The sequence below is a fragment of the Mustela putorius genome, unplaced genomic scaffold (genome assembly GCF_011764305.1).
Source record: "Mustela putorius furo isolate JIRA1106 unplaced genomic scaffold, ASM1176430v1.1 tig00003853_pilon_pilon_pilon, whole genome shotgun sequence".
In the NCBI taxonomy this organism is placed as follows: domain Eukaryota; kingdom Metazoa; phylum Chordata; class Mammalia; order Carnivora; family Mustelidae; genus Mustela; species Mustela putorius.
This window is the reverse complement of record NW_025422005.1, coordinates 27,876,431-28,161,208: the sequence shown is the minus strand read 5'-3', so window position 1 is coordinate 28,161,208 and position 284,778 is coordinate 27,876,431. Positions and strand designations below refer to the sequence as shown.

General features: G+C 52.5%; 1 protein-coding gene across 2 annotated transcripts; it reads left to right on the top strand.

The window, feature by feature from the left end:
• The first annotated feature begins 56,421 nt into the window (after positions 1-56,421).
• GRIK3 (glutamate ionotropic receptor kainate type subunit 3) lies at positions 56,422-281,257 on the top strand. Of its 2 annotated transcripts, XM_004740762.3 has the most exons (16): positions 56,424-56,971; positions 187,878-188,054; positions 198,701-198,958; positions 205,845-206,026; positions 208,620-208,673; positions 218,207-218,380; positions 218,971-219,114; positions 224,698-224,805; positions 227,877-227,990; positions 236,611-236,814; positions 252,083-252,306; positions 257,760-257,878; positions 260,282-260,499; positions 271,291-271,513; positions 272,030-272,280; positions 275,092-281,257. In XM_004740762.3, exons 1-16 carry the CDS (start codon positions 56,857-56,859, stop codon positions 275,284-275,286), a joined length of 2,760 nt encoding a protein of 919 aa, XP_004740819.1. In that variant the 5' UTR covers positions 56,424-56,856; the 3' UTR covers positions 275,287-281,257. The 2 variants fall into 2 exon arrangements, with proteins under 2 accessions (XP_004740818.1, XP_004740819.1); XM_004740761.3 differs by lacking the exon at positions 275,092-281,257 and having other exon boundaries at positions 56,422-56,971; positions 272,030-273,024.
• The last annotated feature ends 3,521 nt before the right edge of the window (positions 281,258-284,778 follow it).

Sequence of the window (284,778 nt, the reverse complement as noted above, 5' to 3'; positions counted from 1 at the left end):
GACTGGGGATCAGACCTCCATCCTCAGGGGAACTGCTGGGTCTCCCAGGATGGTCAGTAAGGAAGGGCAGAAGGGGGGTAACAAGTACCCATCGCTGCAGGGCTGTGGGTCTAAGTGGGGATGAGCTGAAGGAAATCTTTCAAGAGCAGTCTGTGAGAACAAAGGTCAGTGGACGCTCCCTGCTGAAGCTCTTGATGGGAAGTGGAGGGTACAGGGGACAAAGACAGAAGGTGCTGCTTCTCACCTGCTCCCGGGGGGGGGGGCAGGCGGGGCCCCAGCTGCCGCTTGGGTGATTTGCATTCAGCCCTTGTCTCTGACAAACTCGGCATGCGCAGCCTGCTCCCAGAGATGTGCTATTTTAAGTGCTTCCCCTCCGCCCCTAAGGGTGCCATGTGTTTATCTTGCTTTCGAGTTAAAAGGGAAAATCAATTTCACTCTTACCTTAGGAAGGTTTGGGGGTGGGGACTGTGGGGTGGCTTCATTTCATTAAAATGAAAGCAGGAGTGGGGGCAGGGAGGCCTTCAGAGTCCCGCCACCCCACCCCGCGGGCTAGTTATGAATAGACAACAGCCTGGTCCACCCAGATTGTGGGGTCCCTGGAGGCCTGGGGCTCACCTGTAACCCTGGGGCTGGAGCTAGTCTAGGGATGGATGGATAGATGGGCCTGGCTTAGACCTGAGCTTTGGGCACCATTCTCTAGGATGGACAAGGGCTCTGGTCTGGGCTCTGGGTCTTAGCTGGGATGTTTTAAGCTTGGTTAGGCTAGGCTGGATCATCCCCCCACCATAATGGCTGCCCCCTTTGGTGTCTGCATTTCTACCACCCATCTTCTCAGCAGCCGATGAGAAATCCCAGCTCCAGCCTTTGGTCCAAGGAGGCTGCTCATGCTGCCTCCTGCTCTGAGACTCAGGGCCCAGGGGGCTGTCCTGCTCCAGAGAGAAGCTGAGGCAGACGAGGGGAGCTTTCTGTCCATAGCGCAGAGACGGCTGACCAGAGAAGGACCAACCAGAGGTCCCTCTTTCCTGTCTCTGAAAGTTTTCACTGAGAAGAACATTTGGAGTGGAAGGTGTAGGGAAAGGGGCTTCTTGGGGGGATTCTGGAGAAGGGGTCTTCCTGCAGAGCAGTAACCCTCGTAGTAAAAGGCAGTCGTCTTTCCCCAAAGATCACCAACCCTGATTAAAGGCTGCTGGGTTAGAGCGTGGGTTTGTGAGTTGCTTTTCTTTCCCATCCATCCATTTATTTAGCTAACATCTAGGGAGAACCTTTAGGTTCCAAGCCATTTAAAAATCTCCTTACCTTCCTACTGAATGCCTCCTCCCATCCATGGGACTGATAGGGACTGCAGCAAGGGCCAAACAATGCTTCTGTCCTCAAGGAGCTTCTGATCCAAAGGGGACCAGACCCGGGAACAGACTCATCATGTCAGGTGCTCTGAGAGTGGCATGAACAAAATGCTGTGGGAATGCACGTGTGCTAATGATTCCCTCCAATGGAGGGAGAAGAGGGAGGGAGAAAGGCTCAATGGGGGGAAGAGAGCTTCAGCTGTCCCTGAAGGGGTGAGCCAGGATTTAAAAGTGCCAGAACAGGTGAGGAGTGACCCAGCCTAGGGGAGTGGCCCTGACAGATGATCAGTGATCTGAAGTGTGTGGTGGCCAGGTGGCAGTGATTGGGCGGGGGGAGGAGCGGGGGCAGGGGCAGCGGTGGTGGTGGGAACATGTGCCAGAACCATGGTATCCTGAGGCCAAGGGGGTTTGGTACTCTGCTTTCTCATTTTATCATTGTACTTATCCTTCAAGGTCAGCATGAGTGTCCCCAGTTGACAGATAAGAAAACTGAGGCCCCCAAAGAACAAGTGACTTACCCAAGGTCAGTGAAATGGTAAGTGGCAGAACCAGGATTCAAATTTGAGTGCCATCTGACCCCAGAGGTCCTGCAGCCAGAAGCAATGGGTTTAGGCATTTGGGATTTATGATGGAGGCAATTGGGAGGGGCCAAGAGTCTTGAAGGTTTTGAGGAGAGGAATGGAAGAGTTTCAGCTGTTGCCTTGAGAAGATCACTTGGTAAGATTGGTGGGAGATGGACTAGCTCCCGGGAGAGCAGATGGTTTGGGGAGCCATCACTGGGCTAACCAAACAGCCCAGGCTAGAGAGAAGGAGCGATGGCAGTGGCAATGAAGGCTCTGGGGAGGGCAGGAGAAGCAGAGCTTTGTGATGCCAGATGGAGGGGAAGGGACAGGACTTGTGGAGCTGATAGTGGTAGGGTTCCCGCCACCATCTCGCAGAAACCATGGGTTAGAGGTACCCACAAATTCATACCCATAAATTCATGCGGTTCACACTCCCGTCCCTGCCCCTGTGCCTGAACCCCCAGGTAAGCCACCTGGACTTTGGGAATCCAGAGAATGGCTCCTCCAGGATTCAAAAACACCTGACCACTCCACCTCAGAGCGGTGTTTACATCCTTCCGGCTGTTAGAAAGGTCACCTTTCAATTTAAATGAAACTTGCTTCTCTGCAGCCTCCCTTGGTCTGTCCAGTTCTATTTCTTGGGATAAAACAGAAACGGTTTGATACATATATCATATGCCTGGTCATCAGATACTCGGTGACAATTCTCCCGTCCTCCCAAACTATTTTCCTCTCTAGGCTGTATAGTAAAGATGGTAATAATGTGAATAGTTACTGTGCTTTTCCTATTCCGGGGCTGGGCTGAGAGCTTCACATATGCTATCTGGGGGCTGGATCATGAGTAGCTTTGAAACAACTTCATAAGGGGTTCCGTCGTAATCACAAATACATGAGGGCTCTTTGCAGAATTTTAAGTAGGAGACGGGATATTTTGGGAAGACCACGCAGGTGGCCAGTGTGAAAAGTACCTGAAGGGATGAAATAAAGTGGGGAGGTTGTTGGTGAGGAATAAGGGTCTGAACTTGAGTGGTGGTAAAGAGTGTGGCAGACAGGGATAATTAGAGGAACATGCAAGGGTCAAGTCGATAGTTGGACAAGGGGGATGAAGGGGAAGAGGCCAGGGTATCTTCAGATTTTTGCCCCAGGTGGATTCTATGAAACAGAAAGTCTAAGAGAAGTGTCTGGATCATTTTGAAGGTGATGAGAAGGAAGAGAGATTACATTTGGCTTGCCCGTATTGTGCTGTACATGTCAATGGGATAGTATGTATTGATTTTTAACAGGCCTTTATTGAGGATCAGCTATGTACTAGGCACTCTGCTAAGGTTATGAAAATTTGGGCACTCTGTTCTTAATGGGCTTGTTATCTATATGGAGGGAAACATACGTATAAATTGTTCGGTGTAAAAAAGATTCGTATTATAAGATTTTCTTTAGTAGGTGAATGGATAACCTGTGGTACATTCTTGCAAAAACATATTATTCAGTGCTAAAAAGAAGTGAGCTATCAAGCCATAAAAAGACACGGAGGAAGCTTTAGCATATATTACTAAGTGAAAGAAGACAATCTGCAAAGTCTACAAACTCTATGATTCCAGCTACCCGGCATTCTGGACAAGGCAAAACTATGGAGACAGTAAGAAGATCAGTGATTGCCAGGAGTTGGGGGAGAGAACAGGATGAGTAGGCAGAACATAGAGAACTTTTACGCAGTGAAACTGCTCTGTATGATACTATAATGATGGATAAATGTCACTGTACATTTGCCAAAACCCTTAGAAGGTACAGCACCATGAATGAACTCTAATGTGAACTATGGGCTTGGCGTGATAATGACTTGTCAATGAGGTTCATCGATTGCAACAAAGGCACCATTCTAGTGGGGGAGGTGGATATAGGGGGGGATGTGCATGTGTGGGGACTGTGGGTATATGAAAAACTATCCATAATTTTTGCTTAATTTAGCAGTGAACTCAAAACTGCTCTAAAAATAAAGTCTATTTTAAAAGTTAGTATTACAAGATGTGAAGATTGAAATCTGTGTAGGGAATAGAATTCTGAAGGGGGAAGGGTGGTCAGGAAGGGCTTCATTATGGAGGGGATCTTGATTTGTGAGGGTCATTCAGTGGAGGCCAGTGGATAGCTCAGGGAAAGGGCTCTAGGTAGGTGATAACAATTCAGAATTCATCAGGTCATCAGTGGAAGCCAGGGAACCTGGGGAAGAATGAGTCAAGATCAGAAGAAAGGAGTTATGAAGGTGAGATCCCAGCTAGGCCAGTGGCTGCGGGGAGGGAAGACCTTGGGGAGGATGAGACAAGAAGAGCACGAGATGAAAAGAGGGTGCTGGCAAGTGGAGAGTGTACTAGAGTGGGGCTGGGTACCTGGGAAATGAGGGAAATAGTTAAGCCACTGAGATTCATTTTGAAGCCATGGACTAAAGGAGAGATATGCTGGATCATCTAAAAATGAAAAATAGCTCAGGGACTGGGAGTCCTGGACTGTAGCCCATTTTGTATGTCTAGGAAATCTAAAATAAGAATGTGTTAGCCAGAAGGAAGTCGGTCACAGAGCAGAAGAAAGGGAGAGTGGCCAGAGAAAAGATTGGCAGTGGCCATCCCAGGGCTGTCTAGAAAAGAGGAGACTTTGACCTTTATTAGCAAATTCAGCTCCTAAAGACAGGTACAGAGGGTTTAAACCATAACACTTTGGGTTTTCTTGTCCCAATGCACGACCATCTCAAGGACAAGATGGATGGATGCAAAAGGCTGTGGTGGCCTCTAGATCCTTCTTTTCGCCAGCCATTTTTGCTGTGAGTCTATTCATTAAGGAGCCATCCAGCACTCATGCAAATTTGCCCTTAAGTTGCCAGGTCCTAGTCTAGCCTTTCCCAGTGGAGACTTAGAAATTGGAATTTGTGTATTTACCTCCAGCTGCTCACCAAATCCCCGACATGTCTTTTCTTCTCCTCACTTGGTCTCATATTTCATTGACAGAATGAAACTCCCTCATCTTCCACCCTCACCACCACATCTACTAATCTACAGATATTTGTATCTAAACCTATAGTCAGAGTCTTCCCTTTCATAACAGGGATGAAGGACTCTTGCCTTTATGTCTTAATCCTCCATTTATGCCCTGGACTCATACAACTCACCTTCTCAAGGACATTATTCCTTCCATTTCCTCCTGTCCCTCTGCCAAATCATCCTTACCTGCAGATGTACAAGTTCTGGAATAACCCATCTTTTGAAAACCCCTCTAACTGACCAGACATCTCCCTCCAGATACTGTCCTATTTCCATGATTCTCTGCACAGTAAATCATATCAAATACATAATCAGCTATAATCACTCTCATCATTCCTCCACCTCTGATTCTCCCTTTGAGCTTTTCTAACTTGTCTTCCGTTCCCACCATTCCACCAAAACTCCTCCTGTCAAGATTACCTATGATCCCCATCTTGCCAAATCCGACAGTTGTTCCTCATTGGCACTCAACCCTAATGACTCCTCCCTCTTCAATAAAACAGCTCCTCTCTTGGCTTCTGGGACACCTACTCTTCTTAATTCCTTCCCACTTCATGGCCTCTCTTCAGTCTCTTTGGCAAGCTACTCATCCTTAACTTGTTGGAAAACCACTAACTCCCCACACAATGTCCTCAGCATTGACTGCCACTGAGCCTCATACTCGAACTGTCATACCGCATAGTTGACAGCTCTCCATGGATGTCTGTCAGACCTCTGGGATGGCACATAGCCAAAGCTGAACTCTTAATTTCCTCACAAAAACCTGAGCTCCATCTTGGGAATGGGATCACCACCCTCCCCAGTTCTCAAACCAGACACTTGGGAGCCACATTTGACTCCACCCATGTTCTGTCCTACAATGAGGCCAACTATGAGTTCCACTGGTTCTACCCAGAAATGATATTCTGGTTCTGTCCGATGCTCCACATTTCTCTAACCACCACCTCTAGTCGATGCCATAACATGCCCAGGCACTTATTCCTCCAGTGGCTTAGTCCTTCTCCAGGAATTCCTCTCAGCTGAAGAGAACCCTCTTGACCAAGGCTGTGTTCCCCCCAGGCCTACATCCCACTATCCAGGGACTGGTTGATTCTAAGGTGTGAACACCTGACCCTCTGTCCTCCATTCAGGACAGCCCTGCAGGGGTCTCCCAGCTCAGGGGGCATCTTTTGCCATGGGCCGAGGGCTCTGCTGTAACTTCTTCACAGCTTTATTTCTCCCTGTGCCCAACCCTGTTTTTCTCACTCCCCTACAGGGGTCACACCTGAGTGCAGTCCCCAGAAAATTACCTGTATGCAAATCACAGAATTCCAGAGTCTGTCTCCTGGGAAACAATCTACACCATTCTAGTCAAGATCACTGACTTTCCCCCACAGCAACCACTCAATTAGTCTCTCTGCTTTGGCCCTTGCCTCCCTATAATCTATTCTCCGTGTAACCACCAGACTGTTCTTCGTAAAACAAAAATTGCATTGACTCCCCTGCTTAAACCTCTTTCCATTCACTGTTGCACTTCTACTAAAATCCATCCTTCCCACCACTGGGCCCAGAATGGTCTGAGGTTAATGACATCTCTAGCCTCATCTCCCACCACTCAGCTGCTCATGCAGCTCTGCTGCAGGCAAGCTGGGCTTCTTTCCTTCTTTAGACATCCCAAGCTGTTCCCCACTTTAGAGACTTTGCATTAACTGCTCCCTTGGCCTAGAATGCTCTTCCCCCGATCGCCCCATGTTTTGCTCCTTATTTTCATTGAGACCCCAGCTCAAACGCCACCTATCTAGAGAAGCTTTCTCTGACTACCTGGTCTAATGTAGGTTCTCTATGTAGGATGCCTTCCCACCCTGCCTTATTATCATCATAATACTTACACACATGAAATCTTACAGTTTGTCTATTTCTTGACCTAATTTAATCAGTGCCCTATGTCTCAAATGCAATCTTCATTGAGAGTGAGGACTGTGGCCATGTCATTGAGTGTTTTAGTGCTGTATCTACAATATTCACAAGTGTGCAAGGGGTAAAAGGATAAATGAACAAATGAGTGAATGAGTGAAGGACAATTTCCAGGAGCCAGCATGCCAAGATCTAATCACTCTTGAGTCCTCCTAAAGAGGTTTAGATACAATGAATGTCTCCTTAGGACAAAGCTCTAAGCCCCTTTGGTCACCAACATCAAAGGCCACAGAGAAGTTAAGTACAGGAAGGACACAAATCATTCATCAGATTCAGTAACTAGGAGATTATTGGTGACCTTGAGAAGAATAGCTTCAGTGGAGTAGAGGAAGCAGAGGAATTGAATTGCGGCAAAACGAGAGGGCAAGAAATGAATACAGAAAACTCGTAGAAGGAATTTGTCAGGGATGGAAAGTAAAGGCTTACTTGTTTCTGTTGATTGTCTGAGATGGGCTTTGCTTGGTTATAGTCTAGGGGAAATTTACTGACTTGGTACCTTTAGGAGCATCCACTAACACTCACAGGCTACTGGGCAGTGCCAGACTGTCTTCCAAGCTCTTTATGTGTGTATTTGTTTTCTGTTACTATGGAACAAATTGCCACAAATTCAGCATCTTAAAACAACACATATTTATCATCTCATAATTTCTTTGGGTCAGGAGTCCTTATATGGCATAGTTGGGTCCTCTGCTCTGGGTCTCACCACCTACAACTGAGGTGTCAGCTGGGTTGCATTTTCATCTGGAGGCTCAACTGGGCCAGAATTCACTTCCAAGCTTACTCAGATGGTTAGCATAATTTATTTTCTTGTGTTTGTAGCACAGGGGGCCATGGATTCCTGCTGGCTATTGGCTAGAGACTCCCCTGAGGTCCTAGAGGCCAAGTGCAGTCCCAGGTGACCTGAGGATGTGCAGGGTTCCCTGGTGTGGCTGCTTATTTCATTGAGCCAGCAAAGAAAGTGTGTATCTCAAGTCTTCTAAGACAGAGTATTATGTAATGTGACTTAATTATGGGAATGACATCCCATCACCTTTACCAAATGCCATTGGTTAGGAGCAAGTCACAGGTCCTGCCCCTACTTCTGGAAGAGGATTTCATGATGACCTAAATAGTAGGAGGTGAGGATCTTGGGGGATCTTAGAGTCTATCCACTTAACTCATTTAATCCTCCCAAAGCACTATGAAGTAGATCTTATTGTTACCTCATTTTATGGAGGAGAATGCTGGCAGTGAGAAAGAAGGGGTGACAGGCAGAGCAAGACACCTCAGGCAGCAGGGATGGGGACAACACAGAGCATAGCTGGAGAATTCTTCTGTAATTGGAAGAGAAATTCCTTGGCCACTGATCCTGGAGAAGAATGAGGGAAGGATCCAGATTAGCTTATAATATTGGGGTAAATTCCTAGGTATCTACTCAAAAGAAATAAAAATATGTATCCAAAAGATGTGTATCAAATATTCATAGCAGCATTGTTCATAGTAACCAAAAAGTGAAAACAACTCAAATGTCCATCACCTGGTGAATAGATAAACAAAATGTGTTTTATCGGATGATGGAACACCATTTTGCAATAAAACAGAACCAACTTCTATTGCAGGCTACACCATGGACAAGACTGGAAAATGTTATGTTCAGACACAAAGGATTACATATTGTATGATTCCACTTACATGAAATGTCCAGAAAAGTCAAGTCTATAGAGACAGCAAGTGGATTTGTTGTTGCCTAGGGCTGGGGGGGAGGGATGGAGCATGACTGGAAGTGGGCACAGGATTTCCTTTTTAGGTGAGGGTAATGGTCTAAGATTAGAATGGGTGATGATCGTACAATTCTGTCAATACATTAAAAATCATTAGATTGTACACGTCAGCAGATTAATTTTATGCTACGTAAATTATACCTCATTAAGCTGCTAAAAAAAAAAAAAAAAGACTGGGGCAATGAGTTGGCAGAGTACTTCCCACCCCTGCCAATTGGTCTTTTTCTTTGCCATGGAAGGAAGGTCATAGGCTGAGAGTGAGGGGTGTGGTGTGGGGGGGGGTGGGGGGAGAGGGATTATCCAGAGGTCATGAAGACTAAAAAGCCAGGAGTGGCAGGGGCGCCTGGGAGGCACAGTCATTAGGTGCCTGCCTTTGGCTCGGATCATGATCCTGTGGTCCTGAGATCGAGCCCCACATTCGGTTCCCTGCTCGAGGGGAAGTCTGCTTCTCCCTCTCCCACTCACCCTGTTTGTGTTCCCTCTCTCACTGTGAAATAAATAAATAAATTTTTTTTTAAGTCTAGATTAAAAAAAAAAAAAACAGGCAAGCCAGGAGTGGAGACAATAGATGAAGCTGATGTGTGGAAGGTCATCACCAGCAGAGCTGAAGGTCCAGCCCTGGGGGAGACAGTCAGTGGTCATGCCCCCGTCTACAGTATATTTTACAAGTCCCTAAGGGGAAAAACAAGAGTCACCGGATTAAACTGGTGGCATTTTGCTGGATGAGATGGGGAAAAGGACAAGGAGGTTGAGGGCATTGGAAGAAGGGGATCGATATGATGGTGACAGCATCTCAGATAGACAGGGAAGGAAGAGATGCCGGGATTCCAGGAGTAGCTGATGGATGGGACCCTGCGGAGAGTTCAGACATAGGGGTTGCAAGAAGGCCAAGGGCCAAGCACAGTGGGAGTGGGAGTCTGCAGGGGCAATCAGAAGTGGTGTTGCATATGTTTTTCCTTTCATGAGGCCTGGGTGTCCCATCCCAATGTGCTGTAACCCAGACAGAACAGAACAGATGGCCACTTCCCTTAGGATAGGCCAAGTTTAAATAGTCTTTTTGGCAGCCCAAGCAATAGGCTTTGCAGCCAGCTTGGGTATATTTCAAACCCTGCTTCCACCACTTTCTGGGTTCCTTGGGAAAGTTGCTGACCAGCTCTCAGCTGGTTTGTTTCCTAGCCTGCAAACTAGGAATAATATAGTATTGTGTCTTGTAGGGCCATTGTGAGGAGCAGATGCGACTTGGCCAGAAGTGCGGAGTATGATGCTGGCCTGAAGGGCACCCTTACCAAGTGTGTGTTGACACCAAGTGTCAGTCACAGCCTCAGAATTACATGGTGGGGCCTGCTGTAAGCCCGCAGTTGGGCTTGGGACCCAAGAGCAAATTGCACACTTATGCTTGCGACATTCATCTTCTCAATCTCAGCATGTTGGTCCAGCTTCAGGACGTCTGTCTGATCCCAGCTCCTCGGCGATGGGAGACTCCGTAGTCTGCGCAGACTCCCCCTGCCTGCAAGCAGGTACCTTCTGGTCTTCTCTGTCACTGGTGGAAATGCAGGCTCCTGGGCCGCCAGGGCTCTTCATGCTGACTGTGGCTGGGGCCCTTGGATCATCCATCCGAGGAAGGAAAATACAAAAAGACGCAAGACCTTGGATCTTCAAATGCTTGCTTGGGGAATGGGGTGGGGGTGGTCTCCCATCAAATGCCTCCCTGGGGCTCAGAATCTCCTCTTGCCAGCCAGCTGGGCTTTGGAGGAGAAGGCAAGTCCACCCAGCCTCCCTTTCACGCTCCAAGTCCCACAGGAAGGAGGATCGATGCTTTTTGCGTCTCCTGGAGACAGACCGCACATTCCTGCAGGCTATTGACAGCCTAGCCGCTCTCTCGTATCTTCCATACTTCATTTGTGAAAAGAACTGTAATTACCCTCAAGGAGTCATTGGAGAAAAGTGTACAAATTGAAAAGGACTGGAAATGGGCACCTCTGGCTGCGGAGAAAACACTTTCCATATTGAACCGTCCTCTCCCGGGCCCGTGTGTTCCCATTTGCTCGGCCCTTAACATTTCTGCCGAAAACTGTGGCAGCCTTTGTGCAGACCCCAACAATGGGCATTTGACATGGAGGGCAGCGAGATTAATGAAAGACCCGAGTTTTCCATTTCTCCATTCCACAGCTAACTACTTTCCTTTCAATTCCTACTGCTAAATAGCTCGGACAATTAATAAAGCTCTGGTTGTGCTTCTTCTTCTTTTTTTTTTTTTTTTTGTTACTCCCTTCTTTTCTTCCCACAGAGTTGGTTGTTGACACTGCCTTAACCTGACCATTCAGTGGCCTTGTTAACTGGTCCAGAGACTCAGGTCTTGCCAAGTGTGGACAGTTATAGGATCTGGGGAAGAAAAGGTCCCTGTTATGGGGGCAGTTATCTGAGGTCAAGACTCTGAGAGTCCTGTCCCAGGTCCTGAAAGGTGACCTTGGGCCAAGCCAGCCACTGAACTCCCAAGCCAGCTGCCTGGCCTCACAGTGCACTTGGCCTTGAGACTTTTCTGTTTGGGAAACTGTATTTATTTCCTGGGGATGCTGTTAACAATGGACTGCAAACCTGGTGGTTTACAGCAACAGAAATTTATTCTCCTGAAGTTCTGGAGGCTGGAAGTCCAAAATCAAAATGTCGGCAGGGCTGGTTCCTCCCAGAAGCTCTGAAGGAGAATCTGTTCATGCCTTTCTCCTCACATTTGTTGCTGCCCACAACCTTTGGTGTACCGAGACTTATACCAATCTCTGCTGTCCTCACATCACACCCTCCCCTTCCCACCACATCCCTACTTCTCCATGTTTCTCAGAAGGACATTCGTTTGTGGGTTTAGGGACCACCCTGATCTAGGATGATGATCCCATCTTGAGCTCATTACCTTCATCACTTCTGCAAAGACCCTCTTTCCAAAGAAGTTCACAATCAGAAATGCCAGGTAGACATATATTTCAGGGGACACGACTCAAACCATGGTAGAACCCACACAACTCCTGTGCCCCTGGAATTCAGAGATTGAGCTGCTTCCTACTCCATTCCTTGCCTGGTACCCCAGGTGAAAGCCCATCATGTCACAGCAGCCATCAGTGTGAAAGTGGGGCCGGCTGTGGGACAGGCTCGAAAGGAGGAGTGCAAGTGCAAACCACCACAGTGGATCCCCGTTCCTCCTCCTGCTCCTAGGCTGTCCACACTCCTCCAGAAAAGCCTCCAATCCTGCTAGGAAGTTGCTCAGGAGCCCTCTCCTAACCCTAGTTCCACTTCATCCTCTTTCCCTAGCTCTAAAAGCTCAGCTCCAGGACACTGAGGGCAACCTTCCTTGCTTTTGACTTCTCCCTCATTTCTGTCTTTGGACCTCTTCTTGTAGGCTCTCTGGGCTCTTTCCCCTTGCCCTGTGCCCTTCTCCTGCCCTGAGTGACAATCACAGCATGAGTAGCCCACAGGCAGCATGAGTAGCTACACCAGGCCCTGTTCTAAGCACTTGGTCTACATTAGCTCCTTGAATCCTCACAACAGCCCTATGAGAAGGGTGCTGGCTGTGCTGGTCCCATTTCAGTGATAAGAAAACTGAGGCACAGTCATGTTTGGTAATTTGTCTTAAGCAGGGTTTCCCAACCTAATGATTCTTTGTTGTGGAAGCTCTTCTATGTGTTGTAGGATGCTTGGCAGTATCCCAGGCCTCTGCCCACTAGATGCTAGGATTACCCACAATCCCCTCAGTTGTGATGATCAAAAATGTCCCCTGGGGGAGGGGGCGAAAGCACCCAGGCTGAGAACCACTAGCTCATGGCCATATAGCAGTGAGAGTCAAAGCTGGGATGAAAACTTAGCAAGCCTACACCTGGTTCTCTACTTACCTCTATTTGATGTCCACTCTGGATTTGAATCTGTGCAGACATTCCATGTTCAAGGTCTGGCACCTTAGTTCATATTGCATGAAATCTAATGTCTGTCCTTGTCTTTCATTTCACACCAAGACAGGCTAACCAGGCACAGGGAGGAGGGGGGCACACTCTTTAGGACAGCTACAGGTCTCCAACCCTGCACAGTGTTCCTAGCTGTGGCCGTGCCCCTTAGCGGCCCAAATGGCTCAGCATTTGGGTGTGAACCCCTCAGCTCCATGTGCTCCCAAGAACTCGGATTTCCAAGCACACCCCGGGATTCTCCCTCGTCTCCTGTTCTCAAGACAGGGTGTAAGGGGCTTTGCCCTAACGCTGGCCTCCTAGGGAAATTCAGGGACTCCACCTGTTCTCCTTAAGAACATGAAAGATTCCTGCTTGTGCTCACTGCGGGAAGGGATGGCCTTTCAAGGTCCCTTCAATCCTGGCTTTTGTTGATTCTAGAAATGGTGAGGGTTTGGGAGTCTTCAGAGAAGGACTAGCGATTAAAAGACAGAGTTAACTGCCCCTGGTGGTCATGACTACTGCCCTTGGCTTATGTCCATTCCTTCTTCTGCAAGGGAGAAAGGAAGGTAATAAATGAGGAGAGCCAGAGAGGGTGGATTGCTCTGGGTCCCCTCCCCTCCAACACGAGCGTGTACAGTGATGGCGAAAATCTCTGCATTTCTTTAACAAGAGCTCCTCTCTGCCTGATTTCATAATGAAGGAGAAAGGACCAGATCGTGTCATTCTCGGGGGAAATGTACCCACTCTCTCTAAACATACAGTGGCTCCGAGGCGCTGGCTGCTTTTCATCGTCTGCTATAATCGCTCGTTTTTTATTGGCACATAAAAGGCCTTCCTGTAAAACATATTAAAGCTTCCAATTCTGAATGAAAGGCACTTGATGTAAAAATCTCTCCGTGAACAGGAACCACAGTCAGCCGGGGCTGGTGGCATCTCCCCTGTGCGGGAGGGTCAGAGCAGCCCAGGGCATGACCTGCGCCCCCCACCCTCGTCCCAGGAGCTGGGGGCAAGGAACCCATCCTGGGGAAGACACAGCCTGGCCAGGCCCCCCACAAACCTGGGCTTCTGTTCCCTCTCCTACAGCAGAGCCCTCCCCAGATGTGTTCAGACACGTACCAAGGAGGATCCGAAGCCCCAGGCAAACATGATACATGGCTCCCGGATGCCTGTTTTATTAGAAGATTCAGGGAAAAAAATGTTATTATCTTTATGTGCAAATAAACATGGCAATATTAGGGAGTAGAATACAAAATATGTATGCATTTTTAAGATTCAAACGCAGGATTTCAGAGAAACCGCCTGGCTCTGGGCAATCCTCCTAACTAGTAGGGGCCGTTTAGCGGAAAAGTTTGAGCAGCATTGATGTTTGGGCCCAAGCTCTAATTCCTGAGTGTTCAGAATCCTTTATGGTCTGGCTTCATAGCTGGGGTGGATAAGTCCACTGCCTAGAACAGAAGCTTCCTGAATGCAGGTCTATTTTTTTCCAGTTTAAGAGAACTCTGGCTTGGAGGAAGAAAGGATTCCCACATCACACAGCAAGCAGATCACTGAGCTGTCTGCCCTCACTGAGGCCCCCTGCCACAGGCCAACCCCAGCTTCCCTGGTGTCACAGTTAAGAGCTCTGAGCTAGGGACGCCTGGGTGTCTCAGTTGGTTAAGCAGCTGCCTTCGGCTCAGGTCATGATCCCAGGGTCCTGGGATCGAGTCCCACATCGGGCTCCTTGCTCGGCAGGGAGCCTGCTTCTCCCTCTGCCTCTGCCTGCCTCTTTGTCTGCCTGTGCTCGCTCGCTCTCTCTCCCTCTGTCTCTGACAAATAAATAAATAAAATCTTTAAAAAAAAAAAAAAAGAGCTCTGAGCTAAAGAGATGTTCGGGGATGCCTGGGTGGCTCAGTGGGTTAAGCCTTTGCCTTCGGCTCAGGTCATGATCTCAGGGTCCTGGGACGGAGCCCCGCATCAGACTCCTTGCTCAGCAGGGAGTCTGCTTCTCCCTTTGCCTGCTGCTCCTCCTGCATGTACTCTCTCTCCCTCTCTCTGACAAATAAATAAACAAAATCTTAAAAAAGAAGAAGAGGAAGAGGAAGAAGAAGAAGAAGAAGAAGAAGGAGAAGAAGAAGAAATAGAAATAGAAACACATGTTCTCGGTCTGCACCCTGGATCTCCTGAATCAGAAAACCCAGGGCTGAGGAGCCGGTGTCTGTGATTTAGAAAGCCACCCCAGTGGTTTCGTTTCCTGCTAAAGTTTGAAAAATCACTGCTTTGGAGGGTTAAAATGAAATAATGTTTACAAAATTCTTAGCACAGCATTCAACAAATGTTGGCTATTATCATGACTGGCTTTATTTGATAAGAGTGAAAAAACTGTTGTGGGGAATATAAAAAAACACCTGCCTCCTTGGTAAAGCGCCATAGAAAGCAACTTACACTGGCAGAAAAAGAGGAAAAGTATTCAAGCGCGCTGGGGAAGAGAGAGGCCGACAAAACCATCATGGCACACCTGCCACCTGGAACTAGATCCAGTCCAGAGAGAGGCAGCCCCTCCAAAGGGGCAGAGCCCATTTTGTGATTTGAAGGACGCCGACGCCTCCTCCGTGAACCCAATGTGATTTGCTTAATGTGCTGGCCCGCTGAATCGCTGGCTGGCTGCGGCGCTGGACCCCAGTCCCGAGTCCCCTCCTGGGCACCCCGATCCCTGCCCGTATGGCGTGCCAGCTCAAGACACGGATGCCACACCCCTTAGCCCCCTATGCTTGCTCAGATATCATGCAGTCCCTTCCCTGTGGGCATGATCTGTCCCTCAGTAGGGTGATGGGACTTTCTGTCCCTGGGCCGGGTGTGTAATTGGCCTGGCATTCCCCAGCCATCTCCTGGGAATTGCTTCTGTCAGGAGCGGAACAAGCTTATCTGTTTAGCCTGAATTATGTCACCATGTGCTCAATGTAAATCTGACCGCCTTCCCGAAGCGCTGGTCCTGGATGGATTTGTGAATAATTTTGCCACCACAATTATTTTACAATTTTGAATCTTCGCTGGCAACTTAATGCATAGTTTGCAGCAAGAAGCTGCATAAATCAGGACTTCAAACAAAGGCTCTCCAATCAGGGGAGGAGCTCCCAGTGCTGGGAGGGGGGCAGGGCGGGGGCAGGTGAACCTCGAAACTCAGGGGGCGGGGGCTGGGCTTCTGGGCCCACACTCCCCCAGAGGCGCCAGGGCGTGGAGCTTCCATGTGCCCATGGGGCCTTTCCAGTGCTCTCCAGGCTAGCTTTTTCTTGTGATCTTAGTGTTTAAGTTGATTTCCACTTTTATAAATGGGAATGTGGGGGGGGGGTGGTCTCACCTTTCTTTTTCCTGCTTCTAGAGCTGCCTTTCCTAAGCTCCTCAACCTCTAGGACAGAACCTAGCCCATAAAGATTTCCAGCATTTAAAAAAAAGAGATTTATATATTTTAGAAAGAGACATGGGGAGGGGCATAGGGAGAGGGAGAGAAGGAATCTGAAGCAGACTCCCTACCTGAACTGGGGGCCGGGCTTGATCTCACGACCTTGAGATCGGGACCTGAGCTGACATTAAGAGTCAGTCACTCACCTGACTGAGCCACCCAGACACTCCTCCAGCATTCTTAAATGTCTGTCCTCCAAGGTCCTAGAGGTGCCTCAGGGGCTGCCCTGGGGACAAGGGCAGTGGGGGAGAGGCTCTGGGCAGTTCCCTTTGGATTTATTTCACACATTGGGGTTCTGTCTGAATAAAAGTGTTCAGCTGCTAAGCCAATGCTGAAAACCTCTAGTCTAATCTAACCCTTTTGTTTTACAGAATAGGAATCTGAGAAAGTGACATTGCTAAGTGCATTCGCTGTGAGAAGTACGTTCTCACCCAGGGGAGAGACGCAGGCTCTGGCAAAGGCCCCCTCCGCAACCAGCTTCTTCTATTTCCTGGCTTGTGTGACCTTGAGCTCAGGCTGCTTCCCCCCACTCTAAGGCTCCGTTTCCTCATCTGTGAAATGGGAATAAGGGCAGATTTGTTCTGTAGACGGAAAGACGTCCCATCCAGAGCGCCCAGCCTAGGGTCGGGCATACGGTAAGTAATCAACAAATGGATAAATGTGAGCTCGGAGTATAACTTGGGTGGGCTAAATCCCCACTCCAAGAACACACGTGGGAAACTGTGTGTCAGGAAAGAAGAGACTGGCGTGAGCAGAGCACCTGCTGCCTGCGCGGGGCCTGTCATTTCATCTCCATGCCTCTGGCCTGGGGGTCTCCTCTTCTGCGATTTGCCGGCGAGGAAACTGCACTCCACAGGCAGACGGATTGACGCAGCCTCCTGGACGGAAGTCCACCCTCCTGAGACCAGACATGGGCTGGGCAGGGCTCTGCAACCATTTCAGTAAAAGGATTTGGCTGGCACCCAAGCTGCGTTGTTAGCGGTTTCTTGAAACCCCGTGAGCTGTGCTCCTCAAGTACATTTATTAGCAGACTTCGGTGTCTCTGCCGCCTTCTGACTGTGTTTACTTTTCTAGCATTCTTTTCCGGCAGTATGTTGTTCTACTAGCTCCCTCTCCTCCCTAGTTTTGTTTTGTTTGGATACTCTCTCCACTTTCCTAAGCGATGAAAGGATGAAAGAGACCCGTGAGGGGCCTCTCACTGGGGAGGGAGCCCCGGGAGAGTGGATGATGCGGAGGTTTACAAGGTTCAAGGCTGGAGACACAGGAAGGGTATTCTTTCTCCGCACAGACAGAGAAATTCATTCCATTACTTAGCAGGTCTTCGTCAAGCCCCTCCAGATGCTCCTTGCAGGGGTAGACAGAACAGACCTGGAACTGGGGGCCGGTGGGGAGTGGGGGAGGGCAGATAGTCTAGCTGCAGTTAAACGGAGCCGTGTAGCTGGGAGGAGGAAAGTCCTTGGTGTGGTTCGGGGAGCACCTCACGGGGGCCCCACCTCTCACCCAGCTCAGGCATGGACCAGAGGAGGTCTCAGGAAAGATGCTGAACCAGGACTTGTGAGAAAATCCTAATGGCATCAGCTCCTCACCTGTGAGCCCAGACCTTTCCCTGGGGTCCACAGGGGGTGTCTGCTCGGACTTAGAAGCATCCAGGGGAGCCCTGGATGGATTTTTGCTCTGCTTGTCTTCAAGCCAGTGTCCCGTGCTCAGGCCATTCTGGGGACCTTGACTTTCCTTCCCTGGAATCTGCTGGACATCTGCGAGATCCCAGCTAGGGCAGGGTAAGCCAAAAAAATAAAATTCCTGCCATTTCTCATACATGTAGACACACTTACATACATGTATGTGTCTCTCCTAGCTGCACAGACTTGTCACTTAATTCTTCTTGAAAACCTGCATACACCAGACTCCATTCAAGGCACAGGGAATAGTGGGGTTTCAAAGAAACACGCCATATCCTCACAGAAACAAAGAACGGGCGAGTTAATGCAGAAATAAATGTACAGTATCAAATGCGCCTAAGTGCCTTGAAGGAAAATAATAGAACGCAATGAGAAAAAATTGCAGGGACCATGTTCTTTAAGTTGGATGAGGAGGTAAGTAGCAGAGGAAGTATTTGGGGCATGGGAGCATACAAGCAGAGGCCTGAAGAAAGAAAGAGTTCTGTACATCCAAGGGGTCAAAATACAGAATCAGTGTTCATATGAACAAAGACCATGCATACATATGTACATATGTACATAGGAGTCTACACAGGTGAACCTGTGCCCCAACATGGACCACACACACATAGACAAGGGCATGGAGCACTCACGCCAAGTCTGGTGTGTATGTATCAGTGGGGATGAGCACACGCATCCACACACCTATGAGTATATGCGTGCACCTATGAGCACACGTGTACACACACCTATGAGCACCCACACACGCACTCACCTATGAGCATACACATGAATGTACCTAAGAACACACACACCTCTGAGCACACACAGGCACATACCTATGAGCACACGCATGCATGCACCTATGACACATGTATGCACATGCCTCTAAGCATGCACATGCACATGCCTCTGAGCATACGCATGCACCTATGAGTACACACACACACCTATGAGCACACACACGCATGTACCTGTGAGCACACGCACACACCTATGAGCACACATGTGCACGCACTTATGGGTACACAGGCACATACCCATGAGCACACACATACACACAGCTATGAACAGACACATGCACACACCTACGAGCACACACATGCACATTCCTGTGAGCACACACACACGCATCTATGTATACACACAGAGCAGTACAAAGCAGTACACGGAATCAAGTGTGTTGCTGGCCTTGGGACAGACATGCACAAATGGACAGAAGAATGCACCTAGAGATCCTAAGCACATACACGGGTCTGCCCACAATCACCCCCCCCATGTGACATGCACACACAGGCACACACAATATGTTTGAGGAAAGAGCACATGCTCCAGAGTATCAGAACGCGTGGGGGTTCCCGGCCCCGGGTCACTAAAGTCAATGGCCATTAAGTAGCTGATCCCTCATTTAATTCCATGAGCACTTGAGGACGTCATCGGTGGCCCCCTTCCTTTCTACACAGCTTTGGAAGGATTTTGGAGGGTGGGAGGAGGGAGGGATATTGGGGTCTCAGAGCATGGACATTGGTAAGCCTTTCCCGCGGCAGCTCTTTACCCCCTGCTGCAGGCAGAGGAGCTCTCATGTTCCAGAGCGGGCTTGGCTCCTTAATCCATTTTCCTTGGCCTTTCTGTGGAGATTAGCCAAGTGCCCTGTTGGCCATCGAGGTCAGCTAACATTCCCTGGGAACCAGAAGCTTTCTTTTTCCAGCTGGGGAGGTATTGCTTGAGCGTCTAGACATCCCTTTCCACTGCTGGGGGTGAGCAAGGTGGAATCTGGGAACCTTGCTTTCTGGGGACATGAGGGACCCAAGAGAGGCAAAGTTCAATTCTCAAGGTCAAAGAAGTGGCCAACGTTTAAAATGAACCTTAACAAAATCAAGTAAGCCCTGTCTGGGAGCTGCAGTAGGAGCTAAAGTGTCAGCTGAGCAGCCCAGACAGAGTCCCTTATGCTTCCTCGCCTTGGTTTTGTCCCCTGTAAAATGGATTTCTTCATCTGATACCTTGGCTCTCACATCCGCTAAGAAGACTAGAGGACAAATGGGATAAGGGACCCCCAGTTTCTTTGATGGACCTTCAAGGCCCCTCTATGACCCAACCCCTCTTACTGTCCTCCTCAATCTCAATGCTAACCTCTCCCTCCCACTACAGTCCAGTTACACAAAACAACCTGAAGTCCTGCAAACACACTCTGGTCTTCCTTGGTGCTGCATCTTTACCCATGTCCTTGGAATGCCCTTTCCTTACGTGTCCCCTCAACAAATTTCTTCTGACTTACTGAGATGCCCCCTGAGCTGAGGTGACCCCCTGAGGTGACCTCTTGCGGGGAACCTGCCCTGATCAACCCACGCAGCAATGGACATTTCCCCCTCTGTGTCCCTGGCCAAATCTCTGCCCCTTTGTTGTAACTGGTCACTGTGTGGGGTGCCCCATGGGGGGCCCTATAAGGACAGAGACCATGTCCTGGCCATCCCCAGGAGTCCATAAGAGCTCATCTGATGCCTGTGGATGATGAGTGCACTGAAAATGTTGGGGCATGTAGGTTTTAAAAAGAGAGCAACTGATTTCTTAAAAAACAGATGCAGAATTCCTCTAACAACCACTTTTATTTAGCAGTTATGTTTGGGGAGTGAAAGGTGATGTTTGGAGCATAAAAAGTGAAGTTCACTGCCATCCTCTTCATCTCAAGACGTGGTCAGAATGGGCTAGAGAGAGAGGGGGAAGAGGGAAAGAGATGAATTGTTTTACAAAACTGAGTGGAAGAATTTGGAGTTTCTGGAGCAGCTAGGAAAGAGGAAAGCCAGGAGCCAGGAAGGGGCGGTGGGGAGGAAGACCTCCCGACACTGTGGGCCGTCAGGGCTCCTGGGAGGAACCCCAGTCTCTCTGATGCTCTCAGAGTGGACTTCTGGTTTGTGCCTGGTGCTGGCCACAACGTAAACCTCCCCAGCCCACCTTCCAGACCTCAGTAAAGTCAGTTGCACACAAACGCCACGTGTTGGTGGTCCTTGGAGGACACCAAAGGAAAGGGGCCGTGTTGGGTGTATGTGTGGGGGGAGGCCAGCAGTTCTAGAAGGAAGAGGATGCTGCAGACACCGTGAAAACCTATCTCCGCTGATGGGCCCGACCCAGGCGAGGCTTTCACCACCACAGTGGCTGGGGGGTGGGGTGCAGGTCCAGCACCTGCTGGGAGGACTTGGGGACACTAGGCAGCCAAAGGTTTATTAGCGTGACCATAGGAATCACTGGTCTGCAGAAGCCCTGTGGCCTGGGGGGTGGGACTGAAGTGGGGGTGGGGGTTGGTGGAGTGGGGGAAGGGACTTCCCGAGGTCACATGCCCAGGCCTGGATGCGCTCTTAGGAGGAGGACCAGAGCAGTCTAGCAATTCCTGAGGATCTGCAGGGAGACTGGCCATGCTGAGCCTGCAGTTAATGGGGTGCACTGGGAGGCAAGCAGGAGCTATGCTGGGGGCCTACAAATCTGGGAGAAGGGGAGCCTACTGGGGATAGGCCCCCACATGCCCCCTGGCCCAAATGGGCTGGACCTCCATTAAGACAGCTCCAAGCTGTGCAGCAGCCTCTGTTCCAGCCCACCTACTGCCGCCTCCCTCCCCAGGAGACCCACACAGCGAGCACGAGTTTCCCAGCATGTTCATGATGCTTGCCCCTGGGGAGGCTGCAGAGAGTACCCAACTCAGCCATTCAGCACATCCATGAAATTAGACTGAACCATCGGGCTGTATTAAAGATATGGGGCAGGAGTAAGTCATGCCAGCCAAGGGGTCCCCATCCCTACTTACACAGCGAAGCCATGCTCACAACCACAGAGCATTGCGCCTCCCCTGGCCCATGGGCTCTGGGGTCCTGGGAGCTCAGGTCAAGCTGGGGAGAGAACTGTCCGAGAAGGAAGAATGAGAAACATGAACCATGGAGGGAGACAGCTGGAGGCTCTGAATCTGGTTGATCAGAGAGGAGGGTGCAGGGTGTAACCATAACACAGGGAGTCTGTGAGGCGCTCCTTAAAAACCACTCATTTTCAGGAAAGGAAAAGAAAGGGCTTCATTCAATACCCAAACATTTCCTCGGCACCTGCTAATGTTCCAGTTCTCGGCATCCATAGGAGTTCAGGAGAGCAGTGAGGCTGGAATTTCAATGTCTGCACAAAGAGCAGAAACCTGAACCTGAGCAGCGGACTTGAGCCCCACGTTCGCAGGCTCCAATTTCCTCATGATCCAGAGAGTTCAGAGGAAGAATCCTTGGCTTGATGGGGAGGTGGGGACCAGGAGAGAAGCCAAAGGTGGAAGTAGGAAGTGGACTTGGAGACATCTCTAACAGCCTAAGGAGTCTTCAGCGCCCACCCAGCAGAGGTGGCTGTGCCCGTGGCAAGGCCACGTGTGTGCTGAAGACGGCAAGATGAGAGGACTGGGGGAAATAAAAGCAAAAGGACAAAAGGCTCACTTGGGCAGTGGCAGGAAATGGAGGCAGGGCTTGCAACCCTTTGCGGGATGAAAACAGTATGGAACCCCCCTTGGAGGTCCCTTTTAAAACCTTGGTCCAGCTCTCCCAGTGCGCCCTGGGGTGTCCCCAAGTTCCATCTACCCCTTTTCTACTGTCTCCTCGCTCCTACCATGACCCCATTACTTTCTCCGGGCATCTCTCTGAGCTCAGCCTTGAAAGGATGTTCTGAAAGCAGAACCATGGGAAGAGGGGACCCCTGAGATGAGGGTCCCACGCTGCACCTCCAGACTGCAGTGCAGGGAGGGCTACTGGCATTCAGTAAAGAGCGAGTGGAAGAATGGCTGTCCCTATGTCTGAAGTTGGTCCTCATCTTTCTCCCACTATCGGGGACTTTCTGATGTCCCCCACAGCACCTTAGTGCCCACGACAGGTTGTGGTCAGTGCTGGGGGGCACTTCTTGTCAAAGATCTACAGTCTCCAAAATTAGAGAATCCTACCCCTCCCCCGCATCCCTGTCCCAGCCGCATCACTGGCTCCTCTTCTAGAACTGCATTGATTTGTTCAGATGCACTTGGTTGGAGTGCCCTTGTGCGCCAGGCGCTGTCCCAGGTGCTGAGAACGCAGCAGTGAATAGAAAAACGCTAACATCCTTGCCCTTGGGGTACTTGTCTTCTTGGTAAAAAGGACATTTTTGGGTGATATATAGGGTAGCGAGTGTTGTGGGCGGGGAGAGGATATCAGGGCTAAAGAGTCGGCTGCCATTTTAACCAGAGAGGCCAGGGATGACCTGTTGAGAAGGTGACATTTGTGTATTGATCCAAAGGAGGCAAGGGGGTGAGCTATGGGGATACCATTGGGGTGGGGGAGGAAACTTCCAGGCAGAGGGAACAACCAGTGCAAAGTCCTCTGCAGTGAGGAACTAGGGAGGGGAGGCGAGGTGACATAAGAGCCAAGGTAAAGGGGACAGGAAAGGAGACGAAGGTGACACCTGGCAGGGATCAGGAGTGACCTGGACCAGGCTGGTGGCCGTGGAGGTGGTGAGAAGTGGTTGGGTTCTGGATGCACTTTGAAGGTGGAGCTCATAGGTGGCGTGGTGTGAGGTATAAGAGAGGGGTCAACGATGCTACAGGCTTTTAGTCCTGAGGCCCTGGAAGGAGGGTGTTGTCATACACTGAGATGACAAAGCCGAGCAGGACTGGTCTGAGAAAGAGAGGAATTCCATTTCAGATGTGTCAAGGCAAGATGGCTGTGGGATGTCCAATCCAATGGTCAGTGGGCAGTACGAGGGATAAGTGGGGATGCAGGGCAGAGCCCTGCTTCCAGAAGACTCAACGTCCCTTTACCAGCCACACCCCCATGGGCCTTGAGGCTCAGGGAGAGCAGGAATCATTGCCTGAGCATCCCGGTTTCTCAGTGCCCACTACAGGGCCTGGCCCATAGGCAATAGTGAATGAATGATCGAATGAATGCTAGAGAAAGAAGAAGGTGTCCCCTTGCTGGTCTGACCCACACTGACCGTGTATGGACAGAGAGGAGGAGTTGAAGCAAGGTGTACATAACTACAGGCCCATTTTCGGAGGGGTCTGTCTAGAGACAGTGACCCATTCCCCCTTTGAGGACTCTCCCAGGCGCTCGGGTGAAACTTGACTAGGGGGGTGTCAGAGAGGGTGACAGGGGTCAAGCTGGGTTCGGGGTGCTTGTGCTGACATCATTGCCTCTGCAGCACCTCATCAGCCCCAAAGAGGGGAACGAGACCTCTGCAGAGGACCTGGCGTCTGGGCAAAGACAGTGTCTCCTTTCCCCCGAGGTCTCCGGGAGCCTCCCTGCCCTCTTTCTGATGGTTTGGTCCAGCGCAGTGGTTTTCAAACATTCTCTTTTTAAGGTCATGGAGCCCTGTAATAAATCTCTCTGGGAGGAAAGAGGGCGAAGAGAATCCCTAGGGGTGGGGGGATCCCAGGGGGCACTGAGCACAGTAAAAGGAAAGCGGGGTCCCCAGTGCCGGTCAGGGACCAGCTATATTCTGCCACACAGAGTCCTAGGCCTTGCTGCAGAGACCCTGCGGCTGTTCTTTGCCTGATGGGTAAGTTCTCAGCCTCCGGTTTCCAATCCTGTTCCCCAAGATCCCCTTCTCCACTCTGAGCCTCAGTTTGCTTCTCTTATAAAAATTCAGATTCTGGGAGTACCTTGTTTATAGACGAGGATTCAGCAAGACAAAGGCCCTAAAGCTTTCTCTATTGTGATTCTCAAAAGTCTCCTCCAGGCGGAGGAGCTGGGAAGCCACCACCCCACGGAGGACACCATTGTCAGATTTCATGAAGCATCTCCACCATCTTCAGAGCGTTCAAGCACTTTCCCGCAGCTGCGATGGTCTGCCTCTCTCCTCGCCCTTCCTCCCCCTTCCTCCCTCCCACCTGCCTCTCACCTGCCTCCTCTCAGCCCTGCCCTGACCCTGGAGAGGGACGCAGCCGTTCTGCACAGCATCACCTGTGAGACTAGCAGGTGCTACGGGGACAATGGACTTCTGGCGCGGCCTCCTCTTCCCGAAGCCTCTCAGAAATTGGGGGCAGCTTCTGAAGACGTTGTTTTTGGCCCAGGCACCAACCAGCACAAACAAAGGCATTCTCTACGGCTGCTGAGAAGGCGACAATTGTTTTCATTCAGCAAACGTTCGCTGCTGATGCCAGTGTTCCCTCTTGGAAGCCAACGTTTGGTGGAGCAGACAATGCCAAGCTCAATATTTTCTCTGCATAAAAATCCCTTTAATTTTTTAATCGTTTGGCAAACAGCTCCTTCCTCCCTCCCCTCGCCCTTCTGTTCTTCTCCCCTCCTCTCTCTGTCTCTGGCTGGGTCTCTGTCACACTCAACATCTGGGCTGGAAGGGAAAAGTTCAGTGGACCACACAAGCATTTCTAGACCTACAAAGGGTGGGCTTTGTATGGACTCACAGCTGGTTGACATGTTCACATTGTTGTTTTAGATGTTTTATCTGGATAATTGAAGTTGATGCAGCCTTTAGCCCCCTCCCTGTCCCATTCCAGCTGCTTATATTAAGCTCTGGCTAAGAGAGGCCAACCACACAGCGGTGCGGGGTCCCTATGCTGCCAGCCAGGGCTGGGACCTGGGTAGTTCTCCATCACTCTCTGGCTGATGGCTGAAGCAGCTGTGGGTCAACAGGCTCCTCTTGCTTCCCGAGTACCCCCTGGAGAGGATACCCCCATCTCACTCTCTGTGCCAAGATCCAAAGGTTCTCAGAGGTCTGGGCTTCCAAATTCCCTAGATCGAGGAGAAAGAGTGCCCTGCCCTGTGCCCTGCCATGCCTCCTTCCCAACAGCACCACAGCTGGGCCTGGACCATTCTCTCCCATCTCCATCACGGTGTCCATCCTTCTGGAACTGTCCTCTCACATACCTGGCATCAAACCTCCTCCCCATCCTCTTCAGATTCTAATGCATATCAGGAATACCTCAATTTGGAGTGGACTCTTGCCCCCCCCCCCCTGGAAACTTGTGTGAACACAGCTCATAGGGAGACGTGTATCTGGGCAAGAATGCATATCTGCAAGAATCTTGCAGAAGGAACGGATTAATGGGTGAATAAGTCCAGGAATGGATGGATGGATGAACACATGAGGAAGTGAATGGGTGAGTGAATGAATGACCCACACTTAGTGTGGGAGACCAAGTGAATAAATGAACTCAGCCTTGTGTTTGTGCCCACGGGCACTGTGTGCGCCCTGACACTGGAGCTGAGTCCGATAAATGTGAAATTGTGGGGAACAGGTCTCCATGGAGCTGGTAAAGGGCAACTGTGTTTGTTCCTCTTCATTGATAAAAGCTCCACTGTCCGCAGGAAGAACACCAGCTTTGGACACGGGACCTTTGCTGGGTTCGAATGCTGGCTTTGTCATTTTTTTGGCTTGTGACCTTAAGCAACTCGCTTCATTTCTCTGAGCCTCAGTTTCGTCATCAGTAAGACGGGATGAGTGGGTACCTATCTTTTGGGTGGTGTGGAGGATATAAAGATTTGAACATAAGGCACTTGCTGAGTGTTTTGGTCTCCCTAAAGGAGGGTGAGGTTTTCAGGTCAATGGAGTGGCAAGACAAGGAGTAGCTGATCATTGCCTGGCAGTGGGTGAAGACCACCTTTGGCTCCAAAGGAACATCTCTCTCTCTCTCTTTCTGTGGAAAGACATCTGGCTCCAAGGACATCTGATGGAACACAGATATGCCCAGAGGTCACTGCCAGACTCCTCTGTCTTTCCCCTTTCTGTCCTAGCTCCCGGGGGATGTTTAATATCACTAGGACTAAGCCAGAGTGGATGGATTTAGGATAAATCCTTCTTGATGTGAACGATGGAACTTCCTAGGAAAAAACCACTACTAAATATTAGCAGGGGCACAACAGACAGAACGTTCGGTTCACTGGGGCTGAACAGGCTCATTGCCAAGGCTTACTGTTAGGTCCATTATTAAACGAAACGAGACTGAGACAAAGTGAACGTTATTTAAAGCTTTATTTTATGATAAGTATTAGAAGTTAGACTGATTGGTCAGGGGAACGAGACTGAGACAAGGTGAAAGTTACGCAAAGCTCTATTCTAGGCCAAGCATTAGAAGTCAGACTGATCGGCCAGGGCCATCTCTGAAGAGAGCGACCACCCCCAGCTTACAGGCTCAAGAATTGACTGACTGACCAGTCAGGGCCGCCTCCGAAGAGGGCGACCCCTCCCCATCTTACAGACTACCTTTTATAGAGCAAAAGTCTGTCCACACATAGGTGGCCAATGAGATTGTAGTCATGTTAGGTCACACACAGGTGGCCAATTGAATAACAATTTACCATATAGTAGCTGTTTGACCCAGCCTATTACTCTGGTCAGAATTGGTGCTCAAGGTTGGCACCCAAATGGCGGGGTTTACATTCTTTGGTGGTTAGGGAAAAAGTATGTGTGTTTCTTACTGATTGGATGTCTCCATCTGGCCCGACTCCTCCTTGTATTCTGGGCTCTGTTATCAAGAACTGGCTGACCTGGCCTTGTATTCTGGGCTCTGTTATTAGAAACTAGCTGACCAGGGTGCCTGGGTGGCTCAGCCTCTGCCTTTGGCTCAGGTCATGATCTCAGGGTCCTGGGATTGAGTCTCGCATCGGGCTCTCTGCTTGGCAGGGAGCCTGCTTCCTCCTCTCTCTCTCTGCCTGCCTCTTTGCCTACTTGTGATCTCACCCTCTCAAATAAATAAATAAAATCTTTAAAAAGGAAAAAAAAAGAAACCAGCTGACCATATTTTACTGGTTTCCCAGACTTTCTTCTAAGTAAGTTTCTCTGGGGAGAGGGGGGCAGGGTCAGTTTAAGTTTTACTGCACAAACAACAAAATGGCTTTTAACCAAGATGGAGTCGCTCTGGCTAAATAGATCCTTAACACCTACCATCACCATGAGCACCATGATGGAGAGCCTGGACACCGCTGCTGAGGTGCTCCCTGGCTTGTGGCCTTGGCCATGGGATTTCGAGGGTTGACCTCTGTTGACTCGATGCTTGGAGTAGAGCCTGGCACACAGCAAGCGATGTTGCAAGTGTGAGCTAGTACGGTAGATGGGTTAATGTGTCTTCTTGTGAGGGGATCAAACAGGCTCTTGGGCACGTGACTTGTTTTGACCAATGGTGCCTTGGTAGGTGGGACAGTGTTCCAGTTCCCAGAAGAGATTTTAAGAACATCTTCTGACGGCTCTCTTCCTCTTGCCTCTCCCATGAGAACAACATATTCTAGACACTGGTTTTCTTCAGCCAAGGTCCTGGTACAACGAGACACGTGGAGTCCAGCCAAGTCTGGCCAAGTGCAGGCAAGCTGCAGCCCCCATGCAATGAAAGCAAGAACAAATGTTTGCTAGGATAAGGCATGAGATATTGGTGTTGCGATCACTGAAGCAAAGCTGACCCGTATAGCTGCTGTTACTGTCATCCCCATTTTACAGACGAGGAAGCTGAGGCTCTGAGAAGTGAGGGTATTTGCCCACAGCCACCCAGTGAGTAAGGGGCACAGATAGAGTTCACACTCAGAATCACTCATTCATTCAACAGCTAGCAACTGGTCCTGCAAAGGTAGGTGGGGGGCCCTGCTCTCAGGAGCTTACATTCGGCTGGGCAGAAATAGAAAAATACAAGCCAACCAGTAAATAAACAAGAAAACTGGGGCCAGTCATAGATGATTGGAAGGATGTAAAGCAGGGTGATGTGATCGTGCATGGGGAGCGGTGAGGGAGGAGCTCCGACAGGACAGTCAGAGAGGATCCTCCATCCCCCCACCCCATAAAAGTCACATCTCCTTCAAGATGCCAAGGATAAGAAGAAGGTGGCTCTGAAGACAGGGGTGCAGGGGGAGAAGAGCCAGTCACCTGTGCTTTGTCATCCCTGCTTCGGAAGGCGGGTGGCAATGTATTCTGAAAGCCTGGAGGTTTCTAAGCAGAGGGGAGATGTGTTTGCATTTACATTCTAGAATCACCGTGATTTTGGATGGAGAAGCCTTGCAGGAGGCCAGCTGGAGACTATGGTGGTCGTGTAGGAGGTACTGGTGGTTCGGCCGGGGTGTCAGAGTGGAAACAAGCAAAGCGAACTGACTGTAGGTACAGTTTAGAGGGAAAGGCTGCTTGTTCTTTGGAGGTGGAAATGAGGTAAGGAGTTAACTCAAGGATGACCTTCAGGTGACCTTGGGTGAGGGTATTAGACTCTGACCTGGGGAAAGCTAAAGTCCAGATAGATCTGGAGGGAAAGCAGTGCCTTGGGGGAGGGGGTGCCTGGAGGGGCCTGTTTGCCACCAGGGAACTGTTAAGTGGGCATTGGGCTGTAAGGGCAGGGTGGGAGTTCAGGTCTAGAGGCACATAGGTGTAATTTAAAGGGACAAGGTGTGGGCACCTGGATGGCTCAGTGGGTGGAGCATGTGGCCCTTGATCTTTGGGTTGTGAGCTCAAGCCCTGTGTCGAGTGTGGGGATTACTTAAAAATAAATCTTCTTTAAAAATACTTTTTAATACAAAAATAAAAATTAATAAAATAAAATGATATAAAATAAAATAGTTTATTGACATTACAGGAGCCAATAAAACAGTCTGAGAAGGAGAAGCCAGCAAGGTACTCCTGTTCAATTCCAGAAGCGGGGCTCCTTATTCAGAAGCTCTGTGATCCCTGAAGTCTGAGACTACGCCCTGTCTGATCCAGTAGCTGCCAGTCACAGGTGGCCACTGGGCACTGGAAATGTGGCCGGTCCCCATGACTTGCACTCAAAGTGTAAAACACCCCAGTCTCCAAAGACATATTGTGACAAACAAAATGTAAGATATCTCATTAATAATTGTTTTATTGATTACATGTTGAAATGTTGATATTTCAGATATATTGGGTTAAATAAAATATAAGGACACAATAAATTTTACCTATTTCTTTACATTTATTTTTCATTTTTATTATGACTTTTTTTTTTTACCTGTTTCTTTACTTTTAAAACTATATATTACCTGTTTCTTTACTTTTAAAACTATAGTTAACCAGAAAATCGAAAATCACAATGGGGACCCCATTTGTGGCTTGCACTATCTTTCCACCGGGCTCTGTTATTGTAGAAGGACCTCCGCAGAGTGCCCCCCACAAAAAGGCATAATTGCTGAAGCATCGCCCAAAGACGTCCCCAAGACTCTCCTCCTCTTGTCCTCCAGGGTCCCTGGGCTCCTCCAGCCAAGACGAGGTGTCAGGTTTCTCCACAAAGACTGACAAGTTCTCGCTCCAGCCCCTCCGGACCTGTTTCTGCCTAGAAACCACATGCAGTTTCCATCAGAAAGAAAAATACACACAACATGAAACTAAAGAAAGGAGCAAAATTTCCCTGACGCACTGCCAAGCAACTGTTCCATTTCCCACAACGCCCTGCAGTTTCTTCAAACACAAAGACGTTTGCCACATGGTCAATGAAATCATTTGGGAAAGTGTCAAAAGACCATCCACGGCTCTGGGAAGTTTGGAGCCCTGAGATTTCCCTATTTCTCTCAATAGTGTTGGGGTCATTTACCTAGCTCAGAGCTCTCCCCCCGGGGGGGGGTCCCTGAGATCACACCCCTATAACTCCGCACCCCCCTCAAGACCTTGCACTCACAGGGATTGCCGCTGAGGGTCCGCATGAGCCCTGGGGGCACCTTGGGACTCTGAACAATGATCATTTCTCTTCCACAGGAGGTATTTGAGCACAGCAGGGTCAGGCAGTCTTTGAAAAGTGTCATCTTCCATGCCTGCTCACAGCCTAGACTAGATAGGTAACCTTGCCCTGGGGCTGTTAAGGTGGACTCTCAGTAGAGTGAGACAGAGACTTTAATGTTATAGGAGAGAGACAGAACCCCAAGAGATCGCACAAAGAGAGAGCCCAGAGACAGACAGAGGGAACACACAGCAAGGAGGGTACCTTGGGTACTTAGGTAGGGTCAGGCCTGAAGAAAGCTCAGAAGGGAGTGAATTCACTCATTCATTCACAAAAATGGAACTGAGTATCTTTTACATGCCAGGCACAGTCCTGGGCATGGCTAACTCAGCAGAGAGCATAGCAGATCTGGCGTCTGACCTCACAGGCTGGCAGACCTGTTGGGGAGATTAAACAAAGGACATGTGCATGTATTTATAATGAAAACTGTAAATGCTTTGCAAGATAAAGATAGGACGCTGTGAAATCCCAACCAGAGATGTTTGAGCCAAACTGGGAGACCAGGAAAACCTTCCTTGAGGAAACAACATTTGAGCTGAGATCTGAAGGGTGACTTGGGGTTAACTGCACAAAAAGGAAAATGAGCATGCCAACCAAGCAGAGGAAATGGCATGTGCAAAGGCCCTGTGGCAGAGGGAACAGAGTGAATTTGTGGAACGGACGGCAGAGCTAGCTAAGGAAAGCTTGGTAAGAGATGAATCTGGAGGTGAAGGCAGGGCCCAAGACCACACGGGACTCACAGAGGCTTCAGAGTCAGGTCAGAAAGTAGAGCTGAGATTCTGAAGCCACAGGCTAGAAAGAGGGAGAGACTTGTTCATTGCCAAGGAGAACAGGTGCGTGGCGACACATGGTGGAAGCAGTGATAGAAATGGGGACTATGCTGGGAGTCGGTTGCACCTGCAGCCAACCATATCTGGGTTCACAGCCCCAAGGTAATTTGTACTTTATGGGGGTATCCTGATGACTAGAGGAAACGATGCCTGGAATGCACTTGGCAGAGTGTTGGCACCTGGTGCATGAGCACACTATAAGCAATTACATATTGGTCTATTATTCATATTGTGTAGATGGGATAGCAGCCCTGGACAGGGAGCCCCACAGCAGAGCTGAGAACTAGTGACAGGATGGTTTAGGTCCATGGAGGAGCAGGGTTGGTGAGAAACAAAGCAGTCAGGCACAAGGTGCCAGGCAGGGCACTGCCAGGCGTCCCCAGTCCTTGCCACCCTAGTCCAGGGACCTTGGTTCCTGCCTCCCCTTCCCACCCTCCTGGGAGTTGTTTGGTGTTTCCATGAGGGTGGCAGACAGAGGTGATGTCCCAGGGCTCTGTTCTGGCATCTCCCCCTAAGGATCTCAGCCTTGGAGTTTGAATTGAGGAAAGAAGACCCTTGTTCCTCCTGTGACCATCCTGGCACCAGCTTCTTAGTCCTACCCTGGAAGGCAGGCGCCCTTTCCCTTCTGGGTGGAGCCTTCAGGGAACCTGTGAGGTTAGCATCAGGGATGTGAACAATGGCCGGTGAAGCACCCCAGGCTTCTTGAAGATCCCAAACTTTTACTCTGCCTTAAAAAACGTTTTTTTTTTCAATTTCTAAGGTTTGGGGCTTTTTGGATTTTTGTTGTTGAGTTAGGTCAGAAGAAATCCAAATGAAAGAACCTGGGGATTCAAGAGGCAATTAGTATACATGTAAATTTTTTTGTTTGTTTTCCCTTAATTATAAAAGTAACATATACCCAACCTGGAAACTTGTAAAACACAGAACAAGACAAATTAAAAAATTGACCTAAACCAATTTTCCACAGATACTCACTGTTAACAGTATTAATGTATAATGTATGTGTGTGTATATATATATATATATAGAGAGAGAGAGAGAGAGAGAGACAGAGAGAGACAGAGAAAGTTCTTATTACAGGATAGACTACCCACTTCCCTTGGAGCATTTTATGCATGATCTTATTATTTCTTTTTTAAGACTTACTGACTTTATTTATTTATTTATTTATTTGAGAGAGAAAGGAAGAGAGAGCACAAGCAGGGGGAACAGCAGAGGGAGAGGGAGAAGCAGGCTCCCCACTGAGCAGGGAGCCAGATGTGGGATTGGATCCCAGGATGTTGGGATCATGACCTGAGCCAAAGGCAGATGCTCAACTGACTGAGCCACCCAGGCGTCCCAACACACGATCTTTTATTTTGTCCTTACAACAGCCCTATAAGGTAGCAGTAGTAGTAGTATTCTCATTTGAAGGATGAGGAAAGTGACTCTCAGGGCTTCTACACCGTTTGTTCAAAGTCATTCATATTAGATGAGGAGAAGTAGGTGTGGAATCCAAACCCAAACCTGTCTGACCCTGAGCCCCACCCAGACCTCCAGCACAGCCAGCTCCAGACGTGGGTCACGACCTTGCCCTCTTCCTTTCTTTTTTTTTTTTTAAGGTTTTTTTTTTTTTTTTTTTACTTTGACACAGAGAGAGCAAGAGAGAGCACAAGTAGGCAGAGTAGCAGGCAGAAGGAGAGGGAGAAGCAGACTCCCTACTGGGCAGAGAACAGGACGTGGGGCTCGATCCCAGGACTCTGGGATCATGACCCGAGCCAAAGGCAGCCGCTTAACCAACTGAGCCACACAGGCGCCTGCCACCTTCCTTTCTACACACACACTTAAACACACCTCTAGTAATAGTAACCCTTATACTGATTGCACAACCCAGATTATTTTGCTTTTTCATTCTACAGCATGTCGTGTGTATTTTCTTAAGTCAACGATATTCTTCTGTGGCGCCGTTGCGAATGTCTGGACAGCAATCTACGGTGTGGACAGGAAGCGGTTCTCAAACGGTGGCTCCGGTGTCATCTGGGAACTTGTTGGAAATGCCAATTCTCAGGCAATACCCCCAGACCTACCGTATTAGATACACTGGTGGCAGGGTCCGGAAATCTGTGCTTTAATAAGCTGTCGGAGGATTCTGACACGGCGGACATTTAAAAATAGACCCTTCAGACGTTCTGGGTTTCTCTGAACTAATCCCCCATCATAGGCGTGTTTCGATGATTTCCAGGTTTTGGTTATCCACAGCCAGGCAAAATAAGCATCTTCATTTGCCCACATCTGGGAAGATCAAAAAAGCCGTTTTAAAATAAAACAGGTGTTGAAACCAAATCCAAACAAAGGAAGAAACATGGATTACTAGATGTTATGCTCAAAAAAAGGAAACTAAAGAAAAGCACGAGAGGTTTTGGTCAGATCCAGGAAGGACTTTCTTTCCTGGCAGGATGCCCTGGTAGGAAGAAGGTCTCCAGAGCACAAGAATTGCCTGTGCGGACAACTCTGTCCCGTGGGCAGCCCAGGAGGCACCGGGCACGGCTTTTCGCACTGTCTCTGGGCTTTGGAGCGGATGGGCAAGATGTTTATGAAAGAGACAGCTGCTGTCTGGGCCCACCCAGTGGAGGAGGGCAGAGGGGCCGGGAGCCTCAAAGACAGATCTGGAGGGCAGGCTGGCCCTTCACCTCCCAGCTGGTGATTTCATTAAGCAGGTGCCTGATGAATGGGCTCTGCCCCATTGCTCACTGCGGCTCGGCCATGGCCACACCACATGGGTGGCTAGCCTGAGTCCAAGCCCAGACTTAAGAAATCAACTCCAGGTTGCTCCCCGGGGTCTCGGAAGACACCCTCCATCTGATGCCGAGTGGAGATCTGTTCTGGAGCGTCGGGCTATCACGAGCGCCTGCCAGTTCTGATTCCTGTCTGCCTTTCTAGCCTGCCTGTTGGCAGGAAAACTTTCCTGGAACCTGATGGGCCTGAAGAATGCCTTAACAAAGAGTTAAGAGAAACGATTTCCCCTTTCCTGGCATGTCTCTGTTTTCTCGCCTGTGATGTGGGAGCAGCAATCACCATCCGGTGAGAAAAGGGACCGCATGGGGGTTGTAAATGGTAAAACTTGCCTATTATGTGGGGTTTGGACGTTGCTGCTGCTCCCTGTGATTCTAGAAGGTGCTGTTGTGGCTGGCTCCTAAGAAAAGCACAGATCTTTGGGGACAGGTTGGCCTGGGGTCAATAGAACTCTTCTGCTTAGTTACTGTGAGACTGTGGGCGAGTCCCGTCTCCTTCCCGAGCGTCCATTTCCCTGTGGGCAAGCAGAGGCAATGAGGTCTTGCTCACAAGATGACGGAGAGAGCCCCACACAGCAGGATGCTTGGCAGCGTCTGTCCCTCTGTCTGGGAGACGGTGAGACACAGCAATCTGTGTTTTGACCTCAGACATCTGCAAATATTTTTAACTGGCTTTTCCAGTTAGTGGGCAGCTTTGGACGCATTACTTTGCCTCTCTGTGCCTCGGTTTCCCTATCTGTAAAATGGGGGGAAAATCACCTACTTTCTGGGGCTCTTGAGAGAATAAAATGGTATCCTTAAAAATGGGGGTGAATGTTCAGTATCGTTATTACCATTTCTCCAGATGTGGCCCAGCCTGTACCAGCCAACACCTGGAAATAGGGACACCCCGGGAGAGCCCGCGTCTCGTTGGGATTGACGGGACGTTGCATCAGCAGAAATTCATCAGCCACTTACTGATCCCCGGGTACCTTGAGTTTGGGGTTTGTGAAGGCCGTATGGCAGAGAGGCCTCAGGACCGCACAGGTAGGAGGGTACAGAGGGGTCCCTGTGAAGGTCAGAGGAAGTGCACGGACCTCGGCCACCCTCCCACAAGGAAGTGGAGCTCTCTGCTGGTGTGGTTGCGTCTCAGGGCCCGAGAGCCCCTCTCCCACAACCTCCAGGAAAGCAAGACCTTGAACAATTGCAGGTTAAAAATCAGCTCTCAGATTCCACGGGAGGTTATTGAAGGGAGAAAAAGAATAAAAAATCAATGCCAACCCAGTCTCTGGTTCTGAGAACCAGTCGCATCTTGTTTGTAACCTGAAGGGATCAATAAGAGATGCTTCTTTGGGTCCATTTTTAAGCTCAATACCATGGATGCAATTTGGTTGACAATTATGAGCAATCAATTATCTTGTAGAGCCTTGCTCCCACTGCCAGCCGGCCGTTCAGGCAATCATGAGCTATTACTGGGATGGGGGGGTGGCGCTGGGTTGGTGAGGGGCTGCCTCCTAGAATGCGCTCACCAATGATCACTCAAAAGTAAACAGAATTTGCTGATCAATTAAGTCGTTGGGATGGAGAACTTATGAGTGCTCCAACGCAGAAGCCTCGTTTTTTTTTCTGTTCATATCCATTAGCCAAGACTAGGTTGTTATTGATAAAATGATCTGTCTCCTTGGCATTGGCAGTCACAGGGGCCAAGTGTCTAGGTTAGGACTCACAAGAGTTCAGAACATCTAGTGCCCCTTGCTGCCATCAAGAACACAGAGGGATAGTCGCCTTCATGACACAGAGAGATCTGAGTTGGGTGGATTAAAAATCTATGGGGTGCCCCTGGGTGTTAGGCTTTCCACAGTGGGGCCTGAGCTAGGGCTTGGCAATGCCCTGGTGGGGAGCTTTCCTCCAAGATTCTTGGCTTGTGGCACACAGGAGGTGCCCTAGGCAGAGTGGGTGAGCGCCGGATGAGTCATGGGCTGCTTTGAAAAACGGGCACAGGCTCTTCATCCTTTCTCTAGAAAATTGCTCAGATCACCCCAGTTTTGCATATCAAATTAAGGCAGCCTATGAAACCCGTGATAAGAATGTAAAGCCAAAGTTTTTGGAATCCAATAAATCTGAATAATTCCTTCCCATTGCAAGCCATGGGATCCTGGGCCAGCAACCTTAGCTCTTCAGCCCACATTTCCTCCCTGTAATGAAAATGATAATAGTATTGACCTAATAGAATTGCAAGATGGCCCATGTGAAGCAGTGATCCGCATGCCTAACCTGTAGTAAGTGCTTAGTAAACATTAACCAGTATCATTATTAACATGAATAATAACTACTATAGGGAGTAACTATAAATCATTTACTCTCTCTAGGCAGCATCTGTAAAATGAGGATATTATGGTTCCTGCCTCTCAGACACATTTAAGGAAGTTACTTAAAGGGATGTGTGGGAAGCACTTAGCCCAGACCTGGAACATTGTAGGTGCTCAATAAATAGTAACTGTTTATCATGATTCTGATTGTTCATAATTTTATCCTAATGAATAGGACTGATTATTTCCTGACATCCCCTGCTCCCCGGTCTCCCCAGGACAGGCTTGGGCAGTGAGGGATTCTGTTGAAGGCCTTGGCAGCTGGCCTATGACAAAGATGGTGGTGTTCATGATGGACTGTAGTGGGGGATAGGGAGGCCACAAAACAACCCCATGATGCAAGCTCCCAGCCCCAACTCTGTGATGGATATGCTGTGTGACCTTTGCAAAGCCTCCTTCCCAACCTGGCCAGCACTTCCCAAAACATATGCTGGGCAACAGAAGTTGATGATTTGCAATGGTCTACACTGCAGTTGGCTCAGCCCATCTAGTTAATTGCTGGAGAGATTTCCTGTAGCAGACTGGGTCTGGACCGGTGTGCCCTGATGCCAAGGGTGGACCGTGGGGAGGCAATAACTTGACCAAAGGCAAAAAATGCCCCTCCTTTGCCTTCTTTCCTTGGGAAAAATAGGGCTCACTGACTACAGGTGTCTCTGGAAACCTCCTGGCCATTGTGGGTCATCTCCTTCTATCACATCTAGAAGCTTCAAGTTGGGCCAAGATTGCCCTTGTCACTATCCCAGCAGGCCAGGCAGCCAGGTCCTCTCTCCATTCTTCCCCAGACTTACTTGAGACCAGGAACCAGGGGCTGCCTTGTGCTCAATGCCTCGCCAGGGTGTTGGGATTCCCAGCCTGTGCTGCCTCCACCATTTGCTTAGAGATCTCTGACGGCCTTCATTTCTCCTTCTGGGGAACAGGATGAATAGTCCTTGCCTCGCCTTATTTCTGTGGCAGAAAGTCAGGACCTCTCCACGTGGAGCAAGAATAGCAATGTGACCACCCATGAAGCCACCATCCCCCTGACCAGCCCTTGGAGTGAGCAGGTGCACCCCAGCCATCTCTCTTTAGGGTCCGATGGAGGACCAGCTGAAGGTGGTGTAGACGTTGTTTCTCACCCTGGATTTGCTCCCTCCAAGGCCAGCCCCCTACTCTGGAGTGTTTCTCTGCAGGAAATTCCTAATGCTGTCCCTCCGCCTTCCTCCTCTGTCTCCCTGCTAGTCCCTGATTCCATGTTCACCCTGTTAACCTTAAAAATCAAACTGCTCGTTACTTTACCAGGAAAAGATGGGTTTATTCAAGAACCACAAGTGACCGTCAAGAATACACAGGCTATGGTAAAACCACAAGCAAACCAGGAAATGAAGGAGAGAAACTCTCTTTTATAGAGGAAAGTGGAGAGTTGGGAGGGGCAGTTCTAAACAAAAAGTCCATTGGAATTAACCTAGGAGCTGGAAGTCTAGTGGCTTTTCATTAGCTGAGTCGTGGTGAAGGGTCATTGGCTGGGTTGTTGCTGGGGAGGAGGAAGCCTGCTTACTTCCTGCAGGACAGTACAGTAATGAAAGTCCTTCCCTTTCTGCTGGGTCTGCCGTGGACTTCCAGTGGTAGGACTTGTGAACTCTAGACTCCATTCTAAATGAGGTTTGCCTTCATGAATTTTCACAATCCGCACCCTTTCCTGGCACTGCCTCAGCTCCCACACTGTTCCTGTTGGCCAGCTCCCGACCTTCCATCTCAGGACCCCTACCCTAGTCCCAGGTCCTTCCTTGGGCACTATTTTCATACATGTTCACGGCCAGTGTCTCAGTCTGTCTTCCTAGGGCAAGTGAGAGCAAAAAGGTCTGGGGTGACTCCAGATATCCTGGGCTGCATTGTTAGAAGCATAGTATGCAGGAGGAGGGAGGTGACAGTCTAGCTCATGGCTCTGATGGGCCACCCAGGTGTTATATTCAGTTCAGGTCCCTTGTTACCACTTCCAAAGAACTTCCCTTTAGAAAACACATCTCGCTGTCTGTAATTATTCACTTCAATGACAATTTTTTCACGTATAGCTTCCTCTCTAAACTGCACACTCCACGAGGCGAGGGACCATATACATGGGTGTAGTTCACCTTGTGTTTACAGTTCCTGCCCACGTGTTGCCATGTAATAGGTACCAAATATCAATTTATTGAATATATGAATGAATGGTAAAATGGATGGAGAGACAAGTTAAGAGGTAAAGACTTTCTGTAGAACCAGCCCCATACAGGTGAGTTTAAAGGAAGTTATGTTAACCTCAAACACAAAGCTCTCTGTTATTTTTGGAGCAAAATTGGTTTATTTGGGGATAATAGAGAAAGGCAATTCAAGACAAACAAGCTATGCCAAAACCATAGGCAAGTCCAACAAACATGGGAGAGGAAACTTTATGGAGAAGTGGGAGGAAGCTGTGAAGGGTTGTTTTGATAAGTCCGCTGCAGAAAAGCAAGAGTTCCTGTTGATGATGGTTTCTCATTGGCTGAGTTGTTGGGGTAGTTGATTTCTTCTAGGAAATGTAATCTACATCTCTCCCCCTTAGGACTACTAATTGATGACTCTTTCCTCCTAATGATTCTCCTGTTGAGGTCTGTAACTAACAATCCTTCCTGAAATTGAGGCTGAATGGTATGGCTCCCCCTCCAGCCTCCCTGTCTAGCTTCACAAATCTACTTCAGTGAGGTTTCCTTTTTTAAAATGTCATAGTTAGAAGGGGGAGGAGCCCTATATGCAGAGGTCAGTGTTCTGTCTGGAAAGGCAGCCCAGTTCTGAACCAGAACTCAGGTCTCCCCTCCCCCAGCTCAGGGCAGAGTTGGTGGGGAGGTCCAGAAAGAAGAGTCTGGACCACGGGGTCCTGGATATGCTTCTTCCCGGCCCCAGACCACCACCACCACCACCACCACTTTATCCCATGGGATGGTAACCTTGTGCCCCCAGCCATCTTGCTTTCAGGAAATTACATGATCCTTTTAGGAACACCTGAGACTCAACTGGATTCCATTCTTGGGGTTATTTGCATTTTAATGACCAGGAGAAAATGACTTCAGTCCAAGGGATGTTGCAGATGGGGTGACAGCAAAAACCCTTGCATGAGGCTCTTTAGGGCTTTAGAGAGAAGCCTCTAGGTGAGGAGGGCTTGATGGCTGGTGGTCTGGCTGATGTCTTACTGGCAGTTTTGTTGGCCATGAAGATTCTCATCCCAACCCCTGTTCGCAACACATACTGTTCCAGAAACATTCTTTATTTCCGGAACGGGGCTGGTTCCTCAATGGTGGACATCATGGCAGCCTTTCAGAGCCCAGCTGCAGCCTCTCCTTTTCCTCCTTTCCCCAGGCGAGGGCTTCTCTACATGCCCAGGCCACCCAGGCTGGCCAGAAGCCCCAGTGCAACTCCTCCCAGAGATGCTGGCTCTGCACAGGGACTATAGCTTTTGCAGAGATAGGACGGGAACAGCCAGGCTGCTAAACAACCAGGAGTGGGTTTGCAGCAACCCCCAACCCCTCCCTGTAATTAGGCAGGCCCTGGTGGGAAAGAGGAGGGGAGTGGGAGCAGGCAAGCAGCACCAGGCATCAGAAAAACAACCGCATGACGGGCCTGAGAATTCTCAATGTAAACAGTCTCCCAGAAGGCCCAGATGGCTATCTGTGTCCCCAGAGAGCACCCTGGGGTCCTCTGGGGAGGGCAGAGATGGGTTGAAAGAAAGGGGCTTTTTCCCAGCTGACCGAGGTGGGTGGAAAATGCTCTCGCAATAAAAAGCAGACCCACTTGAGCCTAAGTGGCTGGTCTGTGTAGCACATTCATCTGGCATTCCTGAGCCTGGCATTAGCTCTGATGGCAAGGCCCCGTGGGCTGTGATTGCGATACTCAGCACAGCCATGCCACCCCCTTCTCGGCCACTCTGTGATTTCCCATCAATGAAACAAATAGGCAGAACTCAGATGACAGTGGCCTGGATGGCCGGGCATGGGCATACACACACACTTACACATGTCCTCCGCACACATAGGCACATTGGCCTGGGTTCTGACCCAACACCTGGATGAAGAACCCAGCTAAAGATGCTCAGGGACCAGCTTGGGAGCTGCTCCGTCACAGAACACTCGAGAACCCCAAATGGAGAGCAACGGACTTGCAGTCTAGAGAACCGGGTTCAAGTCCCAGCTAAGAGCTCAGAGTTGCCAGGGGTTACTGTACCCTAACACTGTGCCATGGGCCGAGTGTACCTTCTGTCCTCATGTCTCAAAACAAATGCTCCAGCAAATGTCCTCATCCCATTCTACGGATTAGGAAACTGGGATCAACTTGCCGGACGTGTCAGAGTGAAGAGGCAGCGCTGGGATTCAAATCAGATCTGTCCGAGTCCATTGGGACACAAGCTGGTCCTGTCACTCTGCTGCCTACTCACCCCACACCCTGCCGGAGTCTCAGGCTCCTCCTCGGCGTACCGGAGGTACGGACGTCCCCTACCCCCATGCACGGGACTGTGACGACGCTAGCAGGTTCCACACATCCGTCTCCTCACACTGAGCTTGTTAAGTCTCTTGACGCACAGTAGATTCTAGGCCAGAGATTCAGACTGTCTGAGCTCACAGAGACCATTTTCACTATGAAAACTCTACTCTAACAACTCGAGAAACTTGCCTTTCCTCGTGAAAAAGAACGTGCCAGAAGCAGCCCCAGTCAGTCTTGGCAGAGCCTGAGCCCGAAAGGACTCCAGGGGATGAATTTCGGTGAGCTTGCCATTTGGCCTCCCTTATTCATTGTCTCTAGGACAGAAGAAGGAGCCAGGGGGAGGAGGTCAGAGGCAGCTGACCCTCCAGCAAGCTCCCCACCAACTCTGGCCCACACTGGAAATAGGGGAGCCGCCCCTGCCTTCATCCGTGGAACCCTCTTTGTCTTGGGCTGTCTCCCGGGCCTAGAGCAAAGGACACTTTTTTTTTTTTTTTTAAGATTGTATATATTTATTTGAAAGAGAGACAGTGAGAGAGAGCATGAGAGGCAAGAAGGTCAGAGGGAGAAGCAGACTCCCCGTGGAGCCGGGAGCCCGATGCGGAACTCGATCCTGGGACTCCAGGATCGTGACCTGAGCTGAAGGCAGTCGCTTAACCAACGGAGCCACCCAGGCGCCCCAAGGACACTTATTTTGTTCATCCCTGAATCCGCAGCCGCCAAGAAAGCAGGAGGGGTCTTTCTGGGAAGAGGGCTGGGTGGCCAGGAGGCTGAGTTCTCCCATGTCCTGGTGAGCTGTTTTCCCGTGATGGCTGAAGCCACCAGGTCTAGGCTGAACTGACAAGACTGAGGTGGCAGATTCCCATCCCGAACAGCAGCCGTCTTCTTGCAGCGTCCTGAGCACGAGCGAAGAAGCCCCAGCCACCTACGTGGTGGAGTTGGAGGGCTGCCCAGCCCGCCTGTCTGGCAGCTCCACGCCGAGGCGTCCCAGTTACAGGCACACGGAGACACATGTGTGCCGAGGGCCAAAGGCACAGGGAGACACAGCCGTGTGACGAAGCTGAGTTTCTTGGGGAGGCCATGTCCCAGGGAGGGGGTGGGTGCGCGCAGCGCTGGGCCTCCAGGAGCTACCATCTGGCAGATGCTGCCCAACTGCTTTCTGCTCAGGCCCCAGAGCAGAGGAGTCAAGAGTCTCCTTGTCTTGCTTCACCGGGAAGCCTCTTCTCATTTCGCTTTGCCAGAGATTTTGCCCCAGGCATGCATCTGGTCACATCTGGTTGTATGAGCCAGTGTGCATTTATGAAAATGTGCATATATACACTTATTTGTGTGTGTGTGCAGATGTGGGCAGGCTGGTGTGTGTGTGTGGAGTGTGGACACATGGAAGTACATGTGTGTGCCTACCAGTTGTTGCAGACAAGCACAAACCTGTGTGTTTGCATGTGTGCGTGCGTTCTCAGCCTGCCTGCTCCCAGACTCTTCTCCCTGCCTGGGTAGGGGGACCTCCAGGCTGCTTCTCTCCTGGGTCTACACTCGCATAGGGGATCTCATCCTGATCTGTAGCTTCTTTTCCTCCCCCGTGAGGATAAAACTCCCAAATCCCTACCTCCAACCTCCAGTCTCTTTCCCAAGCTCTAAAGCCTTGTTTCCGATGGATGACTTGTGTACCTCTCAAAATCGACGGTCCCCAACTGTCTCTTTTCACCCGTTTCGCCAAACCAGTTTTCCCTCCAGCCCTGCGTATGCCAGGGACTGGCATGGCTACCCTCCCAGCCTCCTTCGTCCCTCATGCCTTGTGACAGAGGCCTGTGGCTCCTTCCTGTGAAATCTTACCTTCTGATTTCCCTGCTGCCGTCCTAGGCCATGGTGGTATCACCAAACACCCATCCACCCACGAGTCCTTCACTTGTCACCTGGGATCCAGGCTCCGTGGCTCCATTGTGCCCAGTTGCGGTGAGTGTAGCTCTTTTTAAAAGCACAAGTCTGGATCATACCACTTCTATTAAAACCCTTTTTAGTAGGTTTTTAGTAGAAAATCTATTTAATTTAATAGAAAACCTGGGTTCCTCTGGCCTTTGAAGTCAGCTATACCTGAACCCAAATCTGTCCCCTGCTACTTGCCCCTGTGGGACCGTATCCACTTTATCAGGGATCTCTGAAGCACACCATGGTTTTCAGACTTACGGTCAAAACTAGCAAGACTACATACGAAAGTGCTGCAAAGTGTCTTTTCTGTAATATATACATTAAGAAATATGTTTATATATATGGTATAAATATGTGTACATATTATATAAAATATGTATTTTCTTAACTCCAGTTCCTTGGTTTGGGGGGAGAAGTAGGCGCCCGTGCATGTGTGAGTTTGCAAATATGTAGGAAAATGAGGGTTACATAAACTATATGCACACAAACACTCTTATTTATCTCTCTTGTCATTCATTCATTCATTCATTCAGCATGCAAGCATGACCCTACTCTGTCCCACATGTTGGTTCAAACTATAAACAAAGACCCAAGCTCTAGCCCTTAAGAATTTGGCATCACATTTGAACTTCCTCTCAAGTCATATACCCTGAGCAAAGTCCAGAGTCATCTGTCAAATCTCACTTCCTTGATGAGTCCCAGTTCAAGGAGGTGTGATTCTGTTTTCCAAGAGGGCAGTCCTGGTCCCTCCATCCCTGAGGGCCCCTCACCTGGAGTTATTGGTCTTGGAAATCACCAGGCTCCACAGAGCCCTTCGGGAACCTGGCCAGCCTGTCTTCAGTCCCGCTTTGCTCTACCTACGGAGAGGCCGCAGTCCATACAGACAGTGGTCAGCACCAAGGGGCAGAGGGCCGGTGAGGGCCCTCTCCACACCCTTCCAGAGAAAGCCATGCTTGCCTTTGTTGGGGGCAGGGAGGTGGAGGTCGGCCAGACTCCATCAAACGGAAGGCTCTCCAATTTACTTTCAGGAAGGAGCTCCATTAACGCGAGCGTTTGGGGAAAAAAACAAAAACACTAATCACCATCCGAAATGTACATGCTATTTCCCATCTGGTGTGCGGAATTGGATCGTCTCGGGAGTCTCGGGAAAATGCAGCAGATGGGCTGGGTTTGGAGCTCGTCTCCCCACAGGCAGTGGGGAGAGAAGGAAGAGGCTTGGCACAGGCAACCAGCCTGCATGAGGAATGGTGGGCCCCGCCAGGCCCCCATCAACTGGGTCCTGGAGGAACCCTCCCCACTGTCACAGGCCTGCTGCAGCCAGAGCAGCTGTGTTGGCTGCCCCTGTGGCTTCTGGTCCATTCTGGGAGGCAGTGGCCTGTGCTCACAGTTTGCAGGACCTCTATGGCTGCTCAGGCTGCAGTGGAGACAGGGAACATTTAAGGGGCTCAGACGCTGGCTGGTACTGCTTCCTAGCTGTGCAGTATGGGCCTGTCACTCTCCAGGGATCATAACCAGTGCCTCCCAGAGTCACTGAGAGGCTCCATGGGGCCAGGGCTATCACCCCACTCTGGGCCCACACACATTATTACTTGGTTTGGATGCCCCCCAGATGGGAGATTTAAGGGTGCTCCAGAGAGGATGGGGGCATCATTGTAGACCTCTTTGGGGAGGAGGCCTCAGCCTCCAGCTCACGGCCAGGTCCCCACGCTGCACCCCACGCGGCAAAGGGGCGTGTGTGTCGCAGACAACAGCTCGTCCTGTGACCTGTGAGTGGAGTCAGGAAGGAGAAGGGCAGGAGACTCCCAGCAGGTGGACAGAGAGACACTGGAAGGGAAGGGAGGACCGGGCTGGGAAAACAGAGCTCCTGCAGAGAAGGACAACAGAGAGAGAGCGCAAAGCATGAGCTATGCTCTCAGAATTCTGCGTGGTGGGGTCCCTTCTGGAGAGGGGTGGCCCCCCTCTTCCACGTGACCCCCACAGATGACTGCTGTCCTCTCCAGTGGCAGAATGCCGACAACACCTTTCTTGTCTGCAGTGACTTTCAGTCCCCCTCCCTGGGCCACCCCTCCCTGCAAGATCTAATTAAAAGGAGGAAAGTAATTAAGGAAGGGCATGTAACATTCCCTGTAACACTGAACTTAATAACACCCCCGCCCCTCCCCCACTTCCAATCCATAAATATGACACACAGAACAACTCGCTGCAACACCAAATTGTTTATTGCTTGCTAAGCTGGAAAGCACTTGAATTAACCTCCTGCATAAGTGGAGTTAGGAAAGATCCAGGCATCTTTAAGTGGAGGGAGGATGTGAGCCAGACAGAGTCCTTTTCTGGGAACCCGGAGGCTGAGGCTTCACTCACTCTCTCACGCACTCATTCATACAAGCGTTTGAGTGCCCACTGGGTAATAGAGCATTTGGTTGTGCTCGGGACACAGAGGAGAATGAACCAGCAGCATCTCTGCAATTTGACACATGTTGCCTTCTGCAGCTTTGAGAGTGGCAGCTCTGAGCCAGTGAGGGGAGGGGACCCTCCTGGGGTGGGGGCTAAAAGGAGACAGCCGGACAGCCCCTTGTTCCTGGCAGGGCCATTATTGTTCACCAAGCCTATCCTATATGCAGGCACCGTGGGGGGTCCAGAGATGAAGCAGCCACTGTCACCTAGAGAAGCTCACAGTCAAGTTGGGGAGAGGGATGAGGACTCCACGAGAATCCCAGCATTAGAACTGCCAACACTTAATTGAGACATGTGCCACGTCCCAGGAACACAGAGGGGCAGAAGCATCCATTTTGTCTGGGGGAGTGCTAGGAAGGATCCCAAAGGACCTGACATTGAAGGTAGGTTTTGAAGCATAACCAGGAATTCCCAGCGGGGAAAGGGGTGCGGGAAGAGCTGGGTATGAGCAAAAGCTGGTGCAAAAGACTCAGAGGTGTGAAAGGGGAGGTGATAGGCTTGGCTGCTTGGCTGAAGTTGAGAGGGGTGGGGACAGGTTGGGGAGTGGGAAGGCATGGAGGTAAGAGAGAGGAAGATGCTCTGTCCTAGGAAGAGAAGTAGGGTACCGTCTGCCGGTCGGGTTGCCTAGATTCAAAACCAGGTTCTGGCACTTCCTAACTGTGTCCCAGTTTCCTCATCGGCAGAGTGGAAAGGATAATAGCACCTACCTTATGGGGCAATCGTGTGGAATAAAGTAGTTGAGACCTGTCAAGTGCCTAGGACCTCACTCAGCATGACACCTACACGACTCATGCCTCTGATTACCGTCTGTTTCCTCACCAGCGCCCTGCCCCGCATGATTATCTAGCAGACAGCCGTGGGTTTTGGACAGAAGGACAGCACCCTCTTTTAGCATGTTGCATTTCGGAGAAGTCTGTCCTGCAGCGGTTTAGTTACATTGTGTCCCCGAACATCCCTGCCCCCGAATCCCCTAGGAAACGTGCTCAAAACCATCTTCCCAGACCCCGCCCCAGAATGACTGAGTCAAAGCCCCTCAGGTAAATGGGCCACCAGGGATATTTTGCGGATGACGGAAATGTTCTAAAACTAGATTGTCGTGCTGGTTGCACAACTCTGTAAATTGACTAAAAACTGTTGAATTGTATTTTTTTTTTAAGATTTTTATTTATTTATTTATTTGACAAGAGAGAAAGATCACAAGCAGGCAAAGAGGCAGGCAGAGAAGGGAGGGGAAGCAGACTCCCTGCTGAGCAAAGAGCCTGATGTGGGGCTCAATCCCAGGACCCTGAGACCATGACACCAGCCGAAGGCAGAGGCTTAACCCACTGAGCCACCCAGGTGCCCCATTGTATTATATTCTTTTTTTTTTTTTTTTTTAAGATTCTATTTATCTGTTTGACAGAGAGAGAGAGAGATAGATCACAAGTAGGCAGAGAGGCAGGCAGAGAGAGAGCAGGGAAGCAGGCTCCCCGCTGAGCAGAGAGCCCAGTGCAGGGCTTGGACCCAGGATCCTGAGATCACGACCTAAGCCGAAGGCAGAGGCTTAACCCACTGAGCCACCCAGGCAGCCCCCCCCCAATTGAATTATAGTCTTAAAATAGATGAAGATTATGGTATGTCAATGATGCCTTAAAAAGCCATTGAAAACCAATCACTTACAGGTGATTCTGTAAGCAGCTCTGCCTTGGAGGTGGGGGCAGGCCGGGGCGCAAACTCAGAGCCTGACTGCAGAGCTGGTGGATGAGGTGGAGGAAAGGGACGGAGAGGTCACGGAAATCCTGCAGGCGGCGAGTGCCGCACTCGCCTGGACTTGAGGCCGCTTCGCTGGGCTTAAACCGCTCTCTCATCTTTATCAAGGAAGCCATTGGATTTTGCTGAGGGCTCTCCATCCTCAGGGTTCCCCCAACCCCGGCTTAAATCCGCCTGCCATGCGCACGTGGCCCCACTGGTGGGCTGCTCTGCTTCCAGGCCTGGTCTCCCTCCCACCAGTTCCAGGAGCTCCTCAACGTCAGGTGCATGGGGGCACAGACTAGGTTAGTCCCCTACCACATAGCGGGTCTCCGCGCCTATGACACCCGGGCTTCTTCTGTACGGGGTGTGGATAGTGCTTCAGAGCTTAGGTGGAAAAGGCACTAAACGTGGCCTTCACATGCCGGTTACTCTAAAACCACTCTCCTCTGGCCATCAGCTTTATCTGTGGCGTGTCTCTTCTTCAAGACCGGGAGCTGCTTGGGGGAGGTGGGGGGGGGAGATGTCCCCTCTTGGGTTCCCAACTTTGTCCCCTCTGCTCTCTCCTGAGTTACCACCATTCCTAGCTGTCTTTCTCCAACTCTTGTCTGGGTTCCAAGAGCTCCTGCTTTGGATCTGGCTCCTTGTTTGCCCCTTCGTCCCCTCTTTGGGTTTTCAAGTTCTCACCTGTCCCATCAAAGTGTCCACATGTTACCCTTCTGGGACCCTATGATCTCTGCCTGCATCTCCTCTGTCCCTCTCTGTGCCATTGGGCCTCGGCCACTTGTCGCCATGAATGCCACCTCTGGCCTTACAGCCCTCCCTATATCACATCGGCCCTTCCTGGCCTCCCCGGGACAGAGGGTTGGCCAGCAGAAAGGAATAAATGCAGGAATGAGGGGAGCAGCTTGGCAGAAATTTGGAACTAGCTGCAAGTGTGGTTGGTGTAAAAGGGTTTTCCATTGAATTATCTGGAAAATTGTTTCTATGTTTTGCTCAGTGGTATGTGAGAAGATGCAAGCATGGGCCTCGACACCACACCATGCTCTGTGGAATTCTTGTCCATACCCTTGTCCTTCTGCCTTGGCCTCTGGTCACAGGACAAGAATCAGCAAGATAATAACCACGTAGCTAAGGGCTCTTGATTCCCTGAGGCACATCCCACACATCAGCTCTCTCTGAGGACATCCAAGGAGTGGGTGTCATGGAAAAAGCCATTTGGGGCCCTTTTAGCTGCTCTGTCAAGCTCCTCTCTTCCCTGGGGCATTAAGGACACCATTAAAGACCCAACACATAGGAGCCCTCTTGTCCTCGACATGGAGAGCCTGTGCGCCATGTCACATTCCCTCGTACCCCAGAATGGGCATCAGAACCTTGTTCTCTGGTTCCCAGCTCTCCTGAAGCTACTCAGAGCTTCTCTGGGCCTCTCTGGGTGTCTCTGAGCATCCTGGTTCTTGGAAGGGACGCAGGTGCATGCTTGAGAGCAAAGGGACCCAGTTGGCAGAGTCAACAGAATGTCATAAAGTCAGATCAAGGAAATGAGGCTGTGGCCACTGGCACCTGTTCCTGCCCAGCCCCATGAATTCAACCCAACCAAACCCAGGTAGGGGGTGGGAGACTGGGATTAACTGATGAGCAGAACCTAGACCCCCTGGTGCCTCAGCTGGGGCTGGCTCTGGTAGCCAGGCCTCCTCCACCCCAAGTCCAGGTTACTGCCCAAACTTCCTCTCCCTGCTGCATCCCCCAGCTGCACCCATTCTGTCCTCAGCATTAGCAGCAAGGGAGCTAGCCTGGGGACCCCAGTCCTCCCTGAGGCTTCTGAAAGCTCCCAGTGCTGGATGGGAGAGGCAGGCATTCTCTTCCTAAATAGGATCTCCTGAATTGTTTCTCAGGCCAGCGGCCAGGGAATAGCCCTGGAGATGAGAAGATGTTGGACTGAGACGCAGGGAGAGCACGTCATCTATGTCAGGACTGAGAGGCAGCCCGGGCTGGTAGGGGTGGGAGCTTGGTGGGAAGGAGCCTGGAGAAATGTCCAAGCCTGGCAGCAGGTTTGGGGTACAAGCACCCCTCCTCCTCCCGACGGTAGCCAGTCTGCCCACTACAGAACATGAAGACCCCCCCACCCCCACTGCCAGCAACCCCAGCTTCTATGGGCATTCCACACAGTGTTGGTGGGTGGGGGAGAGGGGGAGAGGGTCTGGTGGACACAGCGTTCCTTCTGAGCCCTTCCCCACCCCAGGAACCCTGGAAGGCCTGGAGTGTGAGTGATTGTGTGTGTGTGTGTGTGTGTGTGTGCGTGTGTACACACCATTCTTCCTACTAGATGCTTACAAGAGAGGAGGGTTTTCTCCCACAGCCTCCTCAAGGCCCACCATGGCCATGCAGCAGAGCGAGTTAATCACTAAGAACACACTCTAACCAGGTGTTGGGTACTATTCCAAGCATATCACATGTGTTAACTCATTTAATCCTTACAACAACCCTGCAGGAAAGATATTAGTATCGGGCCCATTCTGCAGACAGGAAACAGAGGTAAATTGCCCAGAGGCACTTAGCTGGGAAGATACAGGGCAGACGGGAGCCAGTCCGCCCTGCTCCAGAGTTCATGCTTTCCAGTAAAACAGGCCTGCCCAGCTCATTCAATGAAACCTTGAGGAATCTGTCCCTTCTCCTTCCCCCAGAGGAGTCTATAGCTCCCCCCTGCCCAGGCTGCCCCTGCCTTGGACCAGCTCTCTGAGGATGGTGCTCCGTGTCACCGTGCCCTTGCTGTCGACGGACAAGGCAGCAGGAACAGCCACAAAGCAAAGACATGTCTGAACTCTGAGTGCTGGGTTTCAGGATGAGCTTGTTTTTAGCCCCCGCTGCAGCTGGAATTTTGGCCACCCCCAGCCCTCTTCCCGGCGCAAACACCAACACCTTCTGCCATGTTGGGCAGTTGCTAGAGGAAAATCTCTTGCCGGAACAAGGTCGGGTAGGGGCTCTATCACTGGGGATCTGCCGCTCCATGGGGTGAGGGCTGGGACTGCCAGGATCAGAGCCCGGGACTAGCCTCCTGGGGAGTTTAGGACTATCCACCCTGGACCTGGAGCAGGGAGGCACTATCTCTTCTCGACAGCCCATCATCCTTATCTCCTTCTGGGTCCTCCTCTGAGCGTCGCGGTCACGTGCTCCTCTTCACGCCCAGCCTGGCTGCCTGCCGCCTTGTCTGTCTTGCAGGCAGAGAAGGGCCATACCTGCGTGCCAGAGAGACACAGGTGTGCCTGCGCCACTCACACAACGTACCACCTGCTGGAATCTTGGCGGAGGGTGGACTGGGGATGGGATCCACGGGAGAGACAGTCTGTGGCATAATTAAGAGGGAGCAAAACACAAAACAAAACAATGTTTTCCTTCCTCTCTCTTTTCTACCACTTGCTCTAATTATTTTCCCACTTTAAAATTCTACATCAACTTTAATTAAGCTGGCCTCGGGCAGGGAAGTCTGGCAAACTTGGAGAGAAGTTCACTTGTTTATTTTCTTATCACTGAGTGATTGGGTTTTTGAGGCTCTCTTGCACTCTCTCTCTCTCTAAGGGAGGATGATGGCAGCCTCCTGCCCGTGGGGGGACATGCCTCTGAGGGAGGCATTTCCCCCAGAAAACTGTACTGCTGGCCCGCTCATGATCTCTTTCTGCCTCACCTCCCTCTCCAACTCTGCTGTTACCCTGCAAGGTCGAGGTGTGGTCGAGGGGAGCAACTGTTGAGCAACTGGGAGAGCACTGGGCCTGGAGTCCAGAAACTTGGGTCAGAAGCCCCGTTTTGCCACTTGTTCGTTGGGCACAAGTCATTCTTGCAAGTGCATTTGTTAATTCATTTGCTCATTGATGCATTCATTATTCTCCCTTACACATCATTTATTTGTTCATTCATCCCTATCTCCCTATCACACGGAGCCAAGGCACACGCTTGCTTCTGCCACACTCGCCCCTAGCAAGTTATGTGCGGGAACTTGACGCTCTGAGCTCATTCCTTCAACCCTGGGTTGTTTTAAGGATGAAGCCGTCACGAGTGGAAGCCAGTGTGGTGTCTGTGGCCCAGGGAGGTGGCATCAGGTGACACCTCTAATATTACACCCAACATCAGACCTGGGCCCTGGGTTTTTGTGAGTCCTGGATTTGCTGGCAAGTCCAAACCCAAGACCGACTACCAACTCCACAGTCAGAGGTGTGAGCCGGAGGCTGAACACTGCTGAATTTCGTGATTCAGCGGGGGACAGGAGAGCTGGGGGCCGTGTAGGGGCCAAGAAGCCCGGGTGGCTGACCAGGGAGGGCTTAGGACACCGCGGGGAGCACCCCAGGCCATCCCATGAGGTTGGATGGTGTCGGACACCCAGCCTGAAAAGTGGCCCCAGGGACAGGAGCCGCAGGTGGGTCTCTGCCGGGGCTGGTGGGCAGAGAGTGCATGAATGACTGGGTGAGGGAGGGAAGGAGTGGGCGTGTGTGTGTGTGTGTGTGTGTGTGAGTAACTGAGCGAGTGGGTGATCGAGCAAAGGACTAAATACATGAATGAATGTGTGGACAACTGAGTGATTGAAGAGAAGAGTGGATGAGTAAGCAAATGAATGAGTGAAGGCGTGAGCAAGTAACTGAGTGGACGAGGGAAGAATGGGATGAACGAGTGAAGGTCTGAGCGAGGCATTGAGGGACTGAATGAAAGGATGGGTGGACGGGTGGATGATGGAAGAATGGGGAAGGAACTGGGTAATAAATTAATGAATGGGTGAATGACCGAGAGCATGAATAAATCAATTAGGGAACGACTGAGTGACGGACTGACTCTCATCCACTCACCAGGAATCAAGGCCCACCGGACAGGGAAGTGACCCCTGGCTGCGGGCATTGTCCCCTGCTCCCCTCCCCCTACCCCTCCAGCAGCGGAGCGTCCGGCCCATCAGCTGCTGCACGGTTATGTACAAATACAAACAGGATCGCGGCGTGTCATTTACCCCTCCGCCCACTGCGCCCGCGCTCCTGAAACGCACGTGTCAGTAAAATAACATATCTCTGGTGGCTTGTCTACCTGTCTCCCTCACTGCTGAGAAATAACTCACAGCAGCGGGTTAAGCTGACAATAAACACAGGAATTGACTTCAGTGGGAATGAACTTGCTTGACTGTTGACAAAAATCTAAGGTGATACAACCTTTGCGGGGCTTGTTGCCTGCTCAGGGGACAGCAGGGCCGCTGCTGTGCTTCTCCCTTCCTGGGACAGGGACGAAGGACGAAGGCTCCAGGCTGAAGAATGAGTCTCCCGTCCCTGGGCCCAGAGGCAAGTCTCGGTGTCTTGTAAAGGGTGGAGGCTTGGTTTTTGTGGTTGGACCCACTTCCCCGTGGAGAGCATGCTGGCGAGCCAAGCACGGGTTTAGGGATGTTGTCTCCCTCCTCCTCCCTGCTCTGGCAGTTCGCAAAAGATCCGGGGACCACTGACAGTGGCCTCCTTCTGGTCCAGGCCCCCTCTGGGGTGAGAGGAGGTGAGGCAGCCTGTTCCCTCATCCTCTAGGAGGCAGCCAGCAGGCAGGTGTGCACAGCAATAGCTGGGCGGGTAGTGGGACACCGGCAGGAGGAGGTCTCCAGCATCCAGCCGCCGCCCGCAGCCAGCCCGCCGGGGCAGCTTGAAGGGAGATGACGGGAGGCAGGCTTCAGCAGAGGGCACTCCAGTGCTAGGAATCTGCACTCAACAACCGCAAGCCGGTGCTCGGTGGTTTCCCTGGGAAGCGGAGATCATGAATCTCGGTAACTCGAGCCCAGGGCCTCATCACTCACCGTGATTGTGGGGGGATTGAGGGCTGGAGTGGATCGGTCTAAACAAAATGCACACATAGGGGACTCGTCCAAATGAGCCTGCTTGGCCACCACTGGGAGTCTCCCGCAGAAGCCGGGAGGGGCCGGGAGGGGCCGGGAGGGCCCAGGGCGGGTAGGGCTTCTTCCTCCCCTACCCCCACCTGTGAGCCAGCGGGAGACATGAATCTCGCTGGCAGGGACTTGGGCCAGCTCAGCCATTTTCGGGGATGTTAATGAAATGCGGGAGCACTTGTCCTTTCAGACAGCGGCCCCTTTTATTTTGGAATGAAAAGCTGCATTAGTCTGAATGAGGTTTGGAGGCCTCATAAATCCGGCGCTGGCTGCCTCGCGGGGGAGCGAGGAGCCGAGCCCTGGCTGGTGGGTAGACTTGTTTACCAACAATTCGAAAAGCCAGGACTGGTGGCTCCCAATCCCATGGGATGCAGCTTGAGAGCCCGCCAGCCTCCGTGGCTGCTGGTGGCAGGACAGCCTGGAAGAGGCACCACAGCAAGGGAGAGGGGGCTGCGGGCTTCTCCACCTGAGCCTGGGGGAGTTCTAGTTCCCTCTAGTAAAGGGCCCAAATCCTATTCTACTCTAAGCCTTTCCTTCAAACAGCCAGAAGCCCCAGTGGGCCTCCAGCAGAGCTGAGGGGATCTTCTGCTAGAGCCTGTCCCCTGCTCAGTCCAGGCAGGACAAGGCAGGGGTCAAGCCTACAAGCTTAAGAAGCAGAAAGGACCACATGCAGACCCAGGCTCCTCTCCCACAGTACCTGGCAGGGATGGCGCATGTGTATTACAGGAAGGAGGGCAGAAGGAGAGAAGAAAGAAGGAAAGAAGGAAGGAAGGAAGGAGGGGGGAGGGAAAAAAAGAGGAAGGAAGGAGGAGGGTGGAAAAGGGGGGGAGGGAGGAAGCGAGGAGAGGAAGGTCACATACTAGCTGTGTGACTTTGGACCTCTTAACCTTCCCGAGGCTGAGTCTTCCCTGAAAAATGTAAACATCACAAGGATTCTAAACTGCCAGGCTGTGGACAGGGTTAGATGGAGCGATGCACACCCGTAAGGTAGGTTGCGTGAGTACGTAGTCTGGAATATAGAAGACATGTAACAAATACTAGCAGTCATGATTACCATTGCTGCTGTTTCTGTTGTGATAATGCAACCCACCCTTTCCCAGACCGGAAGGGAGCCGGCTGCTGTCAGTTTGGGAAGACCACCATGGTACCAAAGGGCTTGCAGCTAGGTCCACAATAAGGCCCAGCTCTGGGTCAGGGACAGCCGGCTTCCCTTTAAGCCCAGGGCTCCCAATGGGGTGCGGACCCCATTGAATTAGCCCCACAGCCTCTGCAGCTGGAGGCTGTTTCCCACCGCAGCCAACGTGGCAGCAGAGGGAAGCCTCCCTCGCTGGCTAACACCTGCCCACTCTGGGATGCCGCAGGAGTGAGGCCCAGCTCCTGCTGCTTCTCTGGACCAGGCGAGGGTCCAGGGAGGGTCCCGCAGGGGCCAGGGACACATCATGCCCTGGGGCCCTCAGATTCCCCCTCTGCCTTTATCCATTGACTTCTCTAGTCCCTCTCTGCTGCTGGTTTTCTTGGAGGCTGCTCCTTCTCCTGCTCCCCAGCTTTCATCCCTCCCTCCCTCCCACTGGCCTTTCACTGGCTTCTAATCTAGGGTGCAGATCTGCCCATTCCCCCCAAGTCCCCCCTCTCCCCTTCTGCTTGGGCAGTTTCCCTGCCAGGCCACTTCTTCCCTGCTCCCTACCCCTCTCCTGGCAACAGGCTGCTTGCTGGACAAACAGACAGAACTAGCATCCAGGCTCTTCCCTCCTACCCAACCCCTACTCATCCTGGGGCGCTGTTGGTGGTACTCTGTGAGCCCTCGGTTCCCGTCCCTTGCCTTAAATTCAGGTCCTGCCAATCCCCATTCCCATCCCCCATTAGGACACTTGGATCTCCTCCTTCCTTAGAGAAGAGCCAGGATTTTTTGGTTCCTTGGAGCAACTAACCCAAGTGATGAGGATGGGGTGTCCCATCTTCAATGAAGAGCCTCCCCTGGCTTTGTCCTGGAGGGTGGGGCCCTCTGCTCGCCTCTCATGTGCTTCCTCCTTGCTGGTGCCCACTGGGGCCCATTACTCTCCACCAAGGGGTGGTAGCTGCCACTTCTCTGGCTCTGGTCTGCATGGCCTTCCTTCTGATCTCTTGGGCAACATTTTCCAGTGGCTGCTTGGGGGAACCAGTGGCTCCTGCTGCCGGGTGAGGAAGGCCCAGGTCTGGCAAAGAAGGTGGCTTTAAGGATGGCCTCAAGACCTGTACACCTCTTCCCCTTCTCAGAAGAGCCCCAGGGAAATCCTCCTCCCACCACCAGAGCTGCCTCCCCCATCGGGTGGGAAGGAGTCCACTTGCAATGGGTAGGATTGGCCACGATGGAATGTTCACATCTCCACACAATGCCAACATCCCTTACTTCCAGAAAGCAAGAGAAAGTAAAGACAGGGAAATTAACAGCCGGAATAGAGCTGGACTGATGGGCTATTTGTAAGAAAATTAAAGATTCGCTTTTCAGATGTTGGGGGCCACGCTCTTACCAGACAGCTGGCAAATGGGAGAGATTGGGAATGATGGAATAGATCAAATTATTTAAATGAGAAAAATAAATTCACACACAGCCTAGCCGCTGCCGGGTGACAGATCCGTTTATTTATCTACTGTATCGGCACCGCTTTGTCTCTGTCAAAAAGGTCATTAAACTCGCCTAACTGCGTAATTCCCAGCCTCCTGCTCCAGACTCGCTCCACAGCCCTTCCTTTCCCTCGACACCCAGCGCCACTTGAAAAAAAAAATTTATTATTGCTAATAAACAAGGTTTTTTTTTTTTTTCTTTTTAACCCTTTCTAGTTTGCTCCCCCTGGGTCTTGCTCCATCTCACGGAAATAACAGTTTCTCTTTATTCTTTTCTCAGGGGGGAAGACGAAGGGGGCTAGCCCTTCCTGCATAGTAGGGGAAAGGCGGATGGGAAGTACCAGGGTGCATCTCAGATGCCCTCCGAGTCTAAGGATTTAGCCATTTTCCTCCGAAAGCCCTGTCTGTGGCTGCAGTGCGCGGTCAAGTCCTGCCTTCCTCGGTAGAGGGTCTGGCCTGGGCAGTCCCACCCCTATCAGATCCTGCAGCTCCCTTAGCCCAGCCTGCACAGTTCTCTTCGAAATCTGTCTCCCCGGAGCCCCAACCCCAACTGTGCCTCCCCGAGGGCTGGACTTCGGAAGGGCAACCGCTTCCCGGGTCGGTCTCCCGCCGCCGCCGTCCAGCCTGCGCCCGCTGCGTGGGAGCTGGGAAGAGAGACTCCGCAGACGGCGGGCTCCGCATCCCTCTGCTCCGGCGGGCGCGTCTTCTCCAGCTGGTCGGGCCGCTAGGCTGCCGACGTCGCCCAGCTCGCGGTGCCAGCTCCCTTGCTCCACGCCCGGCTCCCAGGCTCCGTGCCCTCGCAGATGAAGGGACTGGGGGCGGCAGGGCGGATGGGGACATCTGGGAAGCGAGGAGAGTCCTCGTTCTCCGGGCGTCCCCCTAAACCGGGTCCAGGGTCCCCTTCCCCGCCCCCTGCGCAGGTGTGAGCGCGCGAGTGTACGCCTCGGCGGGCGTGAGTGTGAAGTGTGTGTGCGCGGGGGAGTGCGCGGAGGGAGCGCGGGCGGCGGGCGGCGCGGGAGGCGGGAGGCAGGGCGCGGGGAGGGGGCTGGGAGGGAGTGTGTGCGCGCGTGCAACTCCACTCCGGGGCTTTGTGCGAGCCCGGGCTATAGCATTGGCGGCGGCTGGAGGAGGAGCGGCCGGAGAGGCGTGCAGCCCGCCCGCCAGCGCCCGGCAGCCAGGGCAGGTGGGAGCCCGCGCGGGAGCCGAGCCGAAGCGAGCCGGAGCGGAGTCCGAGCGGAGCCCCGGCGGAACCCAAGAGCCTCGCTCGCGGGCGGCCCGTGGGCGGCAGCCGGGCGGGGCGGGCGCCGGCGGGGCGGCCCCCCAGTAAGATGTGCGCGGCGCCGCGGGGCGCCCCCCACTCGAAGCGGCGCTCCGGAGCCGGGCAGCTGGGCCAGGCGGCGCCTCGGGGGCTGCTGCGCGCCCGCGCCTAGAGCTGCCGCCCCAGGGAGCCCGCCACGGCCGCGCCCCGGGCAAGCTCGGCGGCGCCCAACGATGACCGCTCCCTGGCGGCGCCTCCGGAGTCTGGTTTGGGAATACTGGGCCGGGCTCCTCGTGTGCGCCTTCTGGATCCCGGACTCGCGCGGGATGCCCCATGTCATCCGGATCGGTAAGGGCTCCCCGGAGCCGCGGGTCTCTGTGCGACCGGGCGGGGGCGGGAATTGGGGGGGGGCAATGAACGCGATCCCAAGAGATTTTCCCGATCTCTCCGGGCAGCCGGGGCCAGGTGACCACCGGCAGCTCATCCCGATGAGGACAAAGTTCCAAAGCCGGGGTCACGGGGCCTTACTTAGTGGGGGAGGAGGCGGCCGGGCCGAGGCGGGCGAGGGGCCCTTGGCGCGCTAGTGAGAGGCCAGACCGGGCTGAGAGTAACGAAGCGTTCCAACCCGAACCCGAGTGGCGGGCGCATTCCCCCGCGACTGCCAGCACGACCGGCCGCAGACCGAGTTCTGGGACCCGGCTTCCCCGCGGAGCGGGAACCCTGGGGAAGGCGCCAACTTCTCTTGCCTTCTGACTCCCCGCAGACCCCTCGCCCCCACCGAGGACACGGTTCCAGCGGCCGCGGCGGGGACGCGGGCGACGGCTTCGCAGGACGGGGGCATTGGGTCTCCTCTCCCGGCGGCCGCGCACGTCCTCGGGGGCCCCATCCGGCCAGATAGCTTGGGGCAGAGTAGGGGCAGCCCCCCGCCGGTCGCTCCTGCGGTCGCCCGCGGCTGGGGGAAGGGAGCGACCGAGCCTAGCCGCCGAGGCTGGGAAGGCGGCGGGAGGGATGCGAGCGGCTTTGAAAGTTAGCCGAAATCCCTCCGCAGCTGGCGGCGGCTGGTGGGGCTGCGCGCGGCTTTCCGGGGCTTCCGCGTCTCCGCTCTCTTCTCTTACTCGGGGCTTTAACTTTGTTGCGGCCGCCCCAGGCGCCCTGTAGGCAGCGCTCTGGGCAGTGCGGGGGGCCGTGAGGGGGGCCCTCCGGGTGCGAGGCCCGTGCCCGCCAGGGCTGGGCCCGGCCTGGCCACGCGGGAGCCTCGGCCACGCAGGGCCTGCGCCCGCCGTCAGACCGGACACTTGAGCCGCTTGGGTTCTCGAGGCGCCACCACCACTTCTGGCCCCGGGCGGGCCGAGCTCTGCTGAGCCAGGGCCACCTTCCTCCCTTGTGGCTCTTCTCCGGGCGCGGACTGCTAGAGGCGTGAGCGGGTGCAGGGAACCAAGGTGAGGCTTCGTTTCGGTACTTGAGGTTTTCCTAGGAGGCAGTCAGGAATCTGGGGGTGGGGGTCTGTCTTCGTGGCTTGCTCTTGGGCCCCACAATCTCTTGAACTCAACATCGGGTTGGGGGTACAGCGCAGATCCCAAGCGCTGCCCACGCCGGGGTCTTTCAATCCATACCGACCGGACTGGCAGACTCACTCAGATCCAACCCAACCCCGAGGCAGAGGAGGCCAGGCACGGGGCTCTGGGGACAACCCTCACGGTCAGACTTAACCCTTTGCAGTTCAGGCTGCTCTTGCAAGCCAAAAAACAAACAAAACAAAACAAAAACAAACAAAAAAACCCACCGTCCTCTGTCTCAGTTCTTTTGCCTGCTCCAGCTCCCAGTCTGGTCACCATTCCAGAGGCAAAGCAGTCCCTTAGTAGTGGGCCAACACTTCTTTTATTCCATCCTTCCTTCCCTGTTTTTAGGGTGCCCTTGGGAGGAGGGAGGGGAGACCAAAAGGTGCTGTGTGCCCATCCCATGCATTGCAGGTTCTTCTTCTGTGGTTCTTCCCTCTGCAGGGGGAGTGGGGGGAACTGGCTATGCTGTAGCCCTGCCTCAGGGATGGAGGTCTTTTGAGGGCCTGGGAAGTCAGGAGCAGATGAGGACAGCCCCTAAGGATGAGCCAAGGAGGGGCAGAATGATGTATCCTTACCTGCCCCCTCTTACTGTGAAATTGACTTGCACTGGGGGCTCCTCCCTGCGCTGAGGGGAAGCCCCAGCCTGCCTGCCCTTTCTTGGGTTCAGCTTGTAATAATGCAATTAAGGATGGCAAAGCCCTCCTCTCTTCTAATCTTCTTCGTATTAAGCCCCAGGATTAATTAGCGTGTCGGCCCAAACCATTTATATCTGAGAGCCCTGCCCCATTTGATTCCCAGCCCGAGGACTGGGGTGCTGTGCAGATGCCAAACGTGACCACCGAAGCTGTGCCAGCTTGGACGGAGGATGGGAAGGCTCTAAGGCCTCTGGGTTTCTCTGGAGCTTCCTGGGGAGCTGAACTCCCATCGTTCTGAGCCTAGGCTGGAGCCTTAGCTGGAGCCAGGGAACCGCAGTGGACATGGTGTTTGCATGTGGACATGGTGCTTGCACACACACACACACACACACACACACAATTGTATGCCGAAACCCAAACATACCGCCTTGGCTGGGTCTGACACCATCCTTCCTTTTCTGATCCACTCATGGGATTCCAGGGCTCTGGCTGGGGCTGCAGGAATTGAGGTTCTGGAAATTGGGCTCTGGAGCATGCTGGGTGCTTCTGATTCTCCAGATGGGTGCCTGAGCCCCTGTGCCTGAGCCTCCAGCAGGCAGGCATCCCTGAACACCAGCCTGAAAGTGGGTTTTCCTGCAGGTGTCTGAGGGGCTCTCTGGACCAGGGAGCAGCGTACCCGCCCCTCTCTTTGTGCCGTTTTTTTGGGGGCTGAAATTTCCTCTTAGACAAGGAGATGGATAGCTCAGCAGTGTGACAGAGTGTTCAAACAATCCATCTTGAATAGATGAATTGCATTGCTCTGTCTTTTTGTAATTGTGTCTATCAGAGGGAGAGGTCAAGGCATTGATTGCTTGGATGGTTTGCAAGTAACAAAGGAGAGCGAGAGAGAGAGCGAGGGAGAGAGAGTAATTGGATTGTAGTCTGCGGGAAAAAATGATCATTGATTATTTTTTATGAATATGTGGAAGATGTATCTGCGTGTGATTATCAAGTGTTGCTCATTGAAGGTTTTCAAGGCATATTGTTCAGCATTTTATTATTACTGTTATCATCGTTATTATTGTTGAGATGGATTCTGGTCTTAACTCATGGAAAGCAGTTTAATGTACGGGTCCTCTCAGCCAGACGGGCTTTACTGACCTCACGTGGGAACCTGGATCCCCTGGTTACGTGACCTAGAAGCTGAAGCGGAGAGGCCTTAGGGTGGAAGCTAGGAGGCCTGGGTTTCCTGCTCTGTCTTCTGCCCATTTACTAAGCCATTTTGGTCAAATCACACTGTTCTCCCCAGCATCAAGCCTCAGTTGCCTCATCTGTTACCCGTTGGGTTGGCTGTGACAGTTTGAGATATTCTGTGGCTTTGAAGTACGTCTGACAGCAGACTGGTCGGGACTGCCCTGTCCGTGACATTGTAGGTTTCGTGTTTCCCCGAGGCGCCCTTGTGTTATATGCACACTGTAGGATCGAGGGCCAGCTTGGGACTTGAAAAGGGAACCAGACAGTGGAGGCAGCAGCTGGGAAGCTCTAGTGGATGATGATGCTCTCTAGCCAGGCACGGGGAGGTTCAGAGCCAAGTGACTGCAGAGACATAAAGCAGGTATACGTGTTGGGGTGGGGGTGGCAGGGAAGGGCTGGCTCGGCCTGAGAATGTCCGAGCATCCACAGACAGAGCAGGACAGATGAGCCTCGAACCCCAAGCCTGGGCTGGGGAGCCCAGTGGGCAAGCTCAGCAGTCTGTCCCTAGGGAATGAGATCCCATCCCCCAGAGTTCCCCCCACCTGCCCCGTCCACTGTCCACCTCTTCTGCGATCAGTTCACCCACATGGTCCTGAACGTTCATCTCCTGAGTTTGGGAGCCGTGTGTAAAACAATGAGGAATTTCTCACTGTGACTGGTGATGCGCTGAGACGTTGCTGCCTTGTAGGAGCAGACAGGAGCTGAATGAAGATCAATAATAGGGCTTTCCCCCCTGGAAGTAAATAGCTTCAGACAAGACCTGGGAGTGGCCCGAGGGGCCTTGGAAAGCATTAACTTGAGGAATTTCTGCCTCCACTTTACAGCTCAACCACTCCTGTCAGCCTGGGCTTCCCTCCTCCTCCAAGCTGGAGTTTAATTTCTTCTTGATGCCTGCCTCGCACTGCGCTAAACAGTCTTCCGACGTCAGGATGATCTGGGGTTTTTGGAGGTGGCTTATGCAGGGCGAGTCAGGCATTGTGTCTTGCCTGGGCTCTTCCAAGGTCACTTGCATCCCCCTGTTGCTGGCATGACAGCTGACTTCAGAAGTCCAGCTCGCTGTGCTATTTTGAAAGGGCTTTGAGGGGCAGCTCTTTGTCCCCCACCCCTTCAGGAAGGCAAGGCTGCTTAGCTGCTCTTAGGATCCTTGCTAGGGCTTGTGAGCCTCCCTGAGTCCCTGTGTTCCACAGACTCTCTGTGTTCCGGCTCTAGGAAACAAAGTCCCCCCAAGGAAGAAGCACAGAGTCTCCTGTGGACGTTAGAAGTCTCCCTCCTCTTAGGGCTGGGCTCCAAGGCCATATATAAGGGAGGTGGCCTGAGGCTGCTGGGGGTGTCCTTTTGGGAGGAGACTCGGTTGTGCTCAGCAGCTCGGTTTGTTTATGATCTGCTGAGGCCACACTTCCTCCATCCCATGACAGACAGCTGCCCCTGCCTCCTGGGGCTTGAGCCTGAGCCCCGCCTTGTTTTCTCCAGACCCTCTAGAGGGACAGTGGAGAAACTAGAGCCAGGGCTCCATTTGACTGGGCAGCAGCAGCAGCAGAGAAGAGCCTGGAGCGCTCCAGGCCCTGCCCAGCAACAACGAGGAGCGAAGTTCCAGGAGCAGGGTTTGTCCTCCTGAGGCTGGTGTGACTGGACTGGAGCTCTGCATGGATGGAGGGGCCCTAGGGCCAGGTGCACACAGCGTCGGGGAGCTCCTGGGCTGGAGTACCCCTTCTCCCAGGTGCCAATTCCCCCTCAGCAGCACCAGGGGGCAGTGTGCCTGTGTTGAGGTATCAGTGTGTGTCTCCTGCCTGGGGCCCCACCTGGGGCTGGAGCGACATCACATCACACACATCAGGGACAAAAGGAGGGCCGCAGGTTACAGAGCACTTACAAGGTTCCAGGTACCATGGGGTTCCAAACGCTGACCAGCCATGTGGGGGGATACTAAGCATTCAGTAAATGCAGCTGCTGCAATGTCCCCGCCCCCCGCCCCCGCTCCCCCATCTTACTTAGCCTTCGCTGCCCAGAAGGCATTGTTTCCTTTTTGCAGATGAGGAAACTAAGCTTGGCAAAGTCGCTTACTTACTTGCCTGAGATCCCAGGGCCAGAGAGAGAGATAGACGCGGGATGGGAACCCCTGGCAGCCTGACTCCAGGTCCTGTGTGTCTGACTGTGTGATTGGAAGTGTGAAAGCACCGGGTGGCAGAGGTGCTGAGCGGAGCTCCCCAGCCCCCATGGCTCTGGGTGCTGCATGTGGCCTCATAGGGCTGGGCTCTGTGTGGCCTGGGGTTGGAGAGGGCTGTGTGGATTCTGCGACGTTTAACCCTGCCAGTGCTGGTTTGCAGAGTCCCGCTGTCCTTGCGGATGGCCGCGTGGCAGATTTGCTTCATCTAGAGGAAAGGATGGGTGGTCTTTGCCACCCCTCCCACCAACACACTCATATGGACTCCATCCCACCTTGTTCGGGCTTCTGGACTCTGTCCAACGCTCCAGTTCAAGCCTGAAATGAAGGATGGCCTTTCCCTTGGGGATGGATGTCCCCCCCCCCAACCCCTGCCATAGGAATCCTTCTGCTCTGGGGACTCCTGCCTACTCACTCCCTTGGCAGCCACTAGGCTGTCCTCACAGACATCGTCAGAGCCTTGCGGAAAGGGCCCCATGGCTGTGTCTCCCCCCACCTCCATCCTTCAGCCAGTGAGCTGGCAAGAGCAGGTGGTCGGTGAATTGTTCTTTGTTCTTCCTTTTCCCCTCACCTCCCTTTACCCTCCCCAATCCCAACCCCACCCCCTTCCAACATCCTTTCCAGGCTAATAGGTTTTATGGTCATTTGATTTTTTTAAGCAAGAGTCACATTCCGACCTTCTAGATAGAGCCCGCTTGCCAGGAATTGAGACCAGTGGACAGAATGCGGGGCAGGCCCGCTGACGCTGGGCTCTGGAACCTGAACTCTCTCCCAGATTCTCTGGGCTGGGTGTGGGCACCTGGGTGCAGCCCTTCTGCCAGGCCACCTCTACAAGAGCAAAGGCAAATTCAAATTTACCTTTCTCATTCACATGTTCCTTCTTCCTGGGGGATGCAGGGAGACTGGGGTGATGGTGGCCACCAGGGATGGAGTGGTTCTGAAAGTGGGGGAAAACTGCACTGCTGAGAGCCCCTGGAGAGGTGACAGGTTTGAAACAGGCACAAGCAGATGGGTCATGTTATTTCCCAGGACCTTGTTTTCCCCATCTGTAAAATGGGGATGATACCATCTGCCTCCCAGAATCAGAGAGGTAGGATGTCTTTGCAGAAGAGATTAAATGCTGCCCAAAGACTGGCCTTTCTTCTTGCTGGTGTTCACGGGGTGTGACAGCATCATAGGGCCTGGATGAGGGGGAGGTGAGTGAGCAGGCTGGGGGGTTCAGCAGGCTCTCACATAGTGACCCTGGGCCAGTGCCCCTGACCGCAAGAGGGGGCCCTTGCTGAAATGTTGTGCCCCTGAGAGCCTCGTGGGCTGGACCAACACCTATGCTTGCTCATGGAGTCTCTGCTTTCTTCTGCTTCTCCCTGTGCCCCAGAGACAAAGTTCTATTAGAATGGAAGTGTGGAGACTGGGTGGAGGCCCAAGGTGTTGGGTTTGAGGACCACAGGTCCTTCTGATCTTGCTTTTGTTAACCTTTGGCCCCATTCTATGGCAGCCATGACCAGAGCAGCTCAGCACCCCCCCCACCTGGTTTTATTTCCTTTGGAGTTATGTCTGGGGTCCCCCTGCCTCTGACTATAAGCCTGGCAGTCCCCTCTCCCCAAAGGTCACTCTGTCACGTTCTCCGCCTTGCTTCCTTGGATCTCTCTGCCTTGTTTACCAGGGCTGACCGGCCTTGGCTGGGGTTAGGCTTGTGGGTGTGTCTAGGGCTTTCTCCTGGGCATGAGTGTCCTGCCTCCCCCGTTGGACAAGAAGCTGCTCCAAAGGGTAGAAGGCCACCTCTCCCCCCATCACTACCAAGAGGTGGAATGAGTTGTTTTGGAGTCAAATAATATATTTCGTTGGTTCTAAGATGGACTTCCTGCCTCCACCTTCTCACTTCCCTGAAATCACTGTGTGTCGCATGTCATAACTGGGATCACATACAGGATTTTTTTCTTTCTTGGCCTCTCAACACATCACGGTGCATCCGGGGTTTGGCAAAATGTGGTGGATCTGAGTTAGGCTGTGAGTCTGACATGTCTGCGCCTTGTGACGTTGGGCAAGTCACGTGACCCCGGAGCCTCCGTTTCTTCCTCTACGAAGTAGAAATACTACTATTAGGCAGAACCGTATTCAGATGTTTTTGACCTGCAAAAATTTCATATGGTGGAACCTTACAGTATCATCTTCCCAGAGTTAGTGTGAGGATTAACGAAGATAAAGTGTCTAAAGCTGTTTGCACGGTGCCTGATGTTTAATAAATGTTAGGAAAGAAAGGATCCTCTCAGGGTGGGGGCCATGTCTCTGCCGTCAGACTATGAGCTCTGAGGCTTATGTACCCTCTGCCTTGGGGCCAACCCTGGTGCCCAGTACTCCGTGCAGCTCAGTACATGGCATTCACCCACTGCCTGCACACCTGTGTGTCCCACAGCGGAAATGGTAGGATCTGGCTGTCTGTGACTATTATCCATGGCATTAGGGAGAGAGAGAGAAAGAGGTGTCCTTCAGGATGCTTCTGCATGTTAGCTCCCAGACTCCTCCTGGCCTGCTATTTATCACATACTTGCAGCCCATGGGCATATTTGCAGCCTTTTCGTTGAAATGTATTTTGCATGTGTTCAGAGCTGAGAAGACCCTGGTTGTGGGATGCTCTGTAGGAATTGATCCCCGAGAGTCCTGATCCATCCTTCTTGGAGATGAAGTTCCATCTTGCATCTTGGGCAGGCGGGTGCAGCCCAGAGAGGGTCTGCGGCTGAAGGCTGGACCTCAGGGGATAGACACTGCTGTCTCTGCTGGGAGACATCAGGTAATGAGGCCACGGCAAGAGCCGGGGAGGAGAGAGTCCCCATGGTGATCATACAGATCGGGGATAATGAGATGGAGTGAGATCCGGGGGGAGTGGCAGCTTCGACTCCAAATCCTTTGGTGCCATGCTGAATGGTGGCTAAGGAAGGCAGGGGAAAAAAGGGAGCGAGAAGGAGCTAAGATTCTAGTTTGTGTGAAGAGGGTTCCAATCCATAGGAGACAATTAAGTCTTACGCTATTAAAGGGACGGATGTAGATAGGCTGCTGATGGAAGGGGGTTTATAGAGTTCTCAGAACAACTGCAGGGATGAGCTCTTTAAATATGGGAACGAGGGGGACTTGTGCAAAGCCTTCCTGCATCTTCTTTGCAGAACTGAAATATGCTATTCCAAAAAGCCTGCCCAATTGGGCGGAAAAGCAGGAGCAGGGAGCCAAGGACTTCCCAGGGCTCCACGGCATCACAGCATCACATCTCCTGTCGGTGGTGGAGAATCACAGGATTGAGGCTGAAAAGGACCCCAGGGGTCATTCTAGGCCTCTGGTTCTCAAACATCAGCATGCATCAAAATCACCTGGAGTGCTCGTTAAAATCCAGATCGCTGGGCCCCACCTGCAGAGCTTCTGATTGGGTGGGTCTGGGGGAGGCCTGGAATTTTACATTTTTAACAGGGCCCCAGATAATGCTGAGGATGCTCATCTGTGGCCTACCCTGTGAGGACCACTGTTTTAAGTCACTGCAGGACCCCCCTCCTTACGGGTGGATCTCTGGTCTCTATTGAATACCACCTGAGACAGGAAGCTCACTACTTCAGACTCTGTTTTGTTCCTGACTGCAAATGTTTTGGCTGATTATCATTTTTGTTGCAAGTTTCCCCCTAAAATTCATCTCCCCGCAGTTCTGGGGAAGGCCACAGAACTTGGATGTTGAGAGTGTAGGTTCGGAGATCTACCTGTCTGAGTTTAAACCCTCTTCGTCCTCCAGACTCTGACACTTTGGGTAAGTCACTTAACTTCTTGGCCTTAGCTTTCTTCACCTGACAAATGGGGATAACAATAGATTTGACCTCATGGGGTCATTGTGAGAATGAATCTGCCTGGCACCAGAGAAGTTGTCCGTGCACTTTCACAGTCCAGTATTGTGGGTCAGTTCGCTGGTTCTGGAATCTGCCAGCCCCTGACTTCAAACCTGCCTCCATCATGTACCCCCCTTCCCACGTCGGGTGATCTTGGGCAAATTAATCTCTCATAGTAATGATAATAATAATAACAACAACAATAATAGCATCTGCCTCGCAGGGTTGTTGCAAGGCTTAAATGAGTTAATGCTATACGGTGTTTAGACCACAGCCGTGGTGAACACTTAACAAATGCTGTCCATTAATCTTATGTTACAATCCCCATGCCCACTGATTCTGGTTCGTGTTTGCTTCCTGTCCCACCATGCAACCCTATAGAAATGTAAAGGCATTTCTCCAAATTAAAATTTTCCAAATTGAAGATGCTCAGTTCTAAAAAAAAAAAAAAAAAAAAGTCTTCGTTCTTCCCCCAAAAAAGATGTTCCATTCTTCCTCTGAGGTGTTGAGAGCTATCCATGGTGCTGCCTGTGAGTTGCATCCAGTGAGTGCACCGCTTCCTGGGGTCTCGGCTGCCACGTCTTCTTGTACAATCCAGACCACCATCTCCAACCTTTCAGCAGTTATTCCGCCTTGCCGAGTTGTGCTGAGCTGGTGGTCTCTTAAGATCACCTGGTCTTTTGCACAGGCATCGCTGCTGATCTATAACTTCTCTCATCTCCCCTTTGGCAGTTGATCTTTGGAGACTAAAGGCAGGACCTGTCATTTATCCTCAGTAAATCCTATCACTGAACCTTCAGGCGGTTATTCTCACTTATTGTTTCTGGACCACCAAAGCCCATTCTGGGCCCTCCATCCTCAGGAGGTAGACATGAATTTCACCCTCTTGGTCGTCCCGCCCCAGGGGTCTGTGGTGGGGGAGAGGCTGGGTGGTTGTGGGCCTACACTACTGTTGGGGCTCGAATCCTGTGCTCTGGGCGGTACGGCTTTTGTGGCTCCCTTTCCGCTCTGTGCTGTCGGAACCTGGGATGAACCCGCCTGCCCTCCCTTCAGTTGTATCTGCCAACAACACGCCAGGCAGGGTATGGCCAATGTCAGAGTCTTGGCTTAATTCAGTGATCTTTGGGCCACTATCCTATACTTTAACCAGCTTCAAAACCCCGCTAGCTTGCTTTTTGCTTCCAGATCCTTCATCTCCTGCTCTGGTTGGCAGACTCAGACTCTGTCTCTCCTTGCCTCACCCATACTCTCTGCTCCCCTCTGCCGAACACCCAGGTCTTCAGGGGTCACTGTGCCTTCCTTCCCACCATGGGCCTCTATTCTTGCTGCTCTTTCCAAGAAACTCCTAGTCATTCTTCAAATCTCAGCAAATGTGCCTCTTCTTGCAGGAAGATTTTCTTGACTACTGCCTGCTTCTGTGGGTCCCCGCAGCACCCTACATTCCCTTGTCATAGCATTTACTATACAAGCAGGGACCCAGATGGCTTATTCCCAACTTTATCCAGTGTCTCTACTTAGTACGTGACTAACAACTATTTGTGGAATAGATGAACACATGGGTGGATACAGTCATTTGAACAGAATTCACCCACCTGCTCTGATATTCAGCTCCACACCTTTTCCATCTGGTCAGCAGGGTTGTGTGAAAGACACTATTCGATTCTTCTACCAAGTCAAAGTTCTAGTGAAGTCTGTGGTGTCCTGACATGCTAATTCAGCACCCTCTATGCTAAGACTTTTTCCACGTAGTTAGCTTGGGCAGAACTGGACTATTTAGAGGAATAGGTCCTTCTTTTCCCCAGGCCTAGACTGGTATTTACATCCATTGTCTGGTTTGTATCATGATGATTCTCCTCTTGAGAGGGACACAAGCTGTCTACTTCAAGGAGAAACTGAAGAAGAGCTCACGGTCTCACTCGTCCCTCCTCCCCACTAGCCCCTCAGCATCTTTCCTGCTCCCTCTGGAAAGTGAGCCAAGAAAGGGAACTTTGGCTGTTTGTCCTTACCAGGCAGACCACTCTGGATGGCTGGCAGGCAGGGTTAGGCCTCTCCGTTTTCTGTCTCACCACGTCACTTCCTCCTGCTAGGGTGTGTGTGTGGATAATAGGTCTCCTTGTCAGCTCTGTGTAAAGCAGAGGTGTTGATAGTTGACCTGGAGATTCAGGCTGTATAGACAGTCAGCCTGGGCCTGGGGATGTGCAGCATCTGTGTTCTTGGGAGTGTGAGTGTGTACACATATATGTGTTTGTGTACTTAGAAGAAATGACCACTTGAAGATTTGCTTCTCTAGCATACACTTCCCAAAGTGCAGCTCAATAGCCATTCTTTATCCGAATAAGCCCAAAGAGTGACTGTAGTGACTTTCCTTTGGGTCACTGGGAAACTGAAGACTTCAGTGGTGCTTCCAGTTCCTGGCAGACTGGGCTGATGGGTCTGCCATATTTGTGTAGCCGAGAGTGAGGCCGGGCCAGATTCGTGCTAGAGCCCTGGGCTTCCCCTCTTGCACTGCACAGCACTGGGCTCTCCCCTGAGGCCATGCCCTCCCCTTTCTTGCTTCCTTCCCCAAGGAAACAGATGACACATTATGAGCAGAAAGAGCCTGTTGCCTACATGGCCATTTTTCCTGCCCAGTTTAATAGAGGTGACAGCCGTCTATTTTACTTGTCTCGTAACATCGAATCAGTAAATAAAATATGGGTGAACTCTCAGGTTTAGCTGAATTATGGCTGGTCCATGGGGGCGGAGGGCTGGGGAGAGCTGAGCAGAGAGATTGAATCCCTGGCTTGTTGCAAGAGAGGCTGAGCCTTGTGTCCTCTTCTGGCTCCAGGAAATCTTTCAGTGATGAAGAAGGCCAGGCAAGGTCATCCTGTTGACAGTCTCTGAGTTCATGGAAATCCAGAACACAAAGAGGGGGTCCCCAAGTGTTGGAGCTGGAAGAGTATAGGACCTATTTTTACTTTTTCCTATCATAGATTGGGAAACTGAGGACTAAAAGAGGGACATGCTTTGTGCCTCATCCCTTGGGGAGCCATAGGAGAATCAGATGAAAACATGGGTCTCTGACCCCCAAGTCTATTGAGAAAACTCCCTCCCCATTCCTATCTCACACACACGCTCACATGCACATAGGCATGCACACATTTGAAGCTTTACATTTACAGTTTTGAGATAGAGACTCAGTTTTTCCAGTGCTGAGAAACAGACCTACGAAACATTTTTCCACGTTGAGAGGAAATACGAAACCAGATTCATATGTGTTTAGAAAGGCTCTTAGATAATTGATACACCCTATGTAGTTCCCCAAGAGACCAGGAGATTAAGGTTCACCCCAACCTCTGGGTTCAGCACCACGGAGAGCAGTTAGGCCCTCGGGTACTGGAGTGGGCATCATCTCCCACTGACTCTCCTAGCAGGGGTGATGTGGTTGTTGTCAGGTCTTGCTAAACAGGCATTCTTTTTCCAAATGCTATTCCTCTAAGACTCTGGTGTTCATAAACCGGACTGAGATGTTTAGCAGGCACACAGTAGGCTAAGAAGAATGATTATCTGTGGTCATTTAAATCAAGTAATTCACAGTAAAAGAAAATGAAAGAGAACAGATAGAATTTTCTCCCTCCTCCTCCCTCCCCCAGCATAAATTGTTCCTAAACCTTTGGTGCCTTGTACGGCTTGTCTGCTAGGGAGCAGTAGCAGATGACAAAATGAGTGAACATTCTATTGTCAAAGATCACACCTGATACCAAGCGTCTTTGCTCAGCTTGTCAGCGTCAGCTTTCACATTGCATTTGGTAAGCAGGCTTGTGTTATGTATTTTTATCCTGCTAAATGTGATTCCTTAAAAGTATTTTGTGTGTTATTATTTCCTGAGTTGTGGAACCCTGCATACCTATAATAGAGCCACATTTTCTGCTAGTAAATAAAATTACTCCTCGCTCAGGTGATGGGAATTAAACGTGTCACAGCTTCGTGGTTTTCCCCAAAGAACCCCACAAGTCCCAGGTGCTCCGCCACCTGGATGTGTCTGAGAAGCCTGGCGATGGGGCTGGGGAGTGACAGAGGTCTCTCCTAGACAGGAAAGGCACTCCGGGAGTGGCCTCCACCTGCCTCAGAGAAAGGGAACCTTTTGTCAGTCACTGAGATGCTGGGAGCTGGCTGGAACACCTGGCCTAGAAGCCCAAGGGCACAGGATTCTGAGAATATCTGAGTGACAGAGGCAGAGGAATTGGCACTTGCCTCTGAACAAGGAACGGCATTTAAGCCAATGGGTTCCGAGGAGGCAAGATGGCCCCTTTCAGTCAGAGCAGATTGATGTGGATTAGGCAGAGGGGACATGGGCTAAGGTGCCTGCAGAACAGGATTACTTCCAGGCCCTGGCTGGAGAGATCTCAGTGAGAGGGGACGGAGGGGATGAGGGTGTTTTTTTTTTTTTTTTTTTTTTTATTCCTCCTCCTGCTTAGATTCACAGAATCAGAAAATTTTGCTTTGAAAATGCGGCTATTTTTATGCTGTTTGTAATTTAGTGTTTATTTCCTGCTGTTTTCACATGGACTCTGGGCTGACTCATTGATTCACCAAATATTTATGGAGCGCCCACTCCGGGGGCTGTGGAGTGCACAGGGAAGGGGGTTGTGGAGGGTCTGGGGGTGGCAGGCAGCCTCCCTGGACCTGGTGGTAACTCGTTGGCCTCTTGGTAAGTCCATGTAGGTAACGTTCAGGGATGGCTCTGGTTCCTTGAACAAGAAGATACATGGAATGCAGACCAGAGCCCCACACTGAGATCTTCCTCACTCTCCTGGGTGCTGGGGAGGAGCTGTAAAGCTCAGAGAGGAGAAGGAACAAGCTAAAAGTCACACAGCAGAGCCAGCTGGGAAGCCATGTCTCTTCCCTTGCAATGTTCATGCCCATACTCCTGCTTGCCTTGCTCCTTCGAAAGCATGTTACCCCTTCCATTGTTCTGAGACTTCCTTCGCTCCTGAGCTGTCACACCCCATTCTCAGATACCCACTCAAGGCTCATTTTGGCCAGTTCTCTGTCTCATGTCAGAACGGAACCTTCAACTTTTCTAGATGGGACAGGTACATGCATAAGTAGGGAGGAGAGGTAGGGGTAGGGGGTGGCATCCCATTTTTGTCTCCAAAGAAAGGCTTTTCTTTCTGGCTGATTCAGATTCTTGCTGCTGCAATGTAAATCCGTCTTGTCCATGACATGATATGGCCATTTGTGGAGTTTGGGAAGGAACATCTCGATTGGGAGCCTGTAGCTTCGGGGACTGTAGCAAAGAAGCTCTCAAACAATTAAGTTGAAATGGCTACACTTGCCCTCATGGGGGCTTGGACAGATTTATAATATTTACTTTCTTAAAAAATTGGGATTTTTTTCATGGAGACAATGATTTATGGAATAATCAATTTCTTTATCTACCTAATACATTGGAGCGATCCGTCAGCACAGGCATCCATCTCCTCCAGGGGCTGGAGAGGGCCGACAGCCTTTGAGCCTGACTCACCCAGCAGAAGGTGGCTTTTTCTGTATGCTGCTTTGATCCCAGAGTGTGGATCTGAGGCCTGCAGAAAGGAAGGTCTGGGGCTCTTGCAGTCCACTCTTTGAGCACAGAAGCTAACGCTTTCTCCTTCTCCATGTCAGCCCCACCTGGAGAGGAGCAAGGTCCAGCACTCGCTGGCCCCATAGTACAGGTACAGAGACTGAGAGGAAGGTCAAAACCCAAAGCTTGGAGATATGAAGGCAAGGGTTGTCATCCCTTAATCTCTGAAGGCTGTTGTGTAGGAGGGTGAGCAAACCTGGTCTTAGAAGTCCCAGCAGAGAGAATTGGAGCCAGTGGGAGGATGGCCCAAGAAGGCAGAATTTGGTTCAATACCAGCCATCTCATAGGGCTATTTGAAGATTAAGTAAAATAACCTCAGGAGAAGTATGGTAGTGAGCTTCCTGTTAGGGGAGGTAATCAAGAACAGATTGGCCAGGGATGTTACTGAGGGGCTCTGGATTCCTTTCACTGTGAAACTGCAGGCATCCCTAGCTGGGCAGCTAGAGAGGCTATAAAAACCCAGGCTTTCTAAGTTGCCTGGAATGAACATACCTGGTCTGATGATACAAACTCCTCGAACTCACATACTCTGAGCTCAGAGGGGTGGTTGTGAGGAGACATCTTAAGATCAGACTCTTTTTGTCCTGCCTATCTCCTGGAGCAGTTTGTCCCTTGGCAGTGCCCAGAGGTCAGGAGGAGACTGGTGGCTACAGCCAGCTCCAGGAAGGACCTGTCAACAATTTAGAGCAGTCTAACGCCAAACACACTGGCACGCCTGATGTCACGGCGTCTCTGTGCAGTAGGTGTGATAACCTTCTTTTGCAGAGGTAGGAACCAAAGTCTACAGGCGATGGATGGTCCAAGGTCATACAGCTGGTGGGGGTGGGCCTCTGTCTCATTCACATGAGTGCACAGCGGCTATTTCCTCCTCAAGCCTTTACTGCGCACATACTACGTGCCAGCCCTGGGCCAGGTGCTGGGACCATCAGGGTAGCAGTGTAGACATGGTCCTTCCCCTCATGGAGTTTGCAGTCTGGCGGGAAAGACAGACATCAAAGAGTCACTGCAGGTTCAAGGCATGTTATAGAAGGGAGGCACAGACTGCACCGGAGAACATTGGGAAAGACTTTCTGGAAAAAGTGATATTTGGGCTGAGACGTGAGGGAGAAGGAAGGCACAGTGACATCACAGTGATGGGGAGAAGTGAAGGCTGTGTTCTAGGTGGAGGGCATAGCCTGTGTAGACAGCCAAAGGAACAGACAGTTGTGTTGAGTTGAACCATGCAAGACAATCAGCTTGTAGGTCGAAATGTGGCCAAAGAGCAGCATTTCATGTGTTCCAGACTTGTATTTAGAAAACTCAAGGAAGAGTTTTCTAAATGGAGTGGATAGAATAAAGGGAGGGGGGTGTGGAAATATAAGCCCTTAGTAGTGGGCCACATGTAAGCCTCTATAAGCCATGGGAGAAGGCTAGAATTTATCCCAAGGGTACTGGGGAGCCATTGAGAACTGTCAGAAGGGAGCAACACAATCAGATTTGTTCCTTTGCAAAGTCATCCCTGTGGCTGTGTAGTGTGACTACAGGGGCAGGGGCTTTGAAAGTGGAAGCTGGGGGGCCGTCAGGAAGTTGTTTAAGTAGTCCAGGTGAGAAAGGGCAGGGAGATGTGTGGGCAGATGGAGGGTTGTTTAAGAGATCAGGTGTCCTCATTCCTGGTCCAGGGCTCTCCCCAGAAGCCAGCTGTTCCCTTGGCCCCAGGCCTGAACCCAGGAAACCAGGCCATGGTACATATGAATGGACCCTCCACAGAACTATGCACTTGTTTTCTGAGCCCTCTGTCTATGGATATCACACCCGGTTGTCTGAGAGCTCAGCTGGGCCTCCAGCCCCACTGCATGGTTCCCTGGTTGGACCAGAAAACCCTTGGTGTGTTCTGTCCCATGGTGCGCAAGACAATGAGCACTCCATGGGCTGTGGGCTGCTCACAGTCTCTTCCAGCAGGCCGATGGGACTTGGAAATGTGGTCGCCTGGCCAGACCTTCTGCAAATACTAGCTCTTTCTGACAGCCTGGCCAGGAGGCTTGAGAAAGGAAATCCTGTCTGTCTCCACTTTCCTCTTCAAAATCTATGAGGGGCTGGGAGCTTCTCTGTGGGTGAGCTGAAACCCTTCTCCCACTGAGGACGGAGCCCTCCTTCTCCTTGGCAGAAGATGGAGGGAGTAAGAGCTCAACCTGCAGGACAGACGCCGGGGTCAGTGCCCCCGAGGACTGCAGCATCAGGCAGGGGTGGGGGGGGGTGGGTAGGGACAGCCACATGCAGATCTGGCTGGGCTGTGCTTCCCTTATAGTTTCCATCTCCAGCCCCAGTTGCTAACACACTGTTACTGTGCTCCTAGACATAACAAGAGTGATCTGTTAGAGGCTCGTGATGTGCCAGACGCTGTGCTAAGCATCTTCCTGACATTCATTCACTTAACACAGCAAATCAAAGAGGTAAGGACTTTGTTCCCACTTTAGAGACAAGGAAACAGAGCCTGGCGGAGTGCATGCAGAGAAAGCATTCAGAAGGGTTCATTGATACCATCATTGTCATCCATCATCAGGGCTGGCAAATAACGGATCCAGGACCTGTCACAGAGCTTGGCATAAAGTGGGGACTCAGGGGATATTTCTTGATTTTGCTTATACAGATTTGGGCAGAAAATGGGGTGAGTGGCCTGGGTCAGGAAAGGGGGAAAGGGAGATGGAGTCCATCTCCATCTCCCTTTCCAGCTTTCTAGATCATTGAGAATCTCTTGCTCCCATCTCCCACCCCTGGCAGGTGGGGCTGTTTTGCCTTCTAGCATCTTCTGTGCTTCACACCTGGATGCCCTTCCCTCTGGCCTCCTGCCAAATTTCTATTTTCTAATACTTCCTGTTCTGTCACCTCCTCCAGGAAGCCTCCTCTGATGCACCTGGGCAGAGGCATGACTTCCTCTGCGCCTCCTGGAGCCTCACTCCAGCCTCTTTTTTACAGGCTCCTTTTTACAGGTGCAGAAATGGTCTCCTTCCCCTTGAGCCCCTGGTGGCCCCAGAGCTCACAGGGAAGCTTGGGTACCTTGTGTGTTTGCTTCCAACTGTTTTTTTTTGTTTTTGTTTGTTTGTTTGTTTTTTGTTTAGTTTTGTTATTAAAACAACAACAGCAACATCTTTGGCTGGTGTGCTCTCTTGAAAATGAACTTCTTTGCCTCAAATTTAAGGAATTCCACTCCTGAACTCTTTTTCTAGGTTCTGCCCTCTCCCACCTGTACCCCCATCAATTTAATTTTAAGCTGAATTAGTTTTCTAAGTTGAGTTAGTCAACATTCCAAAATTGGGATGTTTTATGTAACAGTTTAGGTTTCTGGCTTCTTTTACCCCGTTGCCACATGCCACAGCCCCCACCTGTCCCTACAGCACATCCCCTGAGATAGGGCCATTCACGGTCATGGTCAGGCATGAGCTTGCATGCAGCAGCATTGAGCGGGAAAGGGGAAGCATTCTTTTTTTTTAAAGATTTTATTTATTTATTTGACAGAAAGAGAGAGGTCACAAGTCGGCGGAGAGTCAGGCAGAGAGAGAGAGAGAGAAGCAGGATCCCGCCGAGCAAAGAGCCCGATGCGGGGCTTGATCCCAGGACACTGAGATCATGACCTGAGCCGAAGGCAGTGGCCCAATCCACTGAGCCACCCAGGCGCCCCAAGGGGAAGCATTCTGTGTGACTGTGTTTTTATTATCAGGAGCAAAGAAGAGGCAGAGCAAGGGGGCCGTCTATTTCAAATGTCTGTGTCTCGCCAGCCCTGCTTCCCAGTAGGGTTCCTTTTGTCTCCCCGCAGGCACTGGGTCCCTGACCCTCACCAGGACCAGGAGCTTCTCAAAGGCAAGGACCTTATCTCATTCCTCTTTATCATGATGGTAAGAGCGAGTGTTCTCAGAGCCTTCCCATTACCCCCTCTCCATCTCATTTAACCCTTACAAGGTTCCTAAGGTCGGTGCCATTATTCCATCTTTCCAGTGGAGGGATCTGAGCCTAGCACAGGGAAGGACCCATTCCGGAAGGGATGGTTGACAGATTTGAATGCTGGTCTGCCTTGCTCCAGCTTGATTCCCCTGAGTGAGCCCAGCATCTCACCAAGCGAGGCCCACAATAGACAATTCAGCGCCTCACAGATCACACTGAATCCCAGAGTCATGGATGGACTGGAGCCTGGGATAGGTCCTCCCAGCAGTGGGCGGTGAGTGGCATGTTTGGGATGCTCCTGGCTCTTCTTTGGGCGCCTGGATGGCTCCAAGTGGTGCTGTGCATCTCGAGGCAGCATTACCCAGAGTTAAGTTAACATGTTCCAGGCAGAAAATCTGCTGCGAGTCCCTTCACATTACCATGTCTCTCAGGCACCAGGAGATGGTGGGAGTGTTCTAATAGCCTCTGTCCTTGCCCACTCCCTGTAGGCCTGGCCGTGGCCACAGGCGCACTGTGCCGACACATTCCCAGCCACTAACCAGGCCTGGAGAAGAGGCCACGCAGACACCCACTCTTTCCCTCCTGCCTCCAGACTCTGAGCAGGGGACACAAAGTAGAAGGCCCCGCAGAGCCTCCATTTCTGCTCGGCCAGGGTTAGGGAGAGCGGGGAGAGACTGTGCCCACAGCCCGGCAAGGGTACCTACAGGGAGAGGGTGGGCTGGCTGGTGTCATGGGTCAGGCAGCAGCTGCAGAGGGAAACTTTAGCAAGAATGAAGGGCCGGCTCTGCCTGGGAGAGTGTCTGTGAATCTCGCTTTGACCAGACACATTCAACTTGAGATTCTAGACATCTGGCCTTTCTGGGTCTGGCAGCGGGTCCCCTCACGGGGAGGGCAGCCGTGACTGATGATGTTAGATAGACATCATGGCAGGTATGAGGCGTGGCTGCCTTATTCCTGCCACCCCCTCAAAGCCTGCCTGAGGTCTCCTGGCTGCACAGTCCAGGGCCTCCGCCCCCCGGCGACTGAGCTCAGCCCCGCCCCACCCCACGGTGGGACCCGAAGGTCTCCATTTCTGGAAATTGTGGTGGCCCTTCAGATCTGATTGTGGAAGTCCGTTTGAGTAGCCTTATTTCTTCCCAGTGCTAAGCAGTCATGCGGGGGTCGTCCAGCCCCAGCACCAGGTCAGTGGATCTCGGGTTTCCACCTCCCGGGGTCTTAGGCCTGTTAGAGGAGTGAGAAGACCACGAAATATGCCACCTCCCTCAGGGTCAGCACTTTGGAAGTGACTTGGGAACATTGTTAAAGGTGAGACACAGCCCCCTTGCCTGGGGTCATGCCAGCCCCTCGGGAGGACATGAGAAGAGACCTGGCAGGGGACCTTCCAGAGCCCCCCAGCTTCCCTGTGCTTTAGCTCATGGTCTCCAGGGAGACAGGCTTCCTCTGCCTTGGGGTGGGCAGCATGGCCTCTGTCATCGACCCATCCCTGCGGACAGGCTCCCACTTAAAACAAAGAAGCAAAAAGAGAACTGATAGACCAGGACCAGGAAAAAAACAACTGCTGCTTATCGGGCGCCTACAGCTCTGGGTGGTATAGAGCAATTCCGAGTGCTCATTCTTTAGTCCTCATCAAGACCCTGTGTGATGGCCCAAGTATCCCCATGTTGCAGGTGAAGAGCTTGTTGGTTCAGGGAGATGAAAGGATGGGTCGGGGTTACTCAGCCAGCAGGCGGCAGGGCCTGGGTGTGTTGCGTCCTGGAGATCAGCCTCCGAGCCCCGGCCCTCAGCCATTACGCCAGGCCATGACTACCTCCTTAGAGAAAACCCGGGATACTGGGGAGTATGGATTTTTCCAGATTCCTGAACCTAGAGTCCTGATAAAACCCAGGCAGGAGCTTCCTGGGCTTTAGGATCCCTTGATGCTAAGACAGGAACAGGATGTTTAGACTCTATTTTGAGCCCACTGTTTTCATCCCCGAATGAACCCGTGTAGATGAATTCTGAGCAAGAGACAAAGAGTGAGTCAGGAAGAGGAAGCCGGTATTTGAGACGGAGACACTCAGAACAGAGGAGACAGGGAGAGACAAAGAGATGGGAGAGAGACAGAGAGGAGAAAGGGAGACTCCGCACGTTCGGTACCGAGACAAACCAGCCCTCAAGTCGCCTGGTGGGATCAGAACGACCTCATAGTCAAAAGGGCAGGTGCAAGTGTCTAGATGCCCACTTGGGATTGCCTCTCTCTGGTGCCCCACCAGTGCCTCAGGCTTGCCTGCTTATCTCCAGCTGCTCAGCAGAGGCCGCTGGGTGTGGTTTACCTTCTGTTGGTGGATGGGCACCATATGCAAAATCCTTGAGGTTGTACCAGCCTGGCAGGGCAGGGTTCAGTGGGCTACAGACAGAGTTGTCCCGGAGGAAACCGATCTTCTAAATGGGATCTACGTGAAGAGATGTCTGGGAGTCAGCCGGAAAAGGAACTCTTAGGCCTGGAATACACCCATGCTGGTCGGTTCTCAGAAGCTGGTCTGCAGCTCATCTCGCTCGCCTGGCTCCTTCCTGCCTTTCTCCCTCCCTACAGCTTTCCTTCCTTCCAGAAGTGCTGGTCGAGCATCACTATGCGCCAGGTGCCCCAGGTCCTGGGTCTAGAGGGATGAGGGTCCCTTCTTCATGGGATCTTGTCTAGTCTATCTGGGATGACGAGCACTAAGCAAGTAAATGCACCGTTGGAGATTAGAGCAAATGCTTTGCAGGAACATACTTGAGAGGCCACTCTGTGCTTCTGGAAGCAGGGAGGGCCTCCCTGAGGAGGTTGCATTCAGGCGGAGGCCTGCAGAGTGGGAGGAACGGCCATGGGAAGGATGCAGGGGAGCGTTCTCCGCTGAGGGAACGGCCTGGATGAGGGCCTTAAGAGTGGGAAAGAGTGTGGGCTGGCCAAAGAACAGAGAGAAGGCCCGTGGGGAACAGAGCGGGGAGGTGGTTTCCAAGGTTCTATGCTCAAGAACCGAGCTGGCACAAGTTCTAGGCCGAGGCACTGGCCGGCTTCATACCACAGACCATTGGTTTCTCTTGGAGAGTGACAACTTTTCCCAGCATGAGGGCTCACCCAGGCCTGCTGGGACAGCAGTGGAGGAGCCAGCACTGGCCCACAGAGTCCCAGGCTCTCTGCTGTTGGGGGAGGGGGGTAGTTAAACATTGAAGACTCTGATTGGCTTGTTCCATGCACCGTGTGCCAGAATGTGTACCGAGGCTTGGCCCAAGCCTCGACTGGGGGGGAGTCCCCATGCTCTTTGAGGCATCTGGAATTTTGAGGATGGGTCACCAGGCCATCTGGCTCAAGCCACTGATAAATGATTCAACACATATTAGGGCCTGGATCCAGGCTGGGGGAGCTTTGGGGAACCCTAAGAAGAGGGTCCATCATTTAAGGTAGCAGAATTCTCTCCGGCTTGCCAAGTGCATGCACGTCTGTGTCTTGTTCAGTGCTCCCAGCAGTGAGCTCCGCAGGCAGGGGAAGACGGAGGCTCCCCAGTTCGCTAGGAAGAGATGGAGGTTCTGTGAGGCCAGCTCATTAATTCAAAGTCACATGAGTAACATCAAGAAAACCCTGGTTTAGGTTTGAACAGTGAGCCACTCCTTCCCCATTTAGGGGCTCTGCGACCTCAGGAGCACAAGGTCGGCCTCATTTTTCCTCATCTGTAAATGCAGGAGACATGCTAAGCATAAAAGCACGTAGCTGGGGGCCTGGTAAAGAGTAGGGGCTTTGGAAATGGTCAGCTCTGCTTCCCTCTGGCCCTCTGACCCAGCTGTGGGGGCCTGGGCCTCTCCGAGCCCATCCATCCTTCTCTGCCTCGAGAGTTTCAGGTTCATTGTTGTGACCTTGCACAGAAATGTCTTGATATTTGCTGCCAGGTAGACAAAACATCTGGAAGATTGGCCCATCTTTTTCCTCTCCATCCCAATGTTTTGGTGTCATGAAGATAAAGCCACAGAGACGAAACTGCCAGGGCCCGGTTCCCAGAAGGCCATAAAACACGGGCGGTTCTGCCTGGCGCCATTCCCCACAATCCAGTAAAGTGCTCCTTGCATCCAACACATGGTTATTTTTTACAAAATCGCTGAACTAGCCGTGTTAGCTGTATTGATCAATAAATTACTTTGATGAAAACTCAGTAGGCAGTGTCCCCTTGGCACTCGTTCCTACACAAAGGAAGGGCTCTCCACACTTTTCACTTCTCAAAAACCTTGGTGCCATTTCCTGTCCCATTTCTCTTCTCTGCGTAGGGCTCCCAGGGCCACTGCCCAAGCCAGGACGCACCCAGACTGGAGAGCAAGTATTCTGGGACCACTGGCCGGGCTCCGGTCTGTGGCATGGAGTCTCCCTCATGGGACAGTTTGTTGCTCCATCCACCTAGACCTCCAAAAACAGACTCGCTTTCCAGGGCACGTTGTACCCAGAGCCACCTGCTGCTGGGTGTCCTCCCATCTGTGAGAAACTCCTCATTAGCGGCCCTGCTGTGGGGATGACAGCCAGTTACAGCATCAGTCTTCTTGCTTGGAAGAGCCAGGAGCCAGAGCGGACCCACGGTCTTTCCTTCAGTTCTCTCGTTCTTTCATTCATGTGACATACTTTTGAGCCCCTGCTATGAGCTGGGAACTTTCTGTGTCATCTTACCGAATCATTACCGAAAGGCAGGTGTTGGAAGTTGACTTGCCCCCTCCCCCCCACCTTTAGGTGTAACGACACCTTTATTGCATGTTTAAGGAAAGCAGGTGTTGTCCTAAGCGTGCCTGCATTGGGCGAAGCAGCGGGGCCTGCTAAGCAGGAGTCCAGACATGGGGCTTTGCTGCCTGGGTTCAAATCCTGGCTCTTGACCTTGGGCACGTTCTGAACTTCTCCATGCTTCAGTTTCTCCATCTGTAAAATGAGGATGAGAAAGCATTTACCTCCTAGGGTTATAGTACAGACTGAATCACTGTGGGTAAACACCCCGTGCCTAGAACTTCTGAGCCCCATGCAAGTGTTGGCCACTCCCAGCTGGTGATTCAATGGGCTAATATGGCAGAAGTGCTTACAGCAGTGTCTGCCACATAGAGCTTGGAGCATGTAAGCTAAAGTCAGTCTCATCCGATCCCCCCAGCAACGCTGGACCAGGAACACTTAGCCTCCCCGTGTTACAGATGAGGGAACTGAGGCCAGGTAGATCACCCAGGATGTTGGAGCAGGAATCTGGCCGTGGCTGGTCTGATCGCAGCCTCCGGGCATTTTTCTGTGGAGCGATCGTGTGCTATTGTGGGGGCTGGAAGGCCCCTGGGAGATGCTTGGGCCAGCAGAGTACACATGGTACAGAGCGGGGAGTCTATCAACTAGAGCGGTAAAGTGACTGGCCCCTCGGGGAGGGGTGGGGGTGACTCCTGGGTGCTTTCTGCTTGCATTGTAGGCAGGGACCGTGTGTCTGGACGTGGGCTGGGCTGTCATGGCCACGCTGCCCCTACCCTCCGGGAACATCTTGAGAGCTCCCAGCGTAGCTGGTAGGCCAGTAGGTTCTTGAATCAGACTTGCTGGGTTTGATCCTGGTCCCGCCACTTCCCTTCTGTCATGCTTTCTGTGCCTTGGTTTCCCTTGCTTCTAGAAAGGACCGGGCAGGAGAAGATGCCTGGTGTGTAGCAAGCCCTGGGTAGATTTTACCTCATTTTTATTCGTCTCAAGAATAAACACTGAAACAACAAGAATAAACGTCCCTTTGTACAGCTCTAAACATTTACAACTCCTCCTGACCCTTGGACAGCTCTGGAAGATAGAACGGGTACTGTTGGGTCCTTGGTAATTTGTAGCTGAGTGAAGAGAGGTCCAGCTTAGGGGGCTTAGGGGCTGGGTCACACAGCTTGCGGGGGAGGGAGGACAGTATCAGACGATCTGCAGGCCTGCAGAGGAACCTTCCACCTTGCCGCTGCAGCTGCCCCCCTACGGAGGCTCCCAGCCACCCCCCAGGACACCCCCCACGGAAGCTGGTCTCCCAGGCCGCTTTTCACCCACCCTGCCCCAGGTGTGGGTGCACTCTCTTGCAGGCACAGTGCCGCCCTGTCACAAGGGGTGGGTGGCCCCACTCTTGCCCCCTCTTCATTATGGGGACATTGGCTGCCTCCAAGCTCTGTCTTCCCTGCTCCCTGTCCCCTGCCCCCGCCCATCTGCATCCTGGGGTCTGTGGCTGCAGGCCAGGGGACATTTTTCCCAATTACTGCTATCACCCAAGTTCCTGATTCAGCCTGGCCCTGCCCAGCCCCATTTGCATACCATTAGCTATGATGCCATGCATTATGGATTCATATTTAATTTTAGTACTTTTTGGAGGCAACTCTAACCTAATTAAAATCTCCTTCTCCAAGAACCTGACATTTCCCCGAACTCTGGTAACATGGGTTCTGCACAAATGGACCACACACACACACACACACACACACACACCCTCCTCCAGCCATAGACACACACTGCCATTTCAGCCCCCGTTTCTTAGATTCTTTTTTTAAATGAAAAGGGAAAAATGAAAAAAAGTCTCTCTCCTCCAAGTTGATTTGTATGCAGACTTATCTCTGCGAGCCCCCTGGGGCTTGTGCCTGGAGAGGCTGCCAGAGCTGGGCTCTGCAGAGCATCTAGGGCTGGGGGAGTGAGGGGACCCAGGCTCCGGCTCAGCCTCGACCTGCTTCACTCAGAGAGTCACCGTGCCTGCCCGTGCCTCAGTTTCCCCTTCTCCTTGAGATCACTGCAAGATAAAAATCTCAAGCACATCGTACCATTATCTTTTGCCCGTTCGCACTCAGGTAATCTGAAATGAAGTATGTGGAATTCTTTTTCCTTAATCGAATGAAAATAAAGTAGTGGGGGGGGTGAGGGATGGAGAGGGAGAGATGAGTAAGTGGCACACAGGGGATTTTTTAGGGCAGTGACTGTCTTCAGTATGATACTACAATGGTAGATGCAGGTCATTACACATTTGTCAAAAACCACAGGACATACAACACCAAGAGTGAAGTCACTGTAGGCTCACGATTGTACCAAACCTACCCCTCTGACTGGCATTGTTGATGGGCATGGAGGCTGGACACGTTGCAGGGGTAGGTGGAAACACTCTCTGTTTTCTGCTCATTTTTTCCTATGAACCTAAAACTTACCTAAAAAATACGTTTTTAAAAAAATAATAAATAGCTCAATATTTCTTTATTTAAGACTTATCTATTTTAGTGGGGGAGGTGCAGAGGGAGAGGGAGGGAGAGAATCGCAAGCAAACTACCCACTGAGTGTGAGCCGGACACTAGGCTCGATCTCGTGACCCTGAGATGATGACCTGAGCTGAGCCCAAGAGCTGGACCCTTAGCCAACTAAGCCACGCAGGTGCCCTGAGCTCAGCCTTCCCCATATGTTAAGCATTTCACATGCATTAACTAATTAATTCTCGTGGCAACAACTTGAGGTCACTGTATAATTATGACACCCCCACTGGGCAGATGAGGAAACGGAGGCTTGGAGGGGTACATGGCTTGCCCAAGGTCACACAGTGAGCAAATAATAGAGATGGGATTAATTCCTAGTCTGTGGCCTTGACTATCACCCAATGGCCTCCTCCTTTTCACCAAAGAAAGAATCAATTGCTTCTTTGATCCAATTCTGTGGTAATGACTTCCTTCTTGCCTGACTTGGGAGCAAGGGATCGGTCAGTCTCCAACTCCCGGATGCTCTTCAGAAATCAGCTGGTCAGAGTTTTCCAATCGCACATTGGAGGTGTTCGAGGTGCTGAAACACAGACCCCACCTGGGCAAGCTGGGCCCTCCCTTGTCTGGGATGGGCGTGGTGAGAGCACAGACGTCCCCAGGAAAGGGGGACCATGCACCATCCCCAGGCTTTCACCATGACCTTCCCACATGTGAGAGAGCCAGAAAAATGCATCTAAGTGGGTGGCTTGGTCTAGGGCTGACCCTAGGTTTGCAGTGTCAGGGGAAGAAAATAAGGTATTGATTTTCCCCCAACTTTTTTTTTTTAAAGATTTTGTTTATTTATTTGACAGACAGTAGGCGGGTGTGGGGGGGGAGGCAGGCTCCCCACTGAGTGAAGAGCCTGATGTGGGGCTCAATCCCAGGATCCTGAGATCATGACCCAAGCTGAAGGCAGAGGCCTTAACACACTGAGCCACCCAGGTGCCCCTCCCCCAACTTTTAATGACAAAAAAAAAAATATATATATATATATATATATATATAAATGTACAGAAATGTTGAAAGAGTTAGACGTGAATAGCCAGACACTCATGTGGTATTTCTTTAGTGATCGTCTGCCTTGTGCTCTGGCATTGGCTGCACTGTGGACAGTCATTTCAGCCCTCGAGCACGACCCGGGGGAGTAGGGCTTCTCACACCCACTTTACAGATGAGGATACTGAGGCTCAGGCAGCCAAAGTTGCCTGTCCAGTGCCATCCGGCCTGGCAAGTATAGAGTGGTAACCAGAGCTCTCTTATCCCCAAGGCTGCTCTTTATCACTCTTCTGTCTGTTAACCCATGAGACTCCGAAGCCCCCTTTCTTTCTTTCTTTTTTTTTTTTTTAATTTTATTTATTTATTTGGCAGAGACAGAGAGAGGGAATACAAGCAGGGGGAGTGGGAGAGGGAGAAGCAGGCTTCCTGCCGGGCAGGGAGCCCAATGTGGGGCTCCATCCCAGGATCCTGGGATCATGACCTGAGCAGAAGGTAGACGCTTAATCAACTGAGCCTCCCAGGTGCCCACGAAGTCCCCTTTCTAGTGGCAGGCAAAGCCATCCTCACCCAGGCCCCTTTGGGTGCCAGGAGGACATATGTGTGGCAGTCAGAGAGCAGAATGGAAGCGGAGGCAAGATGCTGGGTGTTCCTCTCAGGCAGACTTGTGCTGGGCCCATCACCCTCAAGGACAGGCGCTCCTTCTCCTGAGACTCTTGGCCCCGGAGGGATCCGGAGCTCTGGAGGGCAGTAGAGGACTCAGATGACCGGGCAGCTCCTGGGCTCCAGGGTTCTCCCACCTTCCCACAGCTGCCGGCTTGGCTTAGGGTTAGGGTTGTGACCCCCTTGCCGCCCTCTTCAGAAGGCTTCTCTGACTCCCACTATGCTCAGCCCTCTATGTGGGACAGCTGTTCTTCAACTGTCACGTGAAGAAGTGATTGTTGGACCAACTGCACCTGGTTGAGGGTGTTGAGGAAATGTGTGGAAAGTGCCTGGCCCGGGCCTGGCACCCAATGTGGGAAATGTTCTTGGGGTCAGCTGGAGCTTCCCGAGATTTGTGTTCCTGTCCCCAGCCAGGCCCGATGGCTCCCCAGTACCACCGCACATGCAGGCCTCCTCTCCTGTGCTCCTTTGGTCCTCCCTTCCTGGAATGCCTTGCCCAAAAACCACCAAAGTCAGATCTCGTCTCCTCTGGAAGGTTCTCCAGTGACCCCCTCCCCCTCCCCTGGCACGAATGACTTCCCTCCTCGCCTTCTCCCTGGCCCCTGAGCTCCATGACGATGAGCACAGTCTGGTCCTGGAGCTGTGTGGCTTGACTTTCACCTCTGTCACTTGGTGGTGGCCTGACCTTGGATAAGTTACCTGGCTGTTCTCTGCCTCAGTTTCTTCATCTGCAAAATGGGTGTGATGATAGTCCCTCCCTCCTCATGAGACCTGCCTGAGTTAATGATGTGAAAGAACATTTGCCCGGGGCCCCAGGGAGCGGGGGCGGCGGGGCAGGGGCGGGGGCGGGGAGGCGGCTTCCCAAGCTGAGCTGACTGCATTCGCCTCCCCACCCCCACCCCATGGGAAACTCCATGAGGAGGAGGCCCCACAGGTAGACAGAAATGTTCCCCCAGATGGCAGAACTCAGGATAGCCCATAGACAGGGGTGGGGAGCGAGCACAGCCAGGGGAGGGGTTGAGGCAGGGCCCTCTCCTTGAAAAGGTGGGCTTCCTGGGCTGCAGGACTGCGGAGTGGGGGGTCAGGGCTATGGAACCCCAGCTCCAGTGCCTGTAGGCCCGAGTTCAAATCTGGCCTGCACTGCTCTTCTGCTGTTGTAGCCTCGGGCTAGTTCCGTGGCCCCTCCCAAGCCTCAGTTTCCTCTCCTGTGACTGGGAGAAGCAGTCGGACCACCTCCGAGGGGGTTCGGCGCAGCAAAGCTGCAGAGCTTCTCGCCCTTTCCATGACTACAGTTGGGCTCAGGCCCATCTCGACTGCCTGCCTCCCTCACCGGGACCCTGCCGGTGACTGTAGGCAGAGCGCCGACGTGTGACCCACGTGCCTGGTTTGCATGGAGACCGCCCTTTGTCCAGAGGGATTTCGATTTTTAGATTTCTCCCGAAGAAGTTCACCTGAGTCCTGCAGGGCATTGACCGGGAAGGTCTTTGACTCGAACCTCCATTAGCTGCCGCCTCCTCTCACGCTGAGGCTTTTGCAGAAAAATCATTTAATGTTTTCTCTGTGTTTAAAGAAAGCTCCGAGGACCCATCAGGCTCAGCCTGGCTGCCGTGATCCCGAAACAAAGTGCGGTCCCCAGAGGAACAAGCCAACCTCTGCTCTTAAGTAAATTCAGGGGAGCGTTTGTGCACGTGGCCTGGCTGGCTATATTTAGGCCTTGCCAGGCCTTTGAGTTCCTCCCCACTGCATTATTAAAGCCGCTTGGAGCTGAGGCGCACAGGGTGGGGGCGGGGGAGCCCCACCCCCGTGAGCAGAGCTGGCGTTTGCCCGGGAAGGTCTGGGATTCACACTTGGCTCCGACAGGTGTGTGTTTAGAGACAGGAGAGAGGGCCACAGACCCCAAGGAAACAGATGGTCTTCCCGAGGAGGTTCCCCTCAGCATGGGCCTCCTGAGTTCTCCTTTCCCTCCCATTGACTTATTCGCACGTCCTTCTGTTGCTCCGTTTTCATCCCTGCCTCGACCTAGGTCGCCTTCCGTGTCCGTGATTCTCAGTCTCTGGTGTGTCTCTGCAGGTCAGCTTATCCTCACTCAGAAACCCTAGAGGGCTCCCCAGTGTCTGCACGATTAAGCCTAGCCTCCTCAGCCCAGCATGCAAGGCCTTCCATGATCTGACCTCCGCCTACATCTACATTCTATGGGAATAACGGCTTTTGTGTGCTTTATTTAACCACAATATGTTAGTGCTTTGAGGACTGCCTGGAACACTGGAGGTGCTTGATAAATATTTGCTGAATGAGAATGAATGAATGAGTGAGTGAGTGAATGACTAAATGAATGAGTGAATGAGGCCGTGATCTGCAGTTTCCCTGCCCTCGTGTTTTTGCTCTGCCAGCCATGTGTTGCCAGGCAAGCCTTCCCACTTCATCGCCCACCTGTGTTCTACCCTTTAAAGCCCAGATCAGGTCTGCCTCCTCCAAGCCCCCTCAGGCCCTTGGTCCCTCCTAGTAGCTTTCGCACCATCTGTTGTTAGACACCCAGTGCCTTCCTTGTTATCTGGCTTTCTGGAGGCCCCAGCTGCCGTTATCCTTGGCCTCACACCACTGAGGTCTAGGATGGGCGAACAAGCCTCCACACCCTTGTCCCTCAGTGCTTTCCAGAGTTCCTGCATGGCTTTTAGCAGATGAGAGGGAAGGGTGGTCCAATAGGATGAGACCTGTTCTGTCCAGGAGGGCAGAAGTGGAAGGTGGGGGCAGAGAGGCAGCCGCAGGTGGGGAATGGGCTTGGTCCTTTCAGGGCAGAGCGCCCTGTCCAGAGGGGTGAGCCACAGACTTCAGGTGGGGAGGAGTCTTAGAAGCAGGTGAGGTCCAGAGCTTCAAGGCTACAGACAGAAGTGAGCCAGGGTTAGGGGGTGCTATCACTGGAGAAACTGTCCTTAGGGGGAAGAGGCTGTCAGGCAGGTGTCCAAGACTGGCCCTGAAGCCCAGGAACTAAGGCAGCAACCCCGTGTCACGCTCGGTGACGGAGGTTGGCGCTCCAGCTGGCCAAAGGGCCGGCTCCACGGTGGGCTCCCTCTGCCGTACTGGGCTCCTGGGGAGGGCCCCAGAGATCCGGAGAGCTGAGCTGGGAGGGGGTCCAGAAGTCTCACAGCGGAAGGCAAAGGAAGAGGCCCCAGGTAAACACAGTAGGGGTTTTGTAAACGTGGGTTTCAGACACTGCAGATACGGGTCATCTGTCCCCACCCCCATCAGCCCCCCCAAACCACACATGGGAATTCTCCATGGGAAGGCATTAAGGGACAAACAGGTGCGCACACACATGCGTCTACGTACACACAGATATACACACATGTACGCATGTAGAGAGAGACACAGACACGCACACAGACACCCCCCCCCCCCCATAGTTCAGTGACAACAAAGAGACACCAGGCATGGAGCACAGGGAGGGACCAGACGACCGCCCATGCCTCCGAAGGCCCCTTCCCTGAAGCTTGTTGATTCAAGGGCACAACGGTGAACAAAGGGAGTGGGGAAGGGGGCTGAAAGCCTCCTGGACAGGCCCCCCCCATGCCCCTACTCCACTCCAGATCCTGAAACTCAATATTTCCCTGGTTCTTCTGGGGTCACTTAGCTCTCAGAGGCAACAATTCTCTGCTTCTTTGTGTGATTCTTTATCCTTTTTCAAAGCCCTTTTGTGCACCGTTTTCAATTTGATACCCCCTCCCCTGCGAGGTGGGCAGGTATTCTTATCTCTGCTCTATAGATAAGGAAATCGAACCTCAGAGAAGGTGCCTGGCTTGATGGGGCCCCTCAGAGGGTGGGCTGTGCAGCGGGGATTAGAACCAGGAATGTGGGCCTTTCTGCCCCCATCGAGTTGGCCTCTGCCCTCTGATGCGTGCCTGTGTCCGAGGGCCGCCTCCTTCAGCTGCAGGCTTCCCTGCTGTTTTTTCCTGGGGCATGTGTGTGTGTGTGTGTGTGTGTCCCCCAGAGAGTGCTGATGGCTGTGCTGGGGCTAAGTGCTCTCCTAAGTATTTTATCTCCCCTCCTTCAAGTTGGCTTTGGGCGTCCTGTTGGCAACAGGTACCCATCCTCGCTCCCCCCCCCCGCCCCTGGGTGCAGCACTGGGAAGAAGACAGTGGGAGCTGGTGAACCGGTAGGGGGTGACCACAGGGATGGTGGGAGGAGAGATGGCCTTCTCAGCCTGGAAGGGTAGCAGCCGGACTCAGAATCTGTCAGTTTGAGAGAAGCAGAACAGCCCTGCTCTCTAGGAGCCACGGTAGGGGGTCTGTCTTGGAACCCAAAGGACAAATTCCAGGAGAACTCAAAGAAGATGTTAAAATTCTTTCGGAGAGACGTGGGTTTCAGTCAATTGCCTAGAAAGGCCAAGAGTGGATTTAGGGTACAAATGAAAATGAAGTGAGCGGGCATTCTATCTGGATAGAATTCTATTTGGAGGGGCAGCGAGGTGGGGGCTGGGGGCCTCTTGGCCAGACCCAGGCCCCTCCCCCACTCCAGATCCTGAAGCTCAGCCCTTTTCACCTGTTGAGGCTGATCCCATGGACATTAAGCAAACATCTTTCTCTTTCTCCTGTGCAAGGCAGACTCAGCGTCTGAAACTTCATGGCGCTGACCTGGGAGGGCATTGTTGATATTTTATGCTTGGGTCCAAAACTGAAATTTGGGCTATCAGCTGGGATTCATTTTTTAATTAATGAATTAGGAATTAGTCCATCTTATTCCACAGAAATAATTTGAGGCTGTTTACCAGAATTACCTTTAATAAGGTCGCTAACATATTTTTCAAAGAACCCGGGACCAGGAAAGATATGAATTTGAAATTAGATGTGTCCTGGGAAGAATAATGAAAGACTGTTGTTAAGTCGTGATGTCCTTGATTGTTACCACAGTGGGGCCAAATATTTGACTCCGCGCTTCCTAGTGGCCAATACTACTGGTTATAAAAATTTTACCTTTTCTTTATAGAAAGATCACCCTGGTAGCTCTATGACAAAATAAAGCATTTGTTAACCCTTCATTTTAGAGTAATGTCTTCGTCTAGGGATTTATATAGAAGGTTCTGAGAGTTGCAAAATCCTTCTAGCAAAGGACAGTAGCAGATTTCCTAAGACTGAGGCTGGGTCTTGACCACTCTCCACGTCTGCTGAAGCCACATGACAAAACTCGTAATGACAAGATGAAGCCAGGAGCCTACGTATGCTCCAAGCACACAGCTTGATCAAGGAGAAATGCTAGAACGGCTGGCCTGCCCAGCCTATTCTCCAAAATGCTGTTTTTCCCCACCAGACTTTGGGTTTGTGTTGGGCAAGAGACACTTGATGCCACCGTCCCTGGGAAGATCTGACAGCCAGGTGGTTGTTTGGTCGGGGGCTGCTCCATTTCATTGCAAGCAGGGATTGCTAAGGATTCTTTGATTGATCATGATCACCCCCTACTATCAGACTTTTGCATGCACCTGGATAAATGTTGCTTATTCTTTATGTATTGTATACAGGTATGCCCAGCTCTATATGCTATGTGCCTTAAACCTTACATGTGGAAATAAGTAATTGAAATGGATGAGATTCAGATCAATGTAGGTAGAAGCTAATTTACATATATATTTCATATATATATATATATTTTTTTTTTTTGAAAGAGAGAAAGAGAACACAAGTGGGTTGGGGGGAGGAGGGGCAGAGGGAGAGAGAGAATCTTAAGCAGGCTCCCTGCCCAGCCTAGTGAGGATTGGGGCTCAGTCTCATGACCCTGAGATCATGACTTGAGCTGAAATCAAGAATCAGATACTTAACCCACAGAGCCACCCAGGCACTACTAGAAGTTAATATTCTTATTCCTCTTCCCCATGCCTTGTCCAGTGTCCTCCCTGGTCTGGGCATCATCTCCTTTGGTTCATCTGCAAGGCCGGACTGCTTACCCATGCCTGCAGCTCTGGCTGGGAGCAGGACCGTGCAGTGAACCCTCCCCCACTGGCAGGCAAGGGCTTCTCATCACTACCCCTGCCTCCTCTCCCCTCCACTGGGATAGCCCTGAGGTGGGCTCCCCGCCGTCTCCCAGATGTTCCCCATGATGGCTGGGTTGAGCCCAGCTGCCCACAGTGGTAATTCACTTGAGAAAGCATCCTCTGTAAGCCACCTCTACCTCTGTCACTTCCCTCTCCCTACCAGCGTGGCCTGAGATCCTCTCTCAACTAAACTATTGGCACTCAACCCTGTGTCTTGGATTCTGCCTCTGGAGAAATTCAGATCCCCTCCAAGCTTTCTTTTGAGGGATTGAGGAATCTATCTAGATTCTCCTGGCCTTATTTCAGCATGAAGGGGGGCCCTGAGTTTTTCTTCTTTAAAACGTTCCCAAGGCAGGCTGGTGACAGAGCCTTGTGCCTTCCTGCCCAGGGGAATCGGTTGCAGGACACCCTCCCCACCACTGCCCAAGTGAGTAAGTTAAGTTCCCAGCCCTACATAGTTATTGAACATAAACTCATTAATTTTAAGAGGACAACTGCCAAATGCAATTGATGTTTGCTTTAGATCCATTGATCTCGGACAATTCCTTCTGACAGTAGGCCGATGAAGGACCCTTGTCCGGAGACTCCTGGTTTGTGATAATATGCTGGAGCCATTGGCTCATCTTTCTGAGTACGGTGGGTGGCAGGGGTCCCCGGGAGACACGGAACATACCTTTCTAACACCTAAAGGTATTTTGACTCTTGAAGTTGGGAATGAAAGTGACTGGTTGGTAATCCCAGGAAAACCCTTGGATGGTTATGGACAGAATTGAAGTAGGAGCTGCAGCCAAAACCACTTTACTCGTTCACCTCTGCAGCCAGGGAAGGCTGCCAGCTTCCCTCCCTGGGGATTCTGTAAAATCAGGGCCCCCCCAGCACCGTACTTTGGTGGGTGCCCATGGATGTTTGTGGAACGTGGATTTTAGAGGTGGAAGAACTGCCCACAGGCATTTTGACCCAAGAAAGGAATTGGAATCAAGGCCATCATTTCCAAAGCTTACCATCTTACCCACTCTGATGTCTATTCCCTCTCGATGTGGTGGGAAGCTTCCTGCCCGGGTGGGCATAGGGGATAGTATTTGGATTCAGAGAGATGTGGAGTTGAATTTGGATTCAGAGAGATGTGGGGTTAAATCTTGGCTGTGCACCTTGCTAGGTGTGCACCTTTTGACAGGTCACTGCATCTCTCTGGGCCTCCGTTTCCTTTTCCATAAAATACAATCATTGCCATGTAAGAGAGTCATAAGCATTAAATGATGTAATGTAGGTGAAGCACTTAGCGTGGTGCCTAGCACGTGGCTGTGTGACCTTGGGCAAGTGACCTTACTTCTCTGAAGTTCCCTTGGGTTAATAGCACTTACCCTCCTAGGGTTGTTGTAAGGATGGCCGAGATTTATGTGTGTACAACAATGATCACTGGACCTGGCACCTAGGAAGTGCTCAATAAAGTTGGCTATTAGCACTGTAATTATTATTCACTCCTATATATAATTATTATTCCCTCCTATATGTGATAGCAGTCATAAAAGGAACACCTGTCTTGCCGACCTTAACGATAGGAAGGCTGGAAGGCCACGTGAGACAGCAATTCCTGAAGGTCATTCATTCAGCGGGTAGCTCTTGAATGCTTACTGTGTGCTCGGTCCTGTCCTGAGCACTGGGGAGTGAGCGAAGAGCAAAACAGCCAAAGTCCTTGCCCTCAGAGAGCCAACATTCCAGCAGGGACATTAACCGCAAGCGTAGTAATTACAGTAAAATACGGAGTGTGCTTCATCATATCAGGTGTTTAGGAGACAAAATAATACAGGAATGAGGAGGAGGTGGAAGGGGCAGTCACATGAAATCAAGGTCTGCCCCCTCGCCCCCCAGGACCTAGAGAGAAATCTGTCTAAGCAAAGACAGGAAGCATAGAATAGAGCCTCAAGGCGGAGAGGGTCCAGGGGCAGGGGCTGGGCCTTCCCTGCAGATGTCTTCTGAGAGGTGTGGGCCAAGGGGGCAGTCCAGTCCCCAGACCCAGCCAGAGGACTCTGCCTGGGACTAGCTTCTGGGGTCGGGGGAGGAGCTAGAAAGTCTAGGCTGGTCAGGGCAGGGAAAGAGAGCGCTTCCTAAGGCCCCTGTCCTGCTGCCTCCAGCCTCTTTGGGAAACTGACTTAGATGTGGGGCCTCCTGTTCAGAAAGCAACCCTGAAGGTCAGATGCAGAGGGCTGAGCTCCCTGCCGCCCCTGGTGCTCATCTGGTCTGCCACACCTGGCTCCTGACTTGCACTTTCTTTCCTTCCTTCCAAGACGGGAGCTTTGGTCCTGGTGTGGGAGAGTGACCTGCTCCTCCAGCTGCCCCTGCAGCTGTCCCTGTGCCTTAGTGCCCCTGGGCCCCTTCCCCAGACCATGCACCTCATTCCCCCAGCTCTGTGCTCCCAAGCCTCCCTCTGTGATTCTGGTGTCCCTCCATGTGTAATGGGCTCACCTTCTGCATCCAAGCCCCCCAGCCTCAGGCCTCGGAGCCTTCTGCTCTGTACCCCATGTCCTACCTCTTCCCCCCAGCTGCCCTCATCCCTGCTCCTTCCCTCCCCACCCCCCCAGCACACATACACACATCCACATGCACCCCACTTCTGAGACTCTGCAGAGCAAGCCCAGGGTGGTGGGGATGGAGGAGGTGTGATGGAAGCGGCAGCTCCTGGACATCCCAGGATACAGCAGGAGGTTCAGAAACCCCTGGGGCTTTAGCAGGAGGGGCCCTTCACTGGTTCTGGGGTCTTAGGGACTTGCCCTGCCCTGCTTCCTGGGAAGGGAGGGGCTCCCTTTACCACCAGCTTGATTTAGGAAGAACAGTGGAGGAGGAAAGGGAGTTTCTCAATAAAATGGAGATGATGGAGGCTCCTGGGCAGCACAGTCAGCGGTGTCCAACTCTTGGTTTTTGGCTCAGGTCATGATCTAAGGGTCATGGGATTGAACCCCACATGGGGCCCCGTGCTGAGCACAAAGTCTGCCTAAGTTTTTCTCTCTCTTTCTGCCCCTCCCTGCCTCGTGCTTTCTCTCTCTCTCCCCACTTCACATAAATAAATAAATCTTCATTTAAAAAAAAAAAAAGATAAGCAGACATCACAAAGCTGTCGGGAGAGCCAGGTGATGTGGGCAAGGAAAGCTCTGCGCACAGCGACTGGCCCGCGGTGGCGAGGGTAGCCAGTGACCGGTGCCGCGAAGAGGCTTCTTGTCCATGCACCTCCCTCATCGGGTCCTTACAGATGCCCCTCACAGGCACGTAACGTCTAGATCCTCCCTGATATGGGAGAGTAAAGTCGACGTGGGGCCGCTTCTCAGGGAGACCATGGTCTTACTGGGGAGGCGGTGTTAAGGCTCCAGGGCTGTGTGCTCAGGTTCTACTGGGGGTGAGATGGAGAAGTGCCGGGGAGATGGGCAGTAGGGCGAGGTCAGGGAACAGCTCCTGCTTGAACCTGATAGGGAGGGTCCCTCATGGTGGGGTTTAGGCCACTTTACGGCCTTTTTAGGAGGCGACATACCAGCCAGGGCTCTCCAGCCCTGAATTCGGATCCGGCTCATCACCGCCTCTTTCCTTTGTACCCTTGACTTCTCCAGTCAGAAACCTGGGCTGAAGGGAGTGGGCTCTGGTCCCTATAAGGTGGGCCCAGACACCACTGCCTCCTCCCCTGGACCGGTCAGCTCATGCCTACTGGGTGCCAGGCATTGCTTCGTGCTCCAAGGCAGGGAGCCGAGCAGATCGGGGTCCTTGGCTTAGGTTGGTTCTAGTTTGTTCTAGATAGGGGAGAGATGGCCAGTAAGTGGGCACAGGTACCCTTGGCTCCTCCCAGCCTGGGTCTGGCAGCTCTTCTTTTCCGCAGAAGTAGCCAGAAAGGCAGGAGCTGACAAGGGCTTCGGACCGAGTCCCTCTGCCCGGGGGCACCTCCGCCGCTCCCAGCATGGCGGCAGTCGGTCCCTCGTGGCCAGCGTCACGGCGATGGGGGCCAGTGGCTCCCCCTCACTGTGTGTGGCATTGAGCTCTGGAATTATATTTCCTGATTTAACAACTGCAAGTGTTTGCTGCGGCTTTACTGCCTTAAAAATGTTTTCTAATAATCCCCAGGTGTTTCTCTCGCATACAATAGCCTGGCTTGTTACAACCCAATTAAATCCTTATTTGAGACGCTTAATTAAAACTCTGAACGGAACAAGCCATAAAGCTTGCTCCTTGCCAGCTTCGTGCCAAAAGTGCCTGTCCCTGCCCCCGCCCCCACCCCTTTCCAAGGCAGGCCTGCCGTTGGCATTGGCAACTTCCGGGTTTGTCTTGGTGGAGGGGCGCACCCAGTTTCCTGTCGGGGGGCAAGGAGGGGGTGTGAGTGGGCTCTGATTCTGAGCTTCTGACCTAGAGACGGCAGGATAGGCTCCTCGAGCTCTTGGTTCCCAGTTCCCCACCCAGAGTCCCCAGACTCAGCCTCTTCCAGCGGCCCCGGAGCTGGGGCTCTCAGCCTCGTAGCTTTGGGCCAGATTCTCCATGATGGGCTGCTGTCCACAGGTTGTACCGTGTTCAGCGGCCTCCCTGGTCTCTACCCAGAGGACGCCAGTGGCACTCTCCCTCGAAGTTGTGACAACCAAAAATGTCTCCAGACATTGTCCAGTGTCCCCTGGGGGCAAAATACCCTCCCTCACTGAGATCTTCCTTTGAGAACGGCTGTCTTAAAGGGAGGCACCATCCAACACCACCGATCCCCAGAAACCAGGGCCCAGCTTGGGAGCTGCCAGAAATTCATTGTCACCCCTCTCCCCACATCAAGGGCTAACAGAATAGGGAGATACAGGCGACAGAAGTGCATCTCTTCCCACTCCAGGACACTGGGAAAGGGTCTCGTGGGGAGCTGAGAGAGGAGGAGGGCCCTGCCTTGGAGCCCGCAGACACACATCTCTGCCTGGAGAACCAACCTGTCTTCACAGCTTCTTGGTCTGCCTCTTTTCTCCCGTGCCATGCTCAGCTTGGGACAAAACTGAGCCAGAGCTCATGGAGGATAACCTCAAGGTCAGGCAATGAACTTGCCCTGGTTTGCTGTGACTTCTCCAGTTCTAGCCCTGAGAGTCCAAGGTCCCAGAGACTCCGTGGAGCCAAGTGGGATAGTGGGGAAGGTCTGTCCATTACTCACCCCACCATGGGGCCCATCAGGGGCTAAGAGAACTGCCCTGTAGGAAGGAGTTCTTTCTGAGAATCCATGGGCCCTGCAGGCATCAGCTCCCTTCATCCCACAAACTGGTGGGCTACAAGCTTCATCTTCTGCATGGAGAAACCGAGGCCCAGAGAGACTTGCCCACAGTGACACAAAAAGCAACAGAGAGCCAGGGTTTGAACCAGGCTGGTCTTGCCCATGCCACTCTCCCATGCCTTTTCCATAAGTTCCTGGAAAGGGAGGACTTGGACACTCTGGGTTCCAATACATGAAGCTTTTCTCCTTGGTCTTGGCCTTGACCTTGGCCATGGAGGAAGTGGAACGTCTTTCCTGGTGCTACTGCCCACTGATGCAGAGGCAGGGGTAGTGGGGACAGGGAAGCCGGACCTCCCGCAACAGCTGGGTGAACCCCTGGTTCTGCACAGAGCCTTGAGGCAGTTCTAGACCTGCCTTATGATAGTCACAGCTCCCGGAGCAAAAAGAATGTGACCAGAAGAGCCACTCGGGACCAAATACTCACCCACAAGAAGATGACTAATGAAGGGACGTGATGGGGATCAGCTCTGTTTGTGGTTCCTGGGGAGGCTGCAGCCTGAACTTCAGCGAGGAACATATCAAAGCTCAGAGGACACGTGAGCCCGTGTCCGTGGCCTGAGTCCGTTGGTGGCAGGGTGGGGAGGGGGTGCTCAGAGAACTGGGACCATTGCAGGCTCCTGTTTCTGACACGGTATTTGCAAACTGACCCTAGGAAGTAGAAGGGGTCTGGAGCCGTTCCTAAGGAAACCTGTGTGATGGCTTCGGGAGCATTCTGGATAGGCTAGGCTTACAGTGGTTGTATCCCAAGGATGGATAGAAGAGAGGTTAATTGAGAAGGCACATCAGAACAGATCTGCTTCCGGGAACCTGTCATTCCCAGGAGAGGGTCAAATGCTGAGACTTGAAGCAGTGTATAGAATATGTTTAGAGACAAGTAATTATAAGTCATAATAACAGCCATTCTTTATTGAGTGCTTACTGCATGCCAGACAGGATGCTAAATGGGTCATGGCTGGAACCATCCTCACAACAGCCCAGAAGGCGGGAAGGGTCGGCTACCCTGGTTTTTTAGATGAGGAGATGGAGGCAGACAGCGCCTAGTCCGGGGTGGAGGCAAGATTGCAAACCCACAGACCTGGTTTCAAGTTACGATTTGGTCACTTCCTAACACGGTGTGTGGCCTTCACTCACTCAGCGGTGTCTCGTTTCTAGATCAAGGGTTGTTTGTTCATCCACGTCGACGTGTGAACACAGAGATGGGTCTGTAGTCTGTGTCCAGGAAATAAGAGATTCCCTTCCGTATAAGGGCCATGGGAATGTCAGAACAGCCTCAAGGGGGAGGCCCTGAATGGGCTGTGGAGCAGAAGAAGAAGGGAGCAAAAGTAAGGCAGGAGGAGAGTGCAAGTCTTTCCAATTTCTGTGCAGAGCAAGGGAAGGATTTCATGATCATGGGTGAGAAGGGACTCACAGGTGACACTTCACACCCCTGAGGGGAAGGATGGTCAGCCTGAAGGCGTCAGCCAGACCTCAGGGGGAGAGGGCCCCAGGGTAGTCACGGGCACGGAGACAACGTGCCGCATGCCTCCCTGAACCGCAGATTGCTGGAGAACGGAGGACGGGAGAGCCCTGGGAGACCAGAAATGGCGGATCCCAGAAAGGAGAACGGTTTCCAGAAACTACAGATCAGGGAGCTTGCTCGAGGCTGAGGTTTGTGAACAGTCATAGACCAAAATGAAGCTTTCTTAAAGACCTGTCATGGGTCACATGTCAGGTGTAGGTTCAAGTTCTGCCCAACTCAACTTGCTCTCCTGGGCAGAGACATTAAACTTGAGACCAGGGGCAGGCATTTGTCTGAATTCCCCAAGCATTCAGATAGGCTTCTCAACTGTCCTTGTGGACAAGGCAGAGAGGCTCAGATATCAAGAGGGACAGCTAGGTGCGTGTGTAACTGGCCTGGTGATTGCATTCCAAGCGTGCTTGCTTATCAATGGTTCTGACCACAGATAAGGGGGTTTCTGCTGGAGAGCCTCAGGGCTCTGTCCTTGGCTCACAGGTATAGGGCATGGGCTGCTAGGTTTCTGTGTGCAGGACCCAGGAACTGTGAAAGAACCAGGGGTCGCTCAGGGCAGGGGAGAAACTGAGGGGTGGTTCAGATCTCTGACCAAGGTCTGGAGACCTCAGCCACAGTGGTGACGCAGGTTCCCCAGCTTCTGCTTTGTCTTCCTGACTGGCTATTTCTTCCTCCCCTTATTCTCTGGCTCAGAGCCTATGCTCACGTGTTGTTCCTGGTCCCCTGTGCTTGTCACTTCCATGTGGTCTGTCATGACCTCTCCCTCCTGTCCAACCCAGTGACCTTTCAGCTCCCATGGGCAATGGCTTCGTGCTCAACATGGCCTTGTTGACACTTCTATCAGAAGGAATCTGATGGGACTGTCAACAGTTCACACGGGGCCCTTGTCGGGGGCCTTGGCCCCACTGCAGACTGGCCTCCATCCTTAGTCAAGCACTTGAAGCCCTGGGGGATGAGGGCTGGAGGGGTCACAGGATGCAAATGAGAGGGGACCGAGGGCTGCCCTTTTGGCAGGAGTGGTGGATTCAACGAAACCACCGTGAACAATAGTGATCAGTTGTCATTAATGGCGGTGTGACAGGTACAAGGATGTTAATTTCGCATTGTAACATGAAATCGTGGGAAATTGCAATTATGTCGGGTGACAGCAGCAACATTCGTGACTCTCTTGATGGCTCTGTCATTTTCATAACCAGTCCTCCCCCCGGAGGGGGCATCTGCACCGCCTGTCATCAGCAGCACATTGTCTGTCCCCACCACTCTGCTGAGGTCACCGGCAGCGTCTGTCCATCTCATTTGTGGGTTCTCTCTGCCATCACGTTCATGAAGGACTTTCACTGTCATTTCCTCCAACCAAATAGCAGAGGCCTGACTGGGATGGTGCCTTGCACGCAGGTGCAGCATCCAACCTGAGTTCAGAGGCAAAGACACGCGATGAAAGAATGTGTGCAAGTGTTACAGGAGGCTTGCGTATCTGTGTCTGTTTTCTGCCAGGAATCCCAGAATGAGGCTCAGTGTGTGATGGCTTAAAAGACCCATTCTCCAAAAATTCTGGGCAGATCCTTATTCAAAGTAAAGGATCTGAAAGGTAGGTGATGCGCCTACACCTCTCAGCACAGGAGAGACCATGGCCCAGAGCAGTGTGTTTGATTCTGGGTACCAACTGATGAACGAGTTCTGAAAATAATGGCTGACATTTATTGAGCACCTATTGCATGCAAGCCACTGTTCTAGGGTTCTCTATGAGATTGATGCCATTTTGCAACTCTTAAATCCGAGGAACAGAGAGATTATGTAACTGGCTTAAGGTTGCTCAGCTTAAAATAACTTGAAACCTGGGCATTTGTATAATTATCTTGAGAAATTGGGAATGAGAAAATGGAACAAGCAGATGGTTGGAAGGCAGAACCCAGGTTACATAGAAGGCAGGGCAGGAATATCTTAAAAGAACACTTAACACCTATGAGCAGTAGGGGTTACTGGGCTGATTTGATGGAGGAGAAGGCCAACGCTCACCAGCATAAACTGACATGTCCAAGGTCCCAGAACTAAGAAATGGGAAAGGGGGTGACGCTGATGGGTGTTCACCACCCGGCTGGATGATGTGTGGGACCCTCAGAGCGGCCAAAGCTGCTGCCTGTTGGAAGAACCTGATACTGCCTGGGCAAAGCCACTGATGGTCTCGGCCACCCAGGGTGGTGGAATCTCCATCACCGTCACCGATGGAGTGGGCTTGGTGAGCTGCTGGCAGGATGTTTATCAGGAATGGCGCTTGGGACCCACATCTGCAAAGGGAGGGGGTGGGATGCGGGGCTCTGCTGAGAACCATGTTGATGTGGTGTATTGGCAGCCCGGGTCCCACGAGCCCCACAAGGTGCTCCAGAGCTGGGGTGCCCCTTCCACGGCCCTGCACCCTTGTGTTGATCAGGTATTCTGCACAGGGCCACCCCTGGAGGCATGACCTTGGGCAAGGCCATTTTCTACAGGAGAGGATTCCCAAAGCAGGCTGCTGGCGGGGGGCTGTTCCCACGGTGGGGGATGATCTTTCTTATTTCTAATAATCCCAGCTGCCCCCACACCCCCTCCTTGTCTTGTACACACCTTGCCCAGGCTCCCATCACATCGCCATTACCGTGAGGGTGCTTATTAATATCCATCAGATTTCCTGTGAACAAAAGGCTCTTCAGTGTTCTGTTGCATCTTATCCTCCCAAAAGCCCCATGAATGGAGTATGATTAACGCCCCCACTTGATAGAAGATGGGCTTGAGTGCTCAGAGTTAAGAAACTGGCTCAAGGATGCGCATCCAGCAGGAAGTAATGCAGGGCTCCCTGCCCCCAGCCGGAGCGCTCCTTGCACCAGGCCCCGGGTGCTCCCTCATGGTACACGTGTAGGTGGCACCTTGGACTTCCACATTTGGTCACTTTGCTGGCTTTCCTATATGGCTGGCCTGTTGACCCCCTTCCCCCGCTGTGGGGCTTCATCTCTCCTGTCTGTGCTCATGTCTCCAGAATTCCCCCATCCCTGCTGAGATTCAGGCACGCATTTTCTCCCTCTTAAGCCACCCGGATGTCCCAGAGACAATTTGTACTTGTACTTGCCATATCCGGCACTGGCCTTATCATATGACCTCAGGGCTGCAGGGCAGGGAGGTGGCAGGAGCTCAGGCCCTGGAATTCAGCTGGGTTCTCATCCTGGCTCGCCGCTTAGGCGCCATGGCCTTGGGAGGCTACTTGCCTTTTTGTCCTCAGCCTTCCCATCTGTAAAATGGGGATGAACATGGTGTGCACCTGCCTCATGGAGGTGTGAGGGTCAGTTGAGCTACTGCATGCAAAGTGCTGACAGCTGGGCATAGCTCATAGTTAATGGTCTGAAAGTGCGAGAGTCATGGTGCTTATAAGTGCTGCCGACCACCGAGTCCCAGGCAGGAGCAGGTGCTGCCTCGTCCTTGATGCGATTGGTCTCTGCCTCCCATGTCTTGGGCGCAGGTCCCTCCTGGCCTCCCCCATCAGCACTGCCTCAGGGGTAGCCGGCTTCATCTTGCACCTGGACTCAGTATTTCTTCGGAGGCTGCTCAATCCATCCCCAACTATTCAGGTACCAGAATTTGGCTTTTCTGATGTGAATATTTGATCATGACTCTCTTCGGCTTCCAGGCTTTCCATGGCTCCCTATCACTCTTAGGGTAAGGTCCAGCCTCCTGAGGGGGATGCTTGTGGCTCTCTGCCATCCCACCCACAGCGCTCCCCCCCTCCAGCCTCATCCTGCCCACGAAGGCCCCCGATCCTGCCTCTCTTAAGTGCCTGGCATCTCTTCTGCCTCATGACCTCTCTCACCTGGGTACCTGGCCTGGAGGTCAGTCTCCTTTTCATTCCCCTACTCCAGGAAGGGTGGTATATTGTTTGTCTCTGTGTCTTGGGGTCCACTCGTTATAGTTTAGTAAACCTGAGCACCGGAAGAGCGGACAGTGGGAGGGGTGCCGTGTCCAAAGGAGAGGTGGAGTGATGCTGTCTGCTGGGCACCCTCCCCGTCAAGCCCCATCTTTTCCAGATCCCCAGGCCCCGTTCCAGTCCCGTCTGTCTCCCTGGCAAGCCGCACACTCTGTGCTGCTGGGAGCAGCTGAGCACTGGCCACACGGGCCAAGCCTCTTCACCGCAATGGGATAGGGCCGGCAAGCCTCTTGATAACCTCACTGTTGTGCTCCCCCTTTTGTTTCCTGGGCCTGGGCTGAGCCTTCCGCTGATCAGAGGCAGACGGCCAGATGCTACAACCCTCCAGGATCTTCGGGCTCAGCTGGGAAAAGGCGGGTTCCTGGGAAGAGCTCCTTTGGGAACCCGAGAGACTGGGGTTCAAATCCCAGCCCTTCCCCTTGCTGGGGGTGTGCCGAGGGTGAGGCACAGTGCTTCTCCAAAGCCTGGTTTTGTCATCTGTAAAATAAAGGCTGTTGCCAGGAAGCTCATAAAGCAGCCTCTTGTGGAGATGAGCCCAGGGGGGCAGCCAGGGTGCTGGGGATCTCGGTTTGAGTCTGGCCTTCTGCCACTGATTTCTGTGTGTTTGAGGCTGCTCACTGCCTTTCTCTGGGCCTTCCAAATGCAGGGCTGATTATGATGGTTTCTGTGGCCACTGATCTGTGATGGTCTAGGACTCCTGCAAAGGGGAATTTGAGAGAGGTGAGAGGAAGTATCAAGGAGCTAACATTTAAGAAGCACCAACAAGGTACCAGCACTGTGCTGGGTGCCCTTGGTGCCTGATCATCTGATGAGCTGAGGGTTGTTATTCCTAGTTTATAGATGAGAAGACAGGCTCAGAGAGATGCGGTGGCTTACCTGAGGTCACAGCACGGAAGTGGAGGTGCTGATTCTGGGGCCCATCTGCTTCCCTCAGGTCGCTCAGGAGAATCTGCAGCCCCATTTGCCTGCACACACCCAGGAAGGGGTAGCGGGGAAGTAGGGGGAAGGACAGGTGGGTCAGGACCCAGGACCCAGTCTCCACTACCCACATGGACTATGGAGGCCAAATCATTGTCCCTTCCCAGGAAGCTCATGACCCCAACAAGGCCCAGACTAGACCTTGTAGCTGAGCACCTTGCCTTCTCTCTGCTCCCAGTGGCCCTTGAGATCATCCTCCCCACTCCCTGGGACTCTGGCTTCCACAGCCCTAGGCTTGGAGGTATGCCGCTGCCCAGCTGTCCCTAGTGACCACACCCACATTCACGAAGGAATGGTGACATCCATTCCCTTAACAGAACCGAAGATCCTGTAAATGCCTTTATTTGCCATTAAAGATTTATGTATTTGTTTTAGAGAGAGAGAGAGAGAGACTGGGAGCCGGGGGAGGGGCAGAGGGTGAGAGAGAGAATCTCAAGTAGCGATTCCCTGCTGAGCACGGAACTCCACACCAGGCTCGATCTCATGGCCCTGAAATCATGACCTGAGCGTTTGAGAGTTGCACGCTCAGCTGACAGAGCTGCCCAGGTGCCCCTGTTTCCCCCCTTTTTACGTTGGACCCCAGCCTTGGCCGTTCCTTGGAACTCAAATATTAAAAACAGCAAATTAATGGGAACTTTCTGGCTGGAGCCCTGTATGGGTCCAAATGCTTCCCTGGGACTTCTCGCCAGCCCTCCCAGTGGCCTCCGTCTGGAGCCAGCAATGCCTGGACTTCTCCCAGCCACCCGGGATGGGGGCCCATTGCTGGCCCTGGTGCTGCGGGACCAGGTCTTCCCAGCTAGGGCGTCAGGCAGGATCTCGTGATGAAAGAGTCAGAGAGGGTAGCTGTGGCTGTGTGGAGGATGTGCCCAGAGAACGAAGCAGGATGCAGGGGGGCCGGGGGGGGTGGGGGGGTGTCCAGACTGGTGGTTCCAAGGGCTGGGCAGGTAGCTCAGGGCTCGAGCCCCTAGGTCTGGGCTCTGCAGAGCTATAGTCACAACGGGTCTGGCAGACCAGCAGGGACAGCCTTATCGAAATGTGCTGTTTCCCTAGGGCATGTGCTCTGAAGCTGGGCTGTTGGGGTCAAATCCTTACTTTCTGTTACTTGGTCTAAGATCTAGACAAATTACAGAGTCCACCTGGATGTCATTGGCTCCCCCCTCTGGAAATTGCAGATGAGAATAAGTATCTGCTTCATGGAACTTCAGCGAGGCTCGGGGGTGTGCTGTGGGGATGAGGCTTAGCATGGTGGCTGGGATGAAGTCAGGGTTGGGGGGGCTATCATTGTCATTGTGCTGGGGGTGCCATATGGGAGAGATTGTGATTTAGGATGACCTCAGGCCAAGACTGTGGTCAGGACATGCTATGGTCCCAGCAGGACATGCAGGAAGAGGACCCCGTGGGCTCCAAAGTGGGTCAGCACGAGGGCAGCCAAGCTTTCCTGGGCCAGGTGGGGAGCTGGCCGGCATCCACAGCAAGGTGGGTGAGGCTGGGAAGGAAAGCGGTGGGGGCCCCGGTTTGGGCTCCCCCGGAGGATCAGAGATCGGAGCATGTGATTCGGATGGGGCCATTTTGCTGACAGCTCCCTCTGCCGCACCAGACTCCAAGCAATTAACCAGCCAGGCCCCTGGGAGGAGTGCTCGGCGGCAATCAGAGGGTAACCTTGACCTCCTTTGCACACTGCTGAAGCCGCCTCCTACTTCCCCGTCTCCAAGGTGCTCCGGTGTTGTTGAAGGGCAGCTCCTCCCCAACTTGGGGAGCACTGGTTCCCCTCTGACAGCAGAGCAGTTGGCACGGGCTCCTGGGCCACCGACACTGGCTCTTGGGTCTCCTACCGAGACAGTGGACCTCATTGAGCTATGGTCCGGGGTGCCTTTCTTGGAGATGCACAGCATCCTCAGCTCTGTGTGTGTGTGTGTATGTGTGTGTGTGCGCACAAAGGGGAGGAGAAGGGATGGAAGATGTGCTTTGGAATGCAGGGGTGGAGGCACCTGTATGCCTTTTGCATGAAGGGAGAGGCTGTGTGATCGCTCCGCTGCAGGAGCATGGATGGAGCTTGTAGGAATGTGGAGGGGGTGTGAGGGATGTGTCTGTGGGGGTGGGTGGGTTGGAGTGGGGGACACGCATTGAAGGGACAGGAGCTGCCCTGGGGAGGCGATGGGAGTGGGGAGTGGGTCTGAGCATCACGGGAGTTGAGGCTCTGGAGGGGGAGGTGGGTTGAGGGGTGCGCCGGGCTTCGGTTTCAGGATGTAGGGACAGTATGCTCCCTGCCACCCCCTCTCCACCAGCGCGGGCCTGTACGTTTCAAATACTTCATTGTCAGTCCTGGTAAAGCCTTTATTTATAAAGCGCGGGTGTCATTCAGCTTAACTGAAAAGGCCTTTAAATCACCGCAGCTGGGATGGGCTAATTGCAGTTAGAGTTGTCAAGGACTCTCTTGTCTGCTTTTGCCATCTGTGACATAGTGAATGCAAAGATCATTTTAAACATAGGCAGTTAATGTAGAGAATAATTTGAGAGCTTTAGATATTTATGGTAAATTATTTAACTTTATAGTTGAGTTTTATTGCCTCATTATTCTATGTGTGAAGAATCTTGGCGTTTTCTGTGATCTGCACTTTGTGGAGTTTCTCTTTGCGACACTCAGGAGTGAAGTTCCTCTGTACTTAACTGACGTGAGATCTGGGCACATTGCTAGTCCTCTCACGGAAGGGGCTCTCTGATCTTTGCCCATCTGGCCACGGCTGCTTCTGGCTCCACCATCAGGGTTTCTGGGCGGGCTTGGGTGCTGCGTGAAGCTTTGGGGTGCCTCTTGCCACCAAACCAGCCCGACTGCTTCCTGCTGCCCTGCAGGGGGGAGGGGGGCAGGGAACAGCGGCTCTGCCAATCATAGCGTGGCTCTGCCATCATCCATCTGTGGGCTCCACGGTAATGTGGGAGGTGGGGGATACCGGTGGGAGTCCGGGCTCTGGGAGCATGGCACGCAGGTGTAGGTTTTCAATCACTCTTAGGCACCGCTGTCTTGGTGCCTTTTGTACCTGCCTGAGTTCCAGTAGGGCAGGCACTGGTCATCTTGATGTCACTGATGGGCTTGAGTTGTCATCGATCGCTGTTTGGAACCGAACCTTCCAATTATACTTAGGTTTCTTTTGAGTGTCTGAAACTTAAGACTGTCTTCATGCTGGACGATAGCCCATCTCTCCTGGCCGCCAGCAGTGGGGGTCCTGGCATGGGCATCGCAGTGCACGTACTCACTATTCCAGGGATGCTGGCAGGGTTTGGTGGCCAGCACCCGAGACTCCTCCCCCAAACCAGGGTCCCGGGGTGCAGAGGCTGCAGGAGCAGCCTTCAGCCGGTGTTGGATAAGAATTGGAAAATAAGTACCCTGCCTTCTTTGCTCCTCTAGTGGGATAATCCTGGGGCATAATGTGTTCTGTCTCCCAGCACGGCCCAGTGAGATTGAGCCCAAACTGCCCTTGGCCATAGCCCCCTTTTTGGCTTCCTTTCCTTCCTTCCCTCACTGCCCCTCGCCAATGTTTCCTGGCCTCAGCCCCCAAAGAAACTACTCCAACTCAGATACACATCTCAGGGACCAAATTTTACAAGCTTTACTAGGCACACATGCACTTGACCCCTACCACTGCCCACTTGATAGACTTGGGGTGGTGATCCTTGAACTCTGCTCCCCTAGCCTGCTGGCTGGGACATAGCATGCCCATTGCTTTGGACTCTGCTCTGACCGTTCAACCTCAATCAGGGTTTCTGTGAGAGGAAAGGAGTGCTTAGCTAGCCCGAGATCAGCTAGCACAGCCCCCTAAATGAAGGTGCTGGGATTTTCACAGGAAGATTATGTCCTTCAGAAGGGTGAGTGACGATTTTCTGCGAGGCTCCAATTCCTAGTTCAAGGTCTCAAATGAGTGCATCAGGTCCGAGCTCAATGGCTGGGGAGGATTCAGTTTGAACCCCAGAGTTATTAGTTGTGGAGCTATAACTGTCACAAGATACCTGTGAAGGATGTTGGAATGAGCTCTCCCCCACATCTCCCGCGAGAAGACTGCCACTCATTCTTCAAGACTCAGCTGAAATGTCACCTCCCCTGCCAAGCCTTCCCCAGCTCATCCAGGCTCTGGCTGATGTGTTTCCACCACCCTTTGTTCAAGGCTCGCTAATTGTACTTGCCACACTGTCTTGCCATTTATCTGTCTCCACATCTGGTCCCTGATGAGGCTGCGAGCTCCTTGAGGGCAGGGACTGTTGAGTCATCTTTTTTTGTTCACAGAGCCCAGGGTTTGGCACAGCCGTAGCTCAGGAAATATGACCTGAATTAATGGATGGATGGGGATGAGTGGGTGGATGGATGGATGGATGGATGGATGGTCAAATGGGTGGTTGGATGACAGAGGGATGGATAAATGGTGGGTTGGATAGATAGATGGATGGACAGGTGGACCGAGAGATGAAAGGATGAATGGCTGGATGGACAGAGGGAGGCCGGGTGGGAAGGATGGGCTTGTGAGTGAGTGAGTGGATGGAAAAGTAGGCAGATTGTTGGGGGGATGTTGGGAAATTGTGGCACTCTGTGTTCAAGTTGAGCTTCAGAACCAAGAAACAACTTTCTTCAATGACTATTCTTTAAGCAGTAGTCTCCTCAGGGTTTTCCCTGGAAACTCAGCGGGGAGAAGGTAGTGAGTCTGGGTCCTTGGGATTAGCATGTGAGCTCCTCTAGGCTGAAGGATGGGGGCCTTTCCTTGGGATGAGGTAGCTGGGCTGGGAGCTGTGGTCCAGGGAGACCCTCCTCCTTCTTCTCTCAGAGCCTGCCTATTTCTCCACCGTCCTTGCCCTGTCCCTTTGCAAAGATACTGCAGGGAGGAGCTGGGAGGAAACTCAGCTGGGAGGGGGCTGCCAGCACCCTTTACTGAGTTCCTACTTGAGGGGAGACCAGAGAAGAGTCCCAAGTGTAGGATGCTCAGCAGGTAGAGAGGGAGCCCACACACAGCTCCAGGGCTGTGGCAGGAGCTCAGGGGGCAGGGTGGGGTGGCTGAGCAATGGCCTAGAGGCAGGAGGCAAGAGTGGCTTTGAAGTTTAATGACAGCTGGGGACTTAGGGCACTCTGAAAAGCTGGCTTTTGCCATTTGATGGTTGCATTGGGTGGGAGGAAGGTGCCCCAGCAGGAAAAGTCATCCCACCGCCATACCTGAGACCCATCCCTGCCGCCTCTGGGGGCAACACCCACACCTCTCGCCAGCCGTGACCCCGGAGGCCAGAGAAGACACAGGAGGCATGCGCCCGTGTGCGCGCCCAGCCTGCGTGTGCCTTTCTGTGCACGGCACTGAGCACGCGGGTCTGAAATTCACCACGCCCGTCCCCGCTGCCTCTGCCCCAGACATCAAGATGCTTTCCATGAAGACTGCCCTCAGGCCCCCGCCCCCGAAGGATGGCAGCCCCTGGGAGGCAAGCAGACATGAGGGGCTCGTGGCTGGTGGGGAGCCTCTGCTGCAGGGGCACACCAGGCTTTTAGCACTTCTGGCTGATTTATTAGAGACAATGGGGAGGAGGCAGAGCAGGAGCAGCACCCCAAAGCCCCCACTCTCTCCCCAAGGTTCTGAAGAGGAGGCTCCACTTGTTGTCACCTGTCCCTTGCTCCTTTCTCCCCATCCCCTCCTTGTTGAGTCCAGTCTTTTCCCTGACCCCTCTGGCCATCTTCCAGAGCCTAAAGTGGCCCCTACCCTCATGGGTGCTGGACATCCACTGTGGGGGTGACCCTGTATGTGGAGAGGGGGTGCTCTGAACATCAGGGCCCATCAGGGAACATCTTTCTTCCCCAGCTTCATGGAACCTGTGGCCACTGCACTTGTCCCTGCCCGGCTTTAAGCCAGGTCCCAGCCTCCTTTCCAGCTGTCCCACAACCCCCTCCTCGGCCCCTTCTGTATGTGCTAGGCTCTGCCTGAGATGTCCCTGGATCACCCTGATTAACCCTTGGCCCGTTCCCCGTGTTCACTCCAGCCCTCCTGGCCTGGGCCCCATGCTCTAGTCACACACATGGTCCCATGATTCTGGTGTGGAGGCTCTGACCCTTTAGAGGGGGCACCGTGGAAAGGAAGGGTTTGCTCCCTACCCTTGGGCAGACCCTGGAAGCCACCCACTGCCTTCTTTCTTCCCTCCTAGCTGCCACCACCACCACCCCCCACGTTCTTCCCACCCCACACCCACCCTTCCCACCCACAAAGCCCCTCTTACCCACACAGGCCCATCTTCCTGATCCCCAGAGCCCCTGTGTCCTGGAGTTTGTGCAAACTGGGAAGCTGGGGGCAAGACTCTGGCTGCCCGAGGGGTCACTTCCTGGGACCAGGTGCCCTGAGCTATGACTTTCCTTTCTGTCAGCTGATGAAGTCCTGGAGTCACCCCCCTATCCCCACCAGTGTGGGGGTGGGTGTGTCTGTGCATGTGTCAGGGCACCTGTGAGGATACAAGTGGAGTGATGGCATGTGGGTGCTGAGGCTGAGCGTGATGTGGCCAGTGTGTGAGGCCTGGAACCCCAGCTGTTGCCTGTGAGCCTGTGTGCGCAGACACAAGAATGTGTGGTTGTGGTGTTGTCTGTCTTCCTCATCCTCTCCCGCTAAGTTGCTGTAGAGCGTCTGCTCTGGGCCAAAGGTGCCTGTGGGCGGTCTGGATGGAATCTGGATCCCCGTGCAGAGAAGGGGGGGCCCCACTGGGAGAGACGAAGACCCCCCCGCCCAGAACAGGGCCTGGCAGGGCTCTGTCAGTGTTTGTAGAATGAACGAGTAAAAATTAAAACAATCTCATAAATGTACCATTAACTGTGATCATTGACTTTGAGGAAAAGCCCAGAGCGCCCCAAGACCATATGTTAGAGCAATCTAATTTAAATGGGGGGTCAAGGAGGGCCTCAATTTTGAAGGTTTCTTGCTGTAAGCATCAGGATAGAGTCCTGGTCAAGAGCTTGGATTTGCAGGCCGGCTTGGCCCAGTATCTGCTGTGTGATGGGAGTAAATGCCTTAACCTCTCTGGACCTCCACATCTGTGAAATGGGACTGATGATGGCTCCTGCCTCCTAGAGTCACAGTGAGGAGTAAAGCCATGGAAAGCACTTAGGCTGGGGTCTGGCCTACGGGAAGCTCTCAGGGTTCCCTGGGATTCCTGTCCCTCCCATCCTAGGTGTGCTGGAAGGACTGGGTGCCCTGTGTATGTGTGGGTGTGAGCAGGAGCACGCATGTGACCGAGCATGTGACCGGGAAGGTGTGGGCTTGTGGCTCCATACACCCCAGTGTGTGTATCTGTAGGAACTCTTGTGCATATTGGACAGTGCAGGTATGATAGGGCCGGGGTGCATGTGTGTGCACACGTGTGTGTGCGTGCGTGTGCATGCATGTGTATACTTCAAGCCAGAGGAGGCAGCCATTCTGCTGGTAGCCGTCAGTGTGTGTGCGTGGGTGAGAATTGCCTGCTTCTTGGGTGAGCATGTTCATGGCGTACACTGCTGGGCCATGGCAGGGCTGCCGGGAGGAGCGGCTGTGTGCGAGCAGGACAGAGCAGGACCCGGGGAGGGCTGGAGCCAGAGCTGGGCATGGCCGCAGCAGCAGGTGGGCCCAGGGCTCCCTCGGAGACAGCCGGGTTTTAATTGTCCGTGGAGAGGATGGGGCTCTGGGGAGTTGTCAGCAGCCCTCTGAGAGCCACCACTGGGCTCCTTGCCCTACTTGTAGGCCAGCATCCTTCAGCGCTGCTGGCAGCCTCTCCTCTCCTTCCTCCTCCTTCCCCTCCTCCCCCACTTCCTGCTCGCCTCCCGGCTCCCTCCTTCTCCCAGCCTCCTCCTCCTCTGGGCTCTGTGTCTGACCCCCTCTCCACCTCTTCTCCCTCTTCCCGTCAGCTTCCTGACTGCTTAGAGACCCCTCCCCGCCCCCGCACCTTCCGTTCTCCGTCTAGAGACAAGCGTGGGTCCAGGAACAAGACACTGCTCCCTGAAGACCCTCTTCTTCAGAAAATGACCTCATGTGGTTCTCCAGCTGCACACATGGATTGTTCTCATGCACATCTGCCTCTGTGGCCTGGGGTAGAGCCTGAGACCCAGCATTTCCAACAAACCCTTAAGCTGGTGCTGGGCTGGTCTGAGGTCCACACGGGACAGGAGGAGGACCCAGCCTTGTGCCACGTGGCCTTTCTCAAGGACTCCAGTGGCCTTTCTCAAGGACTCCATGTCCTCCCCACTCATCCTCTCTGGGTGGCTGGCCTAGCCAGGCCACCTCCTTTGAAAGCTATAGGAGCAGTGGTTGCCCTTGAGACCCTGGTCCTGGGGGACAGTACACGTGTGCCTCTGGCTGGCCAGCCTGGGAACCCACCGTGGGAGTCCTCCCCTGGGGTGCTGCCTCTCACCGGCACCACCTTCCCACTCCACCTGTCCCACCCAGTTCCCCTGGACAGCTCGAGATGCTGCCCTCAGGATCATAGGAAACGTGCCTTCTAGGGCATCCAAAGCTGAGCTGGCTGGGGTGGTGACAGCAAGAGTGGGATCCACAAGCTGGGGCCTATGGAGGACTGAAGGGTAGGTCAGGGAGCCTGGGAAGGTTGGGATGACTCCTTCCTGGCTACCACAGTGCCTCCCCCCCAGCACCTGCAGCACTTCCACCCCCAACCCCCTTGCTGTTTGCAGTCATACCCCAAGGGGGACACAGACATGCTGTTCCCTTGCAGCTGGGCTTGGTGTCATTGGCTCCTTGACATTCTATTCTGCATTTATTGGCTGATTGCCTGACCCCTCAACAAGACTCTAGACTCCAGGAGGGACTTTGTTCAATATAACGTCTTCACTGCCTAGAACAGTGCCTGGTACAGGGTAGGTACTCGAAAACATTTACTGCTTGAGTGCCCTGGACAGCCTGTATGCCCTCCTAGAAAGAATAAACAAAAGTCATCAAGTCAAGGCTGACTTGCCCCTCACCCCCCATTACCTCCAGGAGGAAAGACCAGGCTGGCTTCTGGGAGGTAGAATGGAGCAGTTGGTAAGCAGATTCTGATCACACGAGCCTGGCAGCACTCCCTAGCATGGCCACTTACAAGCTGGGCGCTGTTAGGCAGATTGTCTTAAGAACTCAGTTTTCTCAACTGTGAAATGGGAGCAATGATCTCCAACTCATTGTAGCTGTGAGGAGTCTCAAAGCACCGTTTAAAGGGAGCTTCCATGGGGTTTCCCTTAACCTCCACCTCCCTGGTCACTAGGCAACCAGCTAAGGGGGCATGGTGACGCGGGACCCACTCCCCCTCCGTGAGACCCAGTTCAGAACACTGTGGTGACGGTAGGGGAACACCAGCTGGTCCCTCTCTCTTCGGGCACCCTCCAGCTGCTTGCTTCCTTCCATAGGGAAGTCCCAACTTGGCCTGAGCTGATTGAGGCAGCCCAGATAGTAGAGTGGACACTTGCTTTCCAGCTGAGTTTAACTACCTGAATTTAAATCCTATCATCCCTTAGTGAGTGGGAAGAAGTTAAAACCTCCCTGAGCCCCAGTTTCTTCACCTGGCTAGTGTGATGTTGTAAGAATGAAATAAAATCATCCATGTCAGACATTTTGCTCACTGCTTGGTGTGTGGTCAACACTGAGTTCCTGCAGCTGTCATTATTTCCTTTGGATATAGCTCATTATTCGTCCAGCCAAGCCAATGAGACAGGAAAGGGGAGAAAGGCTAGATGGATGGTAAGAGCTTTAGTTTCCTCTTCCATAAATAAAATAGCAGGACTGTCCTTCATATGATTTCTTGCTGTTGTGGACCCTAAACTTGGCCCTTTTTTATCCATTGCGTGTCCTGACCCCTTTTCCCTGGGATGGGAGAGTCAGCCCCACTGAGAGAGTCTAGACCTAACTGGGACTCGGGGTGGGCAATGCCAACTCCCACATAGGTGGGGCCTGAGCTCCCTTGGCCTGTTATAAGCACCTGCCTACTGTGGGAGGCTGGTTCCTGGATCTGCATGGAAGGGTTCGGGTGTCCTCAGGTATGTCTAGTGTCCAAACCACACAAGTTGATCCCACTAGTCAGGGGGGCAGATGGCACCTCAAGAGGAGGCAGAGTGCCAGGTAGAGGGAGCAGCAGGGGCAAAGACCTTGTATGAAAAAGAATACGGGGGTGCCTGGGTGGCTCAGTGGGTTAGGCCGCTGCCTTCGGCTCAGGTCATGATCTCAGGGTCCTGGGATCGAGTCCTGCATCGGGCTCTCTGCTCAGCAGGGAGCCTACTTCCTCCTCTCTCTCTCTCTCTCTCTGCCTGCCTCTCTGCCTACTTGTGATCTCTGTCTGTCAAATAAAATAAATAAAATATAAAAAAAAAATAGAAAAGGAATACAACACATTTATGCCAGGGAAGCTGGGTACCTGCGTGGGACCCATCTCTCGGGGGTAGGTGGGCTGGAGGTCTGGGCAGGGGCCAAACCCATGCTGAACTCCATAGGGCTTGGGAGGATTTGGGGTTTATCTTAAGAGCAGTGGGAAGTGAAGTGGGTGAGAGTTTTAAGCAAGACTATCGCCTGATCAGGTTTGAATTTTAAAATATTCTCTGGCTGCTGTATGCAGAATAGTTGGGGTCCATGGTTTGGTCCTGCTGGTTCTGCCACAGGCACATCACCCCCTTCCAAACGGGTTTTGCTAGGACACTGAGAAGGATGTGAGGAGACCCCGATACATAGGAATGTGTATCTGTGGAGTGTGTGCTCAGGTGTGCAAGGAATAAAAGCCCCTTGAAGGGACTTATGGTCAGGATGTATGTGGATTTGAACTGAACTGGTGAGCCTTGGGAATCCAGAGGCCTCTGGAAGCAGCCTCCCTTTTGGTCTGGGTCCCTCTCCCACCCACCCTCCTCCCCCACTCCATCTCAGGCTCTGTGGCTTCAGCCCTTTCATGTAGGAGTCCTCTTTGTTCTCCTCCCTCCACCTCTACCCTCTGCAGTCCAAAGTTTCTGCTCCCCATGGAGCCCCTGGCCTCCATGGCCTGTCATGCCCTCTCTGGCCTGACCACTCCTCATCTTTTGTCTGTGGTTCCTGTCACTGAACAGCGAATCTTTTCTGTGTTTCTCAGCTCAGATTCCCAAGAGAAGAAATTTGATTAGATCAATTCTTCTTTATGATCTGATTCATAGGTGGTTTGTCGAGAGTCTGCCCCTTTGTCTGGTCAGTTGTGTCCAAGGACCAGAACCCAGACTCCAAGGCAGAAAGCACTATGAATGGGGTACCTTCCCTTGGGGAGGGCGTGGGTAGAGCAAGCACATAACCAGCTTTCTCTGGATGTAGACCATTCTTGCACCAGACCTCCGAACTCCAGGCCTCCTGGGTCTGACCACTTAATCGGTCATGCTGGGAAGCCAGAACCTTTGAGCTCTGAGTGACCAGAACTGAACTTATATCCCCAGCCATAGTAAGACAAAATTTGGCCTGTTGACTGTCTATACCATGCCATTGGTTCCAGCAAGGGAGTGTGACTGGTTCCTTGCAGGCCAGCCTCAGGGTCAGAGTACATCTTCTAGTGAGGGCTAGGGGATCTGGAGTCCTTTTCTGTCTCAGTGATAGACCCATTAGACTAGGGCTGGATACCACACTTAGAGCAGAGATTCAGTTTATAGAAGTCACCATGGCCAATAACCATTCATCAATCCCTGACCAACCTAGCAATTGGTACTACTCCTTCGTCATGAGATGGTGTCTGACCACGGTCAATGCTAGCCCCTCTTGGTCTTCAAATATGCATTGTCCACATATCTCCAGTAGTAGGTTGATGGCAAATGGCTATAAATTTTCATTCCTTTCTGTTTTCCTGATCTACCTAAGATGACCGCAGCATCTCTCCTCAACAGGTGGTTTGTTTTTGGCCAGTAGAATTTGGCAGAAGGAGCATTAGAACTTCAAGACTTTTTGCATGCTTTTACATTCTCTCCATTGGAATCCTGCTACTGCCATGCAAACACAGCCAGCGTGCTCACTGCATGATGAAAGATGGGTGACCGAGTCACCCCATGGTTGCAGTTGACACAGTCAGCCACCTGCCAGTCATTAAATGAGGCCATCGGAGAGCAACTAGCCCCTGCCTACCACAGACACACAAGCAAGCCCAGCCTAGGATTGTCTAGCTTGGCTCACATCAGTACAACCATCCCCATGATCTGCAGACTCTTGAGCCATAGCAGATGCTTATTGCTTTCTGCCACTGAGTTTTGTTGTGCTTTGTTATACAGCCATAGCTAGCTGATACACATTCTTGCTGGGAGGTCCTCTGAGGATGTGTCGCTAAGTGCTGTCTAGCTCAGCCTCAGAACCTGGGAGGTTCACTCCTTGAAGGTGAGACGTGAATCGTGGTCGGACCCAAGTTGCAGTGATGACTCTAGTATATTGATAGATGCCCCGTAGTCTGGGTGCGGGATGTGCCAGGCAGCTGCACTTCCTGCCACTTACAGAGAATTTGCTGTAATGCATTGTGATGCATTAGCATAATAATTGCTAAGCATTCGCAAATGAATAGCTCACTGACTGATGGATTTTGTACAGAATCTGTGAAGGTTACATCGAGGGTGAAAACATTTCACTGTGTCAATGAACATACTTAATTTTTCTGGAAGTGCTATTTAAATTGCGGCGTGCTATGACATTAGCATAACAAAGACATAATGCATTCGTTTATGCTGTAGTAGGGAACACTGCCTTAATCAGCGGACACCATGGAGGGGGGAAGGCGGGATGTGCAGAGAGTGGTCTGGGAGCTTCTGAGAGCTGTCCCATTGGATCCCTGTGGCCAGGCAAGGGAGGTCCTGCTCATGCAGGTCCCGCCCCCCAGACGTGGCTCCAGAAGTCCTGGGGGCTCTGGCAGTGGGTGGACTCTGTTTATTGGCTTGTTTCTTTTTCACTGATTTCTCTTCTCACTGTACTGGCCAAGGAGTCCTGCTAATGGGTGGGTGGGTCTTGGCTGTCAGAAGAAAAATCCTCGGAAGAATTAGGAAGTGTTCAAATATGACAGGATTCACCCGCCCCGCTCAGCAGGGCAGGGTGCCCTCCCCAGAATCAGCTAGCTGGTCCTGGGAAGCTGTGCCTTGGGACCTTGGTCTTTCTAGCTCCCCTTCCCTCAAGGGGCCTTCAGAGCAGTCACAGAAAAACCTCACGAGGAGGATGGCTTTATTACTTTAAATTTCTTCATTTTTCTGCATATCTGGCTCTTCAGGGTTGGGGGGTGTTGTTTGGGGAAGAGAGAGCCTACTAATTGAGCATTTACTGCTTGCCAGTGAGATGTCTTTACTAGCTCAGAGCTTCTCCACCAGCTGTGCACAGCTGCTGGGTCTTATGGTCCAGCCCTGGGTTAAACAGAGTGAGACAGATTTCTCTCCCTCCCTCCCTCCCTCTCTCTTTTTACAGAACTTCTCAGAACCTTTAGTGTAATAATGAATCTTAAGTATTTCCCTTAACAGTATCCCCCTTAAGTATCTCCCTTAAGAGGGAGATAGAAGGGTATCAAACCTTTTAAAACAATGGAACCTGGTTTGAGAGAGACAGACTTGGTTTCATTTGTTGCTTTATAGGGCTTCAGTGAGATAAGGATTGTTAACCCCATCTCAAAGTTAAGGAGATGGAGGCTTCACAAAGAAGTAATTTGCACAGAGCTGGCAAATGGCCCAGGTGGGATTTTAATTCACATCCCTCCCACACTAAAGGGATGATATGGACTGGTTTCCTGAGGGGACAGGAGGGGACTGACAGCCAGCCTTTGGAGGGAGAGACTACACTGAGGATGACTTACAGTTGGTTTTGGTCACACCCACTCAGTTACTTAGGACCCTGACTGTCTGCAGGAGCCCATTCTGGAGAGGTGGGGCTGAGGTCAGGATAGAAAGATGTTTGTCCTGTGTCCTGTGGCCAGGGGTCCTTCTGGCAAAAGGCACACTCTTTAGAAATATGAGTGACTGGGGAGGAAGTTGGTTGGTCCTCCCTGACTCCTGAGGTGGAGCTCACAGAGGAGAGCACTTGAGTGTTTTGGTGCTTTAGGACTGGGCTGGTATGGAGTGAAGGAATTGGGGGTGATTTGGAGCCCCAAGAAGAAGGGAAGGGCCAGGAGATCTAGGAGACATGGAGAGGGGAGTGGGACCAGCAGTGTCCCCTTTAGATACAGTTGATTTCACACTCCTCAATCCCAGTTCTCAATCTGGATGACTCTGAGGTCTGGAGAGTGGTTGAGCTCATTGCATGAGCCCTCCACTCTTGCCTCCAGAGTCTGGGGCCAAGTGGTGGGAATGGGGGACAAGTAGTGTGGGGCTCTGTTCAACTGGCTTTTCCCCAGAGCTAGGAACTTCTCATTCTTTTAGGGATGACAGAGTCCTTTTAGAATCTGTTGGAAGCCATGGACACTTTCCTCAGAAAATGTACATTCATGTCATGAGTTGCATACAAAATGAAGGGTCCCAGATGCCCTGAAGACCATCCCCCAGTATGGCCTCCTGTCTTGGGGAAGAAGTAGTTGAGACTTGAGACTCTGGCAAGAGGGAAGAGGAGGGGAACCCTCCCCAGGCTTGTAAGGACTCATCCAACTGCCTCAGGTTGGTGTTCGAGGGCCCATGTGGCCTTACATCCTCTAGGCAACCACCCCAGCATGCACTCCCTCCCACATCCCAACCACCCATCCTCTGCCAGCCTAGCGTGACAGCTCATTGTCTGTGGAGTGCAACACAGGTTGCCCTACTTGGGGATTCTGCTTAGGATGCTCTTGTGCCTCTGCTGCTAGGAGTGAATCTTGCCCCTTTTGGAATCTCTTCTCTTCTGGGAGACACTTGAGATAGTTTCTAACTCAGTCCTATTCAATCGAATGCTTATTTACTGATGACTTCTCATGTGATTCATGCCAGAATACAGAAAAGAGCAGGAGGGATGGGTCACTGTTCTCATGTGACCTACAGGCCAGTGAGGAATCAGACAAGGAAAGAAGCATTTACAGGTGTAATGGGTGTTATAAAAAGGAGAAAGCGGAGGGTGCTCTGGGCCTATGTGGCAGTGGGATTTCATGGGAGCTTCCAAATGTCCATCATTGGAATTCCATCTTTACAATTGTTGCCGTATCAGCATACTCTCTGTATTATTATTTACTTCTCATCTAAAAAGATAAACATTAAAAGGTTTACTGACCCTCTTAGCCTTGTCCTAAGCAATATTATCTGTGAACTTATGGGGTCTTAATGTGTTATTTATATGTTTTTAGAGTTTTTCTTATTGTGGTAAAATATACATGACAAAGTTCACCATTTTAACCGTTTTTAAATTTATGGTTCTGTGGCCTTACATACATTCACAATGTTGCATAACTATCACCACTGTTCATTTCAACTTGTTCATCATCCCACACAGAAACTCTGTACCTGTGAAACGATAATTCTCCATTATATATATATATAAAAAAAAAATCTACTTTCTCATTCCCTTCCAGCCCCTGGTAACCTCTGTTCAGATTCCTGTCTCTATGAATTTGCCTATTCGATGTAGCTCATATAGATGGAATAATACAATATTGCCCTTCTGTGCCTGGCTTACTTCACTGAGTAGAATAGCTTCAAGGTTCATGCATTTTATAGCCTGTGCCAGAATTTCCTTCCTTTTTAAGGCCGGATAATATTCCATTGAGTGTATATAGCACATTGTGTATGCATTCATCTGTGATGGACATTCAACTTGTTCTCACCTGTGGGCTATATGATATGTGCCTTTTTGTATTTTAATTTATGTTAAAATATATACATAAATATTAAAATAAAGAGCTAGTTTCTTTGATTTCTTGTCTTGAGAGCAGAGCCTAAGATAAGGACTTGAGAGTAAGCAGTTTATTTGGGAAGTACTTCTAGGAAACAGGAGTGAAGGAGCAGAGAAAATGAAACAGGGAGGGGATAGAAGCCAATGAAATAATGAACTGCTTATTGTGGGCAGTTAGGAGTCCGTCCCATTACAGCTTTCTGACAAGCCAAGTAGAACACCCTTCAGAATTATCCCACTGGAGGACAGGAGAGTGGGGCACATACCTTGAACTCCAGCACCTATTGCTTTATCTACCCCCAGACTTCCCAGTGGCTCCTGCGGGGCTCAGCAACCTTCCCAAAGTTCAATGAGAAAGGGAGACTCCAGGACCTGTGCTTGAGGTAGGACATGGACAGGGAACTGTCCACTACAGCTGTGCTGAAATCAGGTGAGCTGAAGGACTCACCGTAAATGTCTGCTGTGTTATCTACAAATATTCCTTATACTTCAGTTGACACTTTGGGAGTGTTGGCCCCTAAAGGAAGCGATGTCTTACACTGTCATCTGAAGAAAGAGTAGGAGCTAGTCAGGCAAACAGTATGGGAAGGCATTCTTGGTGGAAGGAACAGCTCAGACAAAGGTCTGGAGTACAGACATAGCTGGGCATATTTCCAGAAGGCCAGATCTGCTAGAGCAAGGAGGAGGAAGAGGGGAGGTGGGCAGGCGATGGACTGTGGAGGGACCTGAGTGTCCCAGTGATGTTTGTATGCTTTTCAAAGAGCCGTGGGAAGCCTAGGAAGGATTTGAACAATCCTTTGCTTTGTCTTTGTTCCATTCTCTTGGGGCAGAGACTAGACTGTCATGGGTCACTCACTCACAAGACCTGACTGCCTTTCCAAGGGACTACAGTGGGAGCCTCTTAGTTTTCTGCACTCCCAGGGCCCAGCTGGTACCTGGTGCATGCTCAGAATTGATGGTGCTGATGGTGGAGTCTTAGATCTGGTGCAATCTTGGGCCTTGGGCCCTGGGTCTTAGGTCAGACACCGCCCCCCCCCACATGCAGTTCCTTTAGTGTCAGCAAATTCTTCCCTGGACACATGTGTTCAACCCCATCCTTTGTCCTCCAGTGTAGTAGAAGGGAAGGAGTTCCATGGAATTGGTTCCTACCTCTGCCGCCAGCTAGACGAAAGACCTTGAAAAATAATCTGAGTTTTTTTCCCCTCGCCTAACTTCAGTTTCCTAGTCTGTTAAGTGGGACTAATAATGTCTGTCTTGCTTGGTTCTTGGGCAGATTCCATGAGAAAACTCTACCAAGAGCACAGCAGAGAGCTTGGGAGTATAGTAAGTGCTCAAGACAGGGGGGTTTCCTTTCCTACTATCCTCCATTCATCTTGGTTCTGTGAACATAACCTGGCCCAGCCTGCCCAAGGGAAAGGTCATATAATAGTGGCAGAAGGAACCTCTGGAGGTAGGCACAACCCTTATTAAGCTAGGGTCCGTCTCCCATTGCTCAAAAGTCTGCTGCTAGCCCTTCTGTCCTCCCCATTAGTGGGCATTGTGTCCTCATCCAGGGACTGGCTAGGGTAGGATGGGCATGGCATTTTGCTCCCAAGGTACTGAGGTCAGGAAAGGCTCAGCTACTCCAACAGGACCTATCTACTTCCAACTTGGGTGGGCTCTTTGGACCTAGAAAGAGTGGCTCCAGCCCCAGCAAGGTTCTTACGGTAATTCCCAGGGCTCCCAAGCCCTGTGAATTCCCTTTCAGAAATAATGGCCTTGTTGGGATGCTGTGCACGTGGTGGCGTCCGTGCCAGAGATGGATCAGGAGCCTCTGCGTGTGGCCCGGCTTGGATGATTACTGCCGCTAAGTAAATTGCCAGCGCCTCCTCAAGCCCCCTCCTGCCTGGCTCTGTGATTCATTTCCGTTCAGAGAAGTTTAATAATTAGCAAAGGGGATTTCTAACAACAGATGGTGCCTGGCCCTGGGGAGTGGTTCTGCCACAGACGTACTTTGCAGAGAGGTAAGCTGGAGATGTTCTCCTGCTTCCTCCAAACAGGTGTCTCGGGGGCACTGTTGAGTAGTGGGTCTATTTGCATAATGCAGCTGCAAGAAGAACAGAAGGGAGGGAGCATATCCTCCAGGGGCACACGAGTACTGGTGGGTCTGCTGGAGAAGGGGACACCAGGCAGTGGTTTCCTTCACCCTGCTACCCATCTGGAGGTCTTCAAAGATAGAAGATCAGAGCTGCCAAGAGTCATGAGAGCCCACTCAAGAGCCTGCATGGGATTGGGGCCAGACAGAGTGAATGGGCCAGGAGCTTCCAAGAGCTCCTAAGAGGCTTCTGATATCCCAGCATAAACTTTCCCCCACAGACCCTCTATGAAAGCAGAGCAAATTGCTCATCCTTTACCTCCCTCCTGGTACAGAGTGAGAACTGAGGCCTTGAGCTCTCTTGATTTTAGAAGTCCCAAATCAAAGCATCCTTGGTAAAAGGGGAATTGGCAAGCCCTCCAAATTGGATAATCTCAGGGTAGACGGGCTTCAGATAGGGGTAGACCTAGGGAATCAGGCCAGTCCATTCCTTGACTTTGCTTCTCTGAGGTCTAGCAGAGGCTTCGTTCTGTTCTGCAGCATAGGCTTCCCTCCCTTTGTGCAGACAAGATGTTGCCTTGCTTGCACTAGCATAAACCCTCCAGACTGGGCTGGACTTGGTCATGTGCCCATCCTGGACTTGATCTCTGTGGCAATGGGAATGCTGATGGCCAGTTTGGGCACTAATCATTTCTCTATGCCTGAGGGAGAGCCCTGATCGACAGCTCCACCAGAATCACAAGGAATAAATTGTTCTCCAAAGGAAGAGCTGCAGGAGACCCAGACCATGCGTGTCCTGGATCATGCAGCAGCAGAGCTGGGATTAGGAAATTATAGTTGGCTTGGCCAGTGGCTTCTCAAGCCTCAGTATGGCTCCCCAGTCAAGGCTTGTTATGATCTTCCTGCACCTACTATGTTCCTACTGGGACTTACCCAATGGTCCGGGATTGTCCTGGGATAACACACAGGGTATTTCCTTTGTGATAGTGGTAGGCTACATGGAGAACAGACATGAAGAATGATTGCAAGACCAAGAGCGATGTAAGATATTGCAGGGTCAGTCTGTAGAATCAAGGCATGATTCATATTCTGGGGAACATGACAGACCCATTCCCAGGAGTTAAGAGTGACAAGTAACCATTGTGTGAGGGGATGAGCTGGGGGAGGGAAGGGTCCTAAAAGGGAGAAGTCTTATGAGTCAGGAGTTCAAGGATAGGCCAGATTTAGATAAAGAGTTCCAGGCCAAGCAAATGGCATGGTGGCAGGACCTACCCAACCATTCATTCACCTATCCATCCTTTTATTCATTCTACAAGATACTTACTGGGTACAATTTATGTGTCATGTGGTAGTGGTGATCAGAACATACAGTGTGCACGGAGGACAATGAGTAGAATGTCCCAGCCAGATTGGAGAGTAACCTAGTGGAAATGTAGTTTGGGTCTGGGTATGGGGGGGGGGTCTCAAATACCAGACTCAAGGTTGTAAGGATTTCCTTGGGAGAAGCCATTCCTGATATGCGAAGCTGACCCTCCTCACCACACATGGACACCATGAGGACATTCTTCTAGGTTGGGTTAAGGGTTTCATGAGCAGAGGGAGCTCTAAACATAGTATTCTTTTCCCAAATCACAGAAACTGTGCTGTCAGTTGATAAGATATTCTCAATCATCACAACTCTTACGCATTTTTAAAATTAAACCTTTGCTGCCTGCTAACATGGGTCCCCAGAGAGCAATACCAGATGACATGACAGGGGCTGTTTAGTTCTGAGATGTCACACCTTACTCAGCCTTTTGACCTCAACCTTCACACTGCTGTTGGTGAGATCGGTGTTCTGTGTTTCCCCCTGCCAAGATGGGATTTCTTTTTTTTTATTTTTAAATTTTTTATTAACATATAATGTATTATTAGCCCCAGGAGTACAGGTCTTTGAATCTCCAGGTTTACACACTTCACATACCTTCCCCAATGTCAATAACCCCACCTCCCTCTCCCTACTCCACTCTCCCCAGCAACCTTCAGTTTGTTTTGTGAGATTAAGAGTCTCTTATGGTTTGTCTCCCTCCTGATCCCATCTTGTTTCCTTTATTCTTTTCCTACCCCCCAAACCCATCACGTTGCCTCTCAACTTCCTCAAATCAGGGAGATCATATGCTAATTGTCTTTCTCTGATTGACTTATTTCACTAAGCCTAATACCCTCTAGTTCCATCCACAGTCATCACAAATGGCAAGATTTCATTTCTTTTGATGGCTGCATAGTGTTCCACAAGATGGGATTTCTTAACAGTACTTCCTATTAGTTTTAATACGATCATGTCTGTTGGCTGAATTGTTCTTAGCTTGTGCAATAGAGTTCAGTTCATACACGTTTTCACAGTGCCCCCAAGAAAGCACTGTGATTCTTGGGTATGCCATGCCCTAGATGGGTTTAAGATTTGTGTGGCAGCCTGAAGCCAGGACCCATGATTTTTATTGAACTCTGTGAGATTAGTGTCTCCCCCTTGAGCCCACTGAGCCTTCTAGTACTTGTGCCTATGTCCCTCAGCTCTGAAGTCCTTTCTAATAACCTCAAGAAAGAGTATATCTTTCCCCTCCAGAGGATCCCAGGGCACCTTGCACAAAACTCCATCCTAATTCTGACTATTTCCATCATTAGGATTTTCATGTCGGTACCTCCAAGGCCTCGCCACAGGCCTGGCACATGGTTGGTGCTGAAAAATGTTGAATGGATGAATGAACGAAGCTATCTGTTAGTAATTGTATGTGAGGAGGTTAAGCTGTTGCGATCGAAACTCTGCAGACTCTTCCCAAAAAAGCCCGGCAAAACAAAAACCAAGTCTGTTCCCAGGCAACAAATATAAACACAGGTCCCATGCTCCTTATTAATGTCTGCCACTGGTCTCCCCAAGGATATCATGGGGTGAAGAAGACCAGCCACAGCCCCCTGTATTGGTTGCCAGAGACAGGGTTGATCTCTCTGAGTTGTTTGGATTCACTCCTCCCCTTTCTCCCTGGCTGTCCTGACAGGCTCCTGCCATGGGTGGATCCCATAAACTCAGCCCCCAAGGAAACTCTTGGCAAGGGACTCAGCAAGGACTGATTGAGGAGATGGGCCAGAGGATGCTTGCCTGTTTTTCTGGAAAGGATGCTTTGTCTTGGGAGCCAGAGTAATTTGGGAGAAGGGACGGTGGCATTTGCAGTCAATTCCATTAATCTGGCTTCCTTGTGGGGAACAGAGTGAGTGGAGAGTGGGGGCTGGCTCCACAGCGGGCATTCTGACGAGGCTTTTTAATTAGTTTGCTTCCCTTGGGAGAGGGTTGGAAAGGCTCTCTGCCTGGGTTTTGTCTTTGGGATGAGTCATTGTGTTTGCTCAAATTGTCAACCGTCAAACTACAGTCAAGAGTGCATCTTGGGTAGAAGTGTTGGTGCTGTCTGTTCCTGAGACACCCACAGTTGGGAAATGGGGGCCATGTTGCTATCAAGTTATTGGCCTGAATGTCTTGGCAAGGGTCCCATGAGGGCCTGGCCAGTGCCATGCGGAGCTATGGTTGGGGGATGGGAAGGTGGGGGTTTCCGGGCTGAGAGAGGATGCAGCTACTCTGACCATGACTCGATACTAATAGACTAGGAGAATGTTGATGTGTATATAAGAGGGGGGAGGGTCTATAAATCAGAGCCTTTTAAAAAGGCAGCTTAGGATATCTTCCAAGCTGTCGAAAGCTTGACTGGAAACAGGTTAAAATGTTCTTTTGGGAGGAGTATGTTTTGGGAGGAGTATCGATACCTGTGGGAAGAATACCCAATCTCCACCCTTAACAAAGAGCTTCTGACTTGCCTTATGAAAACATGTGTCAATCTCTATGGCCACCAATTATCCTGCCCTGCAGGACAGTGGTGATGATGGGGGTGGGGGAGAAGAAAAATAAAGAGAGAGGGAGAAAAATAAAGCTGGAGAGAGAGCCTGAACAGATGGAGACAAAACAGAAAACACAGGGTTATAGAAAGAAAGACAAGAGCAGGTGAAACTGTGGGGGAAGTGAATAATAGAGCTCCCATGGCTCGCAGTGGAAGTTTCTAAGGATACTCTTAACTGCAAAAGACAGATAAAGATGGGGCAGCTAGGGCAGGGGGGCGGGGTGTCTGTACCATCATAAAATGCCTGCACTCTGCGAGCTCAGCTTTTCAGTGCTATAGAGAGACTGGAGATGAATCTGGGCATTTCTTCCTAGGTGCCTTGGGAGCAGGTCCTTCAGAACAAGCTCAGGAGACAAGCCCGTCATTTTTTATCAATGGTTTTACTGTCTTTTATTGAGTGTTTACTATGGGTCATAGATCTGTGATCTCAATTCTTACAAGAAGGATGTATTTTTGCTAGAATTAGCCACATTTTACAGATGAAAAACCCGAGTCTTCTAGAATTTAAGTAACCTGCTTGTCAGTGGCACAGTTGAGCATCGAACCCAGGCCCATCTGGCACCAAAGTGCATCTTCTTTACCCTTCTGTCTTCTACCACTCATCGTATACCTTCTATGGGCACTGCCTAAGGAACCCTCCTCTTGCCCACACCACTCTGTCATGCTGGATTTCTTTTTTGGTTTTCCTTCTTGCTTCCTCTTCATTTCCTGTTCCGTCACCTCCCACCTTCCTAGATCATAGCCTGGGGGCTGGACATCTTGGTGTTGGCTTTTCCAGCTGTCCATGGATGACCCAGGATTGTCTGCTCCCTCATTTCTAGTTATATTCTCAAGGGGTCTGAGATCTGCATTGTGGAGTGCAGAGCTCAGGGGTTATCCAGGTCCTCCTGGGTATGGAGATGGGAGCAGAAAGCCAGTACAGGCCAGAGGAAACAAGAGTTGGAAGCACTTCTCAGAACTTTGTGGTGCCCAGCAGAAGGGACTTGGGCCTGAGCCCTGGTCTCTCAGCTATTCATGGAAAAGGGAGGACCAGAGGCTGGGGAAGAGAATGAAGGACCAGAAGGACTCTTGTATGCACCTACAAGCCTCTTCCACTCTATCACAGCACGAATTAAACTATACTGTCCTTGTCTCAAGGTTAAAAGGGCAGGCCCTGGAGTCAGGATTCCTGAGTTTAAACCCTAGCTCCTCCTTTTGCTAACTGGGTGACTAGATGATAATGACACCTCCTTCATAGGGCTTCTTAGAAAATAAAATGAGATACTCTCTATAGAGGCACTAAGCACAAATCTTGCTACTTAGAACTCGTCAAGTATTAGTAATTATCTTTAACTTACTTGTTCTTTTTATCTAAGAAGACAAAGATTCGGGATGCCTAGGTGGCTCAGTTAGTTAAGCCACTGCCTTCGGCTCAGGTCATGATCTTGGAGTTCTGGGATCAAGTCCCACATCAGGCTCCCAGCTCTATGGGGAGTCTGCTTCTCTCTCTGACCTTCTCCCCTCTCATGCTCTCTCTCTCTCTGTCTCTCTCTCTCTGTCTCTCTCAATAAATAAGTAAATAAAATCTTTAAAAAAAAAAGAAGACAAAGATTCAATAAATATTTAAATAGTTGTAACCCCCAATGAACACATTGCCTGGCAAACGGTGAGTCTTCATACACAGTTGTTGAATGAATAATTGAGAGACAGAGCTCATCTGGATCTATTATCCCTTCCTTCCCTGGGCCCAAGTCTAAAGGTTAAACCCTCCATGAAGGTGAGTGCCAGGGGGAGCAGAGTGGGGTGGTCTCTACCCAGGAAGAAGGTTCTGAAGATGAGGATCCTCGAAAATAAGCTGCCACTGAAATCATGCTGAACCAGTGGTGTCCAGAGTGGTCCAGGAGTGTCCAGAGACACCCAGCTACATGGGGATGGGAAGAGAGGACTCTTGGTGTGGATGAGGATGAACCCTTTCCACAAAGATTGGGATCTGCCTTCCCAGTCTTGGCCTTTCAGCTAAAATGTCTCTTATCTGCTCTCCCAAGGCAGGGTGCTGACCTGAACCTCATAGAAAGTCAAAGGCTGCAGTCATCCCCAGCCTCAGCCAGCAGAGCCTTGTTGGGAGCTGTCCCCGGTGCTGACCTATCAGCCCCACCTTGGTTCTGGCATAGAGGCTGTGGTCCAGACTGACCTTGCCCAAGCCGGCCTGTTCTACTGAACCTTCCAAGGCCCCTGTTGACTTGGCAAAGTCTTTAGGCTCAGTCTACACCAAATGCTGGCTTGTCTGACATCTGTCTGGTAGCCTGTCTGGTCTCATCTCCTGCTTCAGACGTCACAAGTCTGCCACAAGCTGCCTCAGCTGATGTAGACTGGGTCTGTGGAGAGCAGATTGGGAAAATGACAGGAAAGCTCACTGGTTTTCCTCTGTGCTGTCCTCAGTGCTTGACTTCTGACACCAGATCTGGAAGCTATGCCCCTGCACCAATCAATGTTCCTGTTCTCCGCAGACACCAGTGGGGTGTCCTACCATTTCACTTGATTCTAACAGTGTCTTTGCTGGAGATAATGTCATCTCCTACAGATTAAATGCTCAGTCCCACAAGAACTACCCCTGCTGCAGATGCCAGTCTCAAGCAATGGGTTCCCATGTTACCCATGCTTTTGTCTGACTTGGCCTGTCTGAACATCCTCAGGTTCGGTAATTTGCTATATAACAGTTCATGGAACTCGAAGAAACCCCAGTGTTTACTGGCTTATCATAGTATGAAGGATACAATAAAGGATGCAGATGAATAGCCAGGTAAAGAGGTACATGGGGCAAGGTCTGGAAGGATCCAAAGACACGAGTTTCTGTCCTCATGGAGTTGGCATGTACCACCCTCCCAGCACATGGATATGTTTATCAGCCTGGGAGTTCTGTGAACAGTTTAGGAATTTTTATGAAGGCTTAATCATGTAGACATGATCAATCTTTTTTTTTTTTAAGTAGGCTCCACTCGCAGTGGGGAGCCCAACTCGGGGCTTGATCTCACAACTCTGAGAGTTGTGAGATCAAGACCCAAGCTGAGATCAAGAGTCGGACACTTAACCCACTGAGCCACCCAAGTGCCCTGACATGATGGATTATTAACTCAGTCTTTAGGCCCTAAAGTGGGACTGAAAGCTCCAAGCTTCTAATCCTGGCTTGATCTTTCTGGTGACCAGCCCCCATCCAGGAGCCCAGTCAGAGTCACCTCATTAGAACAGAAGATGCTATCACACTGTGAATTCCAAAGGATTTAGGGGCACTGTATAAGATGCTCCTATCACCTCATCACTGAGGAAGTTACAAGGATTTTAGGAACTCTGTGTCAGGAACCAGACTCAAAGATCAAATATTAGCAGGAACTGGAGGCAGAGACCAAATGTTATATTTCTTATTATGTCACAGGTGATGCCTGAGGACAAAAGATAGGATACATCAGTGTACAGTTGGCTGGACCTGCACCTTTGGCTGATACCTGTCACTGGCCAGAATGCCCTATGGCCCAGTCTTTTGGGACTATGGACCATATTTCTTTCAGGAGCGAAACTTGTGCCATGGGTGGGGCTGAGAAGTGCCATCTCAGCATGATGCTTCCCGGCTAATATAGCAGTGTGAAGGCTCATCTCTGGAAGGGCAGATTAATCATTTCTGCCCTGAGTCACCATCCAGGCCAGATTTATGGTGGCAGGAGCATGGGAGCCCCCGACTTTATGGTCTTGTAAATTACAGAGCCGCTTGTGCAAGAGGAAGCCTGGGCTGTAAATCATGGGTAATTGCTTGTAAATCGGGAAACAAATAGTATTTTTGCTTAAATTACCCTGTTTGCAATGTTTCTTAGGGAACTGCAGTTCCATAGAGGACCTTTAACCTCTTTGGGACCAAAAATTCCCTTTGGGACTCAATATAAACCATCTCAGAGTCTCTCAGAGCCACCGCAGCAAGTCTGGAGGCCTTTGGGTCAAATGGAGAAGAATTGACTGCGGTTGTCATAAATTCCTCTTTGAGGCAAGCTTAATCCACATTCTCCTGGGACCTCCTCCCTCTCTCCCTCCATTTTGAATTAACCCCAAGAGTTCCATCTGGGCCCTGGCTGTGCCCAGTCCTCTCCAAGGCTCAAGGAAGACAAGCCCACGTGAGCTCCGGAGAATCCAGTTTCATTCCTCCTTCTCCCCCACGCAAAGGCAGTGACTCACTGGATGCTGGTAAGCGTGGCCTCTGTGTTAAGAAGCTATTTGCTGGCTTCTTCTCATTTTTTTCCCATTTCAATGAAATTACATTTATAATCTCTTTTGCCTGCCTTGGTCAACTTTGAAGAGTCATTAAATTCACTGATAGGCAGCCTGGTAAACTTTAATTGAATTGTGAATCACAGGCTCCTAGAAGGTTCAGCCTTCAGGGGACCTTGGGGACCACATAATTCAGCTCCTTCATTTGACAGACGAGGACATAGAAGTCTGGTGTGGTTAAGTGACTTGCCCAAGGTCACACTCTGAGTGAGGGCAGCTCTGGGATGAGAATGGCATCTTCTTTCTTGGGTGCTGCACCTTTTCCCTCCATCATGCAGGCCTTTGGATTTAGCTCTCTCTTGCTGTGTGATAAATCTTAATGGGATCAACAAGCCTATGTCTCATAACTGGGGAAATTTGTATTTCCTTCCCTAGGAAACTGAGTCAGCCCAGGGGCTAGGGCTATGATTGTGGCTCTAGCAGCTATGGGACTTTCCTTATGGGCTCTGGCCTAGGACCCTTGTTAGATTCCTTCAGGTCTCCACTTTTCAGAGCGGCACTTGAGGCTTGCGTTTGATGCTGTTGGTTGTGTTTGTCCTGGTCCTATTGAGTGGGGTAGTTGTGGGACGTAGTAAAAAAGACATGAATAGTCTTGGATCCCAGCTCTGCTACTCTCTGTGGACACCATAAAGATGAGGTGGGAGAAAGCACCCAGGCCAGGGTCTGCATGTGGGGGTCCCCCATCCCCACTGTGTCCAAAGGGTGGAGATGTGGGGCTCTTGGTGTTCAGTGACCTGAACTTGCCTGTAGATGCTCTGCGTATAAAAAGGGCAGGAGGGACTATGGTGTGGGGGTCACCCTTGGTCATAGGGAGCCTGTGGTCTGATTTCTTGTCCTTGGGGGGCTTCATCAGCCGTGCTAACAGAGGCTGCCAGGCCAGAGCTCATAGGCACCCTCTAGCAGAGATCACAGAAGCTCTGACTAATCTTGAATCCTCAGCCAGCACCTCTTGAGCAAGACAAGGGGATTACTGTCTGGGGAATAACTTCAGTGCTGTCCACAGAGCTGAAGTATGTCAGCCCAACCTACCCCCATCGTCCCAGGTTGAGCCTGCAGCTTCTCAGCACCTCCCGCATCCGCATGCTTCATCCTGTGGGCCCTCCATGGTCAAGGGTATTCAGAGAGAAGAGTGGTGGGCTTCTGCTTGAGAGGAGAAGCCTTCCAACTCTACACATCATCTCTTCACTCTCACCAGTTAATTCCTTGTCCCCGGGGCTGGGAGGGGGAGGTGGGCAGGCGATCTAAGACCAGTTTGATACACTGAATGCTTTGGGATGCCCTTGTCAATGACAGCCATTCAATGCCAAGGTATTCTGGGGGCCACACCAATTTGAAGAGTAGGAAGGGGGATATAGGGGCCTCTTACCAAGGATCACTTCCTAAAGGACTCTGAGCCTCAGCAGATGGGTTGCCCCATGGAGACCAGCACCCTCTCACTCCTATTTATAGATCCTAAGGAACAGAAATTCAAAGCAGGGGTTCAGGTCCCACTTCACCAACTTCCAGCTGTGCAGCTTTGAGCAAGTTCCCAAACCTCTCTGGGCCTCCCGTGTTCAAAGGGGTGGATAAGGACACACAGCTCAGGAGGACTCCCTGGCATCCTGCACAGGCAGAGCTTAGCACAGTGCCCCTGCCACAAGGAAAGAGTTCCTCGACATTGTGGTTATTGATGTAGGTCCTCAGCCTCCTTCTGGGCCTGCGGGAGACCATCAGGAAGCGTGACGGGTGTGACTTTCATGTTCAGCCTGGCGTCCTGAGTGTCCTGGTCTCAGGAGGCTGAGCAAGATTGTTTATTCCCGGAGCTGTTTTCTCCACCGCCCGCCTCCCCCAGACATCCTCGAGGAGCCAAGTGTGCAGGAGGCACGAGGGAGACCTGCCAGCCTGATGGAGTGGAAGACTGTGCTCTGATCTGGCTCATGTGGACAGAAGGAGTAGAGGACACTGGACACATGGCTCCCTGCCTTGGACCCCAGCCCCAGGCGTGGCCTGGCCTGGATAGGGACACTCCCCCTCCTCGGCCCCATGGCTGGTTGCTTCTCTCTGCTCAATGCTCGCTGGTCCTGTTTCCCTCTATCCCTCTCTCTCGTTGTTCTTGCCCCTCCTCCCACCTCCAACCACCCCAGATCATTTTGGGCTGCTTGTTTGTTTCCCTTTTCTTTTTCCGCTTCTCTGCCTCCCTGGCTTCTTTCTTTCCTTCCTTTTTTTTAGCCCTCTCTCCATCTGGCTTGGTCCCTCTCCTTGCCTCTCTGTATCTCCCCCTCTCTCTGACCTTCTATTGGCTTCTGTCTCTGTCTCTTGATTTCTCTGCCTCTGTGTGTGTATGTGTGTGTGTCTCCTTCTTTTCCTTTCTCTCCATCTCATCCTCCGATATATTCCTGCTTCTTCCTTCCCTGCTACCCCAAACCCTGCACTACCTCCCTCTCCAGCGCCCCCCTGCTCCAGGGTTAATCAACCTCCACAATAGGCGAGCGCAGAGCTCTTCTAGATGAGCTGGTTTGTGTGGCTGTCTTTCTCCTTCCCTGCCCCTCCCCCCAGAAGCCAAAGCATCACTTTAATTCTTTCCTGGAAGGTGGCATCCAGGCTGGGACAGACCTCCTGCGGCATGTACCTGGACAAGACCCTGAACCCCTTGGAGAAGAGAGAGTGGGAGGCACCAAAGGCCTGTGCCTAGGACCCCCCACCCACGGCCCTCCTCTAACCTGACCAGAGCTTCTGATGAAGCCTGCTGCATGCCTAGGGCTGTGAGGGGTGTAGGAGAAAGGAGAGAGGGCCTGCTCCCAAGGATCTTTCAAGGAGAATCTAATGGGCGTGAACTGGTTCACAAGTGGGTCGTGGATGGTTAGGGAGCAACAGTTATCCACCACGATGTCTGGACTTACCAGGGCCAGAACTGATGTTCCCACAACCACCTGCCATCCTGCCCATCACTCAGTCCTTCCTCAGGCCTCCCTTCCTTGAGACATCTTTCTGTGCCTTCCCCCAGCAAGCTGGACCCTGTGTCCTTAGTCTGCAGTCACAGTCACCTATGGTTAGACTCTCAGACCAGCCGTAACAGGGTATTGAAATCATAGGCTGGGCCTCTCTGTCCTCCTCTGTCAGGCTGGGAGCTCCCCAGGAGCGAGAGTGGTTGGCTGTCCTAGTCCTCACCGAGTCCCCAGAACATAGCTGGCCCTGGAGCAGAGGAAGTGCACATTCTGGGCTCTTCCTAGGAGGGGTTGAGAGTTAAGCATGTGCAACTGGACTTAAAGCAGGACAACCTTGCTGCAAGGCTCTTTCTTTGCTTCCTTTGGTGAAACAGTGGTGTCTCGCCCATCCAAGTTCTGCCATCTCTAGGCACTCAAGTCGGAGGTGGTAGGACCTTAGAGATGGCTCTGTCTAGCCCTTCCTGTTTATAGCCGGGCCCTGCAGCCCGCACTCAGCATGGCTTGGCCAGGAGCAGAGGAGGGAAAGGCCCCCTCGGGGCTCTGCTGGGGCCAGGGTCTCTGCTGGGGCCAGCAGCCCTGTTCACTCTTTTGGGCAGCTGCTTCCGCTGAGATGCCTTGTCTCCTGGTACCTGTGCCTGTTGCTGTCTCTGTCTGCCCCAGACTGTCTCTCTGTCTGCCATGGTCCTCATCCTCTCTCTCCTGTTTTTCTTCCTTCTGATGGGATAATTATGCTAATCAGCCTGTCAGAACAAAGATAATTGTGGTGGACTATTTCAGACTTCGGAATTCAGGCCGAGACCCCTTTCCTGCTTGCTTCTGCATGCCCTTTAGTCCCCAGCGCGGGGCCCAAACGAGGCAGGTCTGCAGCAGGAACGGTGGGGGACTCCGGGGGGCAGTGGCAGAATGGGGGAGGGAGGAGTGGTGGGTGTGCACACACATGGACACACACCTGCTCTGCCCAGGGCCCACCTCTATGGACGGGCACACGCCGCCCCGGATGTCTGCAGAAACCAGCGGAGCACGGAGAGGCTAATCAGAGAGTGGCTGTCCCTGACGTGTGATTGTTGAAGGCAGGTCATCTCCGTGGGTCTGGCTCCAGCTCTGGGGGCACCCTGAGATGCCCCAAAGCAGGAACAGTAGTGACACGTGCCTGGCGGTTCCCTGGTCAAGGCCAAATTGGCACTCTTTCTTCCTTGGGGACTGTCTCCCACCCCCACCGCAGCTCCCCAGCCAGTTGCAGCTGGAAGGGGCTTTGGGGTGCTCATTCCTTGTGCACTGTAAGTCATCAAAGACTGGGGACCGGAGGCGCTGGTTCTATGGGGTCATGGGGGGTGGTGACCCCAAAGAGCCGGGCTTAGCAGCAGGAATCCTGGAGGTGCGGATCAGGAGGGGATAGGGGCTGACATGAGGGTCTGGGCCACCCGGCCTGCTCTCTTGGGAAGCATGGGCTCAGCCCAGGAATGGATTCAGAACCCCTGAGGCCACCATCCAGCCAGTCAGGTCTCTTTGCATACCTCCCTCTGTCCTTAGTGTCCCCTCCTTCTCCAGGGGCCTCCAGTCCCTCACCTGGCCTTTCACTTTCATGCTCTCAACAATATTCTCCAGCATGGAGCAGGTGCCAAGCCCTGGGGTGACAGATGGGGTCCCCGCCCTCACATAGCACGCCGACTTACACCTCTCCCCACTTCTGCCCTGCCCAGGTCCCTGCAGTGTCAACATCTTCTCTTTAGTCCAAGTGCAGGCCCCAATCAGTCCCATGAGGCTTGGGACCCAGCCCAGATTTATTCTGGGGCCCCTTTGTTAGAGCCTCGGTTTCTATACCTGTCCCTGGACATTGTGCTCCCTGCCTCCAGCAATATATACGAGGTGGGGGATGGGGGGATGGTGCCGGGCACACTGGGGAGCTCAAAGTGTGGCAGAACCATGCTCCTTTCCCCCTGCCACCAGCAAGCCCCCCCACCCGCTACCACCCTCTTCCCTGCCCTGTGCCAGGGGCCCAGATCTTATAAAGGACCCATCTAGAAATTTACTGTTAGGCCCAGCCTCCACTGCACTGGCCGACCCCCTACCCACTCAGCCCCACACACTCCCATGCTAACAAACGGCATCAGGTCCCCAAAGGAGCCAGCGTGTCTGCTCTAGGGGGAGGCTGTCACCACCCCCATCACTCTGCAGGCATGTCCTTGCTCAGGACCCCAGACCAGCTCAAGGCCTCCAGTTCCAGCGCAGCACTCTTGCTCCTTGAACCCCATGGGTGCCAGGTCTCAGCCAGCATGTCACAGACGAGCCTACTCGCAGGCCGGTTCCCCCCTAGATGGGGAGATCTCTGAGGGCAGGGCCCCCAAGCTGCCGACAGATTGAATGAATGTGTGATTAAGTGAACCACTGATGAAAGAATATCATCGCTAAGAGAGGAGATCCAAAGCTTAAAAAAAAAAACAAAAAACAACAAAAAAAAAACCTTTTATTTTAGAAAATTTCAAAACATACCCAAGTAGAGAGACTGGAAGTCACACGCTCATCAGCCGGCTGTCATCAGTGGTCAGCTGCCGCCCGGTGCCCTTCTGTGCGTCCCCGCCCACCTCTGGGGACCAGCTATGCTCTGAGCCCACTCCACCTGCCTGAAGAGGCTGGCGCTCAGGTCTGGGCTCCGTTCAGAGCCCCTCAGGGCCTGGCAGAGATGGTGATGCTGTGTGCCAGCTGAGGGCATGGTGTGGGAGCGGACGTGGCCTCAGGCAGTCCTTTTCCCAAGACAGAGCCTGTCTGCGTGTGTGCCGGCATAGAAGGGGTTAGCCGCGTTTTCCCCTCTCTCGGGTGTGTGCTTGGAATGTCGCCGTCTGGGTAAATTGTGGCCATTTCACAATCGAGGCTTTGAGTCATTTAAATGGCTGTTGGGGAGATGCTACACTGACTCATTTAATCTTCCTAAGTAACTTTCCTCCTCTGCTCTCTGCTTACGCAGCATCTCTGCCCAGCATTGAGCCAAGGCGGCTGCTGGCTGCACGGATCACGCCTGCGTGCCCCAGCCCCAGCCCTGGCCCTTCTCCTCCCGGGGCCTCTCCCCAGCTCTGCTGTCCTGGCTCGTGTGCGGGCTTGCCTGGAGAGGGAAACGGTAGATGGTGGGAAGGGCGTGTGTCAGAGCGCCCCAGGGACACCGCTCGCGGGGCTGAGGGTGGACACAGTGAGCAGAGAGCCAAGACTCAGGACTCCTGCCCCGAGGCCCTCCACATGCCCACGGGCAGCGAAGGGAGACCGGCTACTTGGGAGAGGAGGTGGCCCCCCAAGGCCCTGCTGCTTTGCCCTGTTACCTGTCAGTTCTGAGAAGTGATTCTGGATGCTGAGCCTTCACTCTGGGGGCCGTGGCCTTGACCGTGTTTACCCCACACGGGCGACCAGCCTAAACCCCAGCCCCTGGCCCTGTTCGCCGGGAGGCAGGGGAGGAGAGGAGACCCTCATGCAGAAGGTCAGGGAGCACTCTGGATGTGCGTGCGAGTGCCCACGTGTATGTGTCTGAGGTGTGTCTGCATGTGTTTGTATGTGCGTGAGTGTGTGTGTGTGTGTGTGTGTGTGTGTGTGTGGTGCTGGATGCCTGGGCGTATTTGATGGATCTGAGTCTGTACGGCACGGGCCAGGATGTTCCTGAACCTTCTATGGCGTCCGTGTACACATGTCCTTCAGTGTGTGTATGTTTCATGTGTTCTGTGTACACGTGGATATGTTTGACCCTTGGGCATGCAGCCCATATGAAAGCTGTGTGTGTGTCTGTGCCAAGGTGCTTGTGTGTGAATGTGTGTGCCTGCGGGCCCTGCTTCCAAGTATCTGGGCTACGTGCATGTGTGCACGCACATGCATGCACATCTAAGGGTGTGTCTGTGTGCAGGTGTGCAAGCCTTGTGTCTGTGCCTCTGTCTGTGGGTGACCTGAGGTCTCTAACGACTCAGGACTTGTGTCTCTGTGGGTCCTGATGCCCTGTGTACATCCATGCCTCTGTCAGCTGCTGTGCGTCCGTCCACGTGTTTGTGTGTCTGCCCACGTATGCACACGTGATGTGTGCTTCTCGGGGCTGGGGAGGCACTGTCACGGCAGTGTTGGGCCAAACCCCGCCCCATATCCCACACCTGCCCTTCCTCCCCTCCCAGTAGGGTCGCTGGGCCGTTGGCCCATGGGGCTGTCACTTCCCCGCTGCAGCTGTCCAAGCAAGGGGAGCAGCTGGCTGGTGGGCTGACATGTCCACCCCAGTCTCAGAGAACAGGTAAGCTCATGACCCGGGCTGGGTACCCCCTCGCTCTGCTGAGGGTTGTTTAGAGCTGCCTGGGCCTGGGGGCCTCTGTGGCTGAAGCCTGGGCCCGGCCGTGCTGGAAACACCAGCACCACACACAGAGCCAGCTTGGCCTTCCTGCCTGCTCCTGTGGGCCCCTGCATGTGTGAGTGTGTGTGAGTGTGTGTGTGCACATGCAGGCTCACACAGGAGTGCGTCCCTCTGTGCATACCTGCAGGCCCTTGTCGTTCTGTGCTTATGTGTTGGTTGAAGTGTCTGTGGCCTGAGCTTGGGTGTCCTGTGTGTCCATCTGGTTTTATCTGTGATGTGTGTATGCACGGTGTGTCCTTGTGTGTGTGCAGATGTACACACGTGTGCTTGGACCTGTGAGTGGAGGTGAGGTGTGTACACTCCTGGCCTCCTTACGCTAACCAGGGTAACCCCGGGGGACCTGTCTTTGGAACACAGGCATGTTCTTCTCTGTTTTCCTGCCCTTTGGCCTCAGGCCCTCTCCCACCGCTGAACATTGGGAGTCCCCCGCATACCTTTCAGCACTGACCCCCTCAAAACCCGCAGCTTGCCAGTGCTTACTCAGTATAGACCACCTGCCTTCCCAGCGAGGCTGCTCCAGGCTCCCTCCCCCTGACGCCTCGGAGGAGCTCTCAGTCCCTGCCTTCACTTGTGAGTTCCTGCACAGAAGGGCATCTGTGAAGTTTCTTGAGCAGGTCCTTGGGTGTGTGCTGGGCCCTCGGAGATACAAGCAGGAGTGAGTCCCGCCTAGTGCCCAGGGCCTGTCAGGCTGGTGCAGTGACAAGTCCAAGTCTGGGACGTAAGGCATACCAGACACACGAGGGCTCAGCCACGGTCTGGTCATCCCCCTAGGAAGTCCCTCTCTCCATCTTGGCCTGCAGAAGCCCTCTGTCCTTCAGAGTCCTTTCGCAGCCCCTCTTCCCGGATTCTCTTCTGATTCCCCAGTGGCCGGTGTACACTTTGCCCTCCTTGTGCCCACCCAGCGGCATCAGACCTCACATTCTGGGACGTCCTTTGGCTCCTCGGGACAGTAGGTTTCCTGAACCTGGGCTGGGCACAGCAGCCCACACAGAGGAGGGAGGCCAGAGGCTGTCGGACTGCAGACAGAGAGGGGCCCAGCTGTGGTTCCCGTGTCCTCAGCACCACCCTGGGGGTCCTCTGGCCTCTGGTTGGGCTCCTCCCACCCCAGGCAATGTTTCTTATTCAAGCTGTTCTCTTGGGGGTCTCTCTCGGTACTTCCTGCTAGGGCCACCCATAGCTGTTAAGGTAATAAAGCCCAAGTGAGGGTCTCCTCTGAGCTCCAAGTCCTGCGTGTTCCCCATCCTTGTTCCGCATCTCCATTTAGATGCCTCAAAAGCACCCAGCTCACAGTGGGTGGTTTCTTCACGTGTCCAGTTCCACAGGCTGGAAACCCACGGGATCGCAGGGGGCCTGGCCCCATCCTTCATTCTCTCGCAGGTTTCCTTTTCCAAGCAAGCCTCGGTCAGTGTCCTCCTCTCCCTCCGGTCTGCAGCAGCTCCCCTGGGCCACGCTCATGGCAGTGACGCTGTTCTTGCATCTGTGCTGGCCCCCACCCCTCCATCCTTTCCATGGTTGGTATCTACAGATTCTCTCTTGGAGCCTCCCCCAAAAGCCATCCATAGCTCACCATCACCCTGAGAATAAGCCCCGAGTTCTCTGCTGGGCCCACCAGGTCCCTCACACTATGGACTTCCCTTCCTCCGCAGATGTCAGCTCAACTTCCTGTCCGTAGCTCGCTCTCCTGCCATCTCTCCCCTTCCCCCAAGTCGTGCCTCCTGGGGTTCTCCTGCCACCTGCTCTGATCACGCTGGGCAGCCCTCGGCACTTCCAGAACCTGAGCCCCGTGCTTATGGTGGATTATTTCCTTCACTGGCGTCCAGCACCCCCTCCCCACCACGTGAGCTGCGAGGCCATGGGGGTCAGGGGCCAACCCCCCAAACTGTGGCCTCGGGGTCAGCAGGGTAGTACGCAGCCTGTGCATGCGTGGAGTTCAGCAAACGTGTCCTGAGTGAGCAGACACGCGGAGGGCACGTGGGCACCTTCTCTTCCTCCTTTCCCTCCTTCTTCCTCCAAACAGTCCTGCTTCAGTGTGGCTGGGCTCCTTCTGGGCCTTCAGATGTTGGCTTTGAAGAGGCCTTCCTCGATGGCTCCCCATCCCCCCCCAACGCTCTATCGTGTGTCTTGCCTTTTCCTTCCTGGCACTTCTGCTGTTAAGTAGTTATTCATTCAGATACTTTCTCTTGTCTGTTTGCCCCCAGCAAACTGTAAGCCCTACATGGGCATGGACCACACCTATTCACTCCCTGCCGGGTACCCAGGGCCCCTCACAGAGCCTGTGTGGCACACAGTAGGTGCTCAATAAGGGTACAAGTGAATGAATGGGGGATTGCATTATGTAGTTTATTTTCCAACCCTGCGAAGGATCCATTTCAGAGATAGAAAACTGAGGTTCGAAGGGGCTGAGAGTCTCACCAGTGGTCACAGTTACCAGGAGGCAGAGCGGAGATTCAAACCCAGATTTGCTTGACCTGAAAGCCCAACTCCGTTCATTCATTCATTCGTTCATTCATTCCTTCATCCCCTCACCGCCCACTCTGTGCCGGGCAGCAGGGCCCGGGAGACGAATTGTCAGCAGGGCTGTCCGGGCGACGTCTCAGGGCCGCAGGGGAGGGGACTCCAGACGTTGGTCAAGAGGGAAGCACTCTTGCAGGTTGTGGGGGTCCCGAGGAGACTGCCCAGAGGAGGGGCTCTTTGAGGAGGGTTTTGAGGGATGAGTAGGTCTTCGTCACTGTGGGGTACGTACTGCGCGTCAGGAAGTGCCCTGGCAGGGAGCCAGGGGGCCTGGGCTCCACTCATGTACCTCCACCTACCCACCCTGACTGAGGGAAAGTCCCTTTCCTCCTGGAACTGGCTTCCACAGCTCGAAAGGGAAGTGGCTGACCGGCAGGACGTTCATTTTCCTAACTCCCTCACAAAAGAGCCCCCCTCCAGGAGATCCTGCCTGGGCAGTTTGGTGCAGTAGGAGAAGCAGGGGGCAGCCCCGAACTTTCTGTCCCCGCTCTTCTGCCCCCTTACTGGCCTCTCCTCCTTCTTCAGTCTCTCCCCATTTCTCCTGCCTCCTCTCCTCCTCCTCCCCTGCTTCGTCGCCCTCCTCTCCTCCTCCCTGCCCCCTTCCACATACCCCTTCCTCCTCTTCTTCCTCTTCCTCCCCCTCTCGCCTCCGCCCTCTTTCTCCTCCTCCTGTCCTGCCAAGGGGGAGAGCACAAAGGGTAGTCAAAGTTAATTTAGGCTCAAGTGCCTGGTCACCTGGAAACAAGGCCAGTCCCCTGGTGCAGGGCCTCAGCCGTGGCCTCATTAATCTGCTCGAGACCAGCATTGGCGGTGCCGACGTAAGTAAGTAGGACAGAAGCCTGCTGCTGTGGAGAGGGGCCTTGGGCTCTGGCCACTTGGCCCCCAGCAGTCACATGGCCACCCCCAGGAGTGCGGTGGGAAGAAGACAAAGAAGTGGGAAGGAGAGACAAAAGACCCCAGGGTGTCTACTGTCCCTTCCTCACTTTGTCCTTGCTCCTGGCCCAAGGACCCCCCGGGTGTTTGCTGTCCCTTTCTTGCATGTGTCCTTGACCGTGTGTCCTTGCCCTGAATGCAGGGCTCCTTGGCTCCCTCCCTTCAGAGGGCGCTGCAGGGGCTCAGAGTCACCTGCCCCAGCCTCTGCTCACAGGCACTGACCCCCTGGGTCTGGCCCCACAGCTGTGAGCCTCGACAGCCCCACAGCAGGTGTGCTGGGCCACCCCGAGCACCTTGGCCTCCCTGGCCAGCCAGCTTCCTACGTGAAGCCCCCTCCTCCCAGCTGCGGGCTCCAGCCCTCTCCTTTCCTGGGCCCTGCTCCGGGACGTTTTCCTTCTGGGCCTGAGTACATCTGCTCTGCTCTGGCTTCATCTCTGAGCCCAGCCTGTCGCTGAGGCTCTGATATGCACCCCCACCCCCACCCCAGACCTTAGGCAGCCACTAGCATTAGGGCACCGGATATCCCAGGGGGCTAAGCGTGTAATTGGCAGGTGCGAGCACACAGTCATTCGTGAGAATCTGCTCCCACAGACTGTGACCCCAAAGTCCCAGCCCGGTTCTGGTTTGCAGCAGGGTTTCCAACAAGTGTTTATCAAGACAGTCCCTAGAATCAACAGACCAATCTCAGGGAGGCCCTTGCTTCATGAGAGTGTATTGTGTGGTGGGATGAAGGGTCCCAGCTGGGCCGAGCGTCCCCTGCGTGGCCTGCGTGGCCCTTTGCCGGCTGCCTGCCACACAGCCAAGCCCATTCTCGTTTGATCTGCTTGAAATCTGATCTCTCTGAGAGTGGGGGAGGGCTTCGGTACCGAGTTCCCCACCTGTGTGGAGAGGTCAAGGAAATTTTGCAGCCCCCACATGTATTTATGGAAAAGTATTTTATTTTATTAAAAACAGGTATTATTGTATAAATGGGGTAAAGGGTGGAAGGTCCCATACCAAAATATGAACAGTGGTTTTTCTGGATAGTGCAATTATAAGTACTGCTATTTCTTTTTCTTTATACTATGGGGTGTGCGTCTATTTTGTAAGCAGGAATGAGTATATTTAAAAATCCGAATTTGAATGCCAGCTCGATCGAGTCTCAGCTGCGCTCTCTTGGGCAAGCCAGGTCTCCTTCCAGACTTCCAATTTCTACACCTCTAGGACTGGGGTAATAAAAACCATTTCAGAACATTGTTCCGAAAAGGAAAAGGAGATTGCATGTGTGTGTGTGTGTGCATGTATGTGTGCGCGTGTGTGCGCACACACATGCACTGAAGCAGGAGCTAGCGGACGTTTAGAACAACTCCAGTATCACGGGCACACACAGGCGCTCTAGTGCCAGGTGGTCTGGATTCGAATCCTGACTGTGCTACTTACCAGCTGTGTGTCTTTGGGGAAATTGCTTAACTACTCTGTGCCTCTCTTTCTTGTCTGTGAAATGAGGTTGTTGTTAGGAATAAGGGCATTAATACACGCAAAGCACTTAAGATGGTACCTGGACACAGCAAGGGCTTGATGAATGCTATTTTTCTTCTTCTTTGTATTTTATTACTGCAGGCACGTTCTTTTACGTTCTTTCTAGACCATTAGAATTCAGAGCCCTGTGTGGCTCATGGGATTGCTTTTCTCCAAGAGGATTCTTTCTGCCTGTCTGTTTCAGAGTCAAGGGAGACAGAGGTCCTCCAGCTTCAGTCAAGTAAATTTGGGGTTCAGTATAGAGCTGGGGTCCAAGGTCAGGATGAGGTTAAAGTCAAGGTTCAATCTGGTGTCAGAATCAAGACTAACTTGTAGAAAGATGTAGGTCTTCCGGGCAGGGGCCCAGCTTCATCTCTCGCGTTTCAGTGGAAGCAGGCAGGGTCTGGGGTCTGCTCCATGCTGCCGGCTGGACATTCTGGAAGGACCTTTCCCTGGGTCCCAAGCGCACCCTTCAGTGAATTCATCCTCATACTCATTTCAGCCTCCCTAGTGGCCATACAGTATCTTCCTTCCTAAGCAGTCGGAGCCCCTCTGTTGGGGGCAGTGACTCCCATTCTCTTCAGGGAGTCCCCAGGAGTGACCGACCCTCTGTGTCCTGGTCCCCCATCTGCCAGCTTCAGGAGCGGCCACCTCAGCTCTGGCAGGAGGGAGAGGCTCCCTTATCACATCTGTGCCAGGCCTTGGCTGTATTTTTAGACTTGCTTGTGCCCGTCCACCTGGTGGGCAGTGGGCTGGAGGGCTGGAGAGGAGAAGGCTGAATGACTCTTCCCCTCGGCGGAGACACGTGGATGGAAGGCCAGGCTGCTCCCTAGAGCTGTGCTGGGCTCCTGTGCTGGGCCTTGCTGGTGACGAGCGGGCATGCAGCTATGTGCACAGATGGCCCTACATACACTCATAATTTGCCAGAATAAATAGTTGTTATTAATCTCCCCTGTGCTTTCCTCCTTCCCCTTCCTCTCCCATTTACTGCTTGCCTCGGGCTGATGGTGAGGCGCTTGAAGGCAGGGGCTGGGTTTTCCTTATCTTGCTGCCTGGTTCAGGGCCTAGCACACAGTAGGTGCCCTCTCAGCATGAATCCAGGTAGCATGGGTGCCCCTACCTGCCATCAGAGGAATTCATCCAAACCAGATCTATACGTAGTAGGCTTTCGGCCATCTCAGGCTGGCCCGCAGGAGGTGCTGTCTTGGTGTGGATCCTGGCACATGGTAGGTCTCTCCCAGTATAGGACCTGGCACACAGAAGTCTTTCAGCATGGTGTCCAGCACATAATAGGACCTTAACCAACCCAGGGTTTGGCTGGAGGAAAATCCTTGCTGCATCAAATCTTCTACCTCTGTGCTACACTCAAGAAATAACTACTGACTACCTAGTACATATCAGGCTTGGTACCTGGTATTCTGTGGGGGAACAGTATAGGTAAGACATGGACCTTTCATTCTTATTTAAGGAAACTATAACCAAGCAATGAAATATTAGCCCTTATAAAGACTCTATCATGTGGCTGACAGGTAGGTGAAAGGGAGGGGGCTGCCTGGAAGAGGAGGCACTGAAGATGGATCCCGGGTCCCACTTGAGCTTCAGTACAAAGGCGAGTGGCAGAGAGTGGGTAGGGCCCATCAGGACAGCTGCAGTATCATGAGTCGCTGTGGCCAAGAGTTTGAAGTGTGGGGTGGCAGGGCTGTCATTCACTTGTTCAACAAGCCCCAGATGCCCGGGACAGGCTGGCACAGCTCTGCGCCCTGATGCTAGGGCCACGAATAAAACCATCCCTGCTTTCAGGGGGCAAGAGGATCAAAAATCCAGTATGTTGAATCTTAGCTGTTGATACTGCTTTGCGGAAAACCTAAAGCAGAGTAAGGGTCTGAAAGCCCAGAGCGGGGTAGGATCCTTTGGACGGTACCCCAATACGATGATATGTAGACATGTGAGCCAAACCCGAGTCCAGCAGGAAGGGAGAGCGCATGTGGTGTCAGGGAGAGAACACTGTAGGTAGGCAGAAGGCAGGGAGGGCCCGGGGTGGGAGCCAGACAGGGAAGGGCCTCGCAGGCCAGCATGGGGAACTTGGACTTGATTCTCTAAGCAGTGGCCTGCCTTTGAAGGCTTTTGAGCAGAGGGAGGCACGTGATCAGAGCCTCCGGAGGCAGAGCCCAGGAGAGCTGGGGACAGCGAGGTGGTGGGGGCCACTCTGGGTGGGGGACGACAGAGCCCCGATGCAGGTGGTGGTGGGCAAGAGGGGCAGATGCCATAGGCCATTAACAGTGGAACCGTTTGGGGGTCTGAGGTTGAAGGAGGAGGAGAAGCAAAAAGGCAGATGAGGGTGAGTGGGACCCTCGCGATGAGAAATGGAAACACCAGGCCCCAGAGTGGGCTAGGGGAGCAGATGGTCCCTTCCTTCTGGAACAGTTCTTGCTTCTGCTTCTCTCTCCCTCCCCTCATTCCCCAGCAGCCCCCCATCCTCTGCGCTCCTCTTCCAGTGCCTTCCCCTACTGTCTGCAAACTCCACAGTTCAAATCCCGAGGAATATCTTGCCTTTTGCCTTCCATGCATCTCTTTCTCCTCCTTCTCTGTCTTCCTTCACCCTCCTGAGAAAACCTTCTTGGAGGAGAGCGTGAAAATCAACTAGCCGGGGTCTCTGACAGCCTGATGGGATGTGGATAATATCAGAAACAGCTAAGAGCTCTGGGTTTTGTGCTGGACAGAGTAGGGTTTTCAGTCCCTGCTCTGCTGTTTACAAGCAACGTGACGTGCAGTGAGTTACTGAACATCTCTGGGCCTCCGATTAATTCTCTGTAAAATGAGAGGATGGAGGTGCTGGCCTATTGCCTGGCCCAGAATACGGCTTCAGAAAGCAGTGGCCGTTGCCATTGTTGTGATTCATTATTCACATGTGAGGCCATTCACCCTGACAGGTCCTTCGGGTCCCAGAGCCACCTTCAGGAGAGTATGTGTGGTTTAGAGTCAGGCTGATCTGCTCAAATGACACCTGATGAGGCGCTTGTCCCAGTGTCCACTCAGGCCACCTGGTGAGGGAGAAAGTAGCCACTGTCCTTTCTTTAGTGCACAATAGACGCTAGACCCCCAGGTTCCCCGCAGCAGGTCCCGCAGGTGCCTGGAGACTCCTTGCTGCTTGCTGGGGCTGCGTACCCTCCCTTGTTCCAAGGCCATACACCCAGCCTGCAGTGTGTGACCCCAGGGCCCAGGGTCCCTCAGGCAAAGGACACATGTCCCATCTTTCCTCTCAGGGTGCAGCCCCGCCTCTCAGCCCCAGGCCGCAGGTGGCCCTGGTGCAGATTCAGCTCAGGTCCCTGGCCGGGCCTGGCCTCTGCTGGAGCCTGGGCTGTAGCTTTAATGATGGGATTTTTGTTTCCCACTGAACACAGGCCCAGCCAGTCTCCTGGCTGCATTCCCTAGGCTGCCTCCCAAAGTTCTGTCCTCTTCTGTCACTTTCTAGCCTTTCCATATCTATTCCTGGCTTTTCAGCCTGGGCACCTCTCTGCCTCTGCCATCAGACAGGAACTTCCTAAGGCCCAGGGCTTGTCACCTTAGGAAAATAAGGGCACTCCATATAGTGAGACTCTTTGGGACACAAGACTTCATCCATAGGGGCCCAGGGCAATGCAAGACCCATCCCCACCCAGCATGGGGCGGTAAGAAGAGCAGAACACCCAAAGCTGCCACTCCACTGTGTGACCTTGGGCAAGTCCCTTGACTTCTCTGAGCTTCTGTTTCCTCAACTCTGAAGTGAGAAGAGTCATTCCATCCCTCAGGGCCCGTGTGTCGATTAAATGAGATTTTAAACACCAGAAGCATCTTTGAAGCCGCAACATGCTGGGAAATACAGGGTTATGTATTTTTATTTATTTTTTTAACTTTTTTTTAAAGATTTTATTTATTTATTTGACAGACAGAGATCACAAGTAGGCAGAGAAGAAGGCAGAGAGAGGAAAGGAAGCAGTCTCCCTGCTGAGCAGAGAGCCCGATGAGGGGCTCGATCCCAGGACCCTAGGATCATGACCTGAGGCAAAGGCAGAGGCTTTAACCCACTGAGCCACCCAGGCGCCCCCAGGTTATGTATTTACACCTGAGTCCAGAGCCCAATTTGATGGGCAACTGGGAGCCATCCGACTGTCTCTTGGGTCACCAGTGTCTGCCTCTCTCTGTTGCATAAAGGATCTGTCTAAATGATGCTGCAGGATCCGTTTTAATGCTATTGCAAGGCCCTCTGCCAGCTCTGAAAGCCCATGATGGACACCTGGACTTTCCCATTCCCTGGAGGGAACTTCGAGGCCAGAGAGCCCATCTCTGCCCAGGCCAGGGGCTCAGACCATGCCTCCAGCTGCCCAGTCCCAGTCGGCTCCCACCGGCCCCTCCCCTACAGTGCCGCCCCTGCTCCCCTAACCTGGAACCTTGTCCAGAAAACTAATTGCTGTGACTCCAGTGTTTATTTGGAGACAATACAAGTCAATTGAAACTGCCGCATCAGGAGAAATATGTTCCACTTAGATCTTTAAATTAGCTCGGCGCTGGCCTTTGATGAGGCCGACTTGGGAGCGGCGGCCACCCGCGTGCTCCACTGATCATTGGCCATTGTAGGCCATTTGCTTAATGAACAGTGTGGCCAGCGGCCAGCGGGGGGCGGGGCGGGGAGCAGCCAGGCACACCTGCCCGCGGGCTGGCCAGGCGGGGTGGCCTCACCGTGCCTTTGTCTTCGCCCTGCTCTTGGCAGACAACCCTTCTGGTTGGAGAGAGCACTGGGGTCAGCTCAGCTGCTGCTTCTGGGTGGAAGAGAAAGGCGGCACCGGCCACTGATCACGAGGCTCTGCCTGTGTTCCCTGCCAAGCACGGGCCGAGCACTGGGAGCAACTATATGAGGTCAAGGTTGTTGCTCTCCCATTTTACAGATCAGGAGACTGATAACGGTGGCATCTCTCTGGCTCAGAAGCCAGTGGAGGTCAGGGGAAGAGGACAGGAGGAAGGGGGCTGTGGCAGAGAGTCCCTGCTGAAATGCCAGGTCTTGAGGCATTTCAGGGAGGAAGAGGAGGCCCCACTCATCTTCCCTTTTGTCTCATGGCCTCCGTCCTGTGGGTTCTCTGTAGCCTAGAACAATCTTTGCTGCCTTTCCTCTTCCCCTCCTGCCCCCTCCTCTTTTCTTCTCCCTGCCCCGCCTTCCCTCCCCCTGCCCTGATATCCTGCAACCTTCAGTTTTCTGCTTTGCCCCCAGATTCCTCTGTGTGGGGGGCTGTAGAGATTCATGGAAGGCCAGTGAGCCTTTCAGCCTGCAGGACCTTCCAGCAGGAATGTCCCTTTGTCATCTCTCATATCAATCTCCAGATGATTCTCAGATGCTCAGATTCCCCTGTGCCTTCCAGAGGTTCCGATCAGTAGTGGGGCTAGCTCTGGGAAAGTTCTTCTCTCTCCTTTCTCTCCTTCCGTCTTTGCTCCAGGCCTTCCTCCCTTGGGGTGCGATTTAAAAGTCACAGTTGTAGCCCTTTGAGGAGCCTCTCGTCTGGGCTGGCGGTGTGCATTCCGGGTAGAACGGCATAGGATCCCAGGCCCTGAGAGGGCAGTAGCTCAGGTTTGCTCTGATGCCCTGGGGGAGGGTCCTGAGCTGGCCTAGAGCCCCAGCACTGTTGCACCTATAGGCCTGTCTGTGGTCACTAAGAGCGCAGCCTTCACATGCAGCCAGGTACCCAGCATGTACCGGCCGGGCCCATCACACAGGATAGATCCAATACCCGAGGCAGACCAGCCCCTGACTAAGCAGCGTCAGGCAGAGATAGGCCTCCCTGGCTTCACAGGCCTGCCCCCCAGGACAGGAAGCTCCTTGCGGACAAGGCCTGCACCTTCTCATTCCGGGGCCCCATGACTCCCATCCTGCCGGCGGGAGCAGACCAGGAAGGAGTGAACAGTAGCTATCGTTAACTTGACTACTATTCATTCAATTTTCCCTTTATTCATTTGCTCATCCGTCGTCGGCTCTTGCCAGAAATTTTCTGGTCCAGATTCTTAACATGTAATTATCTCCGGGGCCAGGATGAGAGAGAGAGACTAATGAGGTGCCTTGGGCACAAAATTTAAGGAGACACTCGCTCCGGAGGTCATGGGAGTGCCTGCTTATCTCAGCTCCTGAAAATAACCTTGCTGGCAGGTATCGTAATTTCCATTTCAGAGATGAGGACATGAAGCCAGAGAGGGGCTAATTTACTTCCCCTGGTCACCTGGCTGGCAAATATTTACTCCCAGATCTGTGTGATTCCAGGGCCTTTGTTCTTCCCTCTGAACAGTCCTCAGTTTCCCTGCCTCGCCCGACCTCAGAGCAGGGCCCTGGTGCACGGGAGGGAGGGCGAGTTGCCGCCACTCACGTCCCGTGTGTCCTGCCTCCTCCGCTCTGTCTCCTGCTCCCGGAGCACAGATTGGCCGCCTCGGGGCTGGTCCTCTCTCTCTGACCCTGAACTTGAGCAAGTTACTTAAACTCTCAGCGCATCAGTGTTCCCATCTGTAAACAGGGACAAAATGATGGGCCCTTTTTCGCAAGTTGCCGAGAGGCTCCTGACGGGTAGGGGTGTGAAATACAGACAGCACTTAGAACAGTGCCTGCCACACAGCAAGCGTCATGGAATTCTTAGCTATTTTTTAAATTAATTGATTAGTTTATTTGAGAGAAAGAGTGAGAGAGAAGGAGAGAGAGCAAGCGCAGGAGTGGGGAGGGGCAGAGGGAGAAGGAGAGAGAGAATCTCAAGCAGGCTCCACACCCAGCAGGGAACCCTATGCGGGGCTTGATCTCAAGACCCTGAGATCATGCGCTGAGCCAAAATCTAAAGTCAGACGCCCATCCGGCTGAGCCACCCAGGCACCCCTGTTGGCTATTATATTCAACAGCCGGTAACCTGTGGTCACCCTACGGTGGGCAGTCTGTGGCGAGCCTCAAATCCTCGGTCCACTGAGCCCTCAGGGTTCAGTCCCCAGCTCCTTCTCAGCAGCGCTGGCCCTCCCCTCTCCAGGCTAACAGTTCCCAGGCTGTCTCTCTCTCTCTCTCACACACACACACACACACACACACACACACACACACTGGAGGTGAAATGATGGGATGGGCTTTGGTCCCTGACACCCGGCTTGCCCTCTAGATCCATGCAAGGGAGCTACCTCCCTGGCTCCTTCCAGCTAGAGGTCTCCTGGAACTCGCCGGCTTGCGCTTTGGAGAGAGAGAATTCACACTTCAGTAAAAATGTGTTTCAGACAATTAGCAGGTCTTTACTGTAGGAGCCTTTGAAGTGGAAGCCCAGACCCGTCTCTGTGAAGGATTTTCCCAGAACTGACAGGCTGGCAGACTCCACGGCAGCCAGCTCAGCCCTTCCCTGAGAGCCTGGGGCTCCTGGCTCTGGGCTGGCATCATGGGGCTCCCCTTGCCTCCCTCCAGTCGGGCAGCTCCAGTGTCCTCCTCTCCAGCACAGAGGACTGCTGTGACCGTAGGTGGTGCCACGGAGCTGGGGTCCTCCTGGGGGCGGGGGGGTGCTGTGTAAGGTCCATGGGATTTTTCTGTCCCAAATCTCCCAACCCACTGGTGAGAGCAGCTAAATCTCTTGACTTTGAACTTGGAGCCCGTGCATCCTTGAACGGTGCCTAAAACTGAATCAGATAAATGTGGGGATTCCTCCAGTGATTGGCCCTATGGTCTTAAGCCATGCTCCATTTCCATGGGCAAACTGGAGACAGGGTGGGTGGGAGAGGGGGGACTATCTGGTCTGTAGGACTCTGAGCTATACATACGGCCTTTCCTTAGAAGGGCTCGTATTGCAGTGGAGTGGAGACCCCATCCTGACTCTGCTCCCCTGTTAGCTACATGATCTTGAGCAAGGCAGTCAGGGCATCTCGGGCTCTCCATCTGTGAAATGGGTACGCTAATCTCTACCTTGCAGAGACAGGGTGCAGATGAAAAGAAGTCTCCCCTGGAAAATATTTGGCACAATAAGTGCTCATGATTGATGGACTACAAGCCAGAGTGGATGACTGTTAGCTACGGTGGGAAGGGCCCTTTCTGCATCATCCCTACTTCACAGAACTGGGGGCGAGGGAAGGGTGTTGGGGAGAGCCAGCCAGGACGGAAGCTGAAAGGATCCTGGCCCCACTCTCCTGCCCCATGAGGCAGCCCCCAGCCTGGGCCTCTAGGCCACTGTTTGATTCCCTTTCCTTGACATTCCATCCATCATCATAATTGCTTCTCCCGAAAAATGAATTTGTAGTTGATTTCTTCAAAAGAGGGAATCCGCCAACAGATAAAAAGGTTGTTTTATTTAATTTGCATGAAGAGACCGCCTGCTGCCACCCAGCTGTACCAACTGGGCTTGGGGAGGGTGCCTGACAGCACGTATGTGTACAGGTGGACGGCTCTTCCCCAGCTCGGGGTCTCCCTTCCAGGTTGTGGGGATCCTGGCCCCAGAGAGTGGCTCTGTGGTGTCCACACTGGGCTGAAATCATTCTAGCGCAGGAGACCAGCCCCTTGCCGCACATGTCATTGCTGGGGCAGGGTGGGGTTTCTAGCTCTCAGAAGCCTGAGGGCCAAGAAGCCAGACACTCCTGAGGACCATGTTTCGGAGGTCAGGGGCTCTATCAGGCCAGGTGTGATGCCCATGTCGGAGGTCATTAGGTTTTCTTAGGAGAAAGGGGTATTTCAATTGCATGTATGTTTGGTTCCAATCAGGAACCCCGGGTTCCTCTCTGAGACATAGCTCACCTAAGGCTATTGTGTTTCCTCTCCAGTTCAGCAAAGACTTGGTGGTGCTTTCATGTGCCCAGGGCATGGCTGATTCTCTCCAGAAGCTTCCATGGCAGTGAGCAGGAGCTCTGGTCTTCAGGAGAAATTCTTGGCAAGGGCAAGAGTCTGTGGACAAGGCAGAGCCATAGCTGGGGGACACTGGTGGGGCCAGGCAGGGAAGGCCATCAGAAGAGATCTTCAGGGATTCAGAAGCCTAGGTACTCCATGGATGGGGGTGGGGTGGAGTGTAGTTATAATTTATGGTCTTAACCCGGATGCTTTTGCTTGTGAAAGTGGGTTGTATTCGTAATTACTCCAAGACTGTTCCTGGCAAAGCAAACATCCGTGTTCAAGTCTGCCATGTGCCATAGGCAGTGGGGACTTAGGGCTGGGGCACCCTCCCAACTGCTGCCAAAAAGAGGATCGGACATTTCTGGATAGAACCACGGGTCATCCCTGGGGTGGCCAGGGCCATAGAATGGAGGTGGGGAAGCAGCTGGGGGACAGCAGTGTGGGGGGTGGGTTCCATTCCCCTCCCCCGCCCCGGGGCTGCGGCTCAGGGCTAGCCACTCACCTGCTCTGGCCTCCATACCCTCTCCCTGGGTTATTGAAGATGCGAGGGACACCTATATTGATCGTGTTTGTACTGGCTTTGCTCCTTTATTTGTTTACTCTTATGCGTGTGCTCCTGCCTGTCCCAGGAGTCTCTGAGGAGGCCCTGCCTGTGTCATTCACTGCTGTGTCCCCAGCTCCCAGAACAACACCTAGCACGGGTGGACACTTGGGAAGTGGCATGTGGGCGCGGAGCAGACTGTGACGGCTCTTCCTTGCACACTCGTCCAGGGAGGGCAAAGACGAGTGTGTCAGGATGGCCCAGGAGAGGTGTAGTACACACAGGTGGTAGAGTATCTCCCCAGTGAGCTCCTTCCTGGTCTCTGCCATTGGGTTTTTGGTCCCTTTTTCTGATTCACATAGAATTCTTCTACCCGCCCCCCTCCCATAAGAAGCAGCAAAATTCTGGATGCAGAATCCTGGTTACAATTATTAAACAGCAGGTTTGGATGGGGTGGGCTTTATGAGGATGGCAATGGTTAACTCAAAAGGCATTATGAGCAGCAACAGTGGTTCCCCCGAGGCCGGGGAGGGAGGGTGGGGGGCCCTCCAAACACTCATCTCTACGTCTTGTCTTCTTCCTTGAGCGGTGGGTTATTTGCACAAGCTCCGGCTAGCCACCTAAACCGCTCCTCTTCCTGTGTCTTCCCTCCTGTGTGAACTCTCTCCTCTGTGCTCCCCTCAGCTCTAATTCCACCACATCTCACCTGGGAGGGAGCAGCCCCTGTCGCTCGCAGCAGAAGGGTCTGTCTTCCGCGGGCAGGTGCACAAAGCCAAGGGCACGACCTTTCCTATTGTTTTGTTTGGGAGACTTTCTTCTTTTGCTGCAGCCCTCCAGGAGAGAGGATGCCTTTGGACCTTTCCGCTGCCCCCGAGGGACTGGGCTCCATCATGGGTCACGGTCCATGTTGCACGTTCTGCCATGTGTGTTGTGTGTTGGAGGGACAGCGGGGCTGTGACAGAAGGTGGTGGAAAACTGTCAAGCATCTGGCACATCCGTAGAGACATTTACCAGCTCGGGTAGCCACGTGAGGGGAGGCAGGGTGGGCTCAGCCTTAGGGACCCCCAGAACTGGGGACAAGTCTGTCTCTCTGCCCTCCCCCCACCCCTGCCATCTTGCTCTGCTCGTGAGCCTTTCCTGAGTCAACTTTCTTCTCTCAGGTTGGCTTCTCCATCAGGTCAGAACCACAGCCTCTCGGAACTCTAGGCTGTCATTCATTCAAGGGTTATGTCAAGAAAGAAGTGTCTTCTCTCCCATCCCCTGTCTGAACGTCCCCAAGAGAGGACTCTTGACGGAGCTTGGGTTGGCTGCTGACCCCCTCCACCAATTTCTCCAACCCGGCAGCTCAGGCCAGAGGACAGGAGTTCCCAGTCAGAAACAGGTCACGAGTAGGGGACCAGGTATATGGAAGGTCACTGTCCTGAAAGAGGTCGCAAGTGGTGGTAATGGGGACCTGGCTGTCCAGAGAATGGGGTCAGCTGGGCGACATTATTCCAGTTTATGATGGGTACAGGAGGGCCGTTCTCCAGCTCCTGGCCTTTCAGCGGGAGAAGAACTTTCAGAGTCAGTCTGGGCTGAAAGCACATTTCTCCAATGAACAGAAACACAGGCACCACGGACTTCCTGACTGACATTATCGATTCCTTCCCTGGCAGCACCAAGCCCAGGTTTTACTGTTTAATCACTTCAAACCCTTGCTTTATGGCCAGCGATTCAGCTCAGGGCTCCAGAGAGGCTGTCCAGAGTGGAAAACTCCCCAGTGCTCTTTCGAGGGAAGGAAACCAGTGTTTACCCCCATTGTCTGGCACAGAGGGGGTCCTGTCTCCCCATCCTCACCCTCTGCTGGGTCTGGGCTAGGAGCCAGCCACAGAGGACCCATGAGGCGGTGCCCGTCCGTTTCCACTTGAGAGCCCCCCCCCATCCTACCCCCCCATGCTTCCTGCCCTGTGCTTCACCCTCAGCTCGCGCCCTCCGCCTCTGCACTGGCTCTCCTGCAGGTGTGACCACCTGGGAACAGTGCCTGTCCCCTCCTACCATCCACGAGAGTCTGGAGGGCACAGACTAGGTCCTGCTCCTTGGTTTGTCCCTAAAACATGACCCAGGGCCGGGCACCCAGCCTGACCTTACAGGAATGATCGTTTACTATGTATTCGTGAAAGGATGTATTTGCGCTTGGAAGGCACGCAGGAGCGTGAGGTTAGCAGAGGTGTCTTGCGGGGCGCACTCGGGCCGTCCCGGCTGGCTGTGTCAGAGCATCGTTCTCCGGCTACTAGTTCATGCTGTGGCCCTGGGGTGTTACGGATAGGATAGCTGAGCCGCTTGACTGTGCGTTATAAACTTGAAGTGATAGCAGCTGAGAGACCTGTTCCTTAGCACTCCCCCCTCCCTCCGCCTCCCTCCTTCTCTCTCCTCCTCTCCCCCCTCCCCTCCTTCTTTCCTTCCTTCCTTCCTCCCTCAGTCTGTCTTTTTCTTTTTTTTCTTTCATCTCAGTCTCTCTCTCCCTCCCCCTTTTCTCCCTCCCCGTCTCGCTCACCTTCCCTCCCCCCTTCTCTCTCCCTCTCTTCCTTCCTTCCTTGGAGTCTGACTTGTCTCCTCAGCAGGACTGTGACCTCTGCAAAGGCCGGAAGTGGCCCTGGGTCACCTCTGCTCACCACCTCTACCCCGACTCTAATCATACAGGGAAGTGAAGGGCAGGACATGGCTCCGGCCCTTTCTCTCTCCCAGGATTTCTGTTTCAGTGAATCACAATAAACTCATTATCTGTGAGGCCTGAGATAGTCCTCTCTCTCTCTCTCTCTCTCTCTCTCTCTTTTTAAGATTTTATTTATTTATTTGACAGACAGAGATCACAAGTAGGCAGAGAGGCAGGTAGAGAGAGGAAGGGAAGCAGGCTCCCCGCTGAGCAGAGAGCCCATGCGGGACCCTGGGATCATGACCTGAGCTGAAGGCAGAGGCTTTAACCCACTGAGCCACCCAGGCACCCCGAGATAGTCCTCTCTTGATGAGGCAGAGCTCACAAGGTCTGAGGGCATCTGTATCTTCTGGCTTCAACTTTTGGAACTCAAAACGGAGCACAGTTCTGTCAGTGCATGCGGAGTAGAGCGAGATATCACCTCTTGCCTCCTAGACTCTCTACTTCCATTAACATGACCACTGATGCCCTGACTTCCTGGGGAGCTGATTCATCCTAGGCATAGTGAGAGCTTGAAAGTGTGTCCCTGTCCCATCCTGCCCTGTGCTCTGGGGATGTGGCTTCAGTGGATTCTTTTTAGAGTTAGTCCATGTTTGGAACTCACTCAGATTCTCCATCTGATTCACAGTGTCATCCCTCCAACTTTGTGGACCTTGTGACACGCCTTTCATTCCATAACAGATTGGGGGAGAAAGAGGAAACCCTCGATTAGGTCTCTCAGCCGAGCTATAGCTTCCAATATAACACTGCCTGGAAAAATCTAGAAAGGGGAAGGAATGGGGGTGCACTGGACTCGGGCGTAGCTACTTCCTGACAAATGGTATATCCTCTCCTTTGACTTCTCTGCTGGCTTGCACACACTCCCTCCACCCATCGGGAGTCCTGCTGATTCTTGCACCTCAAGCCCAAGGCCCTGTCTGCTCTCTCAGCCAGCGTGCAGATCTGGCTCCCCTTCCCCTGCATGCTGGCATGCTTCTCTCTTGCAAGCACAAAAGGAAGTATGGAAGCAGGACTCTGTTCCTGGGCTAGAGTCTGTACCCAGCCAGTTCCGCTGCCTCTCAACTCCCCTGCCCCTTTCTGGGGCTGCCCTGGGCTTAGGGAAACCTTCCCTTTCTTGTGCACAGCCTGATAGATGTCCCCGAGATCTCTGTGCCTGCCTTGCTTTGGTGCCCCTGCTGTCCTTGCAGACTCCCGGGACATGACGCTCTTTTCCTGAACACCTTGAATCTCACTCACCTTCTTCCTGACTCAGCTGGCCATTTTCTCCTGCCCCTGCTGTGATGACTGTTTAAGTTCTGGAGCAATCAGGTCCATTGCCTGTCTAAGGACTTTCATAGTGCTCTTCCCTTGGATGGAATGTTCTTCCATGCATCCATCTCAACTCATTCTTGTCCTTCAGGTCTCAACTCATAGGTCCTGTCTACAGATAAGCCTTCCTCCACCTCTGCCCCACCTCTGCCACCTCTGCCTCATTTTTTTCCGGATAATTTATTACAAATCATAATTATACATGAAAACGAAGGTAACAGACCCCACCCAGGACCACGCTGAAGCAATGCAGCCTCTCCTAGCCCTGTGCCACGCCGCACCCCCCTGCCACACACTGAATGTGGGGAACAGAGCAGGAGATCGGCGTCTGTTCCCCAGCGTGAACTCGTATCACTCTGTCCCCAGTGCTCTAACCCTTTGGCAGCCACCACTCTCTTTCCTCCCTTCTCTCTCCCCTTGTGCTGCTGCTTTCCTACCTTCCCTTCCTGGCTCCTGGACCACCTTTTCTTCTCTCCCCTATCTGGAACCTTCCCTCCGAGGTCTTGATTTCCTTATCTTAATTAGAGTAACGTGGGCCTCCCTCGGTCCTTCCATCCCTTCCTCCCGACTGCCCACCAGCCCAACGAAAGGTGTAAAAAGAGGGAGAGAGTATTTGATGATCGGTTCGTTTTCTGTTCCCCCACATATAGGTATACTTGTTTGATGACCGTCACCCTGAGTTTAGTGCAAGTTCTGTGACACATGGCTTCACAGATGCTTTTATTCATTACTCTACTGTGTGGTGCCTGGCACGTAGGAGAGGGGTCAGTAAATATTGATGGAATGAATGAGTATCATGTGTCTCTAAAGAAACTCATTATTGATTTCAATTTGAATGTCCAGAGCGCTTGGGTCTCGAATCCCGGGTGCTCATAGACCCCATTAGACTGTCACTGTGGTTTAATGAGAAAGATATTTGGTCTTTGTCCCCAGTTCCTGGCAGAGAGCAAACTCTTGAAATCTCCTGAGTCATGACGGTGAAATTGGAGTATCTTCTGGTTGAATAAGGTGACTCTCGATGGGCCTAGATAGCTTCAGGGTGGGCACTGGTGGCCTGAAAGATCAAGCCTTGACTGGAAGCCTGGAGCTTTCAGTCCCACCTCCCAAGCTCCTGGGAAGGGAGAGGGGCTGGAGATTGAGTTCAGTCATCAATGGCCAGTGATTCTATTAATCATGCCTACATAATGAAATTTCCAGAAAACCCCTAACAATAATGTTACAAGAAATCCTAGGTTGGTTAACACATTGGGTGCTGGGAGAATGGTATGCAGCTCCCCGCCCCTCTGCTATATGTCTCCCGATGCATCTCTTCCATTGGCTGCTTCTGAGTTGTGTCTTTTTCAATAAGCCAGTAAATATCAGTAAACTGTTTCCCTGAGTTCTCCAAGCCCTTCTAACAAATTATGGAACCTAAGTGTATGTATAGCCAGTGTGTTAAAACACCAGGTGGCCCAGGATTCGGAGTTATCACCTGAAGTAGGGACAGCCTCATGGGACTGAGCACTTAACGTGTGGGGTCTATACTAACTCTGGGTAGTCAATGCCAGAACAGCATTGAATTGTTCAATCCCCGTGGGTATCAGAGAATCAGAGAATGGGTTGGGTAGAGAAAAAAAAAAACCTTCAAAATCACTGTTAGACCATGTCTAACTCTTTTTTCTGGATCTTAATCTCCTGGTGCAGACATTAGAATCCAGGAGTCCCAACCACATGTGGATTACACTCATCCTATTCAATCAGGGGGCCTCTGAATCTGGGATCATCTGGGGAGCCTGTGGCAGTTCCCCTCCCCCTCTCTCCTCTCCCCTGCCCTGCCCCCACACCCAGTGAAGATGAGAGTGACTGAACAAGCGTGAAAGATATGGAAACTTCCCTCCTGAATGATCACGCTAATGGTAAATTGATGGGATTGAATACATTCAAGTCGGAAATGATCCAAATATATGCTAATGAAGCTGAATATGCATTATTTAGACTAAAACAAACTAACTGCGAGTCAGGAAATAAAGTAGGTGAATTATTAGTTTGGCAACTCAAAGAATCGGAGAACTCAAGCACCGTTCCAGAGACAGGCAGAGGCAGGCAGGAAAATGTGGTTAATGAATTCTAAACCAATTAACCGCAAATTGATGGTGTGCTCGGAGACCCGCCACCCCCGACTCCCTCGGATTGCTTTCTGAAAATTTAAAAGAAAAACGCCATTGCCATGCACTTTTCTTGTTTTCACTTCCTAAAGGTGCTCTCCTGGAAACTTGAGTTTCAGGGGGAAAAAAAAAAAGGAAAAGAAAGAATTACAAAGAGATCCCAGACATGGGAATGGGGCTATTTTGGCCACAGGGAGAGATAAATAATGCAAAGAGAAACCTCTCAACTCTTCTTTGTCAAAGGGAATCATCCTCAGACTGAAGAGCGGAAAGCGAGCCTTAATGAGAGGGAATTAAAGCCTGGGATGAGTGAAGAAAATGTAAGAACATACCATCCTTGTCCAGACTAGAACAACTCCAACTGTCCTGGCTGAATTCCACTCCAGGGCACAGAAGATCACAAATGAGCTCCCCCACTCCTGCCCCAAACACCCACCCTCTGAGACTGAGGAGTCACTAGGAAGGGTTTAGAGACAGGAGGTGGCATTCTGCTTTCCAAAGATAGAGTCTCTACATTCCATGGTATTTGATGGGGATCATAGAAGAATCTCAGGTTCAGTTCATAAAATGCTACAGAGTTTCAGCTGCAGAGATCTTAGGAAGTAAGTAGCGATCAGCTGGAGCCAGCATGGGTTCACTGTGAACTAGATCTTTGCTTCAAGGGCACCTCTGTTGATGAAGGCCCTCCTGCTGGCTCTATAGGAATAGCTCCTCCCCTCCACCACGCCTCTCCACCCCCAACCCCACACATCCCTGTGCTTGTTTTTGGCTTCTCTTCCCACTGGACTGGCAACTCCACGACTGGAGCTTTGCCTGATGCAGGGTAGGGTTTCCGTAAATATCTGTGGAATGAGTGAGACTTCCCCCTCATTTCACATTCCCTGAGTGTGGCCAGGCCCACAAGGAGGACCGGCCCCCACCTACTCACCCACTTGCAGACCCAGATTGGTGGAAATGAGGACTGGAGAGTAGCCCTGGGCCCTGACTGCTCAGGCCTTGACCTCTAAGGCACATATCCCTTCCCTCTGGGAAATATGGCCCAGTGGACTTGGAATTCTCAGAGTCACAATTTCTCATCCCCCATACTCAGGACTCCCCTGCTCTATCCAATCGAGGAAAGGGAGGAAAAGGACTAGCTTGGGTGTTCTGACTCTCAGCCCTGTGCTCCTTCTACTTTGCTTTGCTGCCTGTGAACTCGGAAGTCTTATTGGAGAAAAGTTTAAGGCACAGGAAGGATTGCTGCTGCCTCAAGGCAGCCAAAGCAGGTGGAGATATTCTACCTTTGATTACGATAGAGCCACTCTGTTATCTGCAGGTGAACCCTGCAGCTGCACCGTGGGAAAACACAGAAGACTACAGAAAATAATGGAGGTGGGGCAGGTGGGAAAAAGAGTCCAATTGATCACCTATCTGTAATAACATCTCTCTTTCTGAAGATGCCAGCTCTTCAGAGCTGCGTAGTTATCTTCAGGCCCACATTGTGTTCTTGGCAACATGGCAACGTGCCCCCATCAGCACCCTGTTCAGGCAGCGTGTAGATGGAAGAGAAGCAGGGAGCACACTGAAGCAAATCCAGTCCCGAGCGAGTCTCTGGGACACCTCAGCACCAGGACCTGACACCTTGAGTAGTATGAGGGCACCTGGCAGAGAGTTTGGGGGGGGGGGGGCACGGTGTGGGTGGGGAGGGGCCACTGGCAACCTCAAGCCCCAGAAGCTGCCGGGCTTGGTCACCATGGCCTGCGCAGGCTGCCGAGCTGTTTAGAAAGCAAATAGCTCAGCCTGCTCAGTGACAAACCACGTTAGTGTAGGCTTTGTTCTCTATCCACACACAAGAAAGATAGCTCAGATAGAAACAGACAATGTAACAGACCGCGGAATGAATGGTAAATGTGTTTCTACATATTGGATGTGAATGTAACTGAATCAGCTGACACTAAGTGTCTCGTTTGGCATGTTTGGGTGATTAGTGGTAGCAGTGACTTGGGGATCTCTATGACCTTTTCCCCTCTGCATTATCCCAGTATATTCATTCCAGATAGATTTGTGTGCCAGGCGCTGGGCTCGCGAAGAAGTGGGGAGCAAACAGATGTGGGAGCTGGCCTCGGACGTTCACAGGCAATCACCACACGGATGTACCTGCAAGAGTGATCAGGTGTACCCGCCTCTCTACTCCTCTTCAAAGATGTTCAGAAGTAAAGAAAAGGAGGGTGCCTTTAAGAAGTGGAGTGGATAGGTACAAAGTGGGAGTTTAGAAAATAATAGGAATCTTATTTGAGCCAAGAAACTTCTTAATGGAGGAGGTATCGCTGGCTGAGATATGGACATCATGGGTGTTAACCCTTTGCTCGGAACATTGCCTTCCTGTCCTCCTTCCAGACCAGAAGGGGCATAAATTCCAAGTGACTCTGGTACCAATGGATAAAGAAAGTCAAGGCAAGATTAGGAGTGTCAAGGTGTCTCCAAAGTCTCCTCCCCAGTGGAGGAGAGGACTGTGACACACCCAAGTCCCTTGAGCCAGAGCAGACTGCATCTGTCACTTGTTTAAGAGGGAGGCTCACCGGATTTCTAGAGATTGGGCACCACCCAAAACGCAGGGTCAGCCTTCTATGCCTAGAAGTTCTAATGCATGCTAAAACTTAAACCAAGAATTAGATTGTCATGTAGAAATTATTATCAGACCAATTAGAGTGAAAGTCAATCATGAGAAATTGTCAACATCAGGATTCACAATCCGTGGACCCTTTGTGCCGGGGGTAAAGAGAGAGGAACTGACTAGGAGGCCAGTAGGTGCTTAGGGTGTTAGTCCCCAAGGAAGCCCCAAGCATAAAACAGGTTCATCCAGGAAAGGGAGAGAGTGATGAAGCCAGGCTGTCCAAGCAAGCATCGATGTCAGAGATGGGTCTTGTCTCAGGGTGCTGGAGAGGGAGGAGCAGGCTGACATCGGACCCAGCTGGGACCAGACAGGATGAAGATGTGATGGAGAGTCCACTCCTGAGATGTGTGGGCTGACAAGAGCAGGGTCATCAAGTCAGCCCCAGGCAGTCAGCTGGGAACAGGCAGGTCTCCTTTCCAGATGCCAGAGACACAGCCTCTGAGACCCAGACAGAAGGGGATGCATGCGTCTCTCCGTGGGAGTGAGCTGGAGAAGCTCTCATCTGGTCCCAGTGCCAGATTAAGAGCATGGCTTCTCCTCCAGATGTCTTCAGCGATCCGTCAGATGGCAAAGGAAAACAGTCTTCTCTCGAGTCAAAGAACAATCATTTGTAGCATGCCAGTCTTGTGCTGGATGCTGAAGACAGAGTGGGGAACCTAATGGTCCTGTCATGGGTCATGGTCTTATCCCCATGAACCTTGCAGTGAGGGAAATAAACGATAAGGAAATAACTACCTGGATGAGTACAGCAGGTATTCTGCTTTCTGGAGGAACAAAGAGGATTCACAATGAGGAAGGACAGGGTGATGAGACCTTAGAGAAGGGGTCTGAGAAACCGCTCTGCAGAGGGTGAGGTTTGAGCTGAGGCCGGTGGAGGGATGAGGACCCACACACACCTCTCTCCAGCGCAGTCAGGCATGGAGAAGGAGCTTTACTTTGCTAGTGAGGGAAAGGCAGGTGCTTCTGTTTCTGTTCAGCCTTGCTCCTCGTGGAGTTTCTCTGTTTATCCTGCTTTTATTGAGGCATCGCAGGTTCACTATAATCATCTGACAAATAGACTTTATAGAGAAAGAACATGTTTGTGGAAAGTCGGGACAAATACTTGGAGTCGCAACAGAGTGTTGGGGAGACCCTTCAGAACTGGCTCCACTGGCCACTTGTGACTGACCAGAGAGGCCACTCTGTGCCTGGAAGGCTATTGTCCCCAGGAACGTGCTGCACAGATCCAAGCTGGGCCGGAGATATGAGGTCAGCAAGCATCTCGGTGCTCACCCTCAGCTCTCATACCCATACAGGTAGCTGCTTCTGCTGCCTATGTGGTTGGCTGAGCTCGGGTTTGGAGAGAAAGCTCCAGGTTCCTGTTGTTCCTTTAGATGGCAGTCACAGAATCACTCGGAGATCAGACAACTAGGAATGGGCTCCCCAGGGCCCACCCCATAATGGTTCTTCCCTACCTCCACCTCCATAAAGTCTCTACTTACACCATCCTTGGCCTGGAGCCCTCTGAACCTTAGGCCCATGTGGTGGGGTCTGTGGAAAGTTCAAGGCTTTCAGTAGGGACAGGGAGCATGCCCGGAATTTCAGGCCAGTAGACAGACCTTCAAATCTGGTTAGGCATATGTGATGGACAAGGGGCACAGAGCCTGTAAGCGATGGTTTGCCACTGACATGCCCTGTGACCCGAGACGGTGTCTTTGCTTTCACTGGCCTCCATTTCCTTACCTGTGGAATGAATTTGGACTGGCTGGCTTTGGCTCTGACACTTGGGATTTAGGATTCCAAAAGGTCAAGAAATTTAGGAAGACAAGAGAGGCAGCTAAGGAGAACAGGATGTAAAAACACTCCATAGTAGGCACTGGACTGGACTATGAGAATTGAAAATAGAAGTCTGTGTTTACCTGCAGACCTGAGGAGAGGAGACATGTTCCTATCACTGGGGGCCAGAAGTGTAAACCAGAAGGCCATCTGGAGAGCCAGCCTCCAAGAAGGTTCCATGGTGATCCTTGTGTGTCAGTATTCATGCCTTCATGGGTTCCTTTCCCACATTGTATGAGGGTTGCCTGGTGTGACCAATAAAACATGGTGGTCCTAATAGTCTGGGACTCCTACTACTAGGTCACAGAAAACATTGCCAATTCCCCTTGCTCTCTTGGATCACTCATTCTCGGGAAGACATATCATGGGGACACTGGAGCAGCCCTATGGGCGGTCCATATGATATAGAATGCAGGCCTCATGCTGGTAGCCAGCCTGCTGTGTGAGTGCGCCATCTTGGGTCTTCCAACATCAGTGAAGCCTTCAGATGACTCAACTGACATCTTGACTATGGCTCATGCAAGAACCTTAGCCAACGAAGTTGCTTCTGAATTCCTGACTTAGAGAAACGGTGTGAGCTAAAACTGATTGTGGTTTTAGGTTGTCAACTTTGGGGAGCATTTCTTCTATAGCAGTAAATAAGGACTATGCCGTCCCTTGAAGTCCACCAAATGGGCCTCATAGATGGTGCTTCCCAAATTCGGTTTGCTGGGGCTCTGGTCCCAGGAGATGCTTACCACCCAAAAGAACTTAAAAAGGCCTGATGTAAAGAAGTCTGTTTAGTTTTATCTAACCTGGGATTCTCCAAACTCACTTGACTGTGGATAGCCTTTTGTGCTGACATTGCTAGGAATTCATGCCTGATAGAATGTGTTCTGGGAACTGCTGTTCTAGGACAAATGGAAGATTGGATGCACTAATGTACTTAAGTACCAATGTACTATAATCTTACGTACCTGTTACCGCGGGTCTCTTTAGCCTCTGAATACATCGGCCTTCAAATGGATTTCATCCATCCATTCATTCCTCCATCCAGCAACAATCACGGATATCTCATTTCTGCTGGGTACCAGGAGTACAGAAATGCATCCTCCAGCCCCTGCCTTCAAAGGCTTACAGTCCAGGGGCTAGAGTGAGGGTTCAGATCTCATACTGCCTGATTCTGAAGCCCAGTTCTGCCCCTTACACGCTGGATGGCCTTGGGCAAGTTTCTTCACCTCTCTGATTCAGGTTTCTTCATCTGTGAGTTGAAACTCATTGTTTCTATCCCATAGGGAATATTTTATGGATCAAGGGAACATAGGTGCTTGACACATACTATGTGTTGAATAAATGTGAGCTGTTTTCATTATGCTTATTATTCATTCTCTAAACTTCAAAACAGGTGCATCTCTTCTGGGGAGTATTCTTTGACACCCGTACCCCCCAAGCTGACCGAGGCACCCCCATGTCTTCTTGCTTGAGAAGATCCTGCCCTTACTCCCATCACAGCATTTTCCTGTTGCATAACTGGGGGCAACGAGGGGCCCACTATGGCCCAAGCAGAGGATATAAGGGAGTGAGGCTGAAGACGGGGGTTTAAGGTATTTTTCCCCCAGGGTGAGGTCTAGGTTGGATTCCCTGGGTGATGGGGAACCAGAGGGGGTTGGGGAAAAGGGTGTGGCCAGCTGGTCCTCCGTCCCCAGGCATGGCTCAGCCTGCCATCGGAAGGATGTCTCGCGAGGCTGCCCTTACGCTCACAGGAGCAGAATGTTAGACTGAGTCCTGGGTTGGCAGCCTGTGGTTTTGCCTGGCAGGGGGTGACCTCATCGCACCCGCCCCCATGAAACCACCACTTTTGTTCAGGCACATCTGGAATAACAAGGAGTGTCCTTTGTTCCCCGGGGGAGCCACAGTGAAGTCTGAGTGATGATAAGGAACCTGCTTAGGTCCCTGGGGCCTGCATCCCTGGGGTGGAGGGAGCTATGAGCGAGACCGTGATGCTGGGGTTTCTCATCTTTTTCCAGCTGCATTGCCCGCTCAGAGGGCTTTTGCAAAGAACAACTGGTAAATTCACTTCAGTATCTGCTTCCCCCAGCCCTGGCCTCCACTCACCTCCTCCCTCCCTTCCCCTCGAAGTAGGCAGTTGCCTCTCCACTGAGCCACAGCTCTGACGGAGTCTCAGTGATGACTCCAAGGCCTTCCGGGTCTCCAGAGATGGTTTGCAACCTGCAGCCTGGCTCGGAGGTGCCTGAACCCCCACACCCCCTTCCAGCCTGCTGGCTCTGAGCAGGATGGTGGCCTTGTGCCAGCAGCTTCAGGGGGTCCCGGCGAGGCCCGGCGCCCCCACCTCTGCTCTCTCTCTTGCACACACGATTCCAGAGGCAGAATGCTAGACAATCTCTTTTTCTTCTCAAATCCGTGAAATCAGGAACCAGAGGGCAAACTGGGGCTCCGGGTCTCCAATTATCTCTCTCCCCCTGCCTCTCAGGGAGCCTCACACTCTCCCACTCGGCTCCAAGCAGTCAACAGCCTCTCGGAACCTGTTGAAATCTATTACCGACCTTTGGTCTCATCACCACAAAGGCGCTTTCTGCAGCGCGGAGGTGGATTAAACAGAAATGAATTGGCCGACAGAGGCTTTAAGACCCTCTCCGTTCTCGCCTCCCCTCCCGTTTTCCCCCTTCTTTCTCTCTCTCTCTTTCTCGATCTCACTCTTTTTTTTTTTTATAGAAAACCAGCTGGGCAGAGCCAAGACGAGGTGATGGGGCCAGAATGGACTGAGGTCACAAACACCTGCACGAAATTCGCCTTTTTCAGTCTTGCAAACTAGGGCGCCCGCAGCTCCACGGCACGGGGCCTGTTAGTGCTAAATTCATCGCGTCTGGCAAAAAGGAAAATAAAACAAAATGAAAAGCCCATAAAGTCGAACCGTTAAATATTTAGGGCTCGTGATGAACAGCATGTCATAATATTTGTTGAATTGCATTTGCTATTCAGTGCATCTTTTCCACTTAAGGCCCCAGTTTGGGGAGGTAGAAGGAGAAAACCAGAAGAATCAGATTGTGTCCAAAATGAAACGTGGGCTTTAATTTAACCTCAAAAGACAAACCTCTCCGTCTGCTGGTCCTGGGCCACGTGGCTGTTAGCACTCTCAAGCGGGGGTCTTTGCCTCCCCGGAGCCTGTCTCCTGGTGCCCACACACAGCTCCGTGTGTAATTAGCAGATGCTCTTCGACGTTCAGCTTAAATTATCAGATGTCAGGACGTGACACTTTATTTGTGTATGTTTTCCTTGCTTAGCAATTCAGGCGGTACCTGGGGAAGGGAGATGTGTCGGCTCAGCTCCAGCCAGGAGCTCCTCCTTGCAGCTCTGGGTCTGAGAATCTGCTCTTACAGTTCACTTTTTTGGCTTATGATCTCTTTTCCTGCAGATTCCCCAGGAGAACCCAGACAGGCTCAGTTCCTTGCCCCATCAGAGGGAGGGTTAATAAGATCTTTTCTTGAGAACAAAAAGTGGGCATGAATATAAGAACTGGGGGAGTCTGAGAGGTGGGGAGACCCTGGCTCTGGCCTGGGAAATGATAGTAGATTCCTTCTTGACAGGCCTGGGAGATTCTGTTAAATAGAAGGGAGTGGCAGGAGAGAAGAAGGCAAGGAGAGAGAGCAAAGGAAGGAGGCGTACATGTATGTACACTGCGTGTGTATTACCAAGTTCACCTGAAGCACAGACCACCATCACCCCCCATGACCACCTCCACTCCAGCTCTGTGGTGCTAATCATCTAGTTGGGGAGTTTGCCCTGCTCACGGGGCTTGCTTTTCTGTCAGGAGCCCAAAGGGCCAGGGCAAAAGCCAGTGTTGGATCTTCCTAAAGTAGAAGTAGGGCCCTAAGAATGTTGGGGGAATGTTGGGGCTGGCCCCAGGAATTACTGTGATCTCAGGAATCCACAGGAAAGGGTCTTAAAGATCTCTGTTCAATGACTACCCAAATCGTTATGCAGTGACCTTGGAAATCAGAGTAGAGATCTGGTGAATCAGAGCCTGATGGCTCCCAGGGAGGGTGTTCAAGAGCCTGGAGGCAGTAGGTCAGGCCCCAGTGCCTGAGTGGGCCAAGCCAATGAGGGGCTGAGGCTGTGGACATTGCTTGGGGTTCCCCAGCCAGGCTCCTGCCACACCAGCACCAAACACCCTTTTCCTTCTCTCAGTTACTAGGATTTCAATAACCTTTTGCTAAGCTGCCCAGAGCTCTGGAGATGTCCAGAGGCCAAAGCTGAGCCCTGCCCATCTGTCACCGGGCTCTTGTGCCAGGCTCGGCCTGGGGTAGTGGCCACACTGGCTTCACCCTCAGCAGAGCCCCAGCCTCCACTCTGCAGGGCCAGGCTGAAGCTGAGCTCCCAATTGCAGCAGGCTTGTTTGTTTCCATACAACATCTGGGGCTTACTGCCACCATCTGGACTTGCTCCCAGTCAAAGCCCACTCTCTCTTGCTAGCTGCCAGGGCTGTTCCCGACATCAGCCAGGTCTCCCAGCCAGAAGCTGGGCAGCTTGCAAGCGAAGGGCTCAGAGGGCATGAGCTGGCTCTCTAGAGTGGTGTGTCCAGACCCCTGGGGAGCATTGAGGCAGAGGCAATACATTGGCTTGGAGGAAGATGGTCTCACTCTGTGTGTGTGTGTGCAGGTGTGCATGTGCGTGTGCAAGTATGTTTGTGTGAATGCACACGTGCAAGTCCAATTTTGCCTCTATGTGCTTCTGTATCCGTGTCTATGTGTATGTGTATGTGTCTGCCTTTGGGTGTGTATCCATGTAGTGAATGGTAAGAGCACTAGCTCTGGAATTGGCCTGCTGGAGCCTTAATTTTATCATCTAAAAAATAAGATCATGCTCATAACTGAGGGTTGTCAGAAGAGTCAAAGAGGATAATGCATAGTCACTGCTTGCAAACAGCATTCATAGTAGGTACTCCGTACTGATGCTGTTATCTTATTACCTGAGAACATGGGTTTGTGTGTGCATGTCTACATGTGTGTATTTGTCTGTGGATTGGTGTGTTGTGTGTCTCTAGGTCTCTGTATGTGTCTGGGGAAGAAGTCTGTGTGGTTGTTTGTATCTGTGTGTTGGCATGCTGATTCCTGTGCGAGTAGGTGTGTGCACGTGTGCTCAAGAGCCGGGCGCCTACTAAATATTTGTTTTGCCGGGCCCTGGGGAGTGCAGTTGGCAGAGCTGCCAGAGCTGCGTGCAGTGTTTCTGACAGCTCGAGCGCGGCCTCCAAGAAGTGTGAACTTTCTCAGGGTAAACAGCTAATGATACTGCGATACCAGCGCTGACCCACCCCTGGCAGGCCTCCTCGCATGCTGGGAGTCATTAGGAGTCTTCTGGCTGGCGCCTCCCTCCCTCTCCCCCAACATGGCACCTGGCGGCTGGGTGAGGGATAGGATAGTGGGGTTCAGGACCCAACCCACATTCTCACCACCACCCACACTCCCCACAGCTGGCAAGCTAGCAGTGGAGGAGAGAAACAACTTCTCTTAGCCAATCTCCTGCATTCAGCTCTCAGTACCTTGGAGAGCTCCTGGAGCTTTTGGGGTGGGGTGGAGGAAGAGGCCCAGAAACAGACCCTGCTTTAGCCCAGGTGCAGCCAGGACTGGGGCTCTGGGGCTCCAGCCACTCTAGGTCTCTGGATGAAGGGAACACCTCTTAGGGATGTGATTACCTGGCTAATTTATGCAAAACCTCACTCTTATCTAAATTAGGTCATAGCCTCTGAGAACTCCTGAAACCCTGGTGTGAAACGTTTCCTTGATCCTCCATCCCAGCAGTGCCCTCCCTGTCCCTAACCCCCAGTGCTATGTCTGAAATGGGCCCAAGCTGCCCGTGCCCAGTACCCACCCTCCTGTCCGGGCATGACCGTAATATAGCTTTAGCTTTTATTTGGCTGTGTATGCACGGGTTTGCACACATGCGTGGGAGCTCTGGGTATGGCTGTGTCTGTGCACACTTGCTTGTATACAGACAGGTGCCCAAATGGGGCCACCAGTACATGGGTGTACATGTATGGATATCCACGTGCATGTCACCAGCTGCATAGACAAAGGAGCGCCTTTTTGTGCTTGTGTCAAAAGAGGGGTTTTCCAAAAGCCATGTGAGGGCCGGGCTATCCAGACACATTCCAAATGAGGCTCAGCTCCCCACTAGGTTATCTGCTGAGGGTGAGGAAAAGGTGAACACTGCGATTCATTCTAGAAGGCTGAGATGAGAGAGAAGCCATCCTGGGAAAGAGCACTGAAGACTTTCATTCTCCTCCCCATTTGACAGATGAGGAAACTGAGTCCCTGCCAGAAAGTTTGCTTATGGGAAGTCTGCAGGGGCAGAGCTGGAGTCACATCCCGTGGTCCTGCTTCCTGGGCAGTGTTCTTCATCTTTTTGCCACACACACCCCCACACACAATTCCCCAACCCCACCCTGGGAGTGGCCCACTGTTTCTGACTTGAGCCCTCTCTGAGGCTCCAGCAAATTGGGGGCCAGAGTCCAGATTGCTCAGGTCTCCTGTCAGGCCGGAGGAAGCCCTTGTGGGTCTCTCCCCTCTCTACCTCTCCTGTGCCAATCAGTGGAGGTCCCTTTAACAGATGGATCAGGCCTCCCTTCCCTAGACCCCCCGCTGCTGCTGCTGAAGAGAGAGAACCTTTCCAGACAGCCCCTGTCTGTGTTTCATTACAAAGACGCAGCCATATTCCATTAATTCCTCATTTGCTGTGGGCAAAGCGCTGATACGTACATTTTTACCTGGGGTGGTTTTAATCAGTTAATTTAACCAGAAACATTAATAATGTATTTCTTTGCCACTCGACTGCCCATCTGTTGAACAACTTACCTGTTGGAGAGCAATGTCACCTCCCGTGACTCAGAGCCCTCGGCTGCCTAGGAACAAGATGGGATTCTGCATATTTTATGGCTTTGTGAACCAAGGGTGAGGGCCTGGGGTGCTGCCCCCTGCCCTCCATGGGCTCCCAGGCTGTGGGGGCTGCCTGGCCTTCCTTCCCCCCAGGCTCCAGACTAACGCCATCTCCCTGCCTTTGATCATCGCTTTGTTGGGAGATTCTGGGCTGCAGGAGAGGTTGGAGCCCAGCTTACCGGTGAGGAGTGTGCGCTGGAAGATGCCAACAGACACATCTGGGCTTCTGAGTGCAGCTTACTGCTTCCTGGGCAAGTGGCTGCAGCTCCCAAGCCTCTGTTTTCTCATCCCCCTCTTGGATCTGTTGGAAGGAGTCAGTGGAGAGGTCTGTGTGAAGATCACGCACAGGGCCAGCCATCAGGCGGGTGCCCCCTATAAGAAGGTTTCCTCCTTTGAGACTAAATAAGCCCAGGGCCCCATATCATCAGGACCAATCCCAAGGAGGCTGAATGTCTGAATTTCCTGGGGGGATGTCCAGGGTGATATTCAGAAAAGGTACCCTCCAGGCTGGGAGGGGAGGAGCAGCAGCCAATCAAAGCCCCCTGTGGGGCCTGATGTTAAGCACTTAGGTTCTGGGTCTTGGGAAGTTCAAGGAGGGGGTTGGAGCAATTGAGGCAGCAGCGTAACCTTAAATGCTTGGGGATGCTGCTTGGCCGAGGAGGTCAGGGGGTGCCTGCTGTAAGATAGACCCGCTACCTGACTTCCCCAAAATTGTGGCTTTCCTGGGTTCTCTGCTTTCTCCTCTTTCCTCAGAGACCAAGAAGCAGCCAGAGCTCTGGGTGCGGGGTCCCACTTCTAAAGCTGCTTCTCAGGGACGGACACCCAGCTGACGAAGGTCTTGTCCTATCTTCCCATAGTCATGGGAAGAGCCACCGTGCTCCTCGCTGGTGGTCCCAGGGCATGCCCACAGCCTGACCATCCAGCTCTCACTCTCAGCCTGGTGCCGTGAACTCAGGCCTCACACTCGGCAGGGCCCCGGGGAGCAACAGAAAGGCAGAGCATCGGGGCACCTGGGTGGCTTAGTGGGTTGAGCCTCTGCCTTCGGCTCAGGTCGTGGTCCCAGGGTCCTGGGATCGAGCCCCACGTCGGGCTCTCTGCTCCTCGGGGAGCCTGCTTCCTCCTCTCTCTCTGCCTGCCTCTCTGCCTGCCTGTGATCTCTGTCAGTCAAATAAATAAATAAAATCTTAAAAAAAAAAAAAAGAAAGGCAGAGCATCTTTCTCTCTACCTAAGGTCTTGAGAAGGACACTGACCTCATTCCAAGAGACAGGAGCAGGCAGATGTCAGGGAGAAGAGGAAGAGGCGTGGATTTGGGAGGCGGGGGGTGGGGGAGGTGGGGGGCACACTGGTCCCAGGTAACCAGAGAGATTTGTCTCTGGGGCCCTGGAGGTGCCCAAGCAGGTGGGAAATCCTCAGGAACTACAGAGCCTGGTCCTCCGAACTTTCCTTCTTGCCTCCTCTGCTATGATTTCATCAATTCTAAAACACCCTGTCTGTAAGATGCATAATTTTATGTATTTCCCTAAGACAGGGGGGGAAAAATGTCACCGATGAAACTATGGCACTATGCTTTGAAAGTATGACACCGTGCTTTCTTATCATCTATTACAAACCCATCCCCATTTCATGGAAAAATGTGTGAGTGGGAATCCCTGAAATAACGGTAATAAAAATCAACATCCGCTGCTGCTTATCCGGGGTTTTCTGCGTACCGGGTTCTCTGCGGAGCGGAGAATAGCAGCTCCAACCTCACAGACCCTGGGTGTCAAGCTGGCCTTCAGAGAGGTTAAGCAATGTTACAGGGTCACAGACGATCCTAATAATAAAAGATATTTGTCTATGCTTATATACTGGCAAGATCCCCCTGGGAATCTGTAGGAAGGACTTGGAGACACACACAGCTCCACAGCTCCACAGCTCCACGAGCTTGCCAGCGGTCTGGCGACTGTTAAGAGGCAGAGGCGCTGGGTTTGACTGACAGCTCCGCCATCCTGTTATCAGCTGGCAGGGGCGGAGCTCCGATCCAGCTCCCGCGGCCTCCTGGCTGTGCTTCTAACCACTAGACTTCATGGCTCCTTTTCAGAGGATTCTGGAGGGGGTGGTTCTGTGTCGTCGGGGTCCACCTTCTCGGGACTCAGCTTCTCCCTGACCTCCCAAGTGCCCTGGAGGCTGCTCCCCACACGGTACCCCAGAATGGGCGTTTGTTTCCCCTCTGGCTGGCCAACAGAGGGAGAGTCCCACCTCTCTGGCCTCCCTCGGAATCCAGAGTGAGCGGGGGCAGCAGGCAGGCGGAGATGAGGCAGGAATGGGGAGAGCGGAGCTGCTGTCGAAAACTCATAAATTGGTCCCAGAGAGAAATGGAGCCTCTATTTTGCCCATCAGCTCCCTTCCCCAACCATTACCAGGCAAGCAGCATGAGGGCCTTGGTTGGAGCAAAACCCAGGCATGGGTGTGGGGAATGGCTCTGGGGAAGCCGGGCCTCCCTTTTAGAAGGACACAGAGACTCCAAGGGCCAGTCTGGGCTCAGCCTCCTCAGGGAAGTGGCCTGGAGCTGGGGACACTTGACCCCAGGGAACCTCAGGTGAACCGGAGGGCCCAGACCCACGTGGCACAGGAGAAGGGGAAGGTGCTACATGGCTAGACCCAGGGTGACAGGGGGCCCCAAATCTGTGCCCGGAGTAGATGATAGTCCCTGAGAACCCGGCATTGGCAGACGCTGGCTGGCCCAGGGATGGCAAGTTCAGGAGCAGGGCTTATTCCAAGGCTCCCGCAGAGAGCCGCAGGAAGGGAGAATCAGGCCACAAGGTGCGTCAGGCACGGGGCCAAAGGCTTTATGGGCAGCATGGCCTCTAGCCTGCACCGTGGCACGGTTGGCAAGATTCCCATTTCACGGATGTAAAAACTGATAGGCAGAGGAGGGGAGCCGGGGAGTGGCTGAGCTGGGGTGTGAACTGCGCCTGACAGTCTGACTCCAGACCGCTGTGGTCTTGTCCCTCTGGGGACACTGTGACCTTCAACAAGTGAGCTGGGCAGATGAGCTCCCAGAGCTGGGACGCACATCAGCACAGATGAGCTTCGGGGGCTTAGGGTGCTACAGCCCCTTAACTCCCTTCCAGCACTGTTCAGCTGTGGTTCTAGGCCTGTGGCCAGGTTCAGCCAGGTGCAGTGGGCGGGGCGGGGCGGGGTTGCAGCGGGGGTGTGGGAGGGACATAGGGCCTTGCCTTTGAGAACTGGGAACCCAGCAGCATGCCCTGGGCATGCGCACTGCAGCCTGCCTGCTTCTGCTGATGGTGGAACTGGCTAACCAGCTGGAGGGGGTGCTCCATCCTTTTCCTCCCTCCTAAAGATGAGGATGCTTGCCCGCAGCAGGCAGGACTTGGGAGGCCCTGGGCACTGTGCCTGTCCAGTGGACTCTCTGGTCCTCCGCTGCAGGATTCCCTGGCCGGCCCAGCACCTATGGGGAGCTGCTGTGGAGACCCATCATCACGGCATGTCAGCTGTGAGCAGAGCCCAGCCGTGCTGGAGGGAGGAGCAGGAGGGCTTTCTGAAGCAGGGACTGAGAAAAACAGATGCCAGGGAGGAGATGGCCTGGCAGGTGGGGGCCTAGGTAGGACCACATCGGCCTCTGCCCGCTTGCTGAAATCACCAGACTCTTTCATGCTCTGCTCCTGCTGTTCCTCTGCCTGGTCCATCTGCTTCTACTCACTCTTCAAGGTCCAGCTTAAACATCACCTCCTCCAAGAAACCTACTGGGATTGCTCCTGGTCATTTTCATTCCTGATGCACTCTGTACTTCCCACAACAGAGCAGTCATCAGCCTTCTGCTTATTGATTCATTTCTTTGATCCAGTCCTGCTTTAGTCTGTGAGCAACCCAGGGAGACAACGGATTTATCCATTCTTAGGTTTCCCTCACACTAAGATAGCAGTGAACCTCCCTAAGAGAGCCAGAAAAACCAGTCCCCTGCAGGCACGGTGTTTACTCCTTTTCTGGCTTTTATGACAAAGTTGGTACCTCAAAGGCAGGGAGCTTGCTTGCTTAGACCAGCACTGTCTCCCCAATGCCTAGAATGGTCCATCACAACATAGCAGGTGTGCAGTGACTGCCCAAGATGGGGGCTTTCTCCCTGCCAGCTCAGTATGTGGGCCCCACACTGGGCCCTGGACAACAGCTCTCCTGAAGGGCCCTGCCATCGAGGGACCAGCACAGAAGCAGTGACGAAGGTCAAACTCCCCATACACCAATGTGGTGTATGGGGAGGGCTTACCTGGCCACACCTGGGTTTCTGGTGTGAACTGGAGGGAAGTCACACTCCCTCTGAACCTCTGTTTCCTCCCTTGAGGAACACAGTGAGAATCTAGTATTTAGGGATGTTGTCTAAACAGAAGGATGTTCATAAAGCCTTTGGCCCAGGATGTGGTGCACGGAAAGGATCGAGTACTTTGTTGCCGCTGATGAGAGGCATAATGTCATGAGTAAAGGCATGAAGACGTGGCCGTTCTTGGGGCGGGGCTGAGAAAGTGTCCGGGATGGGGCTAAAGCACGCATTGTGGAGAGAGGTTTAGTGGGAGACAAGGTGCCGGGATAGATGGGGCCAGCTTTATGAAGACATTTGAAAATCAAACAAAAACTGGGACCCTGAACCTCTGGGCAGGTGGAAGCTATAGAGGGCGTGAGGCAGAGCATCAGCACCACTGAGTTTGGGCTTGGTGGTCCATGGGGAAGATGCAAGGAGGGCGGACAGGGAAGAGAAAGGGAGGGAAGGGAGGGCCTGGGGAGGCTGGCACCCTGGGGTGGGGCGTGGGCTGGCAGGGGGTACCAGACAGAGCAGTGACAAACCCCAGAGTCATCTGGGGACCTCAGGGTGAGGAGGGGCTTGGGCTGGGAGGTGAAGACCCCAAGGTTTCCAGCTTGGACCCCTGAAGGGCCCTGGTACCCTTCTCTGAGATGGGAAGCCCAGGGGAAGAGCAGGTTTGGGGAGAAAATGCTGTGTTAGATTTCAGCGATGTTGGGTTAGTGGAGGGCTTGAAAGTACATCCCAGGACGGAGAGCCTTGCCCCGACAGAAGCCTGCTTCTCGAGCGAAGCCTGGAGGCTTCAGCCTCTCGGCAAATGTGACACGTGTTTGGAAGCACCCCTCTCTTGGGTGAGGACGACAGACAGCCCATCCCAGCACAAACACGGCTCTATCTGGAAGGGGGCATTTGCTTGATCTTTTTTGGCAAACAAGAGTCTGCTGTTTTATTCTTGTGGCCTAATTCCCTCTGCTTGGAAATACTTGAAGTCTGTTGTTGTTGCTGTTAATTATAGCCTTATAAGGCAATGAAAGAGTGAGTGGGAAACCACTGAACCCAACGTGTGGAATGAGAACCACACACCATTTCCTCAATAGTTAAACATCCGTCTAGCAACATGGAGCCGCAGACTTAAGCGCTGTGGGTGCTGGTGTTAACCTTTCTCAGATGAGACTTGGGGAGGAGATTGCAGCTTGGCTCAGAGCTGGATGCTCTCTATTTTATCACCTGTACTCTCTTTGCAGTCTGAGGCTCCTGACGCAAACCAGAGCACCGGCTAAGTTCTGGCTCTGCAGAAGCTGTATGATTTTGGACAAATCGCTGACTTCTCTGATCTTCCATTTCCTCTTTTGAAAAAAATCAAAATGTGACTAAGAGAAGAATCCCGGTCACGGGGTCGTTGCGAGGATTAAGTGAGCTAATGAGTGGAGAAGCAGAGAACATGGGCTCCTTCCCGTTAGTACAGCTCCTGAACTGCTTTTGGTCCCCCAGCTAATCCACACCAGATGGTTATGCAATTGTTCAAAGTGCAGGGTTTCGTGGATGGTGTCTTTAAACCTTTATTTTTAAAATTCAAGCTGCTTTCTCCACATTGGCTGAGGGTCCATGCAGATTTTAAAATTGCAACTTTGTTCCCATTCTCGAAGGCACCCGCTGTCCTGCCTGTTCTATATAGCCTTGGGCTTTCGGAGTGGCTGGGACCAGAGGAGATGATGTATCTTTCTGGCTTTTGGCAAGAAGTGCTCGGCTTTCTGATCTGGATGCTCCTATAGCCATCTCCCCCACCACTTCAAAGCCCCAAATTACATTCTGAATTTGTGTGGTGTCCCCTTCTGACATATTCTGGTGTGCCCCGCCCGCCCCTGTCACCACAGAGGCAGCCGCCCTGGTTGAAAGCCTCTGTCCATGTGTTACCTCCCTGGGGTTCTGTTGGTCAGTCCTGTGATGCATGCTTATACCTGTAAGTTTCACACACCTTCAGTTACACCTGATACTGGCTCTGTGGCGCGCACTGGAGACAATGTGAGAAACCAGCTCCATGGGCTCAAAGAGCTGATGTTCAAATGGTGGCAGACTATCAACTAGATGGCAAATACTGGGGTTCATTTCAGCTTGCATTAAGAACTTTGGGGAAATAAACAAGGTAGAGGTCCCCCTTACCCTTGTGGTACTGTATGCCAGGTGCTCCCTGAGTGCTGGATGAAACGAAGGGCTGAGTAGTTGAACATCTCTATCAACAGAGTCGGTGGGGAGCAAGGTCACTTGGAATTCCTTCTTTCGAGCCTGGGATTTCTTTATACAAGCGTAGAGCTTGTGAAAGATGCAAGCAGCCTCATTTGCTAATGATCATAATTAAGCCAGAATCTCTTCTTCCAGCCCCTCAGGGAGAGAGGCACAAAGCATGGGGCTGATGATTTGGCTCCCTGGGTTTCCCTCCCTGCTGTGTCCCTCCCTAGGTGAGATGTTTGCCCGCACCTGCCCAGGTGCGCTTGCACACAGCCACAGGCTAATGGGCCTGGCTGGGTAATCGCACCTCGACGAAGCTCTGTTAAAACAAGCAGACACTAGTGTCCCAGAATCAGTCCAGGAAGAGACAAAATGTGTCACATGGGGTCCCTGGTGTTAAGTAGATCGAACACCTTCAGTGTCATACTTTATCATGCTTTCTTCATTCTTTCTGGGTGTCTGTGGGGCTCACGGCTGGGGACTGGGTGTGCGGAGTAGACCGAGATCTGAAGGCTCGGGCTCTGGACCTCGAATAGCTCACACCTCAGAAGGGGAAAAAAGACCACTTTTGCCCAAAGCACTGTAACGCAGCGATTCCCAAAGCATGTTTTCAGTGAGATGCTCTGCCAAAAAAGGTTTTCACGGCTGTCAAATAAGTTTGGGAAATGTTGCTTATGCTACCCCCAACTCTGAGACTGCACATGAGCAGAATAAATGCCCAGAGAAGTCCTGCAGGAAAGGAATCTGCTCGACCTTATTGAACTTCTAGTTCCCCAAACATACAGGAGACTTTAGCCTCCCTGCATGCAGTGGGTGGTTTCCTGGTGTCACCAAACTAGCAGAGATGGAATTTGGCCTCCAACCAGGCCCGAAGTGTCCGTCCTCCACCCAGTGTGCATAGTAGCTGGACTCAGAACCTGAGCAGGGGGAAAGAGAGAGGGTGAAAAGGAAGTCCAGGCTCTCATGAGATCGAGGCCCCTGGGGCTCTAGCCTGCCCCCACCCCTACACCAGCGATGAGCAGGGAGCCATTGGCAGGACCAGAGCGACCCCAGGGCAAAACTGGGCTGGACCATCTCCTTCTGGGAGGCCAGCAAAACGTCACCAGCCAAGAGCGCCGAGGAGGTCAGGGTCTGTAAGAAGTGGACCTGGAATTTCTTTGGCAGCATTTGGGTTGAGTTTGTGGGGGAAGGTGTTGTGGGGCCGGGGACTGGGCCAGTTGGGTAGCTGGGCTGAAGGCAGCCACCTTCAGTGGATTCAGGCCAGTGGTGAAGTGTGCTTGTATTTTCAGCATCTGTGGGTCCTCCCTCTGAGAGCTCCTACCTGGGAGAGGTGTGTGCCCAGGAGCTCTATCTGGGTGAGCTCCTCTCAGAGTTTGGGGCCTGGCACCTGTGTGTGTGTGTGTGTGTGTGTGTGTGTGTGTGTGTGTATGCGTGTGCATGCGTGCTAATGAAAACAACATGTGCTCTTGCCACACCGGGCCCTGTCACCTGTCACTCCAGTGGTGCTGTCAGAGCAGAAACAAAACAAAACAGAGAAGTGGAAGTTGATTCTATAATTAGTGCAGTTTCTTCACTGTTCATTCGGGATCTCCAGAGATCAATTAGCTTGCTTTTAAGCTAAAAGGCATCTGAATAAGTATTTAACCTGCATAGCAATTGATATTTAAAACAGATGAGGATGAGAGTAATAATGCAGAACGGGCTGCTCCTGTCTCCCGCACTCCTTTCCCTGGCTTCTGCGCCCCCTTCCCTTCACCTCTGCCCACTCCACATCCGGTGTGGCCTTCTGTGGGGCCTCCTGACATTCTCGGGGCAGGGCTGTGGGTGGGCAGGTTGGCACTGAGGGGCTGCTGGAGGCAGGGCTGCTGTTCACAGGCTGACTCCGTGCAGCAGGTGGCCCGGGGGTGGGGAGATGATCCCCAGGTAGGGCCGCCAACCCCCTCCCCGCCGGGCAGAGCTGGTCCTTTCCTGCCACCTGCCAAGCTGCCAGGCACATAGCACCTCACCCTCCAGGCAGGGGGCAGGGGGCGGCAAGCATGCTTCCAGAGAACATGTCTGCAGAAGCTTCCTCATCTAGAAAGAGCCAGCCACTGCCAGGCTGGGGGCAGGGTGCAGCCGGGAAACTGCGGAAACTGGTGCCCTCCTGGCTGAGCATCTTCTATCAGGTGATCCTAGGATACCTGTGTGCTTTTTGCTTTGTCACTGAAATATTAACATCCAGAGCTGGAATTTGCTTTTTAGAACAAGCGCTGTGTGTGTGCGTGTGTGTGTGTGTGTGTGTGTGTGTGTGTGTGTGTGTGTGTGATGTGCATTGATAAAGGCGTTTATTTAACAAATGGGTCTTGACATCCTCTCTGTGCTAGATAGTGAGTTGGGCACTGGGGGAGGGAAAGAGACACCAGGATGGCTAAGGTCTGTCACGACCTTGCAGAGACCACAGCCTAATTGGGGTGGGGGGCACCCGCTGCATCACAATACGCATGAGCCTACAGAGGATGAATTTGGAGCTCAGGGAAGATGTCTTAGGAACTCCAAAAGCAGACCCGGCAAGGGTTCCGGTTCTGGAGGTGATCCCAGGCAGGTGGTGCTGGACAGGGAAGCAAGTTGGGGAGGGAGGACAGGCAGGGAAGATGCGTCCACCAGTGGGCTATGCTGTGGATACCTGGGACTCAGCCCCTCTGGGGCCCTTCAAGAAACTGTAGCTCATACCTCAGAATTATGCCTCGGAGGGGCAAGGAAACGAATGCACCCATCTATGCCCTGCTTCCTAGGCAGGGATACTACAAAGTTCCTAACTCCCTGGCTCTCATGGCCTGTGCTGGCCATGCTGCACCATTGCTGGAGAATGTTCTAGACACAGAAAGCCCCAGCTGTGCAGAGGGACGTGTCTACGGGCGGCCCCTGGGTGGGACTAGGGCATAAGAACCGTGTGACACAGGCTGAGAAGAGAAGTGTGGGAGTCAGGTTTGGATGGGGATGGAATGGAGGAAGCAGGGAAGGTGATGCAGGCGGAGAAAAGCACGCTTGAAGGGACAGGCACAGACGGGCCAGCGAGCTCTGTTGTGGGGGTGGGGGACATGCTATGTAGAAGAGCCGAGGCTGGGGGAGGTCGGACTGGACGGGGAAGGGTTTCAGAGGCCAGCTTGGGGCCAGTCCTTCTGCTCTGGGCATATGTGCGTGATGGTGCGCTGCGTCACGGCTCTATCCCTCCAGGAGGCGGGCCAGCCTTTCTGGGGTCTCAAGGATTCTGGGTCTTCATTCCTTCGGTCCCTCCGGCAAGGGCACTCACTACTGGCTGTGCTCCTCTGCCAGCCCTGTCCCCAGCAGCCTGAGCTCCTGTCCCTCTGCCTGCTGACAGCCCATCGGTCATCAGGATCTCTGGGCAGCATTGGAGCCTGCAGCCATCCCCCCGACATGGTCGATTCTACAGTATTTGACTTGCATGTCCCTGAGTTGTACAGACAAAGCTCCACATATTACCAGATCAATTAAAACAACTGCCACCAGGCCCCAGGTCTCAATCAGGAGACCCTCCCCTGGGACCCTATGGGGTCTGCTGCTTCTCTGGATGCCCAGTCTCTGGAAAGTGCTCCCCAGCTTCCTTGGGCCTTCACAATAGTAACTTCTTACCCCTCTCAAGGACTTACCGTGGCCCTGAGATGATTTTTACCATTTAGTCCTCAAAATAGCTCTGTGTTGTAAATGCTGCTAATATCCTTCTTTTCAGAAGATGAATTGGAGACACGGAGGAGGGAGGGCAAAACTGGAGGGCAGGCGAATGGGATCCAGGCAGGAGGTCAGTGAGGAGGTACCAACGGGACACGGGGTCTGGGAGAGGGTCTGGATGAGGACAGACATATGGTCAGGTGTGTGGGTGCTGCACTAGATGGCTGGTTTCAGTGGACCTCACCGCTTCCCAACTGTGTGACTCTGGGCAGGTCCCCTCCCTCCTCCTGCCCAGGATGCCCATCTAGGGCCAGTCTCCCCACTCGCCACCAGCTGCTGCACTCCCTCCATAGCTCAGCTCTCAAGCCACTCAGATGCCACCTCCTCCGTGAAGACCTCCATGGCACTCTTATGAGTTTCACCAGCTTTCTGACATTCTCATCACATGGAGAATTTTTAGCCATATAGTGTTTTGATTTGCACCCCTCCTCTCATCTCCTTTTCCAAGCTGTGAGCTCCTGAAGGGCTGGGAGGATGCCCAGGCACTGGCTGACTCACGCAGTGACCAGCATAGAGCTGTGTCCCCAGCTGTAGCCAATAAACTGCTTGGGGAATGAATGAATGAATGAATGAATGAACTAACGAATGAACATGAGGGGAGACACACCTACTCCTTGCCCCATCTCCTTACCCATAACCTCAGAAAACCCATCCTTGGGCCTTTCCTGCTAGGCACTACTTGCCTTCTACAAACCCCACATTATGCCCAACAGGGAAAGCCAGCGAACTTGTCCCCCAACTCCTCCTCCTGCTGAGACAACAGCATACAGAGGCCCAAAACCAAGTTCAGAGGCACTGTCAGGGTCCCCCAAAGGCTGGCTAAAGTAGAGAGCAGAGCCTGCTTCTTCCAACGCACAGGCTGCACAGAGCCGCAGGGGCCCTGGCAGGGAGAAGAGAGAACCTGATCAGAACAGACAGGGAGGCGGGCCCCGTGAAGAGGCTGTTAGCAACAATCTCGCTGATCAGCGTCTCAATTAATCTCCACGACACCTTGGAAACTTCAGAAAAAGAACAAAGCGGACCAGAAAAGAAAGAGCAGACTCAAGCCCTGGAGGACAGACAGTGCCTGGGCCTGGTAGTGGGAACGTGGGTGTCTCCTGGGACTCTGCTGCCAGACAGAGGAGGGAGGCAAGCGCAGGCCCCGCCGAATCTCCCGGGCTCCCCACGCTCAGGGCTGGGCTGCTTCTGCCAAGGCCAAACTCAGGAGCACAGAGTTGTTCAAGAGAAAGGACAAGCTCAACAGGCTCTAGAGCAGCCCTAGACAGTCGTGAGGTCGTGGGCTTAAGCAGAGAGACTCAGCCTTTTACCATTCTTGCCCTAAGACCTGTAACTCTGGGTGTCTCTAGGGCCATCTGACGAGAGGGAATGTGTGTGTGTGGTGGGGTGGGGGGACCGCCACGGTCCTTGCCCTTAATGTTGCAAGGAGGAGGCCTGGCCCGGCAGCCGTGAAAGTCTTCCCTCCCATTTTCTGAGGTCACACGCAGACAGTCCTAGGCTCACCTGGGAGGCAGAGAAATTCCACCATAGGGCACATTTCCAGAGATAGAAAAAGGAATTTTTAAAAATAAGGGTGTCTAGCGGGTATCTGGGTGGCTCAGTTGGTTAAGTGTCTGACTCGTCTTGATCTCAGCTCAGGTCTAAATCTCAGGGTCATGAGTTTGGTCCGGTCCCCTGTTGGGTCCCACACTGGGCATGGAACCTACTTCTAAATAAAAAAAGAGGGCATTTTTGCTTAAGGTATTCAGAATTTTTCTCAAAACATACAACAGCACATCTTGGTAGAGGGAGCGAGAAGCAGGTTGGTTCTGGTTGGCACAGCTAATTCAATCCCTCCTTCCCTGACCCCTGGCCCTCAGTATCACGCCGGAGATCAGGGGAGGTTTGAACTAGTGTTTTTTGCGCTGTGCTTGGTGGAGCCCTGGAGGCTTGCAGAGCCTTCTCAGGAACCATGCTGTCAAGACTCTAAGTGCCCAGATGGTAGAAAGAAGCTTGGGCAGCAGTATGCTGGTTAAACACATTTTCTAGGGAAAAAATCCCTAATTTGCAGCATCTGCTTATTTCCGTGGTGTAAATACTCTCACCGTGGCTGATTTCAAGCTGTTGGATCACTTTGAAAATTTCACAATTAACTCTAACAAGCTGGCTTTGGTTGCAGAAGGGAATCTACTACCTCCTGAACCTCCCTGGGCCTCAGTTTTCTCTTATGTGAAATGGGACAATAATACTTTCTAGCTAATGGGGTTGTAGAGGTTTTGTGAGTATTCAATGAAGAGTGTGGAAAGCACTCAACATAACTCTGACACATCAGTTTTATTATTATTATTATTATTATTATTATTATTTTTACCCAGTGGACTTCCACTCAAGGTTTTGTTTGAAGAAAATGTTCCTGTTCCAGTTGTGCCCCACCCCTGCTTACATCTTCTGGGACTTAATTCTCTCTCTCCCTCCCTCTCTCTCTCACACACACATACACACATCCCACCCCAGTTCTTCTGCAGCCCTGGTGTCTCTGCTCCATTTTATTAAAGCAGAAAGCAGTGACAATTATTTTCATAATGAACTGGCTCTTCAAATTAATGCCAATTACACTATGCAATCATGATTAAGATTATGCATTAATCAACGGTGCCAACCTACTTATTAGCCTCTTTAAATAACGATCATGAGGAATGTATGGGAAGGGAGAAAAAGGAGAGGAGCCAATTGAGTGGGGGAACTGTCTCTAAGTGGGGCGGGGTGCTCCCTCCAGAAACCAAGACCCAAAGCAGTTTTTCTTCCACGAATCAGAACCCTAGCCCATCAGACTTGGAGCTTCCAAAGGTCCTGGATCTGTACAGACCCCTGCACAAAAGGGAAAGGGGTCAAGAGGTAGGTAGGGAGAAGGCAGAAGAACCGTTGACATTTTGTCAATTAGGGAGGTTCACTGCTCCCTTTCCCTTCCTTCAAAAGCATGAAAAGATAGAGTGTGATTGATACTTCCCCTGGAGCCATGCCACTCCCATCTTATGTTAGGTCTCCCAGATGCAGAGCCTGAGGCAGGGATTGAGATACACAAGGTTGATAGAGGAGAAGAGAGTTCCTTAGGAAAACCCTGTCAGCAAATAAGCAAAGCAGGGTGGAGACAGGGACAGGGTAGGCAAAGATGCCGCCTTGGGTGAGATCTGGATTTGCCTGACACAGCATGGAGGTGCTAGGGGGGCTCTGGGGCATGCATGCATCCCAGAGGCCAGGGTACCACCCTTTTGAGCCCCAGTGTGCATGAGTCATCAGTGACTGCAGACTGCCCCCAGGGTCAAAGTGAGTGGGCTAACCTTCTGGGCAAGGTGTCTCCCTTCAGCTGAGAACAATTCTCTAGAGAAAAGTGCAGCCTATGTATGGAAGGTTCAAACCCAGTTCTGCTGCTTCCAGAACCCACTCTCTGAACCTCTATGTTGCACCCAAATATTTGTTACTGGGGTGTCCCGAAACACTGAAATGTTTGGGGTCACCTGGCCCTTGACATGTTCGAGTAGAATGATGCCTATCCTTGCGCTGGGTTTGGGAGTGGGAGAGGGGCAGTTTCTTCCTGACAGCATCTCTGAGACTGTTCCTGGGTTTCCAGTTTCTCTAAATCTCTGCTTATTCTGACTTGTCTTCTCTCTCATCCCACGTCCTGCACCTCCTATCTTCTTTCTGCCCCAGTTCACCCTGTGCTGGACCCTGCCCTCACTTTCCCCAAAGAGCACAATCTGGTGTCCATTTTCTGTGGCCGAATTTACTCATGGTCAGGTCTCCTGTAAGGAAGGGAGGTGACAGCTCAGTGCGGGCTCACTGGAAAGGAAGCACTAGGCACCATTGTGCTAACCTGGCCCCTTCCTGCCGTGGAGGATTTCGTCCCGGCCCCATGCACCCTTGGCCATGAGTCATCGTCTCCTCCTTTCTCCCTTTTTGGGTCCACGTCCTAGCTGTTGCCTTCATTTTAGGCCCTTCTCCCCTCTTCCTCATTCAAAACTCAACATCACATTTTGGGATCCTTTGCACAGCAGGTTAGTACTATCATAGTCTTACCTTCTCCGGGCCCTCCAGGACTTTTCCCTTTAAGATAAAGGCTGCCCTTCCCCTAGAAGAGGGGATGGACTGCAGCACACTGGCCCAATCTAGCTGGCCCCCTGCTTTTGTAAGTAAAGTTTTGTTGAAACGCAGCTGTACTTGTTTGCAAACCTATTGTCTATCACTTTCACATTCCGAAAGAAGAGTTAAGGAAACCCATCTGGTCCACAGAGCCAAAATATTTACTGTCCTGTCCTTTCCAGAAAACGTTTGTCAACCGCTGGCCTAGAACGGAGAAGTTTAAAATTGATTTTGTTCTTCCAAATGGCATTCTTTTAAGCATTGTCATGAATTAAGCTCTCTCCACATGACATGCATTTCATTACATTGTTTTCTTTCTTCCTTGCAATGGTCAACCCTTGGAAGTAGGTGCCCATTTTTCAGATGCAGAAACTGAGTCTCAGAGAGATTGAGTAACTTCCCCAGTGGGAAGGGCTAGGGCTCAGACTGAGGCATAATCGTCACCAGAATCTGAGTTGGGAACAGTTCCGTTTTTGCGTCTAACAGCTGAGCCCCGCACATTGGCTGGTTATTGTCTGCTTGTGGTTGCCCGAGCTTTCCTGCGGGGCAGAAGCCTGATGTTAAGTTTTCTTGATGTGCTAGGACTCAGTGGCATGTTGGAATGTGGCAGAGATTAGTGGGTGTTTATGGAACTGAATGGCATACCCCCCAGGCTGGGATCTCAGTGCCTGAGATGTGTCCCCTAGTGAGCTCCTTTGTAGCCCAACTGCCAAGATGTGAGAGGCCGGGAAGGAGTAAAACCCTTGGAAATGTCTCCTTGTCCCCTGACCTTTGACCCTTGTTGAGGCTGGAGATCTGTAATGACTGCACTTCTTCCCGGGCTCCCTTGAATAATTTTTCTTTTTGTTTTTACATTTTAAAATAATAAAAAGAATGCATATTTATTGTAAATAACCTGGAAAAATCAAGATAATACAAGGAACATGCTACAAAATTTATAAACCCCTTCTATCCAGAAATACTCATTGGTCAAATGTTGGTACAAATCTTTCCAGTCTTTTTTCTATAGATATAGATAATGTGTTTTCGGTTTGATAAATAGATTTCAAACTATAATATAATTTTGTTGCTTTGTTGGGGGCATTTGGGGCATTTTCTGTATCATTAGGTATTCCTTAAGAGCATTTTTTTTTTAAGCTTTTTTCCTTATTACCAAAGCTCTTGCTCAGTGCAGAGGACTTGAGGGAAAAAGCACTAAGCAAAGCAATCCATTATCTTTTTACTTTCTAGAAAGAACCTCCATTAACATTTTGGTGTATGCCCTTCTGGTATGTCCTTTTTGATTTTAATTGGAATTGCATTAAATATATAAATTAATTTGAGGAGAACTGACATCTTTACAATATTGAGCCTTCTCTTCCAGGAGAAAGTTATGTCTCTCCATTTATTCAAGCCTCCTTTTACGTCCTCCAGTAAAGTTTTGTAGTTTCCTTGGTATAAGAATTGCACATTTATTGTAAAGTATTTTATTTTTTTCGTTGTTGCCTTTGTGAATAGGATCTCTCTGTTTCCTTCTAATTTCTCACTGTTTATTGCTGATGTATAGTAAGGCTGTACATTTTTTCTGTATTTGTATGCTGGCTCTTTGAGGAGCTGTCTGGCTTCTAGTAGGTTTCCATCTGATTCTCCTGAGTTGTCAAGAAAATAGTAATAAGCGTCTGCAAATAATATTGTGTCTCTTTTCTGATTGCACTACCGTGATTTGTTCATTTTGTCTTATTTATACAATGATTTTAAATAATATTTTATTACGGAGGATGTCTGCCATATCACTTAGGGAAAATGATATAATGGATCCCTGTGTACCCATCACCTGGCCCCAGCAACCAGGAACCCATGACCTTTCCAGACCTATTTATATCCCCTTCACACCTACCCCTCCCCTATGATTTTGAAGCAAATCCCAGATACCATGTTATACCATCCTGTACCCTTACTCTTAATGCCTGCAAGTTGCTCTGCCATATGGATGGCTTTTAATACATCAAATAGTCTCCTACTTTGGGACATTAAGTTGTTTCTATTTTTTCAATATTATGTCAAGAATATCCTTCGACATAAATGTGTTTATGTATCTCTAAGTTATTCTAAATTTATATCCCTAGAGATGCTAAATCCTGAGCAGTAAATTAAAATCCCTAGAATTACTGGATCATATGGTATTTTGATCATTTATTTTCCTTTAAACACATACACACCATCACATGATGGCTCTTCTGATTAGAAATAGAACACATGTTCGCTGCAGAACTTTTGGAAAATACAGAAAAACACAAAGAAGGAAATTAAAGTCTCCCATAATCCTGCCACTCAGAGAGAAGCCCTCTTGACATTTTGGGATGTATTCTTCTCATCCTGTTATATGTGCTTGCCCAGCCTGTGTATGCACACCCACGCAGACTCCCATGCATGCACACTACGTGTTACAGATTGTCAGCCTGCTGGAGGACTGGGTTGGGGGGCACATTGATTTCTTCACTTTTTAAAATACTCACTTTAAAAAAAAATTTCTTAATGGTGGAAACAACCCAAATACCCATTAACTGGGTGGTGAATGCGTAAATAAAATGTGGTAGAAAGTACTATTATTTAACAGTTAAAAAGGAATGAAGCACTGAGATATGCTACAACGTGGATAAAGCTCAAACATGTGCTAAGCAAAAGGACCCAAAGACTACCTACTGCATGATTCCATTTATGTGAAATGTCCAGAAAAGATAAATCTCTAGAGACAGAAAGTAAATTAGTGGTTGCCTGGGTCTGGGGCTGAAAACCGTGATTGACTGTAAACAGGCTCAAGGGAGCTCTCTGGGGTGATGGGAATGTTCAGAATTGTAATGATGGTCACACAATGCCATCAATTTATCCAAAAATCATTGTACACTTAAAACAAGATGCATTTTGTGGAATTTCTTAACATAAATAATACCGCGATGAAGTCGATTTTTTAAGAGTAAAGACATTAACATAAAGCTTCATTTGGAAAATAAAGAGTAAGCACAGAGAACGAAATAAGAAATCTACCACATAGGACGGTTCGCTTGTGCTGTTTAGAAACCTCTCCTATTTTTCAGTCAATGGCATAGATTCCTCCTTATCTTCCTTCTGTTCTCCCTCTTCTAACGTGGAATTGCCCTGCATCTCCAACTTTATAACCTTTGTATTTCACTTAAAAATATGTCGTGGGTATTTCCCAAATCATTAAATGTTTGCTATTATGTGGAAATATATAGCTTATTACAGTTATGGACTCCTTCTCTGGTATTGGACATCCCTAGATCCTCCTTCCCATACGTGATCAGTGTGTCCATTGTTGCTATCAGAGTCAATTCCTAGAAACTGAAGTATTGAATCAAGGAGAAATATTGAATCAAAGACCTAAGCATTTTTGAAGCTTTTGGTATGTGCTGATGGCCACCAAGAAGGGGAGGTATACCAGTTGCCACTTCCACCAACAGTCAAGCAAGTGTCTGTTTCCAAACGCCCTCAGCAAACCTTGGTGTTTTAACTTATTTTATGTTTGCCAGTGGGACAGGCAAGACGTGGTATCTCACTGTTGGCTGAAATGGAGTTTATTTGATTTTTAGGGAGACACACATTTATTCATACGTTAATAGCTGCTTTGTATTATTTTTTTTTTTATCAAAATGCCCATGCTTGCCCTTTGCACCTTTTGCTCTTGGAGTATTTGTGGTTTTTTGTTGGCTTTTTAGTGTTTATTTTTATAAAATAAGAACATCAATTTTTTTTAAAGACTTTATTTATTTATTTCACAGAGAGAGAACATAAGTAGGCAGAGAGGCAGGCAGAGAGAGAGGAGGAAGCAGGCTCCCCGCTGAGCAGAGAGCCCGATGCGGGGCTCGATCCCAGGACCTTGAGATCATGACCTGAGCTGAAGGCAGAGGCTTAATCCACTGAGCCACCCAGGAGCCCCAGAACATCAATTTTTATACTGCCAAATATGTTAAAAATATTTTTCTAAGTTTGATGTTTGCCATTTAATTTTGTTCATGGTAGTTTTGATATATTATTACTCAATATATATTATTTCTGTGATGTTATCAGCATCTCTTCTTTGTTTTCTGACTTTATTATAATGCCTAGAAGGAGCTCTTCCACCTCAATATTGTGTAATATTCACTTACATCTTCTTTTTTGGTACCTTTATACTGTTTTTTTCCTCCCTCCTTCCCTTAATTTCTTGCTTTTTAATCTTTAATCCATTTGGAACTTATTTTGATATATGGCTTAAGATTGGAATCTAACTTAAATTTCTCCCAAATAATCGAATAATTGTCTCAGCTCAATTAATGAATAATTTATATTTTACCTACTGATTGGAAACAGCCACCTTTGTCATGTCTTAAATACTTATCTCTCTACTTGAATCTCTTTCTGGGGGCTTTTTATCTCATCCCATTGATCTGTCTGCATTTTCATATGTCATTAGGACATGTTTTTAATTATTTTGGCTTTTATGATGCTTTTTAAATCCGGCAGTGCAGATCACCTGTCATCTCTTTAGGCTGCTATCTCCTGGTTAGTCTTCCTGATGCATTTTAGAGTCATCTTGTCCAGTAAAAGAAAAAACCCTTCTGTGATTCTGATTGGAATTGCATTAAACTGAAAAATTAATTTGGAATAAACTGACACCTCTATTCTTGAGCCTAACTGTCATGGACAACGCCATGTCTCCTCATCGAAGTCTGCTGTTACATCCCTCCCTTGTAGTGTTTTTGTCATTTTCTTTCTTTTTTTTTTTTTTAAGGATTTTATTTATTTATTTGACAGATCACAAGTAGTCAGAGAGAGAGAGGGGAGGAAGCAGGCTCCCTGCTGAGCAGAGAGCCTGATGTGGGGCTTGACCCCAGGACCCTGAAATCATGACCTGTGCCGAAGGCAGAAGCTTTAATCCACTGAGCCACCCAGATGCCCCAGTTTTTGTCACTTTCAATGCTGAGATTGCTCACTTCTTATTTGTTTTCTTATTCATTGTGTAATATTTTTGTTGATCTTAGAAAGGAGATCTTTTACTATTAAGTTTTCTTACAGTTGTTGCTGATATAAATAAATGGTATTAATTTGTGCTAACTGGTTATTTAACTTGACCCTCCTGCTCCTGCTCCTGCTACTTCTTTTTTTTTTTTTAAGATTTTATTTATTTATTTATTTATTTGACAGAGAGATCACAAGTAGGCAGAAAGGCAGGCAGAGAGAGAGGAGGGAGCAGACTCCCTGCTGAGCAGAGAGCCCGATGCAGGGCTCGATCCCAGGACCCTGAGACCATGACTGAGCTGAAGGCAGAGGCTTTAACCCTCTGAACCACCCAGGTGCCCTGCTCCTGCTACTTCTTAACTAGTTTTTGTGTTTGGGGATTAAGGTTTTGCAGGAAAATATTTATATAATTTGCAAGAATTTTTTTTCCTTCCAAGAGGTGTGTCTCTAAATTCTTTTTCTTTCTTGTTTTGTTGGTTAATGGTGTAGTGTGAATCTTTACCCCTCCTTTATCTCTTTAATGAGAATGTCTCTAGTGTTCACCATTAGTGTGATATTGAAGGCAGATTTGAGCTAAAGGTGCTTCAAGGTAGTAACTTTTCTGGTGCTAGTTTATTAAGCATTCTTAACAGCAGTGAATTTTGGATTTTATCAGATGCCATTGTACATCTTGTGAGTTGATCATATGTTATTTTTTTTCCTTTGAGCTACTGATGGAATGATATTCATAGATTTATGTTGAACCTCCCTTTCTTTATATTGAACATAACTATACCTGGTCATGGTATGTTTTCCCGGTAATATTCTAATACATTCTACTTGCCAGCACTCTATTGGGAATTTTCATAGCAATATTACTAAGTTGGTCATTTTATTTGGCTGTTTGTCAGTCTGTGGCATCAGTCTCTGTTGCTGGCTGAGTGAAATAAACTAGGAGGATCTTTGTATTTCTTACGCTCTAGTCAATTTCTATGCATGGAATTATCTAGGATAATATTGAACACTTTTGGGGGGGGTGAATCTTGTCCATAAAACCTTCGAGCCAAGCATCTTTGTTAACATGCCCTTCCCCTTCCGCAGCACACACGATTTTACCCATCTCTTACAGGAGGAATCTTCGAGTATGCGGATGGCCCCAATGCCCAGGTCATGAATGCTGAGGAGCATGCCTTTCGATTTTCTGCCAACATCATCAACAGGAACAGGACTCTGCTGCCCAACACAACCTTGACCTATGACATCCAGAGGATTCACTTCCATGATAGCTTTGAGGCCACCAAGAAGGGTGAGTATGCAGTCTTGACTGGGGACAGAGGCAGTCTTGTTTGCTGTCCAGGGTCCTGACACTGGGTCCCAGCTTTTGGTGGACTTGAGGATCAGAGTCTATGTCTCCTGGTTTGGGAATCTGCCTCATTTCCAGTTCTGCTTAGGGGGAGTCATTCCCCAGGCTGTCCACCAGGAATTTCACTGGCAGGTGCCATGAGGGAATGAGCGGCCATGGGAGGAGGTAGAGAATGAGGCCTGAGATGGGGCTGAAGAGGTAGAAATGTAGAGGTCAGCTCATATCCCCTACACCTTTGAACTGAAGCTGGAATTTTCAAACTTGTTTTTCTTTCATTGAAATCCTACCCAGAATATCAATAATTAAAATATGCAACATTAAGTTGCCATAAAAAGACTTACTAAAAAACAATGGAGCTGTGTCTATGGCTCACACAATTTGACCCCAGAGGCTGTTGGTGATACTTGAAGTTTGACATTAGCCTCAGCATTCAGTACATTTCCATATTTTGTTTTAGCTTCACGATAGCAGGAAAATTGTGAGTCATAAAAATAAGCTTTACTAAATCCAGTCAGTTTTCCCCACACCTGAATTTTACAAAATAACACAAAACAAATGTCAGGTTGCATCCTTCTTTATTCGTGATACATATACAATAAGCTTCAATGACTGCACAGAAAGGACTGGAGAACTTTATTCCAAGATTCTCAGGGAGAAAAAAAAAAAAAGCAACTTGTCAATACCTGAATGAGCTAGCAGTTTCCAAGGTGGCATATAGCACATTTGAGTATACACATATGCTCCTTCGTTACTCTTTTAAAAATATAATTTATACACACACATATTTAATTGAAATTAATTTAAAGGCTCAGATAACTCTAGAAATAGCTTCCATATATCCCTAGAGTTCCCTGGAACTCCATTTAAAAATCTCAGACCTAAGGAATCTCACTCCCAGGGAAGACAAGGTCATTTTTCCTACAATTTGCCATCATAACCCTTTGCTTTTCTTCTTCAAGACACTTACCACAATTTGTAGTTAAATAATGGTGTATATTTGATGTGTTTCCCCTTCTCTCCAATACTACTGGAAGGAAAGCTCTTTCTTGTTAACTGATAAAACCCTAGCATCTAAAAGACTGGTATGTAGTAACTACTCATTGAAATATTTATTGAATAAAACAATGAATGAATGATGTGAGAATGGGGCATGAGAGCCTGAGCAACATTACTCAGGGCTCCTGTTGGCTGAACTTAATGATAGTGTCCTTCATGCATGTTGGGTAGACTGAGGCTCATCCAAAATACCCCCTTGGTCTTTCTAAGGGGCTCCCAGTAGCTAATCAAGGTCTCCTGGACTCCCAGGTATAGACCTGCCCAAGTGCTCCCAGGAATGGGGGTGGCTCTGTTTTCCAAAGCCCCATTGTGGGTAAACATCTTAGCATAGAAAAGCAGTGTAGCATGAGCTTGGAGCCAGACTGCCTAGCCTTGCACGTTGTCCATTCTGATATTAGTTGTGACCTTGAACAATATACCTTGGGCCTCAGTTTTTTGTGCCTCCGTTTTTTTTTTTTTTCTTCTATAAAATGGACCCATTTCTGTGAAGTGCCTAGAACAGTGTCTGGCATGTACAAGGTAATTTTGCTCGTATTACTTTGGCTGGTTTGCTCTCTACCCACTGAGCCATCAGGTTCAGGGCCTCATCTACAAGTACTTTCTCCACTGTTGGTCCCTCTCTCACCTGCCCTGCTCCTCCGTGCCTGGTAAACTGAAGGGCACAGGATCCTTGACATTGAGCACAATACCCCTGACCCTTCCCTGAGTCTCAGAGCCAGCCTGCACACAAACTGGAAGAACCCCACCCTGTTAGCCTTGGAGAGTGGTCCTTTGCCCATCACCCTTCTCCTTATGCTGGCCTGTTGTCCTCTCTACCCGCATCCTCTCAGCTCTCTCTCCGCATGCCTTGTGGCCAACACTTACAGTCAGCTCTCCACCTCCCCACTGAGAGCCCCTGCTGGCATCCTCTGCCTGGCCTCGTCCAGCTAGAAAGTGACTGAACTCAACCAAAAATGCTCAGTGAAAAGGTGAGGACACAGAACAAACGCCTGGAATCAGAACAGAGGTTTACGTGGGCACGATGACCCCAAAGGGCTAGGCTGGGTATTCTGTCCATTTTTTCTAAAAGTCACTAAAATAATATGACGACTCTTCAGTAGCACACTTGCGAGTGAGCGCGGGGGCCTTCCCCAGCCAGCAGTGAGCCCAGGGCAGAACCCCAGAGTCTTCTGAGGTACTTCCTCCAGTGGGAACTTAGAGTTCCATGCAATGTGTAACTGCCAGGTAGCGGGTGAGTAGATCTGGGACAGAAACATTCAGTTTTGGAAGTCCAGCCAGAGGGGGTCATGGGACCAAAGCCATACTCCCTCATCCCCCACCACCTGACTTGTTTGCTTAAAACTCCAGCTGGTGTGTCCTGTTGTTCTTTCTCCAAACCATCAGAGCCCATGGGGTCCAGTCCAGCCCAGATGTGACTTTCCAACCACATCTGGCCTCTGGGCTCTAGCCCTGCCTGCGGTCCTGCAGGTTCCATGCTTTCTCCTACCACAGGGTTTTTGCACTTGCTATTCTCTTTGTGATGCCCCTTCCCTATCCCACCCCTGCCCTGCTACTTGTCTAGGTCTTCAGAGGAGCCCACCCCAAGTCCCCAGACAAGGTCCAGTCTTCACCTCTTAAAGCTCTGGACTTTTCCTTTACAACTGTGATCCCTGGATGCTTGTGTGTGTGTGTGTGTGTGTGTGTGTGATTATATGATTATTGTCCACATCTTCTCCTCTATTATGTCTTTTTGCCTCTTCACTGCTGTCCTAAAGAACCATTGTTCTGACTACCAGTGCCATACATATGCTCCTCTGCCCATTTTTGAACTTTACACAAATAGAATACCAGTGTGTATATTTTGGCAATGTGTAGAATATACCCTTGAGATTCATCTATGTTATTGGATATAATAGGAATCCATTTATTGTTGTGTAGTGGTCCAATATACAAATACACCACAATTTTTTTAAAGATTTTGTTTATTTAGTTGTCAGAGAGAGAGAGAGAGAGCGAGCACTGGCAGATGGAGGCAGAGGGAGAAGCAGGCTCCCTGCCGAGCAAGGAGCCCGATGTGGGACTCGATCCCAGGACACTGGGATCATGACCTGAGCCAAAGGCAGCTGCCCGACCAACTGAGCCACCCAGGCGTCCCACACCACAATTTTTAAACTAAAACGTATCATTGGATATTCAAGTTGTTTCCATTTGGGCCCAGAAAGCAGTGCTGCTATGAACATTCTTGTAGATATCTTTTGGTGCACAAACGTGCACAAATGTTTTTTGGTGGGTAGACACGCAGGAGTGGAAGTATGAGGTCACAGGATGTCATGTGTTCAGCCAGATGGCTCTCCAGAGTCCGGGCAGCAGGACCCTGGGGGGCTCATGGCAGTGGGGAACGGTCGACACCATCATGAACACTTGATAAAGTCACTTTTATTTCTGGTGGTCGTGTGGTGGATATCTCATTGTAGTTTCACTTTGTATTTCCCTGGTGACCGGAGGTCCTGAGCATCTTTTCAAATTTTCATAGATCATTCAGACCTTCTCTTTCCTGGAGTGATTTTTGAGCCTTTTAACCATTTTTAAAATGGAGCTGCTTGTCATTTTTTTATTGACTTGTAGGAGTCTTTTACATATGGTGGGTAGGAGTCCTTTGTGGGACTTGTGCATTGCCTGTATTTGCAGCAAGGGAGCTTGCCTTCCCACTGTCTTAGAAACACCTTTTGAGGAACAAAGTTCTTAACTTAAGGAGGTCTGATTTGTCAATATTTTCCATTACAGTTAATGGCTTTGTGTTCTATTTTTGTCTATCTTCGAGTCATGAAGATTTGCTCCCACATCCTAGAAGCTCTGTTGTTTTGTCTTTCATGGTTAGCTCTAGGACCTGTCTCACACTGATTTTCTCTGTATAGTGGGAGGTAGGGGTTGAGGTTTATTTTTTCTACACAGTGTTGCTGAGAGTGAAAACTGGTTGAACTTCTCAGGGGAGTTTGGAAGTGTCCACTAAAGTGAGACATATGCCTGCAAGAGAGTTCCTGTCCACTTTATTGATAATAGCTGAATGTTACAGGAAATAAATTAAAGGATCATTGACAGGAGAATGGATAGATTGGGGTATAGTTGTTCCATGGAATTTAAGTTAACAATTAAAAAAAAAAAGGAAAAAATAATTCTCCCTCCACAAAACATCATGGATGAGCCTCGCAGGCATGATGTCGAGTGAATAAACAGTGGTCGTTTCTGGGAAAGGGAGGAGTGTGCAGCACATATTAACTGGAAAGGGGAAGAGATAACCTTCCTAGGTGTTGGGAATGTTTTATATTTTGATCCAAGTAGTAGTTACATGGATGCAATTATGTATAAAATTTCATGGAAGTCTGTACCTAAAACTGATGCACTTTACTATATGATATTACATCTCAATAAAAAAAGTTTAAGAGGTTCCTCTCTGCCATCACTTTCCCTTAATGACCCTCCTATGGATACCATACCCAAGACAGACCCCTGCTGTCGTTAGAATGACCACTGTCTGGTCCTGGAGGCATTTCTGCAGTTGGATCCTGCTTCCCCCTTAGGCATACTCCATCCCTTGGGGAGTCCCTTGTTCCCATGATCTTTATTTTTTCTTTTGATCTTTGGTTTTTGTAAATGTATTCCTCTGAAGCATCATTAGGGCTCTTCTGGGGGATGACCTTGGGCTTAATTCTAATTAACCCAATGAAAATGATTAATCCTGCCATCACAGCTGGATCTGGCCACCTTGGGCCACGTCGGGGGAGCGGGCGCCGTGCACAGAGCCTGGCACGTCCACCAGCTCTGCTCGAATTAGTCCTTCCCTCCACGGGAGGTCCAAGAGGCCTTTCCCCCATTCAAAGGGACTTTCACTTATTGTCTTTATTTTTAACTGTTTTGTGGAAAATTAAAAGATGAGTGACTGCCAAACAGTGTCTGAGCCAGCAACCCAGAGAGTGCCTGTGTTTTCTTCCAAGCCTGACCAGAGCAGACCTGGAATCGACCCAGCACTCCCCAGGCTCCTCTGCCTTCACTTATTCTCTGGGCTGCTCAATTCCTTTTAAGAAACAAATTGATTGGGGTAATTTTTGCTATAACTACAATTGCCATGGAAAGGGGGTGAGGGGGGCTGCATTCAGGCTGTGGACTCCTGCAATGACTGTGAACCATTGAGCTACTGTAAAATGACCAGAAAATGGATTCCAAATTGAAGCTACAAATAATGTAATTACTGCAGTGTGTGCTCAGGGCTGCCAGAACAAGAGTTGGCTGCTGCCCTGGAAACATCTGGAGATAAAGCTGCTGCTGCTGCTGCTGCTGCTGCTGCTGCTGCTGCTGCTGTAACCGCTGCCCTGGTCCCTCAGGGGCAGCAGCACTCTTCCAGGCTGGAAGAGCTTCCGAAGGTGGAAGGAACATGGAGGGGGCAGAAAAAGGGATGAGGAGAGAGGTGAAAGAGAAGAAATAGGTGATGGACAGGTGCTTCCTGGCACCCAGCCATGAGATATAATCACTGTATCTCTGGTAGGATGAACCTCAGCATGGCCATCATCCTCCTATCACCACCGTTGTCACTACTGTCAATGCCAATGCACCATCACCAGTTCCTGTTGTCACCATCAACAGTGGTATCACCTCCACTCTTCACACCATCACCACCACCATCACGGTCACTACTATCATCATCACCATCACTGCCATACATCCACAGCTTCATCATCACCAGTCTCATCAGTGCCAACACCCTCGCCATCATTCCTACTACCATGGTCAGTCATGACATTGACATCTTCATCACCAATCTCATCAGTGCCAACATCATTATCATCTTTCCTACTACCATTGGCAGTCATGATATTGACATCTTCATCAACATCAATCTCATCAATCACACCCCTGCCAACATCCCCACCCCATGATCATCCTCTTCCTCATCCTCACCATTGTCATGGTGCCAGAATCTTCATCATCATCACTAGCCTCATCAACACCAACATCATCACACAATTACTGTCATCACCATCAGACTGTTATTACATCCTCTCTCATCAATGTGCATATCACCATCATTATTCTTACCATCACCATTGCTATTACATCACAACATTGACATTTTACCATCATCAATCCCATCATCATCACACCATTATGCCACAATGTCAACATTATCATCAGTTCCATCTTTGTCGGTGCCATGGCCGTGATCATCAATAGTATCGTCATCGCCCTCACCGCCATCACTTTTAACTTTGTCTTCACGGTTGAGGTCAAAATCAAAATTGCCCCCTTCAAGATCATCCTTATAATCCTCTGCAGAACCATAATTTGTGTTTGGTCTACTCTCCCTTGCCTCAGCCAAACCAGATACCTAGACCTTGGACCCAGGCAGGGGACCATGATCTAAGAGGCTGGGCTGGGTAGGGGTGAGAGCATAGGAAGAATTTGCCTGCCTGTTTCCAGGCAGTATCAAAGGGGGAAATCCAAAAGGCAGATACTTGGAAGTGGTAGTGGAGGGAATGAAAGATAATAGTCGTTTGACCAAGTTATCCATTAGAGGGTCCCAGAGGCAAAAGGAAAAAGATAGAGATAGGAGGCATAGGATGGAAACCAAGGATATCAGAGGACAGCTAGAAGGTTCAAAATAGGGTTAGAAGATAGTGCATGAGAGAAAATTACAGATTTTATAGAGTGTCCACAGCTTGAGGGGAGTGACCAAGCCTGGACAGCCATCACTCACTGTTGCTATCTCCTTCATGTTTTATCTAACCTCCATGGCTACACAGTAACTCACACATGATCTCTTCCTCATGGAGCACCTGCTCTCAGGGGACAAAGTGGCCAGAGGGACACTCAACACCCAGGGAAGCAACATGAATAAGCAGTAAGTAGACAGGTCAGGGCCTGGCCTCCTTGAGGCAAGAGCCCTTAAAAGAAGACTTCCTGAAATGGGACAAATTATCGACAAACCCAGGGTCCTATTTTGGAAGCATTTATTTTCACTGGGGTTGATCCCACACGGAGTGCTGCTCCAGGCTTATTGACTGTAGGGTGACAAGAGTGGGGACAGCAGCACTTCTCTGACTTGGACTCCAGTCCCACAGCTGTAGGAGCACCAGGGAGCTGCCACGTGCCCCACTGGGTGTCTTCTCCTGCACTTGGTACTGGCCACAAGGAATCCCAGTCACCCAGGAGATGCTCCCTATGTTGGTCTTGCTGCTTCCCATGCATGGTTGCCCTGGCGCATGTTCCATGTGGCTCCAGCAGCCTCTTGACAATAACTAGCTCCCCCCACCAAGAGTGCTGTATCTTTCACCCAAGGTACAAGTGGCATTCTCTGGTGTTCTTGAGGGATGTACAAAGTTCAGGGAAAATACGGTCTATATTTCCTCCTGGTCCCAGGAGACAGTAAGGGAGGAGAGGTTGGAGGGTCAAGGAAGAGGAAAAAATACACTAAAGACTACCCATTCTGATCAACTGAAAACCACTCCATATCTCTGCATCCACTGGGACCACCATTAGCCCAGGCAAGAGGGCCCCTTTCTCTGGGTCTGTGCTTTGGGCAGGAGGCTGCCCTTGCCCTCCCCTGGTCAGTATCTCCTCCCAGGACAAAGGGTCAGTGGGACAAAGGGCACTTGCTTACCAGGAGCCTGTGCCCTGCCATTTTAGACTTTGCTCCAAGTATCTAGAACCCTGAATTTCCTACCCAGTTGGCCCTGAGCCCACCTCTAGGCCTGCATGAGCCTCTTCCCTGGGCTGTTCTCCAGAGGGAGAGCCATACTGCCAGGGCACACTTCTAGGCCCCTTCCAAGGGGTGAGCAAAGGGCAGCTGTTTGTAGGGGTATGGACAAAGCTCCGACATAGGAAGGGGTATCCACATGGAGAGCAAGGTCCTCCTTACAGATTAGGGTGAGCCAGCAGTAAAAGAGGGGGACAAGCTTGAGCTGGTGCCACCCTTCCCCACATCTCTGTGTATGGGAAGTCTCCACACCCATCTGATTTTCCAGGTTGCTAGAGAAGTGTATTTGTTAGGGTAGGAGGAAACGGTGTGTTTTATATAACAATTTGTTAGCTTGGCTTATAGTGCTTAAATATTTAGCCATATAATATGTGGTCTGGGGCCCTGCAAACCTTAAGGGTGGCCTGAGACCAGTAGGTCATTCCCAGAGGCCCTCGGGACGGCCAGGATGTGTCTAAATCCACCGCCCCTCAATGCTTAGGCGATGTCTTGCCTCCTTCTACATGCACCATATGTTCATAAGTGTGCACGTGGCACCATTCTCACAGCCACAGGCTGGTGAGTTTGTGAACACTCTATGGATAGATCGGTTAGGGCTCTTCTGGTTGCGAGGGACAAAACACCAAATCCTCCGTGGCTTAAGCAAAAAGAGAACATACCAGTTCACATGCCCAAGGTCCAAAGTTGAAACTGACCAGGGGCTCTTATTTCTTCCTCCCCTTTGGCTCTGTTCACCTGCCTACTGACTCTGTTCCCAGACAAGCACTGCATTTTCTTTGGGAGCACAGGGTGGTTATCACAGCTCCATATCTTATTTCCACATCCCGTTGCAGAGGGAGAGTCCTACCTTCTGGGTGCGAGGTCCCGTGGCTCCCCATTGGCTCTAACTGGTGACATGACCATCCACCAACCCAGTGTCTGGGGCCTGAAGAAGGCCTGTTTCTAAGGCATGCTCTAGCCCTCATAGCCAGGGCGTGGGAGAGGTGGGAGCCAGAAGGAAAATCAAAGTTGCCAAAAAAAAGGGCGAGAGCTCCTGGGGAGTCCTTCTCCTGACTGCCCCCAGAAAGGTCCCACTTTAAGGATCTTTGAGGCACAATCCTTAAATGAGCCTGTGTCTGCCCTTGGAGCCCCAGCTGTCTCTCTCTCTCTCTCTGCCTGCCTCTCTGCCTACTTGTGATTTCATTCTCTCTCTGTCAAATAAATAAATAAAATTTTTAAAATAAAAAATAAATAAATAAATCTCTGCTGTGCCTATCAGGGTTTGCCCTCCCCAGAAGCACCTGCCCTCTGACCTGCCTGAGCCCCTCCCCAGGAGGGGAGCGCCTTTCAGGAGCCCCTGGGCTTCCTCCCCCACCCAAGAATGTAAACTGTTTGAGGGCAGGGAGTCAGTACTGGTTCATTCAGCAGAGGCTGGTGAAGCACCTGGTCAGGCCAAGTACTGCTTTGAGCACGTTTAGGTGCTATTCAGGTACCGTTTATTGTTGATAGACCGATAAGCAACATAGATCAAGCCCTTGCTGCCTTGACTTACATTCTAGTGGGAGGACAAAGTCAACAAACCAGACTTCTGGTGATCATTTAATAAAGAAACAAAGCAGGGTATGGGGTTTTGGAGTCTGGCTGGAGGATTCTTATTACAAGTCGGGCAAGTGATACTTCTTTAGTAAGACCAGGTGGATGCAGAAACCTGAGGGAAGGGAAGGAGGAAGTCATGCAGATATCTGAGCAGAGAGCACTTCAGCTAGAAGGGACCATAAGTGCAAAGGCCCTGAGGCAGGAGTGTGCTTAGCGTGTCTGCAGAGCATCATGGAAACCAGTGGGGATTGAGGGCTGTGAGGAAGGGAGAGAAGGATGGGAGTTGAAGTCAGAAAAGTGGTGATGGTGATGAGGACAGGGGTGGGATAGGGGTGGGGAAGAACTGCAGCGAGCAGGGCCTCATCTGTCGCCATGAGGATTTCGGCTTTTAGACCAAGGGACATTGGAGCCTCTGGGGCAAACATGTGATGTCACCACTTGAGGCTGGAAGAGGTAAGAAGTAGGGAGGGTCCCTGAGGAAGCTGGGGCCAGCAAGAATGCGCCAGCAGTAGTGCCAGCGGAAGAAGATGGTGGCTGTGGCAAGAAGTTCTGATTCTGGAACATTCCGAAAGTGACACAGCAGGAGTGGGATGTGGGACAACAGAGAACGAGAGGAGTGAAGAGGAAGCCAATGTTCAGGGTCTAAGCCACTGGAATAGTGGAAGTGGTTTACTGAGGAGGGGAGCCTGGAGGAGGAAAGGGGGTGGCGTTTGGGACACGTTTGGTCTGAAATGCGTCTCGGACGCAGGCACATGGTAGTGTCCTGCAAGACAGGAGATGAGCACGTTGAACTTTGGGGAACAGACTGGGGCTAGAAGTTTCACAGTTGCCACAGAGAGATGTTTCATCCTCGCTGTCTCTTGGCCTTTCCCCCGCCGCCCAGATCAGGGCCGGTCCCAGAGCTAGGGGTGCTCAGCACAGTGAGGACAGCATCAAAAGTAACCCCATCTCTGTTTCATAAGCAGGGCTAAGGGTCTCGTATGCACAATCTCACTCAACCTTCCCAATATCCATGAGTCAGGGTGATTGTAACCCCAGCTTCCAGAGGAGGAAGCCGAGATTCAGAAGGACCCTTCCTCGTCTGCCCTTGGAAGGTTCCAGCTGCTGTCTCCCCTCGCTGTGTTTATGGGATCACGGAAATCACTGCACCCCTGTGTGCACAGCCCCCAGCTGCCTGACGAGGCCCAGCACTGAGCCCCTCACCATCCCCCCACCCCCGCCTCTGTTGCAGCCTGTGACCAGCTGGCCCTGGGCGTGGTGGCGATCTTCGGGCCATCACAGGGCTCCTGCACCAACGCCGTCCAGTCCATCTGCAATGCTCTGGAAGTGCCCCACATCCAGCTGCGCTGGAAACACCACCCTCTGGACAACAAGGACACCTTCTACGTGAACCTCTACCCCGACTACGCCTCCCTCAGCCACGCCATCCTCGACCTGGTCCAGTACCTCAAGTGGCGATCGGCCACCGTGGTCTATGACGACAGTACAGGTGGGTAGCCGGGAGTGGTTGGACTGAGGGTAGGGGGTGAGGGAGGTAGAGACCCAGGATTTGCTCGCCCAAATCAACTGCCCCTGAGAGAGGGTGCATGCTCACGCCCAAGCCTAGCTGGACGCCCAGACACTTGCCCCCCTGCACTGCCTCGCAGCCCAGGACCCACCGGCCACACTCACCCTTCACTCCGCCACAACCCACCTCACACCTTCCCCACACTCCCACCTCCGCCCCCCTACAGCATGCTCTCAGCCCACCCAGCGCCCGCACTCACCCTGCACAAACCGTGCCCCCCCCACCCCGCCATACCGCCGGCTCTCTTAGACTCACATTCGCATCTGCAGCAAATGTGGGCGGCCCCATGCTGACTGCGGACACAGGCTCTGGATCCATGGGCAGGGGTGTGTGCTGGCTCTGACACTTGCTAGCTGGATAGCACAAGGCTGTTTCCTCTCTTCTTCTTCCTTTCTAAAAACTCAAGTCCCAAGACATTTCTTAGCCTGGCCTCTTAAGAAAAAGTGACCTTGGCAAGTCACTTAACCCATCTGGCCCTTCTCTGGGCACGTGTCAAGTCAAGAGCTATAGCATCTAAGCTGGAGAAAAGCCTTCGGCATTCTGCAGCCTGTGATTCTATGTCAGCTCTTGATTACCCTCTAATGAGGAGTGGGAATCACAGGGAGTGAATCCCTCAGAAAAGCTGTCTGTTTAACTTGGGATTCTACAAGCCTCTATTGTGTTCCTGCTATGCCCACAGTACCAGACAGGAGATCAAGGAAGGCAGGGCCCCTGCCCCAACTCGGTGCCCCCAGCATGAGCTGTCTGCCATTGAGGGGCATGAGGACCCCACACCAGGTCACGGCCAGCATTCCGGCAGCCCTGTTAGATGGTCTTACTTAGCACATTGCCAGGAAGGGCTGTGGTGGCTTGTCCAGACTATGAGCCTTGTGTGCCCGGTACAACAGAGATGTTTTTAAATGCTTATTGAACTGAACTGAATTGAATTGAATTAAAAATCAGGATGAAATCATTAAATATTGCAAGAAGAGAGTCCTGGGCACCGGTAAGGGAGAAGAATGAGGATGTCATAATCCCATCGTCTTAGGAGGAGTGAATCCTATGGTAGGGGTGTGAGCACATCCCCAGAGGTCACTGGTTATTCCAGGCCATCATAGCTGAGAGTCAAGTGACAGGTACATACAGTCAGTGCCAAGGCACTCAGGGAGAGGAAGCCCGGTGGGCTTGGCTGATCTGGGCTGACTTACCAGAGGGAGAGAGACAAGAGTGGGGCCTCGAGGGTGAACAGACAGAGAGAAGGCATGAGGGCATCACCAGTGGCTGGGACAGCCTGAGCGAAAACCAAGGAGGACCGATTGTGCGTGGCAGCCTCCTCAAGAGTGCAGCCTGGCAGGGGGAGAAGATTCAAGTTCGGAAGATGGGAGGAAAAGGTCAGATAAACAGAGTGTATCAGGCTGTGCAAAGGTTCCACTGTCTGACTTCGGAGTTCACACCTGATCTTGGGAGCAGCCAAAGCGCACTGAGTGTTGTTGAGCACAGAAGTAGAATAATGAAAGCAGAGTTTCTCGGAAGGTGGCTATGACGGCATCTCGTGGGGCGGGTGGCCGGGAGAGCCAGGAGCCAGAAGTCACGTGGGGGTTGGCCACCTTGTTGTGGGCAGGGACAAAGGAGGCCTGGGTTTGAGGGGCTGCCTAGAAGAGAACTCGGGGCCAGGACGGCAGGAAAGAACTAGACATGAACAGGGTGATGCCGCGAGGGTCACAAAGCAGTGAGAAGAGACGCAGGGGCGGACCACAGCCCCGCAGTCCTAGGGTCTTCGGACTAGAGGGGCTGGGGGCAGAGGCTTTGTGGAGGAGGGATGCCCTGCTCTGAGGTTGCTCAGAGCAGATGCTAACGCCTGGAGCTCCCTCTCCTCCAGTGCCTTCGCTCTGAGGATATGAGCGAGCCTCTCAATTATCAGCTCGGAAGGCCTGGTATGCCCGGCCGCCTCTGGGGGTGGGGGGGCACACACTCTCCTCCAGCATGATTAACTTCGCAAAAGAGAGGGGATCCCATCTTCATTTCTTCACTCTTACCAGTGCCCAGAACACCCTTTCTTGCAGGATTTAATTAGAGTTTAATTCAACTTGATTTTCAATTCGGTTCAATTCAGTTTAACAAACATTTAAACACACGAGGGAGTCTGGGAGGGAGCGGGTTTGGTCAAGAACACACTGGGCACTAGGGATTCAGTCAAATAATAGGAAGACTTTGATGAGTACTGGCGGGTGGTAAGAGGTGTCCTCCCAGAATCAGGATGTTTCAAAGGGACAACGTGGCAGGTCATCAAGCCCCCCCAGAATGGGAGGCAGTTCAGAGCAGGCTTGGGCTGGATTTGCTTTGGGGGCAGCATGCCTTTGGATATTCGGGCTGGACTCACAGACATCCCGGTTCCCACTGACTCAAGCAATGGGCACTTCGTTCTCTGACGGACAGGAGTCTGGAGGTGGTCCTACCCAGGGCTGGTTTAGCAGCTCAATAGAGCTGGAGCACTGGCTCCATTTCCTTCCAGGTCTCTTGGCTTCTCTCTCACTGTCAAAATAGAGCTGCTCCAGCTCCAAGCAGCTCATCCTCACGTGCTAACATCCCAAGAAATAGAAGGAAAGAAGAGCCAAAGAGATTGTTCTTAATGTGACTCATGCCTCTTATCAAGGAGTTTCCTTGATAAGAACTGTCGATGGGATTATGGGACGATGGGATTATGACATCCTCATTCTTCTCCCTTACCGGTGCCCAGGACTCTCTTCTTGCAATATTTAATGATTTCATCCTGATTTTTAATTCAATTCAATTCAGTTCAGTTCAATAAGCATTTAAAAACATCTCTGTTGTACCGGGCACACAAGGCTCATAGGAACTGTCCAGCAGACCATCCTGGACAGCTCACCGAGTCGGTGGTTACTACCCTGAGCACAGTCGGATAGGAAAGGGAGTGCCCCCTGACTGGCTTTTAAGCAAGCCCCCGTCAGCTATGGGCATTGGCATCCTGCCACCCGAGCCATATCCTGGTTCTCTCAGCATGTTAGAAGAGGGCACGCCCATCTCTATAATTAGTGGTGCTGTGTCTGCCAACCACTCCCCAAAATTCAGTGGCTTTGAATACAAAGCATGTGTTTATCTCACAAGTCTGTGGGGTTGCTGATTGGCTGAGCTTGGCCAGGTGGTGGTTCTGATCTCAGCTGGATCCCTCCCCTGCTGGGGGGGTCATTGAACTGTTGGTGGAGATGAAAGGCATGAGCAGGCTAGCCTTGGGCACATGGTCATGACAATTGCAGAGGTGCAAAAGAAGAGACCCAGGGTGCCCTTCCGTTTCTACTGTCTGCTTGTGACCCGCCCGCTGATACACCATTGGCTAACACAGGTTACATGCTGGAGCCCAATATCCTGTGTGAGGCGGGTCACCTGCGTGCAGTCAGAGATCACCTGCAAAGTTACCTGGCTAAGGGTGTAGCTACAGAGTGGGGTGAAGAATTTAGGTCATCCCTACAATCTACTCTTTTTGAGTGTGCCTGGGGCCTCACGGATGACAATGGCCACATTATGACACAGGGAGGTCAATGGCATTGAGAAAAGAGTTGTTAACAGTTTCTAGAAGGAGGGGGGTGTGGTGTGGTGCCGCAGCCTCATGGAAAAGCACCGGGGTTAGTCAGGAGGCAGGAGCAAGAGGAAAGCATGGGCAAGAGCCTTTCTCTACTCTAAACCCTTTGATTACCTCATGACCATAAGATAGCCTAGATGACAATAGGTGGGATTTGTTCGGTGGGAATGTCCTCAATGCGGCAGGAAGCAAAGCAGAAATTGGGGTTTGATTGGAGGGCTTATTATATGATCTTGTGTACCCATCAAAAACACAGGGACAAGAAGAATGGAAACAACTTTGGCCCATGATTTCAGGAACATCAGTGAGAGAATTTCGCAAATGATTATATTATAGGAAGCAGCAGGGTTTGCCCTGTGACCTGTGACAAGTGGTCACCTTTGTAACCTCATCTGCACACAAAGGCAAACTGATATCAAGGGCAAAAGGAAGGGTCTTAGAAAAAGCCGAGGTGAAGGACCCCAACGTAAGAGCCAGAAGGTTGGGTCTCAAATCCCAGTCCCACTGCTAGCGTGCCGTAGAACCTTACCCTCCGTGGGCCTCTGTTTCTTTGTAACCCTGGCACAGGTGGCGTGCCTTCTAGGACAGGGAGATGTTTAAATAGGGTAATGAATGCAGAAGTGCTTTGTAAGTGAAAAGCATGATTCTAACAACCATGATTCACTGTAGATATTTTGAGAGAGATTGATTAGGGAAGCAGCGAGGAAGGAAGGCTCATCTCAGGCAAGTAAGAGCCTCGTCCTCTGCTGGGGTGGGCTGAGATGAGCCTCTGGTCTCCTTCGGGAATACACTGATGAGAAGGAGGTCTGACATTTGCTACCGGAGAATGTGGGTCACTGTGCATTACACGGGGCAATGCACTTGGCTGACAGGAAGACTCCGGTGGTCTCTGCTCCAGCGTGCAGGCTGTCCCTGTCCTCACGTCCTGGATCTCCAAAGCTCACGTGCCTGCTGCTGCCGTGCATGCCTCCCAACACTGAGCGAGTTGGAGCGAAGTGAAGGCGGGGCGCCTCCCAGGGTAACAAGTGTGAGAGGGCAGCATCGTTCAGCCCCACTGAGAATTTCTGGTGCCAGATGGGGAAAGAGGATGACGCTGGTGTGTGTTCCAGAGGAGATGGTGGTCCCTCCCTCCTCGGCGCGGGTCAGCTGATGGCCCCTTCCGGCTCCATCTCGAGTCTGGTATTGGGAAGCCCTGTCGCCCCTATTAGATCCAGACCACTGCAGACTCCAGAGCCCTTCGCCAGCCCACACACCTGGGTATGGGACCTTCCAGGGGGGTGGGGGGAATCCTGAGGCCGGTGGCCATGGCAAAGCCTGTTTGGGAGCTCCTTGGGAAGCTCAGGTCACGGGGATAGATCTCTGTCCTCCCCAGCCGAGGGGAATGGTGTATGCCAGATGGCCTCCCTCACGTCCAGCCCTCCGGAATTCGAAGAAGAAGCTGAACAGATCCAGGCATTTGTAATCAGAAATGGCTTTGGAAACCCAGAGGCTCTGTTGGAAGGCTTTCAAAGTAGGCGGTCTGTGTGAGGGGGACTCCGTCCAGATAGGGGACACTGCAATAGTAACTTTAATCCAGAGCAAACTAGCTTCACCAAAAAAAAAAGGGAGGGGGAGGGGATTTGAGGAAGCTCAAGAGTCATTTTAGCTTCAGGTACTGTTAGATCCAGAGGCTCAAATGGGTATCATTAGGATTTATTTGGCCTGACTTCTGCCATGTTGGAATCCTTCTCAGGTTCTATGTGGTGATGCCTAGACTTACTGCCTCCCTATTTGGAGGTAAGTGGAAAAGGGTGTATTTCTTACCAGTTGCTCTGGTACCATTTCTGGAAGTCATCTGATAGGACCACCTGGCATCACCCACCCATCTCTGAGCCCATCCCTATGCCTAGAGGAATGTGCGGGCTGATTGGCCAGGCTGGGGCACGTGCTGTGCCCTGAGAGCTGGGGATGGACTCCTCGGAGTCACATGGTCCAAGCACGGGGGAGGAGTTGCTCCCCAGAGGAGAAGCAGACTGCCGTTCGTGGGGGAATGGAGCAGAGCTGAGTGGAGTGTGCAATCGAGACACTGAGCCCTGAGCCCTGAGCGTGGGCAGACAGCCCAGTGGGACCCCGGCCCCTGTTGGCTCAGCCCCTCCCTGAGTGGGGAGGGGGTATCAGAAGGCTTACTCCCAGGCTAAACAGAAGGGAGTCAGCAAGAATGGACCTTGAAATAGCAACGGAAATCAACTTAATTAGACCTAAGTAAGCCATTTGTCTCCAGGAAGTGACATTCAGTTTTCCCTGGAAGTCCCCAAATTAAGTGGTTTTGCAAAATGCCAAGGTGGAGGATGGATTTTTCGGTGTAGGGAGGAAAAAACAGTAAGTCAGTTCAATTATGGTGATTTGTGTTGAGGGCCTCGTAAGTGCCAAGCCCCATGCTAGGGTCTGTGGGGACCCAGCCCATGAGGTTAAGGCCATGGCTGGACGAGGGAGTGAGATGAGGCCAGAGGAGGCTAGTGCTGAGGGAGGAGGGAGAGGGATGGCGTGTCTTGTTTGGAAAGAGCAGTAAGGGTAGGCTTCCTGGAGGAGGTGATTGCGCAGAGCCTGGAAAAATCAGTCAGGTTTACTGAGGTAGGCTGCCCTTGGGTTGGGGGCACAAATACCTCTTTGCCTTACATAGTCCAACAGTTGGTACACCTGAGCCTGCAGCCTTCACTTGTGCCCATGTCCTGGAGGTAGGTTCCCAACTTCCCAGTGTCATACATGGGGTGACGAAGAGGGGTGACCTCTGGTTTGGATTCCATAAAGGCTAGTGTAGAGGGGAGGATGTAGACGTGGTTTGCAGGAATTTGCTGTCTGTACCTACTGCTAAATCTGTACATGTGTCTGTGTGTCTGTGTAGGCACAGGCTTTGATGTACACGTGTAAGGAAGTCCCAACATATGTCTGTGTCAGCAAACATGTCCCTCTAAGCATGTGTTTGTACGTGCCCACATATCCAGGAACGTGTGCTGGCATGTACAGCCTAGTGCACACGGCCATACCCAAGAATCCTGGTGCCATGTCTGGACCCACGTGGCTCTGTCCACACACCTGCCCAAAGCTCTGTGGGCCACGCATCCGTGTCTGTGTGTCTGTGTGTGGTCACAGACCTGCAGCCACAGGCCATGTGCTCACCCGAGTCCGTGGAGGGTGACAGCCGTGTTTACCTGTGTGTACATGTGTGTCTTTTGCACCCCGGGGACCTCCCAGGGCTCATCCGCCTGCAGGAGCTCATCATGGCCCCGTCGAGGTACAATATCCGCCTGAAGATCCGCCAGCTGCCCCTTGACTCGGACGACTCGCGCCCGCTACTCAAGGAAATGAAGCGGGGCCGGGAATTCCGCATCATCTTCGACTGCAGTCACACCATGGCCGCCCAGATCCTCAAGCAGGTGTGTGAGTGCCAGCCAGCCCAGGGCATGGAAGGGAGGGGCGGGACCTGCCTGGCCCTTCCCCTTCCCCCACTTTCCCCATTCACCCACAGCCAGGAGGTGACTGGAGCCGGATGGGGGTGGGGGGTGGGGGGAGCCCAGCTCTGCTTCAGTGTGGCTGCGTGAACTGACCCCTGTGTGTGAGTTTCTGCAGCGGCAGAATGGACACGCGTGGTCTCCACGGTCTGAGCCCGCATGAGGACGGAGCGATGCCAGGGCTGAGCCCAGCCTAGTGCCTGGTGGCTCTTGCCTCAGTGCTCGCTTCTGGGCTATGGCTGCAGGTGGGAAGCAGGGGCTGAAGCGGCACAGGACCAAACATCTCGGGAAGCCCTGGGAGGCCTCGGGGTGGCAGGAACAGTCACCGGTGGGGGGAGGGGGGACACTGCGTCTTCTGTGATGAGTTCCCCGTGGCCCAGAACGCTTGTGGTTATTCTACTACTGGGAGGTTTATTGAAGTTCCCCGTGCCATCTGCTCAGCTCTGCAGCGACCATGGGGGAGGAAGATGGCTCTGGGTCCTGGATGGGCCTCTGTTCCTTTCCAGACACAGCCCGGTGTGGCATGCTGGGAACCAGAGCCATCTCTGCCAGCTACCTAAGAAATAAACAGCAAAATCGCCCACAGCCTCCTTGGAGGGTGCCGCTGCTGAAACCCAGAACGCTCCCATTTGAGCCTGTGCTTTGTGTAAAAGGCAATTATATGGTCCCAGAAAGTGGCCTTGGTGATTGAGTTCTGTAGAGTTCTAAGTCCTGACCTGGCGGGGTGGAACTGGAGAGGAACTGACCTAGCACAGGGGGCTAGGTGCCGTGCCAAGGATACGAGTTTTCAAGTCCCAGATCGGGTTAGGGTGGGGACATTGGTCCAAGTCCCACCTTCCAGTCCAGCCCTACAGGGGGTACGTAGGTGGCCCAGCAGCCAGTGTCTTCCCCCAGACTCCCTCACCCCGAGACAGGTGCATAGCTCACTTGGGGGTTTGAATCTCACTTCTGTGCACCTGAGAGAGCCCCAGTGCCCTCCCCTCCTCTGACAAAACCAGTGATCTCTGCCTCAGACAGGGACGGAGGATTTTGAGATGAAGCAGAGAACAAGTGTAGCCCAGTGTCGGCACGGTGTGGGCCTCTGTGGGGTCACTGTGGAGGAGACCGATGTCCCCCAGAGAACCCTCACCCCTCCTCCCTGGGCGACGGCCCACGCCTAGTGCTTCCCTTCTCTTCCTGGCACATGTAGCAGAGACTGCCACAACCTTGGCTGGTGACACTGAGGAGGGACCATGTGCCAGGTGTCCGGAGCCCCTCAGTCAGCGCCCCCCTGGCAGGTGGCAATGGTTATCATGCTCAGTTTACAGGTGAGGAACCTGAGGTTCCCGGGGAAAGGAAGGGGCCCAGGTCATTCAGCCAGAGAGTGAGAATTTACTCCCATGTCTGTCTGACTTGAAAACATCCAGAATTAAACCTGGAGACTGTGTGCCCCTCTGAACCCCAAGCTCTGCAGAGGTAACCATGGCTGCTGGCTGAGGCCTGGTTTGAGCCTTGATCTTGCTGACATGGGCTGTAAGTCTCCAAGAGGGCAAGAGAAGGAATGGCACTTTCCACGTGTACCTGACCCTGGGACCATTTTCTTCCAGAGCACTTAGGGGGCCTGGCATTCTGAAGAACTCTGTAGAAAGTGCATTATGGTCGTTAGTAATATAGATTATAGGTTTCTAATAAAACACGTAAATGTAGGTAATGCAGGCTTCGTAATGACACCTGGTAATAATTCCATGGCAACGGAGCGACCTGCCAGGTGGTCACCTGGAACAGGGAAGCCGGGCTGCGCTGTCTCCACCCTCCAGGGAGATCAGCCCTAGCACAGCCTCTCCTCCTGGGGCCTGGCTGGGCTGGGGCCAGGGCAGGGGCAGGGGCAGGGGCAGGCTTTCACACACCTCCCTCTCAAGCCAGGACAGTGAGTGCAGCTGGGTGGAGCCAGAGCCCTTGAGAAGACAGTCTGGGGCTGATTCCAACTGCACTTCTCTAAGTGTAGCAAGCACAGAGATGCTCGTGGAAGAGCCAGAAGACTGGGCCCAGCCCAGCCCTGCAGAATTTGGAATCTTTGCATGCAGAGTACAGCCCAAGGTTCTGCATTTTTTTTTAAAGATTTTGTGTATTTATTTGAGAAAGAGAGTGAGCACAAGCAGGGAGAGGGGCAAAGGGAGAAGAACAAGCCGACTCTGCTGAGTGGGGAGCCTGACATGGGGACTTGATCCCAGGACCTGGAATCCTGATCTGAGCCCAAGGCAGATGTCTAACTGACTGAGTCACCCAGGAGCCCCGAGATTCTGTATTTGAATGTGTCCCGAGGACTTGGCAGCATATTCCAGGGAAACACCACCACACACACACCCCGTCTGCCAGCCAGTCATCACTTTGGGGAGGTGGTCTCAGAGGACATCCCACTCCGAGTGGCCCACCTCCCCCAAGCCCCCCCCTCCCAGTCTGGTCTTCACCGTTGGGGTGCAGATGAGGAGGGGGCTTCTGGGTACTCCCTGCACACCGCTGACGTTCTGCTCTCCCGCAGGCCATGGCCATGGGCATGATGACCGAGTACTACCACTTCATCTTCACCACTCTGGTAACGTACCCCTGGGTTCCGACACGGGCTGGGGTGGGACCCCCTCATAACACGATCAGCCTGGTGGGGACCATTGCAACAGCAAGAGGAGACTCAGGGAGGCCTTGCTTCCAAAGGCTCTAGGTATAGCCTCAGGCAAGGGCCCAGAGACATCTCCGTGGCACACCCACTTTGAGAAACGCCCCAGAGCTGTGACTCAGGACAGGGAGTCTAGACCTGCTGGTGTCAACACAACCCCTTCTGAGGACTAGTCAGTCATTAACTTCCTGGCCTCAGCTTCTTCGTCTGCAAAATGGGTGCAATAATGGCTTCTACCTCTTAGAATGTTGAGCTCCGAAAATAAAATGCTGAGGGCAGTCCCTGATGCGGGTGAAGGCGGTAAAAGTATTAGCTGCTCTTATTAGGAAGACTCTCGGCTCCCAGCCCACACGCTTCCCCGAGGATGTCTCAGTGCTCACGCAACAACAGGAAATACTACTTTGGATTCCTGCAGCATCTGTGCTAAGTCTGCCCACTCACTCTCAGCTGGGCCAGCCCACCTGCAGGCTCCAGATGGGTCCTGTCCAAACTTGGAGAACATTGAGGGCCATTTAAACCCATTAGGATAATTAGTTGTGGCCTGAAATCAGCAGAATAAAGAGATCCCTGTGGCAAAGGGGCGCCCACACCCAGCCACCCTGCCTTGGAGTAGATGTCCTAGCACCTCGCTGGGGCCCTGGGAGGACTTTTCCACCCAGCCCGGTTCTGGGGCACGTGGAGGTATCACCGACAGCCCGGCAGGATTCTGTGTTCGCTCATCCATCTGGCACCCAGAAACCCTCCTTCCCCAGTGCCTGGGCATCGGTGAGGGTCTCAGAACGACTGCGTGGAGGCCCTGCCCTCGAGGAGCTCCCATCCTGTGCCATCCCCACCTTTGCGTCTAGCTCCTTTGGCAGGCATGTGCCATGACATGCCTGGACACGGCTGTGGCGCACTGTGGAAGGAGACACCGGGTGCAGAGGGGCTGGCAGAAGGTGGGAAATTTGAGGCAGGAAGATAGATGCTTAACTGGGCCTTGAGGGATCAGTAGGAGTTCACTAAGGAGAGAGAGGAAGAGTTTGCCATGCAGAGGGAACAGCATAAGCAAAGGCCAAGTGACAGGTTAGAGTTTCACTGAGGAGCTGACTGATTTCTAGAACCCGTTGTAGTCATCTCCTCCCAAATCCACATTCAGTGATAGCATGGAGGTAGCTTGGAGTTGGCTGTGGTGGAAGGGGTATTCATACCACCAAAGTTGGTGGATATTATGAAGAAGGATTTGCATCCACCCCTCCCCTGAGAGCTGGTTACTGAGTGTTTACCAGCACACCATGGCTTCTTCCCCACCCACTATTCCCTGTGCCCATGGTGGAGCTCAGGACCACCTGCACATGCTCTTGATCCAGGGCTCAGCTCTGGGCGTCTTCCCAGAGTCATGTTGGGAGAAAGGGATTCTGGAAGCTGGTGACTAACATCAGGCACCTTTTTCCCCAAGTTCTTTCTGGATTTCTGCCCACCCAAGTTGATTTTTCCATGTTGTGCTATATCCTGGAAAGTCATTAGAGGCTGGAGGATAAGGTCCCCAGATCTCCCATATTCTACCTCTTTTTGGAGCTAGGAGCTGGGTAGAGGAGCAAGGCTGAGAAGGTGCAGAGGGGCACATTCCAGGGGCCCAAGGCCCTGTCCCCAGGCATGGCATCCCTGGACTTCTAGTGTACCAACTTCTGGGCCCTTAGCCCTATGGACCTTCAGGCAAGGCTCTAGAGAAGGCTCTTCCCATGTTGCTCTCATTTTTTAAAAAATATTTTATTTATTTATGTGACAGACAGAGATCACAAGCAGGCAGAGAGGCAGGCAGAGAGAGAGAGAGAGAGAGGAGGAAACAGGCTCCCTGCCAAGCAGAGAGCCCGATGCAGGATTTGATCCCATGAGCCCGAGACCATGACCTGAGCTGAAGGCAGAGGTTTAACCCACGGAGCCACACAGGCGCCCCCATGTTGCTCTCCTTAATGCCATTGCCTTCCTGGGGTCAAGGTTAGAGGTCTTGGAGGGAGGCTCAGGGCAGGCTCCTAATGCCGCAGGGCCTCCTCCAGCCCTAGACAGCATCCATTTCTCTTACTTTTTCATCTCCTTAATTCAGGCATCCATTTACTCACTTGCAGCAGGCATGTACAGATCCTCTCAAGGCCTCAGGTACTGAGCTGGGTGTTTGGGTGGGAGAGAGTGTGCGGAGATGGACCCAACAACGCTCACCAGCTGGCAGGCTTCCTTCATGCATATAGAGATCAAGGACTGTGCCCTGTTCACCTATCCATCTCCAGCACCCAAAGATTGCCTGGTATGCAGTAGGCGCTCATGAATGCTTCAATGAGCAAATGACTACCATACAAAGTAGAAAGTAATCCATGAAGTTATCAACAATCTTGTCATGGCAATAGTTAAGACCATGGACTCTGGGGTCAGCCTGCATGAGTTAGAGTCAAGATCCTTCCACTTCCCCGGACATGCTACTAAACCTCCCTGGGCCTCCTTTTCTCATCTACACAGTGGGTACAGTAACAGCGCTACCGCTGTGTCAAGTGCCCGGTATTTATTTGAGTAGAGTAGGAGGTAAGAGTTCGGTGGGTGAAGTAGCTCCCGCGTAGGTCTTCTCTGTATTCAGCTTACAACGTCTCATCCACAAATCCAGAACGCCTCTCCAAGGGAGGTATGATCGCCCAACTTTATAGCAAAGTAAAAACCGAGGCTCGAGAGGTCACCCAGCAAGAAAGGGGCAGAGGGAGCGCTTTTACGAGCTGGGAGCTGTCCAGCTCCGAGGGCCTCCGCTGGGAACTGTCATGCTGAAAGCCTGCACGAGGCGGGGGCTGGCCTCCTCTGGCCACCCAGCAGCGATGGGCCAGACGTGGTGACTGACACCAGTGGGGAGGGGAATGGAGCCTCCACAGATCTCAGCAGGGCCCACACTTCACAGGTTCCCAAGCCCTTTCTCACATCGCAGCTTTTCCTCTTCCCAGGGCAGGGTTTTTGCTCCTCTTTGATGGAGGGGCCAACGAGGGACCAGAGAGGTTGAGGGAGCTGTCCAGAGTCTCGTAGCAAATCAGGGGTAGAGGCCTTGGTGCCGACTGCCGGTCTTGTGTTTGGCTGTCCTGGCCCACTGCTCGTCCTCCCCGTGCCTCTCTGAGGGTCCGGGAGAGTGGATCTTCCCAGGGAGGGACAACCCACACACCACGCTCGGCTCTGCTGTCTGCGTGTGTCGGCGGAGAAGGGGTCCACCAGCCTCTCCCCCAGCTGCCCCCTCCCCGCCCACCTTCCAGGGCGGCAGCTGTGTCCCTTGGGCCCTCCGCTCCGGCCCTCACCCCGCTTCAGCCTCGGCTCCCGCTCCACGGTCCTCTTTCCAGCCCCCGTTGGCTTCCCAGCCTACCTCGTGATGCTGCCTCCCTGCGCCCATTGGTCCGTGGAGGCTGTATTTCAGGAGGGCGGCGGCATTTGGCATTTATCTTCTTCCCTTTAGGAAACCCACATCACCAGCGCCTCGCCTCTAAAAAATTCTCCAAACTTGCTTCTTTCACGCAGAAGACATTTTAATTACCCCAGCGGCCATTATCTGCTCCAGCCAGCTTCGAGCCTTTCCCAGATAACCCCGCGTTAATCAGCCCCAGCTGAGCCCCTGGTACATGTCATGTGTAGGTAAAAGCCTGGAGGTGAAAAAAGAATTATAATAAATTAATAGATAAGCAATCACAATTAATGCCACTTCCCGGCAATAACAGTTATATCATGGGAAAGATATTTTCATCTGTCATTCCTTAAGGCAATGTTTTCCGAGCTTCAGCTTCTACCCAGTCAGACCCATGGGGTGCTAATGAATTAGTCTATTATGTTATGCTGAATGTTTCTAAAAGGTCCCTCGTCGATACTGAATTCAGTGTGTCAACATTTGGCATCGAGAATAGCAACTTTTTGCCAAGCGGCAAGGTTGCCCACGGTTCACTGTGTACGGCGCTTGGGGTCTCAGGGCAGTGTGGACACAGACTTGGAGCTGGACAAAGAGGCCTCTTTAGCAGCTCCCCGTCATCGCTGCCCTCCCGTCATGGGAGTGGGAACGCTTTGTGCCCCAGGCTCGGGGTGACAGGGAGGGAAGCAATCCCAGCAGTGACGCCCCATCCCGCCCCTCTCCCTGGGCTCAAATGGCTGCGGACACAGAGTCACAGAGTGAGTGTCAGCAGACCACGTGCTACATCTGGAGATGGGAAGGGTGCTGTCACCAGCCCCCAAAGCCCCCCACCAGGGCCAGAGCTGCCACACTTCCCACGGAGTCCGGTTGGCCTCTGGTCCTAGAGGAGGGCGAACCGAGTCTCGGACACCCTGGTCAGGCTGATGCTTTGGCACCCTTCGGGCCTTAGCTATTGGTCAGCCCTGCTTTGGAAAGGAGGCTGGATCCTGTGCAGGGGTGGAGTGAGGAGGGGGCCCCTGGGGGTAGAAATCAACTTCTCGTCCATGGACCCACAAATTAGCTCTGGCCCAAACTCACATTCTCCATTCTGCAGAACAAAATGGCTCCACCTCCCCTTACCTGCCTTCAAAGATGATTTGGGAGAAGATCTCTTGATATTAAAGCAGGCCCCTTAAGGGTCTCACCCTGCTCCACCTCAGGCAGTTTGCCAAACCCTTCCTAGCCTCCAGCTTCACTGAGAACTCCCCCTGAGAGGAGGATGTGAAACACTAGTCCCCCATCCCAGACCCTCCCACTGCTGTTTAGGTGCCCCAGAGAGCTACTCGGCTGGCTGACCTTTCTTTCCATTTTGGGTGACAGGGGTATTTGGCACAGGGGTTCATGGGGGAGACAGACACAGACACTAACAGTTGTTATCGGTGGAGTGAAAGCCAAGAACTCCCAGGATAAGAGCAAAAGCCCCCCCTGACTCCCCTCCTATTGTGCATGTGTAAAGGAGAAGTCAGGGGAGGCTTCCTGGAAGAGGTGCCACTTGAATTGAATCTCAGAAAATAGCCCACCCAAGAGGGTTGAGAAGACAGACGGTCCAGCCGGAGGCTAGAACATGCATAAATGCTGGCACAGCGACAGAAGCTGCATGAAGGGGGCGTGGACAGTGGTCAGGGAGAAAGGGAGGGGAACGAAAGTGCTTTGGTTCCCGAAACAAACATGGGAGGGTGTGGGAAGAAGAGTGGGGCTGGAGAGGGCTGGAGAGCCTTGTGAACTAATCTAAGGAACTCACATCTCATTCTGAGAAGGCATGAAGGACCCATAAACATGGGAGTGAGGGGGTTGGATCCCAGAGACCGTTCTGAATGCTGTGGATGGCGGGCTGGTCATGGGACAGAGGTGGGGCTCGGGAGCTGGGCTGCCCGGGTTGGACTCCACTGCTCCCCGGGTTAGCCATGAAACCTAACCTCTCTGTGACTCATTTCTTTCTTTCCAAATGAGGTGATGGTAATACACTCTTCGGATAAGGTGGAAATGAGAATTCAGCGAGTTCATTTACAAAAGGCACTTAGAACGCTGCCTGCTGTGCTGGGGTTCACAGGTGCTCAGTAGCTATTACCCATCGAGATTGTTCCTATGTTGCCAAGACGGGTAAGCAGGAAGGACCCAGCTCCTGCCTGCTCTTCTCCTCCAACATCTGGGCATGTCCCTGGGGCCATATCTCATGCCCGTCACCCAGAGGACCGGCAGCCAGAGAAAGCAGAAGAGAAGCATCGGCCAAACATTCGCCTAACGTCTCCCATACGGCACACATGCTCTGCACACGCCCATGAATCCTCTTCTTCCTCATCACAACCCCACCTGCTAGGTCCTGTTATTATCACCTGAGTTTTGGCAGCTGAACCCACGGAGGTAAGGAAGGTCGATGCAGCTGAGACCCAGATGGCTTGGCCTCGCAGTCAGACTCCCCGGCTTTGCCCAGGCTGTCTCTGTGCGCTGCGCTCGGGAAGGCACTGCGGGGAACGAGGCCTCCTTCTGGGCATGCCCTTCCCCGCACCCCTCCGCTCCTCTCTGATTCTGCACCTGTCCCCAGCTCCACCTGTCAGGAGTCATGACTAAGATGAGGGGCTTCCCAAATCACAGAGTTGCCGGGCCGCACCCCAGACTCTCTGCAGCTTATACGCCCTAGAACAAGCTCCAAAGACTGATCAGGTACATGTCACATGTTCGGCGATCACTGGGGCATAAAGCACAGGAGTGTTTGAATAAGACAGACGGCAGTGTGCCACCCGCTGTCCAAGTGTGTGGGAGGGAAACCCTGGATCTGGAGCGCTGCTAATTTCCATGGTGTAAACACTCCCACCAAGGCTGGTACCAAGCAACCAAGGAGAGGTGCCTGGAGGCAGAGGCAGGAAAAAGTGTGACAGTCAGCTCCCCGAGGCCAGCACGAGCCAGCTCCCCCACCCACTGAAACCGACCTGAATGCAAATTCTGCTCTGCCTTTTATGAGCTTTTTGAGCTCAGGCTGCTCACCTCATGCCCCTGAGCTTGCTTCCTCATCTGTAGAAGGAGCATACTGTTAAACAGCTACTTTGCAGGGGTGTTGGGATGGGATGGTGTCCGCCACGTGCAGGGCTGAGCGCGATGCCCACCCTCCCCTCCCCACTGAGACTGGGGCAAGCAAACTCGGACCCACTCAGTAAGAAATCCCCCATCTGCTGAAGATCCCCCCTTCAAGTCTAGGCCCACCCCAAGTCCTGGCCTGGAATCAGCGCCCTAGTTGTCTGAGCAAGGCTAGGATGAAATTTTCTTGCCCAGGGCTCAAGTCTGCTCCAGATCCCTCCCGGACACCCTGTTCCCTAAACCTTCCAAGAGGAAACCAACACTGTGCCTTCCAGAAGAAACCCATTTTGGGTGTGCAGCTAGAACAGGAGGAATTTAGCAACAGCTGGGAATACCGAGAGACCAAAGGAAGCCAGCACCCTGCGGAAGAGCTGCCCCTCGAGCTCAGCGTTCCTCGAGCCACCGTTGAGTTCACCGAAGTCTGGACTGTGATGGCCCTGACGGCTGCAGGCGTGCAGAGAACAGTACAGCCCCCTGGGTGTCCTGCCTTTCTCCCAACACAGGATGCTGCATAGGAGTTGAGGGGCCCAGGAAAGAGGATGGACCAGGGGCCAGGACAGAAGGCAGCTTGATGAGGGTAGAGCATAGAAAAGAATAGAGAGTTGACCAGGAGGACCTTAGGACTCAGTTTCCAAACCACTAGTAGGAAGGGACCAATCTAGATCGTCATAATAATATGTTTTCTCAAAAAGTAAAAAATGGTTCATGCAAATATAGGATGAACATGTGTCAAAGGTATATCCAGCTCCTTAGCAAGGGAGCCAGTAGGATGGTAAGACAGGCTCAGAGAGCTTGGGAGGAATTTTTTTATTGGGAGGGAAAAACACCAAATAAGACGGCTCAGTTGGTTACAAAACATGTTAATGTCCTGCAAGGGTAATAAAGCCACCACGTTGGGGTTTATCTTTTCAATGGGCCACGATCTCTAAGTTAACTCAGAGTCTGGACCTTCAAGCAGCAGCTGGCCGTGAAGTCAGACCTGGGCCCCTTCTCCCGGAGGATCACAGGGCTGGGCTGGCCTGGTAAGGGATGCTCCCATACTGCATTGAACAGAGATGCTGCTCTCCTTCTGCCTTTTTTATAAGTTTGGGGGGGGTTTTCTTAACAGGAGGGAGCTCTGCTCTGCTCTCCCTACCTCCTCAACACTGCCACTTCTCCTAGATTAGCACCTGGCTTCTCCCTCCACACACACACACACACACACACACACACACACACACATACATACACACACCCCTCCCCTCAATTCCTCACTGCCACCTTGCCCCAGGGCTCCCCTTGCCCCAGAGCTGGAGCTGTGAGGTGCTGAAGCTCGAATGCCCCATGCATTAAGGCCAGGCTTCCTGGCCCCTAGGCTGGGGTCTACTCCTTACACCAGACTGGACGCCACCTGATTATGGACAGAAAGCCTGATTGTTAGTCCACTGCTCCCAGGACACAGCAAGTGATGAGTTCTGGCTGGTGATGTCGGAGGTGAGGGGAGAGAAAAAGGCAGCAGCATTCCTTGGGTCCCAAGCAGAAAGACCATTTTTTAATTGAATTATAACTGAGCTACAATATTATGTTCATTTCAGGAGTACCAGACAGCCAATCAGTATTTCTGTACATTACAAAATGATCCCCACAAAAGCTTTGGTTATCATCTGTCACCATACAAAGTGATTACCCTATTGCTGACGGCATTCTCTACGCGCATGACAGCCCCATGACTTACTTATTTGATAACTGGAACTTTGTACCTCTTCATCGCCTTGACTTATTTGACCCATCCCCCCACCCCTCTCCCTTCTGGCATCCACCATTTTGTTCTCTGTATCTATGAGCTTGTTTTGTGTTTAGATTCCATATATGTAAATGAAATCATACAGTATTTGTCTTTCTCTGCCTGACTTCACTCAGCATAATGTCCTCAAGGTCTAGCCATGGTGTACAAGTGGTAGGACGTCATTCTCCTTATGGCTGAGTTATATTCCTCTGTACGTATACACCACGTGGTCTTTATCCGTTGTCCGTGGATGGACACTTCCACATCTTGGCTCTTGTAAGCAGGGCCATAGTGAACATAGGAGCGCACCTCTGTTTTCAAATTAGTTTTTCTGCTTTCTTCAGATGAATACCCAGAAGTGGAATTGCGAGATCGTAGGGAAGTTTTAGTTTTAATAATTCTTTGAGGAGACTCCGTACCGCCTTCCAGAGTGGCTTCACGGGTTTGCGTTACCCCGACCAGTACATGAAGGTTCTCCACATCTCTGACGACACTTGTGATGTCTTTTGATCTTAGCCATTCTGGCAGGTGGGAGGTGATCGCTTCTTGTGGTTTTGGAAAATGGGCATTTCCAAAATGATGAGTGACAGTGAGCATCTTCTCAAGTTCTTCTCCCTTTCAGCCTTTTCATTTGGTTGATGGTTTCCTTCCCTGTGCAAAAGCTAGAAAAAGGAATTTTTTTTTTTAATAGTCTTTCGTGGGGGATACAACAGCTTCCCTCTGGGTCACTGGGAGATGCCCAGGCCCAGTGCTCTTGGTCCTCCCAAAGTGGGTGTCCCTGTCATTGGACATGACCTTTATGACCATTATCAAACTCCTCTGATGTTCTGGGCCAGGCCTTTTATGTGAACTGCTGTCCTGGGTCCTATCAAGGAGGCATGAGGCCCATTTTGTAGACGAAGAATCCGCAGAGCCACCTGCCCAGGGGTGGGGGCAGTGGTGAGTCTGTGAGGTCAGCCACCCGTCTGAGGACATTCTAGTTGATTCCCCATCCGGCCCTTCTGTGGACACTCCACTAATGCTGAGCCTCACCTCGAGCTGGGAAGGGCTCTGCAGGGAGTTGCAGCCTTGGGCTCCCAGCACTCAGAGAAGGGAGTTGGGGGCGGGCAGTGGCAGCCAGGGTAAGGAGTGGCTAGAGCTTACAGCAGGCCGCACCTTTATTAACTTGAACCTCTTTCCGTCCAGGATCTGTATGCGTTAGACCTGGAGCCCTACCGCTACTCAGGGGTAAACCTGACGGGATTCCGGATCCTCAACGTGGACAACCCGCATGTCTCAGCCATTGTGGAGAAGTGGTCCATGGAGCGGCTGCAGGCGGCTCCCCGGGCCGAGTCTGGCCTGCTGGACGGCGTGATGATGGTATCCCAGCCAGGCGGGCCACATCCGCGGGCGCCCCTTCCTCTGCAACCCCCACTCCATTCCCTCTTCAGTCCTCTCTTCCCTACCTCTGTCTTCCCTGCCACCATTTCCCTTCTTAAGACCTGTCCTGTATCAACCAGACCTCAAGCTGGACCCTGGGAACACAAGGAATCAGACACAGTCCCCCTCAAGGGCAATAGAGGGGATGCTTATAAATGGGGTATTACAGAGTGTGAGGATAAAGACCCGTGGGTCCTGGCCACAGAGGGCTCTGAGCTGTAACCAGCTGGAGTCCAGGAGGCAGGGAAGGAGAAGGTGTCGATAGGGCCTGGGAACAGCAGGAGCGATGGGATGAGGGAGAAGGACCAGGAAGGAGGAGGTCTGAGCTGCAGACAGGCTAGGAGTTGGGAATCGGCTGGACAGCAAGGATGCCCAAGACTAGCCTTCGCTGTGGGCATGGGTGGGGTCACTTTGGGCCTTTCCCTTGTCAGGACCCCATGTGCCTGTTTGGGGAGGGTAGAGGGGTCAGAGCAGTTCCCTCGTGGCTGGGGAGCTGCTCTCAGGCAAGCCCGACATATCCTGCCCTCCAGACTGATGCGGCCTTACTGTACGACGCTGTCCACATCGTGTCCGTGTGCTACCAGCGGGCCCCGCAGATGACCGTGAACTCTCTGCAGTGCCATCGGCACAAGGCCTGGCGCTTTGGCGGCCGCTTCATGAACTTCATCAAGGAGGTGAGTTCTGCCCCGCTGCCCCCGCCCGGGCCTCCTTGCTGGGGGTCTTCGGTGCTGCAGAGCCAAGGCACAGGTGTGGGAGGCAGGCAGAATAGAGTTCCAGTCCACACGAACCTGGACACATTGATTCACATCTCTGAACCTCCGTTTCCTTGGGTGAAAATGGGCTGGACAGGACCAATCTCACAGGGCATTTGAGAGGCTATGGCCCTGGTGCTTCCAAGGGTCGCCATGGGCAGTCTGCATTGTCAGCAGAACCTGCGTGGGCTTTCCAGTGTGACAGATGAGAGTCTCTGCCCCTGGCTGTGTGACCTTGGGCAAGCTGGAGAACCTTGCTGAGCCTTGGTTGCCTCATCTGCAAAATGGGGTACAAAGCATGCCAGGAAGCTGAGACGAGACCCCTGTGTGGAAAGCGGGACAGGGCTCAGGGCAGTGGCGGGGCAGAGGAGGCTAGCCGGATAATCAGCCCTCCAAACCCCTCTTCACATCACGGGCCCCTCGGGACCCAGCTCTGCTGGCTCCCAGGCAGCTGAGGAGAAGTCCCATCCTTAGGGCTGATTCAGAGGGACCAGAGAGCAGAAATCTGTCCTGCAGTGAGACAACCATTGACATGCACAGTCATAGCTGATAATTCCGAAGGACTCTCCATCATTCTTGTCCTTGTAAGCTGCAGATGGCAGTTCATCGTTCCCATTTTACAGGTGGGGAAGCTAAGGCCAGGACCAAGCAGTCTGGTGGTATCGCAATAAGCTGTGTGACTTTGGGTGAGAGGATCAATCTTTTGATTCTCAGTTTCCTTGGCTGTAAAATGGGCATAAAGAGTATTGGCCTCGGTATTGTTGAGAAGATGGTATATAAACTGTCCACAGAGCATCTTGCCCGGACATGGGCAGAGTCAAATCCCAGTAAATGGTGAATCAAGAAGGCTCGGAGAGGAGATCGGGGCAGGGTTAGCCCGGGTCAGAGGAGTGACCATGCCCAGGCGACTCCAGGTGCCATGGAGAGAAGCCCTTGGAAAGGGGTGTATGACGATGGCTCCGTGGCAGTCACACTGGACCCGTGAGTCAGGCTGCCTTGAGCGCTCATTCTGTTATTCAGCAGCCGGCTGTTGTGGGCCTGCTGGGCACCAGGCCCGGGGATCCAGTGGGGCCACGACGGATGATCCCCTGCGTTCACCGAGCGCACAGCCCCAGGAGGGAGCAGATGTGAATTGAGTCCTCGTCTTCTGGAACGTACCCCACTTGCAAAGGAAGACAGCTCTAGGAGGGTGTGTAGTGAAGAGAGCCACCACCTTACACGCAGCAGACAGGGTGGCTTTCCCGCAGGTCCCGGGGACCCCATCCCTGCTTGGGAATGGCGCCTAAAGGAAGGGGAATGGCACGTGGGCTGTAGAGTCTGACGCACATGCCCGTGGAGCTCCTCTCTGCCTCTCCCGGAGGTGTGGCTTCACACGCGTTCCTAGACTTCCCTGAGCGTCCATTTCCTCCCATGGCAAACGTCCTCTCCCCATCGTGGCGAGGGAAGCATGAGGTCCTTGCCACTGGTTCCCCTCATGCCCAGAAGGGGCTCCATCCGGTGTCAGCTGTGTTGGCATAAGGGGAATATGAGAGTGCCTTCTCCCCCAGCCCCTCAAAACTGCAGAAGAAGGCTGATTGTCCAGTGACCTGAGCAGGCCTGGTTACCCTGGGGGATCACCCACCTGTTCTCTGGGAGCCCTGAGGCCTGACTCCTAGCCCGCTGTATCTCCTTCCTCGGCAGGCATCCGGCAGAGGGGCCAGAGGCCGGAGTGAGGGGGTCGGTGACCCAAGCCACAACCCTGGGTCCCTTATGAGCCACACAAAAATACCTTTGAATTTTTACCCATTTTTTAGCTGTGTGACCTTTGGCAAGCTCTGAACCTCTCTGTGCCTTAGGTCTGCCTCTGTACTCTGGAGACTTTCCTAGGGTTGTTGCAGGAGGAAGTGAGTTAGGGTGTGTGTGCGGAGCACTTAGGCCAGAGGCTGGCACTGAGTCAATACTCAGCAGAGGGGCGACTGCTATGTTCTCTGTTACTATGACTGCCTCGCTGTGGCCTCCCATTCCCAGGTGGGTTTCTAGCTAATGAGGCTCCCCAGGCCACATCGTTTTGGGGAACCCCCACCCTGCTTGCCCCCTCACCCCTTGGAATTTTTGAGGCTCAGTTCTGAAGCCTTGAGGGGACCAGGTTCGTCATGGTATACACCAGAGGAAGGGGCCCCCTTCTCCCTCCCGGCGGGGCTGACCGGCTCACCCGGGTGTACCTCCTGTTTCCTGGCTGCTGGCCAGGTGAGTGGCTCTCAACACTCACGCTCCTTTACAAGAGCCCCTTCGGGGACATCTCCGCGTCGCCTGCATCTGAGACAGAGGCCCAAAGCATCCACGTGGCTTGCCCGCAGTGCCACAGCGGCTGGAGCCTGGGACCCGAGTCGCCCGCCTGAGCCCAGCACACCGTCTTCCCTCTGACCATTTCCGAGCTGCCCGTCTCCCCCATCTGACTGTGTGACAGTAAATCATTTTAAAGACTTGGCATTTCCGAGAGGAGCTGGAAAATACCAGGCCGAAGTTCAGAGCGTGTGAAGCATCTTTCATTTAGCGAGTCTTGAGCGGTGGCTGGAAGGGGCAGGCAGGCCGGGAAATGTCACGGGGAGGAGCTGCCAGCGGCCCCTGCCCTGCCCTGCCCGCCCGCCCTGCTGCCCGCCCACCGACAGTCCGCGCCCCTGCTGGCATTTCATTCCTCCACAGCTGACAAGGGGGAAGGCTTCTGGCTCTGAATGCAGGTTTGAAGGCACCTGCTGTGATTTCCCTGGGGGGCCGGAGAGAGCCTGAGGGTGCAGAGTAGGGGAAGGCAGCCCTCAGCGACAGGAAGCTGAGCCGCTCTGTGAAGCCATAAACAGTGGTCTTCACCTTCTCTGATCTTTCCATCTCTGTCCCCAGCCCCATTTCCGACCCCCTGGGCTCTAGAAGCCTCTCCCTCAGAACTTGGGCACGGTAAGGCCAAGCTCTTCAGCTCTGTTCCTGCCGCCCGGGCTTCTGCCCTGTACCACCATGATGTGGGACTTTGTATAGCTCAGTCCCTCTTTGAGCCTCAGGGTCTAGGACCATGAAATGGGAGTGACAGTGACACCCACCAGGCAGGAATGTCATGAGACGAAATCAGTGCATTCCGGGAAGGAGGTTAGCTTTCTGTGATGGGATTTCTGCTGAGGCCTCAGGCCCTGGCCCCAGTAACCAGCCCTCCTCCCAGCCAAGCGCCAGCCCTGGTCCAGGGGCGCTCCATGAAAGGAAGCAACAAAGGAGAAACAGCAGTATAGACCACACAGTCAGGGGTGCGAGTATAGACCACACAGTCACGGTGCGGAGGCCAGGCGCTTGCTACGCACTTCATGCATCTTTTTTAACACCTAGGAAACAGGTCATTTCCCCTTCCCGAAGCTCGGAGAGGTTAGATCACATTCTGTCGATCTCCTTTGAACAACCTCCCGGACCCCGTCCGGGCCCCACCCCTCTCTGCCTCAGTCTTCCCACGCTGCCTTGGAGCTGCCCAAGTGTTTGGAGAGCCCCACAGGCGTCACTGTGGCCTCCAGGGATCCATGATCCCATGAATTTGGCTGTCACGCTGCGAGTGTAAGCATGACTGGCATGGGCGTTCGGCCAAGGAGAGGCCCCGAAACCTTTTTCAGAACCCACAGGGGATCCCGACCCGCGTGTAGTTAGGCAAGGACTAAGGACGTGTAAAGCTTTTTCCGGCGAGATAAACACAACACCAGGCAAAGTGGGTGCAAGGCAAGATTTATTAAAAACGCTCTCCGGCGAAGTTTCAGGGCTCAGGAGAAGGGGAGCCAGGAAAGTTGCGCCGGGAGGAGGTGGGCACCCTCGGGCGAGGTTCCGCCACTCAGAGTGGCGGAAGTCGCGCCCAAGGCAGGGAGGAGGGGGCTTTTAAGGGGTCTTGGGGAAAGCTCAGGGGTCTTTTGGCAAGTTTCCCTTATTTGGATATCCCGCCGCACATCGGGATCCCATTGGTCCACGGGAGCCCGGGGCGGGGGTCTCAGATTCCTGCTTGGGCCTTTGTTCTCCTGTCTGAGCTCAGGTCTCGTGGCGGGAACTTTCACCATCTTTAGTAGCCCTTCCTGCCAGCCCAACAGGACGGTGGGAAGGCAGGGACTGCGATATTCAGGACTTCCCGCACCTTCCAAACCCCCGCATGCTCTGGCGCCTCCTTCCCAGTCCCATCAGCCCCCAGCTCCCCTGGTCCTCAAGGACTCCAGAATGCGTGGGTTTGTTCTCCCAGACATAGAAAGCCCGTGGCATGCGGACGTTCACCTGGGCGCCTGCGGCCTCCCACCTCTGCGGAGAAGGGAGAGAAAGGACATAGCTCCAGCCTCGGAGGGAGGTGGGACCCGGGGATCCGAGCTTGGATGACGGGCGCTCTGCCCTCGGGCTGCTTCCTTGTCTGTGACATGGGGATGGTGACCCCACCAGGCGGCAGGTTACATGCTCTAAGCGGTAGGAAATACTTCACAGGTAAACTCTGGGCCCCCCCGGAAGGGTATTTTCGAGAAAGGAGGCCGCAGATCTTTTCTGTCATAGGCCAGAGAGTAAATATTGAAGCTTTGTGGGCCAGATGGTCTCTTTGTAACTATTCAGGCCTGCAGTCCCTGGGCCAGAGCCACCAAAGACAATAAGTAAACACGTGGGTGTGGCCGAGTTCTAATCCACTGTTTACGGAAACAGAAGAGGCAGCGGGGAAATTGGGGCGGTCAGCCACAGATCGCCTACTCCGATCTAGACCTCAGCTTGGGTCCCGGGTGTTCTCTGAACCCCAGACTCTCTGTGTTAGCGATGTTGATGGCAACAAAAGATCAAAAAACCTGCCATTTGTCCAGGGCCCGGGTAAGTACTGCGCACCGTTCTAAGTATTCTACAGAATTTATCTCATTCCTCCTTCGTGGCATTTTGGTACTATTACGGATTCCATTTTGGTACTATTACGGATTCCATTCTGTAGTTGAGGAACCTGAGACAGAGAGGTGAGCGTAATCCCCCAGGTCGCACAGCAAATTGTGGTTGAACCTGGCATTCTGTCCCCCAAATTCATAACCATAACCCCATGGAGCAGAGGAGCAGGGGACTTCTCTGTCTCCTCCTGCTCTCCTCCAAGCCTCTGGTCCTCTAGCCGGGGCTGGCTTGGCCCCTAGGCTTTCCCACCTCTGTGCAGGTCTCTCCTGTCCCACGCCGCCCGCCTGCCTCCCTGCCCCTCTCTGGGGACCTGCCGCGGGCTCCCCCTCCTCATGGCTTCAAGGCGGGGGCTCATTTGAGTGCATCTGAGATCGATGTTGTACACGAGAAGGTGCAAATGTAACGCTGGCTAAAGAGCATAATAGAATTTATGGAAATCGCTGGCTCGCACCACAGCCCGAGCAATGATGGAGGTGATTATTAATTAATCATGGTCTTGGGGGAACAGTATCAGTGCAAAGAGTAATTAAAATGAAGCATTGTACAGTTGTACCGAATGATGATTTATGAGCCCGAGGAATTGCCGCTCTGCCCTCTCCCTTCCGGCAGGCTCAGTGGGAAGGATTAACAGGACGGATTGTTTTCAACAAAACCAGTGGCTTACGGACAGATTTTGATCTGGACATCATCAGCCTGAAGGAGGACGGCCTGGAGAAGGTACGGGGTACTCAGGAGAGGGAGGGACCAGACCTGGGGGATTCGACATGACCTGGCATGGCCTGTGCCTTGGCCCTTCGGAGAACCTGAAGGCATGGTTGGGCTGGAGGGGTGCAGAACACAGTGGCCATGGCTGACAACCCAGCGGTCACCCTGTGAGCACAGGCCCCCCGGGGGTGCTTAACCTTGGAGCAGTAATGTAAAGCTTAGGGAGGGGACAGAAGGACAGACCTGACTTTGGGTAACAAACTTCAACAACTAGGGGGTGCCTACCTGGGGAGTAGTAATCTCACTGTCACTGGAGGCATTTAAGCAACAATTAAGCAACATGATTGCTTATGTGAGAACCAGAGTTGGTTCTTATCCTTGAAGACAGGTTGAAGCGTATGGATTCTGAACACTCCACTCTTGGTTTCTAAGGCCTCAGTGATTCCGGGGGTCTGGATGAGGATGGTAGACCCTTCTGGGGCTGAGGCCTCCATCTAGCCACCAGCAAATGTTTATAATGAAGCCAGTTCTGCTCTCTGGGAATCATCCACCTATTCTGTCAAGTCAGGCTGTCGGGTTGAGGAGAAGAGTCCACATTGGCCCCTAATTCTGCACATCCCTGGGACCTTGGCCCGAAGGCTCGGCCACCCTCTCTCACACCAGGGCGACTGTTCAGCCCTGGGAGTGAGGGTACGAAGTGCGGGGAGCAAAAGCCCAGAGAGGGAGGCTCTGATGCTTATGCACCTTTAGGATGCCCTGATTACTCTCCCGTCCCCCGCTGTCTGACCTGGGTCAGGCCTCTCCCTTGGATGATTTCAGCACCCTGGCTTCTCCACCTCTACCCTGAGCCTCCCGCCTTCCTGAGTGTACACACACACACACACACACACACACACACACTCATGCGTGCACAGCTTCCCAGAGCACGACCCTGCCCTGCTCCGCTGGTGTCCGTGGTCTCCCAGCGCCGAGTGAAACCCCAGCCTCTCACCTGGGCCTTTATGGCTCTCTAAGAAATAACCCAATCTGCCTTTCCAGGCCCAGGCTCCGAGCCCCCAGAACATTACCTATGGCCCATTCACACCCACTCCCATGGGCCCCTTTTTTGCCCTTGGGGCTCCCTGCTTGTATGAGTGGCCTCTGTCTCCTGGGTTCCCTCCGTCAGGCACACACCTGGCTGTGGCTGGGTTGTACCTCATGGCCAAGTTGATTCCATTCACCTCGGAGTCTCCCCATAGACTCCTGGGGGCCCCTGGGCAGAGGCGGCCAGGGAAACCCCACCTCTCCTCTATCACTCTTTCATGCCACATCCAGCATCAGCCCCTGAGGCACAGGGGCGGCGGCCTCTGCTCCTAAAATCAGGGAGACCTGTTGGTCCAAGTTCTCATGGGGCAGTGCTTCATGCTTCAACCTGGCCGCGCAGGGGGGCCCTTCCGCGTCTGCCAGTGTCGCTGCAGTGATTCCCACTCAAATGGGGTCTCATTTGTGCTCTGTCAGCTGTCGGCCTCTGGGGCTGGCCTCAAATTCTGAGGAGGGCTTCCGGCTACCCAGACACCCCCACTAGGTGCTGCCGGCCCTGCAGCAGACCTTGGCAGTGGATCATAACAGCTCTCCCTCTCAGCCCATCCCAGCAGCCTTCTCCCAGGGACGGAGCGACTACAGCTAACACCCAGGAAGAGCCCTCCCACGGGCCCTGCTCACAGCCATCTGGACTTAGGGCAGACAGTCTCTGTGGGGGCTGGGGACTCTTCGGTCCTAGCCCTTCATACGTCCCCAGGGCACCTGGTGCCTCACAGTTGGAAGTCATAGATGCTTGTGGGGGACAGGATTCCAGCTGCTCAGGAACCTCTGGACAGATGTTTGTGGGGTCTCCAGGTGGGCTGCTGGGGCCCCTCGTGAGCTCAGCGCACCTGAGAGAAGGGTCTCTCTGACACCATCCTCCTCTGGGCTCTGCGGGGTTTGCGAAGACAGAAATCCTGCCTGGAGAGGGTGCTAAGCCCAAACACAGCCACCTGCCTCTTGTCCCCTGGCTTCTGTTTGCTAAGCCGGGTCACGGCTGATCCCACCAGCTCCCGCCCATGGCTCTGGGAGGATTAGGGCAGAATTACCCAGGCATAATTACAAGGCCCCCTGCTATCTGCTTTGCACAGCTCTCTGAATGGGATGTTTGCGTTCGGCCTCTCTGTTTAATTGATTAAGTTTCCTGAGTGCCCCCCAGCTAGGCCAAGGACAGAGTGGGCATGCCAAGACCATCCTTGAGAGCAGGGGAGCAGAGCTGGGCGGCAGCGCACCTTCCCAAGGCCCCGGATATTAGAAGGGTTAGTCAGCTGGCTCTTCCCTGGCCTTCTCCAGCTTCTGGCCTCGTAGCCACCAGGGCACTGTGGGGACACCAACGATGCCACCTTGGCCACCCCACCCCACCTGCCCACTTTACGAGTAAAACCACAAAGCAAACTGCCTCCAAACCCGGCGGCAATCGGGCCCGCAGGGAGGGCCCTCCACTCTGGTTTGCCATCCCCAAAACGGCTACAAAGACCCGCTCCTGCCCGGCCTGGCTTCCTGCAGGGGACACATCTCCTCCGCTGTTAACTCATTCTACAAATGCTTAGCGAACATCTCCCTGGCCCCAGGCCTTTCCCGGCTATGGAGGCTGCGTGGGTCTAGGAGGTGGCACCTGAGTGGAGACCCAGTGAGTAAGTGACTGGGTGCCCAGCATCTTCCCCAGAAAGAGGAGGCGCACCAGGCTTGGAGTACCTCTGCCCCAGGACCTCTGATTTCTTAGTGCACCTGCTTCACCTCTGGCTGGGCTGAGGTCTCCAGGCTGTATCTGTGCTTACCTTCTCCTCTGCATTTTCCCACCAGCTGTGCTGGGGTTGCCAGCAAAGGGGGGTAGGTGGCAGAATTCAGGAGACTCGACACCTTAAGGGCCTCCTCCTAGAAGAAGAGAGGCAACAGGGTGGTCTGAAAGGTCAGCTCCCAGCATGTTACCTCGTGATGCTCCTGAGGAAGGGGAATGAGCAGACAGCCTTGTGGTTGTGGAGAAAAGTTGGAAGGCCCTGTTCTCTGTCTGTCTGTCCATCCAGGTGGGTGTGTGGAGTCCTGCAGAGGGGCTCAACATCACGGAGGTCGCCAAAGGCCGAGGCCCTAATGTCACAGACTCTCTGACAAACAGATCGCTCATCGTCACCACTGTGCTGGTAAGAGCCTGCCACCCCTATGTGACTATGTGAGCCAGGGATGGGCTGGAGGGACCCAGACTGGGCAGCACAGACCGGGCATCTCTCGGGGCTGCTTCGAGGCTGGGAGGTGGGGGACGTGCTGTGGAAACACAGAGGGTCCCTCAGAAAGCCCCGCAGTCATTGGAACACAGTAACTTGTTCATGGTCACAGGCCAAAGACCCCAGGGGGTGGCTGTCAGTGGCCTGCTCCGAAAGGCGGGGCAGACTGGTCCTCACACCTGTCTGAGATCTGCTCACTGCAGAGGCCTGTGTGTTTGCATCTCCCACCACCCACCCACCCCTGAGCCCAAGTACAAACCACGATGGGGTAGACAGGGTAGCTGCCCTCTGCCCCAGGACTCTGGGCACCCCCCTCTTCACCTCAGCTCCCGGGGAAAGGCCCTTCTCAGGGGTCCCCCCAGCTGTGGTGGGTGCTGTGGCCACACCCGGAGAGCCCAGCCAGTACGGGGAGCCCACAGGCCATAGGCCACAGTACCCATCCCGAGAGCTCAGGTCCATGGTCACTCAGCTTGCCGTCCTCCCTCCATTCCCCAAACCGAAGAGCGCCTCCTTCTGCCCCAAGGTGTGGCTCTTGGCATCTCCGAGGTTCTCTGTACCTTGGAACTCAGCATGGGCAGAAGGACACACCCACGTCACTGCCCTCTTAACTGGCCAGTGTTGTGCCCCCTCCCCGTGCACCAGCCCTTTCTGAAAGGCCTCCAGGGGATCCAGAGACTCTGAACCCGCCCTTTCAGAGACGCAACACCGTTTTGGGGGACCCATGCTGGGCCATGCTGGGGAGAGGCAGCCTGATCACCACCCAGTAGCTTCTGACCAAAGATCTTTGGAGGGCAATTTTGGTCAGCTTCTCCTTATAACTGCTTATAACTAAGCACATACAATACAATAAATGCATGAATATGAATAGAGCAAATCCTGTATAGAGTGGAGGGCTCAGCAGGGTTTGGAGGGCTCGGACCAAGTAAGGCTGCCTGGGATGGACCCAGAGAGCAGGGCTGCACACCTGGCTCAGGACCCCTCCAGGGCGCCAGGGTACAGTTGCCCCACCTGCCTCCCACTGGCGGGAGGGGCAGCTCAACTGGGCACCACGGAACGGTCCTGTGCCCTCCCCCTAGTGTGACTCACCAGACATATGCTTGGTGACAAGTGGTGGGCACCCCGGAGCAAGAAGGGGCATGGTAGGTAAACCCCATCCTCCCAGTAAGCGGCAGACACCAGGGGCACCAGTGTAGTCAACGTAATCAAGGGAGCACCTGTAGCCCGTGGGCCTCACCCCCAGTGTCCAAGGTTGTACCACTGAGAGGATTTGTGTCAAAGGTGATGGAGCCCTCACAGTGGTTCTGGACATACTGGTGACAGAGTCAGGACAGGAGGGCTGGGGAGATGCCTGCTCCCCCTCCCCAGGTTTGGGCATGAGCTCCCCTCCCCCAGCATTGCCCTCAACACCAACACCTGCCTTTATTGACCAAATAAAAAAAATATAAAAATCAGACTCCTGAGACCAATAAGTCAAAGGATTTCATCAGGAACAGGGGAGAAATTGTTAAAAAAAAAAAAAATCTAGAAAGATTAAAAAGAAACAAACAAAAAAGAGCAAAGGGATTAAAGACTGATGAGCCATTGAAGGGGTATTGATGTGGATGCAAACAGAAAGGGAACAAAAGAAAAAGGTGAAAGGGAAAATAATAATGAGAAAAATGAAAATAAGGCACGAGATGAAAAGGGAAGCCATCACGGAAGATGAGAAATTAAAATAAATAATTAACAGCTCCAGCTAGACAAGGTAAAAAATGTAAAACCGAAATGTCAGAAAGCAAAAGGATAAAAGTGTGACAAAGCTAAAATATAAAAGGGTAAAAATAAAATAATAAAAAGGTGGTAAAAGATTAAAAACAGAGCTGCATAAAGTGTGAGATATAAATAAAACACTTCGCACAAGACGAGATTAAGAAAGGTAAAACGAGTGTGCTCGGAGAGATTAGGAAGCAGGGTGATGATGTGGGCCGAGATGATTCAGCCACAAAACAATGCCCTCAAGGGAGCGGCAGGCTAGACCTAATGCACCGGAAGGAAACCGGATACACACACCTTGAAAGACCATGGACGTGCATTTTGCTAAAATGGCAGCAGCAGCCTGATTTCAAGGGCGTGAAACCCTTCTGCAAAGGTGCACGGAATTTATCTACGCCTGCAGTGGCAGGATCCGGCAGACATCCTATGCCCTTCTGGAAGCCTCTTGATCAACACTCACAGGTTCTTGCAAAGGTCCCAACCTGATGCACTCAGTCCCTTGCTGGAAGTTTCACCCGCAGTATCCTGCTGGCTCTCAGGCACCCCTGGGGATGGGGAAAGAGAGAAGCCCCTCTTGGCCCATGGCCCGCACCCAGCCCTATCTGCCCCCCCTGCCCCTCATCCGGGCGAACACTAGCTCAGCAGCCGCTAGGGACTTGCAGTGTGACCGGGGTGCAGGGGCAAGACTGTGAGCACAGACACTTGGGTCTGAGCCCTGGCTTCCCAGTTAATTAGCTGTGTGACCCCAGGAAATTGCTTCACTGCTCCATGCCTCTGTTTCCCCACCTGAAAAAGAAAGGTGGTACTAATTGTATCTACTTCATGGAGTTGTCAGTCTGGGGGATTAATCTGAATGACACCGAGTGCATGCGGAATGAGAGCTGCTGTTGTTCCTCATGACTGAAATTTGATCACAAATCCAGGCCCCAGGGAGCTCAGGTCTAGTACAGTATGCAGAGTGTTCTAGAGAAAGCCTCTGCTTCTGTCCACCCCTGAGCCCTGAACTTCACTGAAGACTGACCCTTGACCATGACCTCGACCATGACCGCAGAGGTTCTTCCCAGCACAGGGTAGCTCAGAGGCTTCAGACTTGCCTTCTACAGAACCTGCCACCCCCACCATGGTCAACACTACCCTGCCTCTTGCTTCCTTGTTTCCTGACAGGCCTTCAGGGCCCCTGAAGGCCTTAGGGTCTGTGACCTTGACCTTCTGTGGCCCTCAAATCTCTGGTCTCCTGTTGATAAGACAGACTCCAGACCCAACCACGACCTCATCATCTGCTTTGCTCAAAGTCTGTGCTCCTGGGCCTGACATCATAATGATTCCCTCCCCCACCCTCCCACTCCCGCCCCCGTTGGCCTTGACCTCTGACATCACAGCTCACCCACCCAAGTCAATGTCCCGCGCACTCTTAACCCCATCCTGCAGTGTCAGATACTCGCATGGGCAGGGGGCGGCCCATGATTGCTTTCTGCATTCCCCGATGCCCAGAGCTCATGGAGGGTAGGGTTTGCTTCTCCCTGTGGGTCAGTGAGAGAAGTCCAGTCTTTCCTGGAGGAAGAGAAATGGCCCGGAAAACATCTGGAGGATCCCCGACGGGGACGGGCTATGACACACAGCCTTTGCACTGGTCTCTGAGAAACTCTCTGTGCCCAGCTGAAAATGTCCTCAGTCTCCCGAGCGAGAGAGAGGCCCACTCCCCCATGGACGGACCTGGGGCCTCCTTCCTGAAAACCTTGAGATGGTCCAGATGCTCCTGAAAGTCTCAGCATGGTCCACCTGTCTTGGAGTCCTGGGGGGGTGCTCTCAGGTTGAGGCTCTTAGGGGCAGGGGCGCCAGTTGTAAAAAGGGGCCTAGCCCTAGCTGCTCTGGATGAAAACCCAGCCCAGCGGTTGGCAGCCTGAAAACAGGGCCAGCACCTCCTGCTGAGAGCACTGTGTGGGGGGGGGGGGGGGTGAGGGGGGCCAGCCTGCAAGGGTGTTGTCTGGGAAACGGCACTTTGAGTGACAGGCAGATACCCAAGCTGGGTTCAGGAAGATCCGACTGCTTTGCCCCCGGAGAATAGGGCTGGGCCCTTAATGAGAGGGGTTTCTGCTCGCTCTTTTCCCTGGAGTCTGGGCACAGGGGAGGGGCGCAGTTCCCTGTGGGCTGTTGGACACCTGCCTCCTCTTCTCCCCTATCCCTAACCCTGGAGTTAAGAACAAAGGCTGCCTTACCCTGGGCACACAGATGGATGGAGCCCTAACTGCATCCACCCTGGCCCTCAGAGCTGCAGATGGCCTTCCCCGTGTCTGAGGTTGAGAGCCTGGAAGCCTCCCATCTCTCACCCCCTCTCTGCCCAGCCCCAGCTTCTGTTCTGGTTCTGCTCTCCCATGGGCTCATGAAAAATTCATCCACTCCAACCTCAGCTCACATGCCGAGAAAACACACCTGCCTCACTCCTGGGGGCCCTGCCTTTGAAGGTTCAGAGTTCTTTAGGCTGCTGAAGAAAGCAGCGTCTGGGTGCATGTGTGGGTGCGGGACTGGACCAGCCGCACACGGGTGTCTGGAGTCACACCGGTGGGTATATTTGTGCCCTGTGCACATAGTGACCTCATAAGACTCAACGGCCAGGCAGGCAGAACCCCTAGCACAGGGCAACAGGAGAAGCAGAGAAGCCAAGGAAGGCCAGGGTGTGTGGGCTGGGAGGGCGGTCCCAGGCCAGGGACTGCTCTAGACCCCACCTCTGGGATGGACAGGACTCCAGTGCTCTGTCCTGGTTCTAACAGGCAGAAGGCAAGGTCTTGGGTCCAGAGCCTTCAGCCTCTGCGGCCAAGCAGGGCCAGGCAGACAGAACATCGAGAACGTGTACACCCGTGCTGGTAGTATTGTGTATACAGGTGTGCACTTGTGTGAATGTGCGTCAGAGGGGAGCCTGGTAATGCGGGTGCCGGGCAGCTCACCCTTGCATCCTCCTCTCCCCACAGACCCCTTTCCAACTCCACAGGTCCTGCAGCCAGGGGAGAAGCTTAGCACACGGCCCGGCTCTCCCGCTGGTGTAAGTGATCAGAAAGAAACCAGACAGAGAGCTCTGGCCGCGAAAAGTCGGAAAAGGTTATTTTTCTGGACCCCTGTTTCCTGTGACTTGTTGAAGAGAAATATTACCCTGCTCCTACGGCAGTTCTCCCAGAGCAATAGGGGAGCGTGAAGTTATGAAATTGAGGGCACCTTCACCGAGCAATCGATTAGCAGCCGAGAGAGCTTGTGAATTGGCTGTCTGGACATTTCCAGTAATAAATTGTGAAATAGTCCATGAATAAGTAGTTGGCGGAGTTCAGAATTACCCCCTAGGAAATGTTGCAGGTCTAGAGACACATTACTAAGGCGAGCACCATTTTAATGCTCTGGGCTTTGGCTGTTAAATATGTATGCCATCCGCAGAGCACTTCCCGAAATTAATGGCATTTTACAGCTGCTCCGAAGGCAGCGTATTTATATGGAGATGTATAGATTCTGGGGCTGCGTTGGCTTCACAAAGGAAGTGCTAATTTTAGAGAATAGACCCAGGGAGGGGCGTGGAGGGAGGGTCAGGAAGTAAGCCACCTCAGGGACCTTTCCCTGAAATGGTTTTCCAGGGCCAGCTAGGGTGTTTTGTTGACCTTGGGCATGGTCTCTAGGCTGGAAAGGGCACTGCAGGCACAGGCGACCCAGCACACGGAAAGACGGTAACGATATTAACAAAAATCAATCCGTCGATCACATTGGCAGCTTACCTTTGCCAGGCGCCGTTGTAAGTGCTTTTCATAGATTGGTTCCTTTACTCCTCCCAGCAACCCTGTCTGGTGGGGTCCAGGATTCTCCCCATTTTACAGAAGGAGGTCGATTTTGTCCAGGAACGTGTGTTTGGTTGGCCATTCTCCTGGGAGAGACCGTACCTTCTCCAGTTCTTTCTTGAACTCACATCAGGGCCAACTCGGACAGTGGTATACTTTGTTCACTGCACAAGAATGTCCGACCAGAAGGATCAGGGGGAGGGGTGGGTTCCTGAGGCTCCTGCCCCCAGGCCGCATGCCAGGGTTCTGGGCAACACCCTCCCAGAGACGGATTTGCATAATGACGTGTGTGTGTGTGTGTGTGTGTGTGTGTGTGTGTGTGTGTGTGCGCTTGCGCTAACCACAGCCCCCTTCCCTCCAGGTAACCCCTGCCCCTCCCTGATCCACCTGCGCTCTTCTCACCAACTTTGTGAGCTGCCCACTTGGTTGCAGGGTGGGGATGGGAGGCACAGAGATTCAGCATGGACTCTAGCCAGGGAAAGGGGTCCGGTGGAGCTGGGGGGAGGACCAAGGGTCAGTTGCCTGATATCTTCTACCTAATTAGACTGAGAGATGGTTTTTCTCAGAATTCCTGGAGAGGCAGGAACCCCTTGGAGGTTCACACACGCTCCCCCATCCTTCCTCTGAATCTTCCCAAAGGATTGTTGAAAATCTAGAGCAAATGAGTCCTAGAGTGGGACTAGGATTTTGAAAGAGGGAGGTACTGGGGGACCAGGAGCAGAGAATCCAGCCCTCCTACCACAGCGGGAGCCCAGCAGGAGGATGCTGGTGGGTTTCTGCTCTGGAGGATCTCCAGTGAGGGTGTTCTCAGGGCCTTCCATGGCTCACTCTGTCCCCAGGGGCCCATAGTGTCAAAGGAATAGCCATGCTGGTCGACAGATGATGAGAGGCCTCCACAATTGGGTATGTGCCCTTCTCGTGGGCCTGTGCACATGAGATGCCCAGTACATGTACCCTCTGCCAGCTACTGCTTATCACCTGTCGGCTGAGGACCTGAGGCAATCTGACATGGGTAAGGGGGTAGGGGGTACCAAGGTGACCTTGGGGAAGGTTAAGGCACAGGAGGAGGCCAGGAGCTGCAGACAGGAAGCAGGGGAGCCAGACTCTATCAGACTGCAGTTCAACTCCTGTGTGACCTAGAGCAACTTACTGACCCTCTCTGAGCGTGTTTCCTCATCTGCAGCATGGGTGTGATGTCATCTGTCCTGCAGGCCTTGGGGGCCTGAATCAAACAGCCTGTGTGAGACCCTGAATTGGTGTCTGGTGCATAGTAGGAGCTCAGAAAGATACTGAGTTGGCTCAGGGGTGACCCATCCACCATGGCCCGGGGATGGGGACTTGTCGGTGAAGCTGGGTGGGTGGACCCCGTAGAAACATGGACTTGTGCACTGACCTGGACTTTGGGTCCCTGCTGTAGGCCTGGATTTTGCCAAGTCAGAGCCCACAGTTCTCACCCCGTGGACCTCAGACTAGACCAGGTCAATGGCAACTTCCCACTGTCTTGTCCTGCCTCTTCCCCCAGTTCTCTGCAGGGAGGCAAACAGCTTGTTTCTCTCTCTCTCTCTCTCTCTTTTTTAAGATTTTATTTATCTTTTTGACAGAGATCACAAGCGGCAGAGAGGCAGAGAGAGGGGGAAGCAGGCTCCCTGTTGAGCAGAGAGCCCAGTGTAGGGCTTGATCCCAGGACCCTGATACCACGACCTGAGCCAAAGGCAGAGGCTTTAACCCACTGAGCCACCCAGGCGCCCTTAAGAGCTTGTTTCTAAATGAGAAATCAGACCGAGTTGTGCCCTCATCACAGCCCCTTGCTGGCTCCTGGTCGCCAGGCAGGGAGGGAGCCTGAGATGGGACAGGTGGATGTGTGTCCTGGCTACTGAGCTACCTGCCGAGGGCCCCTTACCCACCAGGAGAGGTGCCCTGGATCTTGGGGCCTCTGGCTCAGTGAGGGGGTTACAAATGTGCACTTCAGGGCTACACCCACCTGAATTCAGATGCTTTCCTTGCCAGCGTAATGGTGTGAGCTCAGCTCGCACCAGTCACGCGTCCTCGTGAGTTCACTCTCTGCATCTGTCAGGTGGGACTGTGGGGCCCTCCCCCCGCAGGGTGACATCAAGGTTAAATGAGGCAATGCCATTTGTCTGTCCAGCACGCCCTTGCTGGGCTGTGGGCTAGGCCCTCCACAGGCGCTGGCAGTTGCTGATTTCCTTGTGCAACCCAGGTCCACATCCCTCACTTACCCAGCAGATCCTCAGGCTGGGGACTGAGATCCTCGGGAGGACAGAAATATATCAGGGGGAGGAGTCAGGGAGCTTACTGGATGGAGGGTCTGGTGTGGCAGGGTTCTCACGCAAGAGCAGACATCAGAATCCCCTGGAGGGCTGCATTTCTTTTTTTTTTTTTTAAAGATCTATATATTTATTTGAGAGAGAGAGTGGGGGGAGGGGCAGAAGGAGTGAGAGAATCCCAAGCAAACTCCCCACTGAGTGTGGAGCCCAACAGGGGACCAGTCGACCACCCTGAGATCATGACCTGAACTGAAATCAAGAGTTGGATGCTCAACAGACTTAAGCCATGGGGGCGCCCCTCCCCTGGAGGGCTTCTTGAAACAGATGGCTGGGCTCCAACCCCAGAGTTTCAGGCCCAGTGGTCCACGTGCAGCTGAAAAGTCTACATTTCTCACAAGTTCTCGGGTGCCGCTGAGACTGCTGATCGGGGACCACACTTGGAGAACCGCCGGCCTTGCGCGGATGGTGTGCTAGAGAGCATGGGATTCGAATCCCGATCGCCTTGAGTCCAAATGCCTGTCCCACCCCTTACCAGCTCTGTGACCGTCAGACAGTTCATCATAAATACCCTCCAAGCCCCCGCCTCGTGCCAGGGGCCACGACAAAGTACAGATGAGCAGAGGCTCCAGACCAAGCTCTCCCCCGGACCCATGCCGCCTTTGTCAGCCCCTCTCCCGTCTGTCCCTGCAGGAGGAGCCCTTCGTCATGTTCCGGAAGTCTGACAGGACCCTGTTCGGGAATGACCGCTTCGAGGGCTACTGTATCGACCTGCTCAAGGAGCTGGCCCATATCCTAGGCTTCTCCTACGAGATCCGGCTGGTGGAGGACGGCAAGTACGGGGCGCAGGACGACAAGGGCCAGTGGAACGGCATGATCAAGGAGCTCATCGACCACGTAAGCAGGAAGGGAGCCCCTGGGGCTAGGGACGCCCTGGGAGGCTTGGTCAAGTCCAGTGCATGTTGGGGTGGGGCATCCCAGCAGGTGAGAGCCCTGGAAGCAGGGGAGATAGAGACAAAGGTCCTTGGGAAGGACCCACTCCCATGCGCCTGCCTTGCTCGTGCTCCCCAGCATCCAGACACTGGCCTCCGCACAAGTCCACGTGCACTACCCCCCTCCCCTTGTGACTGAGTCTCTCCCGCCGGTATCTGGTGAGCTCACTTGGGAGGACTTCCCCAGCTCCTCGCTGCCTCTCGCTCCTTTAGGGGAGACCAAAGGCTGTCCCAGTCACGTGGGAAAGGCGCCAGTACAAAACACTTCCCAAACTCCAGGACGCAGAGCTAGGTCTGTCCCTGCCTGGAGTGGCTTTGGCTGCAGGGGAGAGACCGGTGGTGCAGGAAGTTGAGGGCTGTACGAGGGGAGAGGCAAGGCTCAGCTGGGAGTTCTATGCCTGAGGTGAGGGAGAGTACCGGGGAAGCAGCCAGGCAGGGCTTTGGGAAGAAGGAGCAGCTGTTGGGAGGGGCCTGGGGCTTGTGGGACCCTGGGAGGAAGACAGAAGCCATAGTGTAGGGTCGCCCCAGGCGGGGGCAGGCAGGGGCCCTGGGTTCGAGGGCCAGTACCCCACTCAGCAGCTGTGTGAGTAGGGGCCCGTGAGGAGAAACCTCTCTAAGTGACTTCCCATCTCTGGAACGGGCGTCATTCCTCAGAGGATTATTGTGACCCTGGATGGAAGGACTAGGAGCAGGGCGTGGCCCACCGCAAGGCCTCAGGAAGAGGGAGGCTTGTCAGGTGCCCTGCAGATGCGGTCCGCGGGAACTCAGGTTCTGGCCCCATGTTAGCACCTCGTAGGTGTATGACCAGGAATGTTCGTCAACCTCCCTGAGTCTCAGTGTCTCCACGTCTAAAATAGGAAGGGACAACCATCAGAGCTCCCGCAGCTGCTGCAGGAATGGAAGGAGGAGCCATTTGCACAGGCTCAGCTGGCCCGTAGCAAACGTTTCCTGCCTTTCCGCCCAGGCCCCTCAGCTTTCCAGAGGCATCTGTCAGCAAAGAGCTGCTAACGAATGCCAGGACCTGATCTATACCAGACCCCTTATGTTCTCCTCCCTCAGTTATCCTCACAAGATCCTTGTGAGGTAGGTCCTGCTCCCACCACCCATTTTACAGATGGGGAAACTGAGGCAGAGAGCAGCGAGGACCCACGGCTCGTAAGTGATGTTCAAAGCGGCAGAGTCTTTGGAGGTTCTCTGCTTTCGGAAGCCCTGTGCTCCAACCCGTGCGAAGAGCCATCCTGACCCCAGGAGCCAGGGCAAAGTAGGCTCCTGTAGTGTAGATCTTGGCATGGAAAGTACCAGCCATGGGAATTGTTACCGTGCAGGGGAGATACTCTACAGGGAACCTAGAGCCTTGGAGGGGAGGGAGCAGCGGGAAGGCTCAAGCAAAACCTTCATTTCCTAGGGCCTCCAGAACTCAGTGGAAGGCTGGTGGGAGAGGCTTCTGGTCGGTCACCAGCACGAACTTGGGCTGGGCTTGACTGTGCACGTCCCCTGGACAAGTTTCTTGGCCTCTCCCTGTCTCAGTTTCCCTATCTGTAAAACGGGAATGACAGTCATAGAGGCAGCCCCATAGGCCGTGAGGGCTAAGCTCACACACGTGCGTTATGTCCTCTGCACCCTGTCGGTCCTTGTCTTCTTATTTTTATCTGTATCGTACGGTTACTCCTTCGAGGCCGGGGAGGGAACTTGAGGCCTTCATGTCCCCGGGCTCCTAGGTTCTAACGCAACATCGAGAATACGAACACTGAATATGGACTCCCCACCCTGTGTTCTTCCCAGCAGGTTGAGCGGCTGGGAGGAGACAGCTGGTGGGGAAGCTCTCCTAGATTGTGGAATCCAGTGTAAATGGAAGGGAGTGGTGTTGTCACCATTATTAGTAATAACTATAATTATTATGGAAATTAGTCAGCAGGCCCCAGAGGCATCTCCATTTATCAGCTCCCCTACTCCTGCTTGGTGCCAGGGCCCTGGAATGCGGGGTCCCAGTGGGTGCCAGCGCCTGTTGTTTGCAGAGGTAGGCTGGACCGGGAAGTGGGGCGGTCCCGTGGAGCGTGGGGGCCACCTGTGGAAGGGAGCAGGGCCAGCGCCAGTCCTGGTGGCCACAGCATCTCCATCTCCAGGCTTTGAAGAGCATTTGTGAGGGGGCAGCTCAGAAACACTCAGCAGTAAGCCAGACCTTTCTCAGCTGACCCTCTGCTGGGGAAAAGAGGGGAGGTGGCCTCATCTGCGGCCTCTGTGCAGCGCAGTATCCATCAAGGCGCGGGCCCTGACGGGACAGGCAGGGGACCTTGTTAAACCCGATTCCCTACAATTGATGAGCCTATTAATCCTAGCTTGGTGCCATTTTTAATAACATCATAACCATTTATTAGTGTCGTCAGATAATTAGTCTTCTCGCTAGCTCATAGATAGCGTGGTAAAGGCTTGGCAATATTATTACTTTCTTATTAGGGATCTGAACGCAGACGTAAAAGTGATGAATGCCTACCTTTGTGAGAATCTGCCCCCCGAGGCCCATTTGGAGGCCCTGGGTGGAGCCTCTGACCAGCAGGACTTAAGAGGTCCTTCTCGGGCACTCTGCTTCCTCTGTCCCATGCCAAACGGCCTTCCAGGGATCCAGGCTCACGGAGGAAGACGGGACAGGTGGGGGTGTGACCCCTCCTGCTGACACACTCCTCGCACCCCTGTCCCCGCTCAGTGGGCTCCAACGGTGCGAGCAACAGACAGATTGGACGGAGCAGTGATTTCGCTCTCTGTCACCCCGCCTCTCGCAGATTCTTGCTCTCCCCAGCTTTACTGCCCGCTCCCTCTCATTTCTCCTCTCTCAAAGGTATTCTGCCTACGTCCACGTCCGTGCCTTAAATTACTCTCAGGTGTGTTAGTGACCCTGGAATCCAAGAGAGAGGACTTCAGATTCCGGGTCTAGCCCGTATGCAATCTCTCTGGCCTCTCTTTCCACATCTATGAGATGGGAGTAATAAAAAAGCCTTCCTCCCAGGGATTGTAGGATGATTTAATGAGATATGGCCTGAAGATGCTTAACAGAGGGCTTGGTGCTCAGTACGTGAGCAGCCCCTGGGCGCTGTCCTGTGGCCTTCCCTCCAGGGTCAGCCCTGCTGTCTAAAAGTACACACGTGGATGAACGCAGTGGCCGGGCCCGGCCATGATCATCCTGGTGGGCCACAGTGACCCGGGATCTAAACCTTGCCCCTCTGATTCCAAACAGAAGCCTTGGGAAACTGATTCACAGGGATCAGACACACAGAGAGCGGAGGCACACGGCAAGGCATCATCCCCCTACTCCCCTTGGGGACCTTGGCCTTTCCTGACACCTGCCATCCAGAGCTTCTGTCCTGGGTGCTAAGCGGAGGCATTTGGGTTTCAGCCTGAGAGCTACAGGGGTGGACACAGCTGGAAGGGAGTGACAAGAGCATCAGGTGGAGGAAAATCACTGTGGTGGGGCTGCCCAGGAGCCAGTCTGGAGGCCGTGGCTGGGGCCCCAGGTGAAGGAGAGCGTGGTGGAGAGAAAGAAGGGAACGCTGCTTTGGGAAGGGACGAGCTGGGTGGCTTGGCACGGTGACGGGAAGGGAGAATGGGGAAGATTGGTAGATGGGCTGGATTTGGGAGGTGAGGGACAGGGAAGATTTTTGCACGAGGACAGGTGTGAAATTCCAGCTGGGAAGTTGACAGTGTCATCCCCAAATCGAGGAGTGGAGGAGGCACGGAGGTCATGCTGGGACTGAGGTGCTGGGAGGTGGTGGCTGGCCATATAACTGGGCCGTCAGAGGAGACAGCGGGGCAGGAGTTCAAGGCTTGGGAGTCACCAGCCCAACCTTGGAGGGGACCTCAGGAGGCAGCCGGAGGCGGGATTGCCGGGCCGAGGACAGATGGGACCCTGGGGAGGACCCGAACGACAAGGAAGCATAAGGAGAGAGGAAAACGAGGACGCCACAAGACGCCGGAGCCACCAAAGCCAGAGAGGAAGGAGGAGAGCCAGGAGAGCAGGGGTGACCGAGGCCAAAGGAGGAGAGGTTCCCGGAGAGGTGTGGGCACAGGGTCACACGTGGCAGGCAGGGAGCTTTTCAAAGGAGAGGCGTGAATGGTGAATGGCATCCGCGTGCAGGCACAAGCGACAGGGTCAGCCCCAGGCTGGGGACTTTCTTCTCTGTGAGCCCAGAATCCTGTCCTGGCTGCTCTCCGAAGCCCTGGAATCAGAGGGGCCCGGTTTGGCAGAGACGAAGCAGGAGCGTGGCCTTAAGGGAATGCGTACAGGCCCTCCAAGTCACAGCAAGCCATGGTTCTCCTCTCTCCATTGTCACGTCTCACTTAGAGCAGGTGAGGAGGTTTTCCTGGCTCGTGGATGAGGCTGGACCAAGACAAGGGTTAGAACGGGGAGGAGCCACAGAGCAGTCGTGGGTAGCCTGGGCTTATCATCCTTTCCCTTGTGAGAGAAGTAGTACCGTCCAGACATCCCCTGTACCTCCTGGTCATGCTGAGTGCTGAGCAGAGGGGATGGCATCGCTCCAGGGGCCCATCCCCCCTCCCCACCCTTCTTCCAGACAGTGAGCGCCTGATGAACAGCTCTTGGCTGCTGCCTGAGCACCCGGCGTGGGCCAGGCACATGGAGCAGGTGTCGATGAATTAGGGTGTGTGAGGGAGTGCATGGACTCACACACCCTCCCCAGGGGCGAGGCTGCGGGGTCCTAAGCATTGAACTTCCCATCCTGTGCCTGCGGAGGGTCAGGTGTCAAGGCTATGGCTCCATCACGTATGGTGTCCCCTGCCATTCAACCAGTAATTAGATCTTAGCTCTGGCCTCCATGCATTCTTGGTAGCAGCCACCCCAAGCCCCTGTTCGTGTGGCCAGGAAAGGCTCTGGCGAACCACCTCCTCCAGGCTGGCCAATGCCCTTTAAAGCAAGACGTGCTGGGAGCTCTCTGGGGGCAGGTGGAGGCCTGGGTGGGACAGGGCAGTGGAGGGCAGGGGATTCCCCAAGGGCACGTGATTGTGGACTCCTGGGAGGGCAGCCCAGTTGCCAGGGCAGTGACCCTGAGCTGCCTGAGAAGGGGCAGGGAAGCAGGCCCGGGATGTAGGAAGGACCGGGCCACACTGTGATTCACCAAAGAACTGTTAGCTGCCAGGACCCAGGCAGCAGGGACCAATCTGGGAAAAACCTGGAAGAAGCCTGGCTAGAGGTCGGGGTCCAGCCAACCCAGGGCCAGAACAGTCCAGGCACAGGTACAACGGCGCTTCCAGAGTGAAGGGGGATTGGAGGGAAAGGAAAGTCAGAGGGAGCGAGAGTTGCACCCTGCTGAGGGTCAACTATTCCTTCATTCGTTCCACAGACTTTTCTGGAACAGTCTCAGCTGGGCTCCTGGACAGCAGGAAGAGGCTGAGGAAGAGGCTTAGATGCTAACACCTAGCTCTGGGGTGTGGTGCCAGGGAGCGAGTGAGGGCCAGGGGTGTGGAATGCCGAAGCAAGAACTTGTTATTGAGCCCGTCAGCACTGAGTGGGACCAGTCCCTCACTCGACACCCTGGAAAATACTTGCAGAGTGTGTCTCAGGATGAGGGGAGACGTGGTGGGGGGAGAGGTTTTTCCACAGGCTCCTGATTTCCAGGCGTTTCTGGATTTGACACGGCAGGCATGGGAACCCCTGGGGACCCTCAGCGGGCTGGGCGGGTCGGAAGTGAGTGTCTACTAGTGCCTACATGAGGATGGTCAGGGCCAGAGCCCACAACTTGGTGCTCAAGGGCAGGGGTCCGAACCCAGTCCCCGCAATATGTCAGACTCGGGGTGGTGACTAGAGAGATGGGAGCAGCCAAGGTAGATGCCCATGGCCCTTGCCCCTCGCCTCTCACCCCCACCCATGGGAACAAACAGTGAATCACCCAAGCTGACTTGTATTAAAACAGCAGTTGGCACCATAGAGCAGTGTAGGAGACTTGGGAGGTATAAGACCAGGAGAGATGACTGGGCTTCTCTGCCAGAGTGACTCTTCAGCAGAGACCAGAGAATGAGGAAGAGAAACCGAGGGACAGCTATCCGAAGCACAGACTGGATAGCTGAGCTCACGGAGCTCCCTGGGTGGAGGCCTGCAGCATTGGGCCAGGCCTGGGCGGACCCCTGCCTTGTGGTCACGCACGGTGTGGGGAAGGGAGCTTCCTCTGGAGGTGGGAACAGACATGCGGCCGCCCCCATCATGTGCCACAAAGTGGGGGACGCCCGCCCTGCTGTGACTTTGCTGGCACTCAGGAATCAGACCCTTCTCGCAGGCCTGGGAAAGGCACCGACTTCATTTCTCACTGCTGGCCGTCCAGCAGCTCGGGGACCCGTATATGAAGCCTGGATTGGTGACCCTTCCATCTACACAGGCATTTCCTAGCACCTGGCCTTCGGCTTTGGAGTTATGTAGGGGTTTTCCCAGGCTGTTCGTGGCCACGGTGCTGATGAAGTGTGACATCGGTGTCACACCAATCGATGTGTCCCACACACATCGGTGGGACATCGCCGGTACCACCCGTAACTAAGGGCACCCCTGTGAGAACTGCAGTGTGGCAGGCCAGCAGAAGTGCTTCCTGGGTGACCTTTCCACTCCAAAAGTTGCTCTTTCCAGTGTTCCCTGTGATGAAGCTATTCTTTTGGCCATTAAACGTATTGAGGTAAGAGCCCCATGCTAGCACAGAGGATAGGACCGTGGACAAACAGGCAGGATCGCTTCCCCGAGCTTCTGGGTCTCAATTCTCGCAGGAAGCAGTGCATGGACGGATGAATCTGTGTGACTCTTCAGCCTGGGAACGTGTCCTGAGAGACGGGTGTGTCCAGGTAAAGGCTTCCCTGGCTCACAGACCGGTGCCCGGGCTAGGAGCTCTGGGCTCGGAAACCGGTGGGAAGTGGCCACTGATCTATCCCAGGAATCCCTAGAGGAAAAGGCTGGAGACTTGGGAGAGGTGGGAGTAGCTCCTGAAATGTCTTCCCTGTCCTGTGGCTGGCAGCATGCAGAGGAATTGAGGGAGGGCACAGGGTCATTTCCAGCCCCCTGGCATGCAGCGGCAGGTGGCTCATGTGGATGAATGAAGGAAGACACAGACTTGGGAAGATGTCTCCCAACACGGCCAGTGAGCCCATGCACTATGGTCTCCCAGCCTCCAGGCAGACTGCAGTGCGACAGGAAGATCCGCTCTCAGATGTACTGGCCATCACCCCCACTGTGTCCCATATTCTCCCAAATACAGAACAGACCTGAACTCTGGCCTATTTCCAAGGCCAGGGAAGGTTCTGCCTCTGCCCCCACCTCTGGCCCCCTACCCAAGCCTGGGCCAAGGCACTTGCGAGCTAGGCCTACTGGGAGCTCACCTGGGGTGGGGCAGAGTCCTCGATGGAGCAGGACAGGCTTGGGGGGGACCACAGATGAACCCAAAGGGTGGACCCTCCCCAGAGTGGCCAAACAGTCTGGGCAATGACCGGGGCAGGATATGGAGCTTGAAGACGTCACTAGGACCTACCTAAGGATGGCCATGAGGACAGGTGAGGGCTTTCAGGGAACAGACCGGAAGTAAGGGACCCATCAAGGGCCAGGGTGCAAGGAGAGGAGGCCTCACTCTGGAAAAACACTGGTGAGAGACAGGCCTGGGTTGGGGGGAGTTCAGGACCCGGGCAGATTGGCATGGGTCACATGGCTTCGGGGAGAATGGGGGTGCTGAGCAGGGAAACAGAGGCCAGAGCTCAGTCCCCTTAGGCTGTGGTCAGGGTTGGTCGGGACCCTTGGGGGTACTTCATTGCTCAGTCTTGCAAAAGAACTTTACTGAGCCCCTTCTTGGGGCCGGACTTTGAGCTCACCCGAGGGATGCATCAGTGTGCGATCCAGGTCCCTCCCCGACCTCCTAGAGCTCACACACCAGCAGAGGAGCGAGGGAGGTACTAAACAGTGACTTACAAATAAGAATTTAGTTGTGATAAGGACATGGAGGAGCAGCACAAGGGGCACTATGGGAACGTATCACCAGGGCCTCATGGCATGTGGAGAGAGGGGGGGGGGTCACTACCCCCAGCGACCTGCTGGGCAGGGCCTGTCTGGGCTGATGCCACCTTCAGCCCATGAGGTGGGGAAAGGGGCAGGTGGTTGGAGATGCAGCTGTGGCTTGTCCCTCCTGGGGCCCCTGGGGTCCTGAAGCAGGGAACACCCGCCCTTCCTTCCTGAAGGAGAGAGGCTCAGCAGCTCTCCTGGGCCAGAGAGGGGTGCGGGCATCCTTCCTCACTGGCGGGTAGTGAGGCCACTACCGCTCAGAAAGCCAATGTGTGGATTACAGGTGTTGGGAGGTGACCCATCTGTGGACACTGAGGAATTCACCAGCACCGCTTCCCCTCTGTTGTAATGTGTGGGTCGTTGAGGTTGCTGGTTGTCAGGTCAGTGTCCATGGGCTTTCCGGGAGCACTGTGTTTTCTTAAGGGTGGAGTCTGGGAGTCATCAGCAGACACCCACCCCACCCCGCCCCGCCCCGTGACTTGCTTTGTCCCCCTGTAAACTACCACGTGCTCAGCCAGGCAGCTCTGCAGATGTGCTTACTGGGTATCTCCCCTACACATCCCCATTCATCCAGTCCCAGAGTCTACAGATGGCGGGCTGTGAGCCAGGCACTGTGCCAAGCCCAGGGTGCGTGGTGGTGGAAAGGCACGGGCTCAGATCCTGCTCTCATGAGCTTATGGTCCAGTGAAGGAGAAATCAGCAAGCCTCTCTAAAAACCCAACTGAGGTCAGTGCTAGGAACGAAAATACTTGTGCCATGAGAGGAATCGCCAGGGAGACCTGACGTCACCTGAGGATTTTAATTAATTGATTTAATTGAGCTGAGATCTGAAAGAGAAGTAGGCATTAGCTGGGCAAAGCATTTGTGGAGAAAGAAGTCCCAGGTGGAGGAGCTCACACGTGCAAAGGTCCTGAGGTGAGAGAGAGCTGGAGTTGGGGAGTCTGAAAGAAGCTAGTAGAAAGCGAGCAAGGGGACATGAGGTAAGGAAAGCCTGGAGAGGCGGGCAGGGCCGGGTCTGCACTTGCCGGCTCAGTAGCCACTGGTCATGGGGGTTATTGAAATTTAAAACTTAAATAAAAATAATTTTTCAAATTCTTTCATTTGAAATTAATTAAAGTATGAACTCAGTTCCTCAGTTACATAGCCACATTTCAAGCTCTTGGCCACATGTGGCTAACGGTTACCATATTGGACAATGCAAATAGAGAACATTCCCACCGTTATAGAACGTTCTCTGGGACGGAAAGTTCTCTTAGATCACGAAAGGCTTAAGGAACCCCTAATAAGAATGTTTTATCCTAAGAGCACTTTCTGTATATGAAGCAGGGTTGGGAGTGGGGGGATTCTAGCTGGAGCAACACCATTTTGAGAAAAGACTGAAAGGGGAATTCCAGGATAGCATGTACGTGGGCAGAGAGCCAGCAGACAGAGCCCCGGGGAGAAGTCCTGCATGTGCAGCAGGAGTGAGACTGGCTTTGGGGGGCTGTGGAAATGGAAGCAGAGGGATCTGGAGGGAAGTGAGAGTGAATCTGCATGTTTCTGCAGCCATAGAGCTCAACAGCCCAGCCAGATGATACAAAGTGTATGCTGGGGAGACGCTGTGGCACCCTTGGTGGGCAGCCAGAGTCAGGTTCATGTCACTGGAAATGCAGCCCAGGTTCAGGGCAGGCAGAGTGGGCCTGGCCATAGAGCCTGCTCATTTGAATGGGGTGGTGGAAGGAACTCTGAGCATCCTGTCCTGGCCCCAAGTGGCAGGTATAGGAGTGACCCAGGGCTGTCACAGCAAATGAGCACAAGCTAGGTGGCTTAAAACAACAGAAATGTTTTTTCACTCAGTTCTGGAAGCCAGAAATCAGAAATCAAGGTGCTGGCAGGATTGGTCCCTTTCAAGGGAGAATGTGTCCCACGCCTCTCCCCTGGCTTCTGGTGCGGCCGGCATCCTTGGTGCTCCTTGGCTTGATCCTGCATTACTCTGGTCTCTGTCTCCAGCATCACAGGGCCTTCTCAGTGTGTCCCTGTGTGTCCTCTTCTCTGCTTACGAGGAGCCCAAAGCCTAGGATGTAGGGTTCACCCGAATCTAGTATGACTTCCATCTTAGCTTGATTACTTCTGCAAAGACCATTTTTGCAGAAGTTCTGGGTTGGTGAACCCATGGAAATGCAAGAAGGGTGGCGCGCCCCAAGAGAGAGAGGACATGGGAGCTTTGTGCTCCTTCCCACATACCTTGCCCGATGCACCACTTCCATGCAGCTGTCCTGAGCTCCATTCTTCTCTAAAAACCGACGACCTGAGGGGTTGCACCATTTTACATTCCCTCCCACAACCCAGGAGAGACCCCGTTGCTCCACACCCTTGTCAGCACTTGGTATTATCCGTATCTTTTTTTAAAATTTTGGCTGCTGGGATAGGTGTGCAGTGGTATTACGGGAAATTAAAACCACCTGGGGAGTGTTGCTGGGGACATGGGAGGGAACAACTGTGACACGGAGACCAGATGCACACGGGCTCCCACCAGGAGCCATCGCACGGTCAGAACCCGCAGTGCTGCACGCCCAGGAGCGGCCGTGAGCTCACTGATGAATTTCGGGGCACTCAGCAGGAGCCAGAGAGAGCCTGATCTTTGGGGAGGTGAACACGCCCACTGAAGATAGACTGTGTCCTCCCTCTGCACAGCCCAGGATACTCTCCTGGCAATCTATCCGACGCTGTTTAATCTCAGTGGCAAGAATAAAAGACTGTTTTAGTGGGGGGAGAAAAGGAGACTATTTTTTTTAAGATTTTATTTTATTTATTTGACAGAGAGAGATCATAAGTAGGAAGAGAGGTAGACAGAGAGAGAGGTGGAAGCAGGGTCCCCGCTGAGCAGAGAGCACGATGCAGGGCTCGATCCCAGGACCCTGAGATCATGACCTGAGCTGAAGGCAGAGGCATTAACCCACTGAGCCACCCAGGCGCCCTGAGCCTATTTCTAAGTAAGGTCACATTCACAGCTCCTAGGGAGTAAGGACTTGAACCTGTTTGGAGGGGGCGCACAGTTCAGCCCCGTACGTGTGGCTTGCGTGGCTGGTTTGAGGTCACGGTGAAGTGGGTCCGAGTACTGGCTTAGCCATTCACCAACATGGAAGGCAGCTATGCTCACTCCTATGCCACCCACACTTGTCACTCAAAGGAGTAGAGCTTGAACAAACATCCTGGCCTTATTGAGTCATGGCACCCTCATCTAGAATGTGGTGGTAACCCTTCCTGCCACACGGGGCTGTTGGAAGGATCATCTGTGATGGTGTACATTAGCATGCTTAACCATGCTTGGCGTATGGGACTCATTCAGCAATGACCATGCTTCTTACTATTGTAACTGCAGCAGTTCCCAGTCTGAGCAACAGGACACCCTAGGGAATCCCAGACAAGAGGCAGAGCACAGAGATGTGGAATCTGGTAAAGACCATGCCTAGAATGCAATTAGTCAGGGGCCAACAGGGGCACCAGACTCAGGTAGCAAGCTGGGGTTCAGGGCATAGACTTTTTCCTCAGGGAGGACCCCTGGCTTAAGAGAAGGCTTAAGATGGGCGCCTGGGTGGCTCAGTGGCTTAAAGCCTCTGCCTTCGGCTCAGGTCATGATCCCAGGGTCCTGGGATCCAGCCCCGCATCGGGCTCTCTGCTCAGCGGGGAGCCTGCTTCCTCCTCTCTCTCTCTCTGCCTGCCTCTGCCTACTTATGATTTCTCTGTCAGATAAATAAATAAAATCTTTTAAAAAAAGAGAGAGAAAGAGAGAGAAGGCTTAAGAGAAGGCTGATGGGTGGTAAGTGGCCAGAAGTGGGACCATGGTCACAAGTCCACTCTTAGAATCTGAGAGGAGGTTTTCCTGGTTTCACTTTCTGGGACAAGGCTAGTGTCCAGCCAGAAGTCAAGGTGGCTGGACCTCTAGGCTGAAATACAGAGTTGCAGCTGGTTAAGTCCTCCTCACCTTCATTCTGGTTCCTAGAGACGTGGTGGCTCCAAGGGGCCCCGGGCAAGTATGGAGTATAGTATGAGAGGCTGGTGCCACGTGGGTCCAGACAGATTCTTGGGAAGTGGAAATCTGCTTATGGGGATAAAGTAAGGTCCAGCTGAGAGGGTTAGAAAAGGTATGGAAAGGTCCTCAGGCAGACAGGGCCAACAGATCATCTGTAAGACCCATGACTGTGTTGGACAGGTGAGAAGTTTAGTTTGTTCAAGGACCTGATTACTGTAAATATGAGAGCAAAGGCCTTGGCTCTTCTCTGAGCCTCAGTTTCCCGCCATAAGAAATAGAAGGTTGGAAGAGATGTTCTTAAAGACCTCTCGCCCAGGTCTGACAGCCTCTGATTTCATGAGTCATCCCCAGAGAAAACTTGCTCAAGTGGGAAGAGCCTGCCAAGGTTGGGCCTTTCATTCTGAGTAATGAACTGACACAGCAGAGACTTGACATCTATTCTGCTCTTTCAAGGAAAGCTGGACAAAATAATGCCTTTTTCAGAGAAATCGTAACCAACGGTGAAATGCAGTGTTTCCTGCCTAAACCCAAATCAAAGTGGAGAATGCCAGCCTTCTTGAACCCTAAGGGAGAAGATGCACCAAAGCTCCCCATGAAGAAGGGCAGGTTGACCAGCTGACTCACTGCTGTAGGTACAGAATGCTGCGGAAGCCCGCCTCCCGACTTATGAGACCTCCTGATCTGCGAGAGCCGGGAGAGAAGGATGAGGGTGGGAAGATTCAGAAGGTTCCAGGACAGTGCTGATGAAGAAGGAGGTCCCACAGCCCTGCAGTTGGCTTCCTCGCCAGTCCTGGACCGCTTCTCATGAAACAAACGTGGCTGCAGACACCAAGATCCTCCCGTCGCTAGTCCTTTCATCCAACCTCCTATCAAAGCCAGAGGAAGATTGGCACATTGACTTTGAGGCTCTCCCAAACCAATGTGCTTTGAAGGGACAGGACCAGGGGAGGCCAAGTTCTAGAACAAAAGCCCACTACCCCCCTCCCCAATGCCAACATTATAGAGGATCCTAGAACTCAGGAATCAAAAGAACCTTCCAGGATATCCCAGCCAGGTCCCCACCCCACTGAGTCCTATGGGCACCCCCCAGTAGGGGCTCACTTGACTGGAAAGTCTGTAAGAGCAGGAGCTGCTCAGCCCTGTATCCCAGACTGGAGTACAGTTGGTATCAAGCAGGTACACATTACTCTCTCTGCACCTTCCCTCATAGTTCCCTTCTTTTTGTTGTATTCCTTTGTACACACTCTGAGGACCCCAGGGGGCCAGGGTGGCAGCAGCTGGACATTCTCCTTCCTCTGCCTTCAAAGCTAGGCAATTTCCAATGCCCACATTCAGAAATTGACAAACAGAAGGTCCCAGTATGATGAATGCTTTTTAATAGGCTCCCCCTCCCCCTCCATCCCAAGTCCTAAGGTTCACTGAACGCTTAGGTTCTGAATGTCAATAATCAACTGTGGGGGCTTCTTTTAAAAGGAAAAACATTGGCTTGGCAATGTCAAAGTTGTGTGTCTGCCAGCATCCCCCACCAACAGCCTGGGGTACCTGCGGAGTCTACCCAGATCAGGCTTCCCTTCCTTAAAGTCTGATTTCAATTGGTTGCTGGTTCCTAATCTAGGATTGGTGAAGTCAGAATTGGCATTAGCAGCTACCACTTAGTAGATGGTTTGATTAGTGTCCGTCTCTCCGACTAGATTGCAAGCCCTGGGGCAAGAAACCATGTCTTCATGGCTCAGCTCTGTATCCCTAGTGCTTAGCAAAGCTCATAAAATGAATGTATGAATGAATGAATCTGGACCAAGACATTGGGTAGCTGCCTAGAGATTGTTGCCTTGGAAAGGAGTCTCAGAGCAGCCATCCCACATTTGCAACAGGGTCTTTAGTGCTGGTCTTCAGGACCTGGCCTCTCTTTCTGTCCAGCCCATCCCCGACACCGGGAAGTGATAACTCAGTTCACATTTTGATATGTGAATATCCACAGGAGCCATCCCAGAGGAAACTCTATTAACAAATATTACAGAGTTGAGATGGGGGTTAGGAATGGACAAAGCAGTGCATCAGCTATGCCCTGACTGCCCTTAGGAAGACACAGGCAAATAGGCAGGTAAGACAGAAAGTCACATGACCACAGATCCTGAATTCCAACTGAGCCAGGTAGGACCTTACTGTGAGGCAGAGCAAGCTTCATGGGGGTTTAGCATTGGAGGTTATCAGGGAGGGCTTCTTGGAGGAAGTAGCATGTGCAAAGAAATACAGAAAGCTGGTAAGAGCCAACAGGGAGAGGACATTCTCAATAGGGCATGGGTGTGCAAACCATGGAGGTGAAAAAGGGAATGTGGGAAAAAGGAAGCCGTTGAATGGGGCCTCATGGGGCAGGAGAACAGTGGGGAGACTGTTCATCAGGAAAAGCTCAGACCAAGGAGATAATAGACCTTTAATTAGACCCTCATTAAAATTGTGATGAGCTAAAATTGACCAGCACAGGAACATTCCTAGCCTTCCCCACCCCCTTCCTTTCTTCCTCTTCTTTGCCCTCATCCCTCCCCTCACCAATTGAAGAGGGTGCTGGACTCACTTCTGACTCCAAAGAGGGTATTATTTTTGTCCAACTGGATTTTAAGGCTTTTAGGAAGTATAGAATATCCAAAACAGGGAGAAGCAGTCAAGAAGTGGCTAGGAGAGGAAAGCAGATTCAAGCAAGGTCTGTTCTGGATTCTGTGTCCTCTTCATGATGTTTGAAAGTCACCAATAAAGAACATGAGCTATTTTTAAATGTTTGTAGATTGCTGAACTGTATCTATTTGACCGCGCACCATTTTGAGGATGAACCACACGGGTATAGCTTTCCTAGAATTCCTCTCTGCATGTGGATGCCACTGTCCTCTTCCTGAAGGCCATGAGGCTCGTGGAGGACAGGGGTTCCATCTAATTCATCACTGTCTCTGCAGCACACTGGGGGTAGCCTGGCCCAGGAGAAGGACTTGTAAACATTGTGGTCAGGTGACCCTAAGGCTTTGGAAATGACTCCACTTCACTCCCTTCCTTCCTCCTCCTCTGAGAAGAGGTGCCTGTCTCCTGCTAGTCTGAAGCTTTACTCACATCTGTCTCTGTGTGTGTGTTTCCCTCTCATTGCAGAAGGCAGATCTGGCCGTGGCCCCCCTGACCATTACCCACGTCCGCGAGAAAGCCATCGACTTCTCCAAGCCCTTCATGACCCTTGGTGTGAGCATCTTGTATCGAAAGCCCAATGGCACCAACCCCAGTGTCTTCTCCTTCCTCAACCCCCTGTCCCCAGACATCTGGATGTACGTGCTCCTCGCCTATCTGGGGGTCAGCTGTGTCCTCTTTGTCATTGCCAGGTAAGGGACATGCTTTGGCCAGAGTTCTGGCCCAAGGTCAGGGTTTCAGGGAGCCAGACTGGTCCCCACCTCAGTAGTCCTTAGCCACTGGCTAAGGTTCAGGCCACTGCTGTGCCTGCTCCTCTCTCCCTCGCTGAGGCTCAGATCCCTTTATATCCTTCGAGGAATATTCCATAGATCACCACCCCCCCATACAAGCATACATGCCAAGCTTGTATTCCCCAGGCCATCCCCTGGTCTGTGTCCATAACCAGGAGGCAGCAGTCCTATCCCAACCCTGTGAGCAGCCTTGGAGAGGCTAAGTCATTGCCCAGAGCTGCACTGCCTGGCTAGGTACCCAGGACAGCAGACTTAGGTGTGTTGGATGGTCCAGCAAGTGGACTGAAATGTGCAAGGCAGATTGTGTCCTCCTGGTCCACACAGCAGGAGGAATCGTGTCACATAAGCACACACGGGCGCATGTGCGGAAACTTGGCACGTACGCCCCCGTCCCTAACACACGCAGGCCACACCCTTGCACATTCGGTAGTTCACACAAAGGAGACACAGCACATACTTGCTGGTGGATGGTGGGAGGAGCTCACTAGGGCACAGGTTTAGCTCAGTGTTTGCTGAGCACCTGGTGTTTGCCAAGCACTGTGCTCTGTGCTTTAGAGGCATTACATGACATCATTATCTCATCCCTCCACCCCCAGGAAGGGAAGACATCTGAGGCTCACCGAAGCCATCCTAACGACAAGTGATTGGCATTTGATCTCTCACCACCTAGGATTCTGTCTGTAATCCACATCCCTGGCCACCTGGACATTTGCCCTTTGCCCCGGCCCCAAGTGGGTGGCTCCTGGGCCCTGGACCCTCTGCCCCCTCCTTCCAGGGTCCCGCCACCACTGCTCTGGTTCTTTTTTCTCTAAACCCTAACAAAATATGAAGAGAGACTTCTCTGGAGAGGCAATTTGAGATCCAAGGACTTCGTGTTTGGGCCTTTCCTCCTCCTAAGTCTTCTTTGAAAGCCTTCGCTCCCTCCTCCCGCACAGAGAGAGACCAAAGGAAAGGATGTGAGGCATGAAATTGTCCTGCATCCGAAACCCTCGGCTGCCAGCTGGCGGGGGCCGCCTGTCCACCCAGCCCTGCCGGCCAGCCTTCAGGAGATGCCTGTATTACGCAGCTTCCTCTAACAGCCTAACAAGACTTAGAAAGCAGGAGACACTCTCCAGAGCTCTCGCCATAATTTTAGCAACTCCGACCCCCTCGGGGCTCCCTACCCCTAGAAAACAGCTCCGGCTTCTCCAGCATGACTCTAATGTGCGCCCAGTCCCCCCTCCAACCCCTGGTCTTTCAGCCTGCTTCCCCCTGCCTCCTGTCAGGGAAGGTAGGGGGACCACTTCGCCCCCTACCTGGGGAGACTTTCTGGAAGAGATGAGACTTCTGCAGCTGCTGGAATGACGCAGGGCACCTGAGGGGACAGGATAGGGACAAGGGACCTAGCCACAGGGCCATGAACAGCGTCACAGTACAATTATCCTATTATGTAACAGTCACTTAATTCACACCCACCCCGCCTGATCCTTACGAAGGTCCTGTGAGGTGGGGATAATTACCCCCACTTTGTAGAAGCAGCAAATCAGTCTCAGGGAGGCTCAGCCAGTGCCCGAGGTCAGAAAGCTTTTTCTTACAGAGTCAGACTCCCGAGGAAGACCTGTCCAGTTTAAATGGGCGTGGCAAACACCGGTGCCCATGGGGCTGGACAGGAAGCTTGAGGGAAGGGAGGCAGGGAAGGGGAGAGGCCACAGCGGCCCAGAGGACACACACTTGGCCAGAGGGACAGCGGCTTGTCGCCCCCAACCGACTGCTCTGGGCTGGAACGTAGGCCCAGTGCTGCAGCATTCATGGTGTTTAGACAGACTCAGATTTTTTTATGTGACACCTCATGGTTTTTATAGGTAGCCACTAACTCGATTTTTGTCCAAGACTGTCAAGGTCAAGCACGACACAGCTCTAGGGTGGCTGTGGCCCTCTGTCCCCCCTCCATGTGGTCTGTGTCCTTCAGACCACTCCATGCTGGCAGCAGGAGAGCTGGACACCGCTGCCCGAGAGCTGGAGTCCGCGAAGCGTGGGCAGGGCCCCAGACTCCCTGCAGGGCGGTTGTGGCATGGTCCCGGGCTGTCTGTCTTGCAGACTCACCTGGCCTGGCCTGTGTCTGTCCAGCACCAGGGGTCCATGCCTTGACCAAGGCCTTTCTCTACCATCAGGATAGTCTGCTTTACACCTGGACACATAGAAGGAGAGAGGAAGGGAGGGAGGGTGCCTTCTCACCACAGAAGGCAGGGAGCTGGGACTTGGGGGAAGAAGATAACCCTACATGCCTAAAACAGGAGGCAGAAACAAGGGTGAACTGCCAGCAGGTCCAGTCCTGGGTGCCCCATTCCAGTCACATCTGGGGAAGAGATGGTCCCAGCCAGCCGGTGCTCTGTCTACACCTCTGTCACTGGCTGGACGTCATCTTCTCCCAGGAATGGAGACTGAGTATCGCTAGGTCAGCCTCCACTAGCTCCTACCGTTGTGCAAGATGGTGACAGTCCTTTGCAGCTGCAAGCCATTAACCCAAGACCATCACTAACCTCGGGGACACCTTCTTTACTGTCCAGCGTCTAGCCCGCTCCTGTTCTCTCCTGTGGCCTGGGGGTTAGAATCCAGACTTTCCAGCTCCCGGATGGCAGGGGCGCCCTCACCTGACTGCTCCAAACCACCTCCCCATCTGTAAAATGGGCCCCCGTTGCGCTGTCTACCTCAAGGGGCAGTGAGGAGCCGGGGCCCTTATATTACTTGATGACCAAGAGGCTCCTTCTAGAGCTGGGTGGTTTGAGCATGAGAAACAGGTCCACCCCCTAGGAATTTAGCCTATTGAAATCACCACTGAGCCCACGTTATAATGCCCCCAAATCTAGAAAGTCTCTCCTCCGAGGATAGGGCCGCCCATCAGCATGGGTGCCCATGGAGGGGTCCCCAGGGCTCTTTCTTCCAGCACAGTGTGCGACAATGGAGACAGGGACAGGCCAAGCCCCGCAACAGAGAAGTGGTTGAAAACACCTCTGAAGTAGTTGCAGAGAGCAAGGAGATCCAGAAGAACCGCTCTGGAAAGAGGCTGGTGACTTAGTAAGAGGAAAAGTCCCAAGTTCTAGGTAGCACTACAGCATGATACTTTCTTGTGTTTAAACACAATCACAGGTATCGTGTGTGTGTGTGTGTGTGTGTGTGTGTGTAAGACACTCAGGACCAGTGAGGTCTCATCCGGAATCATTTTCACTGGGTCTCCCCCTCCCCCAGCCTCCCAGTGTGCTCAGGGCTGAGGTTCTCCTTGCCCCATGAAAACTCAGCCTGGGGTCTGTCACTTTTTGGCTCATATCCAGGTCACAGAAACCCCAGGGGTCTCTCTAATCACAAACACTGTTTCCATTCAGAAATGAGAAGGTTGAGTTCAGTAGAGTCCTCAACATTTCTGCCTTTGATCGCACATCAGACCTCTTACCTGGCCTGGCCCGCTCAGGGGCCCACTTCAGCAGGACCTGCCCCATGGTCTCCCCTGTCGCAGTCCCGTTGCCCTTCTCGGACAGGACACAGGGTAGAGCTGGGCTGCATCTCTCTGCTGCTTGGGCCCATCCGGTCCAGGGAAACGCTGTGGGCCTGGTGTCCTCCCACCTGGCTGCGTCTGGGCATGCAGGGGCCAGTACCCTGCGGCAGGGACTACCCCCTCCTGCGTGCACCTGGGAGGCACGCATCAGCCCAACCCCTGCCCTCCGGACCCCTAGGCGGGGCCCACCTCGTTACAGAGCCGCCCACCAGCTCCCTCAGCAGTCCCACGGACACTCCTCTCCCAGGACGTCACGTGGGGAATGTGGGGACCACCAAAATGCACAGCTCTCCTGAGGCTTTCTCCAGAAGCTTCCCATAGCAGCCTCCGCCTCTCCTCTCTTCAGCCTTTATCTCTTGCCTGTGGATCTGCAGAGCCTCCAGCCAGTTCGTGGTCATTCCCTTTGAATATCCCCATCTTGGTTGGAAGCCTCACTTTAAAATTTCATATGTGTAGAATCTTCCCACTTTGTGAAAACAAAATTCTTCTCACGCGGGCTTTGGCGATCAATGTATAATTTATTAAAGCTTTTTAAAGGGGGATGGAAGAGTCACAACATCACACTTAAAGCGTATCATACGTTAAAAAAACAAAACAAAATTCCACTGGACATGCCTCTCCTTCTGGGCATCTCATGTCAGCATCCTACCTCACACCAGCCACGCCAGCCACGTCAGCCATGCCGGCCACGTGGGCCTCTTGGGGGGCTCTCTCCAGAGTCTCCCCGTCTCCCCCAGAGCGCTCTAGCTTCCTCCAGCTTCCATATCCCCACCTGGAATTCAGGCAGCAAACAAAGATCCCTCCGGTTATCAGGACTTCTCTTCCTTAGAAGTCAGTGGGAGGCTTTAAGGAACCATCTTTCCCTGTCATACAGGTATTTGTATATTCAGAGAGAAAAATCAGAACAATTACGTAACACGTTGTTCTCATCGGGGGTGGATCCTGGAGTACTTTTGTTTTTTCACTGTATTCTTCTATACTGCTGGAATATTTTATGAAGCATATGTTTTGCTTTTTTTTTTTCCATTTTAAGTATACAAGTAATTGAAAAGCCCGTTCTCATTTTTAAAAAATTCTTCTAATCCACCTAAAGCAACAGGCTGCCCAGAAATTCCTGCCGCCCTCCTAACTCCCTTCCCCAGAGGCAAACGCTGATATTTTTTAAATTAGGACTCTTTCCAGACTCTTCCAACGTATTTGTATACGCATGTATCTAAAGAGACATAGCACTTTATCTTTAGGAATCTATTTATATAAATGTGATCATATCATTCTTATCTTTTATCACTTTTTTTTTTTTGTAAGCAAACAGTACGGGTGGAAAATCTTTCACTGTCAGGACCTCCGGACATCTCTCATCCTCCTGTCTGAGCCGTGTGACATTGCAGAACACGCTTCTGACGGAGTTTACTTAATCATTTTGTTGTTGAAGGACATTTAGGCTGTTTCCAGTTTTTCGCTATTACAAACAATGCTTTGATAAACACCCTCGCGCGCTTCGCTTTATGCTCCTGTACGGGTGTTTTTTCTAGGCTGGATAATGAGTCTCAGAATTGCTAGGTTGAAGGGCATGTGCGCTTTTAATTTTAAGAGATGCTGCTGAATTACTTTTACAACCAGAAAAGGGCACTAACAATAAAGAACAAGAAGCAAAATGGCCCTGATTTTCCATTCCCTGCCTCCCCAGCAGAGCACTGAGTAAATTGATGCTGAAGTGACGGCCCAGCGATGTTGGCTAAGCAGGCAGCGCCCCGTGGCATGGGCGCCCCTTCCCTCCTGCCCCCCCCCCTGCAGCTCTGCCCCACTGCCCCTCTTCCTGTTGCAGGTTCAGCCCTTACGAGTGGTACGATGCTCATCCCTGCAATCCCGGCTCCGAGGTGGTAGAAAACAACTTCACTCTGCTGAACAGCTTCTGGTTCGGGATGGGGTCCTTGATGCAGCAAGGTGGGTGCCCTCTCTCCCCAGGGATCTCCTCTCCGGAGCGTGGGGGTGCCTCCTTTCCTGAGTCGGCAGAGCCTACCCAGCCTCCAGGACAGCCTCAGACCTGCGGAGCTGCCAGCGGGTTGGAGACACCTGGGGACTTGGGTGTGTACCCTTGTCCCAGGTCCCTGTCCTCCACCAGGCCTGGGGCTGGACTGGCTCAGAGTCTGAGGCGAAAACAGAGAAGCCATCCCACTCGTGCCGGGCAGGGCTCTATCCCTAACCTCTCCTGCTACAGCCGCGGTGGATGGACAACATCCTGCTTGCTGGAGCCCCAACCCCACTGTTGGCCCCATCACCTTAGATGCCAGCTGGGTCAGGCTGAGCAGAGGAAGGGGGAGACTGGAGGCAGGGAGGCTGGGTGGGAGGCTGTTGCAGAAATGAGAAGGTGAGACCTGAACGGAGGTCGTGGCCATGGGGGTAAAGGACAGAGATGGACTACAAGAGCTTCAGGGTGTAGCAGGAGCAGGACTCGGTGACCATCTGGCCATGGGGAGCGTGGGAGTGAGAAGGGTCATGTTTAAGGGGATGGGTGCTTCAGGGATGGTATGCACAGAAGGAGAGTGCTGTCTTACAACCTCCAGAGGGAGGGCAGGTATATTGCACCTGCCCCTGACCAGTTGGCCTGCCCTTTGGCCCGATCCGCAGCTGCTCAAATGTCTCAGGGAGCAGAGCACCTGCACTGGGTGCAGAGACACCATGGGCTGAAGGACAGGTACCAGGAGAGGAGACCTCCGCCCAGGGAGGACTCTCCTTCCCTAGCCTTGCTGAGCAGGAGCCACAAGCTCATTGTTTCTGCCTGTCGAGTCACATGTCCAGAGCCTCTTAACTTGGGGAGGGGAATGGGGACAGAACCAAAGTCTCTGCCTCTATTAGGATCCCGCTAAGGGGCAGTGGGTGACAAGGGGGCAAGGAAGGGAAGGGGAGCCAGGAGCCAAAAACACCCTGTCCCTCACTCACCTGTGTGTGTTCTCAAGGCCCAGTCCAAACCCTGGCCCTCAGTAGACATCCATCAGCAAATGCCAAATGAATGCTATTATCCCAGCGTGTCCTGAGTGACCACTACATCCCAAGCCCTGGGCTGGGCGCTTGAATGAAGGAGGAAGAGGAGAGAGAGAGAGAGAGAGCTGCCCCCAATTCAAGCAATCTCCCAGCCATGACACAGGCCAGGGTAGGAGCCTGGGTCGGGGTCCAGCAGAGGCTGGCACAGTCCACCAGGCCAATAAGTCATTCTCCCCCGTGGGGGATGGGGGGACAGCTCTAGCCCTAGCTTGGAGGAATCTGGGAGGTAGCAGGGGGTGGTGGGGCAGATAGATGAGGTTGCATGTGGTTGGGGAGGGAGGGGACCCTGAGGAGCCTCCATGGTCTCCAGAGCTGGGAAGCGACAGGCGGCTTTCAACGGAAGTGTTCTTTCTGTCCCCTCTACTAATGAGTGTCCCGAAGCCTCACCTTGCTTCTTCGTACATTTTCCTTTTTCAGTGACAGTAGGGAAAGACCTGACAGCCCCCCAGTGCAGAAATTGCTTCTCCTCACCCTCCTCCAGCTGCTATATTCAAAGCCCCAGCCCCTGATGTATTCCCCCACGAGGTTTTGATTAGGAGGGAGAAAAATAGTTCTGTATTTGAAAAACTCTCTCCTTTGAGTGATTTCTTTGAGGAAAAAAAAAAATCATCCATATCAAAGCAGACACTTTTCAGATTGCAGGTCCAAATATTCTGGAAAGTTCAGGAGTCACTTGCTATTTAAATCTCTTGAAAGCCGCCTAGTTAATTACTTCAGTTAGAAGGTTTCATCTAAATTGTGCTCCACACCCAAGGTCGGGGAGGAAGAGGGATCTGTTTCGGCGACGAGCTTCAAAAAATGTTGATTTTTCTCCCCTTGTAAAGCACCAGCAGGCAATCTTGTGTTTGTATACCGCCTGTGTTTGTAACACACTTTCTCCTCCAATTATGCCGCAGCAGCCTCACGGTATTTGTGTGAGGCTGGGACGGAGGAAGGACGACTCTCCGGGCTTTGTGGGGTCCCAGAGAGGGAGAGCATCTGGTGCGATCACAGAGGGCTGGGAGCAGAAATCCCTCCAGAGCCCCATGGTTTCGACCCCCCTGCGTTCTGAACCACGGGTGACCGGGGCCGACCAGCCTGTGAAACACATGCACGTGTGTGGCCCTAGAGCAGTGGTTTTTCCATTTCAGCCTGCATCAGAACCACCTAGAGGGCTTCCCAAACCCAGATTGCTGGGCCCCACCCCTCAAGGGACCAGTTCAGGGAGGCCCGGGGGGCGGCCTGAGAAGGTGCATTGTTAACAAGATCCCAGGCACTGCAGCCCTAGAACACATCAGGGACCATCTGCCTTTTCCATTCTCCCAGGGTCGGAACTGATGCCCAAAGCCCTATCAACCCGCATCATCGGGGGCATCTGGTGGTTCTTCACACTCATCATCATCTCGTCCTACACGGCCAACCTGGCTGCGTTTCTGACCGTGGAGCGCATGGAATCGCCCATCGACTCTGCTGATGACCTGGCCAAGCAAACCAAAATCGAGTATGGGGCTGTGAAGGATGGGGCCACCATGACCTTCTTCAAGGTGAGAGCTTCTCCCTCCCTTGCAGTGCCCCAAGCTGACCCTCCCATGCCCTTCGCTGTCCACCCCTCATTTCACAGCCTCAATGGGTCAGGAATCCCCAGGGCTCGGGCCATCCCTCCCTGTTTGAGACCAATTGGCTTTAGAGAGCTTTGATGAGGATGTGGCTACCTGAGTTGGTCCCAGCACAAATCTTCATACCTGGGACAGGCAGGGTAAGTGTGCTGTTTTCTTCAATCCTTAGAGGAGGACAGGTGGAAAGATGAGACTGGAAAAGAAGGAAGGGGAAGCATGGCCCAGACACACAGACAGGTGTGGGAGCCAGGGGGCTCTCTGCCCTTGGCTAAGGTCTCAGTGGCATCTGTGTCCCAAGAGCCTGACCTGCCCTTGGCTGGGAGCTCTCCACCACTGAGAGGGCAGCAGGGGGCAAATCCTTCAAGGAAAAGAGGAGGTTAAAACTTAAACAATCATTTAAGAGCATTTCTTCACATGTTACGCTCTTGGACTGCTGATGTCTGGATAAAGACCCCGTCACCTGCTCAGGTCAGTTTTAACGAGGATCTGGCCATGGCTTTCTTGCTCCTCCTGCTTTATAGTGTCCTGACTCAGGTCCCCAAGGTTTTCCACCTGCTAGCGTAGCTAAGGTTTAGGAGACTGACAGACCCTGAGAACTGGTAAATGTCCTTCTGGAAATGAAAGTAAAAATCACAAGAGCCATCACCAAGAGCTCACAGCGGCCCATACTCCTAGCTTGGCCTCACTGAATCTTCATGACCAGTCCTATGAGGTACGCACTATGATTATTTCCACGTCACACATTTGGGAACTGAGGCTCGGAGTGATGAAGCAGACTGTCCCAAGCACTCACAGCTGAAAGGCCCAGGCCTGCTTTCCCCCAAAACCCCATGTTCTAGGCCACGGTTCTCAGACTTGAATGTGCATCCCAATCGCCTGGGAAGCTTGGGAAAACCCAGATTCCTGGGCCCCACCTTCTGGGTTTCAGGTTTAGTAGGTCTGGGACAGGGCCAAGAAAGCAAGTTTCTAGGGAGTTCCCAGGTGCTGCTGCTGCTGCTGCTGCTGGTCCCGGGCCCACCCTGAGAACCTCGGCTCTCACGGTTTCTCTGAAATGGTCAGGATTCAGGAACTTGGGGGCTGTGGGTCCTTTCATCCCTTTATTTATTTATCAGTCACTTGGAAGCCTGGGCCCTGGTTCTGAACCCCCAGCTCTGGTCTCCTTCCAGGCTAAGCCTCGGAGGGATGGACTGAGCCTCCAGCCGGGCCTGATGGAGGAGAGGGGAGAGGAGAGGTCCTCCCTCCTGCACACCAGAGCCCCACCAGCATTCTTCCCTCCCCTGTAACCCTCCTGGAGGGTGGAAGCAGATGTTTAGTGAAGAGGAGAGAGAGAGGAAAGGGGCACCCCTCCTATGACATTGCTGCTGCCACTGAGAAGTAGCCAATGTGGCCTTCCCGAGAGGTCACTGTCATGCATTTGGGGCGGATAGAAGCATTGTCACGGGCACGGTAGGAGCTCTCTGGGACCCTGGGTGTGTGTTCATGTGAGCAGTTTGTCAGTATGTGTATGGACGTGTGTGTGTGTGTGTCACACCTAAATGCATGTGTGCATGGAGACTGTATGTGTGTCTATCTGCCTGAATGTCCCCATGGGTGTATCTAGACAAGTGAACATGGGGGGATGGGCATCCGTGGGTGTCGTAGCCCAGGCATGTATATGTGTAATAGCTTGTGTGTGTGTGTGTGTGTGTGTGTGTGTGTGTGTGTGATGGCCCGTGCATGCATGTGTTTGCAGGTGTGATGGTTCGGTTCGTGTGTGTGACTGCTCATGCCTGTCCCCAGGCTGTGGTCCAGCCCTTTGACTGAGCCAGAGAATCTCATACATTACACATGAGTCCATCTCAAGGCAGGGCTCCCGATCAAAGGGAAGCAGCATAAATAAGCCCAGTGCAGGCTCATTGCAGCGGATTGGATGCCTTTGCCTCCCTCCACGCTAAGATGCTCAGATTGGCTTCCAGGAGCCTGCTTCCAGCTCCCCACCGAGCTGCTGTCCTCGGTATCAGGCAGCACCTCCAGCAGGCTGCTCCGCCCTCACGCGCCTTCCCTGCAAACACTTCAGCAAGGAGGGCAGAGGAGGGACACGGTTGCTGTCACCCAGCTGGGATGTGGGGGCACCAGGGCCCCTGCTCACAAGGGCTCCTGGCCAGAATCAGCCACTCCGCATCCCTCTGCAGAACCAACCCCCACTTTCTGGCTCTCCCAATCAGCAGTTAATTTTCCTAGAAGTCTGGCCACATTGTCTCCTGCTTGAATTCAAGTGAAGTTCTTCTAGGCCAGGTTCCCTTTCAGGGACCGCAGCAATGGGACCGCTTCATAAGCAGAGAGGGGCTTGAATTTGGGGATACCTCAGATCATGAGCTACAAGTGTGGCACCTGCCCAGAAGTTCCCTGGACTAGCTTCCTTCCTCCCCCACCCTCCCAGCCCCGGTCCTCCATAGCTGGGCTTTCCAGTCATACGTCCCCCTTCCACTCCCCAGCCCTCTCCCCAGGGAGATGGTAGCCTCCTCATTATCATTTTCTAATTAGAGCTAGAAGAAAACCTGAGGTTAACCTGGAGAAACAGAGAAGGTGGGTGATCTGCCCATGATCACACAGCAGATCAGTGGTGGAAGCATGACGCAAGGACAGATAATTCCGTGTGCACACGCAGCACCCTTCCGCACACCCACTCTAGGGTCTCTGGAGGGCTAGTCCTCCCCGCTGCTGCCTGTGAGTGGATATGGCACTGGGGTTGAACAGGGATCAGCTTCAGAAGTAGCCACAGGATGTCCGGGAGACATTGGCCAGGTCAACAGTAATAGTAATATTTGTCTAGCACTGACTCGGGGCCAGCCACGTTCGGCACTCGACCCGCATTCACGCGTCTCATCCTCACAACATTGGTTGGTAGAGACCGTTATGATCATTCATCTCCACTCGACACCTGAGGAAGGTGGGATCCGAAGGGACCTCACTTCCCACGGACTGGCCTGCCATCGACAGCTAGTGAAATGCAGAGCTGGAATTCGAACCCCCGCCATCTAGCACCGGTGCCCATGCTCTCTGTCCCTGTGTGCCTGTGGCTTCTGGAAGGAGTCAACCACGGTCCGGGAGTCAGTGGGGGAAAAGCCAAGCCACACAGCCAGTTGCACTGTCGCCCCAATCCAAGCGGTCCTGCCGCCTAGGACGTAGCCGCTCGAGGGATTCACGTCCAGTGGCCACCTTTTCTGAATCAAAGGATGAACCAAGAGGTGGGAGGAGCCAAGGGGAGCAGATGCAGGAGGTACATTAAGGACAGGAAGTGAGCAGGCCAAGTCCTGGGCATCCTGGAGGGCATGGCAGGGTACCTCGATCCTGTGGTTAGCGTGTGTTCCTGGGTAGGCTGCGGCCCCTCAGGCAGAGCCCCTGGCTGAGAGGAGAACTCAAGGGAGAGAACCCACTCCATCCAGAGGCAGCAGCGGAAAGGGGGGTGTCAGGCTCAGAGGAGGGCGGGCATGAAGGTGGGGGGGACCAGAGCCCTCATGCCCACCCTGCAGCCTGGGAGATGCACAACGTCAGGGGCACCGGTGCTCCAAAAGAAATTTCATTTGAAGAGTTGTCGGGGAGCAGCAGACATCACAAACAGCGTCTCCTGTGCTGTCCTCCCTCCGTCTCGGAAGATAAAAATTAATTAGGAGATGAAAAAGGAAGTCTTTGAAAGCACTGTTTGGCTGTAAAAATATGTAGGCAAAATGTAAAGGAGAACATTGGGGAAGCGTGTTCAGTGGGCAGCTTTGAAGGGAGAGGCTGTTGGAGGAAGGCTTCTCCAAGGATTTAGCCCCCTTCTGTGTTGCAGTGGGGGTGGGGGCCCAATACAGTGGGAGGGACTGTGGGTGAGGGAGCCCCGCTCAGGGAAGAGACCAGAGCTGGGGCCCAAGAATCCCAGGCTCCCCAGGGCTCCAGCATCATCAAACCCTCCATTCCTTAGTGCAACTTTGTCAGGTCCTAGCGACGGAGCCTGGAAGATGCCTGGAGAGGGCTTCCAGTCCAACAATCCGCCTTCCAGGTGCTCGGCAGACTCTTGCCTGAGCGGGAAGACTCACCCCATCTCAGCTTCCAGTTTCTCCTGGCACATCTGCTGGCCAATCCAGCCTTGGACCCCCCCTGACTTCAAGGAGAAGTAGGACCCCCAAAATGCAGGGACTGGGTAAGATTCAGTGTCATGTAGCCTGGCACAGTCAGGTCACACCAGTCTTAAAAGTCAGATCAGGACTTAAGTCCTGGGTGTTGGCTCTGCTGAGTGACTGGGGTAAGTCCCTTTATTTCTCTGAGCCTCAGTTTGTCCCCCTGTATGATACGGATATGGATTCCCCCCACACGGCAGTCAGCGAGAGGACTGAGCCCACGGCTGGATGTAAGGTGGTTAGCCCAGTGCCAGGCACACAGGAGCACTCGATTCCCATACCTCTCCAGCTGGTGGACCCAGAAGACTAGGAAGCAGTCTGAACTATTTTCTCCTTTACCCGTTAGTCCCCAGAGGACTTAACTAGAGCACTTTGGAGAGGGACCAACTAGTAGACACCTGGAGAATGTCCTGTCCTCTGAGTCTCTCTAGAGGGAGACCAGGGGCTTTGGGAGGGACCTTGGTGCCTCTCATAGGATGACCGTCTACCTCTGCACAGAACTAAAAACTTAGGAGGAGCCCCGAGATCCTCAGAATAGAAGAGACCCCAAGAGGGCAGGCAGAGGGACAGGGATAGGTGCGGGGCTGGCCCAGGAGTGAGAGGAAGCAACTGAACATTGGAATGACTGTGGACCTTTCTGTGCCTTCCTATGGAACGGGTCTGACAATAGTACCCACCTCGCAGAGTTATCAAGATGGCAAAGTGGGATAATTCGCGTAAACGGCTTAACAGAGTCACAGCCGAGCACCTGACACAGAGTACACACTGTAGGAAGTGTTAACCATTCTTGTTGTTTGTTGTTGAAAGTGGTGATACATAGGCCTGCTCAGCCCCCAGACACGGTTTTGGGGACCATACATTGCTGACATTTTCTTATGTGAGTTGCCAGCATTTTAAAATTGAGAGATTTTTGCATTTTAAAAAATTCACATTTTGAGCTTCTTGAAAATGTGAAGGATCTGGCATCACGGAGCTGCTCTCCCGCTGAGCAACAGTTGTGGAAGCCAAGAGGCAACAGCTTCCCTAGGCTCTCAGAATTCTACTCAGCGCTCTCTCCTTCCATATTTGTGGTGCCCTCCCCAGCCCCTGTCAACACTACCCAGGCATTCTACCCAGGGCATTGTATCATTTAATTTCTGTAGAAACTCTGTCCTGTAGAAATGATTATGCCCAATTTCCAAGTGAGAAAACAGAGCCTTTGAGAGAAATAACAATGCCAGCCACTTATCCAGTACTTCTTAAGGACAGAGCTCTGTGCTCAGCTAATGCCCATTTTACAGATGCAGAAAATGAGGCTCAGAGATGGGATGTCACTGGCCTGCGGTTGCAGAAGGAGCTGACCTTTGAACACAGGTTGGCATGACACCAGGGTCCAAGTAGCAGAGCTGACCCCTCCGGCTGCCTCCAGCCCCAGCCTGCAGCCCTCACCTCCAGACTCGCCTGCACGGGCCAGTCCGCAGTACCCACCTGCCCCCGCCATGCACACACACAAGCCTCAAGGGGCACCTGCCAATAGCAGGTGTTACTGCTGGACTGGAGGGTCTGTCCTGGCAAGGTGGGCTGCAAGGGCAGGCAGAGGCAGCAGACTCAGGGAGGCTGCTGGTCCCCATGGAAATTATCCGAGACATGGTTAACTGCTTGAGTATGTGGATCTGATAAGGCCAAAACCTCCACACCCCGGGATAAGCAAGCCAATTAATTTGAGGAAAAGTCTCCTTTCCACCATGGAAGATACCCAAGGTCTCGCATGGAATCACATTGCCACTGCCTCTCTGCACACGTTCCCTGGGATTCAGCTCCCTTTGAAATTGATATATATTTATATATATACCTATATACATTTTTCTTGTACAGAAATGTTAAATTCGCAAGATTAAGTATCTTCAGTTGGGGAAAATCAATTTACTTCTTTGAGGAGGCTGGAATTGAAAGTCGTGAGCCTGAAACTTACTTTCTTGCCAATTTTACTGATAAAAAAAGCCTCTCCATCCTGGCACGTCGCCCTGTATTGGCTGCTCCAGACGATTCCATTAATTGATTTGGGTGACTGGCCCTGAAGCAATGCTTATTAAGGTTCCCAGTGGAGCTGGGACAGGCAGGATGACGTGGGAGCCGTAGATCTGTGGGACTCCGTTCCCTAGGGTGGTGATTATAGCTCAGTCCAGTGACAGGAACTCAGACCTCTGGTGACTAGGCCTAGGAGTTGGGAGAGGGACCCGAGGCTCCAGGCATGGCCCTGGCTATATCCCTCCCTGTCTCAGACCAGCGCTGCTAGAGGGGAGATTTTCGGGGCTGGGTTCTAGAATCACAGCATCACTGGAAAACAGGAGGGAACTTAAAGGGAAGCAGAGACCATGAGTGGATATGGTTGAACATGGGAGCCCCAAGATACAGAATATGCACTGTCGGTGACCATTCTAGGAATGTGGATTTCAGAGCCACCTGCCTAAAGTTGGTGGAGGTGTGACTTTGTTGGCACTGGAGCTGGGAGAGTAGAACCTCTTGGAATCAGCATCGCAGCCAGCTTCACACTCTTCTGTCAACTGGCCTGAACTCTCTGGTGTTCTTCCGTCTTCCTCATGGCATTGCTTCACCCTCTGGAGGCTTTTATGTGTCTTCCTCAAAGCCCATCAGCCTCCACAGCTCCCCAACCCCCAAAAGAAATTTCTGTCTCTATTTATGGTGGGGTGTTACTGGAAAGAACCTATGTTTTAATGTCAGAACCCTGTTTCTGCTCAACATGCTTGTGTAAAGGAGGAATGGGGTGTTAGGGAAGGATACAGGGAGGAGTTTGCATCCCTTTCTGAGACAGAAGTAGTGGGGCAGGACTTCCTGAGTGGTTCATTTTCGAGTTACTTATGCCAGTGTTTGAGGTTTACTGATGGATGACTGGCTTCATGAGAGAGTGAGTGGGTAAGATGGGTGAAGTGGCCAAGTGGATAGATGGTTAGGTGACTGATAGAAGGGTAAGAGAACAGATAGATGGGTGGTTGGACGCATGGATGAATGGATGGATAAATAAGTAAAAGGCTAGATGGATAGTTGAGTAGTTAGTTGAGTGAATTAGTGCCTAGGTAGTATATGGGTGAGAACATGGATATGACATATGAGACGATAGATGGGTGGATGGGTGGAGGGAGGAATGGAAGGATAGATGGATGGATGGAGGAATGGGATGGATGGATGAATAAATAAGTAAAAGGCTAGGTGGACAGTTGAGTGGTCAGTTGAATGAATTAGTGTGTAAGTAGTATGTGTAAGTAGTGCACAAGTAGTATGAGAACATGAAAATAATGAATGAGAAGATGGACAGTTGGATGCATGGATGCCTGGTTGGATGGATGCTTGGATAGAAGCAGGAGCAGGATAGAAGGTTCCTACTACAGTGAGTCTGGGCAGGAACAGTCACAGAGTGAGAAAGTTCTGAATGATAAATGGAGCCAGAGAAGGAGAGTCTGGGTGGATGCATGGATGGATGGATGGATGGATGGATGGATGGATGGATGGATGGATAAGTAAAAGTCTAGGTGGATAATTGAGAAGTTAGTTGAATGCATTAGTGTGTAGATAGTATATGGATGAGAACATGAATATGATGTATGAAAGAATAGATGGATGGGTGGATGGATGGATGGATAAGTAAAAGTCTAGGTGGATAATTGAGAAGTTAGTTGAATGCATTAGTGTGTAGATAGTATATGGATGAGAACATGAATATGATGTATGAAAGAATAGATGGATGGGTGGATGGATGGATGGATGGATGGATAAGTAAAAGTCTAGGCAGATAGTTGAGTAGTTAGTTGAATGCATTAGTGTGTAGGTAGTATGTGGGTGAGAACATGAACATGATGAGTAAGAAGATGAGTGGATGGATGGTTGGAAGGTTATATGATATGTGCACTAGAAGATGTAAGGGGAGCCCTGATAGTCTCATCAATCCCTAGTTCCCATTGGAGAATTTGGAAGGCAGGAGAGACTGGGATGGAAAAGGGCTCAGGTGCTGGAGCCACCCATAGGGCCATAGTATTTAGTTGTAGTGACCTCGAGGGTTGAGTATCTGAGGAGTGTGCGTCCCTGGCAGCAGGGAGTATTGGACTTGGATGATCTGATTAGAGGAATCACTGGAATCAATTATCTGAAAAACAATCATTTGGGGGCAGAGAAGTAGCTTGTATGTGTACGTGGGTAAGAGAATATACTAGCTACCTCTTGCTGCATAACAGATTACCCAAAACTTAGTGTCTTAAAACAACAGCATTCTGATATCACCGACTGGGATGGGAAGCGGCACTGCTTAGCTGGGTGCTATGCACAGGGTCTGGGACAGGCTGCAGTCAAGGTATTGGCTAAGCCTGTAGTCATCTCAGGGCTCTGCTTCCGAGCTCACTCACGTGCTTGTGGACAGCGTTCAATTCCTCCTGCATGTTGGACTGCGGGCTTCAGTTCTCTGCTCCCTGTTGGCTGGAGGCATGCCCTCTGTTCCTGGCCACGTGGGCCTCTCCACGGGGTGACTCACAGCACGGCAGCTGGCCGCCATCAGAGCAGCCAGTGAGAAGAGCCAGAGAGAGTGTGAGCAAGAGCTGCAGTCTCTTGTAACCTCATCTCAGAAGTGACATCCAATCACTCCTAGGGGGCAGTTAAAAGCAAGTCTCTAGACCAGCCCACACTCAAGGGGAGGGGTTACATAAGGGGAGGAGTACCAGGCACAGGCATCATTGGAGCAGGATGGAAAGTTGGATAGAAGCTTCCTGCATCTAGGCAGGAACAGTCAAAGCATGACAAAGGCACTGAGGGATAAAAGGAGCCAGGGAAGGAGAGTCTGGACGTCAAAAATTATCTAGAAAATTATCTAGAAAATGTCTGAGGGGTCAGAAAAGCTGGAAATCTAGAATGTTTTTAAGAGCAAGAGTAGCTAGTGGGGGGAGCATGTCTGGGGCTAAAGGAGGAGCTGGGCGGGGAAGAGTAGCTGGCAAGAAGGAGTAGCTGGCAAGCAGAGGTTTGAAGGTAAGAGCTAAAGAGGCAAGAGTAACCGATGGTAGACTAGTTGGACACAGACCTGGCAGAAAGTAGGATGAGGACAGGGAGGAGCTGGAAGCATCTGAGCTCTTACAGAACTTCAGCTTTGAGGCAGATAAATTTGCAGGTAGGACAGTAGCTGCTTGTCTGTGAAGGTGCCCCAGACCCAGAGGAGGCATCATTGGCCCTTGATGGATTCTGGGTTCTGATAAAATTCCAACTGGGATCTTGCCTGCTGCTTCAGGGCTCCCTGCTCCCCCAGGCATGCCTGGGTCTCCAGGAGCCAGTTTTAGAGAGGACAACCCTTAGCAGAGCTGGGAAGCCCCTGGAGAATAGTTGATACACTTTCCTCCTGGCCACTGCCCCCACCACCTGGACTCCTGGCAGACACAGCTTCTTCCCCATCCCCTACCCATCCCCCAGCCCTGCACCAGCCTGTTCAACACATCCATGCTGTCACGCACACCGGAGCTGGGCTGGGTGCCAGTCAGACAGGCTGACATCACAGACAGGCACAGCTAGACTTGGAAGCAGCCGGGTACAATGGGGCCTGCAGAGCCACCTGCTCCCCTGGGATCCGTGGGAACAGGGTCATTCCCTGCTGGGAGCAGGTAGCTGGCTGGCTATCATTTCCAGAGAAATCTCATGAATGCCATGCACCCTCACCTGTCCCTGTCCCAGCCCCAACACCTCTGAGTCTCCCCAGCGAGGCAGAACACGCCCAGCAGCCCACCCCCTAAGCCTCATCTTACAGTTCTGCTCATCCAGCAGTGCCCAGCCCAGGATGCTTTGGGGACAATCACAGTAAGGAGGTAAGGGGCCTGCAGGCCACGTGCTCTGACAGCCCCCACTTCTCGCCTCTCTTGTTAATTAAGTCCAATGGAGAAAAACCTTTGTCTTCCCTTGGAACACAGTACACGGGATGGGCCCCTCTTTGGTTGAAGTGGGAGTGGGGTCCCAGAACCCACCGAGCTTTGCCTTCATTTGCATCCACCTCTCCCTTTCTATGCTCACAGAGTTTTCTGGCAGGCAGTGCAGCTAAGTGGTTGGGAACGTGAGCTCTAGAACCAGATGACCTGGGTTGGAAGCCTAACTTTGCTACTTAGTGTCTGAGTAAACCTTGGGTGAGTGACTTAGCCATGGCTTCAGTTTCCATAAAATGGAGCTAAGGGTAGCCCCCCAGCTGCTATGATTGTTGTGAAGAATCAGAGAGTTAATGAAAATAAAGTTCTTAGAACAGGGCCAGCACATGGAAACCTTTAACAAATGTTAGAGAAAGAGAATGCAATTTTTTTTTTAAAAAAAATCAGTCTGAAAACCACCATGCCTTGGCAAAGAGCCAAGGGTGTCTGAATCCTGGCTTCATCCCTTACCAACTGTGTGTTTTGGGACCTACCCTCCCAGGGCCTGCTTCCACAGCTGAGCCAGGGGTGGCCTTCCCTCCCTCAGAGGGTTGGAGACAGAGATTGGTGACCAGAGCCCTGTTAAGTGGGGTCTGGGGTGCTTGGCACCCCGGTGTCCTCAGTGACCACGTGCATTACCCTTCCCCCTCATGGCCCAGAAATCCAAGATCTCCACCTTTGAGAAGATGTGGGCCTTCATGAGCAGCAAGCCATCGGCACTGGTGAAGAACAATGAGGAGGGCATCCAGAGGACCCTGACGGCCGACTACGCCCTGCTCATGGAGTCCACAACAATCGAGTATGTCACCCAGAGGAACTGCAACCTTACCCAGATCGGGGGCCTCATCGACTCCAAGGGCTACGGCATTGGCACGCCCATGGGTGAGCAAGGGGCTGCGGGAGGGCGGAGAGATTGGGGGACAAAGGACGGCCAGGGCCCCTGCAGCCACTCATGCACACCGTCTCCTGCTCCCTCTCCCAGCTCATCCCACTGAGCCTCAAAAGGTGGCATCTCTTCAATCCAGAGACAAAGGAGTAGAGTCACAACCTTGTGAGATCAGCCTGGGCCTAAGCAGTGGAAATCTGAAGCCAAAACAGATATGGGGGGGGTCAGTTCAGAAGTCATGCCTGCTCTCTCTGACCTTACCCCTGTTGATGCAGCCCTGACACACAGGGCCCTCCAGGGGCTGATGGAGACAGGGACTCCTAGACAAGACTCCCCACCCCCAATTAGGACCTTGCTCTCACCCAGACCTCGTACAAAGATTTAAAGAGGGGCCTGTGGTAGCTATTGGAGAGGTGAGGGAGGGTGGCCGGCGCTGTCCAGGGTGCTGGCAGGGGCACATGCGCAGGGACCGAATGCCCCTGCCAGCCAGACCCCCCCGCTCCCGCACTCAGGCTCCCCGTACAGGGACAAGATCACCATCGCCATCCTGCAGCTGCAGGAGGAAGACAAGCTGCACATCATGAAGGAGAAGTGGTGGAGAGGCAGCGGGTGTCCGGAGGAGGAGAACAAAGAGGCCAGTGCCCTGGGTATCCAGAAGATTGGAGGCATCTTCATCGTCCTGGCCGCCGGGCTGGTCCTGTCCGTGCTGGTGGCTGTGGGCGAGTTTGTGTACAAGCTCCGCAAAACAGCAGAGCGAGAGCAGGTAAGCCTCAAGAACTGGAGCCCCCGTGGGGAAGGGAGGGAGTGGGGAGCACAGGGTGTGAGCCAGGGGCCCACCTCCCAGGCACACGAGGTGTCAGAGCCCACCCTGCCTCTGCTCCAGCACCTCTGCTCCAACTCTGAGCACACATCCCCACCACTGTGGCTCCAGGCCAGGCCAAATTCCCTCCTCTCCAGCTGGCCCATGCCACAGCTTCCACTCTGGTCTTCCTGCCTCATCTACCCCATTCGCTCCCCAAACACAGCCAGTGCCCTGATTAACACTTCATTCAAACCATGCCAGTCCCCTGCACAAAACCCTCCAGGGTAATTGTTGAAGCTGGGTGATGGTTACGTGGGGGTTCATTATACAGCTCTCTCTACTTCTGCATATAGTTGGAAATTTCCATAATCAAAAGTTTAAAAAAGAAAGGAATGTTAAGAGGTCTGGCCCAAGCATCCAGACAGTAGAACTCTACTCAACCCATCTGATTAATTCCAGTGTGGTTGAGCGGTGGTTCTGGGTCCTGGTAGCAAATTAGAATCACAGGGAGAGAGTTTTTTAAGTGCTAATGCCCTGGCCTCACTCCCAGAGACCGTTTTAATTGGTCTGTGGCAGAGCCTGGCATTGGTGTCTTAAGAAAGTGTACTTACAGGGTGATTTAAATGTGCACATGAGGGCGCCTGGGTGGCTCAGTCGGTTAAGCATCTGCCTTCGGCTCAGGTCGTGATCCTGGGGTCCTGGGATCAAGCCCCACATCGGGCTCCCTGCTCAGCGGGGAGCCTGCTTCTCCCTCTCCCTCTGCCTGCTGCTCCCCCTGCTTGTGCTCTCTCTCTCTCTCTCTGTCAAATGAATAAATAAAATCTTTTTTAAAAAATAAAAATTAAAAAAATCAATGTGCACGTGAGTTGAGGGCCACTGGGCTGGAGGGAGGTGCCTCTCATGGAGAAGTCCAAAGGGACACAGGGCCAGGAGATTGCAGGTATATCCTATGTCCTTGCAGGTATGGAGGGGACTGTTCAAAACAGGCACTTTTTCCATCCATCAGAAATGAAATAGGACCCTTTGTAATAGGTAAGCCAGAGTCAGCAAAGAGTCAGCAAAGATCATTCTTGGTGTCACAGTTCTCACGGGCTTGAGGAAAGGGACACGCTCCTGTCTTGGTGGGAGCCGTCCATGTGAACGTTTCTAGAAGGCAACTTTGCCATGTGGACAGAGTCTTAAAACTGGCCACACGTTTTTGACAGTGAATTTCTGCTTTTAGAAAGGCACCCCTTGGAAGTGGCCGAGAACAGATGCAGGTTTACCAACGAGGATATTCACCGAAGTGTTAATGAGCATATGAAAAATGGAGGGGAACACCCCTCTCAGTGTCCAGTAATAAAGAAGGGTTAAAAAAAATTACAATACGTTAAAAAGAGAACAACCAGATTCTCTAGGCATTGCCATTACCATTGGAATGAGCTCCATAATCCACCTAAAAGCCTACAACAAAATCTGGTCCTGACCCACTAGTCTGACTTCCTCCTTCCCACACTTCCTTCCTTCACTCTCCTCCAAACACACTGGCCTCCTCTTCGATCCTTCATGCACCAAAAACATTTTAGCCCCAGGCCTTTTGCATATGTTCTTCTGTGCCCCTGCAATGTTCTTCCTCCCTGAGTACCATATTATTAGCATGTTCTGGTCATTCAGGTTTCAGCTGAAATGCCACCTCTCAAGTAGCCATTCCCAATGCCTCTCTATCTCATTCCACTGCTTTATTCTCTTAATAACAGTTACTGTGCTCAGAAATGCTTTATTTGTTCGCATGTTTATTACCTGTCTCTGTCACATCATAGACCATGAGCTCCCTGAGGGCTGGGACCTATCTGCCTTTTCCACGTCTGTATGCCTGACACCTAGGACAGTGCATGGCACATAGTAAGGCCTCAGTAAATATTTTCAGAATGAATAATGGCAGGTGAGGAGGGATGCCATTCTGCGTTGAGTGGGCAGACAAGGGGAAGCTCAGAGGGGAAGTGAGTATGAGGCAGAGCCAGAATTGAGAACTCCCTCGCCCTGCACAGCCTGCACATGGCAGCTGGGTGCTCCTGCTCCAGACTTACTGCGTAAATGAGGCTGTCAGTAGCCCCCACTGCCTTCCAGACAAGCTACAAGACAGCCTCTGGGTATGGGTCTCCTAGGAGCCCCTGCCGTCAGATACCAGCCGGCAAAGCTATATTTTGGTATCCCTTTCTGATACCTGTAGAGACCCAGGCCAGAAGCTGTTGCCACCCAGCTGCCCTGCAGGGAACTGCCTCCCACTAGCACACCTTGAGAAACACACTGGACTGTCCTGTGTGGGAGCGTGGGGAGTCTGCCCTTAATGGGAAGCCTTCCGAGGGGGAAGGTTAGTCATACATTCATCAGGTCTTTCTTAAGCCAGACCCTGGGCCAGGCCTAGTGCTGGGAGCTGGGCTTACAGGAATGAAACTGGCCCGTTTCTGCCCTTAGCATCTAGTGGAGAAAAATCAGACAGGTCACCTCCTCAAACTGTAATGTGCATGCCCATTAGAACCACAGTTTCCTCATCTGTGAAATGGGGACAGGATGCTACTACATGCCCTGTCTACCTTAGTCTCCTAACAAGAACGTAACGCTCTGTAGGCTGCTTCACATACTAGTCATCTTGCATGGGCAGAGGGGGGTGGCCTAAAGGTGAGAGCAAGACAGGCAGCCTTGGCATTAGCCTTGGGAGGAAGGGGAGGAGCTGGCTGGCGTTGCAAGGCCGGGCCTCACCCATGTGCCCCTTGCCCTCCCACCCTGCCCCAGCGTTCCTTCTGCAGCACCGTAGCCGATGAGATCCGTTTCTCCCTTACCTGCCAGCGTCGGGTCAAGCACAAGCCACAGCCTCCCATGATGGTCAAGACTGACGCTGTCATCAACATGCACACATTCAACGACCGCCGGCTTCCGGGCAAGGACAGCATGGCTTGCAGCACATCATTGGCCCCCGTGTTCCCCTAGGCATAGGTGGGGTGGGGACCAAAGCCTGGGGGCAGGGCAGAGGAAAGCAAGAAGACAGGAAGGCACCTCCCTGTGCCCACACTGGGCTTGGGGGCCAGAGCTGCTGCCTGCCTACTGGGACAGGAGCCCTCTGCCCTTACCTCCCAGGAAACCAGCAGGCCCCTAGGCCAGCTGCTTGGGTCTCACTTGCCTCTTGTTTCTTCTGTGGGTTTCTAAAGCTGCCAGTCGAGACAGCCAAGGCCAAAGGAAGCACATGCCTCTCTCAGGCCAAACTCACCTGCCCCTCAACTCTCCTCAACAGTCAGAAGTTTCTACCATGGCCTTCCAGAGGCCAAAGAAAATGGGAAACAGCTAATATGTTGTCTCCCCCTCCCCCGCAAGCCCAAGCCTCCTGGACCATGGCCGTGAGACCAGAGACACAAACCTTGGGCACCTTAAGGATTGTAGTGTGGCTGCCAGTGGAAGCTGAAGATGGGGCATGGCCACCCCACTTGTCTTGGGCAGAAGAAAGACTTGGTCCCTTAGGGGCTTCTCACATAGCCCTGGTCTCTTGGCACCATGTGTGGCAGCCTCCATCTTGGCTAAATTGTAGGCAGAGAGCCCCATAGAAGAAAAGAGGAGTCTGGGGTATGGGAGAGAGGAGAATGCCCAAAGGCCGCCATTTTGAATTCTTATAGATGATGTCCCAGTGGCTCCCATTTCTCAAGGAGGTCTTCAGGAGTATAAGGTAGAGGAGTGGTCAGAGAAAATTTTCTATTTTCTGGACAGAGGCTAAAGACTGCTTGAATCTGCCACAAAGGATGACCAGAGATTCGCCGATATTTGAAGCCAGAGGAACAGTGGATTCCATGGAAATCCTGTAGGCCCTTGAGCCATTGGGTCTTATTTTGCCGGTTACTGAGCTGTTTTCTAAACCCTAGTGGCATTTGAGAGCTTAGGTTCTTTGCCATCTACTCATCAACAACTCCCTATTCCTGGCCAGTTGACCTTGACTTCCTTCTGTCACCTTGGAAGGAGAGGAAAAACCAAGATTGAAGTGAAAGTCGTCACCCCTCCTCAAAGAAGGATCCAGGTCCTACTGCACAGGATAATTTGGGGGGTAGATGGGGAAGGCCAGAGGGGCCCTAAAGAACTCTTGGCCTCCTGGACTTACCAGACCTGAAGATGTTCCCCAGAAAGGAAAATTTTTAGGGACAGGATATCAGAGCTCATAGAGGCCCCAAGGATGGGGAAAGAAAAGCTGCCTCCTGGAGAATTAACCAAAGACCCCACATAGAGACACAGGCCATCTAGGTCCTGATCTCTTGTCCAGAGCAGCTTGGACCTAGTGGGGTTTGGGGGTACAGCAAAGAAATAGTACCAGATGAGGTACCAGTGAAGGCCAGACCAGATAAAAATAACCTGTGGGTTCTAGCTAGGTAGAATGGATGCTCTAGAAGTCTGACTAAGATTCTGGAAAAAGAATGAGACATGGAAGGGTTAGGAGCAAAGTGTCCTTAAAGAGAATATGACAGGACCAGCAGGGCTTCCCATAGCCAAGGGCAGAGGGCAGTCTCGGAGCAGCAGAGGGAAGGCTGAAGATTCTGGATGGGGACCCAGAAGACACTTGTATCCCCCTTCCACCTCTCTCGTGTTTCTGCCTGGGGAGTCTGGTTAAGGAAGAGCTACAATTAGATCTCAAGGACCTTCTCAGCTGGGGTGAAGGATAATCTCTAGCTCCCCCACTCCAGGGGCTCCCAAAGCAGGAGAGCGCAGTAGGCTCATGTGATAAATACCATTCCTCCTCCAAACTGTGAGCTGCAGGACCAAACCAGCTGGTTCCCATCCTCCCAGCAGCGCCAATAGGCTGTGTGCTGGGGAGGTGGGAAAAGAGAGCTGGACGCACAGCCTTGCCAACACACTTAATGACAGGAGAAGCCATGTTGTCGTGAGCTTGTGTGTGGGAGTGCGTGTGGATGCACTTATGTGTATCTGTGTGTGTGTGAGCTCTGGGGGCTGGGGGTCAGGGACAGATTTGGACATGAAAGAGAGTCCAAGACATGCAATAATAGAAGCCTTTGGATTCTGAGGTGTGTGCACACACGTGTGTGAATTGGGGATGAGGGAGACAAATCTGGATAAGCAGCAGAGCCCCATACACAGAAAAACAGGAGAAGCCATGTCTTACTAGGGTCCTGGGGAGTATACACATGTATACACCCATGAATGAGTGTGTATGCTTATGTGTGCATGTGTGTGTGCGTGCATGCAGGGGTGCACATTTATGCACCAATGGCAGAGGGCGGAGGACAAGAGAAAACCCACAGTGTTGCCAAATGTTTAAAAGAAGAAGCCATGTCATCAAGGAGTCCACGTGTGAACATGTGTCTGCATGTGGGGGTGTGCGTCTGCAGCGGAGAGCAAGACGGAGGACAGAACCAGAGAGCTGTGCAGTACAGGTCAGTGCACATGTGCAAGGAGCCATGTGGCACTGGAGTTTTTTGGGGGGAGAGCATGCTTACACATGGGTGTGCAAACTCACCCCTGTGTTCCGGCTCACAGCAGGAGCAGAGATGGACAATCAGGACAGCAGGGAATCAGGGTCTGTTTGCGTATCTGTTGTAGGGAGAGATCATTTGTCACAAGGCTTTGCCGAGACAGGGTGCTTTTGTGTATGACACTCCATGAGCGAGTCGTGTTCATCTGAGGTTGTACATGCACAGAGGCTAATGGGGAAGAAGGAAGTGGCATGGTTTGGGGAAGATGTTGCATCAGTGGAATGAAGATTAGTGGCAATTGGAGGCACTATTCAAATAGGGTAATTCCCCAACAGGTACTAAAATGATTTTTAGACTTCCAAATGAAAGTGGGGTGGCATGCTACCTGATCTCCCCCCCCCATCCACTCAAGCCTTATGTCCATGTGTGTGGTTCATGTTCAAACTCTGTTTGGTGTCCTTGGTTTGCTTTCGAGACCAGCCCAGTGTTCCAAGTACAGTGGAGATCGCTTCTGACCAAACAGGAGCTGTCTCTCTCCCTAGCAGGGGGGAAGGTGTTTGCATCCTGGCAGATCAAGAGGAATTAAAGGCAAAATCAACCGTGCCAGCAGGTGCACACCTGAGCTGCAGGGGGTGTGCAGGGGCACGCCCACCACAGTGGCACCGAGGTTGGTTGTGGAACCATCAGAGTTGGTTTCGATGGAACAGAAGATGGGACTCGCCCGAGCAGGTGCTGGATTGTCCTTGTCTGACTCCACATGCCTTCTCTTAACAGACGATCGCCCCCACCTCTCACCCCCATCTCCCACCTGAAATGCCAGTGCCTCCTCTCAGCCAGCTCAGACTGGCCAAGTTGAGGGGCAACAGTGAGGAGACCCCCCCCCCCACACACACAGCCCGCCAGTCACCAAGGCCCTGGGGCTTTCGAACAATGAACCTTCCTCCTCCCCCTCTCCCCTTGACCTGTTACTCTAAGGACAGATAAGAAAACCCTGACTGCTTGGTCACCATTCAGGTGGCCCCGCTCTGCGAGTGTCTCTCAAGAGGAATCAGGCTCTCGTGGGTGGTGAGCTGACTCCGAATCTTGGAGGGGTTGGAGGGTCGCCCCCCACCTCCCAGCCAAGACCGTCTCAACTAGAAGAGCACATCCTGGCCCCTCCCCAACACACTTGCAGACAGAAGTGCTGGCCGAGGATGGGGAAGGGTCTGTCAGGGTTGGAAGAAGGTTCCCCACAGGGAGAAGCCCCTGCGCGCTCCTTACCCTGGAGGGGAGCATGAGTCTGAACTGGGCACGAGCTCACTGAGCACAGAGGCTCCCTCCCAGCCTTCTTTTCCAGGGGTACGTTGTGGATGGGTACAAGCTGCTGCTTCATCACTCGGCATGAAGCAGGGCCCTTCCCAAGCCATTCTCAGCTGTCTGCACAAACATCTGGAAATTGGCCAAACTCTGGCCCATGTCTGGACTGGTCCTGTGTGGATGGCCATCTGGAAGGGCCTCATGGTCTGGACAAACAGCTGGATGGACTTAAACGTCCAGAATGGGCCCAGCCCCGTGGCCAGACGCACGGAATGAGCCCAATTCTGTTGGCAGGACTTGAACGGACACATCTGGAAGAGTCTCCCAGATGGGATGGACACAGCTGGAACGGGCCCAGCTGCTTGCCACGGCAGGAGAGCCCAGCCCTGTGTCCCCGTGCCAGTCTGGATCAAGCTCTCATTTTTCAGTCCTGGATTTGCCCTGGAGTTAAAATTTCAGAGCTCAGGCCATCTGTGAAGTCACCAAACTGTTTTTGGTAGAAGGTTAATGTTCTGTACAATATATATATGAATGTAAAAAGATATATATATATATATATATGCTGTATATATATATATGCACAGTGTATATATGACCTGTAGTCCCATGTGTATACGCACCCCCCCCCCGCACGTCTGCACACAGAGTGTACATAACCCAGCCAGTGTGGGTGGGGACCAGGTGAGGGATCGGGCGACAGCAGCCAAGTCTGGAGTGGAGGCCATCTGGGGCAGGGGCCCTGTGGGGATGGGGCACACATCAGAGCTCTGGACTGAACCATGGGGGCTGATGGACAGGCCTTGCCCAGCTGGTGCCTCCTGGCGAAGGACAGGAGAGATCCAGGGGCTGTATCTCTATCCTAGAGCATCTGAGGCAGGACGGCAAGCAGGGACTGTGTCTAAGGAGTTATGTCATGCTGGCACTGGGCTCCAAGACCTGTACTTGTCACAGTGGCCAGGTAGGTGTCAGGCTTCCCTTGGAATATCGTAAAAGTTTGGAACATTCTAGGTGTCAGAGACCTCAGATTCTCACCCACACACAAAGGCACAGTTCACATCTAGGGAAAATGCTTTTTTTAAAAGGGAACGGCCCCAAAGGCATTGTCCGCATGCCAGTGCAATGTCCCTGTGCCCTACTTATGGTCCTGTCGCCTGCCTTCTAGAAGACATCCAGTCACCCTGCAGTGTGTCTCTATTTTCTCTGGGGCCTCCAGCTACAGGGCAGCGGCTGCACTAATGCCAGCAGGCTCGTCCCACTGCAGATGACCTCCCCAGGCCCATCTGACCCAGAGGCCAGCTGTTAGCGAGTGACGGAGGAGCCAGAAATGTGAAGGGCTCAGTTACACCAGGGGGAAAGAGGAGAAGCCAGCAAGGCCCCTCCCGCCCTAGCACAGCCCAAGCCATCTGTCTGCCTTTCCTCCCCGGTCCATCTCCCCCAGCAGGGACAGTGGGCAGGGAGCACCCCCACCTTCCCTGCTAACCCTGGGGCCCTGCTCTGCCCCTCTCCTCCTGTCTTCACTACCCCAGTCCTTTAGCTAGCAGTCTGGCCCCTGTCATCGGTCAGAGCACCTCTGGAGTCTTGCAGGGGAGAGGACACCTGGAGTGAGCTTCCTTCCGTGTGGTCGACAGCCTGCCTTCTGCTTGGGCCCCACGCGTCAGGCTGGTATGCACTTGATCTGCCTCTGGGCACCCCCTACCCCCGCTGCCAGAGCACATCTGAATCCAGCCTCCTGAGGAGGGGCCTGTCCTGGCTCCTGGGGCCCTCACACCACTGTGCTCCAACCTCCCACCCCATCTCTGCCTGGGCCTCCCTTGTCAGGGACTTGGGTTCCCAGCCCCAGGGCTGAGCCCCCAGACAGCGCCATGTGAGACCCCTGGCCTGTCCCACCACCCAGACCAGAGTGCCTGGATGTCCCCCACTCCCCCTCGACATGGTTCCCACACACTGGTCTCTGGGCCATTCAGGGGATGCCCTTTGTGGACATGCAGAATTTCTATGAATATAGTTTTTTGTAAACATTTTGTAACAATTTGGGTTTCATAGTAACTGTGTTACTTGCCAATCATTCTAGGCTGATGTAAATAACTTTCCAAACAAATCTGATTATTTTCCTTTTTAAGACACTGTGATATATCAAAGTGCACAGTTTGCTGTATGAAGTAATATGGTTTTAAATTTTAAATAAAGAAACGTTTCTAGAAAACAGTGTCCGCTTAAGGTGCGTTTTCTGTTTCGCTTCTCTCTCCTTTGAACCAGAGGGGGCTGGGCAGCTGAGTCACCTCCGGCTGACTGTGCCTCAGGCAGGGGACCCTGGTGATGGGGGGGGGGGGGTCGTGGGGGGCTCCAGCTCAGGTCCCCGATTCTCATTTTAGATATCAAGGGTGAGGCATCTATCTTTGACATTGTCTTGACCTCTGTCTTCTCATGGGCACATCTGTCCCCAGTGCCTCAGCATCCACATAGCTACCCTACTGGTTGTCACACCCTTATGGGACCCTGTCCTTTTGGTCACAGCTGGGGATGTCAGGTGGGCCTCTTCTCCAAGCTTGACCGATCAGAGATCTTACCGTAGCTTTTTCTAAGTAGAAATAAGGAAGCTCTAAGTCTGTTTCTCCTGGGAGCCAGAAACTGTACACATAACCAGGGCTCAGGACAGGGCACTTTAAGCAGGAAAGGATCAAACACCGGTCCTTACAAAACGGTGGAAGAGATGAGGGAGCGAGGCCCAACCAGGCCTCCAGTGGCTCACAGAGCTGACCCACCCAGGGAGGAGCCACCTCCAAGAGTCTTAGACAAGAGCTGCGAGGCAAAAGCACACCCCAGGGTTGCAATCCGGGGCTCAGCCTGCCTGGGTCAGGAGGCTGCTGCCACCATTACCCCCATCATGTTGCTTCTCATCACCCTGGAAACAATCCTGCTGAAAACCTTCATGTTTCCATGACAGAGACAGCCCAAAATGGGGGCAGAAAGATGGCCTCTGCCTCTCATCTGCCTTCTAGATCTCATGCAACATTGGCTTGGTAGAGGCTAATTTGCATCCAGAACCTTCCATGCCCCCCTATGACACCATCATAATCATAATAAGTCATAGCATTTATTGAGCCTTCCTACCTGGCAGGCGCTATGCTAAGCTCTTGACATACATTATCTCCTTTACTGCTTGCCTCAGAATGTGACAGAGCTCACACCCAGATCTTTTAGTCCAAATCTCCACCATCATTGATTCAGTATCCCAATGTCCCCATTCTCATTCCCTGGAGAGTGACTATTATTGAACCAACTCTGGTTAGTTTGTCACCTGTGATCCAATCAGCTGTGGCCAGTGAGAGGGAAGGATCACATAATACAATCATGGTACCCAGGCTCTTTACTTTAGGAGGATTGAGAAAACCTGGGTTGAGCAGGTCTTGTAAAATATCCACCCTCTTATTCCATCAGTGAAAGTGCCAAGTCAAGGCTCCAGAAATCCCTATAGAAGGGAGAGGAAACCAGGACCCAGGGGATTATAGTGTCTGAGAACTCTGGTCTAGCCTGAAGCCACAACCCAGGAAGAGGCTTTGGGGTTAAGCCAGGGAAGAGCCAGGTAGAGGCCCTGGGTTGAAGGACATCTGTCTGCCATTGGGAGGCAGAGGTGAAGTCCATCACCAAGGAGTGAGCACACTAGGGTCCAGGATGGACTCCAGGTCCAGCAGGGAGTAGGATAATGTGGAGAAGAGAGAGGATAGAGATCTAGTAGGAATGAGGCCCACATTACAGGTGAAAGAACAGGTAGATTACCCACTCATCCATCCATCCATGCATCCATTGACTGACCCAACCATCCATTCACTCATCTGTCCATCCATCCATCCATCCATCCATCCACTAATCTGTCCCCTTTCCCCTGAACATCTTTCTCAGATGCTCAGGGGAAAGGGCTACCAGCTACGGATTCATTGAACACTCCACTCAGCTGTCTATCCATTGATCTGTCTGCCTACCCTCAATCCATCCATCCATCCACTCATAGACTTGAACATTTTGTGTATGAGTCCACCTATTAGCTATGTAACCTTGAACAAGCAACTTCATGCCCTTGAGCCTTGGTTTCCTCATCTAAAACGCATCGTCATGAAACCCACCCTTGTGGAATAATCATGCGGGCTAAATGAGAAAATGCACGGTAAGTACTTAACATGGGCTGGGCATGCCATAAGCCAACAAGAAGTGACAGCAATTTTTATTAAGAAAAAGGAAGAAAGGAAGGAAAGAATTAGGGCCTACTATACACTGAGCATCCTCAGGGGATAGTCTGGTGAGTAGTGAGACAAGTCTCCATCCCACTGGGGCTTAGAGCTTTGCCCAGAGATCCATTTGACACTCTGGGCTCTAATTGAGGGCCAGCCAGGCCTCTCAGAGTACTGAGGTGGCTCTGATTGTCTCTGGATTGGACAGGGAGAGGACAGAAACTCCCCAGTCTCCCAGCATCTCTGAGAGCCCCTGACTCTACTTCTCAGAGCCTGTCTCTATCTGGCTGGCTTTCCCAGGCACAAGTCTCTGCATGGCCCTGTCTTAAGGAGCCAAGGAAAGGATCCTAGGCCTTGCCTCTCCCTCCCTACCTCAATCCCAAGTGCAAGAGGTGGTGTTCTTCCCCTTCAGAGAGGGTTCTCGCTGCTCTCTCCCAAGGAAGGCAGTGGAGCCCATATTACCTGGCACCCATACAGTACAATTGATATTTTTTAAAGATTTTATTTATTCATTTGACAGAGAGAGAGAGAGCACAATCAGGAGAAGTGGCAGGCAGAGGGAGAGGGAGAAGCAGGCTCCCTTGCTGAGCTGGGAGCCCGATGTGGGTCTCGATCCCAGGACCCTGAGATCATGACCTGAGCTGAAGGCAGACGCTTAACCCACTGAGCCCCCCAGGTGCCCCCGATGATAGTTTTTATTGTGGAGGAAAATAATAAATGAGTGGAGCCCTCTCCCATCGCAGTCCCAGAACCCAGGCACAGAGGAAACAAAGATGCTCAAATATCCAGTTTCTAAGTTCAAAGGTCTGGGTCCCAGTCTAAGACCCAACACATCTGGAAGGATGCATGATCCTGTACCCCCGCCACCAACAACCAAATCTGGCCAAAGACTCCACAGATGAGGAGGGAACCTGGAGAAGAACCACCAGAGAGAAACAGAGTCAGGTGCTAGGGGGCCCTTGGGTCCTTCCTGAGTGTCCACGTTCAGATGCTGGCCCCAGAGAGCGCCAGGGAGTGGATCCCAACCTCTGGTGGCAGGAGTCCAGGGCAGACACATCCCCCTAGACATCCTTCTTAGGGCCCCCTTAAGGACAACTTCTGCAGCAGCCAGGTGACTCTGCTGGCCGGCTTGCTTGATTGAAGCTCCCCTGTATCCTGGGAATTCCCTTAGACCCCATTCCCCCCACCCGCTGTGGCCACGCCCTCCCGCACAGAGTCAGGGCCAGGCCCCTGTCCCAAACACGTAGAAGGAAGGTGGTAGCGTGGCAAGAAACACACACACACACACACACACACACCCCTAGCCAAGTGGGACCGCTCTAGAGCATTCCCTCTGAGCTGGAGGAACAAGCCCCTTCTTTATTCTATTCATCATCATCGTCACCATCATCGTCATTGCTGTTGTAGTTGTTATTTCTGTCGTTATGCAGTCCCTGTGGAGTCCTGGTGGCTTGGAGATGATCGGTCCAGATGGTCCCAAAGCAGACTCTGGT

What these genes read in the sequence shown, in the direction of transcription:
- GRIK3 (XM_004740761.3), top strand. Translation starts at nt 56,857, where the DNA reads ATGACCGCTCCCTGGCGGCGCCTCCGGAGTCTGGTTTGGGAATACTGG. An exon ending in ACTTCATCTTCACCACTCTG is followed by an intron (nt 208,674 to 218,206) that starts GTAACGTACCCC and finishes CTTTCCGTCCAG; the next exon opens with GATCTGTATGCGTTAGACCT. An exon ending in TGCTGGACGGCGTGATGATG is followed by an intron (nt 218,381 to 218,970) that starts GTATCCCAGCCA and finishes CCTGCCCTCCAG; the next exon opens with ACTGATGCGGCCTTACTGTA.